Genomic DNA, 232,454 nt, shown 5'->3' on the forward strand with positions numbered 1-232,454 from the left:
TCTCTTTCTGCCCCAGTGGCTGCTGTCGACTCCAGGGTTAGATGAATCTGCATTATACTGTCTGTTTGTCCAGACAGGGTTAGATAAATCTGCCTTACACCACCTCTCCATCCTCTGATTGGTGGCATGTATGAAGTCTCGGGATCTTTTGTAATATCTCCAGGCCTTTTTTTTTTGTAGCAGGAGCTCCTTTGCATATTAGGCCACACACCCCTCATGTAGCCAATCCTCCAAGAGCTTATAGGGCTCTTCTTACAGGGCCTACTGTAAGAAGGTCTGATCTAGCAGGGCTGTTTTGCAAAAGGGGCTGCCACTCAGTCGCACTCCTCCCCCCCTTCTTGTTTGGCTTTTCTAGATTCTGTCTGCTTTGGCCATGCCCTCCATTGTTTCCTGATTTGGGGAAAGGGTTATGATATGTGTTCCTCCCCCCCCCCTGCCCTCGCCTCTCTGAATTAGCAGTAAAATCTTGAACCAGACTTGCTAGACTATTCCAACCACTGATGGAGAAATGGACTGTCAAAGAATACACTTTAAAAAAAAAAACAGAGTGGATTATTTTGCTTTGCTTTTCTGGCGAAGGGAGCAGCTGTTTTCAGGTGCACAAAGGTTGAAATAAGGTCAGCAAGCCAGTTTGGTGTAGTGGTTAAGTGTGCGGACTCTTACCCGGGAGAACCAAGTTTGATTCCCTACTCCTCCACTTGCAGCTGCTGGAGTGGCCTTGGGTCAGCCATAGCTTTCGCAGAGATGTCCTTGAAAGGGCAGCTTCTGGGAGAGCTTTCTCAGCCCCACCCACCTCACAGGGTGTCTGTTGTGGGGGAGGAAGATAAAGGAAATTGTGAGTCACTCTGAGGTTTTGGAGTGGAGGGTGGGATATAAATCCAATATCATCATGGTGCTTGGGATCTGGTCTGTGTTCCTGGGCAGAAGGCTGAGATGGAATTTTGTGTATATGGAGCTGCAACAATTAAAATGTCCAGATCATCTCCTTAAATACTTCTTTCCACTGCTGTTCAAAGCAGTTTTCGAGGATACCTCAAAATATTAGGTAAACATTAAGAACTTATACAATATCTCTCTGCTTCTTGAGTGCCAGTTTGGTGTCGTGGTTTAGTGTGGCGGGCTCTACTCTGGAGAACCAGATTCGATTCCCCACTCCTCTTCCACATGCTGCTGCTGGTTGACTTTGGGCCAATCCTAGTTCTCTCAGAGCTCTCTCAGCCCCACCTACCTCACAGGGTGTCTGTTGGGGGAGAGGAAGGGAAGGAGATTGTGAGCTGCTCTGGGACTCCGAGTGGAGGGTGGGATAGAAATCCAAACCTTCTCCTCCTATCCACTGGGCTGCCGCAAGCTATGAGCCACGGGCCCTGCCTGTATGCAACAGGGAGAGAAACAGGAGCTCGGTCCAGCTGCTGCCAGAGGTGGTCCCAGGATTCCCCTTCCTTGCACTCCTGAAACTACATCCCATCATTCAAAACCTTTCACACAGTTCTGTGATACTTTGGTTGGCCCTGCTCAACAGCATCACACAACTTTTGCACATAGAAAGATCCTGCCATCCGCCTTCCATGTTAGCAGCATAGCATCTCGCATGACCTGTTGGATGACCGGCTCACTTTTAGTCTGGGAAAAGCTGTAGCCAATGTTGCAGGGCTGAACGGGGGGCATCAGTCGGGGGGGGGTGGGATATCACAATTGCACATATATATGCCCTCCCTGCCTTGTGATCATAAGTTGTGTAGTGGGAAGAGCATCAGAGCTAGAGGGTGGAATTCAGATCCTGGTTCAGCTGTGAGGGTTACTGGACCTTGGGCCAATCACTGTCTGCTTAGCCTACCTTGCAGGGGTGTTGTGAGGGTCAAAGGGCAGGAGAACAAACAACCCCAGTTAGTAAGAGATGTAACTAGCAATAGGATTTGCTTTGTTGTTGTTCAGTCGCACAGTCAAGTCCGACTCTTTACAACCCCCATGGACAAAGTCACGCCAGGCCTTCCTGTCCCAGCATCCTCCGAAGACTGCTGAAGTTCGTGTTTGTTACATCAGTAACACTGTCCAGCCATCTCATCTTTTGCTGTCCCCTTCGTCTTTTGCCTTCTGTCTTTCCCAGCATCAGGATCTTCTCCAGGGAGTGCTCCCTTCTCATTTAGTAGTCAAAGTATCTTTTACATCTTATCCAGTTCAAAACCAAAAAGAAATACTCTGCGGAATAACTGTGCAAGGATTGGAGGGGGGGCAGGGGCCGAAAGGAAGCCATCAGCAGCTATTTTCAAAACATCCACTAGAGGTCGCCAGCTCTTTGTCTAGGGGAGACCAGGAATTCTTGCTGGGCCAAAGATTTGGAGCTGTTCCCTAAAATTTTTGAAATAAAAGCAAAGGCAGATGGTGCCCACTAACTTGATAATTCAGCCAATGATCTCCTGTGTACCATTTGATCCCAAGAAAATTGACAGTCTATTTGGGGGCTGAGTAAAGGTGAGAGACTTTTTCTTTGGAGGCTGAGTAAAGGTGAGAGACCAGAAGTTGAATAGGCAAAGATAACCATGTTTCTGTGGAACAAATCTTGGGTCCAGCAACACCTTTTTAAAACCAACAAAGTTTAATTCAGGGTAGAAGCTTTCATGTGCCTGCACACTTCCTCAGATACACGGTTGTGAGGACCTGGGAGCATCAGGTTCAAATCTATATTCAGCCAAAAGCCTTACTGAGTGATGCTGGGCCAGTCGGCACACACAGCATAACCTACACTGCAGGCTCATGGTGAAATTGGGAAATGGAGCACAGGGTGGAACTTTATCTGCTCTAAGCTCTTCAAAAGACGTGGGATTTTTTTTAAAGGAATAAGTTCTGCAAAATCAAAGAGAAAGGCTAATTATAAACTGCTGTTCTCCTAATTTGACATCTGTGTGAGATGCAGGTGCTGATTTGATACAGGCTCAATGGGGAGGGGAGAGGTACTTGTGAATTTCCTGCATTGTACAGGGGGTTGGACTAGATGGCCCTGGAGGTCCCTTCCAATTCTTTTGAGCCCATTATTGTAAGCAGGGCTTTTTTTTTTTTAAGCAGGAACACGCAGGAATGCAGTTCTACCAGGCTTGGTGTCAGGGGTGTGGCCTAATATGCAAATGAGCTCCTACTGGGGTTTTTCTACACAAAAAGTCCTGATTGTAAGCACTTTCCTTGCAAGGAATTTTAGTTCTGAAATAGGATTGTCAACTCTGGGTTGGGAAAGCCCCAGATATATGGGGATGGAGTTTGGGGAGGGGAGGGAGGTTATAATACCATAGAGTCCACCATCCAATTCAGCCATTTTCTCCAAGCGGTTTTCTAGTCACTGCCTTACGAACAGTGCCATGGATGCTATGTACAAAGAGGGGTGGCCAAGAGCTATGTACAACTGGAAACCATGACCAATTTATTATTTTTTTAAACCCAATTCTCTACAATTCCAGCAGCCTCATAGTCTTCAATGCATGGTGCGAAAAGTGTGTTGGTGTGACAGCACATTCCAGGAACTGTCAATGGTTTACCATTGCAGGATGGAATATGTTACTTTAGGGGTGGGATTCTCTGGAGTGATTCGCAGGCTCCTCTCAAAAGAAGCAACTGTGCGGGGCAGGCTGAGGATTCCTTGGCGAGGACCTGGCCAAGAGGTTTCTCTCTAGACCCATCAATTTTATGATGTCTCTTTTCCTTTGCTTTCATGTTTGTGCAAATTCTCCGTCCAGTTTGTCTTTCACACCCCTGCCGCAAGCACCAACTGCACCTTCTCAGCTCCCCCCACGACTTCCTTTGATGGCTTTTGGAGACGGACGGAAAAGAGGCCTCACTTGGGGGGCCCCAGAGGGACAGCTGCAGCCTGAGATTCAGTGGGTTCCCGCATTCAAGGACTAGCTTGAGATACAAGCAAGCAGATATGGTTTCTTAGGGTCGCCAAGTCCAACTCAAGAAATAGCTGGCGACTTTGGGGGTGGAGCCAGAAGGGCATTCTGGACATCGCGTTTCAAAGGAATGCAGGCCTTTTAAATGCCTTCCCTCCATTTGGAGATAATGAAGGACAAAAGGCACCTTATTTGGGGCTATAGAATTGGACCCCCTGGTCCAATCTTTTTGAAACTTGGGGTCTTTTGAGGAGAGGCACTGGATGCTGTGCTTTAAACTTGGTGCCTCTATCTCAAAAAACATCCCCCCCCCAGAGACCCACAGATTAAGTTTCCATTATATCCTGTGGGAATTCATCTCCATAGAGTATAACTGAGCGCCCAGCAGACGTAGAGTATAATGGAGTGCCCAGCCCCACCCCACTGGTTTCTAATGATCCTGAAGTGGAGGGATGGCCTCCAAACTGGGGGATCCCCTGCCCCCACCTGGGAATTGTGGCAGCCATAATAAGACTCATGGATGGAGGTGATAGGCAAAAGAAGCAATGTTTCCATGTATAACGTCCAAACAATTCTATTAAAGAAATAACTACCAAATAACTACATTTAAACAGCGAGGGGAAGGGGTTTGGGGAATTGATTGTTCCCCTTCCTGTTTAAATGTAATAATTTGTTCTGTCCTTTATAAGTGTATGCTTTGTTATGTACTATTAAGGAATTTAGGGTAATTTTCCAAGTGGTTATTATTGGTAGTTATTTCTTTGATAGTATGGTTTGGAGGTTTTACACGGAAGCATTGCTTCTCTTGCCTCCCACCAAGGAACTAGCAACCCAAACTGATCTCTATTCCCTCGATGATCCCACCAATAATTCAGACAATAATACACAAAATAGCCCACTGAATGACCCAGTTTCAGCAATGAAGAGAGCCTGGCCTGGATTCAATAAAAATGTTAAAGTGACAAAGATAGTATTGTAAATCAGGCAACAAAATCCGAAACCGGCAGAAGAGGCATATCAAGAATGATGGCAGAGAAATTCTATAGCAGGCCGGAGCATCAGTTCCCTTCAGCAGCTCAGCAACTGATTAAATTTGTGTGGGGGGGGGGGGGGGGTCTGTGTGTGTATTTATTTGGTTGCAGAGGCCGAAGAATTGTAATAAAATGTGTCATAGGCTTGCCAGCTCTCAATACGGAAAGACTTAGAGATTTTGGGGTGGAGCCTGGTGAGTGTGGAGTGTTGAGAGAGGAAGGGCCTCAGTGGGGTACAATGCCATAGACTCCGCCCACCAAAGCAGCCATTTTCTCCAGGGGAAGTCGTCTGCACATCGGCTGTAATTCTGGCGGACCTCCAGGCCCAGGAGGTTGGATAGAGTGGTCAATCCCCAGTTGGGGGCAGGGGATCCCCTGGTTTGGAGGCCCTTCCTCCACTTCGGGGTTATCAGAAAGCGGTGGGGGGGGCCTTATTTGAATGTCCACTGAGGACTCCAATATGCTCTATGGAGACCGGTCCACATAGGAAATGATGGAGAATCAATCCGTTGGTATCTGGGCTTCAGGGTGTGTGTGTGTTTTGAGATACAGGTACCAAATTTTCAGCATAGCATCTGGGGCCTCTCCTCAACCTACCTGCAAGTTTCCAAAAGACTGGACCGGGGTTAAGTTCTGTGAGCCCCGAAAGAAGGTGCCCCCATCCTCCGTTATTTCCAGTGAAGGAAAGGCATTTAAAAGGAGTGCGGTCCCTTTAAATGTGATGGCCAGAATTCCCTTTGGAGTTCAGTTGTGCTTGTCACAACCTTGCTCCTGGCTCCGCCCCCAAAAGCCCTCAGGTATTTCCTGAGTTGAACCTGGCAACCCTAGGTTGGCAACCTTATGTGCCATCTCATTCCAAACCCCCTGCTCATTGCGGCGCATCCAAACTGCAGATGGCTCGTCCATCTTGGCTTGAAAATCTCCAGGAGAGCACAGCCCGTTCTGTATCCTCAGACATGCTTTTCTGGCAGGAAACTTATCTTAATGTTTGAATGAAATCTTCCTTGCTGAAATTTAAGCCTATTAGAACTTGTCGTGACCTGCAGAGGACATGTCTTTGCCCTCTTCTGTTTATTTAAATTTTATTTTATTTAACGTTTTTTATCCCCTGCCTTTCTCAATGGTCCTTTGGGTACTGGAAGAGTGTGGCCATACGTCTTCCCTGGATTAAATATGCCCATTTCCTTCACTCTCTCCACCTACTACTTTCCTGATTGTCTCGGCTCTCCTCTAAACCTAGGGTTGCCAATCTCCAAATGAGGCCTGGAGATCTCCTAGAATTACAACTGATTTCCAGTCTGCAGAGATAAATTCCCATGGAGAAAATGGAAGCTTTGGAGGTGAAAAAGAGGTGGGGGGACTCTGGGTCATCCAGTGAGGATGTGTTAATAGCAAAGCTTTTGTTTATTTATTTTAACAGGAATGCACAGAAACACGGTTCTGTCTGGCTTGGTGTAAGGGGTGTGGCCTAATATACAAATGAGTTCCTGTTGGGCTTTTTCTACAAAAAAAGCCCTGGTTAATAGTCATGGATAACCATGGCTAGATCTCGTTATATGAGGGAATGCTGTGGCTGGTATGCTACTGGATGTTTGCTATGGCAAAGGCACATATTAGTGACCACTTTAAAGTTTCCAACTCCAAGTTAGGAAATTCATGGAGATTTAAGAAGTGGAGCCTGGGGAGGGCAGCAATTGATTTTGGGGGGGGGAGGATAATGCCATACATTTCCTCCCTCCAAAGCAGCCATTTTCCCGGTTTCTGTAATCTGGAGGTCAGTTGTGATTTGTGGAGAACTCCAGGCACCACCTGGCAATTGGCAGCCAAAACTGTACTGCCTAAACTGCCAAACTGCTTTTGTAAGAGGAGTGCAAATCCAAGCTGGCTCTGTAACCCCTAGTCAGCCATACTGTGTCGCAGGCCTCTTTTTGGGCAGGAGCTCACAGGTGCAGATCTCCAAAACCTCTAAATTTTATTGTGCTTTCTTTCTTAAACACCCCCACCCCGAAATACTCGCTTCTGGGCTCCATTGTTCAACCCCCCCTGTGAGAATTTTGCTGAACTCATAAGTTTTGACAAACTTTCTAATATTTTCCCTCACAAAAACAAAGGGGAAATAACCAAAACATATCAAGCAGACAGATGGAAATCTTTATCATGCCACTGTGGCCTTATAGGAGAAAATAACGTATAAAGTATGATGGGAGTAAGGTTTTACTATGGCAATTATAATTCGAGAAGCATTTTAAGGTAGATGCTGAGCTGATATAATTTAGTATGCCTTCCGGTGTCGTCAGGGGTTTGTGGCATATGCAAATGAGCTTTGCAAATTAGTTGTGCTCATGAGCTCTGGCACCTCTTTTTCCATGAAAGGACCACTGCTGTGTCAGCTAACGGCACCTTCATCTTGTCTGGATGGAGTTCCAGATTATTACAGAATGGGGAAGCTAAAATGGAGGTAAGAATTGGTTTAAAAAAAACAAACGGCACACCATGCTCATGAACAGTATTTTTGCAACAACAAAAAGCACTGATAGGGGGAAAGAGACTTGTAGCATGCTTCTTTGTGCTTTTGGTGTGTTTCTTGCCACATACACATCGTTTGCAGCATGAATGGACCCATTTGTGAATGAAAGAAGCCTGCCAGCAAATGGGGACTCCGATGGGTGAACCACTAATGTGGTCAGGCTGCTATTTGCGCAAAGAGCCCTCTCCATTTCTGGCTGGGAGCAAACATGAGAGATGCGATTACTTTTTGGTTTCCCATCCCTCATGCATAGGGTAGCTGGCTCTGGGTTGGGAAGTACCTAGAGATTTTGGGGGTGGAGGGTGGGGTTTGGGGAGGTCAGAGACCACAGTGGGGTACAAGGTCATAGAGTCCACCTTCCACAGTGGCCATTTCCTCTAGGGGAGCTGATCACTATTGCCTGGCTGTAGATGAGTTGCAATCCCAGATCTCCAGTCCCCCCCACCCTCGTAGGTTAAGCAAAAAAAATGCCACCTACTCAGAAATATAAATCTCATATATATTAATGCTCCAGACTTATTTGTAACCAAGATTTCGATCCAACAAGTCATAAATACATTTTTAACTCAGGTTCAAATGTCCATAGAGAGCCAGTTTGGTGTAGTGGTTAAGTGTGCGGACTCTTATCTGGGAGAACCGGGTTTGATTCCCCACTCCTCCACTTGCACCTGCTAGCATAGCCTTGGGTCAGCCATATCTCTGGCAGGAGTTGTCCTTGAAAGGGCAGCTGCTGTGAGAGCCCTCTTAGCCCCACCCACCTCACAGGGTGTCTGTTGTGGGGGAGGAAGGTAAAGGAGATTGTGAGCCGCTCTGAGACTCTTTGGAGTGGAGGGCGGGATATAAATCCAATATCTTCTTCTTCATCATCTTCTTCCATAGAAATGCATGCCGTCCAAACTTGAAAGGCAGAAAGTGCTTGTTGGATTGAAGTCACGGTATTGCACTGTTGCTCGATGTTCTGTCTGTGATTCTCCCGCTTGAAGGTTGGCAACTCCGCTCCCCCCCCCCCCCAAACATTCTGTTCTTGGGCTTTTTTGATCACTCCCACTTCAGACAATTTCAACAGCGACCGTCTTTCAAAAGGCTTGCAAGATTGATTCCTTGGGGGGAGGGCATGCTTGGCTAAGCAATGGCTGCTGTTTTGGGGGGAGTTTAGGGCTTGAAGGCAGGTGTCCCCGACCCCCCACCCAGCCAGTTTTCTCCCAACACTATTTGGCCCCAAATTATGTCCCACTTGACCACAGTGGTAACACGTTGCCATCTCACATTGTGTGCTATATGAGTTAGGCTCCATGGTCCAATTCATTATCTCCTTGAGCTAACTAGGAAACAGTTTTTTTAAAAAAAAATGATGTGCTGTGGATAGTGTTTCTAGTGGTTAGAGTGCTCAACTAGGATCCAGGAGTCCTGGGTTCAAATTCTGCTGCAAATCTTGATGAGTGATCTTGGACCAGGACTGCTTTCTCAGGCAGCCTCGGGCCTCATTTTGGGTAGGAGCTCACAGGAGCAGCGCTCCAGAGCTTCTGAATTTTATTCTGCTCTTTCTTTCTTACCCCCCCCCCCGGCCACAATATTTGCTTCTGAGCTCCATTGGTTATATCCCCTGTGAGAATTTTGCTGAACTCCAAGATTCAACAAACTATCTAATATTTTCCTCCACCAAAAATGGGGAAATAACCAAAACATATAAAGCAGACAAATGGAAATCTTCATCATGCCACTAGGGCCACATAGGAGAAATCAATTTAAAAAGTATGACGGCAGTAAGGTTTTATTATGACCATTTTTATACAAGAAGCATTTTAAGGTAGATGCTGAGCTGATCTAATTTAGTATACCTTCCAGTGATGTCAGGGGTGTGTGGCATATGCAAACGAGTTGTGCTCATAAGCTCCGGCACCTCTTTTTCTACAAAATGACCCCTGAGCAGCCTCCTTCACCAGGGTGTTGTGAGAATCAAACCAGCGTAAAAGAGCCTCATGCGATGCTGCCCTGATTCTCTCAGAGAAAGTTAAAAAGGTCCTTGAGGCACAAAAGCTCAACAGGAAGAGCACAGCAGTGTTATATGACTGAGGCTCGAGAAACACAGTTGACTCATTCTCCATTGGCCACAAGCATGTATTCTGAGCCAGGCGCTGAGAGGGAGAAAAAGTAGGCAGCAACTAGCCTTGGGGTGGGGAGCTGCTGCATTCCAGTCCTGGAGGAGGGGCTGGATTGGCCATTCTCAGCTGGCCGTCTCCTGGCCGGGACATGTTAGCTGTGGGCATCAGGGGGCTGGGGTTCCAGACAGTAACCAAACAAGCTCGTGGTTGACTGACAAAGCGGCCGGTGGTCAGGACAAAGTGGCCGGCTGGTTAATCCCTCAGGGGCCCCTCTGGTGACACAGGCTGGGCAGACCTGATTCCAGAGGGCAGGCATTGTATATTGGCAAGGATCTCCCTTGGGTTGCCAACCTCCAGGTGGCGCCTGGAGATCTGGAATGGTCACTGATCTGCAGATGACAGAGATCCGTTCTCCTGGGGAAAATGTCTGCTTTGGAGGATGGGCTTCATGACATCGTACCCAACTGAGGCTCCCCCTTCCCAAACAGCACTCCCCCTAGACTCTACCTACAAAATCTCCAAGTATTTCCCAACCCAGAACTAGTAACCTTCACTCTCACCTCCTTCAAACAGGGCCAGCCCTAGACTGTCTGGCACCCTAGGAAAGGCTAACTGCACTGATAATGTCACTAAGTCACATGGGGGTGCCCAATTCAGTGCCCCCAAAACAACCACCACTCACTTTTTCAACACAGCCCATCCCAAAATTAGAGAGAGCTTGCACTCCTTGGCGTTCTTAGATTTAGAGGGCCAAATTGAGAGGCCTAGTGAAGATCCCTGATCCAGCATCTTGGATCTAGGGGCTCAGGCTGAAAGGTCAATGTGGCAGTCATCCCAGTATCTGCCTTTGCTGGGCCTTGCTTTGAGTTCCCTTTCCAGCCTCAATTTTACTAAGCTGTAAAATGGCAACACCACCACCCCTTTCTTGGCAAGAGAGGATACAAAAGATCAGAACACGTGGCACATCAAAAGCATTATCATATATTATCTGTAAGGGGGGGGGGAAACTCCACAGCTTGGGATAACAAGTTGAGATCTAACTTTCTGTGACCTTGAAAAGATCAGTTTGCACAATCTTTGAATAATGTGCTGAGGCCTACATCCATTGCCCAGCTCTGTGGATCTGGGGAGACGGAAGTGCTTGCGGTAAAGAAGAGGGATTCAGCACCAATCTCTGTTTTTTGACACCACATCTTAAACAGGGGGCTAGGGAAGCCAAGCTGTGCATCAGACGGGTTTTTTTTCCTGCCGGAGCCCACAGCAGCAGAGCTCCAACTGGGCTGGGCAGGGCTCCAGGTGGCCCGACCTGCCATGCTGCAACCCCGTGCTCCCAGGCCAGGTGGTATAGCCCAATATGAAAATGATATCAGAGTGTGTGCAGAGTGTGTGCCTTGACCTCATCCTCGAATCACCACCACAGTTTCTCTCCCAGAACACAATCCTTTTTTTCTTTCAACAGAAGACTTCAGACTAGCACAGCGGTGCCCAAACTGCGGCTCAGGAGCCACATGTGGCTCTTTCACACACATTGTGTGGCTCTCAGAACCCCTATCATCTGGCTTGGAGAAGGCATTTGTCTCTTTAAATCACTTCTCCAAGCCAAGCTAGCTGGTGGCTTGGACAATGTATTTAAAGTTAAAGTTGCTTTCTTTTCACCTCCACCTCCTCCCATCTATTTGCCTTCCTTCCTTCCTGTTTTGCAGCTCTCAAACATCTGATGTTTATTCTATGTGGCCCTTGCATTAAGTAAGCCTGGCCACCTCTGGACTAGCAAGATGCCAAACCATCATGGAGGAAGGCTCTGAGCATACACAGAGTGCATTTCTTGCCATATGGAGGAACTGCAGGCAGACTGCACCAGTGTTCCCTCTAAGCTGAGTGAGCGTGAGCTGGCTCACAGTTTTTCAGCCTCCAGCTCACACGTTTTTGTCTTAGCTGAGGAAGGATGGCCCCAGAGCAACTAACTGATGCAGCCGCTCACCACTTGAATGCCAGGAGCTCACGAAGCAGCATTTTTGCTCACAAGACTCCACAGCTTAGAGGGAGCTCTGGACTGCACCCGTTTGGGATACGTCAATATATAACAACATCACAATCTGGGCAAAAACAAAACCAAAGCGTAATTGTGAATATATGCTGACAGCAGTGACTGGCCAGGAAAGTGATCTTGGGGTCTTGAATGGTAGATCGCTCAATAAAAACATCAGCGCATCTCATAAGAGATGGAGACACTCATGGATAGACCTAGGGTGTAGCCCTTTTTAGGGTTCTGTGTCCGGTCTGGTTGCCCCATTCTCAAAAGCAATTGCAGAGCTAGAGAAGGTGCTGGGATTGGCAGTCAGGATGACGAAGGGGTCGGAGCAAGCGAGTGACGTTGGATTGCTCTGGTTTGTTTCGTCAAGCCCGGGAGATGCTGGGGATGCCGGATCACTAGCAAGGGCACCAGTTGTCTGGCTCAGAATCGGAGCAGATTCTAAAGGTGACGGTCAAGATTTCCAAACTCAGAGGATGCAGTGTTTGTGCTTTCAGGGAAGGGGTGTAAAGGACCCTCGTTCTGCCAGGTGTCGATCATTCTTAGGAGCTATGGTGGGTGGGAAAGAAAAAAAAAATACAGTTCGGTAATAGCGAAGAGCAAGGCTTTTTTAATAGAAAAAGCCCAGCAGGAATTCATTTCCATATTAAGCCACACCCCCTGATGTCACCATTGTCTCGCACAGCGCTTTTTGGAGCTCATTTGCATATCAGGCCACACTCCCCGATGTCAAGCCAGCCAGAACTGCGTTCCTGCTCAAAAAAGCCCTGATGAAGAGTAGCAAATTTGTGGATAAATCAGGGCCGTAACCAGGGTTTTAAAAGTTGGGGGGCTTTTGAAAAAGTCAGGGGGCTCCCTTTCCCATCCACTGCAGGGCTTGCTGCTTCTCAGAAGCTTTCTACCATAGGGGCAAAAGCTGGAGGCTCTGAAAGTGGCCAAGTCAAGGCAGCCATCTCTAAAACTTTGGAGTCAAGAAGGGACTACACCTTGCGTGCAAGCAGCAGGATTTCCTTCCACCTCCCTCTCCCCGACCCCGGCACTTTGCAGCTAGCAGCTCCATCTGCCCCCCCCCCCCGGCCCATTCCATGCGGCTTCCTCCGCCTCCCTCCTCTCCGCCTGCTGCTATTGCTGCTGCACTGCACTGTGTCCTGTTCAGCTCTCCCAGCTCCAGCTGCCACTGGTGATGCCTGCCAAAAAAGCAGGCTGTGCCCCAGAGGGCCCCCTGGGAGTTGTGTTGGCCCTGTTTGGAAGTCAGGGGGCAGGGCCCACACAAGCCCCCCCCCTCCCCCCCGTGGCTACAGGCCTGGAATACATCCTCCTGTGTTCACTCCCTTCCTCATGGGCCCATTCACGTGTGGGTCATGAATGCAGAACTCCCATTTGCAGACCACATTCAAGTCCACACAAAACCTGACACTGCAAAATCACCCTCCCTTCTCTACAGAAGTTCATTCTATTCTCGCACATTTATCTGTTCCTGGGATTCATGTGCAAATCTGTCTTTACAAACGACAGCTTCCGACAAAGTGGAATATTGCTGAACATTCCATAACGGCAAGCTTTCCACGACCTGACCTGGTTGGCCCAGGCTCGCCTGATCTCATCAGATCTCGGAAGCTAAGCAGGGTCTGGCCTGATGTTAGTATTTAGATGGGAGACCACCAAGGAAGGAAGTCCAAGGTCGCTGCAGAAGCGTATGGTCTTTCAGACAAACACCCCTCTGCAACCAACTGTTTTTCATATATTAATTTTAGTTCAGCATCAGCTCCTGCTGGTGAAGGAGTGCTGCTCTGTCTGCTTTCTTACTTGTAGGTGTGGTCACAGGCCATTCATCCTAGGTAAAGAATGTATATTTGCCTTTTCCAATCTTTGATAAAGGCATTTGTTTCCTCTTTGAAGATCTTCAAGTGTGCTAAACATGCTGCTTTTTGCCTGATCAGATAATACTGTTGAAATTTCCGTGGAGGAGTCTTTTGTATTAAACAGAGCATGGGTGTCAAACGTGCAGCCTGGGGGGCGAATCGGGTCCCCCCAGGACTCCTATCAGGCCCCTGAGCAACTGGCTGTCGCCTGCTTCCTTCTCCCTCTCTTTTGCTTCCTTCTGCATCACAGCTTGCTTTGCCAGGCTTGCTCAAGTGCACAGGAGCTACAGAGCAAAGCCTCTGTTTTCTCCATTGGTTAAACTCCTCCCTTGGGGAGGAAGTGGGGGAGGCAGAGCTTGCTTTGCCAGGCTTTCCCAATTGCACAGCAGAGCTACTGAGCCAAGCTTCTCTTCCTTCTCTTGGCTGAGGCTCCTCCCCCTCGTAGTCCCCTGGAGAAGGATTCAAAGAAAACACCTTTAAGACCAATGAGTGCTAATAATTTAAGCATGTTCTAAGTTTCTAAAAATCTTTAATTGTGTCCTTTATAAAGTTTATATCTCCTCTACCTAACATTACATTTTATGGTGCTCATGGCCCAGCCCAACAAGGTCTAATTTATGTCAGATCTGGCCCTCATAATGAATGAGTTCAACACCCTTGAAACAGAGACTTTGCATGATGCATTCTTAGTAGGCTTCCCAATCCTGAGGTCCCAGAGGGGGATCCCCCGGTTTTACAGGCTTCCCCCCTCCCCCAGCCAGCTGGCCGGCGGGGGAAACCCCGCCCCCACAGCCATCATGCACCTCTACCAACGATTTCCATAGGGAATGATGGGGAATTGATCCGCGGGTATAGGGGGCTCGGGGGGGGTTGTTTTTTGAGATAGAGGCACCAAATTTTCAGTATAGCATCTAGTGCCTCTCCCCAAAATACCTCCCAAGTTTCAAAAAGATTGGACCAGGGGGTCCAATTCTATGAGCCCCAAAAGAAGGTGCCCCTATCCTTCATAATTTCCTATGGAAGGAACGCATTTAAAAATTTGTGCAGTCCCTTTAAATGTGATGGCCAGAACTCCCTTGAAGTTCAATTATGCTTGTCACACCCTTGCTCTCGGCTCCGCCCCCAAAGACTCCTGGCTCCACCCCCAAAGTCCCCAGATATTTCTTAAATTGGACTTGGCAACCCTAATTCTTAGAAATCGAGGCATAGTTGTACTGCTGGCAAAGACTCTAACCGGGAAGAGCCCTCTGGATCTCAGAAAAGCTTTCTGGCATAGTCATAAAGAGGGCCACCTGGAGCCGTTAAAAATTTAGTAAAATCCTCTGCGATCGATTGGAACTGTTTAGCATTTCTGTAGATGTTAAATCTATTGAAGTCTTGTTCTTTGGGGAAAGGGTCCTCAAATGAAAAACAGCTTGTTTCTTGGGCTTCCAGGTAGTCAGGGCATCTATCATTTATAATGACATACAGTCAAGCTGACCTTATTTGTCTGCAAGATCAAATTGTGTAATTTCTCTTTCTTTTATCGGCTTCTGGCCTAGACTTGGCTCATCCACCTTTAAGACTGGAGCCAGGAAAGGCCAAACCTTATCGTATGTGTTATAATTCGCGGATTTAGTTACACTTACAAGTCCACTGACAGTTTCCCTAAGGTGTTCAAGGTTTAATCTGATTTCATTCAATGATGGATGCAAAAATACAATTCATTGTCTGAGCAATCAGCGTCGGGAGCTCCTTCAAGATGTTATCGACTGCCTCTGTGTTTGTTACTGATTGTGGTGAGTTGTCAGCGTCCACAATAAAACTTTCCTCTATGTTAAGCAGGGCTCTTTTTTTGTAGCAGGAACTCCTTTGCATATTAGGCCACACCCCCTGATGTACCCAATCCTCCAAGAGCTTAAAGTAGGCCCTGTAAGAAGAGCCCTGTAAGCTCTTGGAGGATTGGCTACTTAAGAAGAGTGTGGCATAATATGCAAAGGAGTTCCTGCTACAAAAAAAGCCCTGGTTAAGAGCATCAGCCAGAAGTGCATAACAATTAGCAGTGGAGCTGTTATAGTTTGGAGTCTCCTTAGCTGCAAAAGAATCTTCCATTGTTTTCTGTTTGCTAACAGGTGGTGTAAATGACTCATCTGAATCCTGTATACGCTTGTGAACACCCATTGGTGAGCCTTGTAGTTTCGACTGCAGGGTAATTAAAAGGAGGTGACAATTTTCGCTTCCTCATTTTAACTGGCAAACGTTTTATTTGGCTGGATGACAAATAGTAAGGATGTTATTTATGGCTGAAGCTAGCGGCAGCTTTACCGCCGTAACATTCTTGGCGTTCCCGGTTTATCCTTTTGGATACTTTGGATACTGATACTTATGGATGAGTTCATACACAAGTTGCACGCTCCATACAAAACGGCACCCCTTTTATCTCCCTCGTCCTCTAGGGCAGGGGTGGCCAACGGTAGCTCTCCGGATGTTTTTTGCCTGCAACTCCCATCCGCCCCAGCCATTGGCCATTGGCCATGCTGACTGGGGCTGATGGGAGTTGTAGGCAAAAAACATCTGGAAAGCTACCATTGGCTACCCCTGCTCTAGGGCTTTTTAATGCTCCTACAGCAGGTAACTAATGACCACAGAACAGTCTTCTATATCTCCCACTATCCCCACTGGAACCCTCCCACTACCTTGTGATCCTGCAGTTTCGTGCAGTGGCATATGTTCCAGTGTACATCACATCACATCTGGCAGCGTTGTTCGTGAAGTCCAACTCAGCCACCAGGAAGTCCGGATTCACCATGACCTTGAGAATAGGAGGAAAACAACAGTGTCACACTCTTTGAATAAGAACATCAGAAGGACTAATGAACAGATGGTCCATATAGTCCGGCATCCTGTTTCCACAGTGGCTCGTCAGAAATGGGCTCATCATGTACAGGGCAACTGATCTCCCCTTTTTGCCTCCCAGCATTAGGCATTTAAAGAAGATGATGATATTGGATTTATGTCCTGCCCTCTACTGCGAATTTCAGAGTCTCAGAGCAGCTCACAATCTTCTTTACCTTCCTCCCCCACAACAGACACCTTGTGAGGTGGGTGGGGCTGAGAGAGCTCTCCCAAAAGCTGCCCTTTTAAGGACAGCTCTGCAAGAGCTATGACTAACCCAAGGCCATTCTAGCAGCTGCAAGTGGAGGAGTGGGGAATCAAACCAGGTTCTCCCAGATAAGAGTCTGCACACTTCACCACTGCTCCAAACTGGCTCTCAAAGGCACACTGCCTCTGACCATGGAGGTTCCATTAGCCAAGAATAGATCTCTCCATTTCTATGAATTTGTTTAGAGTCCTTTCAAACCCACCTGAACTAGAGGTTTCACTACGTCTTGTGGTGGAGAGTTCTGCAAGCTAAATATGCACTGTGTGCCTTCTAACGTCTCGCTCTCTAACCTTAACTTTCCTTGAATTCATGGTGGCCATGGTCTTAACTGGCACAAAACGTAGGCAAGGCTTTTTTTTGTAGCAGGAACTCCTTTGCATATTAGGTCACACACCCCTGATGTAGCCAATCCTCCTGGAGCTTACAATTGGCTCTGTTCTCAGAGCCCTGTAAGCTCTTGGAGGACTGGCTACATCAGGGGAGTGTGGCCTAATATGCAAAGTAGTCCCTGTTGCAAAAAACCCTCAGGATTTAAGGATACCATCTGAGCTCAACCCAAGATAACTGAAAGGTCATAGAGCACCATACAGTTCATTGCTTGTCAACTGAAGTTCTGTCTGTCTTCTGGTTGGTTCTGCTGCCCTAATTCCTACTGCATCAGTCATCGAATGTCCCTCCCTGTTGGTTGCATTGACTCACTCTTTGGTAAGACAGACTGTAAATAACATTAATACATTAAAATATATAAAAAGTGAGGAACTGCTTGTATTAATAAACCACTACGCACACATCATAGGCAAATCCTTCATTCTCTTTCATGCAAATCTTTTGCAATGTCTGTGAGTCACATGTTTGGCTCCCGGGCATTGATTCAGATGATGTAGACCAGTGTCTGGAGAGTCCACATGGCAAAGGCTGACACGAAGAGGACTTCAGCAGTTTGCCCCCAACCCAACACTACCTTGAGGATATAATTTCCAGGAGGGACGTCCGTGATGTCAATCCACTGACAGTCAATGTTGGCAGCGTATGTATCATAACAGCCAGGACCAAGACCCTGGATGGGAACAAAAATGACACCCCTTTGGGGATTTCTGTTGCACAGGAAGGCAGCTCTGAACATCCGCAGGGTGCAACCCCAAGATCCACAATTTGTCAGAGGCTCCAACGTGATACCTATGGATGCCAGGGTGCTCGATGACCGCTTTCCTTAGGGTTGGCAGGTCCTACCTGGCTGCTGGGAAGGGATCCAAGGGTCTTTTTACAGGCAAAGACATCAGCTGGAAGCGGCGTCATTGAGCTGCTGATGTTGCACAGCAATGCTCTAGTTCTGGGGCAAAATTCTATGGTTTGAGCCATATTAGGCCACACACCCCTGATGTAGCCAATCCTCCAAAAGCTTACAGGGCTGCTATTACAGGGCCTATTGTAAGCTCCAGGAGGATTGGCTACATCAGGGGTGTGTGGCCTAATATGCAAAGGAGCTCCTGCTACAAAATGAGCCCTAGTTTGAGCCCAATTTTACCACAGAGTCCCCCCCCAAAAAAAAATAGAGTGTCACATAGCAATGTTGGTGGTGCAATGATGTCACTTTTGGGTTATGTCATCGCACCACGTTTCAGGGCATCTGCAGAGAAGGAGCAGCCCAAAAAAGTGGGGGAACTCCTGCCTTGACTGGGGGCCTGGCAACCCTACCTTTTCTAGTGGCCACCAAGTATTTTAGAATGTGGGAGGGACCAGGTGGGGGTTTTGCCCAGCTGGGTTTCTGATTGGCTGTGAAGATCTTTATGAAGTTACTTCAGCAGCAGCTGTCACTAGGACTTTTTTTTTTTTGTAGCAAGAAGTCCTTTGCATATTAGGCTACACCTCCCTGATGTAGCCAATCCTCCAAGAGCTTACAGGGCCTACTGTAAGCTCCAGGAGAATTGGCTACATCAGGGGTGTGGCCTAATACGCGAAGGAGTTCCTGCTACAAAACAAAAATGTCCTAGCTGTCACCATGGCACAGGCATCTTTACTGTATGGCTGAAGGTAAAGCTCTGTGCATACAAGAAAATATTTCGAACTAATATCTTCATTTTAAAAGGTAGGCTGCTAAACAATGTTTCTGCCTGAAACGCTGAGCTATTAGAGTCACGTGTGACTTCACTCTGACATTTTGTAGTTGGCTCCACCTCTCGCAGCAGCCATTTTGTGGAGCGATTGTTAAAGGTGAGGAGCAGGGCCAGATAAAAAAAGTTGGCAACCCCAGCAATCCCAAGCTCGCTTGCTCTTTTTTGGTTTACCTGCGTGTGAGCAGTACAGGCATATCTTCGCCGGAAGCCCATGTCGCATGTTGTGTCCTCCAAACAGAAGCTGGCCTTGTGCCCTTCGGCTACCTTGCGATGGGTGACCGCATCCAAGAGGTCGTAGTTGCTAAATGCATCCATGCTGTGGTAATGCCTGAAAGGGAGGAGAAGCCTGAAGTATTTCCATGGATATGTACATAAGCCTTTGCCCCAGGAAGGGGGGGAAAGCCAGCTTCTGACTGCGCTTTATGGGATGTTTTGGGGATGCATCTGCCCAATGAGGTGCATGTCCGTGGGGATATTTCTTGCATTTTGCTGCAACTGCTTTACGGGGCTTGTTAATGGGAATGTGCTGGGATTTCCCCACAGCTGGTTGATGGCGATATCAATGGGGATACATCTGAGATTCCCTCACAGCTGACTGAGGGGGATTATTGATGGGGATACATCTGAGCAATGTTCCCCCTAAGCTGCAGTCTTGGGAGTAAAAATTCTACTTTGTGAGCTACTGGCATTAAAGTTGTGAACTACTGCATAAATTAGTGTGCTCTGGGGTCATCCTTCCTAAGTTAAGACAAATTTGTATGAGCTGGAGGCTAAAAATCTGTGAGCTAGCTTATGCTAACTCAGCATAGAGGGAACACTGCATCTGAGATTCCCTCACAGCTGACTGAGGGGGATATCGATGGGGATACAGCTAAGATTCCGTCATAGCTGACTGGGAGGAATATCGATGAGGATATACCTGAAGTTCCCTCACAGCTGACTGAGGGAGATTATCAATGGGGATACATCTGAAGTTCCCTCATGGCTGAGGGGGACATTGATGGGATACATCTGAGGTTCCCTCACAGCTGATTGAGGGGGGTATCAATGGGGATACATCTGAAGTTTCCTCACAGCTGACTGAGGGGGATATCAATGGGAGTACATTGGAGGTTCCCTCCCAGCTGGATGATGGGGATATGGATGGGGATACATCTAAGATTCCCTCACAGCTAACTGAGAGGGATATCGATGGGGATACATCTGAGGTTCCCTTACAGCTGACTGAGGGTGATATCAATGGGGATACATCTGAAATTCCCTCAGAATCGTCATACATTCACTCGCAAATGGAGAATCCAGTCCCGGATGCTCTTCGCCCTTCTTTGTTCCTCTTACTCACTGATGGCAGCTGTGCCACTCCCAGGCATGTTGTGGCTTCACTGGGAGAAAATCAGCAGTGCCTTGGTTCTTAACTCTTTGGGGGAAACGAAGAAGGACCCGGTAGCTAATGTCACTCACTCCTGGTCGGTAGGCAGATCTACAAGGAAGATAGGGGTAAGAGGCTGTTTTAGAGGTCTCTGGAACTAGGATACTCTTCATGAGCAAAACCGGAAATGCAGATATGTACCTGGTTGCCACAGAACAAAGAAATTTGATACCTTCTCTGGATAAGTACAGCTCAGTTCTGCACTCAGAGATATGTCCCTGGTTGCAACAGTAAAAGAAACTGGGACTTTACGTCCCAAAAAATATGGTGGACTGATTTTTTATTTTTAAAATTGTTTTATTTCAACTTGATTTTTATTTTTTTTATTCTGCAGTTGCACTGTTCTCCTGGGAAACCAGGTCTGAAGAGAGACCGTGAGAAACTAGACTCAGGATTCTCACATCCACCCTCTTCCAGACTTTGGAAATTCTTCCTGACCTATGAAGGATTCCCTTGTTGATCTAACAAAGGTTGAGGAGTTTTAAAAGAGTTATTGGGAAGGGGCAAAGACTGAGGGGATGGAGAGAAAGGAGCCTTTCATTGAATGAGCAAATAAGCAAACAGAGCAGGCCATGACCTTTCTGGGTAATCATGTCCTGGGATGACGGCAAAATTTGTTTGGATGTTTACAGGAAATTGGGCTTTTTAATCTGCCAGGGAAATTGCTGGGGGGGGGGTGTTCCCCTCCTCAAATTCCTCAGGCAAATGGCATCTGTTACTCTCCTGTACTAATAAGCAAAACTAAGCCTTCATTCTGACAGCTATGTGCAAACAGCCATTCAAGAAGCAGCTTTCGGTGAGAGTGCTAATTACAAGGCAAGATTCAACAGGCTTGGAGAAAGTGGAGAGAGAAAGAACTCCCTCCCCTCTTTGTCTCTTGTCATGTCGGAACTTGGAAGCGAACTGATGAAGCTGATGGACAACTGGATTCAGAAGAGAGAAACAGCAACAACATAAAGTTTGAGTCCAGTGGCACCTTTTTATGGAACTCACTGCCACTACACCACACTGGCCAGATAAAGATTCCCAGTCTAGAGTTGTCAGCCTCTAGGTAGGGTCTGGAGATCTCCCACTTTTACAACTGATGTCCAGCTGGCAGAGATCAGCTCCCTCAGAGAAAATGGCTGCTTTGGAGGGTGGACTCTACAGTGTTGTACCCTGCTGAGGCCTCGCCCCTCCCCAAACCCCACCCTCTCCTGGATCTCCCCCCAAAGTCGCCAGGTATTTTCCAACACAGACCTGGCAACCCTAATTCCCACACATGATCCAGTCCCAGTCCCAAAAGCACATTAAAAAGTGTATGACTTCATTGGCTCCATGAGCCAGCAGACCTACCAGTGCGGTTGCCAGCTCTGGGTTGGGAAATACCTGGAGATTTTTGGGATGGAGGATGGGGACTGGGGAAGGGAGGAGCCTTAGCAGGGTATAATATCATAGAGTCCACTCTCCAAAGCAGCCACTTTCTCCAAGGGGACTGATCTTGGTCGGCAGGAAAGCCACTGTAATAACGGGAGATCTCCAGGTGCCACCTGGAGGCTGGCAATCTACCTATCAGGAGCCTCAGCCTTTCCCCCACCTTTTCCTCCCACTTCTCAGTGGCCCTGCCAAAAGATGTGGCAATGACCTTTCAAAGGGGATTAGACAAAGTCATGGATGAGACGACTTAGGGTTGCCAGGTCTGACTCAAGAAATATCTGGGACTTTAGGGGTGGAGCCAGGAGACTTTGGAGGTGGAGCCAGGAGCAAGGTTGTGACAAGCACGATTGAACTCCAAAGGCAGTTTTGGCCATCACATTTAAAGAGACCACATGCCTTTTAAATGCCTTCCCTCCACTGGAAATAATGAAGGATAGGGACATCTTCTTTGGGGGCTCCTAGAATTGAACTCCCTGGTCCAATCTTTCTGAAACTTGGAGGGTGTTTTGAGGAGAGGCACCGGATGCTATGCTGAACATTTGGTGCCTCTACCTCAAAAAACAGTCTCCCCAAAGCCCCAGATACCCGCAGATCAATTCTCCATGATACCCTATGGGAATCGGTCTCCATATGGAATAATGGAGTGTGCAGATTCTAACATGGTGCCCTGTTATTTCCCTCCCCTTGCTTTCTGATGACCCTGAAGCAGGAGGGAGAACTCCAAACTGGGGGATCCCCTGCCCCGCACCTGGAGATTGGCAACCCTAAGAGAGCTATCGGCAACAGTAATGAAATGGAGCTTCCATATTCAGATACAGTCTATCTCTGTGCTGCGGGGGGGAGTTTCTAGTAACAGGGAGACCCACTGTTTTCATGTTCTGCTTGTGAGCTCCCTGGCTGACCACTGTTGGAAACACGAAAGAGGGACTATGTTCTGAGCTGGCAGAGCTCTTTTTGATGACTCCTCAAAAATGAGGAAAATCCTCTTCCCTCTGTTATTAATCACATGCAAATTTATGCACACGTAATCAGCTGATTGGCTAAAGCTTGCACATTTAATCAACTATAACTTTTTGAAAATTTCAGCATTTTGACACAGCCTCCTGCCAAAAGGTGCAAAGAAGACGGGGGAAGAATATTAAGGAACTATAAAGCAGCGTAATCCAAGATGGCGCCTCCAAGGTACAGCCCAGTGGCTTCTGGGATATGACCTCCCTGTATATGAAAGTAATAACATTTCAGGGGTCTACCTGGCAAGACAATTTTCCTCAGCTGCACACCGCAAGGCATACATCTGGACGCGCTGAACGTAGGTCGCAGCTTGGATGTAGTATGGATCAGGGATCAAATCCGGAAGGCCTGGGAGGAAATATGGAGGTGAGCAATGTTCCCTCTAAGCTGTGGAGTCTTGTGAGCAAAAATTCTACTTTGTGAGCGACTGGCATTAAAGTTGTGACAGAGTATTTGGCTACTGCATAAATTAGTTTGCTCTGGGGCCATCCTTCCTGAGCTAAGGCAAAAATGTGTGAGCTGGAGGCTAAAAAACTGTGAGCTAGCTCACACTAAGCTTAGAGGGAACACTGATGGTGAGATGAGTAGACTGAGCCAGTAGGATCTGGGCTTCTGAACACTGGCTTTTGTGGAACCACTGGTGGCACTTCTAGGGTAGTCAGTCTTCAGCGGGTTTGAAAAAAAGGGCAAAGGCTTTTTTTTTTCAAACCTCCTGTCTGTGTGACTTTTTTTCTGCTGTATAGTCTCCAGTTGGTAGCTGGAGATCTCCTGGGTTTACAATTGATCTTCAGGTGATCAGACAGAGATCAGTTCACCTGGAGAAAATGGCCACTTTGGAAGGTAGACTCTATTCCATTATACCCCATTGAAGTCCCTCCCCTCCATTAACCCCCACCCACCTCAGGCTCCACCCCCAAAATCTCCAGATATTTCCCAACCTGGAGCTGGTAACCCTATCATGCTGTTGCCTTCCTTGGAGGTCTGTCATAACCTTTTTGGCTCCACACACCCCTCCCCATATCAATAATGAACTATGCTACAGGTATGTTATAAAGCAGGACCTCCCTAACCTTCTTGAGCATGTGAGCCCCTTCAGAATTCTGACACAGTGTGGTGGGTGCAGCCACAAAATGGTTGCCACAAATGGTTGGTAGGACTGCAGGGCCAGCCACAAAATGGCTGCTGCAGCTTACCTTCAGTCACACAGTCCTTTTGCTGTGGTGGCAGCAGCTGCCAACCAATATTTTTCTTTTTAAAAATCTGCATTTGCCTATCAGACGTCCACCGGCTAATCAAAAGTTGAACTGGGCAAAAGTTCTACTTCCGAAAAACACTTGATGGGTGCCAAGAAAGGTGTTGGTGAGTGCTATGGAGCTTCCAGGGCACCATGTTAGAATCCTAGAGTTGGAAGGTACCTGCAGGGTCATCTAATCCAACCCCCTGCACAATGAAGGAAATTCACACACCCAGTGACCCCTGCTCCATGCCCAAAAGCTGGCAAAAAACCTCCAGGATCCCTGGCCAAACTGGCCTGGAGAAAATAACTTCCTCATCCCAAAGGAGGGATCAGCATTTCCCTGCACATGCAAGAAAGGGTCACGAGAAGTAAGCCTTGATGCAAGCCTTCCTGACCTCCCTCTCGTGATCTGCCTAAGTACACAGAATCAGCATGGCTGTCAGATGGCCATGTTGGGGACCCCCATCGTAAAGCTTGCAGCTAAGCTATCGTTGAGAACTTAAAAGCTCCCCAGACCTACTAAATTATATTAATGCATCAGTCAGTAAAGTGCAGACCTCCAGAGATCAAACACCACAGACTGAGCTCTCATAGCTCCTGCAATACACCCAAAATTACCAGATGTAATTTGTGTTACTTCCTATTCCCAGGAGATCTCCAGCTACCACCTGGAAGTTGGGAACGTTAGAAGGGCCGTCAGTGGTTCCACAAAAGCCGGTGTTCAGAGGGACTTCATCCTTGATTTCTGCTGGATCTACTAAAGGATTTTTACTGTAGAGGTGGGAAAACATGCATAGCCCATCTTCCTATAATGACATTAGTATTAGAATCATAAAATCACAGAGTTGGAAAGGACCTCTACGGTCATTAGTCCAGCCCCCTGCATAATGCAGGAAATTCCCAAATACCTCCCCCTACACCTCCAGTGACCCCTGTTCAATGCTCCTATTATGATATAAAAGCTACAGAGGTTAGATTATAAAAGGTTAGATTATAAAACTTGTGCATCTGCTGGAAAACAGATAGGAAACTCCCCCCCCCCCCAATCTCCCATAGCACTAGAATTTGGGGATGGAATACAAAGAAGGTGATGAGCAGGGCTTTTTTTGTAGAAAAAGCCCAGCAAGAACTCGTTTGCATATTAAGCCACACCCCCTGACACCAAGCCAGCCAGAACTGCGTTCCTGTGTGTTCCTGCTCAAAAAAAGCCCTGGTGAAGAGCATCAGGTTTAAGACAGACAAAAGGAAATCCTTCTTTAAGTAATCTGTGGAACTTCCTGCCACAGGATGTAGTCATGGCCACTAGCTTAGGTGGCTTTAAAACAGAACCGGGCACATTCACCTACAGGGGACAAATCGATCAATGAACCGTGATGGCTTACTCCATAGGTACATACAGTAAGTGCCCTCAAGTTGCAAGTGACTTCTAGTGACCCAGCAAGGGGCAAGTGAGAAGCTGAGGTGGTTTGCCATCACCTTCCCAGTTTGGCATAGTGGTTAAGAGCGGCAGACTCTAATCTGGAGAACCACGTTTGATTCCCCATTGTTCCTTCAGATACAGCTGCTGGGTGACCTTGGGTCAGTCGTCACAGTTCTCTCAGAGCTGTTCTCCCAAGAGCAGCTCTCTCGAGCCCCACCTACCCCCAGCGTCTGTTGTGGGGGGTGAAGATGGGAAGGAGCAAAGCCTTCCGTGGTCCCCCATCCAAGTACTGACCCTGCTTAGCTTCTGAGATATGGTGAGACTGGCTGTTCCATGCCACCTTCCCTCCTCCTGCTGACTCAAAGGAAGTTCCATATTTACAGGTGGTGTATCTCTGAGTGTCACTTATTGTGGAACAAGAATCAAGGGAGGCTTGGGGCTTCCTGCTGCAGTTGGCTGGCTACTTTGGGGGAAAGGATGATCTGATCCAGACACCAAGACCCTTTATTTGTTTAAGTTAAGTTAAAGTTAAGTTTAAGTCTTTGCCACAATAGGGACCCAAAGCAGCCTCCTCTCCTCCATTTTATCTCCACAACACCTCTGTAAGAGGTTAGGCTGAGAGAATGTGACTGGCCCAACGTCAACCAGCAAGCTCCTACGGCAGAGGTGGCCACACTTGCTTAATATAAGAGCCACATCGAATAAATATCAGATGTTTGAGAGCCTCAAGACAAGTTTGAGGTGAGAGGGGAGGGGAAGGGAAGGAAGGAAAATAGATTGGGAGCGAGGTGGAAAGAAAGCAACTTTAACTTTACAGGCATTCTCCAAGCTGCCACCTGGCTTAGCTTGAAGAAGTGATTTAAAAGAGAGAAATGCCTTCTCCAAGCTGGCCAATGGGGCAGAGGGGGGCTTCATCAGCCACACAATATGTGTGAATGAGCCACATGCAGCCCCTGAGCCACAGTTTGGCCACCCTGTCCTATGGCATTCAAAACTGTGTCTTCCACATGCTAATCCAACACTTTTAACCACCATACCACACCAACTCTCTGACCTTTATACGAACATATAATTAATACATTTAGGGAAATTAATATTTCTTGGGTCTGTGGAAGGATATCAGGTTGCATAGTGACCTTTGCATGATTCCTTGATCCCTGCTGACTGGCCCTATTATTTCTTGCATGGGGATTCCAGCATTTCCCTTTTAGAGTTAAACCGTCTTTTCTGTATCTCTCTTTCCACGGACCACAGAGTCTTGCCAACACCCCATTATTTAACGGTTCCCAAGTACAGAATACTTTTCTCCAAGGCTAGACGAAATGCCCTGTCATTAGGAAAACCAGTGGCTATGGGACTGTTAATCCAGTGACTTGGACACTTCTTCGTAGAATGTACTACGGTAAATATAATTTTGGTTCATGATAAATGGATTACAATCTATATCCCAAAATGGAGTTCCACCACAAAACAGGAGGTTGTAGCAAGACTATCAGCAGATATTGATCTGACTCTGGCCATGGCAATTTTTTTGTCTAAGGCATTTAATGGCCTCGTTTAGAATCATAGAATCATAGTTGGAAAGGACCTCCAAGGTCATCTAGTCCAACCTCCTGCACAATGCAGGAAATTCACAAATGCCTCCCCTCAGGATCTGCATTGCTGTCAGATGGCCATCTAGCCTCTGTTTAAAAACCTCCAGGGAAGGAGAGCCCACCACCTCCCGAGGAACAGCTCTGATTTCCTAAGGTAACATTTTAGACCCGTGTTGTTCTATGTTTTCTATAACGTCTGTACGGTAAGATAATCCTTTTGTAAACTTATGACCTGTTGGTCTTCAAGCAATAATAAGAGACTGCATAACACCCACACTACATAATTCCACACTATGGACCCCCACCTTCTACAGCCAGTCCCCCACCCCCCTAGACTCCCCCTCCCCCCCCCGTTGCTCACCATTGTGGAAGTATCTGGTCCCATAGCCGGGTCTCCTGTTGATGGGGGGCGGCCCAGGGGGGCGCTGCCTTCCATTGGGGTACAGATTATAGAAAATGCTATTCATGGTTTTGAAAGGGTTCCGGGGGTCATCCCCCGAAGGACCCCCCGTGGCCCGCGAACCCCCCTGTTCCGCCCGGGCCCCTAGAGAAACCGGGACTCCTTCGACTTCGTTTCCACTGCGGTCGGCCCAGGCGGGGTTCCCGCTGCCTCCCCTCTCCCCCCTGGCCCCGGACCCGTAGGGGACGGGGGTCTGGCCCCCTCGGAAGGGAGAAGCCCCGGCGCCGGAGGAAGCATTCTGCCCTCCTCGGGGGCTCTCCCAGATCCTGGCGGGGGTGCCCCGGGCCCCACTGGTGGTGGCCGTCCTGGCCCTCCAGGCGGTCTGGGTGGCGCTCCACGTGGGCGCTGGGGTGGAAGAAGGCCCCTCGGGGCGTTGCGGGGCACTCTGCCCGGGGGGGACCCCAGTCCCGGAGCCGTCTTCTGCGCTGGGGAGGGGGATCCGGTGGGCGAGGCCGGCCCCCGGGGGTCCCCGCGGCCCTCGCAGCAGGCTGGGCCCCCTGCGGTCGGCCGCGGCGCTCAGGTAGAGGCTCTGGCGGCCCCCGGGGGTCCCCCGAGGGGGCTGGAACTGGGCGGCGCTGTTGAAGAGGCTGTAGACCCGCCCGTGGCTCTGCCAGCGGATCTGCTGGCGCCAAGTGGGCGCCCGTTGCGCGCTGCCGTCGGGGCGCACCAGCAGCAGCAGGAGCAGCAGCAGCAGCGAGCCCAGCGAGGGGCGCCCCTGGCCGGCCATGGTGCTCGCCAAGACGGCCGACCGGTCGGGCAGGCGGGCCGGGTCAGACTGGCCGCGCGGGAGGAGGCGCCGCCGCCCCGAGAGGAGGAGACTGGGGCCGCCCCCGACGGCGCCCCCTCGGCCCCGGGCGCGACGCCCTCTTGCGGGGCTGCCAGCCTAGGTTGCAGGCGGAAACGCCACCGGTGAAGCGTCCTCCTCCAGGCGCTCCTCTAGGCACCCACCCCCTCCAGGCTCAGGTAGCCCTCGACGGCTACAGGTCAGGCCGCCGTTTTTTGGGGTTTTCTAGCCGCGAAACAGGCAGAAGTGCGACAGGAGAAGGTCTCTGCGGAGCTCCTCCAGGCAACCATGGAAGGCATGCACAGAGTGGCCACGAACAAGAACTCAAAGTGCCCGTCGACGTCTCAGCTTCCCATGGGATGCCCCTTTGCCGGGCTGCCAGTGGGGGTTGCAGACAGAAATCCAAGAGGTGGAGCTGCATGACAAATGGGAGCAGCAATCAGCCCTTGATGGCTTCCAGCCAAGCTAGCATTCCTGGGTCTTTTCTAGGGGCACGCTGGATAAAAACCCAACAGGTGAAGTTCTCTCTGGCTGCCAAACTATGAGCAGCACACCTCCAGGGTAACCCCACAGCTTTTTATCTAGGCATGCAGTTGCCTCTCTGTTCTGCTCCTGCATTTTACATCAGCATGACAGGCAGGCATGTGACCGGTGAAGCACCCCTGTGAGCCATAAATGTCAAAATGGCCAAAGGTAGCTCCCATCTCTGTGTAAAAACCTCTTTTAAATGACATTTTGCTATGATGGAACCGCCATGTTCAGAGATAGTTTAACTGAATAGCAGTTGTTGCATTTGTGCTTTGTGGGTCTCATGGGACATTTTATCTGACTGTCTGTCATCTATCTGTCTGTCTCTCCATCTATCCATCCATCATCCATCTATCATAATCATCCATCCACCCACCCATCCATCCATCCATCCATCCATCCATCCATCCATCCATCCATCCATCCATCCATCCATCTATCTATCTATCTATCTATCTATCTATCTATCTATCTATCTATCTATCTATCTATCTATCTATCTATCTATCTATCTATCTATCTATCTATCTATCTATCTATCTATCTATCTATCTATCTATCTATCTATCTATCTATCCATCCATCTATCCTAATCTAATCTATCATCTATCTATCATCTATCTATCTATCTATCTATCTATCTATCTATCTATCTATCTATCTATCCATCCATCCATCCATCCATCCAGAGGAGGGCGATGAAGATGTTGAGGGGTCAGGAGACCAAGTCCTATGAAGAAAGGTTGAAGGAGCTGGGCATTTTAGGCTGGAGAAGAGGCGGCTGAGAGGTGATATGATCACCATCTTCAAGTTCTTGAAGGGCTGTCATACAGGGGTGGCCAATGGTAGATCTCCAGTTGTTTTTTGCCTACAACTCCCATCACCCCCCAGCCAGCATGGCCATGGGAATTGTTTTCTGTGGCCCCAGAAGGTAGGACCAGAACCAATGGGTTGAAATTAAATCAGAAGAGTTTCTGGCTCAACATTAGGAAGAACTTCCTGATCGTTAGAGCAGTTTCTCAGTGGAACAGACTTCCTCAGGAGCTGGTGGGCTCTCCTTCCTTGGAGGTTTTTAAACAGAGGCTAGATGGCCATCTGACAGCAATGAAGATCCTGTGAATTTAGGGGGAGGTCTTTGTGAGTTTCCTGCATTGTGCAGGGGGTTGGACTAGATGACCCTGGAAGTCCCTTCCAACGCTATGATTCTGTGATTCTAAGGAGCCACAAGAACAAAGCACTGATGCAACCCTTCCTGCCTTCCGTATGCTTCCTGTACTATTGAAAGAAAGGCAAATGTGCTGGATAAAGATTACATAGCTGGGGTCCCCTAATCTTGTGGAACCTGTGGGCTAGGGTTGCCAAAGAGCAGGTGACAGCTGGAGATTTCCCACTATTACAACTGATCTCCAGACAACAAAGATCAGTTCACCTGAAGGAAACAGCTGTTGTGGCATAGTACCCCATCGAAGTCCCTCCCCAACCCCCTCTCCAACATCTGACGTTCATGTCTTGCAGCTCTCAGACATCTGATGTGTATTCTGTGTGGCTCTTATGTTAAGCAAGTTTGGCCACCCCTGGTGTAGCATATTAGAGTACCAGTTAGCGTGTATTACACATCTGAATGGTTTACACCAAGGAGTTATTGAAGATCCTCTCGGCATCAATGGCCAATGAGCATCTAGATTTCCAACCCTTTCAAGTGTAGAATCTTTTTCAAAGCCAGGACACTCAGAGAAGTTCTGTTTTAAAGTCTGGAACCAGTGCCTGTAAATTTTCCTGGACAGAGTCACCGATATCTTTCGAAGTTGGCTGCTGCCTTCCCAGTCTAGCACTGTTGGCAAAAATTATTCTACAAAATGTTAGGAGGTTTCAAACCCAAGCATCTTCCTGTAACGGAGGCAGTTATTTCTGAGTAGTGCTGTCCTGGGGCAGTCTGTCTCTGTCACTCTCTGTCTGGGGCAGTGATGCTCTATATTCTTGGTGCCTGGGGGGGCACTGTGGTAGGGCCTCTACTGTCCTGGCCCCACTGATGGACCTCCTGATGGCACCTGTTTTTTTTGGCCACTGTGTGACACAGAGTGTTGGATTGGATGGGCCATTGGCCTGATCCAATATGGCTTCTCTTAGGTTATTATGTTCGCTGAACCCCCAAGTGCCTCCTGAACTCTTCCGAAGCCCCTCCTGCTCCTGTCCACTGCAAACAGTGCCTTTTCTGCTGTGGCTCCTTGTCACAGTAGTTTGCCTGGCAGCAGGCTGATTGTACTTTAGGCACCAAGCAATGCCACTTTGATCTTGCCAGCTTCTGCAAGCTGTTAAATTGGAGGGGCGGGAGAAGCTGATCCAACAGCTCTGCTGCTTTTGTAGCTCTCTCTGCTTCACTTACTCACTTTTTTGTCTGTTTCCAGGGGATGTGATGAGGGGCTTCGATTTGTAGATCTCACCTGAGCCCGTTGCTTTCACCCCAACCCTGACTTGACACTGCACTCATTTTGTTTAATGTTCAAAATCGACAGTGAAAATTGTTTTATGAACTACTTTAGATGCTGATGTTTTTAGAAGGATATTTGTCACCCTTGATGGTTGAGGAGGGAGGCAGAGGAATCACAAAAATGCACACACAAAAATCCCCAACCCAAAAAGTCACCATTTCTGTAAGCTGCCTTGGGAGGGAGATGGTTTTTTGGGGAGGGGATGAATGGGGAAGCAGGGATGACCAGGGTTTTTTTAATCAGGAATGCACAGGAGCGCAGTTCCAGTTGGCTTGGTGTCAGGGGGTGTGACCTAATACACAAATGAGTTCCTGATAGGCTTTTTCTGCAAAAATAGCACTGGGGATGACCATTTCTCTAAAGTTCTCTCCCTCAGGATTTACCTGTTTAACTTGGAGAGGAGATGACTGAGAAAGTGATATGATTCCCATCTTCAGGTACTTGAAGGGCTGTCATACAGAGAATGGCACAGAATTTTTTTCTGTCGCCCCAGAAGGTCAGATCAGAACTAACAAGCTGAGATTACAGTTAAGAAGAACTTCCTCAGTAGAACAGGCTTTGGGGAGGGGGGCGTTCTCCTTCGTTGGGGGTTTTTAAGCAGAGGCTAGATGGCCATCTGACAGCTATGCTGATTCTGTGAATGTAGGCAGATCATGAGAAGGAGGAGGGCAAGGAAGAGTTGCATCAGTGCTTAGTTCTTGCGGCCCCTTCTTACAAGCCCAGGGAAATGCTGATTGACACTTTGGGGTCAGGAAGCAATTTGTTTTCCAGGGATCCTGGAAATGTGTGTGTTGTTGTTGTTGTTTTGCCATCTTCTGGCTTGAAGCAGGGGTCACAATGTGTGTGTGTGTGTCTGTGTAGGGGGAAGCTACTTGTGAATTTCCTACATTGTACAGGGAGTTGGAGTAGATGACCCTGGAGGTCCCTTCCAACTCTGTGGTTCTATGATTCTATGATTACACCTCATTGTTGACTATGTAGACAGGATACATACATCTAGTACATTTTTATTCCAGTGTCTCTTCAAGGACCTCAGTGATTCTCCCTGCATCATTTTATCTTCACCACAACACCCCTGTAAAGTAGGTTAGGCTGAGAGACAGCGACTCTAGTCCAAGGTCACTCAGCAAGCTTCCATAGCACACAGGGATCTTCCACATCCTAGTACAGCATTCTAACCACCACACTGGGGCATCAGAATTTCTTTAAAGAAAAGTATCCCAAAAAGACAATATCAGGACAATGGCTTTACCAGGGACAGGAACCCACGAAAGAGCAACAGTCATGCCAGGGGCTCCCTTTTCTTGCTTAGCTCTGCAGTGAAATGGAGCTTTCTTTCCAGGTTATATCAAGCAGCAAACAATTTTTTCCTGTCCCCCTGGCTCCAAGTGAAATTCCTGCTGCAGAACCAAACGTTAGGGCAACCAACAAGAGCGGGGTCACTCTCTGGAGCTCTGGCGCACCACGCATTCCACTCCCATTAGCAAGAAGCAAAGGAGGGAATTTTGGAACCCGCTCCGTGCCTTTTCCATAGGGCACTTTGATGAGAGGCAAAAATATTTACTGGGGTCTTTATTTAGCAAGCTGAAAGAGAGGCAATTTGCTCTGCTTCCTTTGTGGTGTTTGCAAATATTTCCCTTCGTCTGGAGGCAGAAAGGAAATTTACCAGTGGCTCATAAGGCCATGACCCTCCTATGGGTGACTGCTGGCTTGATAAAGTGGCTTTCTTGGCATTGGGTTGCAAATGGCTGCAAAGCCAAGCCTGGAACATGTTGTGCTCCATGATAATTAAGAATCGAACGCATACAGCTGCCTTATACTGAAACTAGGGTTGCCAGGTCCAACTCAGGAAATATCTGGGGACTTTGGAGGTGGAGCCAGGACACTTTGGGTATGGAGCCAGGAGCATGGGTGTGACAAGCACAATTGAACTCCGAAGGGAGTTCCGGCCATCACGCTTAAAGGGACCACATGCCTTTTTAATGCCTTGGAAATAATGGACAGGGGCACCTTCTTTGGGGGCGCATAGAATTGGACCTCCTGGTTCAATCTTTTTAAAATTTTGGAGGGGGGTGCTTTGAGGAGAGGCACTGGCTGCTATGCCAAAATTTGGTGCCTCTATCTAAAAAGAAACAGCCCCCCCCCAGAACCCCAGATACCCATGGATCAATTCTCCATTATACCCCATGGTAATTGGTCGTCACAGGGTATAATGGAGTGCCCAACAGACATATCTTTCCCCCCACAACTTTCTGATAACCCTGAAGTGGGGGGAAGGCCTCAAAACCTGGGGATCCCCTGCGTACAACTGGGAATTGGCAACCTATTTGCATCACAGCTGTCAACATCCGTCAGAAGTGGAGAAGGAGTCCAGGATACACACAAGATTTATGAGAGATGCACCCATATTTTGCACAAGCACATTAATTCCAAATGAAATATTAACTTGAGCTGAGAAACTTTATTCTTTGGAAATTTTGAGCACAAATGAAGACTCTGTTTTCTCTGGGAGTAGTCTGTTTACCTTCTTAAATGCACTGTAGTGCAAACGAAGACTCTAGCTTCTCAAGAGTGGACCTTTTGCCATTTCTAGTGAGCTGTGGATTTGAGAATCTTGGAACTGTTATTTGCAGACTCTTTGAATTACATATTGTTGTACTTGTACTAAGGGCTTTTTTTGTAGAAAATGCCCAGAAGGAACTTGTTTGCATATTAGGCCACACCCCCTGACATCACCATTGTTTCGCGCAGGGCTTTTTTAAATAGAAAAGGCCTGGCAGGAACTCATTTACATATTAGGCCACACCCTCTGATGCCAAGCCAGCCAAAACTGTGTTCCTGTGTGTTCCTGATTTTAAAAAAGCCCTGTTTATAGTATTTACATAGAGTTTGAATATAAATATTGTAGTTGCGTATTGTTTAGTAATTTTTCATGGATGTGTCATCACTTTTGTTCCCACCTGGAGGCTGGCACCTGTATGAGAGATCCAATCCTTACTTTCCCACAGGGTTTCCATTTTGGTTGTCAGAACACATCAGAAACCTGCCCCAATCATGACAGCTGTAACATTAAGTTAGGGTTGTCAGCCTCCAGGTGGAGCCTGGAAATCTACCATTATTACAACTGATCTCCAGACTGCAGAGAACGATTCCCCTGGAGAAAATTGCTGATTTTGGAGGGTGGATTCTATAGCATCATACTCTGTTGAGGTTTCTTCCTTCCCCAAACACCATCTTTCAAAGGCTCCACCCCTAAAATCACCATGTATCTTCCAACAACAGAGCTGGCAGCCCTACTGTCAGATGTATGGTTGGCTGGCCTCCTCCTCTACAGAAAAGAAGGAGAATGGGGGCAGAGGATTCCTCACCTCGCCTCCACCTGTCTAGCAAAACCGCAGCCTGCGAGAGAATGACAAACAGCATCTGTTGACTGAGACAGAGAGAGGCCTTAGGCTTCTCTGCCCTAGTCCCGCTTTGTTGACTCAGGCTCTATTTCTCACTCAAGAGAACCTGGCGTGGTTTTTCTCTTAAACACTAGACCTTTTGCTCAGGAGGTTTTATGGTGTCGAGGGGGTGGGATGGAGCAGCCCTGTAAGGTGCTGGCTCAGACCAGTGAATCCTTTGGAGGCCAGCCCCCTCCTTCTGTGGGATTCCTGAAATAAAAAAGCCACCTGCCCAGCCAGGCAGAGGGGGAAAGGCACCTGTATTAAGTCTTTCTTTTTATTATAGAAGTGTGCCGGAGGAGGATCTCACCACCACCAAATACTGAAGGAAAAAATTTAGGGAGGGGTGTCAAGGCGTTTCCACCAAGGGCAGACAGGCTTTGATTGTGTCAAGGTTATTCAAAGAAATTTTTTTTTTAAAAGCTAAATGAAATTTGGCTCATTTTGCCAATGCCAAAGCAGTAGTTGTTCTGCTAATGACAAGTGTGTGACATTTTGAAAGCGAAAGACTCTTGGGTTTGTGAAATGCTCCATTAATGTTTCGGTGTAACTGTGGGGATCAGCTGGCTTCACCTCATGGGGTTTGTGAACAGAGATCATGTTGGAATTCCTGTTACAATCTTCCCTTCCATTAGAAATTCTGTATAGCCGGCTCCAGGTTGACTCAGCCTTCCATCCTTCTGAGGTCGGTAAAATGAGTACTCAGCTTGCTGAGGGGAAAAGTGTAGATGACTGGGGAAGACAATAGCAAACCACCCCATAAAAAAAAGTCTGCCATGAAAACGTCATGATGTGACATTACTGGTGCTTGCACAGGGAACTACCTTTACCTTTTTTATCCTTCACTATGACATGTTAGCAAATTATTGCCCTCTGTTCAAATGAAGAGAACGGGGGGCTGACAACAAAAGTAGTAGTAGTACAGTTTATTGCCGTCCGTGACCACAATACAAAAATAACCTAAAACACTCATGTTAGAAATATAACATCTGTACATTGATATAAATCAACAGATACAATCCAAGGAAGGCTCAAAACTATGTTAATAACAATACAATACCATCTCAATTCCAATCCGACAGATGTAGATACAACATTTTCACCACTCCAACTAAAATATAATCAATGAAACTAACCCCCTCTATCATCTTCAATATCCCGAGAAATCTGGATAGTACAAATTTTCATTGCTTGGGAACAAAACCTAGCTACTTTCTATATAAATAATATATATTTCTATAAGTATAATTTATGTAAGTATAATTGTGGCCATGGCAGCAACGAGAAAGGCAAATCCCATGCTAGGGGTTATTAGGAAATGGATGGGAAACAAAAACATAACAGACTTGGACAAACCAGTTATGTGGTTACATATTGTATTCATTTCTGGTCACTCACTCTGATCATCTCAAAAAGGATTGTGTGGAGAGGGCTGCCAAACCTGGATTGGGAAATTCCTGGAGGTTCAGTAGTGGAGCCTGGTGAGGGAAGGGTTGAGGATGAGGGAGCCCTCAGCAGGGTCTATTGCCATAGGGTCCTCCTGGCAAAGAAGCCATTTTTTTCCAGGGGCATTGGTCTGGAATTCAGTTGTAATTCTAAGAAATCTCCAGGCCCTACCTGGATGTTGGCAACCCTATGCAAAAAGCAAGAACATGTGCCCAAAGACACATGATGTATAGCAGGGGTCTTCAACCTTTTTGAGCCTGTGGGGGTGCCTTTTGGAATTTTGACACGGGCACAACAACAAAATGGGTACCATAGGAGGCAAAGGCAACTGCAAAATGGCTGCTAAAAGAGGCCAAGCCAACCACAAAATGACAGGGAGTGAGGTCATGTATAAATTATTGTAGTAACTCTTCAACATATCAGGCAGAATCTTTGTTTGATAGTATGCCTTTTAAAAGGAACATCTTGTTTTAAAACATTTTCTTATATATACAGTTTCCCTTCAGTCATGCAGTGAAAAATTTTCTTGTTTTGAAGGGTGGACTCTGTTATACCCCACTGAATTCCCTCCTGTCTCAAAACCACAAATTCTTGGCTTGAAAGCTCTCAAAGATGCTTAGGGCCATACCAAAGAAGAAGAAGAAGGAAGACTGCAGGTTTATACCCCGCCCTTCTCTTTGAATCAGAGTCTCAGAGAGGTTTACAATCTCCTTTATCTCCTTCCCCCACAACAGACACCCTGTGAGGTGGGTGGGGCTGAGAGAGCTCTCCCAGAAGCTGCCCTTTCAAGGACAACTCCTACGAGAGCTATGGCTAACCCAGCAGGTGCAAGTGGAGGAGTGGAGAATCAAACCCAGTTCTCCCAGGTAAGAGTCCGTGCACTTAACCACTACACCAAACTCTCTCAAAGAGAGTTTGCTAGCTGGCCTTCTTGCTGGTGCCTTCTGTCCATTTTCAACAGTCATTCGGGTAGTGCGGTGTTTTTGATTGTCACTCTTTGAATAATATTGCTGTCAGTAGGGCAGTTGAAACTGATTTGTACTTTCAGTCTTCATTTAAGATAAGAGCTATTGTGTTCTTTTAATTTATCTGTGTTATAGGAACTCTAATCTGACAGCCAACAAGCAACCAAAGACACAAAATTATAAAACTATAAGGAAACACACCATAGCCAAATTGACAGGTACAGAAGCTTTTGAACTTGGTTTTCATGTATGCCACCCTGTGTTTCAGGAAGGAAAGGCAGGCTACAATACATATCAATCAATCAATCATTTTATTTATATCCCGCCCTCCCCGCCGAAGCAGGCTCAGGGCGGCTAACAACATTAAATCAAATACAGTAAGTTATACAATAATAGAAATAGTAACAATAGAAATATACAGAATTTTAAAGTTATTTAAAACACAATAACTCTTAAACTATACGTGTGTGTGTGTTCGTGGGTGTGTGTTCATACATTTTTTCCAGACATTCATAGCTCAACCAACACTTTTCCGTAACACACAGAAAAAGATGGCTAGATTGAAAAAACAACAGAATGACACCATCCTCTTAGGATACACAGGGGACACACTTGGAAATGTAAATTTGTTACTAAAAATAACTGTGTTACTGACAATCACAATTGTAATAACAATATCAATTGTAACTATATCAATGTCAATTACAATATGATTAAAATAGTAACAGAAGTTGGAGAAAGTAAAAAAAATAGGACAGGAAGGAAATGAGAGAGAGGAGGAGGATAGCAACTTGAAAGTAAGCACCAGAAAAGAAAAGCTTGACTTTTTTGAGAGCTTTCCACTGAGCTACTAGGACCCCAGATATTTGTCCCAACCCCAGATATTTGTCCCAGTGATTAAGCTCACGGACTCTTATCCAGGAGAACCAGGTTTGAGTCCCCAGTTCTCCACATGCAGCTGTTGATGTGACCTTGAGTCAGTCACAAGTTCTCTCAGAGCTGTTCTCTCAAGAGCAGGTCTCTCAGAACTCTCTCAGCCCCACCTACCTCACAGGGTGTTTGCAGAGGGGAGAGGAAGGGAAAGGAGATTGTAAGCCGCTCTGAGACTCCTTTGGGTAGTGAAGGGTGGGATATAAATTCAATCTCCTCCCCTCCTCTTCTTCTTCTTCTCCTCTGTGTTCATCATCCTTGGACCTAGCTCAGCTTGTGGCTAGCTGCTTCTACTGGACAGCTCCCTGCCCTTGGTCCATTGCCCCCATGGTAAAAGCAAAATGAATGTCAGTTGAAAAGTACAAATAATAGAGAAATAGAAAGTGTGTGTGTGTCCCTGTGTAAAGGACACAATGACTTTTCCTCTACTGGAACATCATTGAGATCCTGGGGTATATGGTTGATATATTAAGGGGGGCATTTGGCACACTGGATATATTTGTTTCCATTGAAATATATCTGACAAGAGTAATAGAATCAGAATCATAGAGTTGGAAGGGACCTCTAGAGTCATCTAGTCCAACCCCCTGCACAATGCAGGAAACTCAAAAATACCTTCCCTTAAATTCGCAGGATCCTCATTGCTTTCAGATGGCCATCTAGCCTCTGTTTAAAAACTTCCAAGGAAGGAGAGTCCACCACCTCCCGAGGAAGCCTGTTCCACCGAGGAATCGGTCTAACGGTCAGGAAGTTCTTCCTAATGCTGAGCCAGAAACTCTTCTGATTTAATTTCAGCCCATTGGTTCTGGTCCTACCTTCTGGGGCCACAGAAAACAATTCCCAGGGGTGGCCAATAGTAGATCCCCAGTTGTTTTTTGCCTACAACTCCCATCAGCCCCAGCCAGCATAGCCATGCTGGCTGGGGCTGATGGGAGTTGTAGGCAAAAAATATCTGGAGAGCTACCATTGGCCACCCCTGTATGACAGCCCTTCGAGTACTTGAAGATGGTGATCATATCACCTCTCAGCCACCTCTTCTCCAGGCTAAACATGCCCAGCTCCTTCAACCTTTCTTCATAGGACTTGGTCTCCAGACTCCTCACCATTTTCATCGCCCTCCTCTGGACCCATTCCAGCTTGTCTATATCCTTCTTAAAATGTGGTGCCCAAAATTGAATACAGTACTCCAGGTGAAGTCTTACTAGAGCAGAGTAAAGCGATACCATCACTTCAAGTGATCTGGACAATATACTTCTGTTGCTACAGCCCATTGCATGTGTTAACATTGCAGTTTAATTATCGTTGAAAGGAACAAAAGGTGTGGTTACTGGAAGGAAGGAAGGAAGGAAGGAAGGAAGGAAGGAAGGAAGGAAGGAAGGAAGGAAGGAAGGAAGGAAGGAAGGAAGGAAGGAAGGAAGGACATTTCAAGCACCACACTGCATATTATTTATGCTAGTTTGGTGTAGTGGTTAAGTGTGCGGACTCTTATCTGGGAGAACCGGGTTTGATTCCCCACACCTCCACTTGCACCTGCTAGCATGGCCTTGGGTCAGCCATAGCTCTGGCAGAGGTTGTCCTTGAAAGGGCAGCTGCTGTGAGAGCCCTCTCCAGCCCCACCCACCTCACAGGGTGTCTGTTGTGGGGGAGGAAGGTAAAGGAGATTGTGAGCTGCTCTGAGACTCTTCAGAGTGGAGGGCGGGATATAAATCCAATATCTTCTTCATCTTCTTCCTGTTTTGAGGTAAAAGCTGCATTTTCAAAAAAAAATTATGAAACTGGTTCTCTTCAGAAGGGAAGGGCAGGCATCTTGCTTGTGGTCAGAGACAATGGGAAACAGTAGGGAGAAGAATCCACAGAATACAGCAAAGGCTGGACCTGTGTGCTCTCTAGTCTGAGGTGAGAGTGTGAGGGAGACCATAATGGCCCTTCTCCATTGGGGCCCAGCAGTGATTCCCTGCTTTGAAAATGGATGTGCTCCAAGCATGTCCCTGTTTCCTTTTGGCAAGGGTTGGAGACAGTGACTGTATGGGCTTGATGCGCAATGGATTAATTTAGGAATGGAAAAGTTCCCGCTTAGAGGAGCTTGCATTCTTCAGACCCAGGAGGAGAGGAGGAAGACGGAAGCAAGTGAAACAGTAGAAGACTGTTGAGTGTCCAATTCAGGTGTTTTATGGGCTGAGATCTGTCTGTTTATCCTGGTATGGTGGCAGGACCTTTCAAAGGATGGACAAATCATAAAGCCAATGAAAAGAAGCAGTGAGAGAAGGAAGCCAATCAGGACCCAGGCCTTTCTAAGCCTCGTCCAAATCCTCCGAGGAATGGCTGTAAGGGCAGGCATGCTGGCCCTTCTCCATTTTCAGTGACTTTCTATCCTAAATAAGCCTCACGTTGGACGTATGGAGAAAAATAAATATGCAAATCGGAGTCTGAGTGAGGAATTTCTGAGGAAAGCCATGAAGGCCCTTCCAATAAGCCTCACATTTGACAAATCCACAAAAATAAGCATATTATCTCTATCATCTCTGACTCTATGGCTGCAACCACACACACTAAATAATGTACCTTCAATCCACTTTCTGATTTTGCCAATTGGAGCATTATTTAGTGTTTGTGAGTGAAGCCCAAGTGAGGGAACTGAGGGTAGCCATCGGTTATCAGATAAACACCCCATTTGACAAAACTACAAAAATAACTGCATAGATGGAGGTTATTTTGAGTGAGGAAACTCTGAAGGAAGCCATGACGGTCCTTCATCTTAGGTGGCTGTCAGTCCTCCAAATAAACCCCACCTTTGACAAGCCCACAAAAATAAGTATGCAAATGGAGCTGATCTGAGAGGATACTTTGCCCTTCTGCATCTCTGGTGCTTTTCAGTTACCAAATAAGCCTAAATCCGACAAGCTCAAAGAAATCGATGTATAAATGGAGGTGATTTTGAAAAGAGACTGAACTTTGAGGGAAGACCCATGAGTGAGCCATTTTCTAAACACGAAAACCATAAACAGAAACGCATCAGAAAGCAAAGGCTTGACTTGAACTATACTTTTTAACATGTTTAACATGTTAAGGTGGATGCAGGAAATTTGAATATTTATTTCAATCTTTTTAAACACTTCCTGCACATAAAGAACTAGCCTCTTGGGGATGGACGTTGTATTCTTGCATTCTTCTATTAGTTTTCCAGATGCAGAGATTTGAATTCTACACTCACATAACCGCAGAGATTCAGCACACTACGTAGTGTGTCAGAAAGCAACGTTTTAACCAAGACCTGTCTTTTTTATATGCTAAATTTAAAACTGAGGGAGATGAATGCTCCGTCATATGACAAAACTAGCATTTCCAGGAAATAAAAAAGTGAGCCTGGAACTGTGTTCCCTGTCAGGCTTTCTGTGTACAAGGAATGTTACTGTTCTGTTTGTTTGGAGAATGTATTCATTTCATTAAAATAAAATTTTAATCTAAAAAACAAAAAACCACATAAAACACCAGCTCCCCCCCATTGGCGTAGTTATTGATGGCTTAACTTTTTTGTGGTATTGAGACCTATTGGCTGCGATCACAGACACTAAATAATGCGCTTTTGGATTACTTTCTATGCACTTTTCGCCTGGATTTTACTGTGTGGACTGACAAAACCCAATTGGAAAGTGCATCATTTGGGAGTGTGATCACAGCCATTGTATCGTTAAGCGTATTCTTTTTATTAGAACTTTGTAATATGACAATCTGTATTTGGCACACAAGTTTATTGTTACTGGTTTGTCTTTGTATCTGTTAAATTTTCAATAAAAACCTTACACACACACCCCGCCAAAAAAAAAAGGGCAGCAAGAAACCCGAGCCCTTCTTCTCTCCCATGAGTTTGCATTCTCTGTGCGGGAACCTTCCACCGCGGCACCCTGCTAAGCATTTTCCCGGCAGAGACACTCAGCGGTCGATAGAGGGCAGCAAACCCCCGGCCTCCTTCTTCCCTTCGCCAGCTGCCTGGCAACGCCATCGCCCCGCCTCCTCATTGGCCCCGGCCGGCGGCCTCCTTCTCCATTGGCGGCAGTCCGGTCCGAACAGCACGCGCCGCCGCTGCCTCCCATTGGCCGAGGCGTCCGCCGGTTCCCCTCCGCCGTCCCTCCCCTCGGCTTCCGCTTCCGGTGTGGAGGCGGCTGTGGGAGGAGGCGGAGGAGGAGAGGCGAGACCGAGAGAGAGGGAGGGAGGGAGACAGACGGGCGCCTCACCCGCCAACCCACCGACCATGAGGCCGGCGGCCTGGGCTGGGGACGCGGCCGCGAGCAGCGGGACGGAGGCGGCGCCCTGAGAAGCGGCCTGGCCAGGCAGGCGGAGGGAGACGCAGGAAGGCCCAGCCGAGCCATGGACAACCAGGTGAGGAGGCGGAGGCAGGGTGAAGGGGGCGTGGCTGGCTCTCTTCCCCGCCCCCGAAAGGGGGCGTGGCTGGAGGGAGGGGCAGCGCCCCCCCAAAGAAATACAGGGGGGCGTGGCAGGGAGGGCAGGACTCTCCCAGACGAGGAAAAAGAGGAACCCGCCCCCCTGGAGGAGGGGCTTTTTTGGATTGGAGGGGTCGGGGTACCGTCCCCAAACGTCAGGATTGGGATGCCTTTTCACCACCTCCCAGTATCTGTGGTGTAGATTGACCTGGGTGGTCCCCGCAGGTGGTACTTGTGGAGGGGAAGAGATGGCTGCTGTTCCTCTAAAGTCACAGGCCCCCCCCCCCAGCAACAATGTGGTGTGTGTTAGACTTTAGGATCTGCATCATTGAAGGTGGGAAAGGGAATGCGTGGCTGCAAGAATTGGAGAGAAGTTGACTGCCCCCCTCCCCCCAATACAATGCGAAGGGCTTGGTTGTTTGAAATTGGGGGTAGGTAGAAGTGTGGCTGCTGTGTATGAGGGGCCTTGGTAATGGGAGAGGGCATAATGAGAGGAAAGGAACCCTTCCTTGGTTGCCTTTGAAAAAAGGAGAGGGAAGGTGGGTGCTTGGCAGGCTGAGTGGTCTCAATCATGAAGGAAAATTGTTGGAGCCAGGGACTGAGCTCCCCACAAAGACAGGCTGCGAAAGAGGGGAGACGAGACCTCAGGGTTGACTTGTGAGTTTTGCTCCTGGTAAAGCTGCAGTACTACAGTTGGAGCCCTCTGCTCACGACCTGAGTTCGGTCCCGGCGGAAGCTGGGTTCAGGGAGCCGGCTCGAGGTTGAGTCAGCCTTCCATCCTTCCGAGGTTGGTAAAATGAGTACGTAGCTTGCTGAGGGGAAAGTGTAGATGACTGGGGAAGGCAGTGGCAAACCACCCCGTCAAAAATCTGCCGTGAAAACGTGAAAGCAACATCACCCCAGAGTCGGAAACGACTGGTGCTTGCACAGGGGACTTTACCTTTTCACCTTGCAGCCTTGCTAATCCTTGCAGCCGCAACTTTACATGGCTGCTGTTGCTTTTTGTGTTTTCAAGGAGGAGGAAAAGGTCGGCCTATGTTGAATTCAAGGCTGTAGTAAGATTTTGAGCTGTGGACCTCCTTACCTGTATTTTTAGACTCTGCAACTCTGTTGACAATAGAACTGCAGTCCTTGGAGCCTTTCACACAGGGGAACTCAGTATCCCTTACAAGCAGCCCTGTTAGGTTGGTCAATATTCTGCTTCTACATGTGTGGAAAAGAAGACACGAAGACAATGGTGGTCTTCACTCTAGAACAGCTTGAGCAGGGGATTCCCTGCCATGCTTTTCAGTCCTGCTCTGCTAGTGCTTATCACTGTTTTGACTCTTCGAAATGTTCATGATGCTTTATTCTTGTAATGTCCCTGTGTGGTTAGCCTTTGCTGTGTTCCTTGTTTTGCTGGAGGAGGGCCTGAGGCTGAGAGAATATAGCAACTTGCCAGCCTCTTGCAGACAACTTTCCCCCAGTGAGGGTGACACACACTGGCCACTCAGCAGTTGCTGAGCATCATGTACCCGTCGGGCTGCCGATTATCATGAATGTGTGTTTGCTGCTCCGGTGGCAGCAACAGAAGACACCTGTCACATGTCTACATAAATGCACCATTGTTGGTGTAGTGCTGCAGGTAGAAATTTTGGATTGCCCCGAATGGGGATGCTACACCTGGGGTGGGACAGAATAAGGGCTGTGATGCATCACCTCTGATGTAGCCAATCCTCCAAGAGCTTTCAGGGCTCTTCTTACAGGGCCTACTGTAAGCTCTTGGAGGAGTGGCTACATGAGGAGTGTGTGGCCTATTATGCAAAGGAGTTCCTGCTACAAAAAAAGCTGTGGATGTGATCCTCTTCCGACTGTGCACACTGTAGTTTTCATGTACATAAATGCTTATGTGTCTGCCCGAGGGTCTATTTTGTCAGCTTTCTAAGGTCCCAGGTAGGCATTAAGGCTTTCCCAGCCCTGCTTCTTTAGAATCCTTTTTAACTGGGTATCCCACAGATGGTGTGGGTGTGCAAACCATGTTCTCTGTCTTGCTGAGACCTGGATTCAGTGTCAAATGCAGCTGTATTCCAGCTCCAGAAAGGCCTTAGAAGCAACCAAAAGCCTTGTAGTCTTTTTAAGGCTTTGTAAGTCAGAGATGGCATTCAGAGATGCATATCTGTTGCTCTGCATATAGTTGAGCCAATCTGTTCTCTGTGCAATCTGGAGGGTGTTCCCTGGAGTGATGTTTTCCTGGACATATTTCATCCCTTGGCTGGTCTTTGAGGCTGTTGGCAACACAACCAGCGGGAAGATTAGATCTTTTTACAACTTTGGAATTTTCTTTCTTGTCCTGGCGAAAGAATGAAGGGGGGAGGGGATAAGAATCAGTTCCCTCTTGCGTCATGGCACTCAGCGGGTACGTTTCCAATTCTCATCCTAAGTGGACTTTCCCCCCACCCCAACGGTAAGGAGATGCTTGCAGCACAAAGCATAGTCTGCCTGCCTGTGCCTTTTAGATTTTTCTTGGATGTGCAATCCTGGAGAGAGAAATAGAAAAAAGTTATGGAGTCTGTTTTCTTCTGAATGAAGAACGCTGCAGTCCTCTGAGACCCATGCCAAATCCTGACACTTTGACTCTTCCATGTGTGCAGTGAGACACACAGCTTTCAGCTGCATGCCCACCTTGTGTCACAGTGGCACATTTTCAGGGGTGTAAAACTCCTTTGTTATGAGGGCTGGATTTGATGTAAATGGGACCTTGCTGGGCTGTGTGTGTCATAAAATGTAATGCCAGGTAGTGGAGATATCAACTTTATAAAGGGCGCAAACACAAAAGTATTTTTAAAAAACTTAGAATGTACTTGAAAGATTAGCATTCTTGCAGTATGTTGTTTATTTAACAGTCTCTAATAACTTACTCACAGCACATCTTTGAGAAGAGCCCTGTGGCACAGAGTGTTAAAGCTGCAATACTGCAGTCCTAAGCTCTGCTCACAACCTGAGTTCGATCCCCGGCAGAAGCTGGGTTTTCAGGTAGCCGGCTCAAGGTTGAGTCTGCCTTCCATCCTTCCAAGGTTGGTAAAATGAGTACCCAGCTTGCTGGGGGGAAAGTGTAGATGACTGAGGAAGGCAATGGCAAACCACCCCGTAAAAAAAAGTCTGCTGTAAAAACATTGTGAAAGCAACGTCACCTCAGAGTCGGAGACTCTGGTGACCTTTCCTTTCCTATAACTGACACCTCTTGCTCTGACTTGCTGCATCAAAATCTGGCAATAATGTCTGTGATATAGCAGCCTTGAGTATGTTGTTCAGGTGTGAATCTGTAAGTTGTAAACCTACTTTTGATTTATTGACATTCATTACAGAAATTTCATGGTCAATGCTTTGAACCTGAGTCCAGGAGGAGAACATGAAATGGCTGGGCATTGCGAGCTTTTGTGCATAAGTTGCTTCATGTGCATGTGAAGGCACCATGATGCAGACTGAGGGCTATGTATTTGTCTACAAAACTGTAGTCTTCCCTAGATAAATAACTACAACTCCTGTGAGTCAGTGCAAGAACAGAGAAGCAGCAATGCACAGTGGTCTACAGAACCGCAGCCAATGAAGAAAACAGAGGCTTTGCTCTGTAGCTCCTGTGCGCTTGAGCAAGCCTGGCAAAGCAAGCTGTGATGTGGAAGGAAGCAAGAGAGGGAAGCAGACGGCAGTGAGTTGCTTATGGGCCTGATAGGAGCCCTCCGGGGGCCTGATCCTGGTCCTCGTCCGCACGTTTGATAACCCTGCTTTAGATGGTACAGTGGGGCATATGTGAAGGCATTCTTGAGAGTCCGTTGTAGACACAGCACGCTTCCTAATGTGTAGGATTAGGAGCACATTGAAGCGACGGGGCAAACTAGTTAGGACACGTTCAGGAGAGGCTGTTGGGATTGTAGCAATCTTAACAATTCGGTGACTGTTTCTCAGCCCAGGAAGATGTTCTTCTAACCCCCTTCTAAATGTGTTTGTACTTCACTTGACTGCCAGGTTACCTTCTTCAGGCAACACTTTCCGCCTTGACATGGAACCCCTTGATGTTCAGAGACATTTGAAGGAACTCTGGGTCTTGCTTGAGGGCATAGCTAAAGTAGAGCACTGGCCAGGTCTTGAGGGTTTATGCTGGAAAGCACTGAGTGTTCTCCTAGATCTACAAGTTGCAGGGACGTGTTCGTTTCTTGTAAATGAGTCCCTGAAAGGTTTCCAAGGAACATCAAGGTCCCAGGAAACTGGGAGACACCTGTGGCTCCCAGATTTTGATCCAGTTAAAGTTTTAGTCCACAGGTGTTGGAAGAGGTTGGAGAAACAAGAACAGAGAGTCGCGGGTTACATGGATCAGTGTTCTGATGCTTGTCTGGAAACATGCTGCGTAGGATGGAGCAACAGAGCATCTCCTGTCTACATGTCCTGTTTAACATTAGGCTGTTTGATAAAGATGCATCTGTTTCCATTGCTTCCCTTGTGCAACTTGCGTGTCACATGAAAGTACGTGGTTAAGCATGCTTTCACGTCTCTGAGAGATTATTAACCTGGGCTTCATTATTAACATTGTGCTATCTTCCGTTTTCGCATCATCCCCCGCCCCATGTTATTGGTGCTTGGGGGGGGGGGCTATAGTGGGAGGGGTTCTAGTGTCCTGGCCCCACTGGAGGACCTCCTGATGGCACCTGGTTTTTGTTTTTTTTTATTGGCCACTGTGTGATAGAGTTCTGGACTGGATGGACCATTGGTCTGATCTGACATGGCTTCTCTTATGTTCTTATGCACGCTCCTTCCTTTTTCCTTCCAGTGTACGGTCCAGGTGAAGTTGGAGCTGGGGCATCGTGCCCAGCTGCGAAAGAAGCCCACTACCGAGGGCTTCACCCACGACTGGATGGTCTTCGTGCGTGGACCTGAGCAGTTCGAGATCCAGCACTTTGTGGAGAAAGTGGTCTTTCGGCTACATCAGAGCTTCCCAAAACCAAAACGTGGTGAGTGAACATCTAGGTGTGCATGTGGTAATGCAAAGTGCCCTTAAGTCCCAGCCAGTGTTGCCTGTAAGCTGTGGAGTCTTGTGAGCAAAAATTCTGCTTTGTGAGCTACTAGCATTAAAGTTGTGAGCTGCAGCATAAATTAGAAAAAGAAGATATTGGATTTATATCCCACCCTGTGCTCTGAATCTCAGAGCGGTCACAATCTCCTTTACCTCCCCCCTCCAACAGACACCCTGTGAGGTGGGTGGGGCTGAGAGAGCTCTTACAGCAGCTGCCCTTTCAAGGACAACTCCTGCGAGAGCTATAGCTAACCCAAGGCCATTCCAGCAGGTGCAAGTGGAGGAGTGGGGAATCAAACTCGGTTCATATGAACATATGAAGCTGCCTTATACTGAATCAGACCCTTGGTCCATCAAAGTATTGTCTTCTCAGACTGGCAGCGGCTCTCCAGGGTCTCAAGCTGAGGTTTTTCACACCTCTTTGCCTGGACCCTTTTTTTGGAGATGCCGGGAATTGAACCTGGGACCTTCTGCTTCCCAAGCAGATGCTCTACCACTGAGCCACTGTCCCTCACCTGACTGGAGCAGCTCTCCAAGGTCTCAAGCTGAGGTTTTTCACACCTATTTGCCTGGACCCTTTTTTGGAGATGCCGGGAATTGAACCTGGGACCTTCTGCTTCCCAAGCAGATGCTCTACCACTGAGCCACCGTCCCTCCCCAGATAAGAGTCCCTGCACTTAACCACTACACGAGACTGGCTGTCAAACACCAAAGTGTGCTCAGGGTCCATCCTTTCCTAAGCAGGCTGAGCTAAGACAAAAATGTGTGAGCCAGAGGTTAAAAAACTATGAGCCAGCTCACATGAACTCCGCTTAGAGGGAACACTGGTCACAGCTAACTTAGAGTGATTCCCTCTTAAGGTTTTATGGGCAGGAGACAAACAGAGGTGGCTTCCCGTTAACCTTTCTCTGTAGTGACTTCCTTGGTGGTCTCCCATCCAGATACTGCCGGCCCTGCTTAGCTTCCAAGAGCTGACAAGATTGGACTAGCCTGGATGAGTTCATAGTATAATCCAGAGCCGGTGCTGGTAGCTAGTTGGTGTGAAGCTTCCTCTCTACATCAAGGGTTTAGGTTTATTGGATTTATATCCCTCCCTCCCCGCTGAAGCAGGCTCAGGGCAGCTCACATCAGTAAGGTCAGAACAATTCAAGCAAATTAAACAATTAAAACAGTTAAAAACAATTAAAACAGTCTGGTGCTAATCATATTTGATATTTTCTTGCTTCAGATGGCGTTCAGTATATACATCTAATATATATACATCAGTATATACATCAGTCACACCATGTCAGTCCTTCCATGTCAATGAAAGGCCTGCCTGAATAGAGTTGTCTTACAGGCTTTGTGGAACTGAGCGAGGTCCCGCAAGGCCCTAACTTCTTCCAGCAGTTGATTCCACTTGAATCTTGTCTTGAATGAGTCATGAATAAACCTTATGTTCCATTCTTATTTACCTCAATTCTTGATACTGATAGGACTTCTTTGTGGAGGATGCATCTACCAGGGGCTTCTCGCCAGGCCTGCTAAGTGAAACCTCCAGTTTGGGAGGCAATTCATCTCTTGACAACCAGAGGCCTGGGAGTAAACCAAGAAAGAGGCTACTGCTACTTTTGGACCCCATTTATGGGCTTTCAGAGGCGCTTGGCTGCCTGCTGTTGAAAACTGGATGTTGGATGTTTTCCAGCAGGGCTCTTTGGATGCGCTTTGTGTCAGTTGCCACTTGCCGTTTCTTTTATTTTGCAAAGGGGATATTCCATCAAGTGGTAATGTCTGCCCCCTTTCCTTATTGCCTGTTCTCTGGTTTCATACAGTATCATGCTTAGTATTCATAGAGGGCTTTGGAGTATTCACTTTGTGCACATTATCTTGGCGTGGCCCTTGTGACAGCCCTGTAAGGCCGATCAATAATACCACGCTGATGATGCAGAGGCGGGGTTGTGGGGACTGAAGAAGGGAGCAAAGGGGCGTGCTGACAGCCCCCATAAGTTTGTGGGTGAACCTGCTTTCCTCATATTTGCTCCTTGCTTGGACTGTGTCCCCAAATCTTAATGCCATTCCTGCTTTCTTCACAGTCTGCAAAGAGCCCCCGTACAAAGTGGAGGAGTCTGGCTATGCCGGCTTCATCATGCCCATTGAAGTCCACTTCAAAAACAAGGTAAGATGATCGTCTTCTCCTCCCCCACCCTCCAGTTTCTTTAAAAGCACAGTGGCCGGACAGTATTTTTCTCCACTGGCTTGCTTGAGTCTCACTTGACCCCATTGGAATGATATGGAATGTGCCTTTTTGAGAAAGATGAATTTGGAAATGGTGATCTAGTCCAGCGGTCCCCAACCTTTTTGGCACCAGGGACTGGTTTTGTGGAAGACAATTTTTCCACGGACTGGGGGAGGGGACAATGGTTTGAGGATGATACAGTTGTGCACTTTATTTTGATGTGGTGGTTAAGTGTGTCGACTCTTATCTGGAAGAACCAGGTTTGATTCCCCACGCCTCCACTTGCAGCTGCTGGAATGGCCTTGGGTCAGCCATAGCTCTTACAGAGCTGTCCTTGAAAAGGCAGCTTCTGTGAGAGCTGTCTCAGCCCCACCCACCTCACAGGATGTCTGTTGTGGGGGAGGAGGATAAAGGAGTCTGTGAACCACTCTGAGATTTGGAGTGGAGGGCAGGATATAAATCCAATGTCATCTTACTGTTATTAGTAGTAGTACATTGTAATATATAATGAAATAATTATACAACTCACGGCCCAGTTGCTAACAGGCCACGGACCGGGGGTTGGGGACCCCTGATCTAGTTGACAATACCATCAGGGGCAATTTGGTATAAATCCATGATTGATAAATATTAAGGAGTTGAGACTCATATATATTGATAAATATTAAGGAATTAAGATTTATAAATCGTCTTTATTGAGAATTGGGAGTACACAAGCACTCTGCTCTATTAAAGAGAAGGAAAAATAAGATCAGAAGTGGAAAGCTGGACCTATATTTAAATGGACTGAATTTCTATGGGCTGCATACGGACCTTTGTATTTATGGAATGATTGTGCATTGATAGTATCTCAGATCTGGCTTCCAGAAGCCCCACTGAAGCCAAGGCGTGCTGGAAAACCCCCAACAAATATTGTGCCCTGTCTCTTGCTTGGAGGAACGATAAAGAAGCATGGGGATCGCACGTATTCTGTATCATTTTCTTCGTGTTGCTTACTCATGTGCAGTCTGGAAAAAGCAGCTCACTTATTTTTTCCCCCTAGCCCCAATCTTGCTTTTTGATCTAGGTGATTTACTGCCCTCCCCAAAGTACCTAAAGTTGCTTCCAGATGTAGAATGCTGTCAGTAAACAGTCAAATTATGGTCGTGAATAAATGACCAGGTGAAGAACATCATTCAAACGTCAGATTGGCAGCAATGAGTGTTAGTGTCAAGCAGCAACTTGCCTGCTTGATACTGAGGCAGAGACATTTTGAAAACCAAGCAGTGCCTCAGTTTCTTTCCCTGATGCCACAGTCGATTACATCTTAGCACCCAAATGTGCAACGGACATGCTTTCCTGTTGTGTAAACCTGTCAGTGGCTGGTTTTTCTTTTTTAGTTAGTTGTGAGTCTAAGTATGTTGTGGGGAGGGGAACTGCTCTTTGGTTTTTAATACGAACAGGGCTTTTTTTGTAGCAGGAACTAAATTGCATATTAGGCCACACCCCTCTGATGTAGCCAATCCTTCAGGAGCTTAGTACAGAGCCTTCTGTAAGCTCTAGGAGGCTACATCAGGGAGGGTGTGGCTTAATACGCAAAGGAGTTCCTGCTACAAAAAAAGCCCTGTATATGACCATTTCATTGTGGCCTCTGGCAGCTTGTGGCTCCATTTGGGTTAAATGGAGTGAGTCTTGTGAAGTGAAATGGGACCTCCAGGCTCAGGAGCAGTCTCCTTCCAAATAGTAGGGGATGGGAGCATGAGCTTGTACATCTAAGTGCAAACACTTCACGAGGCCTTTGCTCTGCTCTGTTACAGGAGGAACCCAGGAGAGTTTGCTTCACGTACGACCTCTTTCTGAACCTGGAGGGGAACCCGCCCGTCAACCACCTGCGCTGCGAGAAACTGACTTTCAACAACCCGACGAAGGAATTCCGACGCAAGCTGATCAGGGCTGGAGGAGTGAGTGGCAGAGATTCCACCCCCCACAATCCGCATCTTTTTTCAGTCAGCTTCAATATTTGCTCAGTCTGTGTGTCTATAACCTGGGGCTCTGTTTGCTGTGTTGCTCTGTCTTAAAGTTCAAGTTCAGTAACAGCTTAGCATAGGGGTGTCAAACATGTGGCCTGGGGGCCAAATCAGACCCTCGAGCAAGTCTGCTTTCTTCTCCCTCTCCCTTGCTTCCTTCTGCATCACAGCTTGCTTTGCCAAGCTTGCTCAGTTGCACAGAAGTTACAGAGGAAAGCCTCTATTTCTCCATTGGCTGAGGCTCCTCCCTTGGTAATGAAGGGGAGGAGGGACAGCTTGCTTTTCCAGGCTCTCTCAATCGCACAGCAGAGCTACTAAGCCAAGCCTCTCTTCCGTCTGTTGGCTGAGGCTCCTCCCCCTCCTCGTCCCCTGGGGAGGGAGGGAAAGAGCCAGAGCTTCCTTTGTCTAGTTCCCTCTTTCCTACGAGAGAGATACAAAGAAAGCACAATTTTAGAAAACAGAAAACACCTCTGTGTCTTTTATAAAGTTTGTATCTCTGCTTCCTGGCATTACATTTTATGACACAGATGGCCCTGCCCAACAAGGTACCATTTATGTCAGATCTGGCCCTCATAACAAATGAGTTTGACACCCCTGGCTTAGAGACAATTCTGGATGTACTTGTATGCAGAGGGAAAGCTTTTGAAATTCTAATAGTGCCAGGCTCATAAAGATATGAAACTGTACTATTCTGAGGCACGTCCCAGTATTAGCTGAGCATTGCTTCCTCTGACTGATAGCGGTTGTCTGCGATCTCAGGCGAAGAAAGGTCTGTCTCAGTGCTTGAAATTGCTTTCATTGGCAAATCCAAGGATTGCTTTTAGAGCATCTAATGTGTAGCATCACTGAATTATAATTGTTCATTGCCTGAGAACTGGCTATGTTCTAAGACGGGGTGGCCAAAGTTTCTTAATGTAAGAGCCACATAGAATAAACATCAGATGTTTGAGAGCTGCAAGACATGAATGTCAGATGTTAGAGAGCCACATGACAGGAAGGAAGGTTGGAAAGCAAATAGACAGGGGAGGGAGACGTGGAAAGAAAGCAACTTTAATTTTAAATGGATTCTCTAAGCTGCTTGCTGGCTTGACTTGGAGAAGCTATTTAAAGAGACAAATGACTTCTCCAAGCTGGCCAATGGGACAGTGTGGGCTTTAAGAGCCACACAATACATGTGAAAGAGCCACATGGAGTTCCCAAGCCGCAGTTTGGCCAGCCCTGTTCTAAGACTGTTATTGGAACCGGAGCCTTCTTCACACCAGAGGTGAACTGGATAACAGCTTCATCCGCTGGATAAATGACAACCTCAGTGCACTTCAGTACACTTCAGTGCTGCTTGATTAACTTAATGAAGCGTGAGGTAAAGAGACTTCCATTACAGGTGGTTTTTCATGTGAAATTTTAAATGACATTTAGGGAGAGAACCACTTGGTACGGTTAATTTATTACTCTCCTGCTGAATTAGTTCTTTTTTTTAAATTTGTGTGTGTGTGTGTATGAAACTGCCTGGTGGAATCCACAGGCCCGGGCCTGGTGGAATCAGCTCCCTGTGGAGATCCAGGCCCTACCCGAACTACTGCCATTTCGTAAGGCCTGAAAGACAGAGTTGTTCCGCTGGGCCTGTGGTTGAGGCGGCGAGTGTCCTATTATTCCATCATTTGGCCTCCCTTGTGGTGACATTGTGCTATCCTATTGCTATTACCATTGCTTAATATGGGCCTATAACTGGTTACTTGATATGCTGTGCCCTGTCCTCCAGTGGTGCATTTTATTTATTGTTTTTCCTGTTTAATTTTAATGTGGTGTTTTAACTTTGATCTGTAGGTTTTTAATTGTTATTTATATGTTGTGATCCACCTTGAACCCGTTTATGGAAAAGGGCGGAATATAAGCCTACTAAATAAATAAAAATGTATGTGCGTATGGATTCCTGGAAGTCTTGGTTGACTTTTGGCGACTCCTACTCAGAGAGCTGGCTTCTATTGCCTGCCTCTGCGTCCTGGCCCCGGTATTCCTTGGAGGTCTCCCAGCCAAGTTCTTGCCAGGATTGACCCTGCTTTGCTTTTGTGATCAGGCTTGTCCGGCCAACCCAGTCAGGGCTTAAACTGGCTCTTCGAGGCAGAGCCTCAAACTAGATCAACAGGAGCTTCATATGTGGAGAATGCTCTGGCACTGTATGAAGCCGCCCAAGGCTTTTTTTTGTAGTAGGAACTCCTTTGCATATTAGGCCACACACCCCTGATGTAACCAATCATCCTGGAGCTTACAGGTGGCCCTGTACGAAGAGCCCTGGGAGCTCTTGGAGGATTGGCTACATGAGAGGGAGTGGCCTAATATGCAAAGGAGCTCCTGCTTACAAAAAAAAAAAAGCCCTGAAGCTGTCATTGACCTGGCCGCATCTCCTCTGACCAGCAGCAGCTCTTGAGGATTTCAGGTGGAGAGGTGTCTTTCCTGCTATCTGAGATCCTTATCTGGGAACTGAGCCTCGGGGTGGAGGGGAGGGAATGAGCCCTGACACCCCCCCCCCCCAATTAGGGTTAGAGAGAATTTCGGCACACGAGATTATGCCTCTCTGTCATTTCATGTTTTCTTTATCTGGAATCGTGGGCTGCTTCAGCAGGCCCGTAGCCAGAAAATTTTAAGCGGTGGGAGGCCTAAGGGGATAAAAATTTTGGTGAAGGGGCCATGGGGCTTGGCAGCTTCTTCCCTCTAGTGGCCCCAGCAGCAGGAGCCGCTAAACAAAGAGGGGCTTCCCTTCCTCCCTCCCCCTTCGTTAAGCTGAAGGGGAAAGCCCTTCGTATATGCCCCCTCTGAATGAAGCCACACGCCCCCCACCCCCGTCAATCTCAGGCAGTGGCGGTTAAGATGGCACCCTTCCCCAGCTCCACACGCCCTACCAATGCTTTCCTCACCTGAATTAATCAGGCGCTCGCTTGCCCTCTCTCTCACTCCACGAGAAGAAAAGAGTGGCCAGCACTGAGTGCTGGGGAACCCCCAGGGCCTCCGAGGGCTCCGCAACAGCGGCTCTGGCTCCTTCTCCCACTGCTGGTGCTGCGCTCAGCGCCATTCCCACTGCCTCCTCCTTTTCCTCTGGTCCTGTCTCCAGCCGCATGAATGAGAGGCAGGTTGGAGGCCCTCCAAAGGAGGGAGCCCTACACAGCACCGGCTTGTGGGCAAATAGCGCTCTAGGCAGGCGCCCCCCTGGGTGCGCTCCGCTTGCCCCCCCGCCGCTGCTGCCATGGCCACCGCCAGCCTCCTCCAGCCCAACACCGCGGTCCTCTTCCCCCCCCCTGCAGCCACTGTCAGCTTCCTCTGCCCCACCACCGTGCTGCTCTTGCACCGTAGCCAGCCTTCTCCAGCCCACCGCCACACTCCGCTTGCTCCTTCCCCTGCTCACCGCGACTATAATAGCCCTACAGGCTTCTCGCAGCCCACACCTGCGTGTTTAACCAAATGCACAGGCGCGGGCTGCTAGAAGCCAGTAGGGCTGTAGTCATGCCAAACTGGGGGGGCGGGTGAGCAAGCAGAGTGCGGTGGTGGTGGGGGCGAGCGGAGCGCAGCGGCGGGCCAGAGGAGGCTGGTGGTGGTGGTGGTGGGGGGAAGTGGGAGGCAAACTAGGTAGTTGCCTTGGGCACCGGAGGGGGGGCCCAATTCGTCACCCCCCGCCTCTCGGCGCCCTAGGCAACCACCTAGTTTGCCTAGTGGGCTAGCCAGCCCTGGCCCTACATATGGAAGGGGGGGTTGAATGGAGTGGCCTGGCCCTCCCCGGACCCCACTGTAGCTACGGGCCCGTGCTTCAGAGGCCCAGCAAACAGCGACTAAGTTTGTCCCTCAAACTGTAATTCCAACTCACTGATCTCGGAAGCGAAAGTCTAGGGTGATATTCACAAGAGGGGCAACCAGATCTGAAATAGCAGCGGCTGATAACTCGCTTGCTCTTCCTTCCTTAGGTCATGGTGATGCCAGAAGGAGCAGAAACCGTGTCCCGACCCAGTCCTGACTACCCCATGCTACCTACCATACCGCTGTCGGCTTTCTCGGATCCCAAGAAGACCAAACAGTCCCATGGGTCAAAGGTGGGTGCCTTTGGAGCACTGAAGGGCGAGGAACTCACATTTCCACAAGCGTGAGATCTGAAAGCTTGATTTCAAAACCAGTGCTGCCGAAATGTAAATCAAAGTGACAGAATCTCTGTATAGAACCTCTTCTTTAAGGTTTTGACAGTGTTGCACCTCTAGCATAGTATGGCAGCGGGTCTGGCAGCGGGTCTGGTGTTACCTAGAACTGTTGCATTGTTATAACTTTTAACACTGTGGGTAAGGTTTCTGTGAACTGGGATTACTTCACTAAGGAGTTACCTTGGAGCAAGTGGCTGTTACAAAATCTTGGCAGGGGGTGACTTGAAAAGGGAATAAAGCACAGTTTCAGGAGCTGTTCATTTAGTTAAAACTTTTTTGGGGGGGGTTGCTTTTCTGCCTGAATAGGGGGATTAGGTTCCCCTCAAGAAATATCTGACCTCTTTCTTTTAAAATTGGTTGTCCATAACAGGCAGCTGATTGGTTCTCCCTTTCTGGAGATGGTGGCAGCGGCCGGTGTGTTTTGTTGTTGTTTTTTTTTAATTATTATTTTTTAATTATTAAAGATGACATTTAAAAAAAGAATATGAACAGTGACACCCAAAAAGGCACCCCTCCCCTGAAGAAAAAAAATACAGCCTACAATAAACATGTAACAACAAAAGAAACAAGAGAAGAAAGCGCTCTCTCTCTCTCTCTCTCGCCAGATTTTCAGGGTATGAACTCTCAAGAGTCAGAGATCCCTTCGTCAAGTCTCTAAGGTGCCATTGGAGTTGTACGTAGCTGTTCAGTCGTGGACCGACATGTCCGTCCACCCTCTGTAATTAACTAGTTCAGTTCAATTTTTTATTACATAGACCCAGGGCTTTTTTTGTAGAAAAAGCCCAGCAGGAACTCATTTGTGTATTAGGTCACACCCCCTGACATCACCATCGTCTCACACATGACTCTTTTGTAGGAAAAGCCCAGCAGGAACTCATTTGCATATTAGGCCACATCCCCCTGACACCAAACCAGCTGGAATTGCATTCCTGTGTGTTCCTGCTCAAAAAAAGCCCTGCATAGACCCCAAAGGCCATTGCAAACAAGGACACATGTGAAATAACAATAAAACTGCATTATTTTAAACTGTTTTAATTGCTGGGACTATACTGTTGATGTTTTACTGTAATCTATTGTTTCTATTGCTGTGAGCCGCCCTGAGCCTGCTTCGGCGGGGAGGGCAGGATATAAATCCAACAAATCTAAATCTAGCCAATCCTCCAAGAGCTTACAGTAGACCCTGTAGTAAGAGCCCTGTAAGCTCTAAGAGGATTGGCTACATCAGGGTTGAGTGGCCTGATATGCAAAGGAGTTCCAGCTACAAAAAAAAAGCCCTGGACTTAGGTAATTTAACATTTTATTGGGGTTTTCCAATACAAAAAAATCAAACAAAAGTGCAAAGGAACAAGGATGTAAATAACATCGCAGTGCAGTAAATAATATTGACTATAGCTAAGTAAGAAGCACATGTAAACAAGATGTAAACCTTGTTGGATAAGAACAAAACAGCCGCACCCTGTGGCAGATTTAAGACAGAAGGGGATGCTTGGCTCCAAGCTGGGGTACGGTGGGAAGCGACAACCCCACTTTGGTTTCTGAACTTGTGCAGTCCCTGGCTTGCCATGATGTCTGCACTGAGCACTTTCAGGACTTTCAGTAACTTTCCCCCTCCTCTCTCCTTTTCCCCGGCTCTCAGGAGGCAGGCAAAGACGGGAGCAAGGCTTCCAAGCCGCACAAAGTGACCCGGGAACACCGTGAGAGGCCCCGGAAGGATTCGGAGAGCAAAACCTCCTCCAAAGACCTTGAGAGGGAGCCTGGCAAGCCCCCCAAGGACTCCTCGAGGAAAGCGGCCGAGAACAAGGCGCCCAAGGAGGAGAAGCCCCTCCCCAAAGCGGCCTTCAAGGAGCCCAAGCTGGCCCTGAAGGAGCCCAAGCTGGAGAATGCGTCGCCCAAGGGGGGGCCCCCGCAGGCCGAGCTGAAGCCGTCCAGCAAGAGGCCCTCGGCCGTGGAGTCGCCGAAGCCCAGTGCCAAAAAGCCGAAGAAGAGCAGCTCCAAAGGGGCCAAGACCGTCCCGGCCACCTCGCCCCGCACCTCGTCTTACGCCGAGAAGCGGCCGCCCAAGGAGAAGTCCAGCGCCAAAGCGGAGAAGGTGAAGGCAGAGAGCGAGCCCAAGGCCATCAAAAAGCCTGTAGAGGTGGCCGTGGCAGCGGAGGAGTCCAATTCCGAGGACGAAGCTTCTCTGAAATCGGAGGTGAGAGGCCTGTGAGCTTGGGCAGGATTGGGAGGAGGGGGCTTTTGTTTCGCCCGTTTGGGGAAAAGGTGACCAATAGGGAGAGAGGCAGTTGAAATGCCTGGCAGTTGCCTTTATACACATGCATTGTTTCCCTTCTCATGAGCCTCTAGGCTAGGTCCAAGGACCCACCTGCTTCTGTTCTTGGGAGCAGATCTGCAGTTGACTAGGTTGCACCAAAAGGGTCTGGGAATATGCCAGGTACAGTAGGCCCCAAGTCAAGGATGTTAAGTTTGACATAGCAGTTAAGTGTGCAGACTCTTATCTGGGAGAACCGCGTTTGATTCCACACTCCTCCACTTGCACCTGCTGTAATGGCCTTGGGTCAGTCATAGCTCTCTAGGAGTTGTCATTGAAAGGGCTTACCTTGTGAGAGTTCTCTCAGCTCCGACCACCTCACAGGGTGTCTGTTGTGGGGGGAGAAGATATAGGAGATTGTCAGCCGCTCTGAGTCTTTGATTCAGAGAGAAGGGCAGGGTATAAATCTGGAGTCTTCTTCTAAGTTGAGGAACCAGCCGAGGAGAAGAAAAAGGGATCGTTCCCGTCTTTTCCCAGAGCTAACAGTGCTCTTATCCCCCCCTCCATGGTGACTCCAAGGTCAGTGTGCCAATTGGTAGGCCATTGATCTGTCTGATATGGTATCCTGGAGTTGCTTTAAGGAGATTTTTGTGCGGGAAGGGATTGAACCCGAGCCCTTCCAGGTCTAAAGCATGGACTTTAAGAGTCGTTAAACTGCCATCTTGTGTCTGTGGCCCCAGATTGATTGGTCATGGCTTGAGTAGACTGAGCCCCGACCTGAGATCTTCTGACCAGAGATGCCAGGGGTTGAACACTGGCTCTGGTAGTCACTGAACCCAAATTGTGTCCTATATGCCTAACTACCCACCCTCTGTGGCTAAAAGCAGCGTGTGCAATTTTTTTCTTCAAAAACATATTTATTTTCTAAAAATTATATCTCGTGTGCTTGATTCTTCCTGGTTCATGACTCATAGGCAAAAGGAAAAAAATGCAATAAATAGGCTGAGTATGAAAACAGAACAATGTAAAACAACTTTTTTTGTTTTAAACAACACCTCAGTGAAAAGCCTGTGAAGAAAGGTACATTTTACTCCATCACTTTTATGTGAGTAGGCACCCTGGGGGTGAACCTCCTTTGGGCAGGAGCTCCATAAGCAGGGTGCCACCACAGAGAAGGCCTTCGTAGCATCAATTCCTGATTTATTTCTCCAGTGAGGCACAGTGAAGAGAGCTCGTCCAACAAATCTTTATGTGAAACGGCACTATAAGTCAAACTCTTTGCCATCCTGGTTCAGTCTCCCCTGACTGTCAGCAGAGTCTCAGACCAAGCAAGATATTTCCTGAGATCCTCTACCTTGGGATTGAACCCGGGACTTCCTGCATGCAAAGCCAGGGCTCGACTTGAGCTATCAGCTGAAAGCAGAAGAGTGTAGTTTTAGGTGTGCTGTACCAAAGGGCCTTGGCCCTGCCAGGATTCGTATTTTGGTCTGTGCATCTCTTTTCAAGGTCATGGACAGGGAAAGGTCTTGCCTGGTTCTCAAAATCCTGCAGCTCAGGGGGAGTCAAACGTATGGCCCAGGGGCCAAATCAGAGCTTGCAGCAAATAATGGGGGCGTGGTGAGTGAGATTGGTGCTGTCTTTCTGTCCCTTTCATACATCTCAGAGGGTTTAAGATTCTGCTTGTCTCTCTCCTTTCTATGGGGGGTGAAGTCCGCCGCGTCCAGCCCTTCGAATTCCAGCTCCGGCTCGGACTCCAGCTCCGACTCTGATTTCGAGCCGTCTCAGAACCACAGCCAAGGTGCGTTGCGGTTTGGAAACCTCACGTGAGTCTTGGTGCAAATTAAACCTACCCTGCCTGAAAGTATGGGGTTATTGCTGTTTTCCAGATGACAGTTGGCTACCATTTCCGCAGCACTAGAGAGACTTGGAGGGCTTTGCGATTTCTCAGTGATTTTCATTCTGATTGGTGTGGGGGTGGGTGGGTGAAGGGGTTGAGGGGCAGCAGGCCACCTTCTAAAAGGAGTGGGAGAGTCATCCTGTCTCATGCTTTTTGTCCCTACCCTCTGCTGGTCCCTCTGAATAATTTCAGCGCTGATAGTTTCCCATACCTGGTACCTGAAATCCTTTTAAATCGGAGGTGCCTGCTAGTGAACCTGGGATCTTGTGCATGCAAGCTCCAGCACAGAGCCATGCATCTCCATCTTCTTCAGTGTTTAACACGGTCAAAGACTCATCAAATAACAACAACAAACAAACACATAACATCCATATAGCAAAATGGGCAGCTCGAGAGAAACACTATTTAAAATTGGGCATATAATTTCCAAAATTTTCAAGTTTCAAGAATATTGGGCTTAAAATTATTAAGGATTTCCACCTATCAGCTGTTTCCAATGTCTTAAGGCCTGCAGTGTAAATGATGCCACCTTTAAAGTAATTTCCTGCTCTCTGTCTGCTAAAAGCTTATCTAAATAAAATCTGATGTTTCTCCCTGGAAACTGGATACAGAGCAGAGTTATATGAATAGCTCGAATGCTCTGGTAACGTTTGCACTCAAAAAGCACATGTTCCCTTGTCTCTAACTTTCCCTCATTGCAGATACACAGTCTTTCTTCATAGGGACGCTTTTTATATTTGCCCTCTGTAACCGCTGAGGGTGGCACATCCACTCTCAAAAGGGTAAATGCTCGTTTATAGTCAGCTTTGTCAAGATTCTGTAAATATGGCATCATTATAACTCAGTTTTTGTTCTCCTTCCCTGGGAGATAGCATTTAATCTGAGATAGATCATGCCGTGCTTCTCAAAGCAGAAGAGCAAGAGGTGTCGTGAACAGAAATCTACCATACTTAAGCAGCCTCGTCCCCAGTCAGCCCGTGGTCCCCCAAGCCAAAGATGGCTCTCCAAGACCTTGGCTGGAGAGCAGCGATTTCTGCCCATTGCCTGAGATCCTTTATTGGGAAGCGCTGAGGACTGAGCAGACCGGGGCCTTCTGTTTGCAAAGCAGGGTTGCTCTACCGCTAAGCCCAAGGCTTCTCCCCACTACGGCTCTTCTGACAGGGGCAGCCTTTGGCTTCCATTCTGCGTGGAAGTACTGTAAAACTTTGCCCCCTTCCTCTAACCCCCTGGGTCAAGTGGCCAAGCTGCATGCTATGACAACATATTGGCAAAAGTGGGGTTCTGAAAACCAACATCCCCCCACTACCCCCAGGCTGTGGGTAGACAGAGTAAATTATGGGTTCCCACCTTTTCGAGCCTGTAGGCTCCTTTGGCATTCTGACACATGGTGAGGGGGCATGAACACAAAATTTTCAGTATTTTAGGCAGAAGCTCTGCTTAAAAGGATGCCTTTTAAAAATGGATGTGTTGCCTTAAAAGATTTTCTTGCATGCATGCAGCGATAAGAGTGAAGATCCTCGCACTGTGGTGGCAGTTGCCGCTGAAGCAAACTTAAAAAATCTGCACAGCCAATCAGAAACCCTGCTTTGCCCTACCCCCTTTCTAAAAAATACTTGCTGGGCACCAGGAATGGTTTCAGCAGCTATTGTGGTGCCCGCAGGCAGCACGTTGGAGAACCCTGGAATAAATGGCCATTTTCTGTGGAAGTGTCGTATTAATAGAAGGGCAGCCCTGAGGCTTATGGGAACAGCAGCTGTTTTAAAGATCTCTGGATCTGGCATATGGTTGCATCCTAATGCTGGATGTTCAGAAATGTTCTAAGCAGGGCTTTTTTTGTAGCTAGAACTCCTTTGCATATTGGCCCACACCCCCTTGATGTAGCCAATCCTCCTGGAGCTTACAGTTAGGCCCTGCACTCTGTAAGCTCTTGGAGGATTGGCTGCATCAAGGGTGTGTGGCCTAATATGCAAAGAAGTTCTTGATGTATGCTAACCTTACAAGGACCCTGCAGGGGTCCCCCTTGTTATAAATGGGAGACGCTTGAGAGGCAGGTGTTTTGCCAAAGGTGTGCTGTGGGAGAGGCCAGGTTGAGAGCTCAAGTTTTTAATCCCCGTGAAAGAACACAAAACCGTCTTACGGTCTAGTCCCTTTAGTCTGCTATTGTCTCTCCTGACCGGCAGTGAATCCCAAGCAGAGAAAAGTCTTTCCCACTGCCTGTGTGTGCCTGCTGGGAATCGATCCTGGATGCACACATGCTTGACCACTGAATTCTGGGCTTCCTGTTGGAAAGCAGAAAAGCATAGCTGTGGGACGTGCTCTCCTTCCTGAGCAATGGCCATCCTCCCCCAGGCTTGAACAGCTTTGAAGCTGCGCTGGTCCACCCAACCAAGGGTTGTGTCCTTTGACTGGCAGCTGCTCTCTGCAGGCTCAGGTGGAGAAAGGCCTTTCATACCATCTGCTAACTTCGGCCCTTTGATGGGGAGTGCTGAGAATCCGTTGACTCCTTCTTGAACAGCAGTGCTCTGTCAATGAGCTGATGGCTAACAGCAGAACAGCAGACCTGTATTCTTCCATTCATGAAACTGCTTTGTACCATTGCTCCATCTAGCTTGGTACTGTCTGCTCTGATTGTCAGAAACTCTCTCAAGCTCTGGGCAGAGGGAGAACATCCCTGGCACCTGTGAATTGAGGACCTTAAGTGGGCATTACAGCCCTTCTGTGTGCAACATGCATGCTGTGCCCACAGCCAAGGGTAGCCAAAATGCAGCTCGGGAGCCACATGCGGCTCTTCCACACATTTTGTATAGCTCTCAAAGCTAGCCAGCGGCTTGGAGAATGCATTTAAAGTTCCTTCCTTCCTTCCTTCCTTCCTTCCTTCCTTCCTTCCTTCCTTCCTTCCTTCCTTCCTTCCTTCCTTCCTTCCTTCCTTCCTTCCTTCCTTCCTTCCTTCCTTCCTTCCTTCCTTCCTTCCTTCCTTCCTTCCTTCCTTCCTTCCTTCCTTCCCAGTCTGTTTCTTACGAAATGGACTGTACAGATATTAATACAGTCGGGAATTTATTGAAGCACTGCAGTTATTGCACATATTTCATTTTGGCTGTCATAGCTCTTGCAGTTGCAATTACAGCGCAAGGATTGGATTGTATAACTGGTGACACTATAAAATCGTTGTTTATACACTAGAATTGTAAAATTAAGAAAAACGATTGCTGGAATATATTGAATCTTTTTGTAACACGGAGAGCTCTTTAAGTTAGGGCTGTGCGGAGGCGGACGGGAAATGGCATTCCCTGGTCTTGAGAAGTTTGTTGTTTTCAGAGCCCGCGGAGCACCTTGATTACTCCATTTGAGGGGTTCAAAGAGACCTGGCTCTTTTGATGTACAAAATCAGGAAAAAGGGGTGGGTGGGGGAACAAAAGTAAGGCTCAGTATGATGAGTGTTTTGTGGGTGGGATCAGAGCTGGTGGGGTGAAAGCGAACCACTGGACACACAGCTCCTTTGCTCTTTGTTTGGTTTTCTGTCGTCAGTTTGTTCTGTAATCAGGTAGTCAGTGTGACTCGGATGAAGAAAGGGAGAAATATTAGTTTGATTCGGGGGCATGTATAACACACCTCTCCAGCTGCTTAAGTCTACTTGCAGAGTGGCAGTGAAAAGGTTTGTGAACGCCTCAGTGGTCCTCCTTAAGCAAGTGGTGGTCTCTGGTCATCTTGATGAACCATATGGCCTTAGGAACCCCTGAAGGAACCAAATGGATATATATTTGTGTTGCCATGTCCCCCGCCATGTGGGAGATCCCTAATTTCTGCCCCCCCCCCTCAGCCACCTGACTGGCAGGGGAGAGTTACCACCCCCAATGTGATATGCCTACATCACTGGGAAGTGTCGTAGGCATGTCAGTGATGTTTGGTGGGCGGGGGGGCGAGGAGCACTGCCCTGGTTTTTGGGCAAAAACTCTATGGTAGAATTAGCTTCAATCCATAGGAAAGGAAAGGTCCCCTGTGCAAACACCAGTCGTTTCCGACTCTGGGGTGATGTTGCTTTCACAGCGTTTTCACGGAAGACTTTTTACGGGGTGCTTTGCCATTGCCTTCCCCAGTCATCTACACTTTCCCCCCAGCAAGCTTGGTACTCATTTGACCGACCTCAGAAGGATGGAAGGCTGAGTCAACCTGGAGCTGGCTACCAGAAAACTCAGCTTCCACTGGGGATCGAACTCAGGTCGTGAGCAGAGCCTAGGACTGCAGTACTGCAGCTTTAACACTCTGTGTCATGGGGCTCTTTCAATTCGTAGAGTTTTGCCCCAAAACCAGAGCATCCGCCCCAGTGTCCCTGATGTGCCTATGTCACCTGCAAGTGACTTAGGTGGGGCGTGCTTCTTCCTTTCCCTTTCCTGGAGTGTCTCAGTAAGTCCCCTGCCGGCTTGCAGTTTAGACCTGGCAACCCCAATATACATGGTTTGATGTTGGGGTCCCTGTAGGTGTGATTGTCTTTAGCACTGAAATCTGAACTCTCAGAGGACATGCCCATTAAAACAGCTTTTACTGGTTTCCATTGCTCAGGGCCACTACGATCCATGGTGGAGGACCTCCAGTCTGAAGAATCGGACGATGACGACAGCTCTTCAGGTGAAGAGACCACTGTCAAAGCGACCCCTGTCAACAGAGATGCCAGGTGAGCCAGCAGCTCAGTTGTCCTACTCGAAATTGGCCATGTCTCTTTACACATTGGTAACATGGTGTGGCAATTAATATAACCATGTTTTAAAACTGAGGAGTCTAGGGGACCTTGAAAGGCGGTGTGTCGTTCTCTCTCCATCCCTCCTACCGCTCTGTGGTTGCACAAAAGTTTGCTGGATGCTGCAACCTCCTTAGATAACGCAAGCAAAGCTACTTTGCATGCTGGATGTTGCTTAATTCAGCTTTCTGTCACTGGGGTGGCAAGGGAGAAGGAGGCGAAGAGGGCCTGTTGGAAGTATAGAAGACCCTTGTCCTGACCCAGACAAGTCTGTATTCTTGGTACTTGGGAGGGGCAATAGGGTGAGGGCTTCTGGTGTCCTGGCCCCACCAATGGACCTCCTGATGGCACGTGGTCTTTTTTGGCCACTGTGTGACACAGAGTGTTGGACTGGATGGGCCATCGACCTGATCCAACATGGTTTCTCTTATGTTTTCATGTAAGTCCTGCTGAATGGCCCTTGGGGAGAAGATGTCCGGCTGCCTCAGCCAGAGCCTTGTTGACTCTGGTGCCTGCCTGGTGGAACTCTCCGCCTTGTGAGACCTGCGCCCTGCGGGACCTAAAACAGTTCCAGAGGTTGCGCAAGACAGAGATGGTTCCGCCGGGCTTATGGTTGAGGACAGCAACAGCTGGCACCATACTTAGCCCCATTCTGTCCAACCCCTCATGGAGGGGAGAAATGTATCTATGATGAACGTTTTAAATTAGATTGCAATATTTTAGATTAGATTAGATAGTAGTATTTTGATGGCCTTATCTCAATTGATCAACTTAATTAATAACTACTTAATTATGCAAATTTAATGATGATATTTTAGATCTGGGTTAGAATGTTGGAGAACACTCTGTGCCCAGTTAACGGGGAGGGTGGTTTAGAAATCAAACAAACAAAACAAGTGTCAGGAAGTAGCAAGCACTCTGAAACGTGGCGGGGATGCCATTTCTCCACAGCTTCTGGGGGCTAGCGTTGTGTATTTGGTTTGAAGTTAATCAGTGGAGGAAGGGTCTTTGGGATTTGTCATCCTGATAGCGGCATGCTTGTGTTGGGTGGTAACCAATGTTCCCTCTAAGCCAGGGGTGTCAAACATGTGGCCCAGGGGCTGAATCAGGCCCCTGGGCAACTGACTGTCCTCTGCTTTCTTCTCCCTCTCTCTTGCTTCCTTCTGCATCACAGCTTGCTTTGCCAGGCTTGCTCAATCTCACAGGAGCTACAGAGCAAAGTCTCGATTTTCTCCTGCCTTAGGGAGGATGGGGGGAGGAATAGCTTGTTTTGCCAGGCTCTCTCAATCACACAGCAGAGCTACTGAGCCAAGCCTCTCTTCCTTCTACTGACTGAGGCTCCTCCCCCTCCTGGTCCCCTGGGGAAGGAAGGAAAGAGCTGGAGCTTCCTTTGCCCAGTTCCCTGGATCACACGGGAGAGATACAAAGGAACACCTTTAAGACCACCGAGTGCTAATGTTTTAAATATGTTTTATTTTAAGCTTTTCAAAAATCTTTGTCTTTGTCTGTGTCCTTTATAAAGTTTATATCTCTGCTGCCTGGGACTACATTTTATGACAACATGTGGCCTGGCCCAACAAGTTCCAGCCCTCATAACAAATGAACTCAGCACCCCTGCTCTAAACTGCGGAGTCTCGTGAGCAAAGATTCTGCTTCATGAGCTACTGGCACTGAAGTTGTGAGCTGCTGCATCAATTAGTTTGCTCAGGGGCCATCCTTCCCGAGCTAAGACAAAATTGTGTGAGCCGGAGGCTAAAAAATGGTGAGCTAGTTCACAAACATCAGCTTAGAGGGAACACTGGTGGTAACAGAAGCATGGAACAGACAGCCGAGGACCTGAGCTGTCTCCAGTAAGCATCTGTTGCCAGGGAGTTGGAAGTCTTTTCCTCCATCATTTTTCTCCCCTTCCCTTCCAACTATGCAGCTTAGTGGCAGAAGATCATAAATATTGCCAAAGCACTGTCTAAGCTGGCATTTCAGACAGTGGCCTGCTGCATGTCCTCAGAGAGCTTGAAAGCCAGCCACGGTAGCCTGGCTCTGAATGTAGAGGTTCTGCACTTTGCTACCCCCGGTGGACAGCCATGTGGAGCAAGAGGGCAATCATTGCTTCTTTTCACCTTTGCCGCTTTCTCTTTCTTCCCATTGCCTCTTCAGTTTGCCAGAGCCAGTTTGGTGTAGTGGTTAAGTGCGCGGACTCTTACCTGGAAGAACTGGGTTTGATTCCCCACTCCTCCACTTGCAGCTGCTGGAATGGCCTTGGGTCAGCCATAGCTCCTGTAGGATTTGTCCTTGAAAGAGCAGCTGCTGTAAGAGCTCTCTCAGCCCCACTTACCTCACGGCGTGTCTTGTGTGTGTGGGTGGGGGGGAGATAAAGGAGATTGTGAGCCACTCTGAGATTTAGAGTATAGGGCGGGATATACCGTAAATCCAATATCATCTTTTTATTGCTGGGAAAGAAGAAAGTGTCCCATTGAGAAAGACACCCATGCTGTCATTGCTAATAAAAATTGGCTCTTACATAGTTCTTCTAGAGTGTTCAAGAACATCAGCTGTGCATTGCAGCAAGATGAGATGGATGCTGGGTAATATAAATATCTGCTATAGTAAAGCAGCTCTTTGAAAGCTTACCAGACTTCCTTGTTTTGATAGCAATAGGCTAAGATACCTAGCAGCATTACTGCTGTGGGCCTTATAAGAGCTTTGGGTTAGCCATAGCTCTTGCAGAGCTGTCCTTGAAAGGGCAGCTTCCAGGAGAGCTCTCTCAGCCCCACCTAGCTCACAGGGTGTCTGTTGTGGGGGAGGAAGGGAAAGGAGATTGTAGGCCACTGAGACTCTGTCCTTGAAAGGGCAGCTGCTGTAAGACCTCTCTCAGCCCCACTTAACCTCACAGGGTGTGTGTTGTGCGGGTGGGGGAGGTAAAGGAGATTGTAAGCCGCTCTGAGATTCAGAGTATAGGGCAGGATATAAATCCAAGATCTTCTTTTTATCGCTGGGAAAGAAGAAAGTGTCCCATTGAGAAAGGCACCCATGCTGTCATTACGAATAATAACGAGCTTTTGCATAGTTCTTGTAAAGTGTTCAAAGAGCACCAGCTGTGTATTGCAGCATGTTAAAGGTGAAATGGATGCTGGGTCATATAAATATCTTCTATGGTAAAGCAGTTTTTTGAAAGCTCACCAGACTCCCATGTTTTGATGGCAGCAGACTAAGATACCTAGCAACATTATTGCTTTGGTCCTGATAAAGAGTTTTGAATCAGCCATAGATTTGGCAGAGTTGTCCTTGAAAGGGCAGCTTCTGGGAGAGCTCTCTCAGCTCCACCTGCCTCACAGGGTGTCTGTTGTGGGGTGGGGTTAGGTAAAGGAGATTGTGAGCCGCTCTGATGCTCTGAGATTCAGAGTATAGGGCAGGATATAAATCCAGTATCATCTTCTTCTTCAGACTCAGCCACAGCGATAGTGACAGCGATAACAGCGCAGATTCCTGCTTGCCGAGCCGTGAACCTCCTCCCAGCCAGAAACTCCCCCCTTCGAGCAATAAGGTACTGGGAGCTGGGGATTCAGCACCACTGTGCAGCAACAGGGATCGCTCCACCCTCTCCCTGCCAACAGGTTCATGGAATTTGGCCTTACCTGCCTTTTCCCCCTCACAAACGGCAGATTAAAGACAAGGCAGTTCCACTTCCCACCTTCCTTTCTACTTTTTAAAAATATATATTTTATTAACACAACAAAACCATATAAGCAGCTTTGGGACTTTTGCAGACAGTTTCAGAAATAAGTGCATATCTGAAAATACATTGAGCTTCTGTAATAATGATTTTTCGGAACTGTATCATGTTCTGCCATATAATTCAGCAAAGGATACCATATTACTGTTGCTTTGTTTTTATATCGATCGGACGATGGATTTGAAAGGCTGCGTGCCAATGTAGACATAATAAAATGTTCCCAAATTTTCTCATGCTGTAGCTCTATAGTCGGTGCGGAATGGTCTATCCGTTTAGCTGCTATGGTCAATCTAGCAGTGGATAATAAAATTGATATCAATTCCGCTTTTTGTTTATTTCAATTAGGACCTTTTATTCAAAAGTGCGACCTCAGGCAAAAGAGGTATAGAGTTCCGTGTTATGTGCTTGATTTGTTGAACTTTGTGCCAAAAAGCTTGTATTCCTTCATGCATTTATGCATTCATTTAATTTACTTTAAACTTATATCCCACCCTCTCCGCAAACAGATTCAGGGCAGCTAACAGTCAAAATTTCATATTGAATCAGTAAAACAATATAACGTTAAAACTATAAAATTATAAATATTACATACTGGTGCTATTCACAACTTCTTATGGCAGTTGATGATATCGTCAGTAAGGCAATTCAGTTTCTCTTAGTTTCTTAGATGGTCTTTGGGAAGTTATCTAATTTCTCATAGCTGGTATTCGCTCAGTTGTAAGGGTGGCAGCCTTCTCCGCTCAGATGTCATAGGCTAATCAAAATAATTCTGTTTAACAGGCCCTGCGGAATTGAGAGAGGTCCCGCAGGGCCCGTATAGCCTCTGGGACCTGTATTTTAATGTGGATCCGCCAACAATGTAAGAAATTTGCCAGACTGCCACATTCCTTTCTACATAATATCTTATCATTATTATTAATTTTATTTCAAGTGGTTGGGGGAAGATAACCTCTTTCTGCTTCAGTGTCGGGTGTGCTTGCCATTGAACCGAGCCTAACTGGACTGGGTGTGTGATTGTCCCTCCTAACCCTCCTCAGGTTTCCGGGAGAAAGAGCCCAGAGTCCTGCAGCAAGCCAGAAAAGATCCTCAAGAAAGGGACCTACGACAAGGTAATTTCATGACAAGAGGAGCATTTTACACAGAGCAGGAGAGGCCTGACCTCTTTGGAGTATCCTTGCACTGCTTTGTCACAAAACAAAGCCAGCTCTGACTGCCTGGAGTAGTCAGTCATGGGGACCTTTTGGAAACATGAAGTTATCTTATACCAAGTCAGACCCTTAATGCAGGGTGTCAAATGTGCAGCCTGGGGGCCTGATCTGGCTCCTATCATGCCCACAAGCAACTCACTGTCATCTGCTTCCTTCTCTCTCTCACTTCCTTCTGTATAACAGCTTGCTTTGCCAGGCTTGCTCAGGTGGGCAGGAGCTACGGAGCAAAGCCTGTATTTCTCCATTGGCTGACCAGCACACAGAGCAATTTATGTACAAAAGCTCACAATGCCCAGCCATTTCATGTTTTCCCCTCGGTCTTAGGCTCAAAGCATTGACCATGAGATTTCTGTAATGAATGTCAATAAATCAAAAGTAGGTTTGCAATGTACAGACACACCCCTGAACAGCAGACTAAAGGTTGCTACAGCACAGACATGGTTTCCAGATTTTGATGCAGTAATTCAGAGGAAGAGGTGTCAGTTGTCAGAACCTGTCGAATAAACAAAATATTGCAGGGCCGCTGATATTTTAAGCATATTTTATTTTAAGGTTTTTTTAAAAAAAATAATTTAATTGTGTTTGTGTCCTTTATAAAGTTTGTACCACTACTACCTGACATTACGTTTTATGGCACACGTGGCCCGGCCTGACAAAGTCTCATTTATGTCACATCCCGCCCTCATGACAAATGAGTTTGACACCCCTGCCTTAAGGCATCCTGGCCAGAACCGTCTGCTTTGGTCAGCTCCATGTTAGAGAGCAGAGAAAACGTTTCCCTCCCCCAAGGCCTGCTTTCAAAGATCCTTTTATGTGGAGAAACCAGGGATTGAACCTGGGACATGACAATCCTGGATGGGCTCCACCACCTATTTTTCTACAAAGTGACCCCTGACGCTGAGGCTTTGTGTTTGTCTTCCTCCCCCATCCCACTGCTCAGTTTCCCCCTCCTGAGAATCAGCGGGAGAGTTGCCCAGGCCCCCTTCCGTGGCTGAGAAAATACTTTCTCCTTCAAACACAGAAATGCTCCAGCCAGGGCTTTTTTTTGTAGCAGGAGCTACTTTGAATATTTGGCTACATCAGGGTGTTGAGGCCTAATATGCGAAGGAGCTCTTGCTACAAAAAAAAAAGCTCTGGCTTCAGCAAGGGAGAACCAGGAATGGTCCAGAGCACTGCTCCCTGTAAGCTGTGGAGTCTTGTGAGCAAAAATTCTACTTAGTGAGCTGCTGGCATTACAGTTGTGAGAAAACAATTTGGCTACTGCATAAATGAGTCTGCTCTGGGGCCATCCTTCCTGAGCCAGGACAGAAAATGTGTGAGACAGAGGCTAAAGAACTGTGAGCTAGCTCACACTAACTCAGCTTAGAGGGAACACTGGTCCAGAGCAGCCCAGCAGCGCTATACGAGTAGCTGGTTCTCTACTGATGGTGAGAGAGGAGCCAAGAAAGCTGTGTAGTATGCATTCACTGTACGCACTGCATCCCACCTTTCCAGAGCCCACAAGAAACAGGCGAACCCCATTTTTCACTCAACTGGCTCCAGAGGGTAGAGAATGCTACGGATGATTCAGGTCAACCGAGGATGTTTCTCTCATCTGCTTTGGGGAGTGTCTGGCCAGAGACCAAAGGTGTCCTGGAAATCGGGTCTTATGTAATGCTCGTGGATGCTTTGGAGTTATCCTTTGGCTACGCTTCAAAGCCAGCCACCTGGGATCTAGAACTAAAAAGAGAGGCTGCAGTACAGCAGCAGAAACTTTTGCAGGCAGAAGGTGCAGTTGCACCTACTATTCAATGGGCAAGGTGGGGAGGAGGAGGGGGAACTTTCAGAAAGGTTCAGGAGCTGCGCTCCATTGAGCTCCTGCTGAATCCGAGGCCTGCTCAGCGTGAAGATCCAGTCCTTAAAGCATTTATTCTAAGCGCACACAAAACAGGTGGAAAGGGAACGAAATACGGTACCGTTCTGAGTAGTTCAAACTTTCTAATATTTTCTCCCACAAAAAAATGGGAAAAGAACCAAAACCTATAAAGCAAACAGGTGGAAATCTTCGTCATGCCTCTGTGGCTGCATTAAAAAAAAACGGTTAAGGTAGTCCCCTGTGCAAGCACCGCATAGGAGAAAGTAATTTTAAAAAGTGTGATGGGAGTAAAGTTTTATTATGACAGCGACAATTCAGGAAGCATTTTAAGGTAGACGCTGAGCTGGTATAATTTAGTACACCTTCCGGTGATGTCAGGAGTGTGTGGCGTATGCAAATGAGTTGTGCTCGTGAGCTCTTGCACCTCTTTTTCTACGAAATGTTCCCTGCCCAAAAGAGAGATGGTGGGTAGGCAGTAGAAGCACATATTTGGCTGTCGCAGCCTTAGTCCCTGGTACCTCCATTCACAGGGACCTCAGGCGCTGGGAAGGGCTTCTCTGATAGCCCTAGGAGGCCATAGCCAGTCAGAGCAGATGAGACCAAAGGTTGGGCTCAGTCCGATGCAGCTGCATCCATTCCCACCAGGCGACTTCTGGTTCAAGTGCCAGGGTCTGCTATCAGGCTTAAATACGCTACACGCACGCACACACACACACACACATGCACACACACCTCTGGGAAGTCTCAGCTTAACAAGTGGCATTGGATCTTTACAAGTCAGATCCAGGACTGGCCGCACTCATGAACTCCTTTCTCTCCTCTCCCTGCTTCCTTCCCCTCCTAGGCCTACACCGATGAGTTAGTGGAACTTCACCGGAGGCTGATGGCGCTACGAGAACGGAACGTACTACAGCAGGTATTTCGGGGAGGGGGGGGGGAGACTCAAGACAAAACCAAGCAAAGCTCTAGCATCCAAAATACAGCTACTGAGTGTTTACCAGTGACCAGATTCACAAAACCCACGTTTGCCTGCTTTTGAGGGATACAAGCGCAAATGAATTTTGCCCGAAGCCGGCCGGTTTGCTACCCTTCGAATTTGTGGGTTTGGCACTAGTTTAAAATTAACCAGGTCCAAACAGAATGCCCTGTTCCAGTTGCGCTCGCACGCATTCGTCTCCTGTCTCTTGGCCACACTGAGCTTTTCCTTAAAGAGCAAGGGAGAGTGTGACGTCTCTGTGTCGTCTTGCAGGTGGTCATCCTATTGCCGTTCTGCTTAAAGGACCGGGACTTGCTGTATTGCTTGATGTATTGTTCTCTACCGCCTTTTCCATTTTTAAAAAATGGTTTCAAAGCAGCTGCACTCTATTTGCATTGGGCTAATGTCAGATCTAGCGTCCCTGCAGCTGTCCATGCAGTGTTTCCGGGGTGCCTGAAGGCAGGGCACAAAGGCAACAACCCTTCCCCGCTGCTTGCCTCCCCCCCCCCCACAGCTGGTATCTTGTTAGGGAAGGCGGCATGGCAGAGCCTCGCCTTGGACGCAAAGTAGGGTCAGTGCTTGAATGGGAGACCACCAAGGAGGAAGGCACTGGCAAACAACCTCTGCTTCTCGGTTGCCTCAAAAGTCCCTCGTTAGGGTCGACGTGAGTCAATTGCCAGTATTCTGAGGGTGCTGACTCTGAAACACAGAGGTTCCATTTAGTCTTCAAATGCAACATCTCTGTCCCTCAGGTTTTCAGAATATTCCCTGGGGGGGGGGGGCTAGAAAAAGGGAATTGCAAAGCGTGTGAACCAGGGAGGGGCAGGTTTCAGAATCTCCCGTGTTGGAACGAAGCCAGCACAGCAGGCCTCTGTCATTCTCTCCTTTCCCCTTTCTCCTCCCTCCCAGATCGTCAACCTCATCGAGGAGACGGGGCACTTCAATGTCACTAACACGACCTTTGACTTTGATCTCTTCTCCCTGGACGAGACCACAGTCCGCAAGCTGCAGAGTTACCTGGAAGCCGTGGCCACGTGACCCGTGGCCTCCGGAATCCCAGCGGGACGCTTTTTGGAAAAAAACCAAGACCTCCCCGTCTCTTCGGTACCAGGAAACCCAACCCGTGGGCCTCGGTCACCGCCTTATCCTCCTCGATTCACCTGAAGCACTGCCTTAGAGAACAGCCGCGCTCTAGGAACCCGCCGCGCTTTCTTTCCGAGCTTCAGCCGAGCCACCGCCCAGCCTGCCTGCCTTCGCTTCGGCAGCTCCCTCCGGTCTGATAGAGTGAAGCTGTGTTGGCCCTAAGCTGTGCCATGGTGCGCTCGCCACCCCCCCCCCCCCCCAGCCTTTTTTAAAAGAAAAACTTTTGGAAAGAGACTCCACGTGCGTGTGTCTTTGTCTTCTGAGAATGCACTTTTGAGGCTGCTTTCTCAGCCAAGTCGAGCCACGCTCCTTTGTTTCCGCCAGACCTACAGACTGCGAAAGATGCTTGCAGCGTACCGAGGTGGGCCCCTGTGCCCGTGGTTTTGACGTGGGGCAGAGAGCTGTCGGATCCGTACGGTGTTCTCAGACCTTCCAGAGGGGGCAGCCCGGACTTCTCCGGCAAGTGGACTGACAAAATTTGCTCTTGCGTGCGCTGAGGCAGCCGCCCACACCTTGCAGCCTGCCATCCTTGCTTGCTTTAGACGCAGCGCTGGATCCAGTCCCCTCAAGGAGAGCCTCTCCCTTCTGCACCCAGTTTGTTTTTTTTTATACGCTTTATCTGTAAGGACTATGTTCATTGTATGCTATTTTATATATATATTATATATATGTATGGTGTAAAAAAGGGCCTAATTTGGGTCTTAAATGGCTTCAAAGGGTGTGTGGAGAGGTTGGGAGGAAGGGTTGAATCTTCTTTTTTAAAAGGGGGGGGGTGAGATTTGACCTGTTTGTTAAAACTCCTCTGAGTGGGACAGTTTCTAGCATCTGGAAGCCAGGCAGGTATGTAACGAAGCCTTCTGTTTTGTGCTCTGGAAGGAGCCGATGGGTGTTGCTTTTATTATTATTTTTTTTCCTCCAACCATCAGTGTTTGCAGATCTTTTTTGCCAAAACGCGTTGGCCCTCGTGGCTCTTCTGTGTTCTTGAGAGAGAAGCTCCGAGCTGTCTAATAGCAGCTGCAGATGTGGGGGGATGACTTAGGGTGGGGAGAAGGATGGCAAACCAGATTGGGGGTGGGGGGTGGGGGTGGAAAGAGCATCTTTGTGTGTGTCTCTCACAGACTTATTTTTTTTTCAAATGTGCAGTCTGCTGTTTCCTAGAACTTTCGAAAGCATAGCAGCAGTAAGAGACAGAAAACACTAATTGGAATATTCGTCGATATTCTGTAAAGCTGGTTGCGAGCGCGTCGAGCCCTTCCGAGTTGGTTTTCTGTAGGGTAGAGATGGTAACTTGTTTCCCAACAAGGAGTCTTACAACTTTTTCTTTTGCCAAATGCTGGTACGGCTGCTGGCCCGAGGGGCGTTGGACGAGAGACTATAATCCTATTCTGTGCTTTTGAAAGAATTTCTCCTGGGGTGGCTTCCTGGTTCAGTATAAAAGGAAATCTTTTAGTTCCTTGATCTACAGCCTTTCCATCTTTTTTTTTTTTTAAATCATGCAAGTGTTACAACTGAAACGGCAATAAGCTGACGTGGGGTAGGTCACGTTGACCCCAAATTCCTGCAGAACTTTTTCTTCCTGTCCGTCCGCATACTCTTGTCCTTCAGTTATCAAAATGCCTCAGTCCTGGTGGTACCCCGGCCCCTCCTCAGCAGTGGCCGAATTGTCTCTCCACTCCGATCCAGAGAGCATTGCGTTAGCGGAAGTGCTTCCTGGGCCGTCGGATGCTCTGTTGCTGGATGGGGGCACGACTGAACGCTGGAAGGTTCCCTGAACTTCCGTTTGGGGTTTGGCAGGTGATGCTGGAGTCGTACAACCTTGGGAGGAGGCCCACTTTCTACACTAGACCCAAGTCTTTGAACAGTGACCAAAATCCCTCTAAAGAAGATAACACTAAACTACTCCTTTCCAAAGTTAATGGATGTTTCCCCTGCCCTCTTGAGTAGTCCTGAACGGATTTCACGTGCCAGTATCACTCTGCTCGAGTACAGTTGCCCTTAAAAAGCTGGGTAAGTCATCTGTGCAACAGCTTGGGGGATGTTTACCTGTGCTTTTGTGGGGGGAGCGGGAGGGGAAGGGGAAAGACCTTGGCTGGCATGGCTCATAGCAGCATCTGGTCCTGAATCTTGCATTCCTTGAGAATAGTTCAAATTTTCTTTTTGACGGAGCGGACGAAGGTTTCCTTCATTTGTAACGACAGCGGGATTCTTTGTTTCAAAAGTATTTTGTGGACTGGCTTTAAAGACACCCCCCCCCCCATTCCAGAGAACACCAGCTCAGCCTCACTGGCATTTGGGTCACCAAACGGCGTACTCTTCCGTCTTTGTCTTTTGCTCTTACAAAAAATAAAGCCTCGGAGGCCTTCAGCCAATAGCTCGGACATTGAGCCTGGTGTCTTCAGCGTCCCCCATCTGCCCGTTCTGTTGTAATAGATTCTTTCTTCGACTCTGTGGATCCAGTGTGTTCGTGTGTGTGTGTGTGTGTCCGTGTCTGTCTGTCTGTCTGTCTTTCTCTCTCTAGCATTTGATAGCTATAAAATAGTTGGGAGATGGGATGGTACCACGTTGCAGTGAGCATCGAAATAGTTGTTGTAAAAAGGAGTTAGTGAGGGATAAAGAGTGTGACTGATGTTTCAAATGGGTATCTTTGCCTTTTTTTTTTTTTTTTTTTACATTCCCCGTCCCCCTTCCATACCTCAGTCTAGAGACTGGCATCTATTTCCTGCCTTTTCGCTTGCCGTTCTGGGGTATAACTGGGGAAGGACAAATCTGAGAAAGTGTTCCAGCGAAGGAAACCTGGCCTCTCCACTTAAATCTTTTGTATAAAACCCGGAACTTCACTATGGACCGTGACCACCACCTTTATGTCTTGGCCTGGTGGCTTTGTGCAGATGTAAGTGGTTTGGGGTTTTTTTATAAGCAGTTCTAAAGCCATGGGAAGGGGGATTTTTAAAAAAAGAAAGAACAAAACTTGGGAGGAGGAGATTCAAGTTACGGTGTGGCATGCCATCTACTTGGCACGCAGAAGGTCCCAGGTTCCATACCTGGCATCCCCAGTTAAAAGGCTCAGGCTGCAGGTGATGTGAAAGAGCTCTGCCGGAGAGCATAGAGCGCCGCCGCTGGTCTTAGTAGACAGCTCTGACCTTGGCGGGCCAATGGGCCGATCCACTCTAAGGCAGCTTCACGCATTTAACGCCGTGTCCGTTTGAATGTTGACACTACGATTTGCATTGTGCTCGGTTCCATGGTTAGCATATCGAGTGATACCATTGCCAAAGGGGCTGCCTTTGTTTTGCTCCCCAGGAGATAGGAATTTCGTGGTGCCTTCAAGGCTGGCAGATCTATTTTTGGTCTGTGGCCCACGAGAGCTTCATGGTTCGACGCCATGAAGGTTTATGACTTCCGTTAAGGGACCCTCACACTCTCACCTCTTATCGCCGTTCGATCCACGTGTTCGTTCAGAGTTTGTGTTTTTGGCAAGAACGACCAATACGCTCAGTGTTAAAAGAGAGGAAGCTTCCAGTCGCTCAAGCCAAATCCGTGCAATGAACGCTTGCCCGGCTCAAGGTGAAAGTTGCTTCAAAGCACTGGGCAGGGAAAGCAGTTCAGGCAGATGGGTGGTTCTTAAACCAGCGGGTGTGTTACTAAATAATCAGTGTGTAGGCCAATGGTTGTGGACCAGTCACTTGTGTGTTTGAGGGGATGGGGCTTATTGCGCAGGTCTACAAATGCCCGGGCAAGGTGCCCTGACTCGGGGGAGAGACTGTTTGCGATGTCTTCAGTGGAAACCCACAACTTTTGGCCAGCTGATCAGTTTGCAGACTCCTGTGGCATGTTTTCAAGGCTGTTTGTGTTTGTATTAGGCTGAGTTGGCCGATTTGGGGATATGGAAGTGGATGGCAGTAGAAGCACGGAAAGAAGCTTGGGGTTTTTTTGGGGGGGAGGGGAATATTAGAATGTATACCTGCTTGTTGTTATACAGAAACAAAAGAGGGGGAGGCTTGGAGAGGAACACTCTTTTAATACTTGGTTCAGAGGGTGGCTGAATTGGTCTGCAATAGAAGAGCTAGATATGAATCCAACAAGATTTTCGGGGCATGAACTTTCAGGAGCCGAGACAGACAAGGGAAGCTTTGACTCTCGGAAACTCGTCCCCCTGAAATCTTGTTGGTTTCGAAGGTGAATCTAGCTTTTGATGCTCTCAACGTAATTTTCATTGGTGTTGGGTGTTTTTTTTTCTCTTTAAAACACAAACTTCAGCTATTTTCTTTTGCAGCTCCATCCACCACCACCCCACCCGGCCAGTTTTCAGCTATTTTTCCCTATTCTAGTTCTTGGCAAATGTAGGTGGTAGAAAGCTAGATCGAGAGACCTATCCTGGGATTCTTCTCTCCTCATCCCTTGCCCTGGCCTTCACCGCTCCGATATTAAACAGGAACGGCAAATGCTTAAATTGACCATGGATGTGAAAATGGAGATGTGCTTGATGCACGTGTGTTACATTTAATGAGAGGCACTGGGCAGGAGGGTCAGAGGTCATAGGGAGAGTTGGGGCTGGCAGAGCACCGCTCCCATTTCTCAGGGTCTTCGCCACTGCCAATCATTGAAAGAAACGAAGCCAGGGGAGGGTGGCATTTGTCTGGGTGTCGTTCTCCTACTCTCTTCCCCACCGGCTCCCTTGAGGTTTTGTGCGTGCGCACCAGTCCGGTTGGTTCTAGTGGGGCATCATCTCCGTCCATTAACACGTGATTAAATCGCAGTCAGAAGTGCTTCATTTCAGGGCGGGTCTTGTGTCCTTTTTATTAGTGAAGTCACTAACCCCTTGCAATGCCTTTGCTTTCCTTGTTAAGCGCGACCCACCAGTTGTACTTCAGACCGCGTGCACGCTGGCATTACATGCAGGCTTTCAGAGAGAGGGTTTTGGCCCCAGAATTTGACCTCCTCGGGTGGATTGTTAGGTTAAAGAATGAGGGAAGCGTGTAGTACTTGTGGCTGCGTTGATATTCTGGCCAGTTTCACAGAAGCAAGATCTGGGGGGATCTTGGGGGGAGAGGGAGTAGCAGGCTAGGATTTGCAGGAGGTTTGCATGTCATATATGCAGACTTTCTCTCTTTTATAGTGCAAAGTACAAAAAGGCCTGTATTATCCTCCTCAAACAGGCTCCATATGTATTAAAATTTTGACTGGGCGTGAAGTAGGGAGGGATGGGGGTGGGCTTTCTGGGGTGGGTGGTAGCCCTGGCGAACAAAAGAGTTTGCACTCTTCAAGGAAGCAAATGAGTACTTAATCCTCTTGCTGGTGTGTTAATTTTTTTCTGGCTGCTTTTTTTTGTCTGCCAAAAGCAAAAAAAAAAAAAAAGGGTATTAAATACCTGGTTGTGGCATAGAGAGGATATTAAAAAGTTGTGTCAAGGGAGGGGGGGTGGTCTTTGCTCACCTGGTCCAAGACTCCCAAGGCAAAATCCTGAAAAGGTGGGGGCGGGAAGGGGGAAAACGTTTGTAACGAGTTATGGGATCGTTTTTGTCCTGACTTTTAAACTTTGTTAAATTTGTGAAATTTATGGAGGAGTTTTTATAGGAAAAAAAAAGGCAAGAAATAAAAGGTGCGAGAGTCACAAGTCGGATGTGTCATGGTGTTTTTCCAGTTTTAATTTTGACGTGGCTACAGGGGCTTGTCTCTGCCCCACCCACTTCAGAATGAATTGGGGGAGGTCCCCTTTGAACCAGGAAACAGAAAATGCCAGAGGCGTGGAAGTGACTACCAAGGGGAGTGGGGATCAAATCAGACACTTTTTAAACTAATACATAATTTTCAAAGCATTCAACAAATCCATCGCAAAAGGTTGTGAGAAACACAGACTGTATTCAGACTTTTAAAACACCGTCGTGATTAAATAGCTAGTAAGCTCTTACACCCAAATCCATTTTCTACATTTAATTCATATAATTTATAAACATGCCAAAGAAGACACATTGGTGGATTCCACCTAAGGATTTGGTGTCCCAGTACATTAAAAAGAGAGACCATTGTTTGTAGAATTTGGTCCCCAAACACTGGCATCCTTTGAAGCATATAATAAAAATGTTAATTTGATTATGAAACTCATTTACCAAGTCTTACTAAACCATTCTGATCTTGGTGGTTTTTTTGTTTCTTGTGATACTAATTTTGCTTCAGCCATCAGATTTATAACTATTTCCAAGTCTGTATCCAGTACTTCATTTTTTTTAGAAGAAATCAAATCTCTTTTTCTTCTTATGGCGACATGGGGTTTTCAGTTTGGTGTAGTTCAGGGGTGGCCAACGGTAGCTCTCCAGATGTTTTTTTGCCTACAACTCCCATCAGCCCCAGCCAGCATGGCCAATGGCTGGGGTTGATGGGAGTTGTAGGCAAAAAAAACATTTGGAGAGGTACTGCTGGCCACCCCTGGTAGTGGTTAAGTGTGTGGATTCTTATGTGGGAGAACCGGGTTTGATTCCCCACTCCTCCACTTACAGCTGCTAGAATGGCCTTGGGTCAGCCATAGCTCTGGCAGAGGTTGTCCTTGAAAAGGCAGCTGCTGCGAGAGCCCTCTCAGCCCCACCCACCTCACAGGGCATCTGTTGTGGGGGGAGAAGATATAGGAGATTGTAAGCTGCTCTGAGTCTCTGATTCAGAGAGAAGGGAGAAGGCAAGAGACGTTCAGAGGTGGTTTGCCCTTGCCTGTCTCTGCCTAGCAACCCTGGACTTCCTTGGTGCTCTCCCATCCAAATACTGACCACCCTGCTTGTCTTCCAAGATCTGACAAGACCTGGCTAACCTGGGCTATACAGGTTGGGGCTCATCTTTCAGACAGCACCATTTTAATACTACAGGAGTCATCAACAATCTGGAGTCTGTTTTATATACTTGGTCCAGAATTTTGAATTTTAGGATCAGTCTAGAAGAAACACTGAAAATCTGCTCTGTTGACAAATCCAGTGCCAGCTTCTGGTTTGTTGATAACCAAGAACAAGCCTTCAGGTTGATGTCTTCCAGATTGCCTCTTGAGAGTGTGGTCAGCTATTCCAAGAAATCTTCTGTTTGTTGCAATGTCTGAATCAGGTGCTTTAAAGAGGTGTAGACTTGGGGGTTTTGGCTGCAAACTGGGATTCTAAAGCACAGATTTAATAATGGTTTTTAGAAACCTGGGTGAAGGCTCCAGCATAGAGTCCAATGGCACCTTTAAGACAAACAAAGCTGTATTCAAGGTATAGGCTTTGGTGTGCATGCACACATCCTCAGGTACATTGAAGCTTAAGATGTTTTGACATATGCAAAGGCCAAACACCAATAACAAGTTAAATTCATGCATTCACCAATTGTTTGGATTTAATTGGGTGTGTGTGGGGGGGAGTGGGGAAACAGTGTAGCAACAGATATGTCAAAATAGGAGACAGATGTGTAAAGCTATTCTTAATTGCTCAGAGTAATATACCTTGAATAGAACTGTTGGTCTTAAAGGTGCCACTGGACTCTTAACTTTGTTCTACCCCTTGATGTGTGTCATTGTCCCTCTCTGCTTTGGTCTGTATCCACACAAAAATAAGTACAGCCCAAGGAAGAAAACCCTCTGCCCTTCCCAATGGTCTAGCTTTGGAGTCTAGGTTGAACGACTGAGGAGAGAGTGCCTTGACAAAGTTGGCAGGAACTGTAAGAAACCGGAAACGAAAGTTGGAATGGAATAATGCAATGTTCTGAGCTGCGGGATGAGCTGACAAATGTAATCTGAAATGTTCAGCCGTGATACTTGACCCCTAGGATGCCTATGTAAAGAGCTAAATATTGTGAGCGACCAGACACAGCAGGTAATAGGACTCTGCTCAAGAAAGGGGAGAATGGTAGAGCAAAAGTAAAGGAAAGACCTTCCCAAAGCTGCGGTCTGAGCAGCTGCTGGATCATGTCAGAAATCCATCTAATTCTGCATCCCTGACCACTGGTTATTTTCCCCAGACTAGCCCCCCCACCAAGAAGGCCTGAAGAGAATGCCCCTCCTGTTTGTTTTCGGACTCAAGTCTTGAGATACACTGCATGTGAACAAGGAGGTTCGATTTACCTATCACCGTGGCGCAGAGTGGTAAGCTGCAGTACTGCAGTCCAAGCTCTGCTCACAACCTGAGTTTGATCCCAGCAGAAGGTGGGTTCAGGTAGCCGGCTCAGGTTTGACTCAGCCTTCCATCCTTCCGAGGTCAGTCAAATGAGTACCCAGTGTGCTGGGGGCGGGAGGGGGGGCAAGGGTGTCAAACATATGGCCTGGGGGGCGAATCAGACCCCTGGAGGGCTCCTATCAGGCCCCTGCTTCCTTCTCCCTTTCTCCCGCTTCCTTTTGCATCTCAGCTTGTTTTGCCAGGCTTGCGCAATCGCACAGGAGCTACAGAGCAAAACCTCAATTTTCTCCATTGGTTGAGGCTCCTCCCCCTCCTGGTCCCCTGGGGGGGGGGAGGGAGGGAGGGAGGGAAAGAGCCAGAGCTTCCTTTGCCCAGTTCCCTGGATCTCATGGGAGAAATACAATGAAAGCCCAACACAGCCTGGCCTGGCCTGACAAGGTCTCATTTATGTCAGATCCAGCCCTCATAACAAATGAGTTCGACATCCCTGAGGACTGGGGAAGGCAATGGCAAACCATCCTGTAAAAAGTTTGCCAAGAAAACATCCTGATGTGACATCACCCCATGAGTTGGTAACGACTCGGTGCTTGCACAGGGGACTTCCTTTACCTTTTTTATGAGGAAAGGCGGAATAGTCTGGGAATTTTCGGTTTAGAAAAGAGACAACTAAAGGAGGGCAACGTGACAGACGTTTATGAAATTAGGCATGTGGTGGAGAGAGTTTACAAAGAGAATTTCCCCCCTCCCGCTTTCAAAATATTGGAACTCAAGGGCATCCAATGAGGTGATGGGAACTAGATTCGGGATGGACAAAAGGAAGTCCTTCTTTACACACAGCGAGTGATTAAAATGTGGAACTTGTTGCAAGAGAAAGTAGTGATGGCAACACGCACAGACAGCTTTAAAAGCGGATGAGATAGATTTATGGAGAATAAAGTCTATTTGGAGCTACTAGCCACGGTGAGTAAAGGTGAGTATGAATCCCAGTGCCAAGAGGCAAGATCAAGGGAAGGCCGCAGCATCTAGGCCCTACTGCTGGCCCTCCAGAGGAACTGGCAGGCCACTGTATGAGAGAAGATGCTGGACTTGATGGTCTGATCCAGCAGGGCTTTTTTAATGTTCACTAGCAACGTCTTTAAAGACTCATTTGGTTTGGCCAAGACCCTCTTAGGTTACAGAAGGCCCTGACACAAGATGTGACTTTGGATTATGAGTGTGCAACATTATTATTCTTGTTGAGACTCAAGGAGGGTTATGCAGTGTAAGTCAATTACAATCAACAGAATGGGTGTCAAGCATTAGATCTCAAAGTAACCAGTCCTTGAATTTTGAAACAAAGTTTGGTTTATTGATAATCCATGTGGCTCAGCTGAGCTAGGTATTGGAACTGATACAGTGTAACAGTAAAATGCATACTTAAAGATGGCACATCAAAGGTTCTATAAACAATTCTACATTCTCTAAACAATTCTACATTCACGTGTGAAATTTCTTACTGTAACTTCCTTATCTCTACTGCGGTCAGCTCATCCTGGGTTCCAGCCTTGCTGGCATGGGAACTAGTCCCAGGAGGTTTTACCTTCAAAGAGTACATTCCTGCATTTGTTAGTAAAAGCGAAAGGAACAAAAGGGGGGTTCTCTACTTTGATGTGCACAGGCTCAATTCCTGGTTAATAACATTTCTATACTTTGGTAATTATAGTAATAGAAAAATAGACAATGCTTGACAATGGGGCAACAATGCAATAGGGCTTGGACTACAGCAATCTAAAAACAGAAATCATAGAGCTGAAACAAAGCATGACCTTTTAAACATAACGATACATTAATACATAAAACATGATGCATTACATGGTGTCAAAACTAGCTACCTATCACTACGGGCTCTATTGAGAACCAGTCTGGGGTAGTGCTCGGACTCTAAAAGAACCGGGAGAGCTACTTTGGTGTAGAGGTTAAGTGCGCAGACTCTCATCTGGGGGAACCGGGTTTTGTCAAGCATCGATATTTTGAAATAATCAAGCTTTTGTTTTAAAATCAAAGACTTGTTTTATTGAAACTCCATGACTTGCTCCAAGGACTGAAACCTTGGAAGTAATACAGATCTTTACATTGCATAGTGTCTTAAAGGTTACTTCAAAGGCAGGGTAATAGATAACTTCAAAATAACAACATAAAGATGCAAATTGCATTGAAGGTTCAAAGGCTACTATCAACTATCTCTTTGGTTACTAAGGAATGGGAACATCTCTGGTTCTCACACATTCTCTACTTACTTATAAGGCCTGTTGGTGAGAATCTGTGGGAGAGGCATTTTACATTACTTGCATCTCCTGAGGCAGGGAAATTTATTATGCATCTATTGAAAGAAAGATGAAAGGAAGAGAGGGGAGGAAGGGGAGAAGGAGAAAGTATGGATAAACCAACACTTAGAAATAACATGCTTGACAGGTTTGATTCCCCACTCCTCCACTTGCAGCTGCTGGAATGGCCTTGGGTCATAGCTCTCCTAGGAGTTGTCCTTGAAAGGACAGCTTCTGGGAGAACTCAGCCCCACCTGCCTCACAGGGTATTTGTTGTGTGTGTGTGTGGGGGGGGAAGGTGAAGGAGATTCTGACCGCTCTGAGGCTGTGATCACACATGCTAAATAATGCAGTTTCAATCCACTTTCCCACTGGATTTTACTGTGTAAACTGACAAAACCCAGTTTGAAAGTGGATTTAAAGTGGGTTGAAACAGCATTATTTAGCATGTATGATTGCAGCCTGAGCTTCAGAGTGGAAGGCGGGATATAAATCTGATATCATCATCATCTTCGATTCCCTACTCCTCCATATACAGCCAGCTCGGTGACCTTGGGTCAGTCATAGCTCTCTCAGAGCTGCTCGCTTAGGAGCAGTTCTCCCAGAGCTCTCTCACCTCCACCTTACCTCACAGGGCGTCTGTTGTGGAGAGGGGAAGGGAAAGGAGATTGTAAGCGGCTCTGAGACTCCAAGTAAAGGGTGAGGGTATACATCCCATCTCTTCTATACAGCTCATTTGACACCCCACTGTTGCAGCCCAAGCTGAGATCTGAAGCAAAAATTTTAATTTTGCTGCTATAACGTTATGAAACTGGAGCATTATGAAGAATCACTGGCAAAAAAGAACAGGTATGAATCAAGCCTGGGATTCTCCGAGCTGACGTTGGACTCATATCTGACGTTTGGTGACGACATGGCCACGTGGGAGTTATTGCGTGGCTCAGTGAGGGGGAGGGAAGCGTGACCCTGAGTTTCACGTGGCCCCACTGCTGGGGAGGGGTGGGGAAACGTGGTCATTCTTGCTTCAGACGATTTGCAAATGAATGGCGCCAAAGCCAGATATTGTGGCAGTTAGTCCTGTAAACTAAGCTTACCTCGGCCACACCCCACTGATTTCCCCATCTCGGACTCATCCCCATTGCTCTTCACGCCCTCCCAGAGGCCCCGATCCGAGCACGTGGCTTTGCTTTCCTCCCTTCCCCATTCATTCACCTGCTTTGCCGGGAAAGGTCAATGACCGGCAGTGAACTCCCCGCAACGGGGCGTGGCTTCCAGTCGGCTGATCCACAGGGCGGGGGCGATAAAGGGGTGGAGACTTTGCCCCTCACCCAAGATGGCGCCTCCAGCCTCCCCCCGCCCGGTTCTCCCGTATTCCGAATCCGCCGGCGTCGAGTGGAGCCGGTCGCGCCTTCACCCTGCAGCCAATAGCAGCTTTTGCGGGGCGGAGCCACGGATTGGCTTGCCGGCTACGAGAGGGGCGGGGCTTAGGGCTATAGGGGCGGGGCTAGTCCCTTCCCCTGGACTTTATAAAAGGTTCCCGCCGGCAAATTTCAGTCGCGGTCGATTCTCCTGTGCAACGTGGGCAGGTAAGGGGGATGAGGGTTTTCGTTAGGCAGCGCTGAGCATCTTCCTCTGGGGCTAAAAGGGGGAAAAGGGGAACTAATTATCAATTATTTAATTAATATTTAAAAAATAGTAATAGTTTGTAATAGTTTATTTATTTATTTGTTTAATTATATTTATATCCCGCCCTCCCCTGTCGGGTTCAGGGCGGCATTTGGGATAATTGGCTCTTGTTACTGAAATGAAAGCGTGGCTGGGAGATGAGCGGCGGCGGTTCTGTGCAGCGCCTTGCACCTTTTAAAAAAAAAGATGCGGTGGTGGCGCTGAAGCGGGGACCGGCTCGCCTGGCGCCCTAAGGACGCCAAAGGGGGAAAGAAGCGGTTGTGGCTTTGAAAAACAATGCACAGTTTTGCTTCTCTCTTATTACCACAGTTATATATATGTGTGTGTGGTTTCTAAAATGAAACGAGTTATTTTGAAGGCTTGTGCTGCTGAGGCTCGAAAAGGTGAACGCCTCCTGGCTGGTCTGCACAGCACCTTGCACTTGGCTAACAAATTCGTGAGGAGATGGGGAAGTCTACCTGCTTGGGGGGAGAGAGAGAAGTCAGTCTGGAGGAGGGAAATGGGAAGTCTTACCTGGGCGGTGTGGGGGGGGGGGAGAGAAGTCAACCTGGACGGGGGAAATGGGAAGTCTACCTGGGAGAGAAAATTTTCCTGCCAGTGCGGGCTACTAAATGCAGAATTTGCTCAAACCCTCCCCCCCCCCCACCACCCCAATTGCATAGTGGATGTCTCATCTTGATAATGAATGCATGGGACGGGTCTCTGGGTAGTTTCTTTCCCCCCTGAGGGCTTCAGAGAGCCACTTTGCCCTGTTTGGGGGATCCCTCTCTTAAAAACCAGCCTGCGGCTCTGATGAGGTTTTGAAGGAAAGCCAGTCTTCCAAACGGGGCGGGGGAGACGGGGGACACAAAATCTCACAGCATCTGAACTCTGGCTGCTACCACCCCACCCCCCACCCCTTGCCGTTGATGTGGCTCTTTGGGAAACCACCTGTCCAAGGCTTCCTGATGTCTGGCTGTGACACAGTCCTGCTTTTCTCTAGGCTAGAAAACAATACACAGTTTTGCTTTTCTCCTCTTTTAGGGACAAGGTGATACAGGAAAGCCTTTCCATGCATGTGTTATTCACGCCAGCCTCTTGACTTTTTTTGTCCTACGTTTTGAGGGGTCGTGCAGAAATGTAAATATGCCCTAGTGTTATGTTGGAGTGACTGGAAGCTGGGCAGGGGGTGTCCAGGTATATGCCCCCCATCTTGGCTGACACACCTGGTGTGAGCCCCAGGTTCCTGCTACCAAAAAAGGGGAGATGGAACTTCCATGGGCCAAAGCAGTATATCTGTTAGTGCTAGGTGCTGGGAGGCATGACAGGATGAGCTTGAGAAACGTAAGGAAAAAGCATGAGGCAAAAGAAACTAAAATGCATCTGTGTATGTAGCGCAAATGTACAATATCATCCATCCATTGTTTTCACAGTCGTTCACTAGTTGTAGATTTTCTGGGCTGTGTGGCTGTGGTCTTGGCATAGTAGTACCTGATGTTTCGCCAGCAGCTATGGCCAGCCTCTCACTTTAACACAGAGACAACTCTTTCTGTGTTATACCTCTGAGGATGCCAGCCCTAGCTGCCGGCGAGACGTCAGCTTCTACAATGTCAAGACCACGGCCATACAGCCCAGAAAATCTACAACAATTAATAAAATATATATAGTTTAATTATATATTCAGCAGTGCTAAAATATAATTAAAATCCACAATTCTATGGTTCTGCATTGGAGTACTTAATCCTAATATAAATACAAATGTCTAATCCTATAAATATAGGTGGAAAAGACCTTACTTACAGAGATGTTCACCCATGGAGTAAGGGGTGATAAATATTCATGAGATGCAATGTGGGCAACTCATCAAAATATACAATATTTCATACCCATGGATTTAGACTTAGCTCCAATGGGAATGCTCAGGTCTTTGTGAGCCTGGTCCCCCTTCTGTGTCTTGAGTGTGGCTTACAACCAATGTTCCCTCTAAGCTGCAGAGTCTTGTGAGCAAAAATTCTACTTTGTGAGCTACTGGCTTTAAAGCTGTGAGCTACTGGCATTAATGTTGTGAGCTACTGCATCAATTATTGTGCTCTGGGGTCATCCTTCCTGAGCTAAGACAAAAATGTGTGAGCCGGAGGCTAAAAATCTGTAAGCTAGCGCATGCTAGCTTAGAGGGAACACTGCTTACAACTGGCTGCTTCCTTCCCACTTCTTAACTCTGATACGGTTTCCATTTTTTTAAAAAACGCCTCTGTTAGGGTTGCGTCTATACCAAGAACGGAAACCAGTTTTGATGCTTAGTTTCAGAGGGCAGGTGTGTTTGTCTTCTGTAGAACAGCCAAATTTAAGTCCAGTAGCTCTAAGGATGCTATTGGACTTGACTCTAGCTAGTTCTGATGCTGGTGACCACCCCTCCTCCCCTGATAACTTTTGCAGTGAGGTCTGAATTCTTGCTCTTTGTCTGCTTTTCAGGTCTGTTGTCCTTGGGCATGACTCTAAGGGGCTTAACATGGTTTTAATTCCCCTATAAAAGTACCTAGATCTTGCCTTGTTCCATTTTATGGACATCAACTCAAGCCTTATTTTTTATTTTTGCAAGCAGTTTCATTTTGGAGTTATAAACTGTTCTTTTCTCCAACCCCGATATTTTGGGGAGCAGCCATTACAGACATAGTGGAACAGAGCCAAGCCTATTGGACTTTTTTGCTTGATTTAGCTTGGCTTATTAGATTTTAAAATATTGCAGTTCTTCCGGCAACGCTCCCAAGGAAACTAGCTGCAAAAAAATGTCAATCATATCTGAGAGGACATTTAAAACAAAATAGGAGGAGTCTTTCCCCTACCTCTGCCAACAGCAGCCCTCATCTTTCAGCAAAATGTATTTGAACTGCACCTTGAGTAGAGCATGCCAGGTCTTTCTCCATTGCTAGGTGATTATTCTTAATGAGCCAAAGGAGGGAGACAGGACAAGGCAGTCTCTGGGGGAAGGTGGGATGAATATAGGGCAAGTTCTCCTATTGTGCATGAGAGAGAACCCTTGCATTCTGGGTTAGATTGAAAGAGCAAAGCACTCATTTTGATAATGCAAATCTATCTGACAGAAGCATCCAGAGAGTTCTGGTTGGAGAAGATTCTTTTGGGCAAGGGCTTTTCTTTGAGCAGTCTTTCCAGCTTGTCAAGCAAGCCTCTACTCAATCTACTCCCATGTTTGATTTCAGTGAGTTTAGATTGGAATGTCTAAATAGGAAGTGCTAATGATTTGCTGGCCGTTCCTGGCTGTAAATTCTAAGTGTCTCCTGGGGGAAGCGTGCGTGGCTTGTCTTCTCCTCGCTCATGCTGCACTCAGGCGCATGATGCAACACAATATATCTGCCCATGTGCTGCGCCTGTTCGAACTGCATTAAGGGAGGATTTAGGGTAAGCTGATATGTTCCAGGAACTGCTTGAGGGGGACGCTTCCAGATGATTGAGGAAACAGGCTGGTGGTTAAACCGCTCTTTAAAAAATAGTAATAATAAAACCCAGAGAACGGAATGCTGCTCTAGTTCCTGGTGTGTGCCATTTCCTGATGCAGATGTTCCATGCCACTTTTGTTATTCGTTGAAGGAAACATAAAAAATATGTTGAGAAATCGGCAATAACTGCAGAGACCATGGCAAGATGTATCAGTAGAGGATTTGGCTGGCAGATACCCCCCCATGACTTTTTCTACAGCTTAGTCTTCCACTGTTTGCCAATTCAGTGGTGTTAAGTGACCTGTATTGGGCCACTGAAGAGCCCTGTGGCACAGAGTGGTAAAGCTGCAGTACTGCAGTCCTAAGCTCTGCTCGTGACCTGAGTTTGATCCTGGCGGAAGCTGGGTTCAGGTAGCTGGCTAGCGGTCAACTCAGCTTTCCATCCTTCCGAGGTCGGTAAAATTAGTACCCAGCTTGCTGAGGGGGAATGTGTAGAAGACTGGGGAAGGCAATGGCAAACCACCCCGTAAAATGTCTGCCATGAAAACTTGAAAGCAATGTCACCCCAGAGTTGGAAACGACTGGTGCTTGCACAGGGAACCTTTACCTTTTTATGGAGTCACTGGCAGGCTCTGTATTCAGTCACTGGCAGGATGTGAATCCAGGTCTGTAGAACTTGCTAGAAAGAGGCTGTGCGGCGAAGCATGCTTATTTGGGCATAAGCCCCCTTGAATGTAGAAGATTTGCTCTTGAGTAAAACACCCGCAAGGTCTGTGCTTCTTGGATTTGTGTTGTGCTGCCAGATGAGAAGGCTAGCATCTGGTGGGAGCAGTCCTCCAGATACTAGTTTGTAGCTATCAATTAGACTCCAATCCTTGGCAGCTCCCTTAAAAAAAAAAAAGCTACCAGTGGCTGTCTCCGTATCCTAGAGCGATGAGTCTCGCAAGGGACTTGTGGAACTCACAGCCACAAGATGTAGTGGTGGTTGCAGGTGGCTTTGGAAAAGGGTCTGGATAAACTAGTGGAGATCATCCATAATGGGAAGATAGAACTTCTGTGGGCCAAAGCAGTGTATCTGTCAATGTTAGGTGCTGGGAGGTGCAACAGGATGAGAAGGTAGAGAAAGAAGTACTTTTCTGCCTTTCTCCTGATACAGGAACTCGTGGGCACTCAAATTGCTGAGCAGTTGGGTTAGAATGGATAAAAGGAAGTACTTCTTTACCCGAAGGGTGATCAACACATGGAATTCACTGCCACTGGAGGTGGTGGCGGCTACAAGCATAGACAGCTTCAAGAGGGGATTGGATAAACATATGGAGCAGAGGTCCATCAGTGGCTTTTAGCCACAGCGTATTGTTGGAACTCTGTTTGGGGCAAGTAATTCTCTGTATTCTTTGGGGGGGGGGGACAGTGGGAGGGCTTCTGGTGTCCTGGCCCCACTGATGGGCCTCCTGATGGCACCTGTTTTTTTGGCCACTGTGTGACACAGTGTTGGATGGGCCATTGGACTGATCCAGCGTGGCTTCTCTTACGTTCTCTGTGTTTGCCTTGCTCCACATGCTTTCCGGGCACGCCTGATTGACTACTGTGTGGAACAGGACACTGCATTCAGTTCCCTGCATGTGGAAACCTAGTTTCTTCCGTGGCAGGTTAGCCTTCTAGATGAAGGGAGCTTCCATCATGTGAGCCTCCTAACTTGCACTTTAGATAGCCCAGAAACAGGATTGATTAGCCATGATGGCTAAATGAAACCTCCATCTGCTGAGGCTACCCACCTCTGAATAACAGATGCCATAGGGTCTCTGCAGTTATTGCTGATTTCTGAATGTATTTATTATGTCTCCTCACATGAAAAAAATATGGCATGGAACATTTGCCTCAGAGCATAAGTTAGAGAAGTTCCTCAGTGGAATGGGCTTCCTCGGGAGGTGGGGGCTCTTCTCATTTGGAAGGTTTTTAAGAAGAGGCTAGATGGCCATCTGACAGCAATGTGGATTCTGTGAGTTAGGCAGATCATGAGGAGGGCAGGAAGGATTGCATCACTGTTTCGTTCTCCTGGCCTTTTCTTATACACCTAGGGAAATGTTGATTGTTGACCCTTTGGGGTCAGGAAGTAATTTTTCTCCAGGCCAGTTTGCCCAGGGACCTTGGAGGTTTTTGCCATCTACGAGGCATGGAACGGGAGTCACTAGAGGTGTGTAAGTGAGGTATTTGTGAATTTCCTGCATTGTGCTGGTGGGTTGGACTAGATGACCCTGGAGGTCCCTTCCAACTCCATGATTCTATTGTGGAGTGCTGGGTACTGGAGGAGGTTGGCTGCTGGTGTAAGTGGGCCTTTGGTATACGAACAAGGTCTCTGCTCTGCGTAGTGTACATGCTGTTAAAATACATTTTGGAGGCATTAGGATTAATGCCGTTTAAGCCTCTTTTATCTTCATATGTGGGGCTTTTAGAAAAAGATTAGAAAAAAATAAACATTTCAAATCCTTTAACGCTCTTCCCTCCCCACCTCTTTTGTTAAACGTATGAAAGCTGTAACGGTGCTTTGGAGCATGCCTGACATCAGCAAGGCTTCTGGTTTGCCCTCTCTCCTCATAAATATGTCAACCTACTCTTCACTCAATATAGATCTTGGTTGCTTGGTTTTATTACAGTAGGGTGGTGAAGACTGTTAGTCTAGGATCTGGGAGACCTGAGTTCAAATCTCCGCTTTGCCATGGGTGTTGTTGGGCTAGTCCAGGGTTGGCCAAACTTGCTTAGTGTAAGAGCCACATAGAATAAACATCAGATGTCTGAGAGCCACAAGACATGAACATCAGATGTCTGAGAGCTGCAAGACATGAACATCAGATGTTTGAGAGTCGAAGGAAGGAAGGAAAATAGATGGTGGAGGTGGAAAGAAAGCAACTTTAAATGCATTCTCCAAGCTGCCAGCTGGCTTGGTTTGGAGAAGTGATTTAAAGAGACAAATGTCTTCTCCAATCTGCCCCTGGGCACATATGCTCAGCCTAACCTATCTCACAGGGTTATTGTGAGGATAAAATGGAGAAAGTTGTAAACTACTTGGGGTCCCCATAAGGGAGAAAAGCAGGGTATAAATGAAGAAAAAAAATTGGCATGTTTCCATCATTCAGAAAACCTTGACATTATGAACAGAGGAAGACCCAATGGGTATATGTTTGGGTGCTTTTTTTATTTTGGGAAAAGGAACTAGAAATGTGGATTATAGAATCATAGAGTTGGAAGAGACCCTAGAGGCCATCTAGCTCAACCTCCTGCTCAACGCAGGATCAGCCTTAAGCAGGGGTGTTGAACTCATTTGTTATGAGGACCAGATCTGACATAAATGAGACCTTGTCGGGTTGGGCCGTGTGGGTCATAAAATGTAATGCCAGGTAGCAGAGATAAACTTTACAAAGGAAACAGAAAAACATAGTTTTTAAAAACGTAATATAAAATATGCTTCAAAGATTAGATCTCTTGCAGTATTTTGTTTATTTAACATTTTCTAATAACTGACGCCTCTTGCTCTGAATTATTGCATCAAAATCTAGAGACAATTTCTGCGCTGTAGCAATCTTGAGTAGGCTGTTCAGGTGTTCTTCAGGTGTGTGTCTGTACGTTGCAACCCTACTTTTGATTTATTGACATTCATTACAGCAATTTCATGGTCAGTGCTTTGAGCCTAAGGCCCAGGTGAAAACATGAAACGGCAGGACATTGCAAGCTTTTGTACATAAGTTGCTTCATGCTTTGCTCTGTAGCTCCCGCACAGTTGAGCAAGCCTGGCAAAGGAAGCAAGAGAGAGAGAAGGAAGCAGATGACAGTGAGTTACTCGTGGGTCTGATAGGAGCCCTCGGGGGGGGGGGGCTGATTTGATCCTCAGGCCACACATTTGACTCATCTGGCCTGAAGCATCCCTGACAAGTGTTTGTCCAGCTGCATGTAGGGAGAAACATTTAATCTTTTACATTTGACTTAAATGAAATGCAAACAAGCTTGTGCAATTTTTAAAGACAAACTGTTTTGGATGCCGATTTGATGTTTCTGTTATGGCTCTGTTTTGAAATACTGGCTCCCTCCCTGCATGTTTGTAGCAGCCTCGAATGGCAGTTAGCAAATGGGCATATGGATATTTGTAGCTGTTACAGACGGTTACCTCTCAACGAGAGATGTTTGATTACTCCTGATTATAATATGTTTGAGCTTTCTGTTATGGCTGGCTGCAGCTCATTTAGCAATATTGGCTGCAGTGCGGAGAGATGCTGCATCATGTTCAGTTATGAAATACTTTTTCTTTTGGTACCCAGTGGTGGAAAGAATGATAGGTGGTGGTCCATTGGTGGACAGTGCCATCAAGTGATAGCTGATTTATGGCAACGCTGTAGGGCAAGGGTGGCCAAACTTGCTTAACATAAACAGCCACATAGAATAAACATTAGATGTTTGAGACATGAACATTAGATGTTGGAAGGAAGGGAAATAGAGTGAGAGGTGGAAAGAAAGCTACTTTAAACACATCCTCCAAGCCAGCCAACAGGAATGGTGGGGGCTTTGAGAGCCACACAGATATGTGTGAAAGAGCCACATGTGGCTCCTGAGCCACAGTTCGGCCACCCCTGCTGTAGGGGTTTCAAGGCAAGAGACATTCAGAGATGGTCTGCCACTGCCCGCTTCCACATTATGACCCTGGTATTCCTTGGTGGTCTCCCATCCAAATATTAACCAAGGCCAATCATGCTTAGCTTCTGAGATCTGATGAGATCAGACTAGCCAGTCGGGCAGCCGGAAAGGATATTTGAAAGCAGGGCTTTTTTTTTTTGTAGCAGGAACTCCTTTGCATATTAGGCTACACCCCCCCCCCAATGTAGCCAATCTTCCAAGAATTTACAGAGCTGCTCTTACAGGGCCTACTGTAAGCACTTAGAGGATTGGCTGGTGTGTGTGTGTGTGTGTGGCCTAATATGCAAAGGAGTTCCTGCTACAAAAAAAGCCCTGCCTGAAAGGTATTTCACAGTCGCAGGTAGGAAGCTGCAAAAGGTAGCGATTGATTTAAAAAATACAAAGTTTTAGGAGACTCTTTACTATCAAGAACTAACTATATGCAATACTATTGGGATCCAGTTATTGGTTTTCTTAAATCCAACAATGTTCTACCAAATCGATCGGATTATAATATATGGTTGTTTACATAAATGAGTTTATTCTATTCCTTAGCAGTATTATATAAATGTGTTTTTTCTATCTCTTATCTGCAGTTTAAATACTGATATTAGACTAAGGATCATTAGCTTTTCATTAATTATTCAGGAGGCCTAAAATGTAAATTTGATAAAGATTGAGTCATCATTATATTAATATGTAACTTCCCTTGTAATTTTGTTTGAATAATGATTTACGGATACATATGTTGATCTCTAACGCTAATAGTTGGAATGTTTATGTCAGTTAAGTTTAAAAAATTTCAATAAAGTTTAAGGTTCAATAACAATTAAGGTTCGGGAGTGCTTGAAAAATATTTGCAGTTCATTGTGCATCTTTTTTTGGTGGGTTATAGAGAGGCCGATGATGATCTAACGAGCTGGGGCTGTCTCCCCGCTTGCTCCTGTTTTGTCATGTGGGGGTGTAGGAATAAACAAAGGCTCTCTGACAGTCAGGTGGAGATTCTTTATTGGGAGTTCAGCGGCAGAGTAGGTGAATGCGCTCTAGTAACCCCGGGAGCGTCTGGAGACCATCCTCGCATGACGAAACCGGGATAATGGGACGATGACTCGGAAGCCCGCTATTGGTTGAAACGGCTTGGATGATCCTGCAGATGAAAGCTCCGGCAGCAGGTGCACAAGGCTGCAATTAAGCAACCAGAGTGGCAGGGAGGATTCAAAACCCTGAGAACCCAGCCATGTTGTGATGCTGGGCTTCCACGGGAGCCGCAGTTGATGCTTTGGGGTTTTTTAATAATAGTAGGTCTTTTGGAATTGTGACCCTTTGTACTTGAGAGGAAGCCAGAGAAAGAAGTAGGGCTCCTTTCCAAGGAAACGTGCATAGGGTTTGGTTGCCCAAACTCTTCACTGTGGAAATGCAGCTGAAGTGCCCCCACCCCCCATATCAATATCTTTTCTTACACTTTCAAGCCAAGGGGCATCCTAAGAAAAACAGCAGACCCTTTCCTTGAGTCGTGTTGTAGGAATCTAATATTTTTAGTGGGTAGTTGGCACTACTGATCCAAGAGGAAATTTTTGGAAAATTGACAGAGTACAAAAATGCAAGGACTTCTAAAACTGTCGCCAAATCTTGATGACAGCTTCTTTTTTTTTTTTTAAAAGCCATATACATGTGAAACAGGATAGGGGAAATGAGGGGAAGGGAGCTCTGTGCTGGGGTGATCCAGGCAGGTAAATGCAACTTGGACATCTTCCCAATGCAAAAAAGAATGCATCTCCCTATTATGTAGACAGCATGGTTTCTCACCCCATCTCTAGCTTCTCAAATGTTTTTAAAAATGGAAGTACAGATTGGGTGATGGGAAGTGTTTCTGAAGGGTCTCTGGGTGTTTCTGAGGGTCTCTGGGTGACAAAGTAGCTGAACGAATACATCCTCTCAGGGCTTTTTTTGTAGCAGGAACTGCTTTGCCACACACCCTGATGTAGCCAATCCTCCTGGAGCCTACAGTAGACCCTGAACTAAGAGCCCTGTAAGCTCTTGGAGGATTGGTTACATCGGGGGTGGAGGGGTGGGGATGGCCTAATATGCAAAGGAGTTCCTGCTACAAAAAAAGCCCTGCATCCACTTTTGGTGTTGCTGTATACATTGTTCCCTCCCCCTTTTGGAGAGCAGAATGATTTGTAACAGCTGTAACATGCATCTAAAGGACATCTCTCCCCCCTTCAATCATGGCTTTTAGGCTTCAGGCTGCTTCCCTGGAGCAGCACGACAACGTTATTTATTTATTTAATTTATACCCCACTGTTCTCCCCAGTGGGGACCCAAAATGGCTTACATTGTTTTCCTGTCCTCCATTTTATCCTCACAACAACCCTGTGAGGTAGGTTAGGCTGAGAGTTTGTGCCTAGTCCAAGGTCACCTGGCAAGCTTTCATGGCAGAGTAGGGATATGAACCTGGATCTCCCAGTTCCTAGTCCCAACAATTTAAACCTTTACACTCCACTGATACAAGCAGCCAAGATCTTTATATTGAATGCATCTGTATTTACAGTAGGAGTAGCTGAGCAGTGGAATTGGCTGCCTGGGAAGGTGGTGAGTTCCCCCACAGTGGCTGGACAAACACTTGTCAGGGATGCTTTAGGTCGATCCTGCATTGAGCAGGGGGTTGGGCTGGATGGCCTCTAGGGTCCCCTCCAACACTATGATTCTGTATTGAATAAAGTGGGGATTCGCACCTAGGCCTCCCAGATCCTGGTCCCAACTCTTTAAACCACTGCACCAAATGTGTTCAGTGACCCCTGTTTCTTTGCAATGTGGGTTTTCCAGGAAAACACTTCCAATGCAAATTGAAACAAAATAATTTCAATATTGAAATGTTAGCACAGTAGAAAACAAATTCATCAAGTACCAGGGCGGACGTGTGTTCATGCGTTGTGTCCCACGTTTAGCCCATCTAACATAATTGATCATGCATCCCTCCTCCTGCCAACTGTAGACGGGCAAACTATATTGACAGATGTGGAGTGGAAGGCTTTCCATAAGAAAAAATAGAACATCAGGGCATTTTCTGGAAAATTTTTCATTCTGAAAAACTTTTCTGCTGGAAATCTTCCATCCCATACCACTGCTGTTGGTGCCTGGGCATCATATTAGGGAGAGAAAGTGGGAAGACCTGAGTTCAGATCCCTGCTTAGTTCTAGGTATGGGTATAATACCAAACTCTGTATTATGGAGTTCAGTTTATTTATGTAAAGCAGTTGATTGGCGATCCCCATCCTGGTTTCTATGGGTACCTTGGTGTCTGCAGAAGCACTCCAGGGACCAATTGCTGCTTCAACAAAGCACCTTGTACCCAAAGCAAAGGGCCAGTCTTGCCTGCCTCTGCCTCAATTAGAGCAGGAAGACCGCTGGAGGCATCCCTTTTTTTTGGACATCATAAGCATCAACAACAGTATGCTTTAGGGAATGAAACCATTACACTTTGGCGTCTGCATGGAGCACCCATTTGGAAACAGCTGCCTTCACTGTAAACCTCCCAATGCTTTTGTAATTGACCCCCCCCTCCATATATACTCACACCCCATCAAAATTCCAAAAGTGCCCACAAGTTGAACAAGGCTGGAGACGCCCTGGCCTAGGGTTGCCAGGTCCAATTCAAGAAATATCTGGGGACTTTGGGGTGGAGTCAGGAGCAAGGGTGTGACAAGCATAATTGAACTCCAAAGGGAGTTCTGGCCATCACATTTCAAGGGACTGCACACCTTTTAAATGCCTTCCCTCCACTGGAAACGATGAAGGATAGGGGCACTTTCTTTTGGGGCTTATAGAATTGGACCCCCTGTTCCAATCTTTTTGAATCTCATTGGGTGTTTTGAGGAGATGCTATACTGAAAATCTGGTGCCTCTATCTAAAAAAAAAAAAAAGCCCCCCCGCAGAACCCCAGATGCCCGTGGATCAATTCTCCAATTCAAGAAATATCTGGGGACTTTGGGGGTGGAGCCAGGAGACTTTGGGGGGAGGGAGCCAGGAGTCATTGGGGTGGAGCCAGGAGCAAGGATGTGACGAGCCTATCTGAACTCCAAAGGGAGTTCTGGCCATCACATTTAAAGGGATTGCATACCTCTTAAATGCCTTCCCTCCATTGGAAATAATGGATAGGGGCACCTTCTTTTGGAGCTCATAGCATTGGGCCCCCGGGTCCAATCCTTTTGAAACTTGGAAGGTGTTTTGAGGAGAGGCATTGGATGTTATATGGCAAATTTGGTGCCTCTACCTCAAAAAACAGCCCCCCCTTCCAGAGCCCCAGATAACCACAGATCAATTCTCCATTATACCCTATGAGAATCGGTCTCCATAGGGAATAATGGAGTGCCCAGCAGACATTCCTCTCCCCCTGCTTTCTGATGACCCTGAAGCAGGGGGAGGGCCTTCAAACTGGGGGATCCCTTGCCCCCACTTGGGGATTGGCAACCCTATCCCGGCCTTAAATAATTGCAAAGTGCTTTTTGCAAGTGTACATTATGAACCCACAGCTATTTTGTCCGTTGACCAGGAAGCCAGCAGCGGTGATGGAAAGTGCTGTCAAATTGCACCTTTGTGATGACCCCACAGGGTTTTCAAGGCAAGAGACAAACAGGAAGTTATTGCCTGCCTCTGCATAGCAACCCTGGGCTTCCTGGACGGTCTCCCATCCAAGTGCTAACCAGGACCCAACCTCGCTTAGCTTCTAAGATCAGACGAGACTGGCCTTGCCTGGGTTTCCAGGTCAGAGCATCAGAACACTGGAGCCTTTTGATATATGCCTAGCCAATTTATTAAGATATAGTTAATTTGTGCAGCTGTTTTTGCAAGCAAACGTGATGAATAGCATATAAGCTTGTTGTTTCCCAGGTGCTTGCAACAAAACTGCCGTTTTAATAGCCGCGTAGATATTCAAGTCAGACGAGTTAATTTATTATTTTTTTTTACATTATTCATAAGCCTGCCTTTTTCCCTGAGACTGGAGGCAGATTACACGGTGCAAGTCGATAACGATCAGTAGACCAAGACATCTAACAGTGTAACAGGACTTGGAATTCCAGACTTTGGAAAACTGAGCATCAGTGTAGGATACCAGGTTAGATTATTGTTGCATTCAACTGATGTCGTCTGTGGCTTTCTGAAACTTATTTAGGGCACCACCTCTGCCCTCGAGATCCCTCCTCAAACATTATTCCCTTTTGGATCGAGCCCCTTATCCACCACCCCTAACTGAAGGAAAATCCAGGTGACTTGGCCTTCCGAGACACCTGTTATCCAAGCCCCTTGACTGCAATTTGAACCTGGTTCCCTTGATAGGCCTTGCCGCTGAGCTACGATTGTTTCAACAGAGGGGCGTTGCTGTCAGCGGGTGCATTTGCATACACTAAACAACACACTTTGCAGCTGGATTTTTGCTGTGTGAGTAGCAAAATCCACTTGCAAACTGTTGCTGTGTAAAAGCACCGAGTGTTTGCCGCTGAAGCTGCCTTCTGCGGAGTCAGAGATGAGTTCTTATCAGCCGGCATCGGGATATTTGTAAAATGTTTGTCTTGTTCTATTTTGCAAATCTCAATGGAATTGGAAGCACCTGATAAGCTGCTTATAACTTGGCTCCTGTGGATTTTTTGTCCAGCTCTTTGAGAAGCCTAGGACAATAGAAGTGTGGAGCCGTGCTAGATCCAGCGGAGATACACGGCAGTGCCAATTGAAATAATGTATATATGAGTATATATGAGAGTATATAAAAGAGTATATACAGAGTGGTAAACTGCAGTACTGCAGTCCAAGCTCTGCTCACGACCTGAGTTCAATCCCGGCAGAAGCTGGGTTCAGGTAGCCGGCTCAAGGTTGACTCAGCCTTCCGTCCTTCCGAAGTCGGTAAAATGAGTACCCAGTTTGCTGGGGGGGAAAGTGTAGATGACCGGGGAAGGCAATGGCAAACAACCCTGAAAAAAAAAAGTCTTCTGTGAAAATGTCGTGATGCGACGTCACCCCAGAGTTGGAAACGACTGGTGCTTTCACTACCTTTACGTTTTTAATAAAAGGGAGTGCCTTGAATAAGACTCTAGATAAAATGTAATTTCATATACTGTTTAATTTTATCTTATGACATGCCCCAGTCCCTTGGTGGAAGGATTAACTCCGAAAGTGGACAGAAGCAGCAGTCCAGTTGCAACCACACCTGGTTGGGAATTGCAGTCACACCTGGTTGGGAATTATTGGACTTCAAGAAGTCCTACAAACAAAGGAAGAACATTGCACATTGCCTTTGTAAAATGGGCTGCAAAATATTTCTAAATTAATAAGTGAAAAGTACTGTGGTTAATGTTTGTTTTTTCAATATATGTATTAGTTAAAACCCTCCCAGTGTGATCAAATTATATACCTTCTGCAGAGTCCGAACTGGGCATTGATCAACCAGCATCTTTGGAAATCAGGGTATCTACCTGATAGTGGTCTATTAACTGCAATTTGAAACCTGAGATCTTATGCAAGTAAGACAGGTGCCTTGCCTGAGAGCTCTTCCTCCATAGTGGGCTGACATGGGGATCCAATCAGTGCTTAGGGCATGACAACCACAAAACCTCCCAGTTGCTGGCAGGATTATAATTAGGAAGCCTCTGGCTGCTGGCAGTAATTAGAACATTTATGGAGGGGGGGAACTTCATGTTCAAGCTTGTAGTTTTTGAAAGTCAAGGCACTGTGGGCCAAAATAAACCATTTGTACTGTCTGTTGTGGTCTGGCACATCAATAGGACAATATTTGCCAGAGGTTGCAGTGACTCTGGGCCTGCTGGGGGTGGGTGGGAGAGACCTTTAGCCCAGTTAAGATACCTTCTCACACAACAGATGATAAGAAATTGGCACCACCAGGCCGTCTGTGTCTGCTCTCACTATCCGGAGCTACGGATGCATATTACTGATTTAAAAATGTCAGCATAAATTTAGACAGCTGGTTTGGCAAAAGAACACACACATTTTAAAAAAACCAGTCCTTTCTACCTGCAATAGATCTAAGTGGGACATAAGAAAAGCAATAAAAAAAATCCTTATCTGGTTACCTGGAGGAGATTTCAGTTCGCCTGAGGCGATTATGCAAGTGGCAATTAGCAGCATGAAATAACTGCTTCAATTTAGAAGGTGTGTGAGCACCCAGGCCTCCTTTGAAAAATTCCACTTTCTTCCAGCAAGCTTGGAGCACTATACATTGCTTCCCTTCTGTTTCATCTTTCCAATGCCCCCCACCAGGTCAGTTGAGTTTATAAAACCAGCTGTCCTAAGGTTACCAAATGTGTTTCATGCTGGAATGATTTGAACCTCCCTGTTCTAGGTTGACACCCGAATCGCTACACCACTGTTTCCTGTCCCACCTAGGGTTGCCAGGTTCAATTTAAGAAATATCTGGGGACTTTGGGGGTGGAGCCAGGGGACATTGGGGGTGGAGCCAGGAGCAGGGGTGTGGCAAGCATAATTGCACTCCAAAGGGAGTTCTGGCCATCGCATTTAAAGGGACCACACACCTTTTAAATTCCTTCTCTTCATTAAAAATACTGAAGGATAGGGGCACCTTCTTTCAGGAGCCTCATAGAATTGGATCCCATGGACCAATCTTTTTGAAACTTGGAGGGACTTTCAGGGAGAGGCATCAGATGCTATGTTGCAAATTTGGTGCATCTACCTCAAAAATCAGCACCCCTTAGCCCCAGATACTTGAGGGTCAGTTCTCCATTATACCCTATGGGAATCTGTCTCCATAGGGAAAATAGAGTGTCCAGCAGACATTTCCCTCCCCACTGCTTTCTGATGACCCTGAAGTGGGGGGAGGGCCTGCAGACCGAGAGATCCCTTGCCCCCACCTGGGGATTGGCAACCCTAGTCCTGCCCCTGACTTTTGATTTGATTGGGCAATGCCCCTATCTATTCGAGCTGATCTTGAAGTCTAGAAACTTTAAAAAGCTGGTTAGGCGTATCGGGGAGGGGTGAATGTTGGATTCTGTGAGCAGTGCTGGGGGTGGGTTATGTGCTTGTATTGACTGCAGAACAAATCCTTGCTTATGTTCACTGGATATTCTGCAAATATGTGACTTCTTAAGCGTTAACCAGATGCTGAGCTAAGTACAAAGACCATCCGTTCTTCACAACAGAGTGAGGCAGGTGTCCATGGAAATCATAAACAAGGAAGTGGCACAGATAACAGCTCTGAGAAGAGGGGCCAAACTTCAGAGGTCAACTTGACTTCTCCCCTGTTGGCTGATCTTTCTAGTTCTACTTTTTTCTTGGTGGAAATTTCTGGACTTTCAGGGTTGCCAGCCTCCAGGTGGGGCCTATAGATCTCCTGTTTTTACAGCTGATCTCCAACTAGCGGAGATCAGCTCCCCTGGAGAAAATGGCTACTTTGAAGGGTGGATTCTATGGCATTGTACCCTGCTGAGGCCCCTCCCCTCCCCAAACCCTCCCGTCTCCTGGATCCACCCTCAAAATCTCCAGGTATTTTCCAACACAAACCTGGCACCCCTAATTTTGGCTGGATGGAGTGAGAGGAAGATAGTGGACAAACTGGGTGGAATAAATGTGGGGGTGGGTATCTTGATAGCTGTTGGCTGTAATAATTCAAGTAGAATCTCACTCTTAGCTGGCAGTCTACTTCACTCTGGGATGGCATGGTCTAATAGAGGGTAGGGTTTGTTTCTTTTGGGAAGCTCAAATAAGAGGAGGAGGAGGAGGAGGAAGAAGAAGAAGAGATTGGGTTTATACCTCACCCTTCACTACCTGAAGGAGTCTAAGAGTGGCTCACAGTCTCCTTTTCCTTCCCCCCCCTCCCCACAACAAACACCCTGTGAAGTGGGTGGGGCTGAGAGAACTCTCAGAAGCTGCCCTTTCAAGGACAGCTCTGCAAGAGCTATGGCTGATCCAAGGCCATTCCAGCAGCTGCAAGTGGAGGAGTGGCGACTCAAACCCAGTTCTCCCAGATAGGAGTCCACACTACACCTAAACTTGCTCTCTGTTGGTGACTGCTGGTTCGGCAAGAAACTCTCTGTTCGGCATCTGCTGGTGTGAGGACGCTGCACAGATTTTTCCTTTTGGTCTGACCTGGCTGGGTGGGTTTTTGACAAATTCTGCTTGTGGCCGATGGATCTACTGATAACTAAGCCTGGACTGCCAAATGGAACTTCCATGTTCAGGTGCAGTCTTCCTTTGAAGGGCTGGCTGCTAGGAAAGGGGTGGGCATTGCCTTCATGCTTGAAAGTTGTTCCAGAATGAGCACTTGCTGGGCTACCGTGGTTGCCAAATCCAGACTGGGAGACTCCTGGAAATTTGGCTATGGAGCCTGGGGAGGACAGAGACTTCAGTGTCCACCCTCCAAAGCATCCATTTTCTCCAGGGGAAATGATCTCTGCAATCCAGAGAAGAGCTATAATTTCAGGAGATCTCCAGGTCCCACTTGGAGGCTGGCATCCCCAGAGAGGATGACAGTCTAGGTGTCCCTTTTGTGACGCGATTTGTCAAAGTAGTGCTTCTAGGCATGAGATGTGTCAGGATGAAGGCAGGGCTTTTTTACGGTAGCAGGAACACCTTTGCATATTAGGTCACGCACCCCTGATGTAGCCAATTCTCCAAGAGCTTACAGATCCTACTGTAAGCTCCAGAAGGATTGGCTACATCAGGAGGGTGTGGCCTAATATGCAAAGGAGTTCCTGCTGCAAAAAAAGCCCTGGATGAAGGGTTTGATTTTTTTTTTTGAAATCGTGGTGGTTGTAGAATGTCACTCTTATGCTAGGAGCAATGTCCCCTAAAAATGTCCATTTCTGTGGCCAGTGATGTATGTCAGGGTATTCCCAGCTGGGGATTCTACAGCTGCTTTAGGATTTCCCTGGGGAAATCCCCTTCCTCCATACTGTTTGGGGACTTGAATGTCACTATGTGCAGAAATGGCTTGGGTGGGTTGGCAGGGCTTGTCGGTCATCACTGAACTGGTGGAGGCGATGACGTGGCAGAAAGAGTGGGAGGGCTGTGTGGGGTGATGGCCTCCCTACAGCTGTAGGGCAGAAAGAATCCACAGCAGCTGCTAACCAGCTTTCTTTTCCTGCGAAGAGCAGGTGACCGCAAACAGCTGCCCAGACTCAAAAAAAGAAACCTGCAAATCTATCATCTTTTCATTTCCTGCAGGCATTGAGTAAAGCTGGATTCTCCCTTTAGAAATAACATTATATTCAGGCCACGTTGTGTTACTATTAACACAAAGAGGGGGTCTGTTTGGCTCTGAATGATTGCTTCTTGTTTTATTTTACCCAGGCGCTCAAAGTTCCAGCTGAAGGGTTAAAGGTCTCTGGAGCACTTGCACATAGTGACTTACGATTGCTAGAACCCTGGTGCTGGGTAGATCTGGATTAGTCAGCCCTTTCTGACTACATCAGCTTTAAGGCTGTTGGAATGACTGCCCCATTGAGCTTACATTCTAAATTTGGGAGGGGGGGGTCCCAGAGGTGTTGGTCAAGGTGAAACTCACAGGGGTTGCATTGCAAGTCCCTTGGGTTTTCTTTCAGTTAGGGCAAGGGAGAAATGGCTTTATTCAAAGGGGAGTGGCGACTGAGGAGGGGTCTCGGAGGGGAGATGGGACCCAGTATTTCAGGGAGGGAATTCCAGGTGTGGGAGTGGGCAGAGCGGAATTCTGCGTGGGTGTTGGCAGCAGTTTCTAAGAATGGCGCTATATGCCTCAAGCAACAGAAGGCGATGCGATCTCTCGAACTCCCCTCCCATCTAAACAAGTAATCTTTTTCCTCTCTGCAGAATGGAGGCACCGGCTGTATTAGCAGATTCCTCAGCTGTGGTCCTGAAACCTCTCCCTGAACTCAACGGAGTTTCGCTCCATGACGTGATGGTGACCTCTTCGCCCAGGTTGGTTCTTGGTTGTTGGCTTGGTGTTTTGTTTTGTTTTTGCAATCTCTCAGCTTGACCTACCTCATCGGGTTGTTGTGAGGATAAGGAGGGAGTGGCGGGTTGAATTCTTCAGGATGATGAAAACCAAGGCTGATTGAAAAGCCCCAAGAGGATCTCCACGAAGTGGGTGACAGTGTGGCAAATGACGTTCTGTGTTGGTAAGTGAAAGGTTGACACCTGTTGGAACAAAAAAACCCAAAGGCTAATGGAGTCTGAACTTGCTGAGAATGAGAGGGGAAGAGATCTTGTGGTTGTAGTGGATAGCTCAGTGAAAGAGTCAACCCAGTGTGTTGCAGTGGTGAAAAAGGTGAACTCTGTTAGGGAAAAAGACTGAACATAAAATGGTCAATATTATAATGTCCCCTGTAAAAATTTGACTTCTACCATAGAGTTTTTGCCCAAATACTAGAGTGTCGTCCTGACATATATGAACATATGAAGCTGCCCTATACTTACCCAGACCCTCAGTCCATCAAAGTCAGAATTGTCTACTCAGACTGGTAGTGGCTCTCCAGGGAATCGAGCTGAGGTTTTTCACACCTACTTGCCTGGACCCTTTTTTAGTTGGAGATGCCAGGGATTGAACCTGGGACCTTCTGCTTACCAAGCAGATGTTCTACCACTGAGCCACTGTCCCTGCCCTGATGATGTCACTTCCGCGTCATGTCAGAAATGACATGGACATGTTGCTGCAATGTTGGCTGGACCTCGCTGTTTTTTGGGGCAAGTCCCCCTCCACTGGCGAGTCGATGGGCAGTGGAGCCTGGCAGTAGTCCCCCGTTACCACTGGGGGGTCCTACCTGGGTAGCCTAGGTAAGCCTGATCTCAGAAGCTAAGCAGCGTTGGCCTTGACTTGTATTTGGAGCCATTTATCACAATGCCTTTTGACTCACAAAGGCTTATGTCTTGGGAAATTTTGTTGCTCTTGAGGTGCTTCGGGACTCAAGCTTTGTTTTAGCCATTTCAGCTAAACTTCTCTGCCCTCTGTTGTCATGGCAGGGCCAACATTTAAGTTCTGTGTGCCAATTCCAGAGAAGCCAGTTTCTAGTCTGGCTCCTGGCTTTGTTTGGTGGCATGGAAGCATTCCTAAAGTAGTGTAGGGGGGGGGGGGGGGGTTGGTCCTGGTCCAAACCAGCAAAAGTTAATTCACAAGTGCTCAGAAAACATCTGGACTATACAACATGGGATTAATCACACACTTCAGAAGTGAGAAGCTGGGGAATAGCCAGTTTGGTGTAGTGATTAAGTGCAGAGACTCTTATCTGGGAGAACCGGGTTTGTTTCCCCACTCCTTGGGTCAGCCATAGCTTTCACAGGAGTTGTCCTTGAAAGGGCAGCTTCTGGGAAAGCTCTCTCAACCCCACCCACCTCACAGGGTGTCTGTTGTGGGGGAGGAAGGTAAAGGAGATTGTGAGCCGCTCTGAGACTCTTCGGAGTGGAGGGCGGGATATAAATCCAATATCTTCTTCATCTTCTTGAAAGAGCCACTGGTGGCTCCCAAGCCACAGTTTGGCCACCCCTAGCATACACGATGCTCAGCACAAAAACGATCATTTGCAAGCGCGCAGCTTAAACTTTTCTGAGCATGTTTGCAAAGATTGCGACTGTCTTCATCGCAAAACACACCTTAGGATTGTGCCTGGAGGGACAAGCTAACTTTTTCCTTGGAAACTGGATTTGCCTCACTGCCTGAATCTGAAACCTGGGTTGCTAATCTCCATTGTGTACTCCGCTCCCAGATCCCACATGTCTTTCTCCCATGACAAAAGAGTAAAGGATGTGCTTTGTTGTGGCATGGCGGGCAGGCGTCTTTGCAGTGCAACAACAAATGCCTTGTGTGGTTTTGCATGCTGGGACAGGCCCCCTGTGGAGGGTTGGCTCCCGTTGGCCGTTTCCCCTTTGCTCTGCCTTGGCTTGGATTCAACTTGCCGAGGAGATCTTGTGCCCATCTTAAATACTTTAACTTGGCCTTGCATAACTGTTGCTTAAGCATTTAATTTCATATTGAGATGAAGGGCCCATCGGCATGTGAAAGAGAAGCTGAAAGGAGTTTTTACATTAACTCCGGTAGAACATCCTTCTAGTCCCAGGCCTGGTGGACAGAAACCACTCCCACCAGTGTTCCCTCTAAGCTGAGTTAGCATGAGCCAGCTCACAGATTTTAAGCCTCCAGCTAACACACTTTTGTCTTAGCTCAGGAAAAATGGCCCCAGAGCACACTAATTTATGCAGCAGCTCAAAACTTTAATGCCAGTAGCTCACAAAGTAGAATTTTTGCTCACAAGACTCTGCAGCTTAGAGGGAACATCGCTCCCAACCAGTGTTCCTTCTAAGCGGAGTTGTTTAGCCTCTGGCTCACATGTTTTTGTCTTAGCTCAGAAAAAAATGGCCTCAGAGCAAACTAATTCATGCAGTAGCTCACCATTTTAATGCCAGTAGCTCACGAAGTAGTATTTTTGCTCACAAGACTCCGCAGCTTAGAGGGAGCAATGCACAAAATCTTCCCGCGTGGGCCTCCTGAGGATCACGTCGGCAAGCTCGATTCTGGCTAGACTGCTTCTGAGCATGGAGGTTCTGAGGGAAATGGCTGCTACACTGAAGTCTGCCAAATGTGGTTTCTTCCATTCTCCCACCCACCCCATCCCAAAAAAATATTTGCAGGTTATGCCAGATTCCCCAAGCCACTGGTGGGGGATGGGAAGTAGGGTTGCAAAAACCGGCTTGGAGAACTGAAGATTTGTGGATGGAGCCTGGGGAGGACAGGGACCTCAGTGGGTTACAATGCCATAGAGTCCACCCTCCAGAGCATCTTTTTTCTCCAGGGGAACTGATCTGAGCTGTATTTCCATGAGATCCCCAGGTCCCACCTGGAGGCTGGCATCCCTTATTACCAGCTTCCACAGCTGTGACTGTCCTTGGGAACAGTCTTTGAAATGGTTCTGAGCCTGTTCGAGACGGGAAACCTAGGTCATGGTGTCACATTCATTTGTTATGTGGGCTGGATTCAACATAATTGAGACCTTGTTGGGCCAGGCCATGTGTGTCAAAATGTAGAGCCAGGTAGCAGAGATATAAACTTTTTATAAAGGATACAGACAAACACAATTTTTTAAAAAGGAAAATAAAACGTGCTTAAAACATTAGTACTCGCTGGCCTTGAAGGTGCTTTCTTTGTATTTCTCCCGTGCGATGCAGGGAACTGGGCAAAGGAATCTCTGGCTCTTTCCTTCCTTCCGCAGGGGACGAGGAGGGGAAGGAGCCTCAGCCAATAGAAGGAAGAGAGGCTTAGCTCAGTAGCTCTGCAGTGCGAGTGGCAAAGCAAGCTTTCCCTCCCCCGCTTCTTCCCCGAGGGAGGAGCCTCAGTCAAAAAAGAAAATAGAGGCTTTTGCTCTGTAGTTCCTGTGCTATTGAGCAAGCCTGACAAAGCAACTTATGACAATCAATAGCAAAACTGGGCTTCTGTGTTAAAACAACACACACAGAATGGCTTGCCAGATTTTCCAACTGTAGGTCAGGTTGACCACTCTTGTAACTGTGGAAGGTTTTACTGTTCCGTATAAAAGTATTGGTGAGGAAGAAATCCTAGCCCTCAAAAAATGATTACTTCTGGTGGAAACCAGGTCGTCGGGCAAGCAACCTCAGGGGAAAGAGACGTCAGCTTTCCTCTAAGACAGGGGTGGCCAACGGTAGCTCATCAGCCCCAGCCAGCATGGCCAGTGGCTGGGGCTGATGGGAGTTGTAGGCAAAAAACATCTGGAGAGCTACCGTTGGCCACCCCTGCGTTAAGAGTTTTTATTGTCTTCCAGAGTCTTTTGTCTAGTTAAACAACATTCTCTTTGAAGGACTTTTGTTTATAGAGTGGATGTGTTTAATAAGATGTCGATTAAGAAATTTACCAGTACTTTATTACTGTTGGAGACAGACATATGATCTGATTACTTTGTGTAAGAACATAAGAGAAGCCATGTTGGATCAGGCCAATCCAGTCCAACATTCTTGTCACACAGTGGCCAAAAAAACCTAGTGCCATCAGGAGGTTCATCAGTGGGGCCAGGACACTAGAAGCCCTCCCACTGTTTCCCCCCACCCTCCCAAGCACCAAGAATACAGAGCATCACTGCCCAAGACAGAGAGTTCCAACAATACGCTGTGGCTAATAGCCACTGATGGTTGGAGATATATGTGGAGATGTATGAATAGAATATTTCAAATAGTTTTGTATTAAATTGCGTATAATATGTAAACCCTACTAGTGATATAAGATACTTAATTGCATGAGGAAAGCAGCTTGTGATGCGGAAGGAAGCAAGAGAGAGGGAAGCAGACGACAGCCAGTTGCTTAGGGGCCTGATAGGAGCCTTCCTGGGGCCTGATATGGCCCCTGGGCCTCATGTTTGACACCCCTGACCTAGGTAGTACTCCTTTTTTTTCTCCCCCAGTATTTGCTTAGGGGAGGAGCTGTGGCTCAGTGGAAGAGCCTGTGCTTTGCAGAAGGTACTAGGCTCAATCCCCGGCTTCTCCAGTTGAAAGGATCAGTAAGTGATGTGAAAGAGATCTCTGCCTGAAACCCTGGAGAGCTGCTGCCGATCTGAGTAGACAATACAGACCTTGATGTTCAGTATAAGTTGTGCGTGGTGTGTGTATGCTGTGATTTCTATGTAATATATCCAGCCTAATACACGAGGGGATTTCCCCAGGGAAATCTTAAAGCAGCTGTAGAATCCCCAGCTGGGAGTACCCTGACATACATCACTGGCCACAGAAATTAACATTTTTAGGGGACATTGCTTCTAGCATGAGTGACATTCTACAACCACCAACAGACATCCTGTGAGGTAGGTGGGGCTGACAGAGCTCTCCCAGAAGCTGCTCTTTCAAGGACAGAGTCTTAGAGCGGCCCACAATTTCCTTCACCTTCCTCCCCCACAACACACATCCTGTGAGGCAGGTGGGGCTGAGAGAGCTCTCCCAGAAACTGCCCTTTGATGGACAGCTCTGCGAGAGCTATGGCTGACCCAAGGCCATTCCAGCAGCTGCAAGTGGAGGAGCAGGGAATCAAACCCGGTTCTCCCAGATCAGAGTCTGCGCACTTAACCACTACACCAAACTGGCTTGGTACAGTCCCGTGGATTGAGATCCTTCCAGGAACAGCTCAGGCAGGACCGTGCTGTGATAGTAAAAAATTAACCTGCGGAGAGTCTCCCCCTCCCCGAGGGTCCGTGTGCCAGTTTTCTGAACCAAGGAGCCCCTGTTCTGCAGAAGAAACAAATGGATCTCATGCATGAACAGCTTGGATATTGGACTGCCTGTACGTGGCGGATCACTGAATTTGCCTTTCGGGGTACAGGCAAATCTGGACAAGGTGTTCTGGCTATCTTGTCTCAGGCCAAGATTTAAGGACCTTGGGATTTTTCAATTTAGAGAAGAAGATCAGAGCGATGCATGTCAAATTATGCATGGCAGTAGAGCATGTTTGTCCTCTCCCATGATGCCGATCTTTGAAGTCCTACCTAACAGGCAAAAGTTTGAGAATAGGCTTTGTTGCACAGCATGGAATTAACTTGTAGAACTCCTTGGCACAAGATAAAGAGCGGCTGACTTTTAAATTCTTTGAGGAGAGGGCCAGCGATGATGGTTAGACCTGCTGGCTAAATAGAACGTCCATGTTCAGAGCCAGTCTACTTTAACTTTAACAGGGTGGAGGAACAAACAGAGTAGCAGGGCAGATTCTTTTGGCCCCTGCAGCTAGTCCTGGCTTATCTGTTCAGGCACATGGTTTCCTTAATCAGGATTTGGCATGACATTGGAAGAGAGCCACCAGCCAGTTTGGTGTAGTGGTTAACTGTGTGGATTCTTATCTAAGAGAACTGGGTTTGATCCCCCACTCCTCCACTTACAGCTGCTGGAATGGCCTTGGGTCAGCCATAGTTCTCACACAGTTGTCCTTGAAAGGGTAGCTTCTGGGAGAGCTCTCTCAGCCCCATGCAGCTCAGGTCTCTGTTATGGGGGAGGAAAATAAAGGAGATTGAAGGCCACTCTGAGACTCTGTCCTTTAAAGGACAGCTTCTAGGAGAGCTCTCTCAGCCCCACCCACCTCACAGGGTGTCTGTTTGGGGGAAGAAGATAAAGGAGATTGTAAGCTGCTCTGAGACTCTGATTCAGAGAGAAGGGTGGGGTATAAATCTACGGTTTTCTTCTCTTGATTTGGCTACTTTCTACTTTAGGGCTTGTATCCTGCAACGGTGGTGGGATTGACAGGATTAATTTCTTGTCTGGGCTGTAAAAACTGCTTGATCTTTAAGGAACCAGAAATTATTTTACTGAAGACCAGAACTTCTAAAATAGAACAGCAGACTCCTTTCTGGTAAGAGGAAGGCAGGGCCAGGAGTTTGGCTTGCTGGAAATAACACGCTATGCAAAACTCCCACTTCTCTTTGGGTTTATTGAGGCGCATGGCTGGGTGCCATGCTGGATCAGTAATCCCCACCCCCGAATTTCTGCCGCATCAGTTGGTCTTTGAATCGCAACATCAGTCGTCCTGAATTCTAGAGCTTTATTTTAATTACTACTTCATTTACACTCTGCCTTTCTCTCCACTGGGGACCCAAAGCGGCTCAAATCATTCTCCTCTCTTCTGCCTCATTGATCCTGCAAGGGTGAGCATGTTCTCTAAGGTCACCCAGCAACCTTCTATGGCAGAGGGCCGATTTGAACCCGGGGTCCCCAGATCCTAGCCTAACACTTAAATAGAGTTGCCAGCTACAGTTTAGAGAACTCCTCTTGGTTTGGGGGTGGATGATGATGATGATTAGGCATAGTGTGTAGAATAGCCAGGAGATCCTAAGATTGTCTGGCATCCAGAACTTCTAGCTCTTTTAATGTTATGTACCACTAGGTGGCGAGCTAGACTTGTTTTTAAGGCAAGAGACATTTTAGAGGTGGTTTCCCATTGCCTGCCTCTGCATCCTGGCCCTGGTATTCCTTGGAGGTCTCCCATCCAAATACTCGCCAGGGCTGACCCTGCTTATCTTCTGAGATCTGACAAGACTGGGCTAGCCTGGGATATCCAGGGAGTGGAGCTTGGGTAGGACAGGGGCGCCACTGGGGTACAATGCCATGGAGTCCACCCTCCAAAGCATTTGTTTTCTGCAGGAGAACAGATCTCTGTGGCCTGGAGATGAGCTGTAATTCCGGGGGATCCTCAGGTCCCACCTGGAAGCTGACATCCTTACAGTCTAACCTCCATACTACGCACTGTAGTAGCAATGCAGGAAATGGGTCATGTGGGCTCACTATGGGACCTTGGGCTGGGCATTCTCTCTCAGCCTGACTACCTCACAGTGTCAGTTTCTTGTGCCAAGAAAAAGAAGGTGGAGAACATGATGTTGTAAGCGACTTTGAGTTTCTTTTGAGATAGGGTTGCCAGGTCCTATGCTCTCACCAGCAATGGGAGGGAGCTTTCTGGGAGTGCGATGTGTGTGACCCCCCCTGGCATTTGCGGTTACCATAGAGTTTTGCCCAAAATACCAGAGCGTTGCTGTGCGATGTCCCCAGAAGAATGATATCAGTTCCTTGTGATGCCATCACATTGGGGATGATGCATTGGGGTAATGGCTATTGGAGTCATGGCTTCCCCTGCTGCCTGGTGGCAGGCAGGAGCCTTCAAAATTGAGGGGTCCCTCACTCCTACTTGGGGGATGGCAACCCTACTTTGAGAAAAGTGGGATATAACAAAACAAAATGTAGTTTAGTCTGATGATTTTGGACTGGCTGCTGTTCCTAAGAACTTTTCAAAACCGGCCCACCCTGGAAGTTGAACTCCTCCAGACAGGGTTAATATGGATGCTCCAGGTTTGATGCCAGATCCAGGCTGAGAAATTCCTGGAGACAGAGTCTAAGAAGGGCAGTGTTTTAGGGCAGGGGTGGCCATCGGTAGCTCTCCAGATGTTTAACATATGAACATATGAAGCTGCCTTATACTGAATCAGATCTTTGGTCCATCAAAGTCAGTATTGTCTTCTCAGACTGGCAGCGGCTCTCCAGGGTCTCAAGCTGAGGTTTTTCATACCTATTTGCCTAGACCCTTTTTGGGAGATGCCAGGGATTGAACCTGGGACCTTCTGCTTCCCAAGCAGATGGTCTACCACTGAGCCACCGTCCCTCCCATGTTTTTTGCTTACAACTCCCATAAGCTGGGGCTGATGGGAGTTGTAGGCAAAAAACATCTGGAGAGCTACCGTTGGCCACCCCTGTTTTAGGGGAAAGAGGGACCATGCTCCAAGGTAGCCATTCCCTCCAGGAGGGCTGATCTCTGTCCCCCCTCCTTGTTAAACTGCAGTTTGTAGTATGTATACATGCCAATAAAGGTGACTGACTGACTGATCTCTGTAATGTGAGCTTCAGTAGTCATTCCTGGAGATCTCCAGACCCCCCACCAGCTAGAGTTGGGGAATGCTGGTTAGTGAATGGTAGATTTACAAACAGGAATGCACAGGAACGCAGTTCCATCTGGCTTGGTGTCAGGGAGTGTGACCTAATATGCAAAGGAGTTCCTGCTGGGCTTTTTCTGCAAAAAAAAAAAAGCCGTTTACGAATATTGCTGTATGAACTGTATGCTGAAAAACTTAAAACTTGTTTTGTGCACCACTTCTTGCCAGTAGGACCTGTTCACATTCAAGTCGATTCCTTGTTCTGGACTATATTTGTACCTTTCCTCAGATGCGGTCTTGGTACCTTAAAAGCGGAGATATAATACTTCATAATTGGACAGTAGGATTTATCCCCCTTTTTGTGGCTTTCAAGTATGAACTGTGTTTGAACTGGAGAAAAGACTTTTGGACTTGTGAATACGTGGGGTTTCTTTGGATTTATATTTTGAAAGTTAAATAATTTGGATTCAGGGTTTTGTATAAGAGTTTATTGACACCCTTAAGAATTTCTAAATTTTTGGATATGCGTATTTTGTCATTTGGGGTTATGATACCAATGGTATTTCTATGTACTCACCTACAGAAAAATCAGCTTTCTCATTGATTAGACAAAGATTGTTTGATGTTGAATTGCAGGTTGTTGAGAGCCTTGCCAAAGGCAGATGTTTACCCTTGAGTTTGGGATTTTCCCCCACTGGGTATAGGGCTAAATATCACACCTGCCTAACGGCCCCTTGGCAACACAGAGCCTATTCGCTAGCTAGGTTCAATGCGCTACCATCTGCGATTCTTTTTGAAAGGTTCCATAAAACTCCCTATGTGAACAGATTGTGCACTTGTGCTCGACCAGAGATAGAAACTTTAGAACATGTGTTCCTAATTTGTACTTTTTATTCTGACTTGCATCCTATACTCGTTGACTCCTGTTTGAGTGAGCAAAAAAGGAAGCCTGACAAATGTAAAATTGCCTTCTTGCTGCCCACTCAGAACCAGTTGCAGAATTTTTGTATCTAGCATCCAGGAGGTGCTGAATGTACTATTTGCAAATTGCCAATTGATGGATGGACTGGTTCCTTCTCAGGTTGGACATTATGGCAGTAAAGGATCTTGATCATGTACCCACCTGAAGGCTGGCAACCTTCAGGTGGCAACTGGTTAATGTACTGTGTCCACCCTTGTTCTGGGCATGGGTTCAAGCAAGTTCACAGCCTCCCTGGGCTTTTTCGGTTGAGTCCTCACCCCACTGTTCTGCCCAAAGGAGGCATTTGGCTTGGTTGGTGTTGAGGGCCTTAATTTCCTCTTCAAAGAATAGAGGCTACCATCCGCATTCTTTCAGAACAAGATCCATAAAGCTGATACGGGGCTTTCGATTGTCACGGAGAGTTCTTGCGTGACTTGGTAAACTATTTACCTGTCCTTGCCATGCCTGATTGAACCTTACCCATCCCAGTAAGGCGTGGCCTCATACTTTGTGTCAAGGGAAAGAGGATTTAGGAACTGGGGGTGGAAAATCTGAAGCTAGGCTGGCTACATCTGGCTGGTGCAATCTTGAACCTGGCATGAAGTTGAGTCTCAGTTCTGCAAGCAATGTGAGCAGTACAGGTTGATTGGGGTGGTGTGATTAATTCATGCGGCTGTCATCTCGTTTGCCACCTAATTTACAACTCCTTTGTCTAGTGGGCTAGGAAGAACAAGTTAAATTGATTTGTGTGTTCCAGCAGAATGCTGGTGTACAACCAGAGGTTTGTAATTAGGATTCCCAACTCTGGGTTGGGACATTCCTGGAGATCTGGGTGGGGTAAAAAAATGTGGGAAAATTCCTTCCCCTTCAAGGAATTCTCTCTATACTTGGAGGAAGGAGAAGCTGAAGAGGCCAATTTCTCCTTCTCCCTCTTCCTTTTAGTAATCTCTCAATCACCCACAATGTTCTTGGCCTCCCAAAGCATGCTCAGTCCTCATTTGGCCTTTTTGTTCATAGTTTCTGGCTAATTTGGTCTGTATAGTGTACACTGAGGAGAGACAAATCAATGTTTATTGTGATTGATTTTGAGGGAAGATAATTTTTTTTGTGATCCAAGATCAGAAGCCAGAATCAGAATAATCAACAGGCATATACATTGAATACATGTCATAGATATAAAGGTATACTAAACATATACAGCAATTATTTAACATTTGTTAAAACAGAGCCGTGTTCTTCTGCCTAATTAAACGTACCAGGGCACAGAGTCTAGCTACTTCAGAAGTGATTTTGCCCAGAACATCAGAGCATCACTACGTGATGTCCCCAGAACAATGACATCACTTCTGTGTCACATTGGGGTCATGGCTTCCCCCGCTGGCTGGCTGCTAAGAAGGAGTGAAATATAAAATTGATTTGATCTACCAGGAGAATTCTGCATTAGTGGAGTGATGTATATGTTCTGGTGAAACCAATGGTATAAGAACATGCTCAGTTGTTTCTACCATACCAGAATGAAGAAGAAAATGCATATATTGGAAAGCTTTTGATAAAGTTCGTCATCAAAGGCTCCTTAGTAAGCTTGAGAGTCATGGAGTAAAAGGACAGGTCCTCTTGTGGATCAAAAACTGGCTGATTAATAGGAAGCAGAGAGTGAGTATAAATAGGCAGTCTTCGCAGTGGAGGACGGTAAGCAGTGGGGTGCCGTAGGGCTCAGTACTGGGTCCCATGCTCTTTAACTTGTTCATAAATGATTTGGAATTGGGAGTAAGCAGTGAAGTGGCCAAGTTTGCAGATGACACTAAATTGTTCAGGGTGGTGAGAACCAGAGAGGATTGTGAGGTACTCCAGAGGGATCTGTTGAGGCTGGGTGAGTGGGCATCAACGCAGCAGATGAGGTTCAATGTGGCCAAGTGCAAAGTAATGCACATTGGGGCCAAGAATCCCAGCCACAAATACAAGTTGATGGGGTGTGAACTGTCAGAGACTGACCAAGAGAGAGATCTTGGGGTTGTGGTAGATAACTCACTGAAAATGTCAAGACAGTGTGCGAGTGCAATAAAAAAGGCCAACGCCATGCTGGGAATTATTAGGAAGGGAACTGAAAACAAATCAGTCAGTATCATAATGCCCCTGTATAAATCGATGGTGCGGTCTCATTTGGAATACTGTGTGCAATTCTGGTCACCGCACCTCAAAAAGGATATTACAGCATTGGAAAAAGTGCAGAAAAGGGCAACTAGAATGATTACAGGTTTGGAACACTTTCCCTATGAAGAAAGGTTGAAACGCTTGGGTTCTTCAGCTTGGAGAAACGTCGACTGCGGGGTGACATGATAGAGGTTTACAAGATTATGCATGGGATAGAGAAGGAAGAGAAAAAAGTACTTTTCTCCTTTTCTCACAATACAAGAACTCGTGAGCATTTAATGAAATTGCTGAGCAGTCGGGTTAGAACAGATAAAAGGAAATACTTCTTCACCCAAAGGGTGATTAACATGTGGAATTCACTGCCACAGGAGGTGGTGGCGGCTACAAGCATAGCCAGCTTCAAGAGGGGGTTAGATAAAAATAAGGAGCAGAGGTCCATCAGTGACTATTAGCCACAGTGTGTGTTTGTGTATACACAAAACATTTTTGGCCACTGTGTGATACAGGGTGTTGGACTGGATGGGCCATTGGCCTGATCCAACATGGCTTCTCTTATGTTCTTATATCCCGCCCTACACTCACAAAGTGGCCTACAATCTCCTTTACCTCCCTCCCCCCCACACACACAACAGACACCCTGTGAGGCAGGAGGGGCTGAGAGAGCTCTCCCAGAAGCTGCCCTTTCAAGGACAGAGTCTCAGAGTGACCTTTGCCTTCCTCCCCTACAAGACACATTGTGAAGTAAGTGAGGGTGGGAGAGCTCTCATAGCATCTGCCTGTTCAAGGACAGCTTTGCGAGAGCTAGGGATGACCCAAGGCTATTCCAGCAGCTGCAAGTGGAGGAGTGGGGAATCAAACCCAGTTCTCCCAGATAAGAGTCCTTGCACTTAACCACTTCACCAAGCTGGCTCTCATGGACAGAATGACATGGACAGAGACCTTTCTTATATGAGATACAAGCATATCTCCCTTCAAGAGGGGCGTATGGAAGGGCATTAAGTTGGGCAAGGGTAAAAGCTCTGCGATGTTTGAGAAATTCCAATGTATGAAAGTATGAAGATGGAAAAAAGTTTTGGTTGTAATTCCCTGCTGCTGGAACAAGATGGGCTCTAGATCTGTCCAAGTGGAGAGAAATATCCAATTGTCTGATTAATTATTGTTTACTCCTTGATAGCCTCCCTCAACATCATTTTGGAGACTCCAGCTGGTTCAGAATGCTGTGGCTCAGCTATTAGGCACTGGATGGAGCATACATGTTAATCCCATTCTGTAGCCACTCCACTGTGATCCATCAGGTCCTGGGCTTGATTTAAAGTATTGACTCCTTTGCATATTAGGCCACTCACCCCTGATGTAGGCAATCCTCCCAGAGCTTACAATAGGCCCTGTACTAAGAGCCCTGTAAGCTCTTGGAGGATTGGCTACATCAGGGGTGTGTGGCCTAATATGCAAAGGAGTTCCTGCTACAAAAAAAGGCCTGGTATTGACTATACAAAGCCCTTCACGGTTGCAGATCCTCATGTCTGTGAGATCATCTCTCTCTCTCTATACTCTGCCACAACAGCTTTGCTTATCTGAGCAGGGATTTTCACAGGTGCCTGTGGGGGAATTTACATCTTATTACCTTTTATTATTATGAATGCCTTTTAGTTTTTACCCAATCTCAACACTTCCCACAACCTTTCATAACATAACGTTGTTCCCAGCGGCTAAATTCATGAGACTGGAACCCAGTGTTCCTTAAACATATGATAATGTTTTATCATAATGTGCCAACTTGCAAAAAGGCAAAAACCAACAACTGCCAAACACTTATCTTGTCTGTTGCAGCCAAAGGTGGAATTCTAGCAGGAGCTCCTTTGCATATTAGGCCGCACAGCCCTGATGTAGCCAATCCTCCAAGGGCTTACAAAAAAGAGCCTTGTAAGATCTTAGAAGATTGGCTACTTCAGGGGTGGGTGGCCTAATATGCAAAGGAGCTCCCGCTAGAATTCCACCCCTGGTTGTGGTCCCTGCGTTGTGAAACAGCCAGTTGGCAGCAGAGGAGAGGACTCGGAATAATGGGTTTAAATGAACAGCAAGAAGGTACTGGCTGGACCTTAGGAAAAAACTTCTTGACAGTAAAAGTTGTACAACAGTGGAATCGGCTACCAAGGGAGGTGATGAGCTTCCCCTTTCTGGCAGTCTTCAAGCAGCAGCTGGACAAAATTTGTCAGGGATACTCTAGGCTAGGGATAGGCAAACATGCTTAACACAAGAGCCACAGGGGATAAATGTCAGAAGTCTGAAAGCCACAAGACATGAACGTTAGATGTTCGATAGCCGCAAGACAGGAAGGAAGGAAGGCAAATAGATGGGGGAGGAGAGCCGCAAGACAGGAAGGAAGAAAGGCAAATAGATGGGGGAGGAGAGGTAAAAAGAAAGCAACTTTAAATGCATTATCCATGCCACCAGCTCGCTTGTCTTATGCGGCTATAAGCATAGACAGCTTCAAGAGGGGATTGGATAAGCGTATCGTTGGAACTCTCTGTCTGGGGCAGTGATGCTCTGTATTCTTGGAGGGAGTACAGTGGGAGGGCTTTTAGTGTCCTGCCCCCACCAGTGGACCTCCTGATGGCACTTGATTTTTTTGGCTACTGTGTGACACAGAGTGTTGGACTGGATGGGTCATTGGCCTGATCCAGCATGACTTCTCTTATGTTCTTAAGTGATTTAAAGAGACAGATGCCTTCTCCAAGCCAGCCAATGGGGCGGTGGGAGCTTTGAGAGCCACACAATATGTGTGAAAGAGTCACATGATGCTTCCAAGCCATTGTTTGGCTACTCAGGCTCGAGGCTGATCCTGTATTGAGCAGAGGGTTGGACTAGTATGGCCCCTTTCAATTTTGTGAGTCTTATGATTCTGTGATTTCTGGTTGGTCCTACAACCCAGGTCCTATTTTACTGCTTATTGACTGTCCCGTCTTCTCAACTGTATTGACTCACTCCGTGTCATCTGCCTTGAAATAAATAAATAATAATTTGCAAAGTCATCTACTGCCTACTTGTGGTGCTCTCCAATTATGCACCAATCCTTGACTAGTCTGTGCATTGTACTGTATCTATGATTGGCACAAGCCAGTTACTTGAATCACTGGGTATATAGTAATGACTCTTTCCTCTCAGTAAAGCAGACCTATAGGGCATTCATTGCATTGCTTTAAGTGGACCTCCAAGATCTCCTGTCATTTATGCCAACCAGCTGTCTGTTGCTGGTCAGTAGGCCCTGCAATCTGCCAGGGATGGGCTAGAGAGGGCACCAAGCATACTTCCTCCAATGTACCCTAATCCTCTCTTTCTCTCTATAAGCCTTGCCTGTGGCAAGTTGAAAGCCCCGCTAATTCTTTGTGCGGGTATCTGATTACGAAACAGGCAGGGCTTAGTTGTATTTATTTAATAAGCTTACATGCTGCCTTTTGATCCCGCGGAGGCCCTTCATGAGTCTAACAAATTAGATTAAAGTGCACAACAAGGAAATTCAAAATCCATACAATCGAATCAAGCACCGTCCCGGGGCGAGGTCGTCCCTTGGTGGCAGGGCATCTCCTTGGCATGTAGATGTTCCCAGGTTCTGTTTCCAGCATCTCCAGTTAGAATAATGGTTAGGTAGTAGGTGATGTGAAAGATCTGAGATTCTGGAGAGCAGCTGCAAGTCAGAGCAGACAATACTGACCTTGCTAGACCGAGAACTGGACTCAGAACATGGCCGGAGTCGTGGTGATCCCACTAGGGTTGCCATACCCCTGGTCTGGGCGGGGAATTCCCTGGTTTTGGGGGCCTCTGCCCATTGCTGGCCAGCCAAACCCCACTTCCAAACAGCGACGTCGCTGTGTGATGTCTCCAACAGGAAGATATCATGTAGAAGTGATATCCCTTCGGAGACATTGTGCAGCGATTCTCTGGTTTGGGGGCAAAACTCTATGCTTTGATGTCAATTTAACCATAAAAGTTTTGCCCAGAAACCATAGCATTGCTGCTGATGTGATGATGTCACTTCTGGGTGACATCAGCTTAGGGCTTTTTTTGTAGCAGGAGCTCCTTTGCATATTAGGCCACACACCCCTGATGTAGCCACTGCTCCAAGAGTTTACAGTAGGCCCTGTACGAAGAGCCCTGTAAGCTCTTCGAGGATTAGCTACATCCAGGGGGTGCATGGCCTAATATGCAAAGGAGTTCCTGCTACAAAAAAAGCCCTGGACCAGCTCATTGTGCAACATCCCACCCATTCCCAGAATGTCCCCCAAATCCCCTCACTGGCACAACAAGGGGACTTGGCAACCCTAGATCCCACTTGAATTCAGACGTTGTAGAATGGGGCACTTCCTTCTGGAGCGATTCTTCCTTTCAGTCAAAGGCAGACTGAAACCTCCTCCTGTGCCTATCGTCTGCTCTTCCCTCAAATAAGGCCCATTCCTGCATGGAAACCCTCAGCTCCCCACGATGCAGTGGGTCTCCCACTGAGTTAACTCATCCAATGTCACCAGGGTTTTTTTGTAGCAGGAACTCCTTTACATATTAGGCCACACCTCCCTGATGTAGCCAATCCTCCAAGAGCTTACAGGGCTCTTCGTACAGGGCCTACTGTAAGCTCCAGGAGGATTGGCTACATCAAGGGTGTGTGGCCTAATATGCAAAGGAGTTCCTGCTACAAAAAAAGCCCTGAATGTCACCCTATCAGTCTTCCCAACAGGGTGGTGAAATGGGGAAGGTGGTGGGAACTCCCTGGAAGAAGGGCAGGATAAAAATTGAATAAATGGGGAGCGCTATGGCAGAATTTTTATACTGTGTTTATACCCTGCCTTTCTCCCCAATGGAAACCTGAAGCAGCTTGCCTAATTTCTTCTGCACTGTATCCTTACAACAACCCTGTGAGGTAGGTCAAGCTGAGAGAGTATGTCAGGTCCAGATCACCCAGTGAGCTTCTATGGCAGAGTGAGGATTTGCACGATCTAAGATCTCTCTGATCTTAGTCCAACATGCTAACCACTCCACCTCATAATATGGATGCTAAGTGTCTCAACTGATTGCTAAGAGCCAGTTTGGTGTAGTGGTTAAGTGCATGGACTCTTATCCGGGAGAACCGGGTTTGATTCCCCACTCCTCCACAAGCAACTGCTGGAGTGACCTTGGGGTCAGTCATAACTCTGTCAGAGGCTGTTCTGGAAAGAGCAATTTCTCTCAGAGCTCTCTCAGCCCCACCTACCTCACAGAATGTCTGTTGAGGGGAGGAGAAGGGAAAGGAGATTGTAAGCTGCTCTGAGACTCCTTCGGGTAGTAAAGGGCAGGGCATAAATCTAATCTCTTCTACGATGGGTCTCTGTGGTGTGTTCTGTTGCTCCAGAAGTGGTGCCTTGAAGAACTTCTGTGGCAGTTTCCTGTATTTGTGACAATTCCCTATTCCACTGAGCACAGGATTATGCTTGCACTGTCTGCAAAAAGTCGTTGCTTGCAGAGATTTCCTGCTTGCCCTACTAGGGCTGGAACCCTTGGGTGGTTCTCTTGATGTCACAACAACAGGGTTCTAGAAGACCACCTGCCTCAGCCAGCAGCTGCAGGAAGACCCTGCTGTGAGATCCCCCTCCTGTTGCAAAGGGTGGGGAGGAAACCCCTTTTTCCCACCCCTGGTGCCTTCACAGAACAGGGGGAGTGCACTGTGACAACGGCACTGGTTTCCTCCCCCACCCGGACATCAAGATCCTCCCCTGTAATGAAGTCCACTCTTAAGCCGAGCTTCGTGCATTGATGGTAACTGCAAATTAGGGCCTTGTGGTGGAAAACTGCTCCATATGCGACTCATGGACCTCTCCTAAGCACCCAGCTACAGGCTTTGCTTGCAAAGGGGGTAGCTGGTGCAGTGCCTCAATTCTCTCACCTTGCAAAGGGATGCCAGCATCTGTCTCTGTTTTCTGTTGGGGCTGGGAGTTGGAAGCTGGATCGGAATGCCAAGACAGATCAGAGGATGTCAGCTCCTTGCTGTTCCTGAGTGAGGCACCCTCAAACGGAAGAGTGGACCAGAAGTCGACGAAGAGGGGTGCCAAGCAGTGTTCCCTCTAAGCTGAGTTAGCTCGAGCTAGCTCACAGGTTTTTGGCCTCCAGCTCACACATTTTTGTCTTAGCTCAGGAAGGATGACTCCAGAGCACAATAATTCATGCAGTCGCTCACAACTTTAATGCCAGTAGCTCACAAAGTAGAATTTTTGCTCACAAGACTCTGCAGCTTAGAGGGAACATTGGTGCCAGGCCGCTCTGAGGATTCCTGCTCTTTCCTCCAGTCCAGCAGTTCTGTTAGGTTTTTCTTTTACCCAGATCTGTTGGACTAGAGCAGGGGCAGCCAAGCTTGCATAATGTAAGAGCCACAAGAATAAGCATCATGTCTGAGAGCCACAAGACATCAGATGTTGGAGAGCTGCAACAAAGCAAGGGAGGGAGGGAGGGAAGGAAGGAAGGAAAGAACAAAAGACAAATAGATGGGGGAGGGAGAAGGGGAAAGAAAGCAACTTTAACTTTAAATGCCTTCTTTGAGACACTGGCTGGTTTGGCTTGGAAGTGATTTAAAAAGACAAATGCTTTCTCCAAGTTGGCCAATGGGGTGGTGAGGGCTTCAAGAACCACACAATATGTGTGAAAGAGCCACATGTGTCTCTTGAACCACAGTTTGGCCACCCCTGAACAAGACCAGGGGTGAGCAAACTTGCTTAATGTAAGTGGCACATAGAATAAATGTCAGATGTTTGAGAGCCTCAAGACATGAACATCAGATGTTTGAGAGCTGTAAGACAGGAAGGAAGGAAGGTGGTGGAAAGAAAAGCAATTTTAACTTTAAATGCATTCTCCAAGCCAGCGACTGGCTTGGAGAAATGATTTAAAGGGACAGATGCCTTCTCCAAGCTGGCCAATGGGGCGGTGGGGGCTCTGAGAACCACACAATATGTGTGAAAGAGCCACATGTGGCTCCCAGGCTGCAGTTTGGCCACCCCTGGACTTGAGGCAAAACACGCCCTTCTGGCAGTATTAAAAGGTCTGTGGTGATTCACAGATCGTTTTCAGGCACAACGGCAGCAGAGTGCCAGTTTTGCGCTGGAAAATGGGGCCCGGAATTGTATGACTCAGGCTCATCTCCTAGTGTCTTTCCCTTCAGAGGGGACAGAGGGTGATGAGATCCTGGACAGGAACTTCTTGGAGAGGTTGACCCCAAAGGGTTTTCAGTGCAAGAGACGGACAGAAGCAGTTTGCCATTCCCTGCCTCTGAGTAGCAACTATGGTCTTCTTGGTGGTCTCCCCTGTCCCAGTACTAACCAGGGCCAGCCCTGCTTAGCTTCTGAGATCTCGTGGGATCAGGCTAGCCTGGGCCGTCCAGGAAAGGGACACCTGAAATAGCCACCCCCTTAGAAAGCCAGTTTGGTGTAGTGGTTAAATGTGCGGTCTCTTATCTGGGAGAACCAGGTTTGATTCCTCACTCCTCCATTTGCACCTGCTGGCATGGCCTTGGGTTAGCCATAGCTCTGGCAGAGGTTGTCCTTGAAAGGGCAGCTACTGTGAGAGCCCTCTCAGCCCCACCCACCTCACAGGGTGTCTGTTGTGGGGGAGGAAGATAAAGGAGATTGTAAGCCGCTCTGAGACTCTGAGCTTCAGAGTGGCGGGCGAGATATAAATCCAATATCATCATCTTTTCCAGAGTTTGCCCAGCACCTTGTTAGCAATAGATTGCTGATTAAGCAGCCTTCTAACTGCTTTTAGGGAAGCTTTAACTACTGGTGTCTTCAGGGTGTCTGTATATGTGCCAAATTCACTTTCTGTTGCTGAATTGCCATTAGAGCACACCTTTTAATAATTAGATGGTCGATCTAATCTGCATTTACTTGCTCTCTCATGGGATTTTTAAGATCTCAATTCCAGAACTAGGATTGGTGTTAGAACAGATTTTGAGTCCAGTGGTGCCTTTAAAACCAACAAAAGTTTATTCAAAGTATGAGCTTTCGTGTGCAAGCAACACTTCCTCAGACATTGTGCTTGTACATGAAAGCTCATACCTCAAAATCTGAGATCAAAATCTTTTGTACTGCTTCAGATCAACACTGCTGCCCATCTGGATCTTAAGATTAGTGTTCGAATTGCTGTTGCAGCTGCTTGGTGAACTTGGGAAACCTGCTGTCGCCTCTGTGGAAATCCACAATTTGAAATCCATTGTCGAAATCCACAGTTCCCAGTTCCCAAGTGCTTGGTTTGACAGTTTTCTTTTCTTTTCCTCCCCACGTATGTTCACTTGCTTAAAAGCTGCTGGGGCTCAGGTGCAAGGGCAAAGGCTGTCTGCACAAGCTCAGAGGCGCTGAAAGAGGTGGAGCCACAAATGGGAGTGGTGCAGAAGGACAGAGGCTTAAGGTTGCAATAGGGAGAGGCTGTATGGCTTACCTGTAAGGGAGAACGAGCAGGGGAAATGGGTCTGAGCTGCTGTGTCAGAATCACAACAACGTAGAGCCCAGTTGGAATAAATACATGTGTTTCTGGGTACGTTAGTGTTCGTATGTGTTATGCATTTGTTCCCTTGTCCCTTGACAATGGAAGAGAGGCAGTTTGACATCCATGTGCAAAAGATCAGACTGGTCACTTTGTACATACAGGGCTGCCCCTCCCTTTGGCCCCAGCTATGGCTCAGTCTTTAGGCAGCAATTGGGATTCACCTAGATGGAAATCTTTAGGTCTGAGTGGAGCAGAGCATACATAGCTGTGTCCAAGCAGTCATTTTGTAGAAAAAGAGGTGCCGGAGCTCATTAGAGCACAAGTTGTTTGCATAAGTCATTTGCATCTGCCACACACCCCTGATGTCCTCAGAAGGTGTACTAAATTATATCAGCTCAGCATCTGCTTTCAAATGCTTCTTGAATTATCATTGTAATAAAACTTTACTCTGATTGTACTTTTAATATTACTTTCTCCTATGTGACCACAGTGGCACGATGAAGATTTCCATCCGTTTGCTTTATATGTTTTGGTTATTTTCCCATTCTTTGTGGGGGAAAGTGTTAGAAAGTTTGTTAAATTTTAGAGTTCAGTAAAATTTGAACAATGGGGGTTTGAACAATGGAACCCAGAAGCAAATTTTTGTGCGTGTGTGTTGGGGGGGGGGGGTTAAGAACGAAAGAGCACAATAAAATTTAGAGGTTCCAGAACTCCGCTCCTGTGAGCACCTATCCAAAATGAGGCTTGGCTGTGCCCCATATAAAAGCTGTGTGCGTATGTATTCTGTGCCTCCCCCCCAGCTTCTCTCTATAAACTAGGCTGTAGAGGATCAGAGGCCAGAATTCTCTTTCTGCCGAGAAGAAATCATTAATTGGAGTCTGTTGCATTTGATGGTAATCCTGTTTTTTTGTTTTAAGAGAAGAGATTAAAAACCAGCTGTGGCCCTATGGAAATATTGGTGGGAGGTTCGCTTTGTGACGGAATGAGGAACCCATTTAATCCACTTTAGGTCAAATCCACGCAGAGCTCAGACCTGATTTTTGTGGTCATTGTTTGTGTCTCAGCAGTGTCAAAAACCATCTCCCCAAGGCAGCAGAAGAAACAGAGGAGTCCGAAGCAGAAATGTTCAAATCCAAAGGTAAGCAAAACACCCGCCTCCCTTGCTTAAGGCAGTGTCTGTGGCAGGGACGGGGGGGCCAGTTGGTGCTTGCAGAGATCTGCATTTTGCATTTCTGCCTTTTGTTGAGCTTTTTAAGTCCAGCCTCTGGCACCGCCTCTATGTTCCATATGACAGCCTTATGCACTTTCTCCAGGTGGCAGGTAGTTCCACAGGCAGCATGTGACTGAGTGTGGTCCCCTTTGGAGGAAAGACAGCTAAAGAACATTGTGGGCTTTATAATGCTTGCTTGGCTTGCAAATAGACAAGCGGAAAGAGTTGTGCAGGGCAGTGGTCACGGTACCCCACGTCAGATCCAACGTACTTTGTCTTCAGCCAGGTGTGCCCCTCTCTTTGGGTAGAAAGGCACGCTTTCTCCAGTGGTGGACAGGGCTCTCCTTTCAAGCACCATGCTCCAAGTTGCAGGCTGTTGTCTGTTTGGTGTAGCGGGTAAGTGTGCGGACTCTTATCTGGGAGAACCGGGTTTGATGCCCCACTCCTCCACTTGCACCTGCTGGAGTGGCCTTGGGTCAGCCATAGCTCTCGCAGAGGTTGTCCTTAAAAGGGCAGCTTCTGAGAGAGCTCTCTCAGCCCCACCTACCTCACAGGGTGTTTGTTGTGGGGGAGGAAGATAAAGAAGATGGTGAGCCGCTCTTGAGATTCAGAGTGGAGGATGGGATATAAATCCAATGTCATATTCTTCTTTTTGCAAATGGCTTTAAATGGGGTGGGGGTGGGGCTAGAATGATACGTGGTGGGGTGGCTGTTGCCCATTGTTACCTGACCCTCTGGAACCTCCACGGGCAGCAGCAGTCATCCCCTGAATATAGGCCATGGGATCTAGGAACACTGGAAGTGCGTTTCCTTCCTGTCTTAATTGGAGGGCTCCTGAGAGGCATTTTTTCCAGAGTAAGAAATAGGATGCCAGAGTAGGTGAATCCCAGTTCGATCTAGTAGAGCTCACGTGACCTCCTGAGGACCCAAACCCATTTCTTTGTTATCCCGTCCTCCTTCTGAGGAGTCTAGAATTGTGGACAGAGTTCTCATTTCCTGCATTTTATCTTCACAACATTTTGTGAGGGAGGGCAGGCTGCAAGACTGGCTGAAGGCAACCTTTGTGCCCAAGTGAGGACTTGAACTCGGGTCTCCCAGAGGCCAAGTCCAGCTCTGGACCAGTGTTCCCTCATATTTTTAGCCTCTGGCTCACACAATTTTTGTCTTAGCTCAGGATAAATCGCCCCAGGGCAAACTCATTTATGCAGTAGCTCACGAACTAGAATTTCTGCTTGCAAGACTCCACAGAGGGAACATTGCTCTCCCCGAGTGTTACTTGAGGCATCTTATGTTTGCCTTGGTGGTTGCTGAGCAGCCCACTACGAGACTTTTCCAACCCCAGGCCTCAGATTCAGCAGGAGCTCACAGGAGCACAGCTCCTGAACCTTTCTGAGAGTTCCGCCTCTTCCTCCCCATCTATCTTGTCCATTGAATAATAGGTGCAGCTGCATAACAATCCCAGGATTAGGAGAGTGGGCAGCCAACCAGCCACCAGGAGTTTTGCCACACCCCCAGCAGCCCTCATTAGCCACCCTTTCTCCACTTCTTTTGTGATTTCGGGCAGCAGGTGACTTGCTGGCCTTTTAATTGGGGTGGGGGGGGTGATCCAGGCGAGCGAGGCCTGCTTGGGCTGGATGGATCTCTAGCCAGCCCAAGCAAGCCTTACTCACCCAGGGCTCTCCTTTCATGCATCGCGTTACTTTTGGCGGGAGGGGGGATATGCTAATTAGTTATGCTAATGAGCTCCACCACCTATTTTTGTACAAAATTACCCCTGTCCAACCCTAAAACAATAATCGAGACACGATGAAAAAAATCCATGATTTCGAATAGGGGAATTAATTATCATCCAACCATCTTTTTCAAAGGTAGAATTATCCCCATTTTACAGATGGAGGAGGCAAAGCTGAGGAAGGGAGGGGGCTTCCTAGGGAGACTGTGGTGGAGGCAACATTTGAACTGGAGGCCTTCCCAATCTCAGGGCGTTCCTGACATCCACTTCCAACACCGAGGCCCAGCACTGAAGGCTTGTTCTCTTCTCCCTCTCCCCTCTCCTCTGGCTCTGCAGGGCTCTGGACCTCCAAGCGCGATGGGGAAGTCAGGCTGCGGATGGACGAGAGTGGCATGGGTTGTGAGCCCCCAATCATGGTCAATGAGCTGCTCCTTGAGGCCGTCCGGAAATATGGGAACTTGTATGCGTTGGCCACAAAGAAGAAGGGGAAGTGGACCAAGCTGACTTATAAGGAGTACTACGCCCAGTGCCGGAAGGCAGCCAAAAGTTTCCTCAAGGTGCCGGGGGGAGGGACTATTGCATATAATATATAAATCTAACTAGTGATATAGAAGAGCCCCGTGGCGCAGAGTGGTAAAGCTGCAGTACTGCAGTCAGAGCCCTCTCCTCACAACCTGAGTTCAATCTCAGTGGAAGCTAGTTCAGGTAGCTGGCTCCAGGTTAACTCAGTCTTTCATCCTTCCAAGGTCGGAAAATGAGTACCCAGATTGCTGGGGCGGGGGGGAAGTGTAGATGACTGGGGAAGGCAATGGCAAACCACCCTGTAAAAAGTCTGCCATGAAAACGTTGTGAAAGCAACGTCACCCCAGAGTTGAAAAACGACTGGTGATTGCACAGGGGACTACCTTTCCCCTTTTAAACTAGTGATATAAGACATTTACTTGATTGAGGAGTATATTTTTCTGTGTTCTGTATAGCTGTGTATTGTTATTTAACACAGGAGCCCATTTTTGGGATTGATTGGCTTCACTTCAGGCAGTTTTTTCTCCCATCTCCCAATTGCCTCTCCCAGCAGTACCAAACAAATGCTGCAACACTGAAAGCATGCTAAGGGGATTAAACCACTTTGCATGGATTATCCCAGGCGTGGTCCAACCAGGTTGGGGGGGGGAGGGCCAGAACAAGGCCAAGACAGGAGAACAGAGTGTCCCATTTCAGGCCACAGGTGGGAGAGATTCTCCTCCTTGGCTTCCTCCTTGGGGCAGGTCCAGGAAGGAGAGAGGCAGCTCCAGCTTTCCTCATCTTTCCTACCCTCCGCCAGCGGAAGTTATGTACACAGAGCCCGTGCAGACACTGAATAGCATGCAGGTTATGGTTGCCAGTCCCCAGGCGTTGGCAGGGGATCCCCTGGTTGGGGTCCCTCCCCCTGCTTCAGGGCCATCAGAAAGCAGCGGAGGGAGGGAGGGAAATGTTTGCTGGGCACTCCATTATTCCCTGTGGAGACAGATTCCCATAGGGTATAATGGAGAATTGATCTGCAGGTATCTGGGGCTCTGGGGGGGGGGGGGGCGCTGTTTCTTGAAGCACCAAATTTGCAGCAAAGCCTCCAATGCCTCTCCTCAGAACATCCTCCCAAGTTTCAAAAGGATTGGACCGAAGGGTTCAATTCTATGAGCCCCAAAAGAAGATGCTCCTAACCACGATTTCCAATAGAGGGAAGGCATTTAAAAGTTATGCGGTTGCTTTAAATGTGGTGGCCAGAACTCCCTTTTGGAGTTCAATCAAGTTTGTCACAACCTTGCTCCTGGCTCCACCCCCAATGTCTCCTGGCTCCACCCCCAAAGTTCCCAGATATTTCTTGAATTGGAACTGGCAACCCTAGTGCAGCTCCTTGCCCACTTGGGAGTCTGGGTAGCGGAAGAAGAATTGCAGATTTATACCCCACCCTTCTCTCTGAATCAGAGCGGCTTACAATCTTCTTGATCTTCTCCCCCCACAACTGACACCCTGTGAGGTGGGTGGAGCTGCAGAGGCTCTCACAGCAGCTGCCCTTTCAAGGATAACCTCTGTGAGAGCTATGGCTGACCCAAGGCCATTCCAGCAGCTGCAAGTCCGTCCACTTAACCGCTACACCAAACTGGGTCTCCTCAAAACATCTTCCCAAGTTTCAAAAGGATTGGGACCAGAGGGTCCAATACTATGAGCCCCAAAAGAAGGTGCCCATAACCCTCATTATTTCCAATAGAGGGAAGACATTTCCCTCAGGGCGGGAACTTGGCTGTGCTCCGTCAGTCACAATAAGCACACAAAATCAGTCTCTGGTTATGAGTGGTGGGTCCACTGAGTGCTCAAAGGCAGTCAAGACCTGAAGGAAAATAAGCTGTGCTTGGCTGTGGAGGAGAGAGAATTATTAATTTATTTGCTTCTTTTATGCCTCCCCAACCTTTCTCCCCAATAGGGTCCTAAACTGGCTTACATGATTTTCTCCTCCATTTATTTGTTCCTCCATTTTATCCTCACAGCAACCCTGTGAGGTAGGTTAGACTGGCCCAGGGTCACCCAGCAAGGCATTTGCCAAAGGCAGTGTATGGGGTGTGTTTGCTGCAGTTCAGTTTGCCCCACATCCAGAAGGAAATCTGAATGTGGAGAATAGTAACTCTTCCGCAGTGGATATGTTTAAACCAGGGGTGGCCAAACTGTGGCTCTTTCACACACATTGTGTGGCTCTCAAAGCTCTGACCACCCCATCGACCACCTTGGAGAAGGCATTCGTCTCTTTAAATCACTTCTCTAAGACAAGCCAGCCACCGGCTTGGAAAATGCATTCAAAGTTAAAGTTGCTTTCTTTCCACCTCCCTCCCCCTTCCCCATCTATTTTCCTTCCTTCCTTGTCTTGCAGCTCTCAAACATCTGATCTTCATGTCTTGTGGTTCTCAAACATCTGACATTTGTTCTAGGTGGCTCTTATATTAAGCAAGTTTAGCCACCCTTGGTTTAAACTGTACAGATGGGGGTGGGTGGGGGAGAGCAGTTAAAGAATCTGTAGAGTTGGCTGCTCATTGAGTAACCTTGGGCTTGCCCTGAAGGCTTCTGGGAGTTGACAAAACCTGACTTGTTCCTTGACTCTCTTTGCAGCTGGGCTTGGAGCGTTTCCATGGTGTGTGCATTCTGGGATTCAATTCCGTCGAGTGGTTCCTGGCAGACATTGGAGCTATTCTTGCCGGGTGAGTGACCTGTTGGCCTTCTGCAGGGAATTGTGGGCTGTGGACCACCCTTGGCTCCTCAAAGAAGCAGGTGTGGGTAAAGTTCTGTCAAGTCAAAGCTGATATATGGCGACCGTTCTTGCAGTTTTCAAGGCATGGGACATTCAGGTGTGGTTTGCCACTGCCTGCTTAGTGACCCTGGACTTCCTTGGAGGTCTCCCATCCAAGTCCTAACCTGAGCTGACCCCACTTAGCTTCCAGGATTGATTGATTGATTGATTGATTGATTTATTTATTTATTTATTTATTTATTTATTTATTTATTTATCTATTTATTTATTTATTTATTTATTCATTCATTCATTCATTCTATAACTTATATCCCGCCCTTCCCATAAAATGGCTCAGGGCGGCTCACAGCAAATGATAAACAATAAAACAAAGTGCAGAATTATTACATTTAAAAAGTCAAAGCATTTAAAAATCTAAAAACCTTAAAATCTTAACATAAACTATACAGTTTAATGAGATCTGATGAGATCAGGCTAACTTGAGCCTTCCGAGTCAGGTTCTCTTAAAGGTATATTTTGCTAATTTTATTTTTAATTGTATGCATTTATGGACCATTTTTCTTCCCTCTACGTACTCAAAGGGGCACACGTTGAGAGCTAGTTTGGTGTAGTAGTTAAGTGCACAGACTCTAACCTTGGAAAACCAGGTTTGATTCCCCACTCCTCCTCCATGTGCATCTGCTGGTGTGACCTTGGATCAGTCACTATTCTCTCGAAGCTGTTCTTTCAAGAGCAGTTCTCTCTGAGCTCTCTTAGCTCCACCTACCTCATAGGGTGTCTGTTGTGGGGAAAGGAAGAGAAAGCGGATTGTAAGCCACTCTTGAGACTCCCAAATGAAGAGCGGGGTGTCAATCCAATCTCATCTTCTTTTTCCTCTTCTCCATTTTGTCTTCACTAAAGCCCTGTTAAGGAAAGTTAGGCTGAGATCGTGTGACTAGGCTAAGGCCAGTGCAGGGTGAGGATTTGAACCTGAGTCTCCAGCTTCCTCTTCTGACATTGTTAACCACTGCTAGCAGTGCTCTCAAAGTGGAGTCTGGAAGGGCTTTCTCGTGGACTAAGAACTGCCTGCCAAGCTCTTCCTTGTATTTCTGCACTGAGTCTGAGTCTACCTGTAATGGTGGATATCTCCATTATGCCACTGCCTGTTTGGGCGCAGTCCGAAGAAACAGCTGCAGTCAAGAGATGTGGAAGGAATTTTGGCCAGAGCTGTGTGTATGGTGCAAGGAGAGATAATTTACAAGGCTATAGATCTCTTGTCCGGTTGTTACCACATGGGACCGGTTTCCACCACTGCCAGCTGGAAATAGTCCTGGAATCCACCTACCCAAGAAGAATGTTTGCAAGGGTGCCAACAGTTTTCTTGTTTGCCTGGCACCCTACTTCCAATTCTGCGTGTTGTTAATGAGGCAGTTTCTAACGGCTGGCAATATGGCTCATGAAACCAAATAGGGAGTCCTGGTCTGGAGCTCTAGGGGGTGGCTGTGTCTCAGTGGTAGTGTGTCTCCTTGGCAGGCAGAATGTCCCAGGCAGGGCTTTATTTTTTGTAGAAAAAGCCCAACAGGAACTCATTTTGTATTAGGCCACACTCTCCCTGACATCGCCATTGTTTCACACAGGGCTTTTTTGTAGAAAAAGTCCAGCAGGAACTCATTTTGTATTAGGCCACACGCTCCCTGAAATCACCATTGTTTCACACAGGGCTTTTTTGTAGAAAAAGCCCAACAGGAACTCATTTTGTATTAGGCCACACGCTCCCTGACATCACTATTGTTTCACACAGGGCTTTTTTGTAGAAAAAGTCCAGCAGGAACTCATTTTGTATTAGGCCACACTCTCCCTGACATCGCCATTGTTTCACACAGGGCTTTTTTGTAGAAAAAGTCCAGCAGGAACTCATTTTGTATTAGGCCACACGCTCCCTGACATCACTATTGTTTCACACAGGGCTTTTTTGTAGAAAAAGCCCAACAGGAACTCATTTTGTATTAGGCCACACGCTCCCTGACATCGCCATTGTTTCACACAGGGCTTTTTTGTAGAAAAAGCCCAACAGGAACTCATTTTGTATTAGGCCACACGCTCCCTGACATCGCCATTGTTTCACACAGGGCTTTTTTGTAGAAAAAGCCCAACAGGAACTCATTTCGTATTAGGCTACACCTTCCTGACACCAAACCAGCTGGAACTGCGTTCCTGTGCTTTCCTGCTCAACAAACAAACAGCCCCCATGGTCTCAGGTACAATCCCTGGTAGAGTTGCAAATCTCTAGGTGGTGGCTGGAGATTTACTGGGATTACAACTGTTCTCTAGGAGACAGAGATCAGTTTCCCTGAAGAAAATGGCTACTTTGGAAGGTGGACTCTATGGCAATATACCCTACTGAAGTCCCTCCCCTCCCTAAATCCCGCCCTCTTCAGACTCCACTCCCAAAACCTCTAAGTATTTCTTAAGCCAGAACTGGCAACCATAATCCCTGGCATCTCCAGTTGAAAATATGAGGTAGTAGGTATTGAGAAAGAGCTCTGCCTGAGGCCCCAGCGAGCCACTGCTGGTCGGAGTAGGCAAGGGTGATCTCGTTGGCCAAGGTTCTGATTCGGTAGAAGGCAGCTTTATGTATCCCAGGTTATTGGGTGAGTTTCTTCAACTGTCCCACCTGTGCTGGTGTGTGTGTGTGTGTGGTGGGTAAATATAGTTCTAAAGCTGCTCCCAGGAGCACCTTGGCTTGACAGCTTTGCTTCTTCCTCACAGTGGCTTTGCCGTTGGGATCTATACCACCAATTCCCCTGAGGCCTGCAAGTACGTGGCGGAAAACTGCGGGGCCAACATCATCGTGGTGGAGAACGACAAACAGCTCCAGAAGATCTTGGAGGTGAGCCCCGGGATCCTGGGGCAGCTCAGGGCTGGACCTCAATTACCCCTGAGAGCCAGCTTGGTGTAGAGGTTAAGAACGGGGGACTCTGATCTGGAGAACTGGGTTTGATTCCCCACTCTTCCACATGCAGCCAGCTGGGTGACCTTGGGCCAGTCACAATTCTCTCAGAGCACTCTCAGCCCCACCTACCTCATAGAGTGTCTGTTGTGGTGAGAGGAAAAGAAAGCTGCTTCTAGACTCCTTTGGGTAGTGAAGAGTAGAGTATAAACCAACTCTTCTTCTTTAGTGCAGTCTGGTTTTCCAGCACCCTTCTCCTCCTCTTCTCCATTTCCTCCACAAGATCACATCTTTTTCCACCCACACCTGTGACTTTTAGGTGGCTTGAAAGTAGAATGACTCTGCTTCTTCAGTTTTTGTAGTTTCTCTAAAGTCCTGCTGGGCTGGAAGCAACACTAGACTATGCACAGGTACCTCTGAGGGACATTCTGCCTCTCAAAAGGGGTGAGACCAAAGTCTAGCCTAATCTGGCATGTGGTTTTCCAAAACGGCCAGTCAGATGACCCCAGAAATCCCGTAAGCAGGACATTGAGACCAAAGCCTCCTCTGTTCAAAGGTACACTGCTTCTGAACATGGAGGTTCCCTTTAGCCCTATGCAGACATCTCTGTCTAATATGCTGAATCCTCCTTTTACAGCCAATCAAAATCAGCTGAGCAGGTCCACAGCTGCATATGGCTCCCGAGCTGTAGTTTGGCCACCCTTGCTACAGATGCTGTAATAGGCATAGATGAGGAGATGTGCATCTTTTTAATACTCACTTTGAAAATCTGGGCTTCCAGGGTGAGGATGGAAGATCTCCTGGAAGAGAAGTGACAGATTTGGGGGAAGGGGGGGAGAAGGAGTCCTGTTGATGACCATCTTGGACTAGTTCTCTATTTCAAAGTACTCTGTTGCAGGTTCGGAAGAAACTCCCTCTTGTGAAAGCGATCATCCAGTACGGTGAACCTATCAAGGAGAAAGTACCAAATCTCTATGATGTGAGTGTTTCCCTTGCCTGATCAGCACTTCGCACATGCTCAGAGTCTGCTCTTCCAAATCCCCTCAATGCTAGGGTTACTAGGTTTAGGCTGGGAAATTCCTGGAGGTTTGGGGGTGGAGGCAGGAGTTTAAGGAGTGGGGTGATCTCAACATGCTATAATACCACAAAGTTCACCCTCCAAAGCATTTTTCAAGGGGAACTGAGCTCTGTCATCCGCCGATCCCTTGTAATTCCCAGAGATCTGCAGGCCTCACCTGAAGGCTGGCAAACTGACTCAGCCTTCTCAAACTTTGAGCATTTCTATGCTGCTCCTTTCTCCATGAGGCCTAGAAACTTGCTTCCTTTCTTTGTAGAGATCCTCAAAGCAGCACCCTTGCCAGTGTTTCAGCAGCTCCTCTTTGTGCAATCAAGGCATCCAAACAGAATTGCATAGCTCAGGGGTCCGTAACTTTTATGAGCCTGCAGGCCCCTGTGGAATTTTGACAGTATGGTGGGCGCAGGCACAAAATGGCTTCTCCAGGAGGAGAAGCCAGGCACAAAATGGCTGCTGCCAAAGCAGTGCTGTCAAGCATGCGGGTTCAATGACGAGTCGAAGTTGATACAAAGACTACATTTATTGATAGACCGATATTTTCTGTATACAAGTTCTTGAGAGTAATGCTGCCAATACATTGATACAATACTTTTAAGGCTTACTTTAAAAGGATTCCAAGAGATGGGGGTGCGGGGTAGCACTCACACATAAACTATCATAAATGTCTACGTTCCCATAGTGTTATCAGGACTTCGTCCTTGCTTTCCCCAGATGTCTTGTACTCCCTTACAGGAATGTATGGGAAGGTGCTGATTACTTAGTTTCAGTTCTCACTACTTCTAATTTTAAGCCATAAAGCAAGCCGGGAGGGGGTGGGGTGGGGAAAGAATAACAAAGCTAACAGAGCTGGATCCTCCATGATACTTCACAGACCAGGTTTAGGCAGGACCCTATAACAATCAATTATCAATGGAATTTCACCATGCTTGACAAGTGCTTTTAAAACCCTGCCCAGCCAATGAAATCTTCAATGGCCAATCATAAGCCTTGTTAGGCAAAATCCCTACCTGACTGCACTCGCTTTCTAAAAACACTTGGGCACCAGGAAAGGTGTTGGTGGGACCCCACAGTCACCGTGCTGGGGTCCCTTCATGCTAACAGAACTGTTTGGGTTTCTTTCTTTTTTCCCCAATTCAGTGGAGTGAATTTATGGCTCTTGGCAATGACATCCCAGATGAGCAGTTAGATAAAATAATTGCGATCCAGAAGCCAAACCAGTGCTGCACTCTCATCTACACCTCCGGGACGACGGGCCAGCCAAAGGGAGTAATGCTGAGCCAAGACAACGTGAGTACTGCCCACTGTACAGTCCTCCGGGGAGGCAGGTCTGGCTCTCCGCTGCCAGAATCTGTTGTGATGTGAGACACTTGCCTCCAGCTTTGCAGGGTGGGTGGAAATATCCCTCCTGTCTTGCCTCCACCCCTAGGGCTGTCAGCCCTGGCCAGCCAATGAAATCTTCAATGGCCAATCATAAGCAATCATAATACCTGGAGGTTTGGGGGTGGAGCCTGAGGAGGGTGGGGTTTGGAGGAGGGGCAAGCAATGGGGGATAATGGCATAGAGACAGCCTTCCGTAGCAACCATTTTCTCCAGGTGAACTGATTTTCTGCTGCCTGGAAATCAGCTGTAATATTAGATCTCCAGCTACCGCCTGGAGGGGCTAACAAAACACAAGGCACCACAGTCTCTAAGCTGGACAAAAACAGTGAAAAGACCATGCAATTCACAACAAACATATACATGTATATTACAATGTAGAACAATATCCATATTTATCAAGTTACAGTCCATCATTCTTATACATGACAAGTTGGCAACTTATATCACAATACAAGATAACCCCAAATCAGGTGACTGGTTTATAGAAAGATGGTTTGTCTTTTTGGAATATGTTAATAACAAAGATTCTAATGTTGGTTCTATCCCGTCAAAATATTTGAATATTATGATTTATTAACTGCTTTTTGTAACTGTCTGTTGAATTTACCCTTGTGACTGGACAATGTATCAATTGACTCATTGTTTACTACCTGCATTCTCTTTCTAGTAATGTACTTTATTGTAATTTGTTTCTGATAAGCCTGAGTGTATATTCTTGTTGATATTTTTGTTGCTTTCATATAAAAGTTTTTCAATAAAATTTAAATTATTTTTAAAAAGTTACAGTCCATGAATGGTGAAAAACCTTTTCTGTCCAAATAAGGTGTTCTACAAATTTATTTTATTTATTTACCTTAAATTTATATGCCCCCACTCCACATATGGCCTCTGGGTGGCTCACAGTCATAATACAACAGTAACGACACCTTATGATCATAAAATTATAATATAGTCCCATAGAGAGTGCTCTCCTCTTTTCTTCCACTAGCCAATGGGACTTCTCTTGAACAAGATACAAGCTTTCAAATAGGAGGAAAGGATCCCTGAGTCCGATTGGCTATTCGAATATAAGCAGTTTCGTGTCGTCCTCAAGAGCTCAGTCCTTTCTCATCTAGTGTCTCGACCAAGTTTCTTTCAAATGGAACACAGTGGCCTCTAGCAATCACACAGAGCATAAGCTTCACCAGTATCTTTTGGGCTATCTCCTATTTGGAAGCTTGTCTCTTGTTCAAGAGAAGTCCCATTGGCTAGTGGAAGAAAGGAGGAAAGCACTCTCTATGGGACTATATTTGTAGAACACCTTGTTTGGACGGAAAAGGTTTTTCACCATTCATGGACTGTAACTTTATCAATACTGTCTTCTACATTAGAAGAAGAAGAAGACGACATTGGATTTATATTCCGCCCTCTACTCAGAGCGGCTCATGATCTTCTTTATCTTTCTCCCCCACAACAAACACCCTGTGAGGTGGGTGGGGCTGAGAGGACTCTCACAGCGGCTGCCCTTTCAAGGACAACCTCTGCCAGAGCTATGGCTGACCCAAGTCCATTCCAGCAGCTGCAAGTGGAGGAGTGGGGAATCAAACCCGGTTCTCCCAGATAAGAGTCCACGCACTTAACCACTACACCAGACTGGCTCTCATTAGATATAAATCCACCTTTTACCATCTTAGGTAGGATTCCCTTCCTCAAACGTGGCGACTTGACAACTTGAGAGCACCAGTTTGGTGTGCAGACTCTTACCTGGGAGAACTGAGTTTGATTCCCCATTTCTCCACTTGTAGCTGCTGGCATGGCCTTGGGTCAGCCATAGCTCTCACAGAGGTTGTCCTTGAAAGGGCAGTTTCTGGGAGAGCTCTCTCAGCCCCACCAGCCTCATTGGATGTCTGTTGTGGGGGGGGGGAGGCGGGGGGAGGTAAAGGAGATTGTGACCACTCTGAGATTCAGAGTATAGAGCAGGATATAAATCCAATAAATCATCATCAACAACAACTCCATGCTATGGTCACCTTGAGATTGGACTGTAATGCCCTCTACATGAGGCTGCCCTTGTCCCGAAGCCATTGCTTTCACAGGAGTTGTCCTTGAAAGGGCAGCTGCTGTAAAAAGCTCTCTCAGCCCCACCTACCTCACAAGCTGTCAGTTGTGGGCGGGGAGGTAAAGGAAATTGTGACTGCTCTGAGATTCAGAGGAAAGGGCGGGATATAAATCCAATATCTTCTTCTTAAATCCAAGACTGTATACAACTCAAGAAAGAGCCTTCTCAGTTGCCGCCCCTTATTGGTGGAACCAACTGCCTGAGGAGGTCAGAGCCTTGTGGGACCTTGCCCAGTTCCGCAAGGCCTGTAAGACGATACTGTTTCAGTTAGCTTTTAACTGAAATGCTGACCACCACCGAGGCACTAGATCTAATGGATGCCTAAGATTACTGAATGCCATCTTTAAACATTAAACTGCATTGAAATTAGCCCCAAATTATTTTAAATTGTTTACTTTTAATGTTCTTCATGTAAATGTTTTTATTGTATTTTACTATGTATTGTGAGCCACCCTGAGCCTGCTTCGGTGAGGAGGGCGGGATAGAAATCCAATCCAGTCCGATCAAATCATATGTTTGTTGTGAATTGCATGGTCTTTCTTTTTGTCTACTGCCTGGAGGAGGGCAACCTTACCTATCCCTGTATCCAGGGCTTTTTTTTTTGGTAGCAGGAACTCCCTTACACATTAGGCTATATACCCCTGATGTAGCCAATTCTCCAAGAGCTTACAAGGCTCTTAGTACAGGGCCTACTGTAAGCTCCAGGAGGATTGGCTACATCGTGGGGTGTGGCCTAATATGCAAAGGGATTCCTGCTACAAAAAAAATTCCTGCCTGTATTTGATTGCCAGCCAGCGAACTGGGCAAAGCTGGCATGTGATAAAAAGGAGTTCAGCCCTTTGTCTCTGATCTGGTGGTTTTAAACCTGCCAGGGGTTGACTGAGAGCTCTGCAGGGCAGCATTTAATAGAGGCAGATTCCTTCCAAATGAGAGCCTAATTGGTTTCTTAAAAGACAGCAAGGTGGGGCAGGATCTCACCTTTCCTACAAAACAAGGGTTTTTTCTATGTTAATATATAATTTTCTTTCCTGTGATGCCAAACTCTGTATGTGCCCAGACAGAATACTTTAAAAAGTAAAATAGTTTGGCTCCAAATTTTTTCCCATGCCTTATTTTTGTTTTTAAAACATTCCAGAAACTTCTGTTGCAATTTCCCTGGTATTTTTTGAACCAAACCACCAAACCACCGTTTGCTCAATTCCCTTCTGTAGGTCTGGTTCTGCTATGGCCCAGAAGTATTCTGGGTAAGATTGAGAAGGGACAGAGTGCCCAAAGGGTGAGGTCCTCCTGGTGAGATTGCTTTTAAAACATTTGCTCTTCCAGCGGCAATCTTGGCAAACAAAAAATCAAAAACTCCTTTGAAAAGAAACAAAAACAACCTTTTGGTTAAGTCAAAATAAAGATTGGGAGGCATGTGTGAATTCCGCTATTATGTTGAAAGGATTACTTCCAAGTAGAAAAGGAATTTAGATTTATGTGTTGGTGTGGTTGGAATCACATTTGGTTATGCAAGTAGATCCTTTCTTGTATTTATCATCATGCATTAAATAATCATATTTTATGCATTTTTATGCTGCCTTTCCACCTGATCGGGGTCCTCTCGGCAGCATATATAAAAATATTAAAACATTTGAAGAATTAAAAACATTTAAAATTATAAAACAATTCAATAAAAATACAAAACACAGCCCAAAACCATGGAAGAGGGCCAATAATTGTTATTGGGAGTAAGCCAAATGAAATCAAAAGTCTTTACCTGCTGGTGAAAGATATTAAAATCATAGAATTGTAGAGTTGGAAGGGACCTCATGGGTCATCTAGTCCAATGCCCTGCACAATGCAGAGAATTAACAAATACCTTCCCCACACACATACATCCCCTGTGACCAATGTTCCTTCTAAGCTGCAGAGTCTTGTGAGCAAAAATTCTACTCTGTGAGCTACTGGTATTAAAGTTGTGAGCTGCTTCATAAATTACTGTGCTCTGGGGTCATTCTTCCTGACAAGACAAAGATTAGCTGGAAGCTAAAAATCTGTGAGCTAGCTCATGCTAACTCAGCTTAGAAGGAACACTGCCAGTGACCCTTGCTTCATGCCCGGAAGATGGCAGAAACCCCCCCAGGATCCCTTGCCAATCTGGCCTGGAGAAAAATTTCTGTCTGATCCCAAAGTGTCAAGTGGCATTTCCCTGGGTGTGTAAGAAGGGACCACAAGAACTAAGCACGGATGCAACCCTTCCTGCCCTCCTTTCTCATGATCTCCCTAAGTTCACAGAATCAGCATTGCCATCTAGCCTCTGTGTAAAAACCTCCAAGGAAGGAGAGCCCACCAACTTCCGAGGAAGCCTGTTCTACCAAGGAACTGCTCTAACTGTTGAGAAGTTCTTCCTAATAAAGAGACAAATCTCCCTGGGGAGGGGCTTCCAAAAAACAAACTATTTTTGGTATAGAACAAAGTTTGAATCCAGTAGCACCTTTAAGACCAACAAAATTTATTTTGGGGTATAAGCGTTCATGTATATGTCTTCAGATACATGCACATGGAATTATACCCAGGATCAAACTCTGTTGGTCTTCAAGGTGCCACTGGAATCAAACTTCGTTCTGTTGTTAGGGTTTGTAGAATCTTTCGGGCTCAAGTGCCGTGTTCTACTGGAGAAAGTTTTTCTTCCAGATGTTTCGTTCTCAGCTGCGGAGAACATCCTCAGTGGCGTTGCAGCCGGAGCAGGCGCTCTGACCTTCTTGGTTGCTGTGCTCACTCAATGCACAGCAGCCAAGAAGGTCAGAGCGCCTGCTCCGGCTGCAACGCCACTGAGGATGTTCTCCGCAGCTGTGAACGAAACGTCTGGAAGGAAAACTTTCTCCAGTAGAACACGGCACTTGAGCCCGAAAGATTCTACAAACCCTAATGATGTTACCAGCCGTGAAAACCTGAAATCTTTATTCTGTTGCTTCAGACCAACACAGCTACCCTCCTGAACTCTTCAGTATGTATGTGGGGAGTTTTGCTGTGTCTCATGTTCTGAACTTCTGGAGAACCCCAATCTGTACATGAATTTTGGTTCTTTGGGCAACGCCGATGTTGCGGCAGAATTTTGATTGGTCCCCTTATGAAGACAGCCCATGAGAGACTTAAGCCATTTACGCTGTCTGAAGCACTTAGAAATTGCTGGAAGCCAAAGTCTGTAGAGTTAGCTGCTAGAAGAAAGTAGATCAGTGAGAGAGAGTTTTTCTAAAGACAGTCTTAGATGAGAAGATGAGATTCTGGAGAGAAAGATGTTTGGGTTAAGTAGATGGGAAAAAGATCAGATAAGAAGGAAGTTCTCATCGAACAGTAGCTGAGCTAGCCTAAGGTCTAAAGATAGATGGCCATTGGCCAGTACCATCTGCATTTGCGGCTGGTGAGAAAAGTGTCAGGCTGTCCTGGGAGAGAGATATTATCAGAGATAATTGATAAAGTTCTCAGGCAAAATCCTATAAGACCTTAGAAATTTCCCACAATCTCGCTGCTTGCATCAGAGAGCCAAAAGGCTGTCTCTGGGCAGGTCAAGCCAAGAAAGCAGAGTTAAAGATCTTTAACTTAAGATGTGGGCTGATAGAATTTAGAGAGAAGAGAAAGATTGAGGGTTTCAGAATTTTATTGACCTAGATTCTTAGATAGGTATATGATTATAAGAGGATATTAATTGAGAAATGGAGCAAGTCTAACTACTGAAACTGGGAAGTGTTTAACTGGATTCTAACTGTAAAAGAATATATCTGAGTTTTAACTGTGAGCATAATGTAATAGTGTTATCTAACTATTGGGTTTGTAGAATCTTTTGGGCTCAAGTGCCGTGTTATACTGGAAAAAGTTTTTCTTCCAGACGTTTCATTCTCAGCTGCGGAGAACATCCTCAGTGGCGTTGCAGCCACCTTTAAACAGTTGTCTAACTGTTTTGCTTTCCTATGTATAGCTTAAGAGAACTGTCCTGAGAGAGAACTGGAGTACAATAAAGCTTATTTATTGTTTTGAAAAGCTACTGGGTTTCATGCATTAGGTTCCTGAGAATTTTAGGTTGTTTGGAGGAACTGTGGGTACAGAAAGTGTTTATGAAATATATTTACAGAAATTCCCCAACAGCCAATCCCTGAAAACGTGCAGGGGCAGACTGATAAGAACAGTGACTTTCCAGAGTAACCGTGTGTGTGTGTGCTTCCAGATAACGTGGACCGCCCGGGCAGGAGGGCAGTGTGTCGGCTTGACTTGTGGCCTGGTGAGGCAGGAGCTGTTGGTCAGCTACCTGCCGCTCAGCCATGTTGCTGCGCAGATGATTGACATATGGCTGCCAATCACCTTTGGGATGCAGACCTTCTTTGCCCAGCCAGATGCTCTAAAGGTGATGCACATGCCCGTTTTTTTGGGGGGGGGGCGGGGGAGATGTTTGCAAATGTTGATTCTCCAGCAGCAGCAACCTTTTCTGTGCCTCACAGGGCAGCTTAGTGGAAACCTTGAAGGAGGTGAGGCCCACAGCATTCATGGGGGTCCCCCGGGTCTGGGAGAAGATGCAAGAGAAGATGAAAGCGGTTGGCGCCAAGTCGTCATCCTTAAAGAAGAAGATCGCAACCTGGGCAAAGGCGGTTGGCTTAGAAACCAATCTTAACCTGATGAACGGGTAAGCAGAGGGATCGGGGCAGGGTTTGGTGTGTTGACCCCGCAAAGAAGGGCAAGAGTGGGGTGTTGAACACATTTGTTATGAGGGCCAGATCTGACATAAATGAGACCTTGTTGGGCCGGGCTGTGTGTCATAAAGCCTAATGCCAGGTAGTGGATATGTAAACTTTACAAAGGACAAGACAAACACAATTAAAGCTTTTTTTTAAAACTTAAAAGATGCTTAAAAGATTCGCACTCGGTGAACCAGATGGGCGGTAGATTGACCAGAGTGATTTAGTACAAGGCTTGAGGAACTCACTGCCACGGGACGTAGTGCCTCGCCTGCTTTAAAAGGGGTTTTTACACATTTGTGGGAAGAGAGGACCACCAGTGACAGTTGGCCATTGCAGCTTAATAGAGCCTGCATGTTAAAAGGCAGTGTACCTGGGGGAAGGCAGCAGAGTGAGACTTGATACCTGTGCCCAGGGCTAGTGCTAGGGGCTCTGCTGCTCTGGGCAAGAACCCCTGCGTAGCTGTGTGCACATCACCGCTGCACCACACCTTTCACCTGCCTGGGACTCAGGCAGGCAAAAGGAGTGGCACGGCAGCTTCCATTTGGAAGGCAGCCTCTCAGCACATGTGCACTTCCATTTGGAAGGCAGCCTCTCAGCAGTGCACACGTTGCTGCCGTACCACTCCTTTTGCCTGCCTGAATCCCAGGCAGGTAAAAGGGGTGGTGTAGAGGACCTGGAAGGGGCTGCGTGAGGGCATGTTTCTTGGCTTCGAGGCATCTGAAGCAGCTCCAAATGTCTTGTAGCCAACAAAACAGGCCATGCCGGTCACCTCACTCAGCTCTCTCCAGATATGGAAGGGGTTGGGCGGGGTGAGTGGCATGTTTGCTCAGTTCCGAGGCATTTGGAGCTGCTCCGAACATCTTGTAGCCAAGCCGGCTGGTGCAAGCAGGGACGGGATCAGGTCATCCACCCCTGTGGCCAGGTGGCACCCTAGGCAGCCACCTACTTGGTCTACTATTATATGCTGGCCATGCCAGTGATCCCAGTCCTGGGTCTTCTGCAGGGCTTTTTTTTTGTAGCAGGAACTCCTTTGCATATTAGGCCACACACCCCTGATGTAGCCAATCCTCCAAGAGCTTACAGGGCTCTTCTTACAGGGCCTACTGTAAGCTCCAGGAGGATTGGCTACATCAGGGGTGTGTGGCCTAATATGCAAAGGAGCTCCTGCTACAAAAAAAGTGCTGGCCTTCTGATTGGCCACTGGGTAGAGAAATGGAATGCTGGTCTTGATGGACTATGGCTCTGATCCTGCACAGCAACTGATGACTGGATGCAGAGATCATTTTGTAGGAAAATAGGTGGTGGAGCTCATCCAGGGATTGTTATGCAGCTGCACCCACTATTCAATGGACAAGGAGGTGGAACTCTCTGAAGGAGGAGGAGGAACTCTTAGAAAGATTTAGGAGCTGCGCTACTGTGAGCTGCCACTGAATCGGAGGCCTGACTGAAGATAGACAGAAGCCTCCATTTTCAGAAGCATTTAGCTGCTGTGTCGGGCTAATATTTATGGTCCACCTCTGTTCCCCATCTTCTTTCTCAACCAGTCTTAGGTGAGTGCTTATTGCTACATCATGTGGCAGCCAGTTCCACAAGCTAAGTCCATGGAAGCCTTCCATTTGGGAGTACTTGTATTTTTCTGTATCTCAACAAAGGACAATAAGTCAAGATTTATTGTGTCATCGAGCCATTTACAGAGATGTAAAATACTGGAAGCATATTAAGTACAACATTTAGACAGACAGACAGACAGACAAATATGGGTCTCTTGTAAGGATATCAATTACATAAGAACTATATTAAAAATCCAGTTGAATAGGAGAGAAAAGATAAAACAATAACCCAAGTTATTACAGAATTAACCAGCTTTTCCTGATACTGTAATATGCTACCCAAAATTTTGCCACAGATTCAGTAGTAGACCGATTTCCATCAGCCAGTGATCAATTACGGTATTCCGAATATTGCCTACCTACCATATCTCCTACAAGGGGTGCGATATATTTATCTCAAACTGTTTTGTACCAGTTACACCTAAGTAACATATGTTCAATAATTTCTAGTACTCTGACACATTCTCTGTCCCCTTAGGGACAAAGGATATTGGACATGCAACTCTGACCAAGGGAGTTGCCCAGCATTTTCTGCGGGTCTTGTGCAAGAGCGGCCACTTGTGTGCGGGGATTGAGGGGAGGGGGAGATGCAGCAGGAGTCTTCTCAAACATCCCCATCTTTCCATAGGTCCACTGATCTCCCGGTGAACTACCGCTTGGCCAGAGCTCTGGTGTTCAGGAAAGTCCGGAAGGCGCTGGGCTTGGATCACTGCACAAAGTGCTTCACAGGAGCTGCCCCCATCACAAAGGAAACCCTGGAATACTTCCTGAGCCTTGACATTCCGGTCTACGAACTCTACGGCATGAGTGAAAGTTCGGGGCCTCACACACTCTCTCATCCGGGCAGCTTCAAGCTGACAAGGTGAGACACACAGGAGACAGGCATAGGCTGTGATCCCAACCCAGAAAAGAAAATCCCAGCACTCCTAAAGTTTCTAGTCCCTAAAGGATCTGCAGCCCAAGCCAGTGTCCCCAGCATGGCACCTGTGGCCATTGCAGCATCCGCTGACGCCTGGTGATTTTTATAAAGTAGGTGGGGTCAAACAGTGCCTGTGCCCAATAGGGTATCTGATTAGCTATTTCTTATGTTCTTATGCCACAGGGTATAGATGAAACTCTCTGACAGGGGCTGTGATACTCTGTATTCTTAGTGCTGGGGGGGGCAGCCGTGGGAGGACTTCTAGTGTCCTGGCCCCACTGGTGGATGATACCTGGTTTTTTTGGCCACGGTGTGACACAGAGTATTGGTCTGGATGGGCCAATGACTAATAATAAACTGAACTGAACTGACTGAATGTGCCACTGGCCTGATCTAACATGGCTTCTCTTAGGTTCTTATGAGATTGCAATAACATTTCAGAGGAAGCTGCCACTAGAACGTTGGTTTGATTCTCTCATGTGCTCCTCTTTCCCAGTGTATGTTTTGAAATTATTGATGTCCCCTGCACTTGGGCCTTCTAGGTGTGTGCATTTGTGGGGGCCATGTGGTGGATGGCTGTCTCTCTCATGGTGGCCATTTTGTGGCTGTGAGCACCACCCTGCCCACAGGGTCCAAAAGATTGGGGCTGGCCTTAAGCGCTTGTCGATGTCATTCAAAGTTAGGGCCTGGGATGAGGCAGCGGAAGCTATCAGAGCACTGCCTCTTCCCTTAGCCAGAAGCAGCGACGGGAAAGAATATTCCAGAAGGAATAAAGAGAGTGCAGAACTATCGACAACTTGCAGAATAGGCCTGTTTATATTCAGGCTGCAGAAGGGAGCTGCAGTTTGGCAATCTTGACTGACAACCCTCTCTAGCCAAACTACATTTCTCAGCTGAAGCTTGCCTAAAAGAGAGAGACTTAAGTGCTGACTTAAAAACCTTCCGGGATGGAACATCTTATGACTGACTGAAACCTTTATTAGGCGTTTGTTCATAAGAATCCACATAAAAAGTAAGGGGCAATACAATTATAAAAGAAAACGCCATTTAGAACTATAAATATTTAAATTTAGTATAAACTCAAGGACAGACTAAAGAATAATACTGTCAATACTTCTTTGTTTCTTCCCTAACCCGATAAACCCAGACAACCATCCTATTCAATTTAGTTACTGCCCACCGGCAAAAATAGACAAGGAAATACTAATATTCATTGAAACATGCATGCAAGTCGAGTGAAGACGTATTTGTTTAGCGTTTAAACAGCACAGATATTGCTTTCCAACTTTGCTGAGGATTCTCAGCCTCAGTTAGTACCAATACTGGAACATCTTATGTGCTAACTTGAAGTTGCCATTCGACATAACGATTGATCTGGAAGCTTGACTCAATCATCTTTGGCTTCAGTGGCTTCCTTTGGCTCATGGAGGATTAAGCTGCCTATAACACAAATAATAAAATATATATCATTTAATATAAAACATACACATGGACGTGAAATTCATTTGAGAAGTTAAACTGAGGCGTAAATGGCCCCTACCCTAATTTATAGTTTTGCATTTTGTGGGCTTTTGGCTTCATTGAATGCAGGTGGGTTCCCTGGACCTTAAAATGTCCCCAAGACTGGATTCCCCAGGGCTTGTACAGCAGGGATTGTTTCAGGCAGTTTTGCAATGGTGCAGTCTTTATTATTGCAGTCAACAATCAGAACAGTCCAAACAATCGGGACAAGTCATATTAGGAAATCCATTAAAATGTAACATCTTAGCTTCAATATTAAAATCTAAACAAATTGTATATCGTAGTATAATAAAATATAAAATACGAAGTCCTAAGTGGTCTGCATAAAAAACAGACCTTGCTCAAAAGACAAGTATCAGGCAGTAAGATCTGTAATCCCCCCACCCCCAAAGTTCATGCTGCAATAAAGTTCCTCTTGATTCCCTCTCTCCCTTCCCAGTTGTGGCAAAGAAATGCCAGGTTGCAGGACGATGATTTACAAACCAGACGCTGACGGCAATGGGGAGATCTGCTTTTCGGGTCGCCACGTTTTCATGGGCTACTTGAACATGGACGACAAGACCAAAGAAGCCATTGATAACGACGGCTGGCTGCATTCAGGGGACCTCGGGAAACACGATCCAGACGGCTTCCTTTTTATCACGGGGAGGATCAAAGGTGAGTCTCTTCTTCCTCTCGAAGACTTGGCAAGGTGGTCTGTGCAGACAGAGACTTTGGAGGGACGGTGGATCAGTGGTAGAGCATCTGCCTAGTAAGCCGAAACTCCCAAATTCAATCCCTGGCATCTCCAACTAAAAAGGATCCAGGCAAGTAGGCATGCAAAAAACTCAGCTTGAGACCCTGGAGAGCCACTGCCAGTCTGAGGCTGATTCTGCACTCACCTTTCTCCAGGGCAGGCTTCCATTTCTGGGCGGAGCAAACTGGCGATTTCCACCAGTTGCTCCGCCTCGTCATTTTGCGTGGAGCAAACTTGTGATTTGCCCCGCCGCAGTGTAAACCTGTTTTTTCACGGGTTTGCCCTGCGCAAAATGCCGGCGCGGAGCAACTGGTGCAAAATCGCCAGTTTGTTCCGCCCAGAAATGGAAGCCTGCCCTGGAGAAAGGCGAGTGCAGAATCAGCCTCAGTAGACAATACTGACTTTGATCGACTGAGAGCAATGTTCCCTCTAAGTTGCAGAGTCTTGTGAGCAAAACTTCTACTTTGTGAGTTACTGGCATTAAAGTTGTGAGCTACTGCATAAATTATTGTTCTCTGGGGCCATTTTTCTGAGCTAAGACAAAAATGTGTGAGCTGGAGGCTAAAAATCTGTGAGCTAGCTCACACTAACTCAGCTTAGAGGGAACACTGACCGAGAGGACTCTTTAGCTTGGAGAAACGTCAACTGTGGGGTGACATGATAGAGGTTTACAAGATAATGCATGGGATGGAGAAAGTAGAGAAAGAAGTACTTTTCTCCCTTTCTCACAATACAAGAACTCGTGGGCATTCGATGAAATTGCTGAGCAGACAGGTTAAAACGGATAAAAGGAAGTACTTCTTCACCCAAAGGGTGATTAACATGTGGAATTCACTGCCACAGGAGGTGGTGGCGGCACCCAAAGGGTGATTAACATGTGGAATTCACTGCCACAGGAGGTGGTGGCGGCCACAAGCATAGCCACCTTCAAGAGGGGTTTAGATAAAAATATGGAGCAGAGGTCCATCAGTGGCTATTAGCCACAGTGTGTGTATATATAAAATTTTTGCCACTGTGTGACACAGAGTGTTGGACTCGATGGGCCATTGGCCTGATCCAACATGGCTTCTCTTATGTTCTTATGAGAGTCTGATTCAGTATAAGGCAGCTTCATATATTCGTGTTCACTTTAGAACGTTGAGTGTTTTCCCCCTGATGGTCAAAGAAACCTCCCAGCACTGCAATAAGGGAAGTTCTAGTTCAGTTGTTCCCTGCAAGCAGACAAGAAGCTCTTTTATGAGGAAAAGTTGCTTTTGAGAACATTGTTCAAGGAACTCACTGCTCCAGGGTGTGTTGACGTCTGGCTTTTGATGACCTTTTAAATTTTGTTTCATTTATGGGCCAACTCAAGAAGACGATGGGTTCGAGGATCCAGTGTTAAATGCCTGCAAAACAAAGGCCTGGTTTGGGCTAGTCTGATCTTGACCGATCTTGGAAGCTAAGCAGGGTCGGCTCTGGTTAGTACTTGAATGGGAGACCACCAAGGAAGTCCAGGGTTGCTCTGCAGAGGCAGGGAATAGCAAACCACCTCTGTTGGTCTCTTGCCCTTGAAAACTGTACAGGGTCACCATATGTCAGTTGTGGCTTGATAGCATTTCACACGCACAAGCGCAACCAAAGGGGGAAGGTGATTGTTGTCATCCCCCAGACTTCCTCCTACCCATTTATAACTCACGCTGTTTCTCCCTGGGAGAATCATTTTGGGTCTCCAATAACTGAACTTCTCGGTTCAGTAACAAGCTACCTCTGAATTACCAGATGCTAGGGGCAAATATTGTGTGTGTGGGGGGGAGCTTTTCCCATTGCACCCTCTTACGGTGGGGGGTCGGGGTCATCTGGCTGGCTGCGTTTCCAAGCAGGTTTCTGTGATACCCTTGGCCTGATCTGCCAGAGCACCTCAAACCTGCTGCCTTGAAGTAGTATGCTCCATCTGCTGCTGGGGGACCCTTCCACCTTGCTCTGTGGCCTGTGTGGACCTAGCCTGATCCAGCCTGTGAATCGGGTGTAGGTGGTGACGTTACAGGTGCTGGCCAGTCAGTGCCATCCAAGTAGGCTGTGGAATAAACACCAGCTAGTTGGCTATGCAGAATTTACTGGGCCCCAGGCATCAGCCCTGGTGCTAGAGGTTCTGCCGCCCCAGGCAGAACTCCGTGCTGCCCCCCCACCCCCCGCGGATACTAATCGCATGCACTTTGAGTGTGTGGCATAATGATATCACCCGGAAGTGACACCATCACGACGGCATGTAGCGCACCCCCTGCCCAGCCCTCTCTTGCTTCGGGGGAAGCTGAGCAGGGGCCACATCCTTTCTTTGCTTCGATTGCTCAGAGTGAAGAACGAAGGACATGGCCCTCCAAAGTGGGAGAGGACTGGGCAGAGGCCGCGTCATTCTTTCTTTGCTCCGAGCATTTGTGTGTGTGGGGGGGGGGGAGCTTTTCCCATTGCACCCTCTTACGGTGGGGGGTCGGGGTCATCTGGCTGTCTGCGTTTCCAAGCAGGTTTCTGTGATACCCTTGGCCTCCGAGTACTTGGGTGATACTCTGAGTACTTGGGTGAAGTAATTCTTCACCCAAAGGGTGATTAACATGTGGAATTCACTGCCACAGGAGGTGGTGGCAGCCACAAGCATGGCCACCTTCAAGAGGAGTTTAGATAAAAATATGGAGCAGAGGTCCATCAGTGGCTATTAGCCACAGTGTGTGTGTGTGTTTATAAAAAAATTTTGGCCACTGTGTGACACAGTGTTGGACTGGATGGGCCACTGGCCTGATCCAACATGGCTTCTCTTATGTTCTTATTTGGAGCAAAGGAAGAATGCCGCAGAGTATCAGGGTCAGCACAAGTGGGGATGGGGAGGGCGAGGTGGTTCCCTGCGGCCAGGTGGTGCCCTAGGTGGCTGCCTACCTCGCTTGGTTGCTCCCACACGCTGGCCTTGCCAGGCATATGAAAGGCTATAAGCAGAGATGGTTTTGATATTGCCTTTCTCTGCACAGCAACTACTCTTCCTTGGTGGTCTCCCATCCATGTCCTGATCGTAGTCAACCCTACTTCCAGGCTCTGTTGAGATCAGGCTGGTGTGAGCTACTATTGGGGTTGCTAGATCCCTCCCCAGTTTCAAAAGTCAAGGCTGATTTTCTAGCGTGAAGGACGCTCTGGTGTCTAAACTCAGGCGGGATTCTGTTTGAGATGTTCACAGGGGCCGCCAAATTCCATGACCATGTGTGCAGCTTTTTGGGAGAGGGACTGTGACGCTCCAATCTGTGCCTTTTCTCTTCCAGAGCTCATCATCACCGCAGGAGGCGAGAACGTTCCACCTGTCCCTATCGAGGATGCTGTCAAAGAGGCCGTGCCCATTCTGAGCAACATCATGTTGGTGGGCGACAAGGCCAAGTACCTTTCTATGCTTCTGACCCTGAAGGCAAGTGCTGGCTGTCCTTGCTGCAGATGGCATCACCCAGAAGCCTTGTGGTCAGGAGGAGTAGACTGCTCCTCCACGTGGAAGTTCCATTTTAGCGACACCCATCGAGGCTAATAGACAGGGTTGGGAAATACCTGGAAATCTGGGGAGGGGTGGGGCTTGGGGAGGGGAGGGGATCTAATGCCATCAGGTCCACCCTCCAAGGCTGCCATTTTCTCCAAGGGAACTGATCGCTGTGTTCTGCAGAGTAGCTGTAATTCAGGGAGATCTTCAGACCCCCACCTTGGCAACTAAACAAGGGAAACACAGCCAAGGTTGAGCAAAATACAAGGAGGTTGTGAAACGATAAACAATAATTTCAGCCAGTAAATCATAACTGAATATAAAAATTAAACACACTCTCCGTATCAGGGCTTAACTGCACTCTGCAGTGTATTTATGCTCTCGGCATTTAAAGGGAAAGCACCGCAATCAACTTTTTAACAACAATTACTTCTGTGTCCAGCATGCAAGGTTTGCAGTGTACTTGACCAACAAAGACAACAGTCCTTGAATTAAACATAGGCTTAGAAGAATGAATGACAGGTTGTTTTTCTGTTGATTACCTGTGTGTACTTTCAGTAACGTAGTAACATGCTTCCTAGGTTTCTGTCTTTGCGTGTTTCAAATGTCGTCGTCTTTGACCATGCGATTATCTCTGGAACCAAGGCTCATAGCATTACAAGGAAATCAATTCCAGCATTTACACAGGCAAAACAGAACCATTTTGCCCGTGCCTGTGAACCATTTTTAATATCCCTACCCCATATGTACTTATAACTTTTTTCTCCTTTTAAAGCATGATGGTGATTTGCATTTCTATGCAGTCCAGAGCCGAAGCTCTCTGGGTGGTTCACAACAATACAAAACAGTAAAATAAAAGTAATGGTTATTAACAGGGCTTTTTTTGTAGCAGGAGCTCCTTTGCATATCAGGCCACGCACCACTAATGTAGCCAACCCTCCAAAAGCTTACAGGGCTTTTCTTACAGGGCTTACTGTAAGCTCCAGGAGGATTGGCTATATGGCTTGAGGCCATATTCTTGGCAATGTTTTTTGGCAAAAAAAAATAGAACCTCCATGTTCAGAGACAGTCTACCTCTGGTTAAGGTGGACAGGATATTCTCTGCCTGGTAGGATTTTTTAGAAACATCTGATTGGCCGGAGTGGAAACTGGATAGCTGAACTAGGTGGAGGCCAGGTCTGATTTCTGTGAAGGCCACAAGCAGGCTATGAAAAAGAGCCCTCCCTTGTGTGCCGACAGCATCAAATATCCAGAGGTAGACTACCTCTGAACATGGCAGTTTAATACTTCCGCTTGGTTTGGGTCCTGTGCCAGTTGCAGAGACCACAAAAATGCATTGTTTGCAAAGTGGCCTGGCCACTGACTTAATGGCTTTTTACACATTTGGCTTGCAGTGCAACATGAACATGGAAACGGGGGACCCAGAGGACGACTTGACACCTGATGCCATCGAATTCTGTCGCAAGCTGGGCAGCAAAGCTTCTAAAGTCTCCCAGATCATCGCGACCAAAGACCCGGCTGTGTACGGTGCCATCCAGAAGGGGATCACAGCAGTCAATGAGAGAGCCGTCTCCAACGCTCAGAAGATCCAGAAGTGGGTGATCCTTGAAAAAGACTTCTCCATCAATAGCGGGGAGTTGGGTGAGTAGCTCCAGGGAGAGCTGGGTTCCTGAGGGAAGCTGCCGAATGGAGACCTAGAAGGGCTATGACAGCAGAGAACCTGGGTGTGACTGAGTCCAAGCTGCTGCCTGATGAAATCTCTTGGTTATCGGTTGGAGTAGATGGCACAGGGTTTGGTGGTCCAGCTCTGCAGAAGGCAGCTTTGTGCTATTTTATTTTCTTGTTTTGGAGTTTCCAGGGCTCTAGGGTGAATTCCCTGTTCTGCGTGCAGGAGGTCCTGGGTTCGATTTCCAGTTTTATAAAATGAAATCTCTGGTACTGGAAACTTAGAGAAGCATTACCTTTTCCTTATAGACCAATTCAAAGTGCAGGTATTAACTTTTAAAGCCCAGTGCAATGGCCTGCCCGGGATAGCTCAGGCAAACCCAATCTTGTCAGATCTCAGAAGCTAAGCGGGGTCATCTCAGGCAAGTAAGAAGATGATGATATTGAATTTATACCCCACCCTCCACTCTGAATCTCATGGTCTCAGAGTGGCTTTCAATCTCCTTGTCACCAAAGGCTCTCTCACCTTCACCTTAGATTTCTTTGTTGAACCCAAAGAACTGGATGGCTTAGATATATTTGGTAGAATGACAGAATGGTCAGTATGTGGGGGTTCCTCTGAGGTAAAAGGGGATCTTTTATTCTAACTAAAACAGCCGTTTTCTCTTCAACATAGAGTTTATTTAGAAGTATAACAGCATAACAGTTTCAGTAAAGTTCATAAGCGTAATGGTTTCAGATAGGTACAGTTCTTCTTTCTCTAAAGCTCCTTAAAAAGACCTAGCCACAAAGGCTTATTTACCTCACTTGCCACAAAGAAGACAGATTTTCTCTCAACCTCTTCATTCACTTAACTCTCTCTTCCTCTACCCACAGAAACCCTCTCTGCACAAACCCAGATAAATCCACCCTCTAGGGTACAGCTATCATCCAACCATAACACACTTCAACCATCCATTCATCCCCTCTTTCTTACTCCAGAGGCCTTCCTTTTTAAGCCATACATATTCCACAGGGCTTTTTTTGCAGCAGGAACTCCTTTGCATATTAGGCTACACACCCTTCATGTAGCCAATCCTCCAAGAGCTTACAGGGCTTTTCCTCCAGGGAGTTCCTGCTACAAAAAGGAGTTCCTGCTACAAAAAAGGCCCTGGAGTTCTACATTAAAACACGCACATTTTTAAATAGCAAAGTTTGGTGTAGTGGTTAAGTGCATGGACTCTTATCTGGGAGAACCGGGTTTGATTCCCCACTCCTCCACTTGCAGCTGCTGGAATGGCCTTGGGTCAGCCATAGCTTTTGTAGAAGTTGTCCTTGAAAAGGCAGCTGCTGTGAGAGCCCTCTCAGCCCCACCCACCTCATAGGGTGCTTGTTGTTGGGGGAGAAGATATAGGAGATTGTAAGCCGCTCTGAGTCCCTGATTCAGAGAGAAGGGCCGGGGTATAAACCTGCAGTTCTTCTTCTTCTTCAAAGCAATCACACTCAGCGTTCCAAGATCTCATTTCTTTTTCCCTCTGTTTCTTTCAACAGGTCCCACAATGAAACTGAAGAGACCAGTGGTAGCCAAAATGTACAAAAAGCAAATAGACCAGTTATACTCTGCGGAAACACCAGATGCTAAATAATCATCAAACAAGCACATACCTTCGGCCTGCCTCTATTAGAAGTCTAGTCCTTCTCTCCCCTCCCTTGCTGCTGTCCGTTGGTGAACGTGACCCTGTATTTTGGCATGGACTCGTCTCCTGTTTTTTGGCACGGAAAGAGAAACTGACTCTTTCTGCGGTGTGTTACGAAGAACGGTGTTTCAATAAAGGCATCTCTCTGACCCAAGGCCGCTTCGGAAGTCTCTGGTTGCAAAATATATTAGAGCTGTCTGTAGCCATTCCATTTTCATCCCTGAACTTGTTTGGATGATCCATTGGGACGGCTCTGAGGCTATCTGTTTTGGCCCCAGCTTTATTCCAGCTGTGTGTCTTACCTGGGTACCCACAAGAATCCCTTCCTCCAAAGCTCATGTTCCCCCACTCTCTAAACTGAATGTACAGAGAACTCCGTTCTCTGCTTACGATTACTTGAGCATCTCCTCACTATTCCTTTGTGTGCGCGCTTGAAAAAAATTGTGGAGCTTCTTGGAAAAAGGGGATGTGGCTATTGAGTATGTTCATAGGATTCTGGGTGATGTGCCAGGACGAGGAATTGACTAGCTTTATATTGTGTGCAATACTGTATTCTCGTCTTTGCTTGGTTCAGATGCTTAAAAGCCATAAAACGATGGTGGTGAGACTGTGTGTCCAAGGACATTTTGGATGAAAGGAAATTGGTTACATGAGCCCCCGAAAGGGTGTTGCAGCTTGTGGTTGGGATCTCTGGCTTTAAAAAAATAATCTTTGTGCCCCTTACATGCACCTCCAAGAGAGGGGTATCATCATATGTTTGCAGGAAATTAATTCCTCTTTAGACTCAGTCTTTACGTTGGCTGTCTCTCTGGAGATACCGAGCACAGGGGACCAGGGTTGGACACAGCTAGGCTAGCACTTCCTGCTACTTAAGCACCAGACTGTTCTAAACCAGGCACTGATGGAAGCAAAAACTCACTGTCCATTGAAAGTTTGCACAGGCCTGGTGTGTTACTGAAGCAGGTTTGGGGAGTCACCAAGTGCATGCAAGGCCCCAAAGGAATCTAATCTCAGGTTTGGGTACTTTAAAAACTGGCTGAAAGCCAGGCATCCTCCTCAGGGACCCCCCCCACCACCACCACCACTAGACACGCTCACTGCAAGGGAAGGCTCGGTTTGGCCTGTGTCCTTAACAGAAAAGAACGGCACTGAATCATGCACATTTTTTTTATGCTGTGAATGGCCCGGCAGCTTCAGAGGCTTGGTTGGGTTTTGTGTAGAATTGTCCCACCCCCAGCCTCTTCCTTCCCGGAAGCTAGCCCCTCCTGCTTGTGCTTTGGTCATAGCCAACAAATATGGGCTCAGGAATTGCAGCGGCAAGACCTCCCTCCCACTGGCTCTTTGGAGAGCTCTTAGGTGCATTTCTCCCTCCGCTGCCCATCGTTGTACAAATCCAAAATAACTTTGGTTTGCTGCTGTGGGTGGATGATGGAACCCACTTGCATTCTTGATGTGAGTTGGGTGGCGCAGCAGGAATAGTAGAGCTGGGGAAGTGGGGAACTGCAATGTGTAGAGAGATGGGTAGGGTGTGGGGTTTTTTTTTAAAGTAATTGAGAACTAGGAACTTGATGTATCTGGATGTACTATGGTTGTAGAAGTGTGACTGAAGTATATGTAATAGGAGACCGATCTGGGCTGCAGAAGGGCCCCAAATTGTCAGGAAAAGGAGGTGTTATGGTGGCCCAAGCTGTACAAAAAGTGTGTGTAAAAAAGTTAACTCTGGAAATAATGTTGCAAATTGAATGTGTGTGTGTCTACCCTCCTGTGCTGCAAAAAGAATTGTTAATAAATGTCTAAAAAGCTTATTCGGTTTATGTTTCCTCCTTCCCCTCTCCTCCCAAACACCCTCAAAGATCAGTGAAAAGTGCTGGGACTCAGTTGTGTTAAGAAAAAAGGCTTATAATAATAAAAGGGAGTGGAATGGTACAGTCTTTTCTTGTCAAATCTCAGAAGCTAAGCAGGGTTGGTACTTGGAAGAGAAACCACTAAGGCAGAGCAGGGCTTTTTTGTAGCAGGAACTCCTTTGCATGTTAGGCCACACACCCCTGATGTAGCCAGTCCTCCAAGAACATAACAGTAGGCCAGCGGTGTCAAACTCATTTGTTAAGAGGGCTGGATCTGACATAAATGAGACCTCATCAGGCCATGTATGTCATACAGGGCTTTTTTTGTAGAAAGCCTAGCAGGAACTTATTTGCACATTGGGGCACATCCCTTGACATCGCCATTGTTCCACATGGCTTTTGTAGAAAAAGCCCAGCAAGGATTCATTTGCACAATAGGCCACACCCCCTGATATCACCATTGTTCCACATGGCTTTTTTTGTAGAAAAAGCCCAGCAGAGATTCATTAGCATATTAGGCCACACACTCTGACACCAAGCCAGCCAGAACTGCCTTCCTTTGCATTCCTGCTCAAAAAAAAGCCCTGGTGACATAAAATGTAATAGCGGGTAGCAGAGACAGAAACTTTATAAAAGACACAATTTTTTGTTTGTTTTTTAAAAAGACTTTAAATAAAACATGCTTAAAAGATTAGCACTGTTGCAGTATGTTATTTAACAGTCTCTGAAAACTGAAGAAACGAGAGAGAGGGAGAAGGAAGCAGACTTGCTTGCGGGCCTGATAGGAGCCCTCGGGCCTGATTCGGCCCCTGGCCGCTTGTTTGACACCCCTGCAGTAGGCCCTGTACTCAGAGCCCTGTAAGCTCTGGGAGGACTGACTACATAAGGCGTGTGTGGCCTAATATGCAAAGGAGTTCCTGCTACAAAAAGAGTCTACAGAGGAAGGCAATGGCCAGCCACCTTTGCTTCTCATTTGCTGGGGTTGCTGTAATTTGGTTGCAACTTTATGGCATTCATGTACATAATAAACATGCAATCAGAAGACAGTGCCACTAACTTGGTTTTTTAATGCCTTGTCAGTCTGCTTAATAGCAAGAGAATAAGATTGCTGTTGTGAAATAAAAAAAAAGCCAAACATCCTCAAGAACAAAACCGTTTCTGAACTTTTCTAGAAGCCCAAAGGGGAACGAGCCTGATGATCATGAGTTAGGGAGTCCCACAGGCTCTGGGCCAACACCGTAGACAACCTCTCAAGATGAGCTCTCAGACTAGGGCGCCAGTAACCGATCACAGCTTCCTAAGGGGGGGGAGGTGTTATTTGGTTATGTTGTGGGTTATACATATGGTTCGTAGAAGACTTTGGCTTACCCCCCAAATAAGCCTTGCTGGCATCTTATGCATTTAATTTGCACATATCCTAGGACATGTGAAGCTTGTTCTCCATTATTGATCATCTTCTCCAAGAAAACTGGTCTCAGAAAACTTCCCCTTCCCTGGTTTCGCCAAAACACATTTGGTATCGGAACAGAAGGCAGAAGGGGGGAGGGGGAGGCAGAAATGCAAATTGCTCTTCTGAAGAGCTCCTTTCCATGCAAATTGCTCCTAGTGGTAGCATAAAATGAAGATCAGATCCACAGCTGCTGCAATTTCCAACACAAAACAGCAGTCGTCTGTCTGCAAACAGGTGTAACAAAGCTTTGAGCCCGGTGGCACCTTTAAGACCAACACAGTTTTATTCAAGGTATAAGCCAGGGTTGGCCAAACTGAGGTTCAGGAGCCACGTGTGGCTCTTTCACATGTATTTGTGTGGCTCTTGAAGCCCCCACTTCCACCCTGCTGACCAAATTGGAGAAGGCATTTCTCTCTTTAAATTCCTTCTCCAAGCCAGCCAGCAGCTTGGAGAATGCATTTAAAGTTAAAATTGCTTTCTTTCCACCTCTCCTTCCCTCCCCCATCTATTTTCCTTCCTTCCTTGTGGTTCTCAAACATCTGACGTTCATCTCTTGTGGCTCTCAAACATATGACATTTATTCTATGCGGCTCCTACGTTAAGCAAGTTTGGCCACCCTTGGTATAAGCTTTTGTGAGCATGCACACTTCTTCAGACACAATAAAATGTAAATCACAAGTCCATACATATAGGTAGAGGATGAGCAGTAAATCAGCATACAGCATAATGAATGGTTGCCATTCGTTTGGGTTTAATTCTGGTGGGGGGGGGACAAAGTGAAGGCACTGGAGATTGATGGAGAGACATATCCAGGCAGGGCCAGTCCTAGACTGTCTAGCACCCTAGGCAAGGCTAACTTTTGGTGCCCCCCTACCCTGATAACATCACTGAGTCACATGGCGGTGCCCAATTTGGTGCCCCCAGAAGGCCGGCATCCTAGGCAATCACCTAGTTTGCCTAATAGCAGGGCCAGGGCCTTCTTTGTGGAAAAAGTCCAGCAGGAACTCATTTGCCTATTAGGCCACACCCCTGATGCCAAGCCAACTGTGCATTCCTGCTTTTAAAAAAGCCCTGGATGTATCCTTAATCGTGGCATACTGAGAGTAATTAAGACCCTGTTGTTACGCTCCATCCATCTCCTCTCAAGCAGGGAGGTGAGCTTATAGCATCTTTTTCTTTGAAGTATGTTTAGCTTAATACATGGGAAACCAGGTGTCTGAAACAGAGATCCAGGATACATAGATGCCAAAACAATAAATTATTTGTACCTGATGAAGTGAGCTTTGACTCATGGAAGTTTATACTCTGGAAAATTTTGTTGGGCTTTAATGTACCATTGGGCTCAAATTGTCACAAGCGCCAAAATTCAGGCGCCAGCCCCAAGAAGGTCGCAGTTCAAATAATGCTGCTACTTTATATAATGGATCCCTTTGCAGTGAGCAGAACATCTGTAATTGGAACTCCTTCACGATAGAAGATGATATTGGATTTATATTCCACCCTTCACTCTGAATCTCAGACTGGCTCACAATCTCCTTTACCTTCCCCCCCCCACCCCCCCCCCACAACAGACATTCGGTGAGGTAAGTGGGGCTAAGAGAGCTCTCCCAGAAGCTGCCCTTTCAAGGACAACTCTGTGAGAGCTATGGCTGACCCAAGGCCATTCCAGCAGCTGCAAGTGGAGGTTCTTCCAGATAAGAGTCCACGCACTTAACTGCTACACCAAACTGGCTCTCACTCAAGCAGAGACCTCCCTGCCAATGCTTCGAGAAATAAAAGTCAGAAGAGATTTAAGAGCCTGGCAGGTTGAGACCCTCTTTTCTCAAGGGCCCAGCAGGTAACTGTACAAGTAAGGAATGCAGGCCACAGCCTCTCCCCAGTGGATCTTCAGATACGCTGCCTCTGATAAGATAGGCTCCATTTAGCTCTTTGGGCTGGGGGATATTCAGAAATATTTCTCCTAGAATGCTACCTTGTTAATCCACCAAAATACTATGGAACTACAGATGAGAAACGCCTGTGTCTCAGTTCAATACGCCCACTTCTGTTGCCTGCTTTTCCCTTTTCTTGACAGTAGAGGGTAGAATGTAGTTGCTTTTCCATTTTCTTGACAGTAGAGAGTAGAATTTATTTGCAATCCAGCTTCTTGGCAAAGGGCTAGATCATGTCAGAGCTCTGTTCTCCATGCTTGTTAGCTAATCTGGCGGGGCAGGAAATACTGCCAACTTCTGCTCTGCAGTCGAAGTGTTTGTCTCCTGTAGTCTGTAGGGCCTATTGGGTATGCATGCAGGGGTGCAACGTGGGCACTTGAGCAGTATTTGCCCACATTTCTTATATAGACTTCCTGTTTCCTGATTTAAAATTGGAGGTCATGCCACCCTTGAAACCCCACAAAGATAACTTTTCAAATACGTGAAGGATCCCCTTTTTTGTATGAGTTTGGTATGTGCTTTCTGAATGATATTGGATTTACATCCTGCCCTATACTCTGAATCTCAACGTCTCAAAGCAGTCACAATCTTCTTTACCTTCCCCCCCCCCTCTCCACAACAGACACCCCATGAGATAGGTGGGGCTGAGAGAGCTCTTATAGCAGCTGCCCTTTCAAGGACTACAAGAGCTATGGCTGACCCAAGGCCATTCCAACAGGTGCAAGTGGAGGAGTGGGGAATCAAACCCAGTTCTCTTAGATAAGAGTCTGCGCACTTATCCACTACACCAAACTGGTTCTGAAGATTTGAGCAGTGAATGATGCAGACAGGGAACACGCAATCTCTTCAGAAGGCAGGTATTTTACTGGTGATGTTTCAGGAGGGCTGACTGAAAGTTCCAACCAGTTTTCTGTGGGGGATACCCCAAGCAGAAGCTAACTAGAAAGAAAGCCAGCAGTCTTCTTGGACAGCAGGTAGATCCTGCACTCAAAGTAAATTAAACCAACCGGCAAATAATCACTTTCTCCTGGAAGATGTAAATACAAGAGCAGAGCAGAAACTCATGCAGATACACAGCAAGAACCCTCAACAGTGAGTTTTTTGGCAGCTTTGAGCTACTTTACCATGTTAGCAAGAATCAAATATGCACAAAATGTAGGGAAAAATTGGATACCGAAGTGTAAATCTCCTTTCTCTCTTCTTTTCTCACCTTGTACTGACTAACTTCCTTTCACAACATCCTCTAAATCAGGGGTGGCCAACGGTAGCTCTCCAGGTGTTTTTTTACCTACAACTCCCATGCCATGCTGGCTGGGGCTGATGGGAGTTGTAGGCAAAAAACATCTGGAGAGCTACCGTTGGCCACCCCTGCTCTAAATGCAACCGCTTCCAGTTAACTTCCCATCATCTTCCTTTCCTATTAAAACACCAGACACCCCTGCTGCCTTTTAAATTTAGAGTGCTCTGGACCATGGAGGTTCCATGAGATTACCTTAACTAACACCAGTGGGGTGTTCTCCTTCAGCTTAACCACCCAATCTTCCTTTGGTAGACCTTCTACCCCAAATACAGTTTCACCTAACCAGGTTCCAGATGTCTTCCTCTCTCCCCACCTACCCAGGCCCATCCGTAGCCAGGATTTTAAAAGTTGGGGAGGGGCATGTAAAAAAGTCAGGGGGCATTTGGCAGTCCCCTCCCCTGGCCACCACCACGACTCAGGGTGCCTGACCTCCCCCCTCCCCGGCTGTCACCACTTGAGGAGGCACAGGGGTGAAAACTGAGAGGTTGGGGGGCCACCCCCTTCCTCTCCCATGATTTAAATTACACTGGAGGGGTCCCCAGAAGCAGCCGCTGCTCCTCCCATGTGGGCCCTTTAAATGGTGTGGGAAGGGCAGAGGCTGCTCCTGGGGACCCCTCCCCTGCAGTTTAAATCATGGGGGAGGGAGGGGGCAGCCCCCAACCTCTCAGCTTTGGCCCCCGTTGTGGCAGCAGGGGAGAGGGAAGGAAGGTTGAGGGCTCCTGAATTGGAGCACCCAACAAGAGGTCAAGGTGCAGCCCCCCCTAAAGCTACAGGCCCGACCCAGTCTTTTACACAAAACAAGTTCCCTACTTCTCATTGTCAGTACATCCCCCAATTTTCTTTTATTAGAAATTGTATCTTCAGCACTCGGGTTTTAATGAATTATTTTTAACGAATTCATCCTACGCCAGACTTCTCTCCCCTTCCACCGGTTGCATGATCCGGCCAGGAGTGGCAGTTTAGGCATAGGCTACGATCACACAAACCAAATTATGAGCCTTCAGTGCACTACTTCGTGTGTGTGTGATCACAACCCTACTCAGGACCACTCGACGGTGGAAGCCGTCTGTACATGCTCAGAGGAAGTGGAGGGGGAAAGCCGCCTGGACAAGGGCGAGAAGAGAGGCGTTCCCTTCGCTTTAAGGCTCGTTCAGCCGTTCGTTCTGTGCAGAAAAGGCGCTCTCTGTGCATGCTCCGAAGCTACCAGGCGTCTCCCACTCCCTCCCTCCCTCACCCTTCTGTCGCGCCAAAACGCCCGCCAACTCCCGGCCCCGCCCAGTCTGACGTAGCTCGCTCGTCATTGGTTCTTTGCTGCCGCCCAATTAAGTGCGACGCAAATACTCTTTTCTCCCCCCTTCTCCGAGGAGGCGTGGCAGGCGGGGCTGAGGGAGGGGTCCCAGCGGTGACGTCAGTGGCGAGGCTAGCAACAGTTGCCTCGAAACCCCGCGCGAGGAGGCGCCATAGTGACCGTAGCCCTGGAGACTGTTACTTGCCAACGGGAGCCGCACGCAGCCCCGGCCGATCGAGCCCAGCGTAGCCCGGCCAGCCCGGCGGGGAGGAGGGCAGGTGAGCCCGGCCGGTGAAGGGGTTGACTGACGGGCGGATAGCGGACGGGGGGGGGGGAAGAGGAGTGAATCCGGGGTAGGCGATGCTGGTGAATCCGGAGTCACTCCGGATTGGGGTTGAGCAGAGAATGAAGTCACTCCGGAGAAAGAGAGAAGTGGGAGGGGAAGAGTTTGAACTGGTGGCGGGGGTGGGGGGAGAGGAGGAGGAGCGAAGAACAACTTCGGAAGCAGACAATCCGAAGTCGCTCCGGATTTTATATCGGAGGAAGTGCATCGACTCTGGATCGGAGGGAGGGGACCGCCAGGACACCTTGGAGTGGGAGCGAAGGGTTTGGAAGTGGGAGCAGAGTGGGTTTGGGACAGCGAGAAACAACTTCGGGAGTAGACCACCGCAGTCGCTCGGGATCGCTGATGGAAGGGAACTGGAGTGACTCCGGTTCGGAGGAGTAGATGATGGGGAGGCGGGGCTTTGGAAGGAGTGGATGGCGAAAGAGGCGAAGAGTTCGGATTAAGTGTGTAGTCGGGAGGGAAGCGTTGTTGTGGAGTGGGTAATCTAGTGTGGCTCTGAATATCGGGGGGGGGGGGGAGATGGGGGCTCTTTTCATAGAGAGTGAGAGAAAGAGTTTGCCATGCAATGAAACGTGCGGGAGGGTTATCCGAAGCGACTCTGGATCTCGAAAAAAAGTTTCCTTAAAGAACAGGCAAGAGCCAGGGCACCAAAAGTGACTCAGGTTTTAGGCTGGAGAGAATGCCAGATTTGCTGTGGAAGGGAAAAGGCAAACCTGGGGCAAGGGGAAGGAGAAGAAAGTATGTAATTTGTGGAGCCATAGTGAACTGAAGGAGTGCAGGCGTAATTTGGAAAGTAGGAGTGTGAGAACTGGAGTGAATCTGGATTGGCTGAAGAAAGGAAAGAGTTTGGCATGATTAGCTGGAACGAGGAGCCAGAGTTGGTAAGGGCAGAGCCAGATTAGGGCAAAGGGAATGGGTGTGCAGCAGACAGATCCCCTAAATTCAGAGCAAGCAGGGCACTGTCTTAAACCCACCTCTTCCCAGCATGAGGGCAAAGCATGGGGAGATGCAGAAATCCTCCTGGTGGCAGGTTATGAACTGCCAAAAGCACAGCTGGGAGCAGCAGGATTTGACATGTGAACACAAAACTCCCCCTCTGCCTTCATTCAGGGTGCTAAGCAACCAGCTGTACAAATCATTTCCCCTTTTCGTTGCTATGGCCTTGCCTGCATTTTTTGGCCCCTGGGGTGACTTGTACAGCACCTGGCACCTTAAATGAACAGTAGTAGCTCCTCTCCCCACCCCCCTCCAGAGTTTAGCTCATCAGACTTTTCCCCCAGGCACTGTCTCTTTTCAATATCTCCCCCTTCCTTTGCTCTATTTGTTTTTGCAGGGTGGGATCTGTTAAACTCACCTGCAATCTTTCCCATGTTCCGTAGCTCCTGAACAGCAATAATCGGTTTGTTTTTGTATGAATCCTTCGTGTGGTTTGGCTTGCTTGCGCTGAGCTCTCTGGCAAGATGCTACAGAACGAGTTGTAAATGGGAATGTGTTGGGGCTGGTTTGGGAGAGGAGCTGTGGCTAAGTGGTAGAGCATTTGCCTGGCACTCAGAAAGTCTCAGGTTGAATCCTTCGTATCTCCAGGTCAAAGGCCAGGTAGCAGGTGATGTGAAAGACCTCTGCCTGTTCCCAGTCTAAGTGGGCAATGCTTACCTTGATGGATCCAATGGTCTAATTCAGTATGAGGCAGCTTCACGTGTATTGTGGGTGGGGGCTGAATTTGTGTTTCCTATAAATTCTGTTAAATGCCATGCAATGTTTTATAAATGCATATTATATTTAAAAAGGCTGCTTGATAAAAGTAACATTTCCCTCCCTTTTTATTTAATTTCTTGTTTATTTCATTTCTTTTCTCTCTCTCTCTTGCAAATCAGGTTCCTGAATTTGAATTATCATTTGAATTCAAAGAGGTAAAGCTGGGTAGAATCAATAAGAAATTCTGGTTTTCGTCATTTTTTATCTTTGGACCAATAGCACCGAGGTGGGGTCATTTCTGTGGTGATTGATTTCTGTAAACCCAAGAATTTTATGGAGAAATTAATGATTGCTCTGTTCAGTCTGGGATGTGTGTGCGGGTGGGGGGGAATGGGAATCCTTGATACCAGGGGCACGTTTTAGGATCGCAAGCCGGAGCAGATGTTTCAGATTCCTAGACGAGAAGTTCAAGCAATTAGGATTTCTTTTTCTCCCAAAACTCTCATTATAAATATGAAATGATTTGGGGGATCCAGTTGCTGTTCCTTGGACACAGGGGACTTGAAGTTCTCATTACTTTTCATATGCTTAAGATTTCAGTGGTAAATTAAAAAGTGCCAAGTTCTTTAAAAAAAAAAAACTTAGACCGTAGCAGCAAACTGAATAATAATAATAAAATAAACCTAAGGTGAGTTTCTTTGCACAAATCAGTTTCTGAGCATCTAAACTTTGCCCTTTGCATTGGAGCATTGGACCTACATACTTTTTTGGGGGGAGGAGGGAGAACTATCTCTCTTCATTGAACTTTGCAATTCACAATTTGCAGGAGCGGAGGAAAGAAAGAGGTGCTAGAATCGGACTTCCTCCCCTCCCGAACTGGGGAGGGGGGCATTTAAACCTCTTCTCTGTGCCATTGGTTGACATTCTATAAACCCCACGGGCCTTTTTACAAGCGGCGGAATAATGTAATGGGTGGGCGGGGTGCAGATCCGGGAGGTTTCTTGTCCCTCGTAAACTCTCCACTGTTTCTTGCTGAGGGTTGCGGAGATCTATTTAAAACCGTCCAACCCCCCCCCCCCCCCCCTGTCGAGAACTGCATGCCAATGCCGTTGAAGTCTGGCAAGCATTCCTAGAACAGGATTCCGTCTGGCCGGCGTGCCAAGGCTTGAAGTTAGCTGCTGGGGGAGCAGAACTTGGTTTTCTCGGGCCTGATGCAGGATTAAGTTTCAGATATGTGAAACCGTGGCTTCCTTCACTTAGGTCCTGGGTGTCTCATGCGTCTGCCCTCCCTCTTCATTCCTCAACTTTGGGCTGTCTGTCCATCCCAAATTGCCTTTTTTTGGCCCCTGAATTCTCCCTGTGAGCTTTTAAGTGGGACACCTGGACTATGATAAGCCTTAAAGAACCTGAGTTCGAAGTGGAGGGAAGAGCAAATCTTTGCTCCTTTTCCCAAAGTGGCAAGGTGACCCTTGCGAAATGGTTGAGCTGCTGCATAACTTGGATCTAAGGTCTTGTAGAACAAAGTTTGAGTCCAGTGGCAACCTTAAGGCCAAGGAAGTTTTATTCAAGGTATGAGCTTTCGTGTGTATGCATGCTTCCTTGGATACATTGAAATGGAAGTTACCAGTCCATACGTATAGGTAGAGGCTGAGCAGAAAATTAGCAGACAACATAATGAAGATTCTTTAACAGATGCAAAACAGAAATAATAAGCTAAGTTTATGTGTTCACCGTTTGTTTAGATTTAATTCTGGGGGAGGAAGAGTGATGCAAATAAAGTTATCATCTATCTCCAAGTTTGGCATATGTATTTGCTTCACTGTCCTCCCCCCCCAAAAAAAAAATTAAATCCAAACAAATGGTGACTATATAAACTTAGCTTGTTACTCCTGAATGCATATGTTAAAACAGGAGCGGCCAAACTTACTTAATGTAAGAGCCACATGGAATAAACATCAGATGTTGGAGAGCCGCAAAACACAAACATCAGATGTTTGAAAGCCGCAAGACAGGGAAGGCAGGTGGGCAAATAAATTGGGGGGGGGGGGAGAGAAGTTAAAAGAAAACAACTTTAAATGCGTTCTCCAAGCCCTTGGCTGGCTTGGCTTGGAGAAGTGATTTAGAGACAAATGCCTTCTCCAGTCTGGCCAACAGGGTGGTCAGGGCTTCGAGAGCCACACAATATGTGTGAAAGCCATATGTGGCTCCTGAGCCACAGTTTGGCCACCCCTGGGTTCAACCATCTTCATTGCGTTGTATGATAATTTGCTGTTCAAGCTCTGTCTATATGTATAGACTGATAACTTCCATTTCAAAGTATCTGAGGAAGTGTGTGCGCACATGAAAGCTCATATCTTGCACAAAACTTTGTTGGTCTTAAAGGTGCCACTGCTCAGACTTTGTTCTATTGCTTCAGACCAACGCAGCTGCCCACCTGAATCTGAGGTCTTGTACTTAGGGACTGCTAGAGTGGGAACCGTGGAACGGTGACTGTTAACGGGATATTGGGAGTAGAAAGTGCCATCGTGTTGCAGCTGATTTATGGTACCCCCGTAGGGTTTTCAAGGCAAAGGACCTTCCTGTTTGCCATTGCCTGCCTCTGTATAGCAATGCTAGACTTCCTTAATGGTTTCCCATCCCAGTACTAACCAGGGCTGACCCTGCTTAGCTTCTGAGATATGATGAGATTGGGTTAGCCTGGGCCATCCAGGTAGGGAAACATCATATTACTCTTTCCATATTATAGATAGGGGAGACCAGTGGCTTATCTAAGACTGCAGAGTATCAGCTTGCAGCAAGTTCAAGATGCAAACTTGGGGTGGGGCGGGGGGGGGGGGGGACTTCCACTGCCCAGCACCGTCTCTCTTCTCCTACTGTGCACCATCTCCCAAAGAAAGGAGGATGGGTCTCCTTTAATGTAAGCTCCATTGAAACAAATGAAACCTGCCCAAGGAGGGCTCTTGGTTGATTGGATCCTGGAGTTCAGTTCTGCCAGAAGCAGCGGTTTCTCTTCTGCATAAGGAACCCGCTCCCATTGCGAGAGGCTCTTACATTAGAGCAGGGGTGTCAAACACGTAGCCCAAGGGCCAAATCAGACCCCCCCCCCCCCCGAGGGCTCCTATCAGGCCTCTGAGCAACTGGCTGTCATCTGCTTCCTTCTCTCACTGTCTTGCTTCCTTCTGCATCACAGCTTGCTTTGTCAGGCTTGCTCAATAGCACAGGAGCTACAGAGCAAAGCCTCTATTTTCTCCATTGGCTGAGGCTCCCCCTTGGGGAGGAAGTGGGAAAGAGAGCGCTTGCTTTGCCAGGCTCTTTCAATAGCACAGCAGAGCTACTGAGCAAAGCCTCTCTTCCTTCTGTTGACTGCGGCTCCTCCCCCTCCTGGTCCCCTGGGGAAGGAAGGAAAGAACCAAAGCTTCTTTTGCCCAGTTCCCTGGATCACACGGGAGAGATACAAACAAAGCACCTTTAAGACCAAGGAGTGCTAATGTTTTAAGCATGTTTTATTTCAAGTCTTTAAATCTGTAATTGTTTTTGTCTGTGTCCTTTATATAAGTTTATACCTCTGCTACCTGGCATTACATTTTATGTCATACATGGCTTGGCCTGGTCTCATTCATGTCAGATGTGGCCCTCATAACAAATGGGTTTGACACCCCTGCATCAGAGGAAGGCTCCTTGAATTGGAGCATGGACCTCCACTCATGAAACAGATATTATTGTATCATAGTACATTAATAGGCTCAAAAATATGCCTTAGAGAAGCCTGATCCCCACTGGCAGAGACCAGCATGTGTGTTGCCTTCCTCTGGAGTTCAGAGTAGTTGACTTAGGCCCGGTTGTCGCTTTGGCGATTGCCCTCTGCCTCAGCTGAACCACGAGTAAGCCTCTCACAGTTGGATGCTTTGTGGTAAAAAAAATCCCCACACGTAGTTCTTGGTTCTTGTCTTTTCCTTGACAACATTTCCTCTGTTTTTTTTGGGGGGGGGTAAAAAAAGCCTGTGTGTAGTGTAGTCCCTTGGACTGCAAGAAGATCAAATCAGTCAGTCCTAAGGGAAATCAACCCAGACTGGTCACTGGAAGGTCAGATGCTGAAGCTGAAGCTCAAATACTTTGGCCACCAAATGAGAAGGGAGCACTCCCTGGAGAAGATCCTGATGCTAGGAAAGACAGAAGGCAAAAGAAGAAGGGGACGGCAAAAGATGAGATGGTTGGACAGCGTTACTGATGTAACAAACACGAATTTGAGCAGACTTGAGAGGATGGTGGAAGACAGGAGGGCCTGTCGTGACTTTGTCCATGGGGTCGCAAAGAGTCGGACTCGTTGTCCATGGGGTCGCAAAGAGTTGAACAACAACAAAGTAGAGAACAAATGTGTTAGGGAGAAAGTGAGGCTTGAACCCCTCTCTTTGGTCTGGTATTATTCCGTATGTGAAGAACTCTTTGTGTGGAACAGCATTCTGTCATTCAATGGTGAAGAGAGGGGTACAGCTCAGGTCTGGGTTGACGACATCCCTAAAAATTAGACCTAATTTAAATAAGGCAAAGTAGACTGCCAAGGAGCCCCGTGGCGCAGTGATAAGCTGCAGTACTCCAGTCCAAGTTCTGCTCATGACCTGAGTTCGATCCCAGCGGAAGCTGGGTTTCAGTAGCCGGCTCAAGGCTGACTCAGCCTTCAATTCTTCCGAGATTGGTAAAATGAGTACCCGCTGAATAAAATGAATACCCAGTGTATGCTGGGGGTGAAGGGTAGATGACAGGGGAAGGCAATGGCAAACCACTCCGTAACAAAAAGTCTGCCAAGAAAACATTCTGACGTGACGTCACCCCTTGAGTCAGTAACAACTGGATGCTTGCACATGTTTCAAGGCACACTGCTGCTTTTACAGCATTCTCGTTGAGCCCAGCACGGACCAAACGCTCGGACAGATTGTGATAAGGTTGTTCGTGTCACAAGTGCTCTGTCTGAGCGTTTGGAGATGCCAGTGGTCTGTGCTGGGCTCAACGAGAATGTTGTAGAAGCAGCAGTGTGCCTCGAAACATGTAGCTTGGAGCATGCATGCGCCTGAGGAAGCGATTCCGGGAAACGGGGTCTTACCGGTGTCCTGTTGCGCGAGACCTCCACATAAGGGACTTTGGACTCTTCTGAACTGCGGATCAATACCGGGAGCTCTACGAAGTCATTAGAAATTGTTCTTTATTTCGTGTGTGTCCTCAAGGGTCTTTGTGAAATGGAGGGACTGCTCTTTATGAACTGTTTCAAGTATTTTTATTGAGTCAGCACACAGGATTAAATGCATTCATGAATTCATGTAAGTTTTTTTGTATAAGTCTCGTTTACAAGTGTTTGCAGCAATACAGGTTGTGGGGAGGGACAGTGGCTGGGGAGGGACGGTGGCTGAGTGGTAGAGCATCTGCTTGGGAAGCAGAAGGTCCCAGGTTCAATCCCCGGCATCTCCAAAAAAGGGTCCAGGCAAATAGATGTGAAAAACCTCAGCTTGAGACCCTGGAGAGCCACTGCCAGTCTGAGAAGACAATACTGACTTTGATGGACCAAGTGTCTGATTCAGTATAAGGCAGCTTCATATGTTCATATGCCCTTTGGGCTTTTAGTTTGTTGAGCCTCCAAGTGGGGCTTGGAGATCTCCCGCTTTTACAACTGATCTCCATCCAGCAGAGATCAGCTTCCCTGGAGAAAATGGCTGCTTTGAAGGGTGGACTCTGTGGCACTGTACCATGCTGAGGCCCCTCCCCTCCCTACAGGGCTGGAATTCTAGCAGGAGCTCCTTTGCATATTAGGCCACACACCCCTGATGTAGTTGATCCTCCAAGAGCTTACAAAGAGCCTTGTAAGCTCTTGGAGGATCGGCTACATCAGGGGTGTGTGGCCTAACATGCAAAGGAGCTCCTGCTAGAATTCCACCCCTGCCTCCCCAAATCCAGCCCTCTCCTGGATCCACTCCCAAAGTCTCCACCCTTTCCCAGCTCCACCCCCAAAGTCTCCAGATGATTTCCAACACAAACCTGGTAGCCCTTACTGGAATCCACATGCCTCTTGCCCTGGGATTTGGAGGGGAAAGCACAATTACAGCTGTCAGTGGAGGTGAGGGGTAAAGGAAAGGAAGCTTTAATTGGAAACAGGGCAGCTGGTTATTTAAAGACAATCAGCCTAACTGAGTTTTTATTTCATTTATTTAATCCATTTATATCCCACCTTTCCAAAGTGGCTTATATCCAGGGCTTTTTTGTAGCAGGAACTCCTTTGCATATTAGGCCACACACCCCTGATGTAGCCAATCCTCCAAGAGCTTACAGAGCTCTTCTTACAGGGCCTACTGTAAGCTCTAGGAAGATTGGCTACATCAGGGGTGTGTGGCCTAATATGCAAAGGAGTTCCTGCTACAAAAAAAGCCCTGCTTATATCATTCATCTCTCCTCCATTTTATCCTCACAACAGCTCTGTGTGGCAGGTCAGGCTAAGAGACTGACTGGTCCAAGGTCACTCAGCGAGCTTCCGTGGTACGAAAGGATTTGAACCCAGGTCTCGCAGATTCTAGTCCGACACTCTTTCACCGCTGCGCCGCACTGGCTGTTCCAAGCAGCGATGTGGGCGTCGCAGGGAAATCTGATTCAGAAAATTCTCCAGTTCAAATATTAAATAATGCTAGCAAAAGAAGGCCTTTACAACCCCGGACTGTGCACAAACACTGGGAGCGTTTGTCCCTGCTTCACACCCCACAGTTAGCACATCTGACGTGACGCATTTATAGCATTTATAGCCCCGATGACTCTAGACAAACAGAGACTAGATTCACATATGCGGGGTGGAACATTTCCATGGGAAAATATAGCATCTGTGTGTTATCTTCCATCCCAGGGTAACTGTGTCTGAAGATCCCTTTCTGCTTCCCAGGAGAAGATCACTTGTTTATTTTGGAAGAGCCGCTGATCTGTCCTTCTTATTTGGGTTGCCAACTCTGGGGTGGTGAATTCTTGGACAGGGGAGGGGGCCTCAGTAGGCTACAATGGACAGCATTGAGTCCAGCCTCCAAAATGGGTGTTTTCTCCAGGGAAACTGCCGTCTAGAGATCAGTTGTGATTCTGGGAGATTTCCAGTCCCCACCTGGAGGATGGCAACCCTGTTGCGTATTTATACCTGTGACCTTTGCTTCTTCACTTCCTTCACCCTCAGCTGCCCAAAGTCTCCCTGCCCCCTTAAATGGTTCTATCCAGGGCTTTTTTTGTAGCAGGAACTCCTTTGCATATTAGGCCACACACACCCTGATGTAGCCAATCCTCCAAGAGCATATAGGGCTCTTAGTACAGGGCCTGCTGTAAGCTCCAGGAGGATTGGCTACATCAGAGGGGTGTGGCCTAATATGCAAAGGAGGTCCTGCTACAGGAAAAGCACCCGTTCTGTTTCACTGCCCCTTCTGCCTGCAACCTTCTCTTCACAGAGCCCCACAAATGTTTTTTCTGTAACTGACTCTGCCCTTCTCCTCTTCCCTCTCTGTCTCTTATGCCTGGAACTGTTTCCCCGAAGTGCTTTTTCTCAGTTAATCAGTCTGTGGATGGCATTGGAGCAATATACTCTATCAGTGGGCCAGCCCAACATGAAAGGACTTATCTTTGCAAATGTTTTCCTTCAGAACTGAACTTTTATTGGTCTCGGAGGTGCCGCTGGACTCAAACGTAGTTCTCACATCCGTTTGTTAACTCTTGTACTTGTGTGCTAAGTTGCTGCTATTCACAGGTCTTACTCTGCTTTAATCCCATCTCAGCTATACTTATCACCCAGTTACTTGACTCTTAACTAGCCCATCCTAGCAACTACTCCACTACCTATATGTAAGGCATGAGGAAGATTTTTTTCAACGTATCTGAAGAAGTGTGCATGCACACAGGGCTGTAACCAGGATCTCACGTTGGCGGGGCCTGCAGCAGCATTTTTTGTTGGGGGGAGGGCACCCTATTAGGCCCTAAACATTTTCTCTGCTTCTCAAGTAAAGCTACAGCTCCCCCCACCCTTCATTTGGCTAATTCAGTCTGTCTTCCAGGGTGATCCGACTACAAGTAGACTTCTCTTCCCCGCCCCCGTGCCAATCTAAAGCCCCTACAGTAGCAATGCTGCACTTGTTCAAACCAATGGCGAGTGGCAGTGAGGAAAGGGGGCAGATTGGAGGCCCTCCAGTGGAGGGGCTATACAGATTGAAGGGGGGGTTGTATGGAGTGGCCTTTCCCCCCTGGGCCCCACTGTAGCTATGGGCCTGCATGCCCATGAAAGTTTATACCCAAAATGGGTGGTGGTGGTGGTGGTGTTTGTTTGTTTAGCAGGAATGCACAGTAACACAGTTCCAGCTGGCTAGGTGTCGGGGGTGTGGCCTAACATGCAAATGAGTTCCTGCTTTGTTGGTCTTAAGAGGTGCCACTGGACTCAAACTTTCTTTTGTTGCTTCAGACCGACATGGCTACCCATCCGAATCTGTTTTCCTCCTCCTTCACCTCGAATTCCTTGTTGCTCTTTATAGGTGATCAGGCAAGGTTCTCTCTCTGTATATATTTATTTATGGTCTGCCTTTCTCATGGGGACTCTAGGCGGATTACACATTGTGAGCCAGTACAATCATAAAAATGGGACATTAGGATTTTAGAAGTCTGGAACCACACAGTGGCCAACCAAGCATGGCACAAATATTCGCATCACACATTAAGTGGTGCAGAAATTTAGGGCTGCCAGTCCCCAGTTTGGAGCAGGGGATCCCCCGGGTTGGAGGCTCCCCTTCCACTTCAGGGTTATCAGAAATGGGGGGGGGGGGAATGTCTGCTGGGCACTCTGTTACACCCTATGGAGACTGATTCCCATAGAGTAGAATGGAGAATTGATCCGTTGGTATGTGGGGCTCTGGGGGGGCCCCTGTTTTTTGAGGTAGAGGCACCTATCCTTTATTATTTCCAAATGGAGGGAAGGCATTTAAAAGGTGTGCAGTCGCTTTAAATGTGATGGCCAGAACTCCCTCTGGAGTTTAGTTCTGCTTGTCACAACCTTGCTCCTGACTCCACTCCCAAAGTCCCCAGATATTTCTTGAGTTGGACCTGTTAACCCTTACAGAAATTGCATAAATAGGATCCTACTTACAATAAACTAAACACAGCAGTATAGACCTCAGTCCTTAATCCTTTATCCAAGCAAATGCGTAAAACCGTTTTGTAAATTGTAACGCTACTACCTGTGCAGATAAGCCCTCTTGAATAGTTCAGTTTTGCATAATTTGCGGAAAGCCAGGAGAGCGGGAGTTTTCCTGACCACCTCCGGCAGGCCATTCAGCAAGGCAGGAGCCATGACGGAGAAAACACAAGCGCCGGCAGTTATCGATTTTGCCCGTTGGCAGGTGGGTACCTGCAGAAGCCCCTTCCAGCTTGTGCAAAGGTGTCGCGGTGGACCTGCTTTGATACTGGATCAAAGTGGAGCCCCGTGGCACAGAGTGGTAAAGCTGCAGTACTGCAGTCCTAAGCTCTGCTCACCACCTGAGTTCAATCCCAGCGGAAGCTGGGTTCAGGTAGCCGTCTCAAGGTTGACTCAGCCTTCCATCCTTCCGAGGTCGGTAAAATGAGTACCCAGCTTGCTAGGGGGGAAGTGTAGATGACTGGGGAAAGCAATGGCAAACCACCCTGTAAAAAAGTCTGCTGTGAAAACATTGTGACGCGACATCACCCCAGAGTCAGAAATGACTGGTGCTTGATTACCTTTACCTATATCTGTCTGTCTGTCTGTCTGTCTGTCTGTCTATCCATATATAGGGCTTTTTTGTAGAAAAAGCCCAACAGGAGCTTATTTGCATATTAGGCCACACCTAGCCAGCTGGAATTGCGTTCCTGTGTGTTCCTGCTAAAAAAAAAGCCATGTGTGTGTATGTATGTATGTATATATGACTTTTTTAGTAACAGGAACTCCTTTGCATATTAAGCCACACAACCCTGATGTAGCCAATCCTCCTGGAGCTTACAGTAGGCCCTGTACTGAGAGCCCTGTAAGCTCCAGGAGGATTGCCTACATATGGGGTGTCTGGCCTAATACACAAAGGAGTTTTTGCTACAAAACAGCCCTGTGTGTGTGTGTTTTAAATTCAGAAATGTAGAGCATGGAGGGCCAGAGAGAAAGGGAACCAATCTGCCTCGTTGGCTTCCAGAATCCACAGCACCGTTTTTCTCGTTTCCTTTGAGGAAGAGCCGGTGAAAGCTCAGAAACCTCTTAGGAATCAGTGGAAACGTTTCCACGGATCGTGGGTTTTTGTTTCTAGCGACCGTTTTTCTGCAAGGGGAGCTGTTGGCAAAGAGGTGTTCTGTGGTTTCCTGTGAGGCAGAAGCGTTTGAGACTTTGGCAGGAGGGGAGGACTCAGAAAGGACCTGATAGAGGTTTGTAAAATTGTACACAGGGCAGGGGGTGGGGAGCGGTGAGCAAACTTTTTCTCCTTTCCCCATCATACTAGAACTCAGGATCCTGAGAACATAAGAAGAACAGCCCTGTTGGATCAGACCAGTGGTCCATCAAGTCCAGCATCCTGTCCCACACAGTGGCCAACCAGTTCCTATGGAGGGCCAGAAACAGGACATAGAGACCAAGGCTTTCCCTTGATGTTGCCTCCTGGCTCTGGGATTCAGTGGATGGCAGCCTCTGAATTCAAAGGTACCCTTTAGCTGCCATGGCTGGTAGCCACTGAACAGTCCTTCCTAAATCTGTTTAATCCCCTTTTAAAGTCTCTGTGCTTTTGGCCATCAATGCGTCCTCTGGCGGCAAATTCCATATTTTAATCATATTCTGTGTAAAGAATATGTAAAGAATTTTCTTTTGTCTGTCCTGAATCTGCTGCCTATCGGCTTCATTGGGTGCTTTCAAGTTTTGCCATTTTGGGAAGAGGGAGAAAAATTTATCTTTTTCCAATCTCATATAAGAGAAGCCATGTTGGATCAGGTCAATGGCCCATCCAGTCCAACACTCTGTGTCACACAGTGGCCAAAAAATACCCCAGGTGCCATCAGGAGGTCCACCAGTGGGATCAGGACACTAGAAGCTCTCCCACTATGCCCCCCTCAAGCACCAAGAATACAGGGCATCACTGCCTCAGACAGAGAATTCCATCTATACCTTGTGGCTAATAGCCGCTGATGGACCTCTGCTCCGTATGTTTCTCCAATCCCCTCTTGAAGCTGTCCATGCTTGTAGCCGCCGCAACCTCCTGTGGCAGTGAATTCCATGTGTTAATCATCCTTTGGGTGAAGGTCTTCCTTTTATCTGTTCTAACCTGACTGCTCATGCTTGATTTTATAAACCTGTATCTTGTTCCTCCCCCCCCCCCCCTTTCTTTTCTAAACTGAGAACTCCCAGACTCTTCAGGCTTTCCTCACAGGGAAGGTGCTCCAACCCCCCTAATTGTCTCAGCTGCCGTCTTCTGTACTTCTTCCAGCTCTGTGATGTTGTATTTGAGATACAGCACCCAGAACTGTAGACAGGATGCTAAATGAGGCAGCAGCGTAGATCTATACAGGGGCATTATAATCACCCAGTGAAGGGAACAGGGAGTGGATTCTGGGTAGACCAAAGGAAGCACTCCTTCAAGGAACACAGGACTGCTGCCACAAAAGAAGGATTAGGTCTGTTCAACAATGACTAAATTAAACTTTCCATGTTCAGAGGCAGTCTCCTTCTGAACGCCTGCTATTTGGGGAGGTAGCGACAGGGAAAGGGTGATGCCTTCATGTCCTGCTCACGGGCTTCCCCAAAGGAAACGGGATGCTGGCGAAGGCAGATCCTTGATTGGATCAAGCTGAGATCTGCTTGCTGGGCGGCCTGGGGACCAGTTGCCTTCTCTCTGCCTCTCCTGTTTTACAGAGTTATAGGGTCATTTCGTAGAAAAAGAGATGCCAGAGCTCATTAGCACAACTCATTTGCATAGGCCACACACCCGTGACATCGCCGGAAGGTGTCCTAAATTCTGTCTGCTCAGCCTCTACCTTAAAACGCTTCTTGAGTTATCATTGTCATAAGAAAACCTTACTCCCATCATACTTTTAAAATGACTTTCTTCTATGTGGCATGATGAAGATTTCCATTCTGTCTGCTTTATATGTTTTGGTTATTTCCCCATATTTTGTGAGGGGAAATATTAGAAAGTTTGTCAGATCTTAGAGCAGGGGTGGCCAAACTTGCTTAATGTAAGAGCCACATAGAATAAATGTCAGATGTTTGAGAGCCAGAAGGAAGGAACGAATGCAAATAGATGGGTGTGCGTGTGGAAAGAAAGCAACTTTAACTTTAAATGCATTCTCCAAGCCACCAGCTGGCTTGGCTTGGAGAAGAGATTTAAAGACACAAATGCCTTCTCCAAGCCAGTCGATGAGGTGGGTGGTAGGGGCTTTGAGAGCCACGCAATATGTATGAAAGAGCTGCATGTGGCTCCCGACCCACAGTTTGGCCACTCCTGCCTTAGAGTTTAGCAAAATTCTCGCAGGGAGTTTGAACAGTGGAGCCCAGAAGCAAGTCTTTGGCAGGGGCGGGAGGAGGTAAGGAAGAAAGAGCACAATAAAATTTAGAGGTTCCGGAGCTCCGCTCCTGTGGGCTATGAGGCCTGGTTGTTATGAGGATAAAATAGAAAGGGGAGAACTGCCCTGAGATTCAAGGGAGGGGAGGCATCAACGTGGATTAACTAGACAGGTAATAGATTCTGATGTTCTTACGAGAAAAAAAAAACAGTGGCTTTTGTGCCACTGGGAGGAAAAACACGTTTTCGTGGTTAAAACCTCTGCCAAGTTGGGGGATGGTGGCAGCACGGAGGGATGGAAACGCATCATTCTCAGCCTTGGGTGTCCCCTCCTCAGTATGGTTCAGGGCTAAGTCATTGGGGAATGGGATTGGTGGGAACTAAAAACAGCCCTGCGGGAATGGGGCGGGGTCAGTTTTCATCAGAGAAGCAGCTAGGGTTGCCAGTCTCTAGCTGGGGGCAGGGGATACCCCGGTTTGGAGGGGGCCCCCCACTTCAGGGTTATCAAAAAGTGTGTGTGTGGGGGGGGAAGATAAATGTCTGCTGGCCACTCCGTTATTCCCTGTGGAGACTGGTTCTCATAGGGTATAATGGAGAATTGATCTGTGGGTATCAGAGGCTTTGAGGGGGGGGGTGTTTTTTGAGATAGAGGCACCAGCATTTTCAGCATAGCATCTGGTGCCCCTCCTCAAAACATCCCCCAAGTTTCAGAAAGATTGGACCAAGGGGTCCCATTCTATGAGTCCCAAAAGAAGGTGCTCCTATCCTTCATTAATGTAGGCAAGACATTTAAAAGGAGCTCAGTCCCTTTAAACGTGATAGCCAGAACTCCCTTTGGAGTTCAATCACAGTTGTCACAACCATGCTTCTGGCTCCACCCCCAAAGTCCCCTGGCTCCACCCCCAAAGTCCCCTGGCTCCACCCCCAAAGTGCCCAGATATTTCTTGAGTCGGACCTAGCAACCCTTGAAGCAACACAGAGTAATTCTCTCCTTCCACAATGCAGCAGCCTCGGCCTGTATCGGGTCTTCTCATGTCCTCAGCTACACATCAAGTGATCTGGTTACCAGTCCCTGAAGTCATTGCTTAGTTTGGCCCTAATACTTCTCAGCTTTTAAGGAATCCATCTCAGCTTTTATCTGGTAAAAGCTGCAGATACTGTTACATTGCCGTGTCCCTCCTGGCCACCGTCAGGGGATGGTGGGGGATAGGGTTGCCAGATCCAGGTTGGGAAACTGCTGGAGATTTGGGGATGGAGCCTGGGGACCTCAGTGGGGTACAAAGCCATAGAGCCCCCCCCCTCCAAAGCATCCCTTTTCTCCAGGGGAACTGATCTCTGTAGTTTGGACACGAGCGGTAATTCCAGGGGGATCCTCAGGTCCCACCTGGAGGCTGGCATTCTGTTGCCAACTCTAGCTTGGGAAATTCCTGGAGGTTTCAGGGTGGTGCTTGAGGAGATCAGAGTTGAAGGAGAGGAGCTCTGAGGGGATGTGATGTCAGAGAATCTGGCCTTCGGAGCTGCCATTTCCTAAGAGAACTGAACTCTGGAGATCTCTTGTCATTCCAGTACAATCTCCAGGCCCCACCTGGAGGTTGGTAACTAGCTGCGGCCTTTTGTTTTGCTGTTTGTAAGGGGTTGGGGTTTTTTTTTAAAAAAAAACTGGCTTTTATTAGAATGCTCTTGCATTTATGAGCATTTTCTGTCATTTCAAAGCCCCTTTGGAATTTCGGTACGGGGGAGGCGGAGGTGTAAAAACTTAAACACGCTAATAAATGAGTGGCAGTTCACACAGCGGGATAGGTTCTTGTGTACATGGGAACTGCAGATCTGTGAAGGGTTTATGCATCAGGTTTAGGATGCTTTTTACAATGTGGGCCCTCCAGCTTGAAAATGGGGAGATTCGCACCTAGGTCTCTTTAACCGCAGGTCCCCAGAGATCTCTCTGGAGCAAAGCATGTCCTCGGGTCCCCTGGATTGCGAGCTCTGAAGTCTTGCTTGTGCTGCAAGGGACATGCGAACATTCCTTCTAAGGTGTATCTCTGGTAGCTATGCAACATCTAATTGCATTTCTGGGCAGTGGGGAGGCAAGGAATTAACATCATAATAGGCTTCGGCATTAACCACTTGCCTCCTTTCTCTCTCTTTTTCTGCAGAACATTTTTGCCCGTTTGGTGGGCCCATCAAATTGCTGGAGGGTTAGACGGCAAGCTTTGATTATTCAATCTATGGGTGATAAACCACTTGATAATTTTTTTTAGTATTTTGTGTGTACGCGCATGCATGTGCCTGGAAGTCGTAGTGACTTCTGGCAAACTCCTAGTAAGGCTTGGAGATTTTCAGTGAGGTGGCCTGATATGCCTGCCTCTGCATCCCAGCCCTGGTATTCCTTTGGAGGTCTCCCACCCAAGTACTTGCCGGGGTCAGAGCCGCTTAGTTTCCGAGATCTGAAGCTTGCCTAGGCTACCTGGGTCAGGGCAACCGTTTGTTCTTTTTTAAAGCCCCTCTGCAATTGAACCAAAGAACAGATTTGAGAACAAATGCTAGTTATTTTTATGTCTGTATAGAGAGCTTTACAGTGTTTTGGAAGAGGCATTCCCTCTCCCCATCACATGGAGGGAGGGGGCGTGGTCTGAGACATCACCAACTACAACCCACGTCACTGGGTAAATTGGAAGAGGCACTCCTTTTCACACTGGTAGGGAATGCCTCTTCTAAGTCAGTCCCCATTGCGAGGCAGACTTCCAGAAGAGAGCAAGTGTGGTATAGCAGTTAGATTGTCAGATTAGGATCTGGGACAGGGGTGGCCAAACGGTGGTTCAGGAGCCACATGTGGCTCTTTCACACATATTATGTGGCTCTCAAAGTCCCCACCACCCTATTGACCAGCTTGGAGAAGGCATTTGTCTTTAAATCACTTCTCCAAGCCAAGCCAGTCAGAGGCTTGGATAATACATTTAAAGCTGCTTTCTTTCTGCCTCTCCCTCCCTCCCTCCCTTCCTTCCTGTCTTGAGGCTTTCAAACATCTGGCATTTATTCTATGTGGCTCTTATATTACGCTGATCTGGGAGAACCAAGTTCGAGTCCCCACAAGTGCTGTGGAAGCTTGCTGGGTGACCTTGGGCCATTCAGCTGTTCTCAGGCTACCTCACAGGGTTGTTATGAGGCTAAAATGGAAGACAGCAAGAGAAAGTAAACCACCTTGGATCTCCATTGAGGAGTCAGGAGGGGATATAAAGGAAGGAAATAAATAAATTCCACCTTTTTCACACTGTGAGGGAACCTAATGCGTTTCTCTGCTACTCCCCATCCAATTCCCCCCTCCCTTTCAGAATTGCTGTTTACAGTATGAGTGCCAAGTAGCACTTTAAAGACTAACAAAATTTGTGGTAGGATATGAGCTTTCCTGAGTCACTACTCGCTTCTTCAAATAGCCTGAAGAACCTGAAAGGTATCCAAAGGAGTGAGAAGTGACTCCCGAAAGTTCCTACCGTGCTGCAAGTTTTGCTAGTCTTTAAAATGCTACTGGACCCTAACTCTTTTCTCCTGCTACAGACAGACTAACACAGCTTGATCTGTCTCTATGGCATTTGTATTTATGCAGACTGAATCTCATGGTTAATCAACCCATAGATTAAATCTCATTGGGTTCATTGGCTAAGGCCGCAATCCTTATGCACGTATCCTTTGGAATGCGTCCTGTTAGAACTTGCAGCTGAATCAACAAACGGGGTGGGGTGGGGGGATTGGGTAGCAGGAGGCTTTCATTGGTTTTCTATCTTTTTCACCCCCTGGCAATGTTTTGAAGGTTCTGAAACAGGGGATATAATTTCCTCCTGCAGAGACGTCGCCCAGGAGGTCACTGCCTTATGTTCTCACCCGGCAATCTTTGTCTCTGAGGTCTCCACCCCCGACCCAAAAGTTTACCGCTCGCCACCCTTTGACCTAGAGCTTCCGCTGTGTCCGCCCCCCCCCCCCATTGTTATGGTCAAATAATTTAAACTTGCTCAGGTATTTTAATAACTTGTGAAGCAATCGAGGTCATGCACCGAACATGGGTGTCATTTCCATGTCTGGAAAACCACATGCATGCTTTGAAGAAGAAGATGATATTGGATTTATATCCCGCCCTTCACTTCGAAGAGTCTCAGAGCGGCTCACAATACCTTCCTCCCCCACAACAGTCACCCTGCGAGGTGGGTGGGGCTGGAGAGGGCTCTCACAGCAGCTGCCCTTTCAAGGACAACCTCTGCCACAGCTATGGCTGACCCAAGGCCATGCTAGCAGGTGCAAGTGGAGGAGTGGGGAATCAAACCCGGTTCTCCCAGATAAGAGTCCGCACACTTAACCACTACACCAAACCGGCTCTCCATTTGTTCATTATGTGTCCACTGAGAATGCACAGAACCAAATAACCCAAGTGTGAAGGGGGGAAAGGGCGTGCTTTGCTACAGCCCAAAATCCCAGGGCATGTCCTGGGCAGAAGATAGCGGATTGTGGCCCATCTCTGAATCTTTTTTTTTGTTGGATCGTTTGGTTTGTGGTTCACTTAGGAGACTGTATTGGAACTGAGGGAGAGTGGCCCCGGGTTAAAATCAGGCACTGCTGTTTTGTGTGCATGTAGATCATTCTAGTGTTGCCAATTCCCAGCTGGGCAGGGAACAATAGGTAAAGACCTCTGTGACGACCAGCCTCTTAGTTGTTACAAAAATTGATTTTACAATTTGACCATACTGGAGAAAAGCTATCTGAAGTGGCAGTATTGCATTGGTGAAGTATTTTGCAAAAGCTCATAGAAACAAACAGTGAAACGTGGACTGAAGTACTACCACGCCGCGTGCATGTGATTCTGTGCCTTGCTGTGCAATTGAACCCTAGGAGCATCGGTCTCCGTGGAGAACTCTACCATTGGAATCGTGACCTGCACCCCTCTTCTAAGGGTCTATGAACATGGATTTTCATTTTAAATGACTCTGGGTGGGGTCATTGGCGTTCCCTTATTTGCACTTTATACTTGCATTGACTATATATTGTTGGTTCTTGCCTTTTTGTAAGTAAAATCAATTTTTGTGACGAATAAGAGGCTGGTCTTCGCAGAGGTCTTTACCTATTGCTCCCTGCCCTACTATCTGCGTTGCTCTTTGTTGGTTGCACAATCCCCAGGTGGGGGCAGGAGATCCCCCGGTTTGGAGGCCCTCCCCTCTTCAGGGTTATCAGAAAGCGGGGAGGGAGAGAAATGTCTGCTGGGCACTCCATTATACCCTATGGAGACTGATTCCCATAGGGAATAATGGAGAATTGATCTGTAGGTATCTGGAGCTCGGAGGGGGGGCTGTTTTTTTAAGATAGAGGCACTAAATTTTCAGCAGAGCAACTGGAGCCTCTCCTCAAAACAACCCCCCCCCCCAAGTTTCAAAACGGTTGGACCAAGGGGTCCAATTCTATGAGCTCCAAAAGAAGGTGCCTCTATCCTTCATTCTTTCCAAACTGAGAGAAGGCATTTAAAAGGCATGTGGTCCCTTTAAATGTGATTGCCAGAACTACCTTCAGAGTTCAATCATGCTTGTCACACCCTTGCTCCTGGCTCCACCCCCAAAGTCCCCAGATATTTCTTGAAAGTCCCCAGATATTTCTTGAGTTGGACTTGGCAACCCCAGATCATTCTGTGCAAAGATCTGCACGTGCATCTCTTTTTTTTCACCCGGCGGAGCAGAAGTGCCACAGCTTTGCATGCACCTTTTTGTTTAGTGGGGAAAAAGTCAAGCTGCTTTTGAGATGTGTCACCCGTGAAGCTACTCTTAGATGTACTGCCAGTTTGGCATGAAAGGGGGGGCTCCCCCCCTTTATTTTTTGCTTGTGATGGTGCTCGAACTCCTCCCCCCCCCTCCTCTGGAGGAAGAACCAGATAACTGCCCTTTCGTCATGGGGCCTTTTGAGCCAGCCTGGCTTTACAGCTGTTTTCTTCCCTCTATTGGCAGGGAGTGGAAAGGGGGGGGGGCGGGTTGCAGACTGTGTCACTGTGTTTAATTTAAAGACTGGGCCCGTGTTGTCTCTGCTATCCAGGCAACACATGCTCACACAGAGCATTTTTGGCGGGGAGGCATGAGTGGGCGGGTTGCATCTTCCACCTCCCAGGCGCCAAAGCTGCAGCGGGAAAGGGAGGCTCTGATTACGTCCCGGGCCCGCCCCCCCCCCCCCTCTGAACTACTTCCCTCTGGTTTTCGGCCTTCTGCTCTGTAGGTTGGGCTGAGCTTTCCTCCAGCTCGGCGGATGAAAGGAGAGTCTAGGGTTGCCAGCCTCCAAGTGGGGACTGGAAATCTCCCGCTTTTACAACTTCTCTCCAGCCGGCAGAGATCAGCTCCCCTGGAGAAAATGGCTGCTTTGAAGGGTGTACTCTTCAGCTCTGTACCATACTGAGGTCCCACCCCTCCCCACAGGGGTGGCATTCTATCAGGAGCTTCTTTGCATATTAGGCCACACACCCCTGATTTAGGCAAGAGCTTACAAGGCTTTTATTTGTAAGCTCTTGGAGGATCGGCTACATTGGGAGGGTGTGGCCTAATATGCAAAGGAGCTCCTGCTAGAATTCCACCCCTGCCTCCTGAGACCCTGTCCTCTCCTGGATCCACTCTCAAAGTCTCCAGGTATTTTCCAGCCCAGACCTGGCGCAACCCTAGCAGAGACTTGAACTTGGGATTGCTGCCCATCGAAACCTGGCATCTCATAGGCTTGCCAGCTCTGGGCTGGGAAATACCTGGAGATTTTTGGGGTAGAGCCAGGGAAGGGCAGGTTTTGAGGAGCTGGGGGACCTCAGTGGTATATAATGCCATAGAGTCTGCTCTCCAGAACTGTCACTTCCCTCCTGAGGAACTGATCGCTGTTGAAATCAGTTGTCATTCTGGGAGACCTCCAGCCCCCGCCTGGAGACTGACATCCCCACTTGAGCATGAATATCTGCCATAGCTGAGCACTGGCCCCAGCAACTGTAAACCACAGTCTGGCACTTCTTTTCAGAGTTCCAACACCATTTATGATTCTTTGGAGCATTAAAAAGAGTTGTGCTTGGGGCAGTGATGCTCTGTATTCTTGGTGCTTGGGTGGGGTGGGGGAACAGTGAGAGGGCTTCTAGTGTCCTGGCTGCACTAATGGACCTCCTGATGGCACCTGGTTTTTTGGCTACTGTGTGACACAAAGTGTTGGACTGGATGGGCTAATTGGCGTGATCCAACATGGCTTCTCTTATGTTCTTATTTAGCCACAGCCAGGTAGTCCAGATTCCGTCTCCCACAGTGGCCAATCAGGATGCGCATGAGTAGGGAAATCTGTTCAGAGGTGAACCAGGAGGCTCCATTTGGCCTTCTCACTTCCTTCATTCCTTCCAGCAGGACTGGGGTTTTTTTTGTAGCAAGACTTCCTTTGCATATTTGGCCACCCACCCCTGATGTAGCCAATCCTCCTGGAGCTTACAGTAGGCCCTGTAAGAAGAGCCCTGTATGCTCCTGGAGGATTAGCTACATCATGGGGTGTGGCCTAACATGCAAAGGAGTTTCTGGTCCAAAAAAAGCCCTGCCTTACAGTGACTTTCTAAGGCTGAGCAGCATGGCACCCAATGACCTTTTGGGGCCGCAGAGAGATTGGGATCCGGGTCTGAACCCTGTGCACGACACAGTGCGCTCATGTGCCCCATGTTACATTTCTATCCCACTGAATTCATTGTTTGTTGAGAAATTTGGGAAATGTGCCCCAGACTCGGATGGGTCTCCTGATGGAGAAAGGCAGGAGGCTTTGTCCTTCTGTGTTGTCTGTGTTGCAAATGAATCTGTAGATGGCAGAGCCCTAACAGCGTTCTAGGGAATTGCGACAAAACTTTGAAATGGGTGCGTGCGGGGAGAATGATGCTAGCAATCCGCCTCTGCCTGCTTAACCCCGTAGATATGTGGCTTTGCTGACAAGGAGAAAGCCACTCTGCACATGTTCAGGGGGCACACGCTTTGCCTGTTCCGGGGCTGGCTACAAAAAGGGCTAAAGGAAGCACTGTTCAGACAAGCAGAGGGACTAAAAATAAGCGCTGGGGGCATTTTAAGTATGTCCCCAATAAGTGGGAAGTTCTTAAGAAAGTAACCAAGAGAGAAAAATGATCTACCAAGAGGGGGGGGGGGAATGATTTGCCAGAAGTCTTTTATCTCCCCCTCCCACACATGCAGACTCCAGGATTATCAGGTGGGGGAAAGAAACACTCCATCCCCCCTCCCCAAATAAACTTTTTGCATCCAAGACCAGACAATAGTATCAATTCAAAGCAGCCGGTTGTATCCGGAGCAAGAGATAATCGTCCTGAACGGGCACATCTTCCTTCCAAGTTGAGGAGGGGGGAGAGACGGGGGAGGGGGGGCAGAGAAACACATGCAGATGTTTAATTAATAACCTGGGCCTGGGTTCTGTTTGCACTGGTCCGCATTGTTTGTCGAGTAACAACGGTTGCTACGGTGACACGGTCCACTCCCGTTTCCAGGAGCCGGTTGCCGGGCGACGGATAGAATGCTTCCCAAACTAAACAATGCCATCTCCCCGGCCATCCACCCTCCTCCTTTCTCCCATTAACTGGCTGGAAAACACACTAAAATATGTCAGCGTTATTTGTCAGTCCTTCCAGGATGGCTGCAATGATCATAATATTAAAAAAAAAAAAGCCTTCTCTATAGTAACAGGAAAGAAGCCGGCTGTTTCTGTTTGCATTCTAGAGAAATACAACTGAACGAACCCCACCACCTCCATGCACAGTCATCTTCGAAAACAAATGTTCAGGAAAAGGAGAAAATGTTTCTTTTGAACGTTAGTGGGGAGAGCAGAGATGTTTCAGCAAAGTGTTCTCACCAGTGGCGGACGGGCCAGAGTGTCAGCTTGCCTAATGGCAAGTGGGCCCCTGATGAAGCATTAGGCAATATATTAAAAATGTTAATGACCTTTTAGTAGCTTGAAAATGTAATAGAAGTCCCAGTATTATTACTGTAATGCAACTAAAATTTACATTGTTTTTAGGGTTGCCAGCCTCCAGGTGGGGCCTGGGGATCTCCCGCTTTTGCAACTGATCTCCAGCTGGCAGAGATCAGCTCCCCTGGAGAAAATGCAGTCTGTATTTACATCTAGTATCTACAGTATACTGCCAATGATATGTACAATATATGTACACTGTAACCACTAAAATATATATATTTTCCACTTATGTATTTTTTGAAAATTTTATTTCTTACAAAAATTAAGCGATAGCCTTATAGTTGTGGGTGGGTCCCCTATGACTCCTGACAACCAATATTTTTAGGTCCAGTCTGCCACTGGTTCTCACCCTCTTTCATCCCCCCCCCCATTTCCCCCCAATATTGCAAATGAAAACACAGGATTTTTCAGGGTTTCTCCCAGCCCGCAGTGGGTTTACTGCCACAGGAAAGTTTGCACTGGCATTGGCCTCTATTGGCACCTGCCCTTTTGGTACTTCTTTTCCCAGACTTGTTTTCGGATAAGCGCACCGTGCAGTCTTTATCCTTGAGTTATGCACCTCGTGGATCATGCTGGTTTACTGGTGCACAAATAAGGCAGAGGGGTGCCATTCCGCACAAGCAGACTACGGCGTAAAAACAAACGGCAAGTCTGATTGGCAGAAGGAAGACGCAAAGTTGAAAGGGGATGGGTTGAGGAAGGCATGAAACGAGGTTGAAAATTTTGAGATTCTCCCCGGTTTGCCAGTCCAAGTCAGGCTGGCTTTGAGGCCAGCTAGAAATCTAACCCCACCATCTTTCGTTACCCCAAAAGATTTCAGAGTGACTTAGTGTCCCTGCTTAGGGAAATCCATGTATCAAAGGTATAATGTTGGATTTGTGGGACTCTTCCCCAGGGACTTTTCTGTTTTCTTGGCCTCTGGTTTTAATTTGGGACCTGTACAGCCCTTGGGTAATTAAGTCATCTGAGTAGGGGGGAAAGGATGTCAAATAAGAGCAGTGATTTTCTCTGCATTCTGGCTGTTTCCTGTGCTCCCCCCCCCCACACCGTTTCCTTGCAAATCACTTGTTTGCTTTTTGGGACATATTTTTTAAAAATACTGTGAATTGTTTGTGTGCTACTTGCATCAGCATCCTTCAGGGCTTCCCTCTCTGGGATCCCTAGAAATTAAATCTTTGGGTGGAAAAGGGATGTATGTTCGTCTCTGGTGCATGTGTGGGCTATGGTAGGACATCATGTGCAGTACATCCATGCTGGAACTCAGTGTAGCCCATGAATGCTGGGGTGCAAGTGAGGTACAAGTGCAACACATCAATGCTGAGACACAGGTGTAATGCCTGAATGTTGCTGCACTGCGAGATGCATACTCAGTATATAAACCGGGGTCCCAGCCTTTTTCAACCTCCGGGCACATCTGGAATTCTGACATGGTGGGCACAGCAACAAAATGGCTGCCACAGAAGGTGGAATAAAGTTAGCGTCCAATGGCACCTTTAAGACCAACAAAGAAAAAAATGCTGTTTGTTCCCTTCATGCTTGAGAGGAGATGAATGGGGCCTTATAAAGGAGTCTCAGTTAACTTTCCACAATTAGAAAAGTTCTCTTATTTTGACGTACTTATTGCTTTAACCGTTGTTCCCCCTTAATTAAATCCATATAGCTGTTGACCCCATACACTTAACTTGTTATTCCTGTTTTGTCTCAAAATATCTTCATTATGTTATATGCTGATTTGCTGTTCAGCATCTGTCTATAAGCTTGAATGGTTTTCTTCCATTTCATTTTATCTGAAGAAGTGTGCGTGAACGCGAAAGTGCACACCTTGGATAAAGCCTTGTCGATCTTAATGGTGCTACTGGACTCTAACTTTATTCTATTGCTTCAGACCAACGTGGCTGCCCACCTGGATTTTTACGGAAGGTGGTGGCAGCTGCCACCAAAGCACCATTTAAAAAAACAAAAAAAATTGCACAGCCAATCTGAAACCTTGCTGGTCAAAAGCCATACCTGGCCCCACCCACTCCCTAAAGACACTTGGCTGGTGCCAGAAAAGGTGCCAGCAGGTGCTGTGGCACCCATGAGACCACCATCGGGGCGGGATAAACGCCGGAGCACTGTGAGCCACATTTGAGGCTTGGGAGCAGTGTTCCCTCTAAGCTGAGTTAGTGTGAGCACGCTCACAATTTTTTTAGCCTCCAACTCGCACATTTTTGCCTTAGCACGGGAAAAATGGCCCCAGAGCAAACTAATTGATTCAGTAGCTCACAACTTTAATGCCAGTAGCTCATGAAGAGGAATTTTTGCTCGCAAAACTCTGCAGCTTAGAGGGAGTGTTGCTCAAGAGTAGACGCTGGGGTTCATATATGTGGTGTATGTACGGATGCTGGAGTGCATGTGTGGTACAGGGACACCATGCAGTATGCATCGTCTCTTGTTTCACGCAACAGCCTGTGAAGCATGTGTCAGCCACAAAGGGTAGGGCAGTTTGATCGTTTTTAAAGCACATCATTAGCCTGAGGAATGGAAACCGACATGGCTGCTGTATCAATGGAGGAAAGGGGAAAAGGACAGCACAGCGAGTGGTCTTCAAGAAATGCATCATAGTGGGTAGTTTATAAAGTGGCCCTCGGCATGAGCATACCGATGGTCCTCTTTGTAGCTCTGGGGTCTTGAAGGGTATCTTACTGTCAGGATGACAATATTTCTTTGCGTATTGAGAATACCCAGGGTTTAACCAAGCAAATAGCTCCATGGAACCTCTGCCTTGGGAGAGCCGGTTTGGTGTAGTGGTTAAGTGTGCAGGCTCTTATCTGGAAGAACCGGGTTTGATTCCCCACTCCTCCACTTGCAGCTGCTGGAATGGCCTTGGGTCAACCACAGCTCTGGTAGAGGTTGTCCTTGAAAGAGCAGCTGCTGTGAGAGCCCTCTCAGCCCCTCACAGGGGTGTCTGTTGTGGGGGAGGAAGGTAAAGGAGATTGTAAGTCGTTCTGAGTCTCTGATTCAGAGAGAAGGGCGGAGTATAAATCTGCAGTCTCCTCTTCCTCCTTCTTTCTTCTTCTTCTTCGCAGAGGGGTGGCATAAAAATGACCCAAGTTAAGCAAATCAGGCTGCTTGTCAAGGATCGAATGCGATGCTAGAAGTACATCAGCAGCTCATCACCTTGTGCCTGGCTAACAAGCTAGCCAAGCGGCTGCAGCCAGCAGCGAGGAAAAGGGCATTGTCTTCTAAACAAAACAATAAAATGGCAGCATTGGGATCCATTTGGGAAGATCCCTTGACTCCCCCCATCCCAACTCTCAAAAAAACCCCTGTCTTTACGAGATGTGGAAAGGTGTGGGATGGGGGAGAGAGGTATTAGCCCAATGGTTGCCTGTTGGACATATATATAGTTACTCATGGGGTGCTGCTTAAAAGCACCTTCTTTACCTTGTCTCACTGCTGTCTCCTCAAGAGCCTCTTAAGGCAGGTCATGTTCATAGCTTACTTCTCTAGATTGGTGTAGTGGTTAAGTGCATGGAGTCTGATCTGGGAGAACTGGGTTTGATTCCCCACTCTACCACATGCAGCTACTGGTGTGACCTTGGGTCAGCCACAAGTTCTCAGCCCCACCTGCTTCGCAGGATGTCTGTTGTGGAGAGAGGAAGGGAAGGAGATCGTAAACCGCTCTGAGACTCACAGTGAAGGGTGGGGTATAAATCCAGTCTCCTCTTCCTCCTCCTCTTCTTTTTCTTTTTCTTCTTCCCTTTAAAGCGACATGTGACCGATTTAAAAAGGTTATCGTAACATGAGCCGGCCGGCAATTGCAGTTTGCCAGAAGAGAGCAACTAGGCAGTTTTTTTTTCCTGCATCTGAAGGATACCATTGGAGAGGTTTGGGAAACATCTCTGGGGAGAGTAATGCTGAGGAGCGGTGCCAGTGTAGAAAAGGCCCCGCATCCATTTTGTGCCCTTCTGATCTCAGAAAACGAGGGCACCCAGAGATAATGATTCAAGTGAACCAGAGGACTTGTGTATATTTCAGGTTGGGGGTGGGGGGATGAGGGAGAGAGAGGGGCTTTCCAAAATCCACCTAGCACATTGGTGGCAGAGAGGACTGGGAAATTTCTCCTTGCAACCAGCGGTTACTGGCCTAAGGTCACCTTAGCTGAGTGAGGTTTTGGAACCCAGATTTCCTTAGCCTCATACTTTTAACTCCTGCACCACACTGTTTGAATGTGTAGAGCAGGCAGAGAAGTTCTAAAGAGTAGGGAAGATGTCTTATAATTGAGAGGCAGCATGGTATGGTGATTAGTGCAACAATCTGGGAGGAGCCAGCTTTGGATCTCCACTCTGTGATGATAATTTGTTGGGCACCCTTGGGGCAGTCACTCTCAGCCTCACCTGCTAACAGAATTGTTGTGAAAATAAAAGGGGGGGGAGAGGAGAAGGATATAAGCCACTGGGGAGAAATGAAGTAAATAAAATCATTTCCTGGGTGCCTTTCGGGACATTCCCCTATATCAGGGGTGGCCAAACTGTGGCTCGGGAGCCACACGTGGCTCTTTCACACATATTGTGTGGCTCTCAAAGCCCCTATTGCCCCATCAGTCAGCTTTGAGAAGGCATTTCTCTGTTTAAATAACTTCTCCAAGCCTGCCGGTGGCTTGGAGAATGCCTTTAAAGTGGCTTTCTTTCCACTTCTCCTTCCCTCCTCCCCCCCCCCCCCATCTATTTGCCTTCCTTCCTTTCGGCTCTCTAACATCTGATGTTCATGTCTTGCAGCTCTCTAACATCTGACGTTCCTGTCTTGAGGCTCTCAAACATCTGATGTTTATTTCTTGTGGCTCTTACGTTAAACAAGCTTGGCCACCCCTGCCCTGTATGAACTGTGTACAGAAAGAATGAGACAGTGGGTGCAGAATCCTGTACTAACCTCTTTGAGTGGGGCCTGGAACTGGTGGGGGTCCCATTTGGAAGGGGCTCGACTGTCATCTAAATTATCTTCATCATCTTGTGACCTTTTCTTACCCACCCAGGGAAATGCTGTTTGACACTTTGGGGTTCAGGCAGCAATTTTTCTCCAGGCCAGTTTTTCCATGGATTCCCCCCTCCCCCTATCTTCTGGGTATGGAGCAGGAGTCACTGGGGGCATTGGGGGAAGATATTTGTGACTTTCCTGCGATGTGCAGGGGGTTAGACTAGATGACCCTGGAGATCCCTTCCAATTCTACGATCTTAGTAACGTCAGGAACAATCACTCCTTCAGCTGAGTACCTTGTCCAAGCGAACCTGACTTGTGCCAAAGATGGACATGGAGCCTTTTTTGCCACTGAGTCACAGCCCCTCCCTTTTACGGCATTACATTCTCTTAGCAATTTCTACGACAATCCTGCAAGGTCGTTCGATAGCCTGATTCCGGCAGCTGAAAGCGTGATTCGTGCGCTGATCTTTATGCCTTGCCTGATTTCTCTGGGGAGGGGGAAAATATGGTTGCAGTGTGGGACTGGTTTGTTCACTCCTTTGTGCTTCGCAACGGCTGGAGTATTTTAAGGCTCGGGGGACCCAGACGCAAACAAGAATTTAGACGGCTAGGAGGATGGAGACTGGCCACTGAAATAGCTTCTTCGACGTGGCTGTCGAAGATTGAGAGCAGAGGTTCAGCGATCCTCTTCTCTACGTGTTTCCGCCCTCTTTCTTTAAAAAGGAAAGCAAACTGGGAAAAAGGAAAGAACGAAAAGAAAGTGGCAGGGTTACCAGCATACCCCCTCCCCTTTTTGATTTTGGTCACCTTTCTCTATTTTTTTTTTAAAAAAGCAAAAGTGAAGAAGGGAGAATATTGGGAACTTCAGGGTCACCAAGAGTAGCCCACCTTAGCACCATCCCAGTTGCCTCAGTCTAAGGTGAGTCATGGTGGCTACCTGACCCCTGATTGTCTCTTCTTTGTTTGATTGAGAGACCTGGAAAGCGGAAGATATGGCAGCCCCCTCCCCCCGCCAAGGTCACTGAACGTAGCAAGACCAGAAATAGAAGCCAGAAGTTGTTGCTTGTGCGCTGTCTCTCTCTCTCTCTCTCTGGCTGATTTTATTTTTTTAATAGTTCCGTTTTCCTGTTGCTTGCTCTCTGCCTGGATACCAAGCCAGCTCGGGGTAAACAGAGACGGTTTCCAGGGACTCCATCTGTCCCGAGCGCCTGCCTTGTTCGCAAGTCAGAGTTTGCTTTTTATTTTTTGCTGACGTAAGAGGTCTATTTGTGCTCCCCCCCCCCCCCAGCATTCCCTGCATTACAAAAGCCAAAGATATTTGACCACTTTGGAGTTCACTCTATTATAACACTAAAGGACGGGGCGGGTGGGGGGGGCTTGTTTTTTTTTTTAAGATTGGCTGCATTCCCGCTTTAACGCCACGTGGCTTTGCTTTCAAGACGGAGCCAGGATGACTCAGACTTGGGTGTTTCAGATCCAGCCGCTGCCAATGACTTTCTGTGCAGTCTTGGTCAAATTCCTTTCTCAGGCTGGATTTGATGTAAGGAGAATTCGCAGGGAAGGCTGTATGACCGATCTGTTTCTTAAAAGGAAAAAAAAACAAGTTAAGAGCTGGCGTGCTCTAGGAGAGGGTTGGATTAGGATCTGGGCTGAACTTGTGTGACAGGATTGGTCTACCTTGCAGGGTGGTGGTGAAAATGAAACGGAGAAGGAAAAGACATGTATGAGATCCTCAGCTTCTTGGAGAAAGGGCGGGATAAAACTGTACGAGATGGTTTGGGGAGTGTGTGTATTAAACTGGCTTGCAAACAGTAGCTAGAGAGTGTGTGTGGGGGGAGATTCTTGAATCGGCTTTTGAAAATTTCCATTTATTTTTAGAGGTAATACAGTTGACGACATTCCCGACTACAGTTGCTGGCGAGTTTGTGGGTTCTGGAAATTCAGGGTGCAAAAATCCAGCATTTGGCATGCTAATCTGTGAATTGGAATTCGTTGCATGAATTATAATGAATTAAAATGGCCTTCAGAGAATGAACAAGCCTTTTTTAAAAAAAAAAAAATGGAAGACGGAAGATTTGTTTTAAAAACTCCAAAGCTGAACTGTCAGTTTTGGGTTGTCAGTTCCGAAATCGATGCAGAGCTGATGCAAACAGTATGCGCGGGCACCTTCCGAACTCAAGACCAATCCATTCTGTGCTTTGACTGCATTCTCTGGCCCCCAAAGCAGGGTCCCCAAAGCACTTCCTTTTGGAGATGCTGCAGTTAGCCCCTGTGCTTAGTAAAGACACGTATCCTGCTTATAACCCCCACCCCTATCGTCTGTGTTCTCTTTCTCCCAGAGCCCAGTATGCAGAGTTCAGAGGGCGGCTCCGAATCCACGACTCCCGTGGCCCTGCGAACGTCAGCTGCCGTCCAAGCCCCGGTGGTTCAGCCAGTTCCCGCATCGCAGCAGGTAGATGGAAACCCTTGAGGTTGTTTCGTGGCTGGCCAACGGCCCATGCAGCCTGAGATTGGCATTCAGCAGTGGCTCTATCATGGCTTGTCAAACATCACAAGAACCTGCCTGCTGGGTCAGGCCATCTAGTCTCACACCCGCAAGGCCCAACCAAATACAAGCAGGAGTGCCAAGGCCAAACCTTGTGGCTGCTCCCTCAGCAACTGGCATTGGAGGGTAGAATACCCCTCAGACATATTAGGCCACACACCCCTGATGTAGCCAGCCCCCTGGAGCTTACAGTAGGCCCTGTACTAAGAGCCCTGTAAGCTCTTGGAGAATTGGCTACATCAGGGGTGTGTGGCAGCCTAATATGCAAAGGAGTTCCTGATACAAAAAAAGCCCTGTTTATGATACATTAAAGGTACAGACTCACTCACTTTTGAGTTGTGTCCAGAACTTCATCTGTTGCATCTGGAGGTTTTGTGGACATTTAAAAACCTTGGCACGCTGACTCACCTTTGACCTGTAGGCGTGATAGCGATGTAATCAGAGCTCAACTGGACCAGGGCACAGGGAGGTTCTGTTTAGGTTCCTTCCCGCGAAAGGGTGATAAATCCCAACATAAATCTGCCTGTGTTTTAAAACAGTAGGTTGCTTTTTGAAACGGCGTGCTTCCTTTTTCAAAAGCGTTGAGTGAAATAGCAGGCATCATTTTAGAAGAGGCGTTTTCTTTTATTTCATGACATTTTAAACTTGCCTTTCTCCAGCATGAAGTCTTGAGGGGAGTGACGGTGAGTTTGAAAGGCAGTCCATTAAAAACTGTAAAACCAGTGCGGAGAATCAAAGGCCAGCCAATCAATTCCCGGCAAAAGACAGTAATCATGAGAGACCCGGGGGCAGGAGGGCAGGAGGAATTGCTCATCTAAGATAGCTTGTGTTTCTTCAAACAAATATATTTTTTAAAAAATTGAAACCTGCATTCAATTGGGGGCACTTTTTAGTTGCCTCAAAAGTGCTTGAATAGTTAAATTTAATAATGAAGAACTACAAATAGCTCCTCTGCTAAGTGATGGGGATGGAGATAAGGAAGGCATTGCCCCTGTGAAAATCGTCCTGTACTTCAATTTAACACTTCAGACACACTCAGAATGCTTAGAACACAAACTTATTCATATTCGTTCTTGTACAAACGGTAGAATAATAAATTAACAATCCACTGAACAACCATAAGGCGGAACAGGTAAAAGGCATGTATCACCAAGTCCTTAGTGGTAGTTAACAGACAAGTCCGTTCATACTTTCCCCTCAATTCACACAAAACAAATTCCATTCCATCCACTGAAGAAGAGGTTTCTGCTCTGGACAAGATGAAAACTTCAGCCATACAGCTACACAGCTAACTAGTATTTCCAGGATATCTAGGACCCTGTTTTCTCAAGAAGCTTTATCCGATCTATATCCCTTACATCTTTGTTTCTCATAGATGGGTGGCCAAACTTGCTTAACATAAGAGTCACACAGAATAAACAACAGATGTCTGAGAGCCACAAGACATTAACATCAGATTTTGGGGGAGGAAGGAAGGAAGGAAGGAAGGAAGGAAGGAAGGAAGGAAGGAAGGAAGGAAGGAAGGAAGGAAGGAAGGAAGGAAGGAAGGAAGGAAGGAAGGAAGGAAGGAAGGAAGGAAGGAAGGAAGGAAGGAAAAAGGTGGGGAAGGGAGAGGTGGAAAGAAAGCAGCTTTAAATGCATTCTCCAAGCCAGCAGCTAACTTGGCTTGGAGAAGGTATTTGAAGAGACAAATGCTGTCTCCAAGCCAGCCAGTGGGGGCTTTGAGAGCCACAAAATATGTGTGAAAGAGCCACAGTTTGGCCACCCCTGTCATAGTTCCTACACCTCTTCACACTTCAAAGTTCCAAGCAAGTTCTTAGACAGCTGCTGTTCTCTGTTGTCAAGTTTGCTTATTATTTACAGTGGGTGCGATTCCCGTGTGAGGTTTAGAATGCCGCACGTTGCCTTGGGGGCTGTGAGCAGGGGAGTGGACGTGTAGCTTGGAACACCTCCAAAGGGTGACTTCTTTTCTTTTTGCTCTTTCTTTCAGAGAGTTCTGGTGCAGACTACGGGCTCCGCTCCCAAAGGGGCCCAAATGCAGCAGCTGACGGTGCCCCGAGTCCAGCAGGTCCCTCAACAGGTAAGCGCCACATGGCGCAGAGGTGAGGCTTCTCATGATCAGCAGGGGCTTGCCCTGAGCACAAGCAAGGCTGAGGCACATGAAAATTATGCACATAACATCTTTTCAGTAAATCCTTGTATTCCTTGGGCTAGGCCCGACAGGAACATATGAGGCTGCCTTATACTGAATCAGACCCTGGGTCCATCAAAGTCAGTATTGTCTATTCAGACTGGCAGCAGATCTCCAGGGTCTCAAGCTGAGGTTTTTCACGCCTATTTGCCTGGACCCTTTTTAGTTGAAGATGCCATGGATTGAACCTGGGACCTTCTGCTTACCAAGCAGATGCTCTACCACTGAGCCACCGTCTCTCCAGAAAACTGGAACCAGGTGGCTTGTAACAATCACAAAAGCTGAAAAAGTGACTCGCTCTGAGACAGATTCCAGTTTTCTGTGGACGGCTCAGTGGCAGAGCATCTGCTTGGCACACAGAAGGTTCCAGGTTCAATCTCCAGTTAAAAGGATCCTGCTGTAGGTGATAGGGAAGAAGAAGAAGATACTGGATTTATACCTCGCCCTCCACTCTGAGTCTCAGAGTGGCTGACAATCTCCTTTACTTCCCCCACCCCCCACAACAGACACCCTGTGAGGTAGGTGGGGCTGAGAGAGCTCTCCCAGAAGCTGCCATTTCAAGGACAGCTCTGTGAGAGCTATGGCTGACCCAAGGCCATTCCAGCAGGTGCAAGTGAAGGAGTGGGGAATCAAACCCGGTTCTACCAGATCAGAGTCCACGCACTTAACCACTGCACCAAACTGACTCTCTTGCTGAGAAGAGTTCTTGCTGAGACTCTGGAGAGCTGCAGCCAGTCCGAGACTGACCTCGATAGACCAGATTTCTGACTTGGTATAAGATGGCTTCATGCATGCCTTTGTGACTGCACTAGATGTGCAGAACAATATGATTAGAAACTCACCAAAAGCAGCAGAAACCCCAAAATGGTTTGATAAGGACCAAGCATGCCCCAGGATGCACAGAACATTGAGGATGGTTGAAAGCAAGTTAAATGGGAGTGCAAGAAGGATAGGAAAATTGGCCTGTTAAAAGCTAGAGGGGATTCTCAGTTGTTTATCCCCTGACCTGTAGCAATTCTCAATAGGCCCACCCAATTGATTTTTCTTGAAAGCTGTGGGTTTTTAAAAAACAACAACAACTCCCGATTGAGTTTTGCGCCCTGTGCTTCTCAGTTGGCTGAGTTTTCCTGTTCCAAAACCTTTCAAAGGGTGGAAATCACCACAGTAGCTAGCACAGGGCACGCTCACAGGGTTTGTATGCAATAGGAGAGATGTACCATTGTGCCAAGCCTTCAGCACCACTGCATCAGCGGCAGAGCATGTACTTTGCAAATTGTAGAAGATCCCAAGTAGAATCCTTGCTTTAAAAGTGTTGAGCATAGCCAGGCCTTTTTTTGTAGCAGGAACTCCTTTGCATATTAGGCCATACACCCCTGATGTAGCCAATTCTCCAAGAGCTTACAGGGCCTACTGTAAGTTCCAGCAGGATTGGCTGCTGGAGAGCCAGTTTGGTGTAGTGGTTAAGTGTGTGGACTCTTATCTGGGAGAACCGGGTTTGATTCCCCACTCCTCCGCTTGCACCTGTTGGAATGGCCCTGGGTCAGCCATAGCTCTGGTAAAGGTTGTCCTTGAAAGGGCAGCTGCGGTGAGAGTCCTCTCAGCCCCACCCACCTCAAAAGGTGTCTGTTGTGAGGGAGGAAGATAAAGGAGATTGTGAGCCGCTCTGAGATTCGGAGTGGAGGGCAGGGTATAAATCCAGTATCTTCTTCTTCTACATCAGCAGTGTGTGGTCTAATATGCAAAGGAGTTCCTGCTACCAAAAAAAAGCCCTAGGCATAGCCAACCAGGAAAGGACCTGTTGAAGGAGACAGTGTTGAGTGCACGGGGCCAGCAATGGCAGAGGATGGGTTCATGTATAAACTCAGGAAACAGAGATCTGAAAAAAAACAAATTAAAGATTTTTAAATTGTCATCTTGAATTAGAAGGTGGATTAGAAGAACTGACTTTTGGATGGTCCTGCTCTCCAAAACTGTTTACGTTGGGGGAAAGAAGCAAATAAATTACCTCTACCACTCCCTAAAAGCTGAAGTGGCACAATTCTTATCTTTATAAGAGAATTAGATCGATTCTTGGGGGATAATTCTATCTGTGGCTACTAGCCGTGGTGACTGAGGGGAATCTCCACATTCAGAGGCTGAATCCCAGAGCCAGGAGCCAAAATCAGGGGAAGGCCTCAGCCTCTGTGCCCTGTTGTTGGCCCTCCAGAGGAACTGGTTGGCTACTGTGTGAGACAGGATGCTGGACTAGATGGGCCACTGGTCTGATCCAGCAGGGCTCTTCTTATGTTCTAAACTGGGGCTATCATTCTTTGGTCACGTTCCAAGAAGACGAGTCACTGGGAAAAGACTAGCTGTGCCGACATACCCTTCCACAAATTGTGTTAGTTTTTAAAGTAGTACTGGACTCTTTCTCTTTTCTACTGCTGCTGACAGACTGACATGGCTACCCATCTTGATCTATCTCCATGGAGACGATAATCATGCTGGGGAAAGCTGAAGGCATCAGGAAAAGAGGAAGACCCAACATGAGATGGATGGATTCCATAAAGGAAGTCACAACCCTCCGTTTGCAAGACCTAAACAAGGCTGTTAATGATAGGACATTTTGAGGGACATTAATTCATGGGGTCGCCATAATTAAGTTGCAACTTGATGACACTCAGGCCTTGAATTCAGCAGGAGCTCACAGGAGCACAGCTCCCGAACCTTTCTGATGGCCCCCCTCCTCCTCCCCCACCTACCTACCTTGTCCATTGAATAATAGGTGCAGCTGCATAACAATCCCTGGATTAGGAGAGCGGGCAGCCAGCCAGCCACCAGGAACTTTGCCATACCCTCAGCAGCTCTCATTAACCCCTGGAGAAGCCCACGCCACCCTTTCTCCACTTCTGTGTGATTCTGGGCAGTGGGTGGCTTGCTGGCTTTTTGACTGGTGGGGGGGGGGCAGCCAAGGAGATCCCCAGGTGAATGAGGCCTGCTTGGGCTGGCTGAATCTCTAGCCAGCCCAAGCAGGTTTCACTCATTGGGGCTCTCCTTTCTTGCGTTGGGTTGCTTTTGGCTGGGGGTGGGTGGCATATGCTAATGAGTTATGCTAATGAGCTTCCCCACCTATTTTTCTACAAAACAACCCCTGATGACACCTAACGCACAAACAAATCATCTCTACCATGCACACATTCTCCTCCTCTGGTGAACATTATTTCCAGATGTTTCATCTCCCATTTTTTAAATATAAGACCAAATCAACCTTGAATCTGCTGTTCCACACTTGGTTGGCTAGGACCAGGGCTTTTTTAAAAAACAGGAATGCAGTTCCAGCTGACTTGGTGTCAGGGGGTGTGGCCTAACATGCAAATGAGTTCCTCCTGGGCTTTTTCTACAAAAAAAAGCCCTGGCTAGAACTGTTATTTCACATTCATCAAGCTGTCTATCAATTTCAGCTGGGTATCCCACAGGTCAGCACCTCAATTCTGTTTCGGGAGCTTGGATCTTTCTCTTTTTGTACTGAGTCTTCCTCCATCCACCCCACCCCACCCCACCTCACCCCAGATATTTAGGCAGCTCTGCTCTACATTAATCCTGGGTGTTTTAGTTTTGGATACAGATTGATTTAATTCCCAGGTTCGAATCTCCGAATAAATATGGGCTGGTTGGAAATGTTGTTTGGGGAGGCAGGTATCACAGAGGAAAATTCCTCTTTTGCATTTAAATCCCCTTCTCCTGTCCCCTTACATTTATCTCCACAAATCTGGTTTATTGCTACTACTTTCAGGTACAAACTGTACAACATGTCTACCCGGCCCAGGTCCAGTACGTGGAAGGAGAGACCATCTACACCAATGGAACCATGTGAGCCCCCCTTTTTAAATTTTTGTTTGTGTTCGTCTATCTGATGGAAGTGCAATGTTTGCCTTCAGTTCAGCCTAACTACATATTGTGAGGCATTAGTAGCCAGAATTCTCGATCCCAGATCAGGCCAGTTCCCTGGGTAATGATGATTACTGCCAACTTGCATGGGCACGCAAATCCTTGGGAAATCGCTTATCTTGAAACTGTAGTCAGATCAATATGATGCTTGATCTGAAAGAAGACGAGTATTGCGAGATGTCATCATTTGATTTTTTGAGTATGTTTGCAAGAATGGCAGAACCCCTTTGTGATTTTTCGAGCGTGTTGTTCGTGAGAATGGCAGAACCCCTTTGCGACTTTTGAGCATGTTATTCATGAGAACGGCAGTACTGCTGTGTGATTTTGTGTGTGTGTGTGTGTGATTCGCAAGAACGGCAGTACTGCTTTGTGATTTTTCGAGCACGTTATTTGCAAGCATGGCAGTACCCTTTTGTGAGGATCACAACCTCTGTCCTATCACTAACTGTAAATAACTCGCCTCCCTTTCCTCAAATGGGTTTCTTTGACAGACGCACTGCCTATTCGTACAGCACCGAAGCTCAGATCTATGCCCCGAGCAGCGCCTCGTCCTATTTTGAGTCGCAGGGGGGCAGCTCCCAGGTGAGCACGGCAGCCTCCTCGCCCACCGGCATCCCGTCCCACAGCATGGTGGGCATCGCGATGGACATCGGGGGAAGCCAGATTGTCTCCGGCTCGGGTGCTTATCTCATTCACGGCGGGATGGAGAATGCTCGGCATGCCCTCTCGCACACCTCACGCTCTTCTCCGGCAACGGTATGCTACAGGCCTACAGGTGGCACTGCTCCCTTGGGTGGGCCAGAATGCCGGTCATTCTGGGATTAGTGTCATGTAATGGAACCTTATGGTTACTCAGCCAGTGGTTCGGCGCAGGTGTGAGCAACTGATGGCCTTTTAGCCAAACCTCCCATTTTATCTGGCCTGCAGTTGGCCTTACCTGTGGAATCTTGTGAGCAAAAATTCTACTTTGTGAGCTTCTAGCATTAAAGTTGTAAGCTGCTGCACAAATTAGTTTGCTCTAAGGCCATTTTTTCTTGAGTAGGGACAAAAATGTGTGAGCTGGAGGCTAAAAAATTATGAGCTAGCTCACACTAACTCAGCTTAGGGGGAACACTGCTTACCAATGATTTGGCATTCAGGGCTTTTGCTCACCAAGGCTTCTGATTGACTGTTGAAGATGTGATTGGCTGTGCAGTTTCCCCAAATATTGCTGTGGCAGCCATTTTGTGGCTGGCTCCACCTGCGGCAGCCATTTTGTTGCTGCGCTTGCTGTGCCCTGTCAGAATTCCAAATGTGCCCTTGGGCTGAAAACGGTTGGGCACCCTGCCATTAGGTTTGCAAGGCAAGAGACGTTCAGAAGACATGGTTTGCCGTTGCTTGCCTCTGCGTAACCACTCCGGGCTTCTTTGGTAGTCCCCCATCCAACTACTAAGCAGAGTTTCTGAGGTCTGATGAGGTTGGGAGGGCTTATGTCCCATCCAGTGTGGGCTGACCAGGTAAGAGCAAGCTAGAACTGGATCAGCCCTTAAAGATCCATCTTAGCCAGTTTTGTGTAGTGGTTAAATGTGTGGACTCTTATCTGGAGGAACCGGGTTTGATTCCCCAGTCCTCCACTTGAACTTGCTGGAATGGTCTTGGGTCAGCCATCGCTCTCACAGAGCTGTCCTTGAAAGGGCAGCTTCTGGGAAAGCTGTCTCAGCCCCTTCCACTTCACAGGGTCTCTGTCGTGGCGGAGGGGAAGATAAGGGAGATTGTAAGCTGCTCTGAGACTCTGAGATTCAGAGAGAAGGGTGGGGTATAAATCTACGGTCATCTTCTTCTTATCCCACATTCAGTGCACAGCTAGATGCCTCCAAGGTGTCCATGAGCACGGCAAGAACTCCCCGCCTGGTTTTTGTTTCCCAGGTTACCGTTCCTGTGCATTGTGGCTCCACTAAGCTCCCAGCCTTGTAACCCCTGTCAGGCTAGCTCCTCTATGGATTTGTCTAATCCACATTTGAAGCCTGTGGCCATTGTCCCCCTGTGTTCTTAACTTTGCCTTTCCTCCAAGTTTGCTCAGAGCAGTCGCCCTACTACTCGCATCCCTGTTTCAGCCTCAGCAGCAACCCCGGGAGGGAGGTTAAACAGAGAGAGCGACATCCAGCAAGCTTCCGTGGCGGAGAGGGGATTTGCACTCGAATCTCCCAGATCCTAGTCTGGCACTCGGAGTGCTAGAATACACTAGTTCATCAGCAAGTTCCGCAAGTAAATCCTGCATTGTGGGAAGACATATGCAGCATAGAGCCAAGGTCCAGGGGTGGCCAAACTGTGGCTCGGGAGCCACATGTGGCTCTTTCACACCCATTGTGCGGCTCTCAAAGCCCCAACCTCCCTGTCTGTCAGCTTGGAGAAGGCATTTCTCTCTTTAAATCACTTTGGGAGAATGCATTTAAAGTTAAAGTTGCTTTCTTTCCACCTCTCCCTCCCTGTTCTGTCTTCCTTCCTTCCTTCCTTCCTTCCTTCCTTCCTTCCTTCCTTCCTTCCTTCCTTCCTTCCTTCCTTGTTTATTCTATGTGGCTCTTACGTCAAGCAAGTTTGGCTACCCCTGGCTCAGTGCAAGGCCTTCTTGGCAGTCAGAAGGTCCCAAGTTTCCATTCTCAACATCTCCAGGTCATGTGATCAGGTAGCGGGTGACGTGATGGACCACATCCTGAGACCCTGAAAAGCATCTGCCAGTCAGACTAGACAAGACTGACCTCGATGGATTGAGAGTATAATGCAACTTTGTGTGTCCCTGTGTGTTCATCTGCCCTGAATCAACCATTGGGGGGTCCCCTACTTTTATTATGCTGGAAGAGGAAGATTGTTCTCTCTCTCCACTGGGGTGGATCCTGCTGCTGCCCCACCACTCCACTGAGCAAACTTTGATCCCTTCCTCCAAGCTAAGGGGCTCTTCCGTTGGAGGTTGGAGCCAGGGCCGAATCTGGGGAGGGGAGCAGAGGGTGCGCTTGCCCCAGGCACTGCTGGAGGTGGGGAGCCAAATTGGGTATGGAGTCCATTCTATTCTATGGGCTGATAAGATAGAATGGGCCCATAAGGGGGCGTCATTTTGTAATCCCCCCTCCCCCAAAAAACATGTAGATCCAGTCCTGGTTGGATCTACCCACCTTTCACCCTTAATAACCTTTTTTTCCCCTTAAAGTAAAAAACCCTCAAGTGTTGGCTGTTTGACTGCTGGCATCTCTCTGAGCCAACTGGGGGAGCTGGAAGAGTGCATGAAGGGGAAAGCCCTCCCACCGATTATTGGAAGCCCCTCTCCAGCAGGGCCGGCCCTAGACTGACTGGCACCCTGGGCAAGGCTAGCTTCTGCCCCCCCCCCGCACTGATAACATCACCTAGTCACATGGGGGGCACCCAATTTGAAGGCCAGCGCCCTAGGCAATGGCCTAGTTTGCTTAGCGGCAGGGCCAGCCCTGCTCTCAAGTCTTGGAGCTCTTAGCAGGTGCTGTCCTCGCCTGAGAAATCTGGTTGCCAGATCGGTGAGGGCCAGCAACTTGGTCGTTCCTCGCTTACAGCGCAAAGCGGTTGCTTTCTGGCTTGCTTCTTCTCCCCGATCCCAGCACTCTTTGGCATATTTTGCATGCCTCCCGCCTTCTCCCAGGTCATGTTTGCTTTCCTCTGTGACTTCCAAGGCTGTCTTTGCTCAGGTGATCAGGGAGCGCTGGATCGGAGCGCTAGCGAACGATGCCAGCGAAAGAGTCCTTGGCTGTGGCGGAGTATCTGATTTCCCTTCTCTTTTTTCTCCCCTCCCCCCCCCTCTTTGGCCTCCTGCCCTTGTAGCTTGAAATGGCGATTGAAAACCTCCAAAAAAACGAAGGCATAACGTCACACAAAAGCAGCTTGCTGAACAGCCATGTAAGTTCCTCTCCCCTTCCCCGTCGAAGCTAAGGCAGCGAAAATCAGGCCGAGGGCCCCGAAGCACCATCAGTTGTCTTGCAGCAGGAGGTTCTGTGGACTAGAACTTTTCCTGTGCCAAGCCCCATGGAAAGCTCCATCCCTTCCTGGAGGCCTTGCACTGGAGAGCTTCAGGGTATGGTGTGCCCCACGTTAATCTCTGGGTGGATGGGGGTTTCTGCCATAGGCACAATAACATCTTGTGTGGCCCCTGGGCAGGGCCGTCAACTCTTCGACCATCTGCTGCTGTGGTCCAGTAATACACATGTATGGGGGGTGTCAGAGGTGGTGGTATTCAGACCTTTTTTTGGTAGCAGGAACTCCTTTGCATATTAGGCTACACCTCCCTGATGTAGTCAATCCTCCAAGAGCTTATAGGGCTTTTAGTACGGGGCCTACTGTAAGCTTCAGGAGGACTGGCTACATCAGGGGTGTCTGGCCTAATATGCAAAGGAGTTCCTGCTACAAAAAAAAAACCCTGGTGGTATTTATTTGTATTGATTGATTGATTAGATAGTTTTAGTCAGCACTCATCCAGGAGGTCTGGCAGCACCTTACAACACTTAAAACATCCGAATAGATAAGTTAAAAATCAAGGAAATTAAATAATATGCATGAAATATTGAAATATTTGACTTAGCACTAAGGTTGCCAACTCCAGGCTTGGGAATACCTGGAGATGTTGAGGGTGGAGTCTGAGGAGGGTGGGCTTTGGGGAGGGGAGGGGCTTCAATGGCATCTCATGCCATGGAATCCACTTTCCCAAGCCACCATTTTCTCCAGGGGAACATATCTCTGTTGCCTGGAGATCACTTTTAGTAGCAGGAAATCTCCAGGCACTACCTGGAGCTTTGTTGAAAAGGGGAAAAAAACCCCAGGACTTGCAGTGTACGATAGGTAAAGAAAAAAAGCAAAATGCAACACTGTAATATCTTGTTGTAGATGCAAGTTAATTGGTTAGCTCACAAAGTCCATCAAAGCAAAAGTCAATGGAAGAGTGCCCTTGTTAATTTCACCATGGAATTTTTTTTTCTCAATAGAACTCCTACAGCTTCATCTTAGCTGCAGGAGTTCTATGAAGAAAAAAAAGATCCCATTGTGAAATTAGCAAGGGCACTCTTCCATCGACTTTTTTTCTTCGATGGACTTTGTGAAATATTCAAATAAATCATAATTGTTGGGTGACGTGACACATTGGGAGTCTAGTCAACTAACTGGCATCTACAGTAAGATATTACAGTGTTGTGTTTTGCTTTTTTCTTTCACTACCTGGAGCTTGGCCAACCCTACTTGACACTCATTCTGCTATCTAATCTGGTTACGCTTCAAAGGCCAATCCAAACAATTCAGCCTTAACAAGCCCTGCGGAAGTGGAGCAAGTACCACAGGGTGCGGGTGTCATCAGAGAGCTCATCCCACATAGTAGCGGCCATCCCTGAAAAAGCCCTTCCGCAAGTATAGCAGCATCTGGGAAACAACCATTCAGCCAACCTATCTGAGAGCTTAGGCAGTCAGGGAGCCCAGTTTAGCCAGGCAGGCAGGGAGCCCAGTTTAGCCAGGCAGGCAGGGAGCCCAGTTTAGCCAGGCAGGCAGGGAGCTCAGTTTAGCCAGGCAGGCAGGGAGCCCAGTTTAGCCAGGCAGGCAGGGAGCCCATTTTAGCCAGGCAGGCAGGGAGCCCAGTTTAGCCAGGCAGGCAGGGAGCCCAGTTTAGCCAGGCAGGCAAAGAGCCCAGCTTGCCTGAGAGCTCAGCCTCTGCTCAGGCAGTGGGCTGTGAGCCAGCCTAGAGGTGGCATTGGTCGTGGGCCTCTCTGCAGTCACATGACCCATGAGAAGCTCTTAGATCTTGCATCTACTACAGCCAGGCTGCTGGAGGTAGGGGTGCTGAATCATAGCCCAGAGGAAACCCAGCACCACCACATCCCCATGAGTGGAGAATAAGATTCCTGCACCCTGTGCTGTAGTCCCAGCTTTGAGACTGTTTTGCCACCATAGGGGAGTACAGTCCGGATGGCACGGCAGTCAGACAAGCAGGTGTCTAGAGTGGCTTAGAGAGAACTTTGGAGGTCTCCCAGTGTTGAATTAACTATTCACAGAGCCTCCCTTTTTAAATGAGCGCCTGCTGCAATTGCAGAGCCACTTGGGCATGGTGCATGAGCTCACTTGCACGCTATGCAGTCTGGCTTTGCACTGCTTGCATGGGTCGCGTCGCTGACATGCTCTCCTCCCAGCCCCCTTGCCTTGGGAAGGTGTTCCTCGTGCACATGCTTTTCCTCATCTTTAGTAACTTTAAATTTCTCTGCTGAATCTCTATGACTTTTGATAGTGCCTCTCCCTCTCAGCCAGAGCTTCTTTATAGAAAAACCTCATGCTCCTAATCCTTAAGCTCTTCATGGTGGAACAGCAGGAAAAAACAGGAAGAAACTGAAATGTGTGCTTCTAAAGATGGGGCTGAAATTTTACACAACGCATTTTTTAAAAAAATGCAAGGGATTCTCTGATCTGGCTTGGATCAATTCAGACTTGTGGTCCTCTTAGCCAGGGATTTCCTCCTCTGGTTGACTGCGCTGCTCTGACAGAGATAGGCTTTTCCCAACACCTGCCATGAATGCTGGCTTGGGATCGAACCCAAGACTTTCTGTGGGCAAAGCCTTCAACCCTTCCAGCTTAGAGGAGTGGGACACAGCTGCAGATGGTTGCCTATGAAACTAAGTTGCCTTCTATAAAGCCAGGCCATTGGTCCGTCCAGTCCGGCATGATCATCTCTGATTGGCCTTAGCTCACCAGAGTCTCTGGTGGAGATTTTCCTCTCAAACCTGAGACCCTTCAGATTGGGATTGAACGTGAAGCCATCTGCAAGCAAAACTAGGGCTGTTCTAGCATGCTGTAGGCTGCCAAACAACAAACAACAGTATGTTCTTCAGTTGTGAGCCCAAGGGGACATAGCTCAGTGGCCACACATATCCTTTACATGCTCAAGGTTCCAGGTTCCATGTAGGGGGTCTAACCATGTTCAATTTGGATATAGTGAACCTGAAAAATATTGGTATTTCTGTATATTTCCAAATATTGTATGGGATTCGGGTAAATATTCAGGAAACCTAAATTTATTCACCTCTGTTATACCCATAGGAACAGTCCCCGTAGGGCACAATGGAATTCAGAAGCCATTTAAACTTTAAATGCCTAATTAGTTCACTTTCCAGTCATGGCAGTACTTGGAGAGTCAGCCATGGCCAAATAAAAGCCAAATAATATCCCCTGGAACAAATAAATACCCCCTGGCCAAATAAAATCCCCTGGAACTCTTGGAGGGCTGCAGCTATAAAGGTGTCAGAGCCAAGGGTGTACTACAGCTGGGGTCTTAGAGATGGAGAGGAGGAGCTATAAGAAGAAAAGCAGCTGGTTCCTGTCACGGAAGAGAGCTAGGTGCGCTCGTTTTGCATGTGGGAAGTCCTGGATTCGATTGCTGCTTAAAGGTTCCCTGGTGTTGGAGAGGTCCCTCGTGTTTTCCTGTACAGCAGTTATTGGTCAAAGTGAATACTGAGCTAGATGGACCAAGGGTCAAACTAATATGAAGCAGCTTCATAGGTTCATGACGTACAATCGGCTTTATACTTTTTAAAACTTTTAACTGGTCTGGGCCACCGGTGAACATTAGACCACCTGCTTGGTATACAGACGGTCCCTCTTTCAATCCCTGACACTCCCAGTTACAGGATCACAGGTTGCAAGTGCCAGGGCAGGCTTTTCCGCTGCAGTCCTCAGAGAGCCATTGCCAATCAGAATAGGTAATTCTGGCCAGGGGGGACTGACGTTCTGCCCCGTGTCCAGCAGTTTCTGCCTGTGCACATCCGACAAAGAACGTCCTGAGCTCATGTTGTCTTACTGAATTCCATCCTCCTTCTCCCTGATTCTCAACTCCTCCCGTACAGCTTCAGTGGCTGCTGGATAACTACGAGACGGCGGAAGGCGTCAGCCTGCCGAGAAGCTCCCTCTACAACCACTACCTGCGCCACTGCCAGGAGCACAAGCTGGACCCAGTCAACGCCGCCTCCTTCGGGAAGCTGATCCGCTCCGTCTTCATGGGGCTGAGGACCCGCCGGCTCGGCACGAGGTAGGATGGGAGGGAGATAATGGCGGGGGGTGGTGGGGGTAGTGCTCTGCTTGCTGTCGAAGAGGCCTCTTGGATATGTTGGCTTATAAATGGATCTCTGTTTCAATCTCCAGGGGTAACTCCAAATATCATTACTACGGCATCCGCCTCAAACCGGACTCCCCCTTAAATCGCTTGCAGGAAGATACCCAGTACATGGCCATGAGGCAGCAGCCTGTCCACCAAAAACAAAGGTACGCGCTCGGACACTCCGAACGGCGTGCGCAAGTCGCTAGTCCTCATGGAAGTGTTAGTGACGTGTGGCCGTATCTCAGATGCCAAGGACAGGCCAGATGTACAGTCTGACACTTTGCGTGGGGAGCGATGCGGAGGTCAGAGTGGAAGACCCTCAGCCATGAACAATGCGTGTGCAATGGGGTAGGGTCGGAAAGTGGGGCTTAAAATGCAACCTCGCTTCTTAAGACACGCACACAAACACACCCGTGTCCGTTGAGATCACACCAACAGGCCCAGCCTGTGGTGCCTTCAACGGTAGGGATAAGACTGAGAGCTTTTTTTGTGTAGTGGCCTTTATCCTCTGGAAGTCAAGAAAGCTTAATCTTTCCCCCTACCTTTTAAAAAAATGTTAATGTCCGATGTTTGGCTATGAATGTCGGAGTTCAATTCATGTTCAGAGCGAGTAAGGGTATCTCCGAAGTGAGTTTGAGCAGCGACAGGTTTTCTCCTGCCCTCCAGATACAGACCGGCCCAGAAGTTGGACGGCGTGGCTGAGGGGGGCTCCAACAGCAGCCTGCATGCCACTCCGGAGCAGTCAGTCGCCGCTCAGAGTCAGCATCACCAGCAGTTCATAGGTGAGGAGTCAACTGCTGATCCACACTTAGGCTTCCCAATCCCCAGGGCCCAGCAGGGGATCCCCCGGTTTTACAGGCTTCCCCCCTCCCCCAGCCAGCTGGCCGGCGGGGGAAGCCCCGCCCCCAAAGCCATTATGCACCTCCATGAACGAGTCCCATAGGGAATGATGGGGAATTGATCTGTGGGTATTGCGGGCTCTGGGGGGGCTGTTTTTTGAGATAAAGGCGCCAAATTTTCAGTATAGCATCTAGTGCCTCTCCCCAAAATACCTCCCAAGTTTCAAAAGGATTGGGCCAGGGGGTCCAATTCTATGAGCCCCAAAAGAAGGTGCACCCATCCTTCATTATTTTCTATGGAAGGAAGGCATTTTAAAAGGTGTGCTGTTCCTTTAAATGTGATGGCCAGAACTCTCTTGGAGTTCAATTATGCTTGTCACGCCCTTGCTCCTGGCTCCGCCCCCATGTCTCCTGGCCCCACCCCCAAAGTCCCCAGATATTTCTTGAATTGGACTTGGCAACCCTATCCACACTGCAGATTTCATCTATAGAATCATGATCTCTGATCCTAGGTACCCTTACATACTAAGATGGTTACCTTCTTGCTGTGCTGGCAATGGCCGTCCACTCATCCGTCATTGCAACAGGGGGAAGATTTTATTTCTTGGTTGGCTTTTGTAAACTGTTTTCTGTTTTAGGAAAGGCCCGGGTTCCATCAGCTTGCGCTGTGCTTGTTTAGATATGCTACGTGCAAAAATAACGTCCGTGCACATAGGAATCAAATATATCAAGGAGATCAGTCTGGGCCTACCTCCCCCATGACATGCTGGTCTTCTACATGCAGGGAGTTTAACTTTTTTTTCCCCTGCGAGTGGAAGACCAGCCCAGCTTGGTCCTCGCTGTACTAATTCTGTACTTGCAGCCCGTTGCAGGGATTCTCTTGCACACACATTCAGAAAGGTGATTCTCCTCCAGCCATCCCCATCTTAGGCATGAGCCATTTCAGAGGAAGCCTTCTTGTCCTTAGGAAGCTTTAAGCCCAGGTATTACTTAGATAGCAGAAATTCCAGCCCATATTTCCTTTAAAAAAAGATCATACTATTGGGGCTGGTGTACTGGCTTGTGGAGAGAGAGGCATATTTATGGCTGTGTCCCTTTCTGTGTTCCTGTGAGAGCCAGTTTGGTGTAGTGGTTAAGTGTGCGGACTCTTGTCTGGGAGAACCGGGTTCGATTCCCCACTCCTCCGCTTGCACCTGTTGGAATGGCCTTGGGTCAGCCACAGCTCTGGAAGAGGCTGTCCTTGAAAGGGCAGCTGCTGTGAGAGCCCTCTCAGCCCCACCCACCTTACAAGATGTCTGTTGTGGGGGAGGAAGATAAAGATAAAGGAGATTGAGAGCCGCTTTGAGACTCTGAGATTCGGAGTAGAGGACGGGATATAAATCCAATATCATCTTCTGTCTTCTTCTTCTCCCATGTGACGTTGGGTCAGTTTTTTTAGCAGTACGCCAGAACGGGCAGCCCATGGTGGGCCAGGCTGCCAGTGCCCTTTGCAGACGTGTCTTTTCTCCTCCCCAAACCCAGATGTGACCCGCGTCCTTCCGGATTTCCCAGCCCTCGACTTGGAAAACGCTCTTCTGCAGGAGGGGATTGCTACCAACGACCTCAAGTCCCTTCAGCTGCTTTACAGGCGCCATTGCGAGGTGACAGTCCAACCGGGCGGACCTCTTTGGGTGCCATTGCCCTGGCAGTGCCAACTGGTGGTGCCTCTGCGGCATCTGGTGGGCGGGGCAGGTGTTCCTTTCACATCGGCAATTCCCTTCATTCTTTGGGAGGGAAGCTGTGACTTCTTGGAGGGTTTTACACTTTAGGGTTTGTAGAATCTTTCGGGCTCAAGTGCCATGTTCTACTGGAGAAAGTTTTTCTTCCAGACATTTCGTTCTCGGCTGCGGAGAACATCCTCAGTGGCGTTGCAGCCGGAGCAGGTGCTCTGACCTTCTTGGCTGCTGTGCATTGAGTGAGGCCAGGGCTGCTGGAGAGCTGCTATTTCTAGGCTGGAGGGGGTGTGGTGAAAGGGCAATAGGTTTGCCCTTTCACCACACCCTCTCCAGCCTAGAAATAGCAGTCTAGAAATAGGCCCTTTCACCACACCCCCTCCAGCCTAGAAATAGCAGCTCTCCAGCAGCCCTGGCCTCACTCAATGCACAGCAGCCAAGAAGGTCAGAGCGCCTGCTCCGGCTGCAGTGCCACTGAGAATGTTCTCCACAGCCGAGAACGAAACGTCTGGAAGAAAAACTTTCTCCAGTAGAACACGGTACTTGAGCCCGAAAGATTCTACAAACCCTAATGATGTTACCAGCCGTGAAAACCTGAAATCTTTGTTTTACACTTTGTCTCTGCCTTCTTAGGCCAGTGTGGACGTGGTAACAAACCTCCAGTTCCACTATATCGAGAAGCTTTGGCAATCTTTCTGGAACTGCAAGTCCCCCACTAGTGAAGCCGTATCCTCCATCCCTGCCAGGTAAAACATCCCACCTTTAGCAGGTGATTCTCTCTTGGAACCAGAATGTGAACAAGTGGAAAACTATAACCCCAGGAAGACTGACTTCTGTACTTCTCTAGAGTCTCATGTCAGAATTGTGGTGTCCGGAACTAACAGATTGCCCAGAATCCCCAGATTGTGCTGTGTTTTCATTCTGGATGAGAACAGAAGAAGAGCCCTGCTGGATCAGACCAGTAGTCTGTCTAGTCCAGCATTCCTTCTCACACAATGGCCAGCCAGTTCCTCTGGAGGGCTAACAGCAGAGCACAGAGGCTGAGGCCTTCCCTGATAAGAACATAAAAAGAGCACTGCTGGATCAGACCCAGTGGTCCATCTAGTCCAGCATCCTGTCTCACATAGTGGCCCAAGCAGACCAGCAACAGGGCACAGAGGCTAAGACCTTCCACCTGATGTTGCCTCCTGGCTCTGGGATTCAGAGGATTAGGGCCACTGAATGTGGAAGTTCCCCTCAGTCACCATAGCTAGTAGCCACTGATAACCTTATCCTCCATGAATAGCTATCTAATCCCCTTTTCAAGCTGCTTATTCCTGTGAACATATCAACATATGAAGCTGCCTTATACTGAATCAGACCTTTGGTCCATCAAAGTCAGTATTGTCTTCTCAGACCGGCAGCGGCTCTCCAGGGTTTTCAGCTGAGGTTCTTCACACCTATTTGCCTGGACCCTTTTTTGGAGATGCCAGGGATTGAACCTGGGACCTTCTGCTTCCCAAGCAGATGCTCTGAGCCACCGTCCCTCCCCACTGAGCCACCGTCCCTCCCCTCCCTGTGGCCATCACAATATCCTCTGGCAGCAAATTCCACGTTTTAATCCATTTCTGGGTAATGGGTGGGATGCATGTGCAGGAAACCGAGGCTGCCACTGACCCTCCTCTTTTCCCTCCCTCTCCCGTGAAGCGAAGAGCCATGCGAGGCCATCGTCCCGAGGCACAAGCTGATCACCATGTGCAAATATGACCCCATCATGAAATGGATGCGAAGCTGTGACCACATCTTGTACCAGACCCTGGTGGAGATCCTCATCCCTGAAGTGCTGCGGCCCGTGCCCAGTGAGTACCGACGGATGGTGGCTGGGAGACCCTTTCCATGTCCTGTGGTCATGTGTTTTGTGTGTTACTGGCAACTTCTGCATGGGCTCCTTTGGGTGTTCCATATCAAGCTCCCAGTCTTTAATGTTCAGCAGCCATGTCTTTGGCTCTACTTGCATCTTTCCCTCTGTGCAACCTCTGCTGTTCAATACGCCAAGGGTGCAGAGTGAGACAGTTTGGTGTAGTGGTTAAGTGTGCGGACTTTTACCTGGGAGAACCAGGTTTGATTCCCCACTCCTCCACTTGCAGCTGCTGGAATGGCCTTGGGTCCGCCATAGCTCTCATAGGAGTTGTCCTTGAAAGAGCAGCTGCTGTAAAAACTCTCTCAGCCTCACCTTGCCTCACAGGGTGTTTGTTGTGGGGGAGGAACGTAAAGAAGATTGTGACCACTCTGAGACTCTGTGGGGGCTCCATTTCACTTTTGTATAAATCTGCAGTCTTTTTCTTCTTCTAAGTGTATTTACTCAGCAGTAAACTCCCTTGAGCTCAATGAGACTTTACCTCCCAGCAGAAGTACACAGGCTTGCAAAAACTTACTCTTTCGGTCTTAAATTTGCAAAACTGAAATGTTTTGATAAAAGCCGCAAATGTAGGTGACTTTAAAAACTGGAGCTAATTTGGAAGGGCACACCTGCTTCCCATTCTTGCCCTGAAACCATCCCCTTCACCCTCCTGTCCCCTCCAGGCACCCTGACACAAGCAATCCGTAATTTTGCCAAGAGCTTGGAAGGCTGGCTCATCAGCGCCATGAGTGAGTTCCCCCAGCAGATTGTTCAGACAAAGGTAAGAGAGAGCCTCCCACCGCAAAAAAAAAAGTAGTCTGTTCAGCTGTGATAGGCAAGATTGCATAAAGGGCAGGGCTTTTTTGTAGTAGGAACTCCTTTGCATATTAGGGCACGCCCCCCCCCCCGATGTAGCCAATCCTCCTGGAGCTTACGGTAGGCCCTGTACAAAGAGCCCTATAAGCTCCTGGAGGATTGGCTACATCAGGGGGTGTGTGGCCTAATATGCAAAGGAGTTCCTGCTACAAAAAAAGGCCTGATTAAGGGTGTTGCTGGGAGTGGGGAGACGATCTACAGTCCCCTTCATCCCATCCGGGGCTGGGGGGAAATCTTTGCCCCTCAAATCCAGTTTCTAAAAGCAGCCAATTGCATGCCTCCAGGAAACCTAAAAACAAGGTAAGGAAGCAATCACCTTCTTCTTTGGTGCCCAGGAATGGGGTATTCGCAGGTGGATTGCCCCTATCTGTGGAGGCTTCGTTTCGCTTTTGTAACAAATAGCCTCTCTTCCATAAATGTGTCTGCTCCCCTTGTTTTAAAAAGTACCTCATTTTAACAGTAAGCCTGATAATAGCCCTGGCCTGCTGTTTGTCCCCTCCAGCCACTGAAGTTTAAAGGTAGACCGTCCCTTTGCGTGGCGCTTTCATATGTCCGTCATGGCCAATAGCCACCAATCGGTTGAACCTCCAAGAAATTCAGCTAAGATAGTTGAACCAAAGCCATTTCTCCATATCTTTTTGGCTTCTCTGCCTTGTAAGAAGGGGAGAGGAGGAGGCCGCACTGGCTCTCGCAGGCTCAAATCCCCATTTTCAGAGCTGTGAGAATTGACCTGCAGAACTCTCTGCCGCAAGATGAGGCGCGGGCTTAAACGGTTTTCAGAAGGCACTGTCCCATTCTTCGGAGGGAGGTGGAAGGGGCATCAGCAGCCACGATGTCCAAAATGTGGCTCAGTGTTCAGATGCACTTTGTTGCCGCTTCTGCTGAGTCCCAGCTGACTTACGGCGACCCTGGAGGGTTTCCCAGGGAAGAGGCGTTCAGAGGTGGTTGGCCGTTGCCTTCCTCCGCATCACAGCCCTGCTATTCCTTGGTGATCTCCCATCCAAATACTAGCCATGGCTGATCCTGCTGAGTATCTGAGATCTGATGAGGATGGGCTAGCCTGGGCCATCCGAGTTAGGACACGGTCGAACCAAACTGGTGGTGGAAAGCGACAGCGAGTCACCGCTGACTGACGGCGACCCCAAAGGGCTTTCAAGGCAAGAGACGTTCAGAGGCGGTTTGCCATTGCCCGCCTCCTTGGAGGTCCCCCGTTCGGATACTAGCCAGGGCTTGGCCCTGCTTAGCTTCCAAGATCTGAAGAGTTCAGGTGCATCCGTGAAGATCAACTAGGGATGGGGACAAAGGTGTTCCTGCCTTGCTTTGTGGCCTTACTAGGAGCGATTGGCTGGCCACCGCTGGAAACAAGACGCTGGGTTAGCTGGAGATTTGGTTTGATCCAGTAAATCATCAGAGAAAGAGGATGATCAGGGGCCTGGAGACCAAGCCCTATGAGGAAAGGTGGAGGGACATGGGAATGTTCAGTCTAGGGGAGAGGAGGTTGAGGGGGGGGGGGGACGTGATTGCTGTCTTAAAGTATTCGAAGGGCTGTCATGCAGAGGAGGGCAGGGAGCTGTTCCTGTTGGCAGCAGAGGAGAGGACTCGCAACAGTGGGTTTAAATTAAGGATGGGAAGGTGACCAGCTGAATATTGGGGGGGGGGGGTGGAATTTGACAGTGGAGTCAGCTCCCGAGGGAGATGGGGAGCTCCCCCTCACTGGCAGTCTTTAAGCAGTGGCTGGACAAACACTTAGCACGGATGCTCTAGGCCCCTTCCATGAAATCTCTTCTTATTGAGGAGAAGTCTGCCCCTTGCCAGAGCAGCTAGAGCAGGGGTGGCCAGACTTGCTTAACAAAAGTGCCACATAGAATAAACATCAGATGTTTGAGAGCTGGAAGGGAAGGAAGGAAGAAGGAAAGAAATAGAGGGGGGAAGGAGGTAGAGGTGGAAAGAAAGCAACTTTAATTTTTAATGTATTCTCCAAGCAGCCAACTGGCTTGGCAACATGAGTTAAAGAGAGAAATGCTTTCTCCAAGCCAGCTGATGGGGCGGTGGGGGCTTTGGGAGCCGCACAATATCTGTGAAAGAGCGACATGTGGCTCCCTAGCCACAGTTTGGCCACCCTTGAACTAGAGGGAGCCTCCTTAGGAAGGGGCAGTCTGTTTGCGAATACCAGGTGCCCTGCCTGGAAACAGGATGCTGGCCTCTATGGACTTTGGGACTCTCATCCCACGGGGCTCCCCTGGTGTTAAAAGGGAGCAGCAGACAAACTCAAGGAAGCAGAGTAGGCACTATAGTTGGCTATCCATGGAGCCTCCGTATTCTGAGGCAGTGAACTGTTGAATGGCAAATACTCAGGTGGAAATCCCAGGAAGAGGCCTTCAGACCTCGCGTGCATGCTTCTTATAAGCATGGCCCGCTGCCGTGTGGCTTCATTCTCTCAGCATCTGGCCCCACTCGCTTCTGTTTCTTCCCCCAGGTCAGCGTGGTGAGCGCCTTCGCGCAGACCCTGCGGCGGTACACCTCTCTCAACCACCTGGCTCAAGCGGCACGTGCCGTCCTCCAGAACACCTCCCAGATCAACCAGATGCTCAGCGACCTCAACCGGGTAGACTTTGCGAACGTCCAGGTAGCTCCTCGCTGATCAACTTGCTGGGAGCGGGGGTGGGGTGGGGGTGGGGCTGTTGTTTTTAGCTCCCTAAATGCTCCGCCCTTTGGGCATCTTTTTCATTCTGTGAGAAACCGGGTTCCCCTCCCCCTCTGAAACTGTTTAAATGTTACCATTGCTAGTGAATTACGCTTTTACAATAGTGTTAGTTCCAGGTGGGCAGCCGTGTTGGTCTGAAGCGATAGAACAAAGTTGGAATCCAGTAGCACAAGACCAACAGTTTTATTGAGAATGTAAGCTTTTGTGCACTAGAAGCACACTTCATCAGGCAATGAAATGGAGCAGAGTTAGCAGTGCTACATGTAGCGGGTGGGTCGGGTTAAGCTGGCAAAATGGTACAAAGTTAGAATCCAATGGCAAAATAGTGTAATTAACAAACTGAAAGAATAACAGTTTGATCTGGACAGTATAAATTGTGTGGGAAACAGCAAAAGGCAATAAATATGTTGGAAATGGAGAATAATGGTGAGCATAACAGTAAATGTGGAGTCTGTTAATTGTTCTATTTCTCCTCAAGTGTTAGAGTGTGTGTGTTTGTGTGTGTGTGTGTGTGTGTGTTTTCGAGCCATGTCACATGCGTTATTTTCTTACAATGTAAGGTAGGTCAGGTTCATTTGCTTTCTCAGTCCCTCTGCTTTATTTTTATCTCTCAGGGAGGCTTACGTAGTTCTCCTCTCCTCCGTTTTATCCTCACAAGCAACCCTGTGAGGTAGGTCAGGCTGAAAGTATGTGATTGGCCCAAGGTAGGATTGCCAGATCGGAAACTCCTGGAGATGTGAGGATGATTCCTGGAGAGTACCAGGACTTCAGTGAGATGCAATGCCATGGAATCCACCTTCCAACACATCAATTTTCTCCAGGGGAACAGATCTCTATACTCTGGAGATAAGCTGTAATTCTCTAGGTCCCACCTGGAGACTGGCTTCCTTACTTCCATATAAAGGTGTGGAATAAACATCAGGGCTTTTTTTTTTGTAGTAGGAATTCATTTGCATATTAGGCCACACACCCCTGGTGTAGCCAATCCTCGAAGAGCTTACAGGGCTTACAGGAGGATTGGCTACACCAGGGAGGGTGTGGCCTAATATGCAAAGAAGCTCCTGCTACAAAAAAAGTCCTGATAAACATTGTCATGTGCTCTCAACCCCGGCGATGGAAGAGCGTAGAAATTTGAACCGGGGGTGGTGTCCCTCTTTGTTCCTCTGCCCCGCTCAGGAGCAAGCCTCGTGGGTTTGCCAGTGTGAAGAAGGCCTGGTCCAGAAGCTAGAGCAGGATTTCAAGCTGACCCTCCAGCAGCAGAGTTCTTTGGACCAGTGGGCCAGCTGGCTCGATAGCGTCGTGACCCAGGTGCTGAAGCAGCATGAAGGGGGACCCAGCTTCCCGAAGGCAGCCCGGCAGTTTTTGCTGAAGTGGTCCTTCTACAGGTAACCCATCCGCCTTTCCTTCAGTTTTATCCCACGCCACAGGAGAAGCGCATGTCGTTTCCCCTGTGTTCGAGCCTCACAGCAACCTTGTGGGGTAGGCTTTGGCTGATTGTGGGTGTCTGGCCGCTCGCCCACCCAGGTTTCAAGGCTGTGTATGGCTTTGAACCCAGAGCTCCCTAGACCCGTGAGAAACCCTGGCATGATTCAAAAGGCACTTCATAAAATTGCCGTTGGAACTATACAACCACGATATTAGTGACTCTCATTTGATTCATGTACATTGTTTGTACCCCGCCTTTCTCACGAGTGGGGAAGAGAAAAACACTGTCCCCTTCGTCTCAGCCTCTAGAAGTGACAAGAGAGTTAGAATAGATAGACAAACCAACACTGAACTTCCTTCCTGTTCACTCTTCTATTGCTTTGATGTGTAGACTGATAGTTGTAAGAGGAACAACTTCCTTCCATTCTGCCCTCTCACATTCTCCTTTGTGTTCACCACGGCTTTTTTGTAGCAGGAACTCCTTTGCATATTAAGCCATGCCTCCCTTATGTAGCCAATCCTCCTGGAGTTTACAGTAGGCCCTGTACTAACAGCCCTGTAAGGTCTTGGAGGATTGGCTACATCAGGGGTGTGCAGCCTAACATGCATTGGCTCTCCTGCTACAAAAAAGCCCTGGTGCTCCCGCATGCATGGACCAAAGTCTCTTCATTTTTGGCACGATAGGTGCAGGGTTACCCTCTTGACTTGCATCATTCCAATAGAGATTAGACTCTATCTCTAAGTTTTATTATCTAGGGTAATACTAATAAAAGGACTATTATTCATCTTGAAACTGATAAGTGGCTCTGTGTAATTTTGAAACTCTGTCTGTGCACTGAGAACAGAGGGTCTCTATTGCATGCAGCCGAGCTGTGCTCTGCTAAGTTGTGAAGGGATGCTGGACTGACCGTACCAGTTACTCCCAGCGCCAAAGCAGCTTGCGTCATTCTCCTCTCCTCTATTTTATCCTCACAACAACCCTGTGAGGTAGGCGAGGCTGAGAGTGCGCGACTGACCCAAGGTCACCCAGCGAGCTTCCATGGCAGAATCATCATATCCAGATGACGTTAAAGTTTGTGCTTTTATCCTTATTTTCTAAGCCACCTTGGGTATCATGGAGGAAGTCTAGTGGGGTGGTCTAACTTTCGTGTGAAGAGCATATATTTAAAAATCCCTCGAAGGTGAAATCTTATTTCTCAGCAAAGGCTCTGGGGGTTTGCCTGGATAACCCACCCTCCTCCGTAACTCATATGTACTTCAAGCAAGATCTATATGGGGCTTCTGGTGATGAGTATTTCTTGGTAGAATTATTTGTTGTTCCTCTGTTAGCTGTTTTTCATAACCTCTTCACAGAATAAATCATCTTGGGATATAGTACACCCCAGTTTTTGTTTGATCGAAGCTTATGAAAGACACAAAACGAGAAACTTTTTTTTTTAAAACCTTATCAGGGTTCAAATAAAACCTGTCCCATTTCCAGCCACAGCTAGCTGGCAATGGGACTGCTCTATGACAAATAGTTCTCTGAGAAGTCTACAGGCCTGGCACGAAGGCTACAGCCCTCTAACCACCGCTTGTTCCCTCACCCCCTCAGCAATTGACGGTTTGTGCTAGACTACGCCTGTACTTGGCCCTGCCCTGGATGGCCCAGGTTACCCCGATCTCGTTAGACCTCAGAAGTGAAGCAGAGTCGGCTCCGGTCAGTAGTTGGATGGGAGACCACCAGGGCTTTTCTCATAGGAAAAAGTCCAGCAGGAACTCATTTGTATATTAGGCCACACCCACTGACATCACCATTGTTCCACATAGGGCTTTTCTTGTAGAAACAGCCCAGTAGGGACTCATTTGCATATTAGGCCACACACCCATAAGAACATAATAGAAGCCATGTTGGATCAGGCCAATGGCCCATCCAGTCCAACACTCTGTGTCACACAGTGGCCAAAAGGAGACTACCCAGGAAGTCCAGGGTCACTATCCAAAGGCAGGCGATGGCAGATCCCCCACCCCCGTTCACCCCTCAGCTCAGAAGTGCCAAACTCATTTGTTAATAGGAGCAGATCTGACATAAGTGTCATTTTGATGGGCTGGGTCACGTGTGCTATGAAATGTAACGCCTAGTACCAGAGATGTAAACTTCATAAAGGACATAGGCAAACCCAATTAACGTTACTTTTTTTACTCAAAATACAAACAAAAGCAATTGATTCCGAACAGTGAAAGGAAGCGATTTAGCGAGGAGCCTACAAAAGCCCCAGTAAAATGTATTTAATCACATGCGAGACTAGGTTTTCTTCCCCTAAGGAATAACATAAAAGGGGGAGTACCTTACATTTCCATACATACCAGTTATTTGTGGGCCAGTAAGAGCCCTGGATGGGCTGGTTCCGGCCCCCAGGCATATGTTTGACACCCCTCCCTTAGTTTGAAAACACTACATGGTTGCCATGAGTCAGCTGTGACTAGACAGTACTTTCCACCTTTTCCCTTGTACTTGGATGCTCCGTGTAGCTCGCAACTATTAGCCTCGGTAGGAACCCTTTTCTTGATGCACTTGCCCAGCCCACTAAGCGTAGTGCAAACCGTTTGCAGCTGCAAGTTCCACAACTCAGCTGTGCCTTGAGTGAAACAGCCTCGTGTTCCCCCCCCCCTCCACAGTTCCATGGTGATCCGAGACCTCACCCTGCGGAGCGCCGCGAGTTTTGGCTCCTTCCACTTGATCCGTCTGCTCTATGACGAATACATGTTTTACCTGGTGGAGCACCGAGTGGCCCAAGCCACGGGAGAGACGCCGATTGCGGTGATGGGAGAGGTGAGGAGTAGCTTCAGCCCCCGAAAAGAAAGAGATCGGAGATGGTCTCAGAAGTCATTGGGGGCTGATCCGTGGGGTGGTGCTGGGAGCCGCCTTCAAAACAACCTTGTAAGGGTAGATGAGGCTGAGACAGGGGCTGCCAAGGGTTATCCCGTTTGAGCTGGGGATCGATTTGAATCTTGGTCTTCCCAGTTCTGACCTGGATGGCCCAGGTTAGCCCAATCTCATCAGATCTTGGAAATCAAGCACGGTCAGACCTGGTTAGTACTTGGATTGGGAGACCACCAAGGAAGTCCAGAGTTGCTGTGCAGAGGCAGGCTGTAACAAAACCACCTCTGTTCGTCTCTTGCCTCAACCACCCTACGGGGTGACCATAAATATGCAACTTGATGGCCCTTTCCACTGCTTCCCTATCCTAGATGGGTTTCTGCTTTCCTATTCTAGACGGGGTTTCGGAACCCCATCACTCATCCTCTGTCTTTCCACTTTCAGTTCAGTGACCTTGCCTCTTTGTCCCCTGCGCTCCTGGATAAAGGTATTTACGACTCCGTATTTTCTCTTTTTTCCTGGCTCAGTGGGGAAATCATGCAAACGATTACTGACAATTTCCCTCCAATGGTCTCTATGGGAGATTTCTTCAAGTCTTTTATAGCGAGAGATATTGTCCATGTGGGTCAAGCTCGCCTGATTCCATCCAGCATATTTTATTGACGTGTCAGTTGTATACAAATCTCCAGAAAGTTCTGTTAGATAGTCTTTCCTTAAAAAGATAAAGGTAGTCCCCTGTGCAAGCATCAGTTGTTTTCGACTTTGGGGTGACGTTGCTTTCACAACATTTTCACGGCAAACTTTTTACGGGGTGGTTTGCCATTGCCTTCCCCAGTCATCTACACTTTCCCCCCAGCAAGCTGGGTATTCATTTGACCAACCTCGGAAGGATGGAAGGCTGAGTCAACCTGGAGCCGGCTACCTGAACCAGTTTCCGCTGGAACTGAACTCAGGTCATGAGCAGAGGGCTCCGACTTCAGTACTGCAGCTTTACCACTCTTCCCTTACCATCTTATAATTGAGGAAATAGGATCGATTGCCATTTCCTACTAAACGGCAACATAACTGATACCACAAGAGCTGTTGCCAAATTCTTAGCTGAAATCATCAAAAATTATCTTAAGCCGGTTTCATTGTGATTCTTAATCTTGCTTTAGCCTTTTATGCTTTGAACAGATACGTTGGATCACTTGTTGTCCGGCTGACAAGTTTCTGTATATTATGCCAATAAAGGTGTGATATTGAATTGACAATTTATTTCTGGCCCTTTTGAGCCTCTGCCTCTTCCCTTCCCACAGATGACATCAGCGACCTCGGCAGCGAGGTGGAAGCCGATACCCGGACCCCCGGCGAGCCACTAGTCAAGCGCGAACGCAGCGATCCCGGCCCCTCGTTGCAGGAGATCTAGAGTCGAGAGAACCGTGAGGGGGAACTGGCAATTTGCTCTGACCCTGCAACGATTCCAAAGCTTTCCCGGGATTCCAGTGCCTGGAGTTCCGATTCCTCCACAATTTTAGTGCCTCCTAGTTTTTGTCTTAAATGTTTACTTGTCTTTGCAGAGGTGGTGATGGTGATGAGGGCTGGCGGGCTGGCTTTGGTGGATACAGCTGCCTGCGGCGCGAACTGCGGTCCGTCGTCAGCAGAGCAGAAGGCCCGCTTGTCCACTCCGATGACCCTTCAGCCCCTTCCTCGCAGGCGACGCTGCTCGCTCGCTCTTGCACTCTCTTTCTCTCTCTCTGCCTTAATTGATTCGATGGATTGCGGGACTGTTCGAGAACTGTGAGGGCGGGGTGGGTAGGAAGTGGGGGCAGCCATGGCAGCGACTGAAAACCCTTTTAAGTTTCCCCCAAGCACCACTGTGATACAGACCCGCTTGAGTCCTTGCAGAACCTGTCCCTCTCGATTGCGCCTCATGGGGGCAGCGATGGGGTGTCTCGTCCCCACCCCCAACCCCTTTATTTGCCAAATAAATTTACACTGTGGGAGACATGTGGTGTGGGGTTTTTTTTTTCCATGTTGGGGACTCTTAGTCGCTCTAAATTTTCTCTGTGCTTTTAGCGCATGCCATTATAGAAAAAGAAAAAACTCCATGCGTGAAAGACCCTGGGACTGCCCTGACTTCAATAGCTCAGGCAAGCCCGATTTCATCAGATCTCAGGAGTTAAGCAGGGCCAACCCTGGCAAGGACTTGGCTGGGAGGAATACCAGGGCTGGAAGGCAGAGGCAGGCTGTCTCATGTCACTTCTCTGAATTCCTCTATGCCCCAGTAGGGGTTGCCAGAGGTTGCCGTTATTTCCAGGCATGGAGACACATACATGCATGCATGCACGCACACAAATGCAACTCCCCCCAAAAACAAACAAACAAACAAACAAAAAAGACCCTGGAACTGTCCTACAGAAAACATTGTAAGACTTGGTGTCTCCTGCAGTTAGGGGAAGCACCAAAAGCACTTGCAGAGGGCTCACGGTTTCCTTTAGCCCTGCCAGTGTGAGATTCTCTTCTCTCCCCACTCCGGTGAGCATAGCGAACTATAGGAGAAGCGTTGTCATCTTATGGGGGTGTACATTCACAGCCTTCCCGAGCTGGGCTTCAGAAACCTTTAATTTAATTTAATTTTTCAGTTTATATCCCTAACTATCCTGCCAGCAGACTCAGGGCAGCTTACAGCATTCAAAACTTTATAGCAACATTCAATAAACCACATCCAAACCAAACAATATCATTCATAATTACAGAATTATCAGATTAGATCGAAAACCCAGATCCGTGTCATTGGCTACAAGTCATAAAGTCACATATAGGCTGGAAGCGTTTGGCATAACTTGCACATCTAGACAGTAAGGTGCTGGGGGAAGCGATGACTTCAGGGGACACACGCTGGATCAATTAAAAGCCTGGTGGAAGAGCTCCATTTTACAGGCCCTGCGGAACTTGGAAAAGTCCCGCAGAGCCCGGATCTCTTGTTGAAGCTCATTCCACCAGATAGGGGCCCGGACCGAAAAGGCCCTGGCCCTTGTTAAAACCAGTCGGGCATCCTTAGGCCCAGGGATCACAAGGAGATGTTGCGCAGCTGACCTCAGAGCCCTGGCGGGGGGGGGGGGGGGCTCGTATGGGGAGGCGGTCCCAGAGATATGCAGGCCGTAGAGGGCCTTAAAACCTTCCGAATCCGTTTGACCACAGCTGACTGTGCCCAGCATTCTGGGATTGGGACTCTTCCCCCAAGGAGCCTCTGTAGGGGAGGGAGTTTTTGCAGCTTGGTGCTGCAACGTTCCAGATCCTCCTCGGCTCCTGCCATCAAAGGTTTTTAAACAGTCCTTGGCAGCCGCCACGGGTCCCTCCCACTCACAAGATCTCTGCATCATTGCTTTGGCCACAAGAACAGCATTGGGCCTGACCCCTTTCAGCAAGGTGGGCTGGCCGACTCTTGTGTAAGCCCTGCCCCATTGAACTGGGCAGCTTCGGGCGATGGCTCTCCCAGCTGACTTGCTCTCAGACAGCATCGTAGCCAGGGATTTTTCTTGGGAGATGGATGGCAGGGGCCAGTTTAGCATAGTGGAGCTTGGTGTAGTGGTTAAGCAGATTGAGTTGTATGAAGAAATGGAGAAGCTGCTCTTGTTTTGACTGAGCAGCCGACATTTTTTCCAGGTCAGGGCTAACCCTTTAGAAATGCTAATGACCTCCTTGGCCAGAGACAATGACACGGTCAGTTCAGATTTCCAGCTAGTCAATTACTCACCAGCCCAGCAACACTTTCAAAATGCTAATGACCTCCCTAGCCAGACAATGAAACGCTCCGTTGTCAAGTCTCCAAATTCAATAACGAGTCGTTGTTGAAACAAAGTAGCTAGTTTATTGATAAGGATGTACTTGGCTAAGTTCAAATTGAAAGACTAAAGATCATACAGTACAATGCCATCATATAAGGTACACTTCAAAGGGATTCTTAAGGGAGGGGCACTATGCTGGGTACATTCACACATTGATGTGACAATTTCGTTCTCAGGCCGGCTCTGGCCTAGAGCGTTTCTGGCTCCAACCTCCCCCGATGCCTAGCCTGAGAAGGTTCAGATAATGTCTTCACATGTTCCCATTTCAAAGCAAGACTACATAACAAAGGAAAGGGAGGGGGGGTAAGGAGAGGTTTAGCTAGCAGCATTGGAATACAGATGGGCTTTACCCAGAAGGCTCCTTGCTTGAGCCAAAGTTAAGTACAGGCTTGACCAGAGTTTTACAGAGACTTGACATCCGTTTTCACACCTCCAGCTATTATTGGTCAGCTAGCAAGGAAATGAGAACAGTTTTTACCTACACAAGGGTTTTTTTCTCCCTCAGTCTCTCCTACCAGAGCAGACAGGGCCAGGGCCGGCTCACCCACTAGGCAAACTAGGTGCTTGCCTACGGCGCCGGGAGGGGACGCCAAATTGGGCTTCCCTCCCCCCCCCCGCCCATGACAAACGCCTAGTTTGCTTGCCTGCCTCTCTCCCCTCTGCTGCCACCCCCCCCATCGCCGCCGCTGCACTTTTCCTTCCCTTCCCTTCCTGCCCGCCCCCCCGATCACTGCTGCCACACTTTTCCTTCCCTTTCTTCTCGACTCTCCCCCATTGCCGCGGCTGCACTTTTCCTTCCCTTCCCTCCCCTCCCTTTCCTCTCGACTCCCCCCTCCATCGCCACCACTGCCGCACTTTTCCTTCCCTTCCCTCTCTTTCTGCCCTACCCCCCCTCCCAGTCGCTGCCGCCGCACCTTTCCTTCCCTCAGGGCCGGCCCTAGCCCTTCTAGCATATCCCCGCAGCTGCTGCCTAGTCACGAGTAGGCAGCAGGCCTGGTAACTGTGGCGGGGACGGAGCTCTCCTGCCTATGGCGCAAGAAGGGCTAGGGCCGGCCCTGGACAGGGCACAAAATCTTCTGGCCAGGCTGGACAAATTGGGGAAGGGAGCTGCCGGGTGAGAGCACCTGGCCCTTCTTTCAGGGTGCCTCTCTCTTTCTGGGTGTGCTCAGTGGTGTTCCCTGCAAGGAACTGAGCATGCCCACAGAGAGAGGGGCACCCTGAAAGAAGGCTCAAGTGCTCTCACCTGGCAACTCGCCGCCCCCCCCCCCATTTGTCCAGCTTGGCCAGAAGATTGATTGTGCCCTGTCTGCTCTGGTAGGAGAGACTGAGGGAGAGAAAAAAAATCTTGTGTAGGTAAAACCTCTTCTCGTTTCCTTGCTAGCTGACCACTTACAGTTGGGCATGGCACTGTCTCCAAGCTGGGCGGCAGTGGCAGCTGCCAGTGACGCCGGGGATCCAAAACAAAAATGCGCTGCTCTAGGCACAAAAACACAACAATAAGAGTGATTTTATGGTAGCCAGTCATACACAACAAAATACACTCATTCCAAATATACATTCCAAATGGTGCTTCTATCTCAAAAAACAGCGCCCCCCCCCCTCAAGCCTAAGATGCCCATGGATCGATTCACCATTAGACCCTATGGTCAATGGTGGGTCAATCCAAAGTGCACCGTTTCAAATCCTCATCAGGTCCAAAGGTGAATGGATAAATATATAGTCTTGGTATCACTTTGAAATGGGACCTTTAACCTGGACCCCAGAGACCTTACAATCTTATGTACAAGAACTTGTGTTTGCATGGGAATCACTGCAAACATTCACCCGTAGCCTGTGTAATTAGTGTAGACTTCAACCAGTAGCTGCCAGTGGAGGAGTGGCAAATCAAACCTTGTTCTCCAGATTAGAGACCACCACTCTTAACCACTACACCAAACTGGCTCTCTATGAGGCCCAAATTGCTCAGCTGCGCAGGAGCCTGCACATTTATACACCTGGGCAGCTTTGATTCCTGTTGAAAGGATCCTCCACCAACAGAGAAGCCCTGGATGTATGTTCTTACATGAGTCACCTCCATAGGATGCAAAAGTAGTGACATGCAGAGATACAACAGGCAGCCTCATCCAAGCGCAGGTGATTTTACGGCTTCTCGACAGGAAAAGCAATTGAGCTGTCCAGGGAGGCTTGATGCCGCAATGTAATAGACTTCTCTTCCCCATTGGCAGAGGCTGATTGGAAGGAGGGCTAGGCCAGAGTCTGGGATTACACAGAGAGGTGACAGACTATTATGAATAATGCTGCTCCATTTCTCTTATGTTTTCTTATATTCTCTGCTATATTCCCCACTATTTCATGCTGCCAGCAACAAAATGGGCTCCAGGCAATCCAAAAATGTCACACACACACACACCCAACCCCACACAGATCAGCCATGGCATAAAAGGATTCTGAATTGTGCCGTTCTCAGAGGACATTGAGGTAGGCTAAAGATCTTTGACCGGCCCTGTCACAAACGGTACAAGTCCAGATTGTTTAGTGTTTTCCGTTTATAGGCTAGCCCAATCTTGTCAGATCTCAGAAGCTAGGCAGAGTCAGCCCTGGTTAGTATTTAGAAGGGAGACCACTAAGGAATGCCAGGGTTGTGCCCATGGAGGCAGGCAACGGCAAAGCACCTCTGATAGGTTTGCCAGGTCTGTGTTAGAAAATACCTGGAGACTTTGGGGGTGAATCCGGGAGAGGGTGGGGTTTGGGGAGGGGACGGGCCTCAGCAGGGTACAATGCTGTAGAGTCCACCCTACAAAGCAGCCATTTTCTCAAGGGAGGCTGATCTCTGCCAGCTGGAGATCAGTTGTAAAAATGGGAGATCTCCAGGCCCCACCTGGAGGCTGGCATCCCTGACCTTTGAAACGTCTCTTGATTTGAAAACCTCATGGGGTCACCTTAGTTGGATGTGATATGATGGCACTTTCCACTACTACCACAAGACCCTTCTCCCAAGGAGGAAGAGGAGGAGGAGGAAGAAGAACAACAACAGGATTTATACCCCCCCCCCCGCTTCACTGGGAGTCTCAGAGTGGCTTACAATCTCCTTCCCTTCCTCTCCTCCCAACAGACACCCGGTGAGGTAAGTGGGGCTGAGAGAACTCTGTTGAGAACTGCTCTTGAGAGAACAACTCTGAGAGAATTGGGACTGGGCCAAGACCACCCTGCTGGCTGCATACGGAGTGGAGGATCAAACCTGGTTCTACAGATTAGAGTCTGCCACTCTTACTCCCTACATCAAACTTGCTCTCTTGTGTGGATTTAGTGGTGGGGGGATGTCTCTGATGAAGGGCCATCCACAACAAGTGGATCTTAAGAAAAGGAAGTTCTTCCAGACTGATTTGGTTCAAACGAGGAAGACTGCAGGTTGCTGGAAAGCACTGGGGAACAGCAAAGGCCCCAACAGCCTACTCTGCTCAAATCTACCCTAACGGCTGATTTACTCTATACCAGATGGTGGAGGTAAGGCCTCATTTTGGGCTGGAGCTCAGAGGAGTGGAGCTCCAGAACCTTTAAATGTTGTTGTGTTCTTTTTTTCTTAACCTTCCCCCAGTCCAAATACTTGTTTCTAGGCTTCATTGTTCAAGCCCCCCTGGGAGAATTTTGCTGAACTCTACAATTTGACAAACTTTCTCATATTTTTCCTCACCGAAAGTGGGAAAATAAACATATAAAGCAGACAGGTGGAAATCTTCCTCATGCCACTGGGGCCACATAAGTTATTTAAAAAGTATGATGGGATTAAGGTTTAATGATGACCATTCTAATTCAAGAAGCCTTTTAAGGTAGATGCTGAGCTGATATGATTTAGTACACCTTCCGATGATGTCGGGGTGTGTGTGGCGTATGCAAATGAATTGTGCTAATGAGTTCTGGCACCTCTTTTTCTATGAAATGACCCCTGGTGGAAGTGAATAGAATAACTCTAACATACATGTAATGAAGATGAATGGAGCCTAGCACACTTTTTTTTTGTAGGGGGGTTGGAATTTAAAGCCAATTCCGCTCAGTCTTGAGTGCAAATTGAAAGTCCCTGATATCAAGGAAGATATAAACCACGTTTTGAACCATTTCTTTTTTTCCTTATTAGTATTTTTGTATTGTGTGTGTGTATGTACACCTGGATCTCATGGTGAATGACCCCTCCTGGGGGCCTGGGGAGTATTCAGTGAGGTGGCTGAATAAATCCTAACCCTGCCTCCTAGCTCTGGTATTCCAAGAAGGTCTTCCATCCAAGTACTCAACCCTGCTTAGCTTCTGAGATCTGATGAGACTGGGCTTGCCTGGGCTATCTTGGTTAGGGCAGGTACACACATCCAGGGCTTTTTTAATAGCAGGAACTCCTTTGCATATTAGGCCACACACCCCTGATGTAGCCAATCCTCCTGGAGCTTACAGTAGGCCCTGTACTCTCTTGGAAGACTGGCTACATAGGAGGGGTGTGGCCTAATATGCAAAGGAGTTCCCGCTACAAAAAAAAGCCCTGCATGCAGCCATTTCTATGGAATCAGTTCACCCATTCAGCTGCCCATGAACCCAACTCCCCCCTCCCCTTTCCAAGCTAAGTTTGCAGATAACACTAAATTGTTCAGGGTGGTGAGAACCAGAGAGGATTGTGAGGAATTCCAAAGGGATCTGTTGAGACTGGGTGAGTGGGCGTCAACTTGGCAGATGAGGTTCAATGTGGCCAAGTGCAAAGTAATGCACATTGGGACCAAGAATCCCAGCTACAAATACAAGTTGATGGGGTGTGAACTGGCAGAGACTGACCAAGAGAGAGATCTTGGGGTCGTGGTAGATAACTCACTGAAAATGTCAAGACAGTGTGCGATTGCAATAAAAAAGGCCAATGCCATGCTGGGAATTATTAAGGGAATTGAAAACAAATCAGCCGGTATAATAACGCACCTGTATAAATCGATGGTGCGGTCTCATTTGGAATACTGTGTGCAATTCTGGTCACTGCACCTCAAAAAGGATATTATAGCATTGGAAAAAGTGCAGAAAAGGGCAACTAGAATGATTACAGGTTTGGAACACTTTCCCTATGAAGAAAGGTTGAAACGCTTGGGGCTCTTTAGCTTGGAGAAACGTCAACTGTGGGGTGACATGATAGAGGTTTACAAGATTATGCATGGGATGGAGAAGGCAGAGAAAGAAGTACTTTTCTCCCTTTCTCACAATACAAGAACTCATGGGCATTCAATGAAATTGCTGAGCAGTCGGGTTAGAACGGATAAAAGGAGGTACTTCTTCACCCAAAGGGTGATTAACATGTGGAATTCACCGCCACAGGAAGTGGTGGTGGCTACAAGCATAGCCAGCTTCAAGAGGGGGTTAGATAAAAATATGGAGCAGAGGTCCATCAGTGGCTATTAGCCACAGTATGTGTGTGTGTGTGTATAAATTTTTTGGCCACTGTGTGACACAGAGTGTTGGACTGGATGGGCCATTGGCCTGATCCAACATGGCTTCTCTTAAGTTCTTAAGCACAGCTGACACGGTGACCTCTTAGGGCTTTCAAGGTGAGAGACATTCAGAGGTGGTTTGCTGTTGCCTGCCTCTTTGTAGCAACTGTGGGCTTCCTTGGTGGTCTCTCATCCAAATACTAGCCAGGGCTGACCCCGCTTAGCTTCCAAGATGTAACATGATCGGGCTAGCCTGTGTGATCCGAATCAGGGTTGAACTAATCTGTAATACCTTTATTTAGAATGTTATTCCCCCTCATTTCTCCCCCAAAGGGAGTTGACAGCTAATTCCCGGAGGGCAATGTCCGGTGGAGGGATTCCCTATCCACATCCAATGTTAAGCCAGCCCTGGCTAGTTTGCTATTTTGTCATTACTTTTTATGTCAGCCGCACCCTCTGCTGGCAATTCCCTGCTATGGCAAAAAATCAAGATGTACTCTTGAATTTAATCAGTGTTAAAGAGTTGGGGATGATCATGCTGAGGAACCTTGGGGGACATCCTAAACGTTCCAAGATTTGCCACAGGCCTTTTCTGCTAACGGTATCAAAAGCTTTGGTAAGGTCGACAAAAGTCACATATAGACCCTTGTTCTGTTCCCTGCATTTCTCTTGGAGCTGCCTGAGAACAAATACCATGTCGGTGGTGCTCCTGTTAGTTCTGAAGCCGCACTGGCTCTCTGGGAGGAGTTCTTCTGCAATGGTGGGCACCAGTCTGTTCAGGAGTATTCTGGCAAGGATTTTGCCTGCGATGGAGAGCAGGGTTATCCCCCGGTAGTTGGAGCAGTCTGACTTTTCCCCTTTGTTCTTCGCAAAGCATGGAGGCACACCATCCACCAGGCTGTCTCTTCCTTTGAGAACGCACGCATAGCTGGTCTTGAGGACAAAAGGAGATTGAGGAAGAATTGCACTGCTACAGCACCAACCCCAAATCAGACTTTTCCCTGCAACCACTGTGGCCGGATCTGCCTGTCCCGCATTGGTCTTGTCAGCCACCAGCGAGCCTGCAGCAGACGTGGACTACTGCACCCTTCTTAAATCTTCGTTTGCGAAGTCAAGCCGAGAGAGAGAGAGAGAGAGAGAGAGAGAGAGAGAGAAAGAGTTGGGGAAGGCAATGGCAAACCACCCCGTAAAAAGTCTGCCGTGAAAACAAAGCAACGTCACCCCAGAGTCAGAAACAACTGGTGCTTCCACAGGGGACTACCTTTACCTTTTTAAAGAGTTGCCAGGGCATGAACCTGCACGTTTGGTTCCTGACATTTGGGGACAGGATATTGTGGAGAAAACTGAATGCTTCCAAAGTCATGTAATAGGAAATGATAAAACAGAATCGTTTTCACTTCCGCCCTCTTTGCCTGTGTTCTGATTAGGATGAGGGAGGCAATGGGTGGTTTCACACTGGAAAATTGATGCGATATTATACGCCGGCTTGAGTTTGATCCGTTTCAGAGGGATCAGATACTGGCTGTTGAAGTGGCAGGATCCCAGCGGCGGCCCGTGGCTGTCGATTCATACAGCTAGCACACCTCAAACATGGATATTAGTCCTCCCTGGTGTGTGCACTCAAGCAGAGAAGCGCACAAGCGCTCCTCCAAAAGGGGTTGTGGGGAGGGGAGACCCAACCATCCCAGAAACGGCTTGGCGCAATCGCACAGTTCTTCCACTTATGAGTTGCACCCAGGCATTCAAATGGCCGCCGATTATGCGACCTAAATGCAATTAAGGGGAAAACTACTGGGAAAATCCAGGTGGCTTTTAAATTCGGATAGGAGGTGTCTGAAGATGGGGTGAAAATAGGTGCGGCTCAGAGGGCAGATGTGGTCATGTGATCATGCACGTTTAATCCAAATGGGAGGTGGGGCTAGGTTGGGTCAAATCTCTTGTGTGAAACCACCCAGTGGGTGTAATGCTTGAGCCCAAAGCCCTTATCTAATAGCCTAAATTAAATACTGCCTAGTTTTTAACAATAAATGTCTAAATACCAAGTCTAAGTGGTTTTTTAAATCAGATTTTTAATATATTTATATGTTTTTAGCATTCCTGAGTACCCTAATATCCAGTTAGAGAAAGACTCCCACTTTATCCAATTATCTGTTATTTCATACACATACAATGAAAAGAATATGCAATTACACGAACCAATCTTAGAATAGAAATCCTATGGATTACAAAACCGGAGCGAATGTTTACAAAGCCACCAAAGTGAAAAAAAGACAAGGCCCTTCAAACAATCGTGTTAGTAAGGGTATAGAACCAGGCCAATATTTCCAATATGAAACAACAGATAATTGGATATTAGGGTACTTATGAATGTTAAAAATATATAAAAATACAAAAAACATTCTGATAAAAACTAGTCCTGTCCTTTTCACAACGGGGTGGGGAGGAGGAGGAGAATTATTATTATTATTATTATTAGGCAGTGTGTGTAGTATAGCCAGGAGATCCTAAGATTATCTGGCAGATATAAATTCTTGCTCTTTTAGTGTTACGCACCACTAGGTGGCAAGCTGCACTTATTTTTTAAGGCAAGAGATGTTTCAAAGGTGATTTTGCCATCACCTGCCTCTGCGTTATGACCCTGGTATTCCTTGGAGGTCACCCTTCCAAATACTAGCCAAGGCCAACCCTGCTTAGCTTCCGAGACCTGCTGAGATCAGGCTAGCCCTAGGAGCAGGGGATGACCCACGAGGTCCTAGGCAATTGCTTAGGATACCTGAAGGCAAGGGCATGTCCAGAGTGGCACCCCTGGCCTGCCAACCCTTTCCTGGCTGTGCAATGGAGGGAGCTCACCCGCGCCAGACAGTGGTTGGTATGAGAGGCTGGTTGCCTGGCCCAGGGCCCCAAAACCCTTGGGTCAACCCTCTTTGTCAGTCAGGTTAGGCTCAGAGGGGTAAATGACTGGTCAAAGATAACCGAGTGAACTTTTAAGGCTAACCTGAGATCTGAATTCTGATTCTAGTCCAGGGGTGGC

The 232,454-nt window shown here is 47.7% G+C and overlaps 4 protein-coding genes across 5 annotated transcripts; 3 read left to right on the forward strand and 1 right to left on the reverse strand.

Annotated features, from left to right (window-relative positions):
* Positions 1-11,991: 11,991 nt before the first annotated feature.
* On the reverse strand, positions 11,992-28,005 carry LOC132567402 (protein-lysine 6-oxidase-like). Its single transcript, XM_060233077.1, has 7 exons — positions 27,155-28,005; positions 22,781-22,889; positions 20,028-20,165; positions 18,857-19,013; positions 17,533-17,628; positions 16,105-16,220; positions 11,992-12,116 (listed from the first exon to the last, which is right to left on the reverse strand). Exons 1-7 carry the CDS (start codon positions 27,978-27,980, stop codon positions 12,110-12,112), a joined length of 1,449 nt encoding a protein of 482 aa, XP_060089060.1. The 5' UTR covers positions 27,981-28,005; the 3' UTR covers positions 11,992-12,109.
* Positions 28,006-42,045: 14,040 nt separating this feature from the next.
* MLLT1 (MLLT1 super elongation complex subunit) lies at positions 42,046-74,486 on the forward strand. 2 transcript variants are annotated; one of them, XM_060232625.1, is made up of 12 exons: positions 42,046-42,215; positions 47,079-47,259; positions 49,394-49,476; positions 51,333-51,476; positions 55,493-55,618; positions 57,357-57,911; positions 59,679-59,766; positions 64,423-64,534; positions 68,039-68,138; positions 69,365-69,436; positions 72,235-72,306; positions 73,276-74,486. In XM_060232625.1, the coding sequence occupies exons 1-12, from the start codon at positions 42,204-42,206 to the stop codon at positions 73,402-73,404; spliced, it is 1,674 nt and encodes a 557-aa protein (XP_060088608.1). In that variant the 5' UTR covers positions 42,046-42,203; the 3' UTR covers positions 73,405-74,486. The 2 variants fall into 2 exon arrangements, with proteins under 2 accessions (XP_060088608.1, XP_060088607.1); XM_060232624.1 differs by having other exon boundaries at positions 57,357-57,910; positions 59,669-59,766.
* An 11,007-nt stretch (positions 74,487-85,493) lies between these two features.
* ACSBG2 (acyl-CoA synthetase bubblegum family member 2) lies at positions 85,494-156,534 on the forward strand. Its single transcript, XM_060232626.1, has 15 exons — positions 85,494-85,521; positions 104,528-104,635; positions 125,779-125,852; positions 127,993-128,213; positions 130,792-130,880; positions 133,679-133,799; positions 134,758-134,838; positions 136,072-136,221; positions 142,614-142,790; positions 142,885-143,066; positions 145,360-145,593; positions 147,611-147,828; positions 151,186-151,325; positions 152,783-153,029; positions 154,584-156,534. The coding sequence occupies exons 2-15, from the start codon at positions 104,529-104,531 to the stop codon at positions 154,676-154,678; spliced, it is 2,136 nt and encodes a 711-aa protein (XP_060088609.1). The 5' UTR covers positions 85,494-85,521; position 104,528; the 3' UTR covers positions 154,679-156,534.
* A 6,116-nt stretch (positions 156,535-162,650) lies between these two features.
* Positions 162,651-222,130, forward strand: RFX2 (regulatory factor X2). Its single transcript, XM_060232627.1, has 18 exons — positions 162,651-162,820; positions 193,409-193,521; positions 195,605-195,694; positions 199,578-199,654; positions 200,224-200,488; positions 203,552-203,626; positions 207,598-207,779; positions 207,893-208,012; positions 208,515-208,630; positions 210,209-210,327; positions 211,033-211,145; positions 212,086-212,237; positions 212,962-213,059; positions 215,631-215,780; positions 217,035-217,243; positions 219,942-220,095; positions 220,588-220,630; positions 221,442-222,130. The coding sequence occupies exons 2-18, from the start codon at positions 193,417-193,419 to the stop codon at positions 221,549-221,551; spliced, it is 2,178 nt and encodes a 725-aa protein (XP_060088610.1). The 5' UTR covers positions 162,651-162,820; positions 193,409-193,416; the 3' UTR covers positions 221,552-222,130.
* Positions 222,131-232,454: the final 10,324 nt, after the last annotated feature.

This window comes from Heteronotia binoei, chromosome 2 (assembly GCF_032191835.1).
Source record: "Heteronotia binoei isolate CCM8104 ecotype False Entrance Well chromosome 2, APGP_CSIRO_Hbin_v1, whole genome shotgun sequence".
Lineage (NCBI taxonomy): Eukaryota > Metazoa > Chordata > Lepidosauria > Squamata > Gekkonidae > Heteronotia > Heteronotia binoei.

Bases quoted from the DNA above. Each gene is read 5' to 3' on its own strand.
- MLLT1 (XM_060232624.1), top strand. The intron at 57,911-59,668 runs GGTGAGAGGCCT...CTCCTTTCTATG, and splicing joins GAAGCTTCTCTGAAATCGGA to GGGGGTGAAGTCCGCCGCGT. The intron at 64,535-68,038 runs GTGAGCCAGCAG...CTTCTTCTTCAG, and splicing joins CCTGTCAACAGAGATGCCAG to ACTCAGCCACAGCGATAGTG.
- RFX2 (XM_060232627.1), top strand. From the start codon at position 193,417: ATGCAGAGTTCAGAGGGCGGCTCCGAATCCACGACTCCCGTGGCCCTG. The intron at 193,522-195,604 runs GTAGATGGAAAC...TCTTTCTTTCAG, and splicing joins CAGTTCCCGCATCGCAGCAG to AGAGTTCTGGTGCAGACTAC. The intron at 210,328-211,032 runs GTGACAGTCCAA...CTGCCTTCTTAG, and splicing joins TTTACAGGCGCCATTGCGAG to GCCAGTGTGGACGTGGTAAC.
- ACSBG2 (XM_060232626.1), top strand. From the start codon at position 104,529: ATGGAGGCACCGGCTGTATTAGCAGATTCCTCAGCTGTGGTCCTGAAA. The intron at 134,839-136,071 runs GTGAGTGTTTCC...TCCCCAATTCAG, and splicing joins AAGTACCAAATCTCTATGAT to TGGAGTGAATTTATGGCTCT. The intron at 136,222-142,613 runs GTGAGTACTGCC...GTGTGCTTCCAG, and splicing joins TAATGCTGAGCCAAGACAAC to ATAACGTGGACCGCCCGGGC.
- LOC132567402 (XM_060233077.1), bottom strand. From the start codon at position 27,980: ATGGCCGGCCAGGGGCGCCCCTCGCTGGGCTCGCTGCTGCTGCTGCTC. The intron at 19,014-20,027 runs GTGAGTAAGAGG...CCTCCCTTTCAG, and splicing joins GAGTGGCACAGCTGCCATCA to GCATTACCACAGCATGGATG. The intron at 17,629-18,856 runs GTAAACCAAAAA...GTTCCCATCCAG, and splicing joins CCTGTACTGCTCACACGCAG to GGTCTTGGTCCTGGCTGTTA.